This window comes from Mus musculus, chromosome 8 (genome assembly GCF_000001635.26).
Source record: "Mus musculus strain C57BL/6J chromosome 8, GRCm38.p6 C57BL/6J".
NCBI lineage: Eukaryota > Metazoa > Chordata > Mammalia > Rodentia > Muridae > Mus > Mus musculus.
In genome coordinates, this window is record NC_000074.6 from 117,496,937 (window position 1) to 117,784,356 (window position 287,420).

At 47.4% G+C, this 287,420-nt stretch overlaps 3 protein-coding genes, 3 long non-coding RNA genes and 1 pseudogene across 12 annotated transcripts; 3 read left to right on the plus strand and 4 right to left on the minus strand.

The window, feature by feature from the left end:
• Window positions 1-1,338: 1,338 nt before the first annotated feature.
• Plcg2 (phospholipase C, gamma 2) lies at window positions 1,339-138,206 on the plus strand. Its single transcript, NM_172285.2, has 33 exons — window positions 1,339-1,493; window positions 7,199-7,437; window positions 59,039-59,182; window positions 60,367-60,460; window positions 61,133-61,180; window positions 69,866-69,950; window positions 71,228-71,311; window positions 76,405-76,448; window positions 76,981-77,053; window positions 80,887-80,988; window positions 82,840-82,958; window positions 84,721-84,806; window positions 86,547-86,667; window positions 88,228-88,396; window positions 89,525-89,629; window positions 92,328-92,417; window positions 92,907-93,082; window positions 93,183-93,383; window positions 95,690-95,809; window positions 99,326-99,506; window positions 101,486-101,557; window positions 104,192-104,301; window positions 106,886-106,982; window positions 108,255-108,321; window positions 110,135-110,292; window positions 112,202-112,304; window positions 113,797-114,006; window positions 115,968-116,113; window positions 117,232-117,346; window positions 118,279-118,446; window positions 124,239-124,327; window positions 137,338-137,522; window positions 137,849-138,206. Exons 2-33 carry the CDS (start codon window positions 7,245-7,247, stop codon window positions 137,889-137,891), a joined length of 3,798 nt encoding a protein of 1,265 aa, NP_758489.1. The 5' UTR covers window positions 1,339-1,493; window positions 7,199-7,244; the 3' UTR covers window positions 137,892-138,206.
• A 26,256-nt stretch (window positions 138,207-164,462) lies between these two features.
• On the minus strand, window positions 164,463-176,753 carry Sdr42e1 (short chain dehydrogenase/reductase family 42E, member 1). 4 transcript variants are annotated; one of them, NM_001357272.1, is made up of 4 exons: window positions 176,664-176,753; window positions 174,273-174,407; window positions 168,051-168,144; window positions 164,463-166,896 (listed from the first exon to the last, which is right to left on the minus strand). In NM_001357272.1, the coding sequence occupies exons 3-4, from the start codon at window positions 168,116-168,118 to the stop codon at window positions 165,780-165,782; spliced, it is 1,185 nt and encodes a 394-aa protein (NP_001344201.1). In that variant the 5' UTR covers window positions 168,119-168,144; window positions 174,273-174,407; window positions 176,664-176,753; the 3' UTR covers window positions 164,463-165,779. The 4 variants fall into 4 exon arrangements, with proteins under 4 accessions (NP_001344201.1, NP_001344202.1, NP_083001.1 ...); NM_001357273.1 differs by lacking the exon at window positions 174,273-174,407; NM_028725.4 differs by lacking the exon at window positions 176,664-176,753 and having other exon boundaries at window positions 174,273-174,611.
• A 2,132-nt stretch (window positions 176,754-178,885) lies between these two features.
• On the minus strand, window positions 178,886-183,634 carry Gm31717 (annotated as a pseudogene).
• A 1,051-nt stretch (window positions 183,635-184,685) lies between these two features.
• On the plus strand, window positions 184,686-196,262 carry Gm38416 (predicted gene, 38416). The gene is made up of 8 exons (NR_131057.1): window positions 184,686-184,804; window positions 185,129-185,303; window positions 185,598-185,761; window positions 186,873-187,104; window positions 190,636-190,719; window positions 192,235-192,321; window positions 192,999-193,213; window positions 193,774-196,262. It is a non-coding gene; the product is annotated as a predicted gene, 38416 (long non-coding RNA).
• A 7,783-nt stretch (window positions 196,263-204,045) lies between these two features.
• Window positions 204,046-262,094, plus strand: Hsd17b2 (hydroxysteroid (17-beta) dehydrogenase 2). 2 transcript variants are annotated; one of them, XM_006530703.1, is made up of 5 exons: window positions 204,046-204,261; window positions 237,558-237,770; window positions 245,396-245,581; window positions 256,250-256,387; window positions 261,669-262,094. In XM_006530703.1, exons 2-5 carry the CDS (start codon window positions 237,701-237,703, stop codon window positions 262,007-262,009), a joined length of 735 nt encoding a protein of 244 aa, XP_006530766.1. In that variant the 5' UTR covers window positions 204,046-204,261; window positions 237,558-237,700; the 3' UTR covers window positions 262,010-262,094. The 2 variants fall into 2 exon arrangements, with proteins under 2 accessions (XP_006530766.1, NP_032316.2); NM_008290.2 differs by lacking the exon at window positions 204,046-204,261 and adding an exon at window positions 205,010-205,327 and having other exon boundaries at window positions 261,669-262,093.
• On the minus strand, window positions 245,539-251,543 carry Gm31774. Of its 3 annotated transcripts, none has more exons than XR_003947600.1 (4): window positions 251,112-251,543; window positions 248,685-250,547; window positions 245,784-245,907; window positions 245,539-245,619 (listed from the first exon to the last, which is right to left on the minus strand). It is a non-coding gene; the product is annotated as a predicted gene, 31774 (long non-coding RNA). The 3 variants fall into 3 exon arrangements; XR_388081.4 differs by having other exon boundaries at window positions 245,578-245,907; window positions 248,685-248,986; window positions 250,313-250,547; XR_003947599.1 differs by having other exon boundaries at window positions 245,578-245,907.
• Window positions 262,095-264,681: 2,587 nt separating the features above from the next.
• On the minus strand, window positions 264,682-279,523 carry Gm39261. Its single transcript, XR_879241.2, has 4 exons — window positions 279,200-279,523; window positions 278,566-278,715; window positions 277,450-277,566; window positions 264,682-264,772 (listed from the first exon to the last, which is right to left on the minus strand). It is a non-coding gene; the product is annotated as a predicted gene, 39261 (long non-coding RNA).
• Window positions 279,524-287,420: the final 7,897 nt, after the last annotated feature.

A 287,420-nucleotide genomic window follows, 5' to 3' on the forward strand; every position in this document is an offset into this window, starting at 1 on the left:
AAACTGAGCCCCGGGGAGTTAGAGGCAGGAGGATCAGAAGGTTGGTCCCTGCTAGAAGATTGAGGTAGCCTGGGCTACATAAAACCAAGTCTTTTTGTTTGTTTGTTTGTTTGCTTGCTTGTTTATTTATTTATTTATCCTTCAAAACAGAATTTCTCTGTGTGGCTCTGGCTGTCTTGGAAGTCCTTCTGTAGACCAGGTTGGCCTCAAACTCAAGAGATTCACCTGCCTCTGCCTCTTGAGTGCTAGGATTAAAGGCACCCAGAAGAAACCAAGTCTCTCTCTCTCTCTCTCTCTCTCTCTCTCTCTCTCTCTCTCTCTCTCTCTCTCTTTCTTTGGACAGGGTTTCTCTGTGTGGCTTTGGCTGCCCTGGAATTCTCCTTGTAGACCAGGCTGGCCTCAAATTCACAGAGATCTGCCTACCTGGGCCTCCTAAGTGCTGGGATTACCAGCCTGAAATCAAATCAAATCATCAAATCTTAAATCTCTCTCTCTCTCTCTCTCTCTCTCTCTCTCTCTCTCTCTCTCTCTCTCTCTGTCAGAATGGAGAGGTGGTTTAGCAGTTGAGAGCACATATTGCGCCTACAGAGACTGGAGTTCAGCTCCCAGCAACCCACATAGCCACAACAGCCTGTGACTCCAGCTTCAGAGAATCCTATGAGCTCTAGCCTCCCTGATCCCCTGTATTCACAGAAATGGATTCACATAAACACACACATATACACATAATTTAAAAATAATATTAAAAAAATTTTTTTGGACACAGATCTCACTGTATAGCCCTAGCTGGCCTTGAACTAATTCAGAGATGTAATTTTGTCATTCTGCCTTCCTAGTTATGGGATTAAAGGTATGGACCGTTAAGCGGAAAAATACATTTTTTTTTCCCCAGAAAAAAAAGCAACGAGTTTTAAAGAACACAGTCTTCCAATTTAAAAGCCAAGATTTCAGTTCTCTAGTGCCCAGTTACTCTTTGAAACAAACTTTTGAGCCTGGCACTGTTTTGCAGAGATGGAAACTGAGGCTGCGGCATTTAAGATAGGAAACAATGTACTACTAAATTCAGCTCTGTCAACCCCGAGTGGGTGAAGATAATCAATGCATGCATGGTATCTGTATGCAGTAGGCGCCCCATAAACTCTGATATTCTTGGGAAATTTCTGTTCTCTTGGCTAAGCGATCGCGGCCAGGCAGGTGGTACTGGGGCTGCCTCAGTTTCCCCCTGGTCGGGCAAGGCATGACTCTTTTAGGATGCTCTGGCGGGTCGGGACCCGCCTTGAGACAGGGCGGCGCGTTAAGGGGGGCGGCCCCGAGGAGTCACGTGGCGCGGCCGCCTCCAAAGCAGAAGTAAGGAGCGCCGCTGAGCAAGACCTGCGCTGCCGGACTGCCCGGGCCCCAGGCGGCTGCTGCACGAGGGACCCCCGAGTCCCCCCAACCCGTGGCTGGCAGGCCCAGGGATTGTGCGGGTGGCTGCGCTCCGGGGGTACCGCCAGGTGAGTAGCCAGGATGGATGGAGCTCCCCGGGGACTTGCGCGTGTGCGGGGACCCTAGAGCTGGCACCGCGTTGGGTGGGGACTGCGCCGGAGCCCAAGAGGGCGCGGGCAGGGCTGGGGTGCGCGATCCGGGCAGGTGGCCGGGTGTGCCCTGGGGAACCCTTGCTTAGGGACAGCCGGGCCCGGCCCAGCCGCCGGCCACTTCCTCTCCTGGGGCTGGCGCCACCTCTCCAGGGTGAGCAGTGGCCAACTAGGGTTTGAATGAGAGACGCGGCTCCGGGTGCTGGGGTGGCCGAAGCGTCTACCTCGCCACCGAGAGTCCTACGCGGGAGCCGCGTCCCTGCTTGCGGGGACTTGATTTTGAACAGTACTTCCCAGTAGTACACAGGTGGCTCCGGGGTGGGGCGGAGCAGCTCTTTCTCCACACGCGATTCTGGGACCCGCCCCTCCCGCAATTCAGTTCAGTTTGGGGATCTCAAAGAGGTCATTTGCCTCGCGGGGAGCCAGAATTCGAAGGGAAGGTGGGTTGTATCCGGACCTAGGAGGTTGATACCTGGAAAGTCAGGAGCAGGCCCTGTCCGTACCCTGATCTCGAACTGTTGAGAGAGAGGCTGGCAGGGCGAGGGGCCGACACGCCCTGGAAACAGGTGGCTTTCTCTCTGAGACCTAAATTTGAATTTCAGTTCCATTTATGTGACACAGCACACAGAGAGGAGCCCCCCCACCCCCACCCCCCGAGTCCAGGTTTCTCTCTTGGGTCCCGTACTAGACCAGAGCCTGTTTTCCGGGGCATCAAAGAGACTCCCTGCAGTTCCTGACCCTGGTGGCAAAGGCCCTTCCTGGTGGGCACAGGTCATGGCCCCTGCTCTTTGCTTCTGCGGGACACTTACAGGATGTTGGGGTCGGGACTAGCCCTAGGCTGTTACCCATTTTGCACGGTTGTGGGCAGCAGTGTAGCAGTCCCAGGGGATTTTGGCTGTGGATTTTTATTGATGCTTAAAATTACTCGGTGCTTGGCCTCCCAGGCAAGGCGGCGTGTGTGGGGTACTCTGAAGGAGCCCCAGCGGGGACCCTTTTGCACCTCCTGGGCGAAGTTGGTGGGAAGTTACTGGTGGGAAAACTTCTGCAAATAATTAATTTCGAAAATAGGCAACCCTCTCCCTGCCCTGTCTCCGCAAAAGGGCTTTTCTGTTTCAACTAACAGAGTGGACCCATTCATATGTCTTGTCCCATCCTCTCTCATTGGCCCCCTCTAGATTTACAAGCAATGCTTTCGAGATATATATATATATATATATCACTAATAACATTTATATTATAACTCATTAATTTGTAAGTTTCTTTTTTTTTAAATCAAAATAGCTCACAAATCTCCCAAGATCAAAATTGGCGTGTGATAATTTATAAATCCACTCTTTTCCGTAGCTTCTGTACATTTTAAATTTTTTAAAATTATTTTTGAGACAATCTCATTATATAGTTCAGGTTAGCCTTGAACTTCTGATCTTCCTGTGTCCACCTCCCAAGTGCTGGGATGATCAGTGTGTGCCAATACTCTTGGCCTGTAGGGGATGCCCTCCCCCCACCCCTCCCCACCCCACCCCCCACCCCCCACCCCCCAACCCCCCTTCCCCCCGTACCCCCCCCCCGTATCCCCCACCGCCCACTTCCCAGAGATGAGGAGCCCAAGTGTTTCTGGTTTTATGGTCCTGTAAGGATCTTTCCGGATGTCTCATTTTGCACAAGAGTGCTTGCTGGATCAACTTTATACTTTAGAGGTGCTTACCAGTGCCCTTAAAAAAAAAAAAAAGTCAACCCTGTTTTCACTTCCACGTGTACAGGTGGACATTGTTGGTTCTTGGATTGGACCTTCCCATGCTTTTAGGATGACCGTCAAATGAACCCCGATATCCCTGGTGCAGTGGGAAGGGCAGGCAATATTCAAGGGTTCAGCTGGTCCAAAGTCTAGTAGAATTCTTCCTTGGGTTTTTGGCTGAAATCCAGCACTGACCCACATGTGCAGAGACTGTTCAAGAGATGGATAGTCCCTGTTTCCTGTTTTGGGGTTCTTGTGTGTGAGAAGTTGGTTTCAAAGTGTGAAGGACATAGAAACGTGAAAAAAAAAAAAAAAAAGAAAAGAAAGAAAAGAGGTTTCTTCCCAGCACCACCAGCCATGTTTGTACTGACTATGTGAGTTGATCAGGTTACCCATAGTAGGGGTGGAGGGAAGGGGAGTCCAGGCTAATTCATTCATTTTGGAAAGAACAAAACAGAAGCAAAGAGGGAGTTATCTTGATGGCTAGGGCCCTGCTCTGGGAATACAGTCAGCTGGAGGAGACCTTCTTGCCTTGGGCGTTGGAGCTTGGAATACTCTGCCTGAACTGGCCACTGCCTGGTGCCCTGTCCAGAATCTGTTTCCAGTGTGGTGTTGCTTCAGGGCTTGGGATCTTGCTGGGGGAAACCTTTCCTGGGCATCTAACAGTGAGAAACAGTGGGGATGCCAGGATGGAGCATTCTGTATAGTGCAGAACTGTGCAACGGGGACCTGGATCTTCCACTTTGTAAGCTGGGTGACCTTGGACAAGCCAGTCCCCCTACCCACTCTTCAAAGAGTCGGCCAGTTTTGTTGGCATATGGCCAAGTACTGCCAGCATTCTGAATTCACAAAAAGCAAGCCCTGAAAGGATCAGAATCATATGACTGTCTGTCTGTCTGTCTGTCTGTCTGTGTGACCTTGGTCATATAATTTCCTCCTCTCTGGATGGATTTTGATTTTTAAAGCTGTCAGCTTTTCTCCCTCTTCCCCCGGTGCTAGGAATTGAACTCAGGACTTGGCTCTTGTTGGGCAGATGCTCTACCCCTGAGCTGTATTCCCAGGCATGGCATGTATTGGTCTATAAGGTACCTGAGGGTAAACCGGTGTCATGTCTAGAGAGTTTTATAATAACAGCTACTTTCCAGGGGGCCTTTGCTTCTGTCCCGTCCCCCCCCAACGATGAACTAGCCTGGAAACTCCCCTCTCTCATCTCCAGTGGCTAGCCTGCTTAACTGATAGTGTCAATATAAATAGCGCGTTTGGCATGGGTAGCTCCCAAGTGGACAGGAGAGCTAAGAGTGTATATATATCTTGTGAGGTCACATCCTGGCTTGTGTTGAAGCCTGTTCCCCAGGCTAGATGACTGTTCCTCTACCAGCTTTTCACTCTGTAGCGCAGGCTGGCCTTGGATTCTTAGCAACCCTCCTGCCTCAGCCTCCCCAAGTGCTAGGATTATAGCTGGGTGCCCTGTTGTGTGTTTTTATCTCATTTTCACAGGGTCTAGTATAAGTCAAGTTGGCCTTAACTGTGGATGACCTTGGACTTCTGATTTTCTTCTCCCCACCTCTCTTGTGTTGGGCTTATGGTCTATGGCCACCAAACTCTCTCATGTGGCACTGAGAACCAAACATGCTAGGCAAGCATTCTATCCACCGAGCCTCACCCCCAGTGCCTCATCTTTTTACCAAGATGGAACTCAGAAGCCTTCCTTCCTCAGCTGATTTCTCTTGAGTCCTTTAGGCCTCAGGTGGGGGGAGGGAGGCAGAGGAGGGGGAGGGGGAGGGGGAGGGAGAGGGTGGTATTACACCTGGCTCTGCACTGCTGTTTCTTCCCAAGCCATAGGCAGGGAACAGGTGGAGACAATGCCTCCCCATGGCCAGCTCTCCCACCTAGGAGCCTTTCTGCCTTCCTTCGAGCAAAGGGCAAGGTCTGAGCCTCTCCCTGTTCGCTGACATTTGCATCCTAGTTCCCAGCCCAAGCAGAGTTGATACTCAGAGCTCCGATCACCTGGCTGATGGATAGATAAGCATCCATCAGTCAGTGTTTAGTTCCCCAAATCACACCATCCATACCTCAGGGTATTTTGTCCTCATTTTGCAAGTGACAGGGTTGAGGTTCAGAGCAAATTGCCTAGAGACTGAGCAGATTGGAGGCCCCCACAGTCCTAGTCCAAGGCCTGCCTCTCACTTCCTGTTCTTTGGCCTGGGTGGAATAGCTTTCTAGTGCTGCTTGGTAATCCTGGTGGATACAATGACAACTGTGGGACCTGGCAGGAGGAGCTGAGGTTGTCACACAGTTCCACTGAGCACCCTCTTAGTTGATTTTAAAAAAACCATATTTATTTACTTATTAGTATTTACTATATATTGTTATATGTGATACTATGCAATATAATTAATTATATTATTTATTTATGTACATTGGTAGGTTTGCTTTTGCCTATGTCTGTATGAGTTTGTCAGATCCCCTGGATCTGGAGTTAAGCAATACAGTTGTGAGCTGCCATGTGGGTGCTGGGAATTGAGCCCGGGGCCTCTAGAAGAGCAGCCAGTGCTCTTAACTGCTAAGCCATCCTCTCCAGCCCCTAAGTTGACTTTTTTTTAATTAAAAAAAATATATATGAATATTTTCCTGCATATATGTATTGTATCATGCGTGTGTGCCTGGTACCTGAGGAGGTCAACAGAGGGTATCAGACCCCCTGGAGCTGGAGTTTGGTGGTCTTAAGCTGCCTGACATGGGGGTGGGGACAAAATCCTGATCCCTTGCAAGAGCAACAAGTGCTCTTAACTGCTGAGCCATCTCTCCACTCAACTCTTTCTCTCCTATTTTTTTGAGATACTGTCTTGTGTAGCCCAGGGTAGCCCCTAACTTACTACGTAGCTGAGGTTCTACACTCCGCTTCCATGCATTACCACAGCTGACTTGTGCCCTTGTTTTAGGGGCCTGGGATGCATAGATTATTTTATTTAGGTCTTACAAAGTCTTCAGGAGGCTGGTAACATTGCCGTCCTTTGCATGGCTGGAAATGAGGTCGAAAGGGTGTGGTGTCTAGGTACAGGTGCACCTATCTCCGCATCCAGCAGGCTCAAGGGGCTTTGAGCTGAGAAGTGATGAGATTGAGTTTGCGTTCTGAAATGCTGCCAGCCACTGGGCTGAGAACCTCAGGGGCTCGGGGCAAGAAGCTGGGTACAGCAGAGAGCTCCTCGGAGGAGCCAGGGAGAGGGAAGAATGCTTGGATTCTGAATTTGCCCGTTGTTTTGGGGGTATGAGAACGTCCAGACAATGGCTGGGATACTCGCTTAAGCACTAACTGCCCGTAGGAGGGCGCTGCTCCAAAGACACTTGGGTACTCTGCTTTGCTGTACACGGGAGGCTGAGGGTTGCCCTCTGGGCTTAGGAATCCCTTGAGGAGGGATGGAATGGAAGCAGAGGTGTGGAGAAGCCACCATTAGTAGGGGGGCTGCCAGGCCTGGACATTTTCTACCTTTTTGGTCTCATTGTTATGCAGAAGAACCAGCTGTTCTCATTTTTTGTTATAAATGGATGGTTAGGCTCTAGCAGGTTAGATACGGTGCTGGAGAGAGGTTACCGAGCCTGTCAGAACGGCTTTGCTTATTCAAATTTGGACAAGAAGAGAGGGTGGAGATTTGGTTATTCAAAGTCTGTCTAGCGGTGGGGAGGGTCAAGGAGGCCAATAGCCCCCCTCCCCCATCTCCACCCAGACTTTATTTAAACCTGCGCTCTCTAAGTGGCCAAGGGCTCTCAGCACTAGAACCTTCACCTATAACTTCACCTATAACAGGGTCTTGGCTACTGACACTCCAGTCACACACCCACCTCAGTTCATTAAAGCCAGTTCACTCTTTTATCCCCCCCCCCCCCCCAGCCTCCATCTTTCTCCTGCTTCTCCCGTCTCCCTGGAGCGGCTGACAATGACCACCATGGTCAACGTGGACACCCTTCCAGAATATGAGAAGAGTCAGATCAAGAGAGCGCTGGAGTTAGGGACGGTGATGACCGTGTTCAACGCCCGCAAATCCACCCCAGAGCGGAGGACAGTACAGATGATCATGGAGACTCGGCAGGTGGCATGGAGCAAGACCGCAGACAAGATTGAAGGCTTCCGTAAGTACTTGCTGGGCAGAGCAGCGGGGTCCATAAGCCCTGCTGCCTACCAGAGTAGCATCTGCTCATTCACCCTGCTTTATTTAAACCCGTCTGTCAGGATGAGTGTTGATTTGGTCCATTCTTCTTTTAAAGATTTATTTTATGAGTACACTGTCGTTGTCTTTAGACCCTCCAGAAGAGAGCATCAGATCTCGTTACAGATGGGTGTGAGCCACCGTGTGGTTGCTGGGAATTGAACTCAGGACCCCTGGAAGAGCAGTCAGTGCTCTTAACCACTGAGCTGGCTCTCCAGCCTCATTTGGTTCCACTTTGTGTGGGTGGGGGCGGGGTGAGGTTGAGATCAGGTGGGGGAAGTTGATCCAGGGAAGTTCTTGTGAAACGACAGCAACCCCAGTTGGTCAACTTGGCCCTGATAGTGAAACAGAAGTGGGGATCACCTGGTCCCAAAGGTAGCGAGCTGTCTGACTTCTGACAGGCCTGGGGAGGCTGGGGGCTTAGTAGCCAAACGCCTAACGATTTATTTATTTTGTTGCAAACCACAGCAGCAAGGAGCTCTGTGTTTAAAGGTACAGGGAAGGAGAAAAAAAAAAAATCAGTTACTGTTTGCAGCCTTCAGATGAAATTCTGGTCCTGGTGGCTGTGCCTTCTCTAGTCACCTTATACTGGGCTGTTGGCTCAGTTCTGGGACTTTCTGAGGAGATTGTAGCAAACAGAGTTTTCAGTTGCAGATGTGTGCTTTAATTTGATTTCTTACCAATTAGCGTGAGTTTGTTTGAAGTTTATTTGTTCATTTAAGTGTGCATGTGTGGGTGCGTGCACGCTCATAGCATTCGTATGAGGGTCAGGGTGGGGCACTTGTGGGAGTTGCCTCTCCCCTATGTGTGGATTCTGGGGACAGAACTCAGGCTATCTGGTTTGGCCACAAGCACCTTCACCCACTGAGGTGATCTTGCCCGCCCTCTTTGTTTTAGAAGGGTCTCATGTAGCCCAGGCTAGCCTGGAACTTGGAAAGTAGCTGAGGATGACTTTCAACCGGCGATCTCCCTGCTTTTAGCTCTCAGAGCTGGGGAGAGAGGTGTGCACCTCAACACTGCTATGTATGTATTTATTTATTTTTATGCTGGGCCAGGAATGGAACCCAGCGTTTGTGCATAATAGACAAGCACTCTGCCAAATGAGCTATGTCCCCAGGTCCGTACTGAAAAGCTCACATGATTTTTCCTTACAGTAATTTCTTTACTTGTGTGTATGTTATGGCATGCGTGCACAGGTCAGAGGACAACTTATAGGAGTTGATCCTCTCCTCTTACCATGTGGGGCCTGGGGAATCAAACTTAAGTCGTCTGGCTTGGTGGCGAGTGCCTTTTCCCATGGAGCCCTCGTGGCAGGTCCCTGACTAGCTTTTCATAGAAAAATTATAATGTACTTTTGAAATAGCAGTGCTAGGAGTTGAGGCGGGAGGATTGTGGGTTCACTGTGGCCACATAGTGAGACCTTGCCTTAAAAATGAAGTACTGTGAGAAGCTAGAGAATTAACTCACAAGTGCCTTTCACCTCTGACCCTCTCTTCACCTGTATCCTGCATAAGCGCTGACCTAGCTTGTTCTCTGTTGCTGTATATATACCATGACCAATGGCAAATAGGAGGAAAAGATTTATTTCAGTTTACAGGCTACAGCCCATCTTTGAGGAAAGCCAGGGCAGGAACTCAAAGCAGAAGTGAGGAGACACCATGGGGGTAGAACGCGGCTTACCAATTTGCCTTGCTATCTCTGGCTTGCTCGGCTAGTTTTCCTAGGATGACACCGCCCATGGTGGGCTGGGCCCTTTTACTTCTATTAGCCATCAAGAAAATGTCCCACAGACAGGGCCACAGGGCAATCTGATAGAGGCAATTACTTTCCCCAGGTGACTCTGGGATGGAGAGGCTTTACAGCTGAAGCTAAGGGTGGCCAGCTCATTAGTCGTTTAGTCTTCTGGTAATAGTCTGCCTTCATGTGACAGGTGTGTCTTAAATATTTCATATAACCTCTGCTCCTTGGTTTCTTTTCACCTGGGGCTGGTTCCTTATCAGCACACGTTGATCTGCCTCTTGCTTTCACGGGCCTGGCTGCACCGTGGCAGTTTAACCCGGAGTGGGACGTGTGCTGTTCCCTGCCATTTGTCAGGAACTGCAGCAGTGGGTTTTTGCAGTCTTCTTAAAAAGTAAGTCATGTTTTTATTGAAACAAGATCGACTTAACACACAGTTTATGGTTCAAAGAGACCCTGCAAAGCCGGGTGTGGTAACTCAAACCAGTAATCCCAGCCTCTGGAGGTTGAGGCAGGATTAGAGGATTATGGATTGAAGAGAATCTTGAGCCAGGTAGAGTGGCATGCGCCTTTAATCCCAGCGCTTGGGAGGCAAAGGCTGGCAGATCTCTGTGAGGTAGAGGCCAGCTTTTCTACATAGTGAATTCTAGGACAGCAGGGTTATGTAGGGAGACCCTAGAGAGAGACGGAGGGAGGAACAGAGAGAGAGGGAGGAAGGGAGAGGGAGGGAAAGGGAGGGAGAGGAAGGGAGAGAGAGAGATGCTGAGCTACAAAAGCCAGGCATGGTGGCAGACACCTGTGATCTCAGGGCTGGCCAGCCAGGGTAATGACAATCGGTGAGGTGCAGGTTCAGTGAGGGATCCTGACTCAGAATATAAGGCAGGGAGCAGCGAGGAGACACCAGTCACTGCCATCCACTTGCAAGCGCAGAGCACATTTAATCATTTGTTAGCATCAGCATGGTCAGTTCTGGTACACTTTCAGTAAGTGGCACTTACCTCGTCCCACTGACCCCCTTCCTCCATCACTCCCCCCCCCCAACCGCCCCCCCCCCCCAGCCCTGAATCTACTTTCTGTTTCTACAAATGCCATTTATAGAAGGCTGTGTTGTGGCCATTTCATGGACAGGGAATCGTAATTTTGGCTTTTGCATGTGGCTTCTTTCTGCTTCGTGTCTTAGAATTTATCCACATTTTAGTGAGAAACAGAATTTGATTCCTTAAGATATCCAGGCAATACGCTACAGGAAATTAGTCTATTTGCTAATTTTAGGTCATTTATCTGTTTTCCCGTCTCTTATCTAATCCGAAGAGCGTGGTTCTGAGCATTTGTGTGCAGGTTTTTAAAATTTATCCTGGTATATGTGTGCGCACCTTCGTGAGTTCATGTGCATGTGTGTTCAGGTCCCCATGGGCACCTGAGGGTCACTTGATGTGGGCGCTGGGAATTGAACCTAGATCCTCTGCAAGAGCAGTCAGTGCTCTTAACCACAGAGAGAGCCTTCTCTCCATTCCTGGTGTAGAGGTTTTGATGTAGGTCCTTGCGCTGCCCCCCACCTTCACCCCCCTCCCGCCCCTGTGCTTAATGTGAAATTTAGGTGTCATATGCAGTGTGTGTGGGATGCTGTCCTTGCTTTCTTTCTGCATACAAGCTGTAGGCGCCTCATGCCAGGGTACGGTGTGTTTCCGCCTTATAGGGGGAAGTTGGTGTCACTCCACAAAAGCAGCAGCTTTACTTTGCATTGGAGCCTCGAGGTCTGTCCCCACACCTTCTCCTGCACTGCCACTGACTTCTGTGCTTGTCCATTCACTGGTCAAGCTGAGCGATTCTGCATAGTCCTTCCTCCCTTCCTCCCTTCCTCTTTCCCTCCCTCCCTTCCTTGCTTTCGATTTATTTATTTTATGTATATGAATACACTGTAGCTGTCTTCAGACACACCAGGAGAGTGCGGTCCAATCACATTGCAGATGGTTGTGAGCCACCACGTGGTTGCTGGGAATCGAACTCAGGACCTATGGATGAGCAGCCAGTGCTCTTGACCACTGGCCCATCTATCCAGCCCTCTGCATAGTTCTTAATAATTTTTTTTTGTTTTTGTTTTTCGAGACAGGGTTTCTCTGTATATCCCTGGCTGTCCTGGAACTCACTTTGTAGACCAGACTGGCCTCGAACTCAGAAATCCGCCTGCTTCTGCCACCCGAGTGCTGGGATTAAAGGCGTGCGCCACCACGACAGGCAAAAAACCTTTTTTTTTAGGAAACAATTCATTATCACAATCTCTCTCTGTCTCCATCTCTTTCTGACTGTTTCTGTCTATCTGTCTCCCATTCTGTGTGTGTGTGTGTGTGTGTGTGTGTGTGTGTGTGTGTGTGTATGACACAACCTGTTACTGCCTCTTTCCTTCTCAACCTACTTTAGTTTGGAGATAGCTCTGCCAGGTACCTAACAGAGCTCTGGCAGTTGCTAAATACTATGTAAATCTCCTGGAGCCCACAGCGTCCTGCTGGGGACCAGCAGGCGCTTGCCTTCTGTTAGCTTGGCCTTTCCATGTTTGCATAGCTTTATCTGTATTGGTTGCCACTGCACGTGCTATGGCTGGGAGTGAGGATGAGGAGTCTCATCAGGGGAGCTCTCCTGCCCCACAGCATCTGATAACCCCCCCCCCCATGCTCCTCCTCTGATTCCTGCATCCTTTACAGTAGAAGGAAGACTCACTGCTAGTAGAAGAGCTGCCTTGTGTGGAGAGTGAGGGGCAGGATGTGCCAGCCGGCCAGTGAGGATGGCACATTGGAGGAGGCACTGTGGGAGCCACAGATGCAAATGAGCAGATTGTGGGTCAGATCTGGAGAGGGTTCAGTTGGGTCATTGTGGCCTAGCCAGAGGGACTTGATGGGAGTGCTTAGCTATCGTGGTTTGGGGTCGAGTGGTGATGATGATGATGATGGTGGTGGTGATGATGAAGATGGTGGTGGTGGTGGTGGTGATGATGATGATGATGGTGGTGGTGGTGGTGGTGGTGACATTGAGGCTGATTGTGATTATTGTGGTGGTGATGGTGTTGATTGGTGGTGGTGGTGCTGATGATGGTGCTGATCGTGATGGTGGTGGTGGTGCTGCTGATGGTCTGATTGTGATGGTGGTGGTAGTGATTGATGGAGGAGGTGGTGGAAGAGACTGTAGTGATAAGGATGATGGTGCCAGTTGTGATGGTGTTGGTGACGATGATGATGGTGATGATGTTCATGAGAGACAGCTAATGTTCAGTGTGTGAGTAAACATAGCCTGGGTGAGAGATTGCGAAGTCAGTCTTCATGATGATTAAACAGTAGGAATTACACCCGTGATGAGGAGGATTACGTCCTGGGGGACCAGGTGACATGTCACACAGTACAGGAATAGGCTGGAGGGCTTAAATCTTCCTGCTGTGTTGTCACTGTCTTCATCACTAGCTCAAGCATGCTTTCTCAGTCTGTAGGCAGCATAAGTTTCCGGCTGGAACCCAGAATGGTGATCTCGGGTGATTGCCACAGCAGGGGGAAAGACCACAATCCCCGTATGCAGAAGCCACTCCGTTGAGTGCCTGGATGTGTGGGAAGACTGGATGGAGGATGAGTGGGAACCTAATCAAGTGTGCAAATGGGTCCATTCTTGGATGTTGTACTGGTTTGGTTTATGTCAATTTGACAAAAGCTAACGTTGTCTGAGTGAAGGGAATCTCAACTGAGAAAATGCCTCCATAAGATTGGGCCGTAACAAGGCTATTGATTGCTTCTCACAAACTTATGGCTAGCCCCAGTTGCTGAAGTCAACACCTATATAACTCATTGAACTTGGAGAAATTGAACTGGTGCCTACCAGAGTTAGTTGTCACTGGTTCTGCTGACTAGTGTTCATGGTGCTGGCAGGTATCCTTCATGCTATCCGAGAGGAAAGGCAAACATTAACCCAGTCACAAATCCTTTGATCTACCATGGCTATCTGCCTAAAAGATACACAGGTGTAATAGCGGCACAAAAGTTGTAGGCGTAACCAACCAATATCTGGATTTAATGAGATGGAATCCAAGCCTGATACGGTTTGGGTGGCTAAGAATCTGAGACTAGATAGACCACGGACCTAGGGTAAAACAAAATACTACTGTTCTGCTAAAGGAATGTAGCAAAAAATGAGCCCCTCTAACAACATTCTGCTGTACTCACAGATAAATGTCTCTCTTGGCCATTGGCAGAGAATCTTTCTCCTGCCATAGATGGGAACAAATAGAGAGACCCACAAGTGGTCAATATGCAGAGTGAGGACTCTGGGACCTCAGACCTCCGTGGAGGTCTCTATCAAATGCCTCCTCTCAGGGCTTAGGAACTCTCTGGAATAAGAGGAAGAGAGATTGTAAGAGCCACAGGGGATGGAAGACACCAAAGAAACAAGGCCTTCTAGACATGGAGGAAGGAGTGCCACTCATAGGAACGCAGAGAGACTGGCGGCAGGCACAGAGCCTGCACTGATCTGAACCCTGTGTGAGGTCCCAGGGCTGAGAGGGGACGTGGATGCAAATCCCACCCTCAACCCAGAAGACATCTCCAATTCATAACTCCTCACAAAGGAGAAATGATTTTTCTCCAACATAATCTCACTGGGTATACAAACCACACTTAATGATAGGCCCCGTACCCAATAGTTGATGGTCATCATAAAATGTGTGGTATTTTTGGGGTTGGTTTTGTTTCATAATGCTCTGTCTGGGCCCTGTTTTGTTTTTGTTTTGTTTTGTTTGGTGTTTTTTTTTGTTTTTTATTTTTGTTTTTATTTTAAACCTTACAGGTCTTTTACTTATATGTTATGGTTTCTGATTTTTGTTTTTATGGATTTTCTGTGTGTTTGCCAATGTATGTATCTCTGTATCTCTGTGTGTTTCTTATCTATCTATCTATCTATCTATCTATCTATCTATCTACCTACCTATTTATTTGAGACAGGGTTTCTCTGTGTAGCCCTGGCTGTCTTGGAACTCACCCTGTAGACCAGGCTGGCCTTGAACTCAGAGATCTGCCTGCCTCTCCCTCCCGAGTGCTGGGATTAAAGGCGTGTGCTGTCTATTTTATGTTAATTAACTCATTAGTTAATTATTATTGCTTGTTTGTTTTCTAATACAAGAGAAAGCAAGGTGTGGATGTGGGTGGGCGGGTAGGGTCTGGGAGTAGTTGCTGGAGGGGAAACTGTAATGGGAATATATTGTATGGAAAAGTATATTTTCAAAAGCAAAAATTAATGAAGTTGAAAAAAAAAATCAGGCTGTAAGCAAGCATTTTCTTAATTAGTGATTGATGTGGGAGGGCCAGTCTATGCAGGGGCTCTAAGAGAGAAGGCTGAGCATGCCATGAGGAGCAAGCTAGTAGGAGCAAGCAGCACCCCTCCATGGCCTCTGCGTCAGCTCCTGCCTCCCCGCTCCTGCCCTGCTTGAGTTTCTCCCTTGGCTTTCCCTAACAGACTGTGATTCGGGATATATAAGCCAAAGAACTTCTCTCCTACCTGAGCGGCTCTTCTCTTGCTGTTCTTTCAGACAGAGAGGAAACTGCAGAGGACCTGGGAGGTCGTAGCTGGAAGCTTCCTTTCTAGAATAACCTTCCTTTTTGCGCATGCAGTGCCCCTCTCTGGGGTGCCCCTTCTGTATCGGAGCAGCTGAACAACGGATGCTGTTGGCGTTTTGGTTTTGGCGGTGGTGTCCTGGGTTTTGCTGACGGTGGGGGCTTGTTTGGCCTTGATAGTCTGAGGGACTTTCTTCCATCCTAAGTAATGATTGCCGTGGCTGTCAAGCAAATACGCAAAGAGGACCTGAGCTTCGTCACGCTGCCTGGTACTTGTGCCTTGGCTTACAGATGAGACTGGACAGTGATGATCCCTAGAGACCCAAGGAACTCTCACCGGGGCTTGGAGCTTGCCACATAGGCCACGTTGGCTGGTCAGTGAGATCTGGGGCTCTTCACTCACTTGACCTCCCCAGTGCTGGGATTGCAAGTGTCCGCCAGGACATAGGCATTTGTATGCAGGGATTGAGTTTGGGTCCTGGCACTAACGCAGCAAAGCGCTTTGCCACAGAGCCAGCTCCGAAAGGTAGTAGTCTTTGGTGAATCCTTTTGGAAAGAACTTGTCCCCACCACCTGTCTACATTGAGCGTGAGCAGGGGTTACACCCCAGAGACAACCGAGCCCTGTGCCACTGTGAACGAAACTAAGATGCCCTGATGCCAACTGCCCTGCTTGTGGGCAGTGTTGGGCTTCAGTGCCACGCCTTACTCTGCAATGTGGCTTTGGGAGGAAGGAGACAGTCTGTTTAGAGGGGAGAGTCCAACCCCCCCCCAATTTATCTAGACAGTAAACCAAGCAGGAAAAGGACCTACATGTACCCTTGATTCCCAAGGTTTGTCCCTGAATATATCAGTATGTGGGTTTCAGACACAGACAGGCAGTGACTCTGAGCTGTGCGGCTCTTCACCCACGCAATGTGATTCTGTTTCGGCCTCCCCGACACCCCTGACTTCTCTCCCTCCGTTCTTCCTTTCCTTTTCTTCCCTTCCTCTCCTGAGTCTTTCTCTACAGTTCATGGTGGCCCTAAAGCTGTAGAGCAAGCATCTTCTGCTTCTGTCCCACTTTGATGCTGGGATTACAGGCATGTGCCACCACACATACCTTCTGGGACTTCAGTTTTCTTATTGGTATTGACAGCAGAGCATATTTGTCCCCAGGGTATCATGGGGCTGACTTTGTGAATGTTTGTAACAGGGCCGATGGAGGGTTCTTCATAGGGTGTCTCTCAGCCTCTCAGATAGGTGGCTGAAACACTAGGTCACTAGCAGGTACCAGTGTGTGTCATATGTCCGCCTCCTGCTCCTCTGTGGCCAAATCCAGGGTCCTGCCAGAGCTGGCCTAGGATGTGAGGCTGTGCGCTGACGGGCAGCCTGGCTCCTTGCCTCCTCCCTTCCACAGGCCAGGGGAACCCGGGCTGTTCTGGGTTTACAGGAGTGGTGTGCGCAGGCTGTGGCTGGTTCTGCAGACAGCTCCAGGTGGGGTCAATTTAGTGCATATCTCTGCAGCAGCAAGAGGGACTGGGGAGCTGCAGCTTGCACTTCTAAGTGGAGTTGGTGGTCATGGGTGGGCAGACATTTTTGGGGTGTGTGTGTGAAGTGCTGGTGTGAAGGAGTCTGTGCTGAGAAAGAAGAACATGGGAACTTAAGTAATCTGTAGAAAAGAAAGTAGCAACATTGGCTTAGCAGAAGGAGGGGCTAGCCAGCACTCCACCTCCCAGAGGGGAGGAGGAGGAGGGAGGAGAAGGAGGGAGGAGGAGGAGGAGGAGGGGGGGGAGGAGGAGGAGGGAGAGGAGGAGGAGGGAGAGGAGGAGGAGGGAGAGGAGGAGGAGGGAGAGGAGGAGGAGAAGGTGGGGAGACTCGGTCAGGAACTGAGGTCTCTCTGGTTTCTGCAGCATCTGCAGACTGGCTTGCTGCAAGCCTCACCGAGCCAGGAGAGTCATCCAGACTGACTGTGTGGGGAAGGGTCGTGTCTCTGAGATACAAGAAGTACCAGGCCTGGTATCTTGAGGGTTTACTGTGGAAATAGACCTCAGAGTGGTCCCTCTCCTCGGCTTTATCATTCCCAAGTGAAACAAACCAAACCCACCCCAAAGGATCCTGCTGTAGAGACGATTCGAGAATGCACCCATGAATGCATTTAAAACTATAACTGGGCGAGAACACACCCTTGGTTCTCCACCTGGGAGAAATGTAATCAGATGCCCAAACCAAACCCCTCTTGTTCGTTTGTTGGTTTCCTTTCAAAATGTAAGATCTAGATGTGCTTTTACAGATCTAGAAAATGCTACCTTTTATCATATACTCCAGATACGCCCCTTTTCATTTTCTGGCTATTTGGTTGCATAATTATGAATTAGTTTACATATTGAATATGAGATGGAAGGCAATGTAGCATATGCTCTATGCTGGAGAGCAGAGCTTAGCCAGGCCCGAGGACACTGGGTTCTCTCCCCCTGGCCTGCTGTCCCAGCTGTTCAGGAGGATCATAGGTTCAAGGCCTGCCTGGGCTACGGAGCGAGCTCTAAGCTGGGACAAGGATCTTTAATCCTTGCACTTGGGAGATGGAGGCAGGAGGATCTGATCAGCTACACAGGAAGTTCTTGAGGCAGCCTGGGCTACCCAAGACCCTTCTTCCCTTCCTCTCAAAGTAAAACAAAACAAGAAAGACAAAAGACACCGTAAATGCAAGGTCAGCCTGGGCAGCCATAGCAAGGTTGTCTCAAAAAAAAAAAAAAAAAAAAAAAAAGTGTGTGTTTGGGCAGAATCACAGCTTGGGCTGGCAAGATGGCTCAGTGGATAAAGGGACTGTTGTCAAATGTGACAACATGAGGTATGGTGGGATGAGAGAACCAGTTTCCCCAGGCTGCTCTCTGCTCTCTACTTGTATACCATGGCATACCTGTATGCCACAGGCATGCACACAAAATAAATAATATGAATGGGAGGAGTGGCTGAGCACCTGCCTAGCACCCTTGAGATTCTAGAGCTAATCGGTGCGTAGGAAGAAAAGGAAAGTGGTTCGAGACCTGACTGGCTGCCTTTCTTGGCTCCTCGGTTTAAGAGATTCTGTCATTGGGCTTGTTGTTCCCATCTGTAAAATGGGATGTTTTGATGCCCACCCGTGTGATGTCAGGGGGATTAGAGGAGTGAGATATTAGGGAAGTTAGATATGTCCCACCCACTTCATGAGCTAGTGCTTGATAAGAAGATACTATTGAGGTCTCAGCAATAAGTCTGTAAAGTCCGCTCCCAGGAGAAGCTTTAAACCCTGGAACCTTTGAATGTCTTGCCCTACCTGGTGAAAGGCTCTTCGTAGAGGGGATTATGGGATGGATTTTGAGATGTGATCCTGGAGCTAGGACTGATGTAGTCACAAGGGTTCGTAGAGGTGTGAGGGTCAAAGTGTGAGAGGGAGACGTAGATGGTATTTTGTTGGCTTTGAGGAAAGGGGTCACACGCCAAGGAATGCAGGCTGTTTCTAAACACTAGAGGCACCGTGGGAACTAATTTCTGAGCCTTCACAAAGAACCGGTCCTGCTCAGAGCTGTGAGATTAAAAACTTGAGTTGTAGGGCCGGGCGTGGTGGCGCACGCCTTTAGTCCCAACACTTGGGAGGCAGAGGCAGGTGAATTTCTGAGTTCGAGGCCAGCCTGGTCTACAGAGTGAGTTCCAGGACAGCCAGGGCTACACAGAGAAACCCTGTCTCGAAAAACAAACAACAACAAAAAAAAACAAACAAACAAAAAAAACAAAAAAAGGAAAAAACAACTTGAGGTGTCTTCACCTGCTCGTTACAGCAGAATGGAAGCTCCTGTGTTCTCTTGACCAGTGTGGATAAGTTGGACTGCTGGCTTTGAGCCTTTCCTATTCTTATGAAGTCAAATAAAAGTACAGCTAGGTCTTTCTTGCACATATCCTCTAAAAAGCCGTATGGTGATTCAGTAGTGACCATCTGCATAGTAGTGTAATCCGAGCCCTTGGGAAGCAGAGGCAGGAAGATCAAGGCAAGTTTAAGGCCAGCTTAGTCTACATAGTCCCAGGTCAGCCAGTGCTACATAGTAACATCCCGTCTCATCCAAAGGAAACTTTAATAGACAACAAACACGTATTTTGTCTATGAAAAACAAAACAAAACAAAAACAAAAACAAAAAACCCTGTAATATGTAGCCCTCAAACAATTTGCATTTTGTTCTGTGTCTGGGGATATTTTTAATGTACATATTAGAGGCTTTAGTAGTAAATCTTTTTATGTTCGTGTGTGTGTGTGTGTGTGTGTGTGTGTGTGCGCGTGTGCATGGAGTCAGAGGAATGGGTTTATTTATTTATTGGACTTGGGGGGGGGGTGAGTTCCTTACTTTCTTTTTTTTTAAGATTTATTTATTTATTATATGTAAGTACACTGTAGCTGTCTTCAGACACCCCAAAAGAGGTCATCAGATCTCGTTACGGATGGTTGTGAGCTACCATGTGGTTGCTGGGATTTGAACTCAGGACCTTCCGAAGAACAGTCAGTGCACTTAACCACTGAGCCATTTCCTCAGCAACTCCCCCCACCCAGTTACTTTCTACTGTGTTTCTTGAGGCAGAGTCTCTCACTGAACCTGGCTGATTCAGTGAGGCTGGCTGCCTGTGAGCAGCAGGGCTCCTCCAGTCTCCCTGTCCCTGGCAGAGGCCGTTCACCAACCCAACCCCACCCCACCCCACCCCACCCTTATCTGATGATAACTGAATTCAGATCCTTCAGATGATTCCGTGGCAAGAACTCTATTTGCTGAGGCCTCTCCCAGCTCCCTGACACTTTAAACATAATTCTCTCGACTAATGCATTTGCTAGACCTGGCTTTCCAGTTTTTGGTAGTTTGAATCTGCCCTACATCAGTCTTCCTCCCATGTTGTTTGAAATTAGTCCCGTGTTTAAGGTTTGTTTCTTCAACGGGTGTCTGCTTTTTGGGTTTTTATGTTATCCCATGTTTTCCTATATCAAATATTGTTTCTGGGAACTTTTTTTTTTTTTTAATAGCTAAACTTAGGCAAATTCTCTGTGGTTTTCACTGGATAGATTTCTAAACACAGCTGTGTGGTGGGCTTGGATGATGTGGTCAGTTTTCCTAAGGAGACTCTAGCTTCTGTCCCGCTCCCGCCCCATCATCCACTCTCACCAGGATGCAGGCTTCAGCCTTTAGAGGCCTGCAGTGGAGCAGCAGAAACTGTGCTTGCTGCAGTCAGGTGTGGCAAGGCTTTCTTCCCGCCTGCGGGCTGTTTGTTCTGGCCCAGGCCCGCCAAGCCAAACCTCAGGACTGAGCAGGCTGCTTTTGGCTGGAGGGCTGCGGAGGCTGCCTCAGCACCAGCTAGATGGAATGGAGGATGGGGGAACTTTGGAGCCTTTTCCTGTGTGGCTGAGGCGGCCAGCCCAGCCTTTCTTTCACTCCACATGTCAGGTCTGGGAAGTAGTATGCTTTTCCAGTCTCCTCAGGGCGAGAGGTCTGGTTTGAGGGAAATCAGGAAGTCCCGGGTGGGGGTAGGCATGAAGATCCAAGTGCAGCCCTCAGCATCTAAGTGAAACAGTTGGGTGGTTTGGCACGATGTTTGCTATCCATGCGCTGGGGAGGGGAGCAGAGATGGATTCCTGGGACTTGCTGATCAGCATCCTTTCCAAGCATGTAGGCAATCCCACTCCATCCCGCTCCCCGCCAGGCATCTCCCCTTGGGAACTTCATCAGGTAAGCTCCAGGGGAGAGAAACGAGGTGTGTAGTTCCTGAAGAACAGCACCTGAGTTCTGGCTTTGGCATGACTATGTACATGTATGTACATATGTGAACATACGTGATGGTTAGTTTTATGTGATTCTTTTTTATTACATCTTTATTTGTTTTGTGTGTGTGTGTGTGTGTGTGTGTGTGTGTGTGGTGTGTGTGTATATGCAAATCTGCCATGGCAAGTGTGAAAAGGTCAGAGGGTGACTTGGGGGAATTTGTTTTCTCCCCCTCTCTGGGATCGAACTCGGGTCCTCAGGCTTGGTGGCAGGCAGCTTTACCTGCTGAGCCACATCACTGGCCTGTGGGGGGAGTTTTTGTTGTTAACCCAATGAGGGTTGGTCTGGGAAGGAAAGGGCTTCTCTGAAGGTGGGCCACACCCCAGCACTGAAAGGGAAGGTGTGATGGAGCGAGCTGACAGTGCAACTGTCTGTCTGCAGCTCCTGCCACTCAGGTCCTCCTCTCACAGAGCGACTGTGGCCGGGATCTGTGAGCGAATAGAAACTCCCCCTCAACAAAACTGAAACTTAGACAGTATGCAAAGATGCTGTACACATAGAGTAAGGCCTGAACGACTTTCTGACGGGGGTGGGGTAGGTAGGTGGGTGGGGGGGAGGGGATGTGGTTCCAAAGACAGGGCCATGCAGAGTTGCCAAGGAGAGCTGACGGGAGTGGGTGGTTCCGTGTGGCTGTGTCCTCACTGGTGCACAGGGGAAGCTTAATAAATGCAGACGTTAGATCATAACCCCCCCCCCCCCCCATTCCTCCATTCCTCCAGCTCGGACTGAACATCTTCTCTGTCCCTTAAACTACCACTGAATTTTTTTTTTTTTTTACATTTACTTAGCATGTGTGTGTGTGTATGTATGTATGTGTATGTATATGTATGTATATGTGTGTGTATGTGTGTGTGGATGTATATATGTGTGTATGTAGGTGTGTATGTAGGTGTGTGTGTAGGAGTATATATGTGTGTATGTAGGTTGTGTGTAGGTGTATATATGTGTGTATGTAGGTGTGTGTGTGTAGGTGTATATATGTGTGTATGTGGATGTGTGTATATGTAGGGATATGTGTGTATAGGTGTGTGTATGTGTAGGTGTGTGTATGTGTAGGTGTGTGTGTGTAGGTGTGTATGTAGGTGTGTGTGTGTGTTTATGTGTGTATATAGATATGTGTATATGTAGGGGTATGTGTGTGTGTGTGTGTGTGTAGGTGTGTATATGTGGGTGTGTGCATGTGTAGGTGCTAAGGTGTGCATGTGGAAATCTGAGAACAAATTAGGAAAGTTATTTTTCTCTTCTCATTTTCACGTAGGTCCTGGGGATCAAACTTAGGTGTGCAGAGTTAGCAGCCGCTGAATTTATATGATGAATTTATATGATGAATTTATATGATGAATTTATATGATGAATTTATATGATCTTGCTGGCTCTACTTTACTGTTGCTAGAGAAATTTATAGATTGCTATTGATCCCCTTTCTTACATATATACAATGCATTTTGGTCATAACTACCCCATTACCCCTCTTACTCCCTCCAGACCTCCCCCCCCAACTTCCTGTTCTCTCCTTTTCCTCATTTTCATTGCCTCACTGAGATTTGGTTCCCATGCCACGGAATTCACTCAGCCGAGTGTACAGTTCAGGTAGTGAATCACACTTTGTTTGTGGGGTGTTTTTTTTTGTTTTGTTTTTTGTTTTTAAGACAGGGTTTCTCTGTGTAGCCCTGGCTACCCTGGAATCGCTCTGTAGACCAGGCTGAGTCCTGCAAACACAATCATAGCTAATTTTAGAACATTTTGAATCCTTTCTCCTTTGGAGTCCCTTAGCTCTGGTGTCATTTCTCCTTCCCAGTGTTGGTGACAAGTGTCTCTAACGTGTCTGCCCACTGGACATTTCGTATAAGGAAATCATCCAGCATGTGACCTTTTTTGTTTGTTTGTTTTGTTTTGTTTTGTTTTGTTTTGTTTTGTTTTCCGAGACAGGGTTTCTCTGTATAGCCCTGGCTGTCCTGGAACTCACTCTGTAGACCAGGCTGGCCTTGAACTCAGAAATCCGCCTGCCTTTGCCTCCCAAGTGCTGGGGTTAAAGGCATGTGCCTCCACTGTCGGTGCATGTGATCTTTTGCCCCCTCCTACTTCCTTGACAGCACTTGCTACTAAATTACTTTCGACTGTAGCTGTCCTAGGAGGGGTGATGCTGTGTCCCACTGTGGTTCTGATTCGCATTTTGCTGGTTGTTGGTTGTTCTCTTGTAAATAGAATTTGTTCTAGTAGCCAGGCTTGGCCGTGAGGCCGGCCTTTTGTCATCCCTGCTACACAGAAGCCTGAGGTGGGAGGCTCACAAGGGTCAGGCTCATCTGGGCTAGGGAGTTCTAACTAGTAAGTTCAAGGCTAGGCTGGACATCTTAGAAAGATCCTATTTCAAATACTGTAAGCGCTGGGCAGGTTCAGTGAGAGACCTTGCCTCTAAGATAGATAGATAGATAGATAGATAGTAGGAGCTACTGAGGAACACATCCTAGGGTGAGTGTCTGGGTATCAGGTCTCCACAGGCGTCTGAATGGACAAGCACCTTCTACCTCCCAGCCCCACCCCCACTAAACATAGATGACATACCCTTACACAGATACATTTTAAAATGGGCTGGGGATATAGCTCAGTGATAGAGTGGCAGATACTAAGCCATGGGGTCAGGCTTCAGTCCCTACCACCTCAAATAACTTATTATATGATATTTTTGTTTTTGTTGTTATTTTGTTTTTGTTTTGTTTTGTTGTGATAGGGTTTCTCTGTGTAACAGAGCCCTGGTTGTCCTGGGCTCACTTAGTAGACCAGGCTGGCCCCAAACTCACAGAGATCCACCTGCCTCTGCCTCTGTCTCCTGAGTGCTGGGATTAAAGGCGTGTGCTACCATGCCCAGCTATTATACAAGTTTTGTTTTGTTTTGTTTTGTTTTTTTGGTGTTTTTGAGACAGCGTTTCTCTGTGTAGTCCTGGCTGTCCTGGAACTCACTTTGTAGACCAGGCTGGCCTCGAACTCAGAAATCCACCTGCCTCTGCCTCCCGAGTGCTGGGATTAAAGGTGTGCGCCACCACGCCCGGCTTACACAAGTTTTAAAATCAACAGGCTTTCTGGCTAAACCAGTGCTTATGGCAGGGGAATTGTCTTTTTATTTTCATCTTTTTGAGCTCCAGGGCGGCCATCTTTCGCAGATGTGGTGCTCATGACAGATTTGATGAGAATATTCTGGAAGTCTGAGCACAGAGCACATGGACGTGAGCAGGGAACAGTGAAGCATGAGTTCTGGGCTGGGGAGATGCCTCCCTGGGTAAAGTGCTTGCTGCACACAAGTGAGGACCTGAGTTCAGATCGCCAGAACTCACTGGGCACAGTAGCCTGTAATCGATCACAGTGTTTTGGGCATGAGATGGGAGATGAAGACCAGAAGCTCACAGGCTAGCCCTGCTAGCTTTGGAGTACAGCTGAGAACAAGAGACTCTTAGAGATGGAAGGCCAGGATGGATGCCAGAGGTTGTCCTCTGACCTCTGTACGTGGTCGGTGGTGCAGATAGAGAGAAGGAGAGGATGTGAGTCCCTGCTGGAGTCTAGAGAAATTCCCTACGTCTCTTGTTTCTTTTGTTTGTTGCTGGGAAGTAAGCTCAGAACCTTATATATGCTGGGCAAGGGCTCTGCTTCAGAGCTATAAGAAGTCCTTGCCTTATATCTGATCTTTTAGGGGACAAAAGAACCCCCCCCCACGTGTGTGTGTGTGTGTGTGTGTGTGTGTGTGTGTGTGTGTTATAGACTCTCCTCCTGCCACGGTATCTGTGTTTTGTGACCCTATATACTGCATATCTGTATGACCAAAGATGTCTACCTACTACTTCCTAAATGTCCCACACCCCCAAGTTCCTTTGCCTGCCATTTGATCAGTGTCTCAAGAAAATGGCAGAAAGGGTGTGTCCTGGGTGCTGGGACATGGGTGCTCTTAAGAAGTTGATGGAGCAGCTGTCACGGGTCAGCTTCCCTCTGTGCACCTGTAACCATGTGATGTGTATGGATATTCCTGAGTAATGTGCAGGTATCACCCCCAGCCTGTGACTCTCTTACCCATTTTACTGATCCATAAAGTGATCTTGAGGGACCCAACAAACTCACCAGGCTGTCTGGGGAACTACAGCAGACAGTTGTCCCTAGTCACCTTGTGTCCCAAACCTTTAGATTAAGAGATAGAAAAAGACAAACTCCAGGCTGGGAAAGAATGTTGACAAAACACAGTGACAAAGGACCTGTATCCAAAACAAGGAGTTTTAAAACCCAACAGAGGACAGGCAACCCAATTAAAAGTGGGCCAAAGACCTGACCTCCCTTCCTGCTCCCATCCACCTCCCTGCCTTCCATCCTGTTGAAGCCGCACGAAGCTGCTTCTGGGCCAGCGAGGCTCAGATGACCCCAGAGTAGGTCATGTATGTAGTTTAAACACTGCTAGTTAACACATTAAAAAAAAGATTAGAAGTAGTAAATGAAACTAAATATGTTATATTTAATTTAGTATAACGAAGGTGTTATTTTAACATATGTACTATAATTCATGAAACATTAAATTAAAAGTATTATTTTATACATACGAGTGTTTTTCTTATGTGTCTATATGGGCACCATGTGTGTGCCTCCTGCCTGCAGAGGTCAGAAGAGGGCATCAGCTACCCCGTGACTGTAGTTACAGATGGTTATGAACCGTTAACGTAAGTGCTGGGAATCGAACCAGGGACTCTGCGAGAGCAACAGGTGCTACTAACCATTGAACCATCTCTCTAGCCCTGAGACAGTTAACCTTTTTTTTTTTTTTAAGATTTATTTATTTTATACATATGACTGTTTTGTCTGTATGTGTGTCTGTGTACCACATGCATGCCTGGTGCCCACGGAGGTCAGAAGATCCTTGGAACTGGAGTTACGGATGGTTGTGATCTACAATTTGCATTCTGCAAACCAAACCCTGATCCTATGCAAGAGTAGCAAGTGATCTTAACCACGGAGCCATCCCTCCTGTCCCATTAACATTTTACATTATTGTTTTGGGTGTCTAACTCTTCCACTGATTATGTTTGTTCGGTTTTTGTTTTTGTTTTTGAGTCAGGGGTCTAATTTAGTAACTCATGATGGCCTACAACTCGGTATTCTTCTTAGTGCTGGGATTACAGGCATGTGTAATCACACCTATTGTGTGTGTGTACAGGTGTGTATGTATGGGTTTGTGTGAGTGCATGTACAGGTGTGTGTGTGTGTGTGTGTGTGTGTGTACAGGTGTGTATGTACAGGTTTGTGTGAGTGCATGTACAGGTGTGTGTGTGTGTGTGTGCATGTACGTATATGTGTGTGTGTGTGTACAGGTGTGTATGTACAGGTTTGTGTGAGTGCATGTACAGGTGTGTGTGTGTGTGTGTGTTTGTGTGTACAGGCGTGTACAGGTGTGTATGTACAGGTTTGTGTGAGTGTATGTACAGGTGTGTGTGTGTGTGTGTGTGTGTGTGTGTGTATGTGCATGTACGTATATGTGTGTAGGAATCTATGTTGATGCAAGCAAGCCTTAGTGTGTGTTTGGAGGTCAGAGGATAACCTAAAGGGATCAATTCTTTGCTCCCGTCAGTGGGTTCTGGAGATCAACCCAGGATGTCAGGTTTGACTCCAAGTATCTTTTACCCACTGAGCCATGTCACCAGCCCCAGTTTTACTGTTTAACTGGCCCCTCAGCGCACAGTGCCTTCTTCTGTTGTCCCTTCTTTCTTCTTCTTTTATATATATATATATATATATATATATATATATATATATATATATATATATGATATTTTCTTTATTTGCATTTCAAATGTTAATCCCCTTTCCTGGTTTCCCTCCCTCCGGAAACCCCCTATCACATCCTCCCTCCCCCTGCTTCTATGAGGGTGTTCCTCCACCTACCCACCTACTCTCACCTCCCCACCCTCAATTCCCCTACACTGGGGCATCTATAGAGCCTTCATAGGACCAAGCACCACCCCTCCCACTAATGCATGACAAGGCTGTCCTCTGTTACATATGCAGCTGGAGCCATGTGTACTCCTTTGTTGATGTCTTAATCCCTGGGAGTTCTTGGGGGGCGGGTCTGGTTGGTTGATATTGTTGTTCTTCTTATGGGGTTGCAAACCCCTTTAATTCCTTCGGTCCTTTCTCTAATTCCTCTATTGGGGACCCTGTGCTCAGTCCAATGATTGGCTGCGAACATCTGCCTCTGTATTTGTAAGGCTCTGGCAGGGCCTCTCAGGAGACAGCTGTATCAGGCTCCTTTCAGCATGCACTTCTTGGCATCCACAATAATTTCTTTGCTTCTTTACATCACACACTTATCCATTGACTAGCCATCACTTCACCACCAAGGAGCTAGGAACTGTTGAGTTGAACACATGGTATAGGTATAGTGCGCCTTACCCTTCCTTCGTTGGTGACAAGCAAGCAGACACCGTGAGTTCACCATAGTGAAAATGAAGGTGATTGCTGCTGCTTTAGGGGGACCCTGGGAAGTTTCATACCTTTCGCAGGAAAGTGTCAGCAAAATGGTGGCACAGCGATACCTACCTGATGTGCCAGTAGGAACACCAGAGACCTGGGGTATGAACCATTGGGCTCAGCACTCTGTCTGAGTATTTCCATTGTCAGGACCATCCTTAGAGGATAGTTTTGCTTCTTTGGGATCCAGGGCAAGGTGAGTGTTCATGTTGGTCACCCTGGAGAAGAGAGAATATGATCTTGGGTCTAAGAACAAACTGGAGATGGTATCAATTTTCTTGTGCAGCATAGTAAAACCCATCAAATAACAGGCTCAGAACAACCCCTTGGTGGGCGAAGATTTCAGGAGGGATCAATGGGCAGGTGTGCCTGTGTTTCAACTGATGTTGGCTGAAAGCCCTCACCCAGACATAGTCTGCTGAAGGCTGGGGTGGAAGATATGTGACAGTAGAAGCTGTGGGTCATTCTGCCATGTCCTCTCATGAACTAGACAGGGCTGCCATGTCCTCTCAGTCAAACCAATCACAGGGGTGGTTCTCATGGTGGAGACTGTGGTCACTGGGAGCAGCTCACCAGGCCTTGACTTTGGTGTTTTGGGACTGTCTAGAAGACAGTGCTAAGGACCTTCATGATGGGAGAGAGTGTCTGGTGGGGATCTGGGAGCCCGGTGCCAATCAGTAGTGGTAGCTGGCGTGTCTTGTCCTTTATGTGGCCTCTCCCTCTGCAGCAGTCCAGTGGGCTTTCTTGAATGGTAGGCTCAAGGATCGGTGTTCCTAGGAGGTAGACAGAGGGCCTCAAGGTTTCTTGAGGTCTGGGCTCTGAGTTACAGTATCACTTTTGTCCTCTAATGGCGAAAGTGGGTAGCAGAGCTGAGGAGTTCTGGTGGCGTCGGTAAGGCGGTAGCAGCCTAGCCTTGTGTTCCGGTGGCTCCTGGTGGCCTCCTTGTCCACTGCTGACCTGGGAGGTGCTGTCTACCCGCATCTCGTGGGGCTTTGAAGTGGTCTTGGATCCTGGGTCAGGTTTTTGGGGGTTTTTTGTTGTTGTTGTTGCTAATGACAGCCTCAGTAAACAATCAGCTCAGAGAAGTTTCCAGGCCTCACCTGGCCTTCAAGACACTGATATATGTGGACAATCAGAGAAGGTGCCATGAATCTTTTCTCATTACTTTTACTTTATTTTACTTTGTTTTATTTATTTATTTTTTTTGAGACAGGGTTTCTCTGTGTAGCCCTGGCTGTCCTGGAACTCACTCTGTAGACCAGGCTGTCCTCGAACTCAGAAATCTGCCTGCCTCTGCCTCTCAAGTGCTGGGATTAAAGGCATGCACCACCACTACCTGGCTTTATTTTATTTTTTAAAGTTTTCATATAATATAGTTTGAGCATATTCCCCCTCCCCCTATTCCTTCTAGATCCTCCTTACTTCCTACCCACCCCGACTCTTATGTTCTTTCTCTCCCTCTTTGAAACAAATACAGAATGCTTTTTTAAAAAAATTAATTACTTTTTTTTAATATGCGATGTGCACATTTGTATGAATGGCTGTGTGTGCCTGTGTCACAGCAGGCGGGAGGGCACTTGATGCCCTTTCCCGTGATTCACCTTCACTGTTGCTGTCTGCCTTAGTCTCACTGAGCCAAGAGCTTGTGGTTTGTTGACTAAACTGCTGGCCGGTGGGTCGCAGCCATCTTTCTGTTTTTGTCCATTACCCTGTCCGTCTTCTAGTTCTAAGGTTATAAAGTGCGGCCAAGCCTGGCTTCTTATGTCTACTCTGGGGATCTGAACACAAGTCTTCACGCCCTTTGAGCCGTCTCCCCAGCCTTCTTGTTTTGAGACAGGATCCGAGTTATCCCAGGCAGGCTTTGAAAGCGTTAACTCAGCTAAGGAGCCGATTCTCCTGCCTCTTCCTCCCTAGTGCTGGGGTTACAGGCATGCACTACCATGCGGTGCTGAGGATCATCAAATCCAGGGTCTTGTGCATGCTAGGCCAGCCCTCTACCAACTGAACCATATGTGTTTCATATGTTTATTGAGAATACACCCTGTGTCTGACCAGGGCAGGTAAGCCTTGTTGGACCGTTGGTCTTGTGACCCTGTGTTCTTGGCAGACATGGGGGCTTGCATGAGGCCTAGAAGCTGAGAGGAAATGGAAGTCCCATGTTGGGAGGGAGGGAGGGAGGGAGGGAGAAAGAGACCTGGCTGTCATCTCCTTTCTGGTCCTTCCTCTCATGGGACCTAGGCTCCAGCACTTCCTCTCTGTGGCTGGCATGCCTGGCCTGCTCTTTGAGGGTTGCAACATCTGCTTCTCAGGGCTGTTGTGAGGATGGAGGAGTGTCCGTGCTCTCAGCGATTACCACAGCCCTCTGAGCCTCAGGGCTTCTCATCAGGGAGGCCCTTTCTGCCTGAGAGGGCCCAAGGCTCAGTTACTCTGTACTTCAGTCTCCTGCCTGCCCCACTGTTTGTCTCTTTCCTTCTCTTTGGGATTTGGTCATCCCATAATTACACATTTGTATGGGCAGATGTTTCCCTCCTCCAGTCGGCTCTTGGAAGGGTGATTTGTTGCTTCTGCTGTTCTAAAACCTCACATGACCAGCGCATTCCAGGCACATGATATGCACTGAGCAGGTGGAGGCTGTATCCCTCCCTGCCCCTGCTCCCCTGGCCTCGGGGACACCTATCTGCCGACGTGACGTGGTGCTCTATGTGTTCAGCAAGGGTTATGTTTCCAGAAGCCTCTGCGGGCCTGAGGAGAGCCAGGCCAGAGCCAACTAGCCAGGAACACCCTTCCTTAGATGTGGGAGGCTTGGCCGGCGCTGTGGGTAGAGGAAATGTTTAGAATGGGTTGTGTGAGGATGGCCCCTTGCCTTGAGTTTCCAAGGAAACTCTGGGCTGCCCAAACCATCTCTCTGGCTCAGGGGAGCACTGACAAGAAGAGGAGCGTTATGGGAGTGAGTGTTTAAGTGGCTTTTTGCTGGTGAAACACTTAATTCTTTTTTTTTCCTTCCCATTTTCATATATATGTGTGTTGTATGTGAGTATGTGTGAGTCCACACGTGTGTAGGCATGTGCACATGTGTGTGTAAGTTCATGCAGGGGTCCAGAGTTGGTGCTGAGAATTGCTCTCAGCTATAGGCTAGCTAACGGGAGTGAGGCTGCCTTCCCCCTTGCTGGGGAGCACCCCAGGATCTGAAGACACACTCATGAAGGAGTTTGGGAACACCACCATTCCCGCCTATAAAACGGGGCACAATGTGAACCCCACTTTATCAGATTGCTGTGGGGACGGAGTAAGTTAAGATCTGAGGGACCAGATTGTGCACAGCCCTGGTGCACATGCTAACTGTGTGGCAGCTGGCGACAGTGGCATAATGGTTTTTAATCTATGGCCGTGCAGTAAACCACCCCAAACTGTAATGGAGGCTGTAGAGAAACCAGGCCTTTAAGGTAACCAGTAAGGGCTGCGAGCAGGGCAATGACACACTCAGCTCCTTGCTGCCAGGGGATCGAGGCAGCCTGACTACTGTCATATTGCATGGCCCACACATTATCAGAGCCTCGCTCCTCCACCCTGCCACATAGCCCCATTCCTCTACTTTGATCACGCAGCACATATTAACTAAGCCTGCTTCCTGTGATGTAAGGTCTCCCCTTCACTCAGGGGAGACCTTGAAAAGCAGGCACCCAGGCAGAAATTCTCCTCTAGAGGCCTCCTTATGGACTCTTGTAGACACCCGGAAATCTCTTGCCCGAGAGATGGTTTGATTCAGCATCTCTTGCTCTCAAACTCCCTCCCTTCTTCTGCCCTAAAACCAGACAGGAGGATGTGCGAACGAGCATCATGTTGGAGCTGCCAACCTGGAGTTTTGCAGCCTTCGGGGATGGCTCTGTGGCTTCCTCTGGGTCCCGGGTTCTGGGCAGTCACTGCCTGTTCTGGGATGGCTGGAGTTTGTTTTCAGATGGGCCCTGATGTTCTAATGGGCTTGGTGAGGCTTTGCTAGCTGTTATACACCCTGCCTGTGCTGGGCTGGCCCTCCAGACTTTCATTTGAGCCCCAGGAAGTGGCTGTGTAGAGAAAAGCACAGAGGAGGGTGGGGGAGCTATGGGTCACTGGTGCGCAAAACCCCAAAATAGATCATCTTCTAAGTCGCCAAGCCCGGGGGGGCGGGGAGGGGGCAGCCGCAGATGCTTTACATAATCTCCTACCCAGAAGGAAAGGGTTTTTCTTTTCTTTTTTTTTTTTTTGTTTTTTGTTTATTTGTTTGTTTGTTTTGTTTTTTTGAACAAAAGAATCCCCAAGGAACTTGAAAATATCCCGGTGTTTGGTTCAGAGCATCACAAAATGAGAGCCAGAGAGGCTCAGGTTCAAATCCCCAACCTACCATTTGCAAGCCGTGTGACTTGGTCTGAGCCACAATGATGAAGAAGATGAGAGCAGACCTTCCAGTATGTATGAAGCGCAGCTTACGTTGTATTTGATACATGGTGGATAGGCTGTGTGGAGTTTCCCTGTCTCTCTTCCATTTTCTTTTCTCCTCTCCTCTTGGTCCTGGACTTGTACTTGGTTCCTGGTAGCTTCATCATTGCGGCTGGCAGGGAGGAGATGGGACAAATATCTCCTCTCTTGCAGGCCACTGGCCTGGGAGGGAAGGTTGCAGGCATGAATAGTCACTTCTGTAACCTCCTCCCCCAGACCCCCAAAACCTGTGAGCCTGAGATGCTCCTTGGCTCAGGCTGTGCGTACAGGCAAGTGAGGCTCACTGAGCGGGGAGAGGCTCCTGAGCTATGAAGGTAGATCCAGTGTGCTCAAGAGGCCTGGTGACAAGCAGATCAGGTGAGCCATGGCATAGGGACAGGAAGAGAGGGTGGAGTGGGTACAGAATGGGACTGTGTATCAAGGAATCTGGGCTAGGTTTGTAGCTCAGCACAGTGCTTGTCTTACACATATAAAGAAAAGAAGGACCAGACTATGGGTCTCCTGAGCCTCAGGGAGTAGCCAGGCTCCGAGCGCCCCTGATTTCAGCCCAACAAGAAGCCATAGGGTATGTGGGACTTTGTGGTAGTGTGGAGAGGCAGAGACAGGGTGCTGAGGTTGTTCAGTGCTTGCTAGGTAACTCAATTGCTGGTCAAATCTTGGTATTTCTGCACCATACCCCCCCGACTTGAACAGTCTATTCTCTGAGGCCCAAGTGTCTGGTGTTCTGAAGCTAATCCTGTAGGCAGGCTTGTATGGCCACGTAGCAGAGTCCTGTGGTTAAGCTAGCACCTGCTGCAGAACTGTTTCTTTGAGCTGGTGGCAGGCTCTATATTAGCCAGGTTCTACATTGTTCTGTCTGCCACCAGCTGCCTTACCCAGCCGGGGTCAGGGTCAGGGTGAGCTGAGGGTAGGGGTGTGGAGAGGGTGCTCTTGGGGTAATGTCTCGTTTTTTTTTTTTCCCCTCTGTGGTATGAGCTTCAAGTTGTAAAGTTCTTGCCGAGTGTGGTGACAAATGTAATCCCAACACCCAGGGACTTTGAGGCCAGCATGGGCCCCAGGTTAGTCTGGGCTACAGAAGAAGACCTAGTTTTAAAAAGAAGGGTTGGGGCTGGGGAGGAGATGGCTCAGTAGGCAAGGTGCTCACATTGGAAGTGTCAGGACTGGGATTTAGATCGATAGCACTTTCATACATGCTGAGCAGCGGATGAGTGTGGTGGTCTGCCTGTAATTCCTGGGCTCAGAGGTGGAGAGAGGTCCTCAATGCAAGCTGCTGGCTAGACTAGCTGTCCTTGCAAGCTCTGTGTTCAACTGAAAGATCCTGCCTCAGTGAATAAGGTGTGGAGTGACAGAGGAAAATGCCTAACATCTGGCGTCCTTGCACACACACACACACACACACACACACACACACACACACACACTATACATATATGCAAAAGAACAGGAGGGAAGGTCTGGGGATCTCAGTGGGTGAAGTGTTTGTTATCCAAGCATGAGAACCTGAGCTCAGATCCCAACACCCACATAAAAAAGCCCGCCACGGTGTCACAGGTCTATAAGCACAGTACTGAGGGATTAGAGACAGAAGGATTCTCGGGGTGTGCTGGTGAGCCAGGCTATCTGAATGAGTGAGCTCCAGGTTCAATAAGAGAGCTTATCTCAGAAACTGATGTGGGGAGTGGCAGATAAAACCAGTGAAAGTGAGCCTTTGGCTGCTTCACACTTATGTGTAAGCAGGTTCTTGTGCACACACAGGCATATACTACATATACTTAGACATATTAGCATACAAGATACATATACATATATATATATCACACACACACACATATATAAATCAAACTAGAAAAGCTGTTATTTCTGCTTTCTTGGGGGTGGGAGCCTTTGAAAGTCCATCAACTTCTGCAGAAGAGGCAATCCTAGGCTTGGTAGGACACTTCAGGCCTGGCTCTTTGCTGTGACTGCATTTGGCTGGGTCATGACCCTCTTGTATGTGTCTTACATGCCATACATTAGGTACTAGAATTAAAGAGTAAAGCCACAGCTGAGGGGACATCCCACGTCGGGGGCATCCCATTTATTGCCACCTGGTGTCCTTTACTCTCCTTGTCCTTTCTCATGACACCACCTTCATTGGTGAACACCGACTCCCAAGGGTCATGCATTTGGGATTAAGGAGGATGTCCTGAGCTGGGGCGAGATGGACCTGGATGAAGAAAAGAAATTCAAAGATGTTGGCTCTGAACATGGCAAAAGTAGCCATGGGACAAAGAAGGAGAAACACTGTCCTTGCTTCAAAAGACATCAGACAGATTACAGTGTTTGAATCCCTCTCTCAAGTGATCTTAGATAAGGCTTATAGCTTTGTTCTTGCTGCTTTTGAGCCTAGCCTGGTCTTAAACTCACTATGTAGCTGAGGTTGACCTTGAACCTCTGATCCTCCTGTCTGCTGGGATTATAGGTGTAAGTGCCTACACCTGGTGTGTGCAGGGCTGGGGATTGAACCCAAGGCCATTCGTGAGTGCTAGGCAAGCACTCTACCAACTGAGCTATATAGATGCAGGGCTGCCTTGGAGAAGGCTTGCTCATCTTTCAAGCTATGTTCTGGGGCTGTGGTGGAGCTCGGTGGTAGAACCCTTGCCTCCTGAGCTCATGTAGGGCCTCCCCCAGCTCTACAGTGAAAAAGAGAGCAAGTCTGTTTCCGGCTCTGCTCAGCCGTGTTTGAGATCTTTCGTGCCTCGCCTCAGTTTCCTCTTGGGTATGGTGGGAAATCATAACAGCGGCTACGTTTTAGGGGGTTTTAACATATGCACTACCACATACGGAGCAGTTACAGAATGGCCATCTGTCCCCCGAGGTGTCATGGGGCAGGGGCTGGGGGACACGTTGTGTCCTGTCCACTACCAAATGTCATGCATGATAGGTGAAATTACTTGTTAACCAGATCCTTGGTCCTTGAAAAATCCCGATACTTCTTGATGAATCTACCCATTTTACAGATGCAATTGAGTCTCAAAAGGCAGGAGGTGCTTTCTGAAATCACCCAGTGAGCAGGGCCTTGGTTGTGGTTTTCTAGGACAACTTTGTTGTTTGTTTGTTTGCTTGTTTTTTGAGACAGGGTTTCTCTGTATAGCCCTGGCTGTCCTGGAACTCACTTTGTAGACTAGGCTGGCCTCGAACTCCGAAATCTGCCTGCCTCTGCCTCCCCAGTGCTGGGATTAAAGGCGTGCGCCACCACGCCCAGCTTTTAGGACAGCTCTTGAGGCAGCCAGAGTCTACAATTCAGGACCACTGGGTTTTCCAGAGACCACTGTCCACCTCTTATTAGAGTCTCTTTGTCTCATTTCCCTGTTGAGTTGGTGTTGAAATAAGAGACCATCCTAAGTTGGAAGTGCCCTGGTGAGTTCAAGGCCAGTTCAGTCATGACCTGTGCTTTAGGATCTTGGCGTCTTTCTATAGGCACAGAGCTGTTTTCAGACCCTCAAAACAAGCCTTTGCATTGATGAGCCCCAAGGAAAGAAGTAGATTTCGGCTGAGGGGCAGACAAATGACTTCAAATCCAAGCTTCAAGGAGGGACCAGCTGAGCCATGACATGCCTGCTAGAGAGTGGATGGATCGAGCCTCCCAGGGTGGCTCAGGCTCTGCAGGTCTGTGGTGGGGGATTGCAGGCTGTTAATGTGAAATCTCACCTTTAATGTGTTGACTCAGTTAAACACATAAACGGGCCCCCACCATCCGGATTTACTGGACACATCAGTAGCCACAGTGGCTCACAAGCTATAGGCTCTTCCAGGCAGCTGAACACTTTTTTTTTTTTTTTTTCGAGACAGGGTTTCTCTGTATAGCCCTGGCTGTCCTGGAACTCACTTTGTAGATCAGGTTGGCCTCGAACTCAGAAATCCGCCTGCCTCTGCCTCCTGAGTGCTGGGGATTAAAGGAGTGCGCCACCACCGCCCAGAAGCTGAGCACTTTCAAGGCTCTGAGCAGCCATGTGAGCTGCCTCTTCTTCCTCTTCTTGTAGCAGCCACAGTGTTGATCTGTGTGGTCTTGTTTGGTGGTGGCGTCGTCGTCGTCATCCTAGGAAGACATCTAAAGTTAAAAAACTCACTTTCCTTTCACGGACGCTTTTCATACCAGCCTCACAGAGTGCAGCTGTGATGTTTGAACATGATGGCAGCTGCAGAGAGCCTGCTGAGCTTTCTGCTCAGTTAAGTGAGAAACTCCTTCCTCACAGTCTGTGTTCTGCTCTTGCCACGAACTGCTAAAGTTCAGAAAGCTAACGGGGCGGGGCGCAGAAAGAACGGAGAGATGACAGAGCTCTGGTGCACATCACTAGAGTCCTGCTTGTAGGGTGACATTGAGTGCCATGTAGGCATCCTGACACCTATCCCACTGTTGGGGCTCTTATGTATTTGTTTTGCTTGGGCAGATTTGACTTTGGGCAAGAGATGTCCTTTGGCAGGCATAGAGGGAACAGAAGATAATAGCTTGTGCATTCTAGCAAGTGTCAAGGTCCTGTGACCAGAGAGTGGCTCTGCTAAAACCAAACCAAACCAGTAAGGGTAGAGTAGACAGAAGGGACAGTGGCTGGGGAGATGGGAATATATGTCCACAGAAGGGAAAAGCTATGTTGATCTTCCTTGCCATCCCACGCCTTCAAAAATAGTTGACTCAACCGATTTAAGTATTCAATATAATGATTAATTATAGGCAGAGCCATAATAGGGCCATCAGTACAGTCTAGGTTAGGACCTGGCCAGCTTCCAGAAGGCTCCATGGCTGTCTGTCGTTCTTGACTATCCATTCTCTCCTTAGCTGCTTCCCATCTTCTCCTCCCCCCCCCCCCGCCCCTTTTTGAGATAGGGTCCCCTCACATACCCTACAGTGACTTTGAACTTGCTGCACAGCCAAGGATCATCACCGTGAACTTCTGATCCTTCTGTCTCTGCCAGTGCTGGGCTGACAGGTGTGGCCCACCACACCAGTTTTATGATGGCAGGGGATGGAACTGTGCTAGTGCTCCACTGATGGAGTGTCCACTCCAGCTGCTCCTCGCTCTCTGATTATTGGAGCACACAGGGGTTTTGCCTTGGCTTATATGCGCGTGGGGGACATTTTTACCAGTACTGCCGATGTGTCCTTGTTGGTGGCTGGATGATGTCCCGTGGTGGGTAGGACCTGGCAGTCTTTTGGGTCTTCCATCACTGTGACTTTTGCTTATTCAGTCTCTGCCAACAGTGGAACCAAGGGTCTCCGGCTTTGCCCTGTTACTGTAAGATACCCACCTGCTTCTGCCCACACTCAGCATCAGGGGGAGAGATGGTCTTTCTCCAAACCCTACAGGTAGGACGTAGTTACTGTTTAGAGCAGGGTTGAAAAAAAATTTCCCAAAAAGGTTTATACACACATACTTAAACGTAAGGGTTTCTTTTCTTTTCTTTTCTTTTCTTTTCTTTTCTTTTCGTGCGGTGTTATTTATATTTAAAATTATTGTTATTGTTGTTTTGGGTGGTTTTATTTATTTATATTTAAAATGATTATTTTTGTTGGTGGTGTATATGTGTGCATGTGCACGGGGGCATGTGTGCATGTAGGTGTGTGTGTGTGAGAGAGAGAGAGAGAGAGAGAGAGAGAGAGAGAGAGAGAGAGAGAGCACGCGTGCGCGAGAGAGAGATTGGTATGTTTAGTGTTTAGTTCAGGTCCTTCCCTTTACTTGAGTTCCTGGGTACTACAGTTACCCTGGCTGTATTTTCCCTCACCAGGCCTGCTGACTTTGGCAGGGATCATGGGGTGAATCTCTACTGCAAACAGTGTCCTGTAAACACGTGTGAACCGAGGCATAGCAAGGAAGCCTTTAATCATGAGAAGGGTGTCTAGGTCTGGGCTTCAGTCTTGAGAAGGGGTGCCTGGGTCTGCTTACTGCCCTTGCCCCGTCCTCAGCTTCTGCCGCTTCCATTCCATTATAGGGGTGACACGTATTTTATTTTCATCTTATTTTATTTTATTTTATTTTATTTTATTTTATTTTATTTTATTTTTTGAGACGGGGTTTCCTTTGCAGCTCTGGCTGTCAAGGAACTCACTCTATACATCTGCCTGCCTCTGCTTATAGAATGTTGGGATTAAAGGCACGAGTCACCATTGCCTGGCTCTTTAATTAATAACTGTTTATGAAAAAAATTAAATGTAAATACCAACACATAGTAACACTGTAAACAGTACCATGCATCTACCTAGCTTGTTCATTTGTTGTCACATATATATTTAAGATCTGCCTCCCTGTTTATTTTGTTTGCTTGTTTGTTTCTTTGTTTTTTATGTGCCAGGATCAAACCCAAGGTCCTGTACATAGTTGATACAGCAGTAAAGAAATACTCAACAAAGAAGATCTCGGTATGGTGTGGTAGCTCATATATGTCCTAGCTCTTGAGAGGCTGAGGCAGGAGGACCACTCTGAGTTTGGGTTCAGCCTGGGCTACATAGTCAGAACTTGTCTTATAAAGCAAGCAAGCAAACAAACAGAAATTAGAACAGAGACAAACATATTGATCTCAGCTACATTGCAGCCCTCCTCTGGCTTTTATGCCTCTCTCCATTTATGTTCTTTTGCTCCAGGCTCCAGCTGGGTGCTTACAATATCTAGGTGCTCAGAACTCAGGTCTGCTTCTCTCCGATGCACTTGGCAGTGGGGCCAGATCCTGGTTTGTGTTGAGCCCTTCGCTTTCCAGGAGGTGCCGTGGGCAAGCATGTCATTTACCAAGGTTGTAGGCCAGCACAGGGTCCTGGAGGTGAGGCTGTGTATGTCTAGTCCCACCAACACGTGCCCAATCAAGGTGGATGTGGTGGTCTGAATGAGACTGGCCCCCATAGGCTCATATATTTGAATATTTGGTTTCCCATTGGTGGAACTGTTTAGGAAGGATTAGGAGGTGTGGCCTTATTGGAGGGGCCATGTCACTGGCCAGGGCTAGGGGAGGCTTTTGGGTTTCAAAAGATGTCTGCAATTGACAGTCTTCTCCCTCTGCTTTGTGGGGTTGTGGATCAAGATGTGAGCTCTCAGCTATTCCTCTGTCCCACTAGCATAGACTCTGTTTGAAACTGGAACCCAAACTGAACATCTTCTTTTATAAGTTGCCTTGGTCACAGGGTTTAGTCAGGGGCTTGGTCTGCTTTCCCACCGAGTCCTTACATGGCATCTGGCATATTCCTGAATGTCCTGGTTGCAAACTAAAGGATACAGACGAAAGATTGAGGGTTAGGGAGGAAATATCAAATATGCAATTGGCAAGTTGTCACTTGCTGAGGGTCACAGAAGGCACCAGAGGATACTTGGGGGTGGGGTGGGGGGGCGCTAACAGATCATAGTGAAAAGGCCTGAAAGGGGGAAGAATAGATTGTGGGTAAGAGAAGCAACCAGTGTATGTGTGTGTGGTGGGGGCGGGGGGGTGTGGAGCTGGTGTGAGCACGTGTCCAGGCTGTGTGGATTTGGTGTGAGCACATGTCCAGGCTGTGTGGAGCTGGTGTGAGCACATGTCCAGGCTGTGTGGAGCTGGTGTGAGTACTTGTTAAGGCTGTGTGGAGCTGGTGTGAGCACATGTCCGGGCTGTGTGGAACTGGTGGAGCACATGTCCAGGCTGTGTGGAGCTGGTGTGAGCAGATGTATGGGCTGTGTGGAGCTGGTGTGAGCACATGTCCGGGCTGTGTGGAACTGGTGTGAGCACATGTCCAGGCTGTGTGGAGCTGGTGTGAGCACATGTCCAGGCTGTGTGGAGCTGGTGTGAGCACTTGTTAAGGCTGTGTGGAGCTGGTGTGAGCACATGTCCAGGCTGTGTGGAGCTGGTGTGAGCATGTGTCCAGGCTGTGTGGAGCTGGTGTGAGCCTGTGTCCAGGCTGTGTGGAACTGGTGTGAGCACATGTCCAGGCTGTGTGGAGCTCGTGTGAGCAGATATATGGGCTCTGTGGAGCTGCTGTGAGCCCATGTCCAGCCTGGGGAGGACATGCACAGGGAGAGGGTGTCATGAGGCTCCAGGGAACAGCTGCAGCGTGTCCCAGCAGGGATGTCATTGCTTCCCCTAGACCACACCTCACGCTTCTCCATCTTACTGCTGCTCTGCCTGGAATACTTCTCTTTATTTATTTTAGATTTGTGTTGTAAATGTACGTGTATATGTGTGTGCCTACATGAATTTCTGTGCACCGTGGATATGCAGGCTCCTTGAGAGGCCAGAGGAAGGCCTGAGATCACCTGGAGGTGGAGTTTTGGGTGACTGTGGGCCCCCTGATGTAGGAGCTGGGAACTGAACCCAGGCGCCCCCCCCCCCCCCCCGCCACACACACCAGTAACTGCTCTTAACTGCTGAGTCATCTCAAGCCCCTCTGTGTGTGTGTGTGTGTGTGTGTGTGTGCTGCAGTGTACCGCACATGTGTGGTGTGCTCGCTCATGCATGTGTGTGTAGATCTCAGAGGTTGACAGTACCTGTCTCTCTCTCTCTCCTACTTCCTTTCCTTGTTCTCTGAGACAATCTCCTGGAACCTGGAGTTTCCTGTTCTGGCTGGCCCGGCTGGCCATTAAGCCCCAGGAGTTCTCCATTTTCCCTTCCTCCCCCGGGGCTGGTGTCGCTGATGTCTGATCCTATCTCATGCTTTGACATGGGTTCTGAGTGCAGGCCCTCATGCTTGCATGGCCAGTGCCTTACCCACTGAGCTGAGACCTGCGGCTCCTAGGGTAACCTTTCTTAGATGTCAGCTTCCATGTCACTTTCTGAGGGAGACCTCCCTGATCACTCAGAGAGCATCCCTCCCGTCCTGTCATGGCTCACTCTGGTTAAGTCTTATGGTACTTATTGCTGCCAAATGTTGTACTTACTAATTTACCGGAGATCTGTCTCGTCCCCTGCTTGATGCCTGTCTTCCAGAGCAATGCCCGGCAGGCACCTGGGTCTGACACTGTCACTGACCACGAGAACTTTTGATTGACAGCAGCTTGAGTGTAGGCTTTTGCCAGGTACTTGTTAAGCTCTTGAATATGAACTTATTTCTTTAAACCCTCAGGTCCCCTTGTGTATGTTTTTCTTTTTTCACCTTACCAGCAGGAAGTGGAGGTCAGAGGGGTGACAGGTGGTGTTGGTGACACAGCAGGCTAGGGACCCCAAGCTGGGGCCCTGGACACGGCTGCGGGGAGGGGAGGCCAGTTGTAGATCTGGCCACGGAGCAAATTAAATTTCTGTTTCCGTTAATGGGGAGCTCAGGCTGCCCCATCTACCTGGGCTGGAGGAGGTTCAGGACCCAGGCTCTGCTTCTGGCCCCGTGCTGCCTTTCTGAGAGGGAAGCAATTGCTCATCTCCCCACTGGCTGCAGCGGGGGAACTGCCAGGAGATGACCCTGCCCACCCTAAGGCTTGGTTTGCAAAACGCTGAGCCTGGTGGGGAAATGAAGGGCTGGCCTGCTAACCACAGCAGCAAGGAGGACTCATTTGCAAGAGTGAGGCTGGCCCGGGGCCCTGCTCTGTCCCCTAGCAGAGCCATTTCTGTGGGCAGTTGTCCTGTAGGAACCCACTGGGTGCAAGTCCTTAGCTTGAGCTTGGAGCGGGGTGAGGGGAGGGGAGGGGAGTCATGCTAGAGCCTCAGTCTTCTCCTCTGAGGAATGGGCTGGTTGTGATATCATGACAGGCAAAGAGGCTGGTGCTTGAGAGCCCTTTACTAACCATGAGTGCTTGGCCAGGAATTCCCGCTATTACGCTGTGGAGCTAGGCGGTGGACATGACCAGAGACCCTCTCCCAGTCACTATCTCACGTAGCTGCTACACTTCTGGAAACAATTCCCAGTTCCATAGCAGTGTATCGCCTCCATATCTTTTTGAACAGTTTACATTTATCTATTTGTTATGTCAGAGTCAGGGTCTCATACAGCCCAAGCTAGCAGAGACCTTGCTGTCTACTTGAGGATGGTTTCGAACTTCAGATCTCCACCTCCTGAGTGCCGGGATGACAGGCCCGCAGCACCATGCCCCGGTTCGACAGTCCTGGGGATCAAAGCCAGGACCTTGAGCATGCTGTGCAAACACGCTATCATCTGAGGTACATTCCCAGGCCTAATGCCACCTCAATTAAACTTCCGGGAGTCTGATACAGAGCTGGCCCAATGCCTCACTGTCACACGACCACGCTTCCTGCAAAGCCAAGGATGAGGCAGAGAACGGGATAAGCGGGCCAGAAGGAGTTTGATGGTCCCTTGTGTGTGCAGTCTGGTGCTGGGCCCTGATGGTCACCCATGGGTCATCTTGAGTGGTTACAGTAAAAAGGGAGCAAGAAGCAGGAAAGAGGAAGTCTGGGAGAGGAAGAGGAGATGCACAGAGGTGGCTGTCGGAGCAAGGCTTTCGTGTGGGGCACTCGATCCCGCTTGGGCTGTCTTGTGGAGCTGGTGCCTCTAGAGCTTTCTCCTCCCTCATCCTGAAGGAGGTGATACCAAACCAAGGGTTGCATTTAGGGTTCAGGGACTCAGACGGGCTCTAAGGGACTGTGGGAAAATCAAGTCTTTAAAGAACGAGAGGTTCTGAGGAGTTGGGTCAGTACATAAGGTGCCTACTGTCCAAGTACAGCGACTTGAGTGTAGGTCCCCAGTGCCTATGGAAAAAGCTGCCTGTAGAGGTTTGTAACCCCAGTGCTGAAGGGGCAGGGCCTATTGGCCAGCCAGCCAAGCCAAACTGAAGAGCTTCAGGTTTGGTGAGTGACCTCTGATGTCAACCTTGGGCCTTCACATGTGTGCAAATGCACCTGAACACACACATGCACACAGCCACACTAACTGGTTCACTCAAGACCTACATGTGTGCACTTGCACACACCCCGCCCACATGCACGTACATACCCACACTAAGTAGTACATACAGCACATATGTGCAGGTACCCACACTAACTAGTGCATCACACACACACACACACACACACACACACACACACACACACACAGTAAGATCTGTGCTCCCCAAGGCTTTCAATCCCAGGGAGCCACTACATAGGCCGAGGCTTAGGTGTAGGGTAGAGTCAACTAGGGCTCTGGAATAATCTCCCAGAGACCACCGCCCCCACCCCCTGCCCACACCTCATCTGCACCCTCTTCTTTTTGTGTGGTGTTGTCAGCCTAACGTTCCTGAGCTAGTGTGACCTGGCTGCAGTTTCTCTAACCCTGTCACTCACCACCCCAGGGTGTTTGGAGAAGGCCTTGTGGGAGTTTCCTGGAAAACAGGAGGAGTGGGAAACCAGCCTTGCTCACCTTATCTTCTGGCCTTACACTTTGAGACACTAATTATCACCCTGATAGCTTTGGCATCAAACCTCAACCAGGTGGCCCTGGCTGCACCTTCTGAGGGTGGCTCTTCTCAGGAGTTGGTGGGAAGATGAAGCGGCTGGTCAGGCTGGAGCTAGGCCTCTACCTCAAGGAAGCCCTGTCTGTTCTCTGTCCAAGTCAGATGTTTCTAGCTGGAACTTGACATTGGCAGTGCTCTGTGTCTACGGGGCTGCTGATGGAATGGCCACCCATCCGTGGGTGTGAGTGTCTTGGCTTAGGAGCTGAGCCCTGCTCTGGACCAGCAGGGCTTGGGCAGAGCTTCCCTGACCTTTTCAAGCCGGTTTCCTTTTCTGCAAAAAGGAAACAATGAAGAGTTTCACAGCTCAGAGAGGCAGGAGGGACTCTGTAGAAAGGCCTGGGCCTGGGCCTGAGGGATGGGAACCCTGAATAACTACTTCTGGGGTCTCGGGGCTGTGGTTTCTTGCAAGAGTGCTCGGGAGGGGAAGTCTGAGGAAGGCAGGAAATTTTTCCTAGAGGGGAACTCTTGGGGACCAAGGCCCACCTGTCCTTTCTGAGAATCTTTTTTTTCCCTAAAGAATTACTATCTTAAAATTTTATTTATTTATTTATTTATTTATTTATTTATTTATTTTTGGTTTCTCGAGATGGGGTTTCTCTGTGTAGCCCTGGCTGTCCTGGAACTCACTCTGTAGACCAGGCAGGCCTCAAACTCAGAAATCTGCCTGCCTCTGACTCCCAAGTGCTGGGATTAAAGGTGTGCGCCACCACTGCTCAGCACTAAAGAATTTTTTATTGGCATATATCTATCATCGCCAAAAATTAATGCGTAACCCATTATGACATGTTCATACATGAATTTACTGCTTTAAAAAAAAAATTCACTCCCATTGTCTTCTCTTGTGCCCCTCCCACTCCCCCAGTGGTCACCTGCTCCAGCCTACTCTCAAATCTTTTTATTGTGAGCGTGACTAGTGGGTTTAATTAGGGTTAGTTACAGGGCTGACAAGCATAAACACCTTACCAGTGGCTACACCACTAAAGAAAATGTCTCTTAGCTGGGCAGTGATGGCTCACGCCTTTAATTCCAGCTGCCTGGAGTCGGGGGCAGGCTGATCTCTCGGTTTAAGGCCAGCCTGGTCTATACCTTGAGTTCCAGGGCACCAGGTCAGGTTTCTTAACAAAGCCTGTGAGGGGCGGGGGGGTGGGGGTAAGGAAAGAAAAGAATAGAACAGAAAAGGAAAAAAAAAAAGTCTCACCCTTTCTCAGCAACTGCTGCCTGCTTATAGGTCTTCCGTGAGGGGTGTGGCAATGTGAGTCCCGCCCCCTCCATGATGGACTGTTGTCGGGGCCCAATCCTTTGCAGGTAATCACGGATGTCGTACAATAGCCATCTCATGCTCGAAGACAGCAGTTCACAGCACTCCAAACCTTCCTCTGGCTCTCACCTTCTTTCGTCTCCACCTCCTTGAGCCTTGGACAGAGTGATGTAGGCTCTCATGTGAGGCTGAGCTCCTTTTTCTCAGCACCTGACCGGCTAAGGGTCTCTGCAGTAACCGCTGGCCATCGCACAGAGAAACTTCTTTGACCTAAGTAGGCAGTGATGCTAATCTATGGGCATGCACGTAATTGTTTCTAAGGTAATTTCACATGTGTATTTTGGAGGAGGCTGTCCTTTCACACGCCCCCCTGACAGCCCATGGCCTCCCTGATGATGACCTGAGGCGTGTGTTGGTTGCATTGGTTAGTAGCTGACTCTGATTTAAGTTCGATAGCAAGGAGGAAGTCTTTGCTTGGGGCTTGGACGACTCTTGTGCATCTTTGTATCATTCTGCTCTCCAGAGCTGAGATATTTGACCCTGTAGGCACAGAGAGAAAGTTGCCTTGCTCCCGCTGGTCTGCAGGATGCTGCCCTTCTCAGCAGAACAGGGTAGAGGAAGCCCGGCTTCACGGAGCCACCACCTCCTCCTCATTCTGGGTGTTGGCTGTATCTTGGACTGGGTGACCTGGGTGACCTTGGATCAACTTCTCATCTGCTCTGAGGCTGAGTTTTCACATCTGCAAATGAGTGTCATGACTTTGTCATAGGGTTGCTGAGAGCCAGAGCGGCCCCAGGTAACGGAGTAACAGCTATCAATAGTAAAGGTATCCAGCGCGTCCTCTGGAACTGTCATTCTCTTATGCTGGAGGGAAGGCAGCTGACCTGGAGGTGCTGGCAGGCCTGTGGTCCCCTGAAGGCCTGGGGAAGCTCTGCTCTTACCTCCTGCTCACCTCGGGTTGCACTTGGTGTGTTAGATTCCCTCACATCTCTGCTTCTGTCAGTAGATGGTCCTCTTCCCTCTGTGTGGGCCTTTGCCCAAATTTCCCTCTTTTTCTTTCCTTTAATACTGGGGATTGAATCCAGGGCTTGGCATATATTGGGAAAGCATCCTGCTCCCGAACTACACTTCAGTGCTTGCTTCTTAGAGATGCTGTCTCTTGCCATGTCTTACAATGTATCCTAGGCTGGTTTGGAACGCCTATGTAGCCCAGGCTGTCCTGGAAATGTTGCCCTCCTGCTCAGCCCTCTGAGTGCTGAGATTCCAGGTACGTGTCCAGATGTGATGACATCTGTCTTCTCTCTTCTTACAAAGATGCTCTGGGCTCTGGCTCTTCTTCAGTCTACTCCAGCTTGGCCCCATCTTAAATTGGCTCTATCCTCAAGGACCCTATTTCTAAAGAAGATTGCATTTGGTTGGTCCTGGCGATTGGGACTTACACGTATTTTTGGGGGGGTGGGGAGCAGAATGCAATGCAACCGCTAGTATTATCCATTCATACGTCGTCTCCAGCATGTCGTCTCCAGGTGACAAAGGCCAAGGCTGGAGCCATCTTTACTCTGAACCCCTGTTATTCAGGTTTTCACACCCTGGGGTCTGACTTTCAGTTGCTGAGGTGGCTCTCACTGTCCACATGATGTGGGTCTGAGATTCAGAGAGACAGTACAACTGCATTGAAGTTACAGAGTGAGGGAGGTGGGCCTGGATTCTGGGTCCCCAGATCCTAGAGCCAACTCTATTCCAAGGAACCATGTCCCCTGTGTGCATGTGTGCACACAGCCTATGAATGTTCATTGTCCCATGTGGTGTGTGTGTGTGTGTGTGTGTGTGTGTCTGTCTGTCTGTCTGTCTGTCTGTCTGTCTGTCTGTATACCACAGGCCTGTTTCAACTTCTGGAGCCAAGACACTCTGGATGTGAGCAGTAGTGACCAGCTTCAGGGGAGAGGACTTTTGGGTCTTGGCTTCTTCTAACTTCCTCTTTTTCTGGCTAGCAGTTAACAAAGAACCCTGACTTTGGGGCTGGGGATATGGCTCAGGGGTAGAGTACTTACCTAGCCTATGTGAAACCCTGAGTTCAATTCCTAGCATTGAAAAAACAAACAAACAAACAAACAAACAAACAAACAAACCCAGTGACATAATTTGGAGTTAGATCACTCAGGTTCAAATCCTGGCTTGACTGGTATGGCTTAGGGCGAGTCAGTAACTCGCTGCCTTAGTTTCCCCACGTGTGCTGCAATGACGATACTGTAGCCTTATAGATGGACACAAGTGACTGAAACCCTACTGTGTGGTCCTGTGTGTGCCAGAGCTGACTTAATGAGGGCTCCTTCCCCTTTATCCCGTTTGGTATTTTTCTGGTACCAGGAGGTCCTGGGAAGGAGGATAAGGTGTGGTGCTTTCCAGGGGAGGCAAAGCTATAGAAAGCTCTCTGCACAGCGGTAAAAGAGCCAGGAGTCAGTGGTCTAGGAACCTTTCCTTTCCATAAAGAACACAGTGCACAGAAAAGCCATGTCCTGTAAACTGCACACGCATGCATATGCTTGCGTAGGACCACTGGTTGGCTGAGGTGTGTGGAGGGGCTGCCTTTGAGATTGGGACCCCAACTTCCCACTTCCATGATAGCTCTGCATGCCCAGCCTTCCTTGGTGCTGATCACAACTGGATTCCCAGCTGATTTCAGAAGCGGTGGTCTTCACCAAAGAACACCCAGTGCCAGGCCAACTCTGGGCCTCCTGCAGGCACTTCCTCTGGGTTCCAGTACCCTGCTTATCAGGAGGCCGCAAGAGCACCATCTATTTCTGGCCTGTCTGGAAATAGTGTGGTCTTGAAAGGGTGGAGGGCGGAGTCAGCTTTAGGAACAGAGACATCGCCAGTGGAGGGAGGAGGACTCATTTGACTTCTGTGCGTGCATGCGTGCATGTGTAGGCCAGAGGTCAAAATCAAGTGTCTTTCTGTATCACTCTCCAACTTTTTTTTTTGAGACAGGGTTTCCCTGTATAGCCCTGGCTGTCCTGGAACTCATTTTGTAGACCAGGCTGGCCTTGAACTCAGAAATCCGCCTGCCTCTGCCTCCCAAGTGCTGGGATTAAAGGCGTGTGCCACCACGCCCGGCTTCCAACTTACTTTCTTTTAAAGATTTATCATTATATTAATTATTTTCTTTTAAGTATTTATCATGATGCATGTATGTGGGTATTTTGTCTATATGCATTTAAAGGGCACCGTGTGTATGCAATACCTTTGGAGGCCAGAAGTCAGCATCAGATTCCCCTGGAATAGCCCTAAAGTCACAGATAGTTGTGAAGCACCCCGTGGGTCCTCTGCAAGAGCAACGAGCTTTTAACCTCTTAGCCACATCTCCAGTCCCTGTACCTTAGTTTTTGAGACTGGGTCTCCTACTGGATCTGGTGCTTGCTGACCTGGCTGGGCTGGCTGGCAGGACCTACCTGTCTCTCCTGCCGGGTGCCAGGGTAATGATATATAGCCCTGTGCCTGGCTTTTACATGGTTTCTGGGAATGGAAATCAGGTCCTGGCGACTGTTCAGTTTCGCTGCACATGTAGAAGTTTGTATGCCCAGGGAGGTACTGGATAGTGTGTCGAAATAAGGTACTTTTTGTCCTTAGCCATACATACTGCTGTCACCTTCTGAAATGCTAGTCTTTTGAAAGGCCCTTGCTGATATGAGGGTAGCATAAATGGAGAGTTATCCCCTGCATCCCTGTGACTGCCTCCCCTAACCCAGACCTTGCTCTGACCTCTATTTCCATTCCTTACACAGCGACTTTGGCTTCATCCTCTGGGCAGTTCGTTTCTTCCTACGCTTTAAAACTCAGTAGCAAGCTGACAGACAGTTGCTTCTGGGTAGAATTTAACAATCTGGTCTCATTTCCACCGAAGCCATGACTATTTGATCGTTCTTCTGCTGCTTGCTGAATGGCTCTTGTTTTCTCTCTGTCAGAGTTGCGAAAACATCCTCAGAATTGATTTGCTACAGTTAAAAAAAAAAAAAGGCAACTTGAGGAAAATATTAGCTACATAGTATCAACAGCGTGCAGCCATTGCTTATCACAAAGCTCTATTGCAGTTGGAGAAAGAGTGTTCAAGCCGAGGTGCTGAAGCCAAACACAACAAAGAAAACAATGCCCAGACCAAGACAAAGAAACTGGCCGGTCCTTCAGGGGCTGGAATCGAGAAATAGATTTTGTGTACTGAGGGCTTAATGTGATGGTTATGATAAACGGTAGCAAAGCACATTAAATATTAAGTGCTCTTTATATAAGGTAGCAAATCCTTTCTGCATTGTACTAACACTTATTTGTATCAGTGGGTGTGAGTGCCAGAGAAAGGGGATCGGGTCGGGGGAGGAAGAGAGAGAGGGATTGAGAGAGAGAGAGAGAGAGGAGAAAAGCTCAGGTTATTATCCCATTATTCCTTAGGTCCCAGGTCCCTTGTTTTCTTCTTGAGACAAGGGCTCCCACTGGTCCAGGACTGACCAAATGAGGCTGTCTGGCCAGTGAGCCCCGGGGATCTGCCTGTCTCTGCCTCCCCTGTGCTGCGTACAAGCATATGCCACTGTAGCAGACATTGTTACGTGGAGTCTAGGGATTGTACTCAGGTCCACCTGATTGCACAGCAACCACTTCGCCAATGGTGCCACCTCCCAGTCCCTGACTGTGTGATTTCTAGACATACACTATACGTTCAGTGTGACACCTAGTGCTCATTTTAAATGGCCACCCTCTCTAGAATCTTACATAGGAAGGATGACTGATTTCACAACTTAGAGGTATAAGATATGTATTTGTGTGTGTGTGTGTGTATTAAGATACATTACAGGGAGACACAGCAAAAGGGGATTATTCTAACTTAGTTTCCAGCAGGAGGAGAAAGGGCCAAATATAAGGGCCACTGTAGCATTGAACTTGAAAGGATTACATGCTGGGGTTTTTTTTTGTGGCCAGAGACTAAAGCTCATCTTCCTCCCTAAACTTGCAAACAATTGAGCTGAAAAAAAAATGGGGGGAGGGCAAGGAGGGACAGAGTATCACGTAGCCCAGGCTGGCCTCAAACTTACCATGGATGTAGCCAAGGATGACCTGGAACTTCTGATTTTCCCGCCTAGACCTCCCAATGCCGAGATTCCAGATGGACATCATTATGCCCAGTTTATGGTGAGCTGGTACTGAGCACAGGGCCTGGTGCATGCTAGGCAGGCATCCTGACAGCCAAACTACATCCTCAGCTCAGAAGATACCTACCACAGTGTGTCCAGATCCTGGGCGCGTGGGCTTGGTGAGCTGCCTGGAGAGAGGGTTTGGAACTATGGCCTTGTACTTTGGTGGCTTGCTCACCCTGTCTCCAGCACTCTTGGGTGCTCACAGGTGGCCTGTAGCCAGTTCCTCCCTCAGTGGCAGGGAGCCAAGCAGGGCAGGTGGCTGCTTCGGGGTTAATAGAACCAGAAAAGGACTAGGAGGCTGAGCTGAAGCTGACCTGACCGTTCCAGGTTCATTATCAGAAAGTATCCCTGCCTCTCCCTTGACAGGGAGTGTCTGGGGCAGAAGGTGGGATGGTTGGGGCTTTGGCGACCTCAAACCCACCCAGGGACTAACATCTCTGCAGGAACACAAAACATTTCAGCAAACAGCTACCACTGTGTGCTCATGGTTGCCAGCATACTCTCTTTCCGTGGAAGCAGGAGGCATGAACGCTCTCTTCTGTTGGCTCTTAGTACAGTCTCTAGAACTGCGGGGTCACTTTCTCACCAAGACAGTAAGAGCAGTCTTTCCCCCCCATCCTTAGTGCTAAGGTGTGTGTGTGTGCATGAGTGTGTACACTCATGCATTCACACATATGTACTCTTGCCCGTGGCGGTCAGAGAACAACCTTGAGTGCCCATTGAGCCTCATGGATTCTTCTGTCTCCACCTCCTCAGTGCTGGGATTACATGCATCACCATACTAAGATTTTTTTTTTAAATGTGCACTCTGTGGGATTGAACTTGGGCCCTCATGCCTGCATGACAAACATTTTACCCACTGATCTATATGCCCAGCTCCCAAGCAAATTTTAATATCTTAGGCTTTGTTCAGAAGGCCAGACCTGGCTCTGCATTTTATATCCATGGAACAATGGCAGCTAAACCAGAAGAGAGTGACCCACCCTGGGTCCCCCAGCCAGGAAAGAGTGGGGCTTCAAGCCTAGGTCTTCTGGATGCTTCCAAGTCTCTAGGCTACTCAGGCTGCTGTGGGCTAGGTTGGTCTCTGGTCACATGCAGTTGCATGTCAAACAGCCTGGCATCTTTAGTTTCTTTCACCACGGTCTCTGGCTGAGCTCTTGGCCCTTGTTCTTGTCATATAAACTACAAGCAGCAGAAGGGACTGTTAAGAGGTGGCCGGAATATCATCCCCGGTAGCTGACGTAACTTTGACAGAGACTTCTTGGGGCTGCAGTTTGTTTCCTTCGGTTCACAGAGCAGTGGAATAGGGTCTCTATCCATGAGAACTGCGGTGGGGTGACGACTAGGCCATAACGGTAGAAAGCAGAGCTGGGGTTTGAACCTGGGTCTTTGGACTCCAGGATGTGCTCATGGGCTTTGCTCTCTCTTCCCTACCTGAGCCCATCTTCAAGACCTGGGCCAGACAAACACATGTCCACTCAGAACAGGCTTCTCCCCTGTAGGTACCGGATCCTACTGGCCTCTCATTTTCCTGTACATATGTGTACATATCTGTACATATGTGTAGATTTATATGTGTTGGTGACACTGGGCATGCTCTATATTTCTAGGCTCCTAGAACTCCTGGGACAGAGCCTTGTTTGTCACGTCATCTTGAAATCCCCGGTGCTGGCTCCTTTTGGTGCTGAGACTACATGGGTGTATGAATGATGACTTGGCAAGGAGGTGGGAGCACGTGTGTGCACGTGTGTGCAGCTGTCTAGCCTTCCGTCTGTCTTTCCCCTTGACTATGTCTTGAGGCTATATGAAGATGCAGTTTGCTGGCAAACAGTGCCACCTAAGGTCAGGTACAGGGAGAGAGAGCCATGCTCTAGGTGTGAAGGATAGGAGGACATCACCAGGGGACACTGCTGGAGGTTGAAGATCAGGAGAGGGAGAAGCAAGGAGACAGGAAGATTTTTCTGGAAGGTTTTTCTTTCTTTTGTTCTGTTTTTTTGAGGAAGGGTCTCAGGCAGCCCAGGCTGGCTTTGAACTCCTGATCCTCTTGTTTCAGCCTCCTGGGATTAACAGATGTGAGCCACCAAGCCTGGTAAAAAGCTGAATATGAAGACTCATGTCCCATCCCAGGCAGGGCAACCAAGGGTAGACGATATAAGGCAAGGGACCGAGACGGAGTGTTGATGGGGATGCACCACAAGGGTGGGGAGGACAGGAAGTGGAAGGGTGGCTAACTCCAGGAACCAGGGTGCAGAGGGTATCTAGATCTGGGGAAGACCCAAGATGATGCCAGGAAGGGGTGGGACATGCAAAGGCCAGGCCTTGTTTGTGGCTGTTATCTTGCTTCTACAAGCAGGAAGCCCAGCCACGAGCCCCACCACATAAGACAAGGTCTGAGCTCAGCTACTCTTAGCTTGCTCTGCAAAGACAGGTGATTGTTTTACTGTGTGCCTGAAGCAGAAATCCCCACCAGCACAGACAATGACCCCTGACCATTCTGCCCCATATCCTTCCCATTAGTGGTATTTGTTGTCAGGAAACTGGGGTGGGTGGGTGGGTGGGTGGAGAGTCTGTTGTCTTCTTGTGCTGTTTCAGATACATGTACAAATATGGCTCTTTCTCTTTGGCTGAACTGAATATATTTGTGTGTGTGTGTATGTGTGTGTATATGTATGTATGTGTGGTGTGTGTATGTGTGTGTGCATGTGTATGTGTGATGTGTGTATGTATGTGTGATTTGTGTGTGCATGTGTGTGTGTGTGTGGGTGTATGTGTGCTGTGTGTGTGTATATGTGTGTGTATGTGTGTGTATGTGTGATATGTGATGTGTGTGTATGTGTGTGTGCATATGTATGTGTGATGTGTATGTGTGATGTGTGTATGTGTGATGTGTGTGTATATGTGTGTATATGTGTGTGTATGTGCATGTGTGTGTATGTGTATGTATGTGTGGTGTGTGTATGTGTGTGTGCATGTGTATGTGTGCTGTGTGTAAGTATGTGTGTATATGTGTGTGTATGTGTGTGTGTATGTGTGATATGTGATGTGTGTGTATGTGTGTGTGCATATGTATGTGTGTAGTGTATGTGTGATGTGTGTGTATATGTATGTGTGCATGTGTATGTGTGTGTATATGTGTATGTGTGATGTGTGTGTATATGTGTGTGTGTGCATGTGTATGTGTGTGTATATGTGTGTGTGTATGGGTGATGTGTGTGTATGTGTCTCGTTTGGCCCATGAACTCCAAGGACTTGTCTTTATCCCCCAGGGCCAGCCTTACAGCCACACCCAGCTTTTATGTAGGTGCTGGGCATCTAAGCTCTGCTCCTCATGCTTGCATAGCAAGCACATTACCCATTGAGCCATCTCCCTGGCCCTGGAATCTAAAACATTTCTGAGAACACGAAGGAAGGCCCGTTTGTGGGGCTAGCAATATATTCTGTCATATTCATGACACAAAGGCTATAGGATTGTCACTTAATCTGGGCATCCCAACCAGTTTCCTAAGCACTGCGTAGCACTCAGAGCAGACTCTTTTAGTCTCCTTCCCCATCCTACCCTGCCCCCCAGTTACAGAGCATTTACTCAAAGAATACCACTTTTTTTTTTTTTTATGCTGTAGTGATGTAATGGCTGAGGATGTGTTATGATTTGAATGGGAAGAGCCCTTCTCCACAGACTCATGTATTGAAGGCCTGGTTCCTAGCTGGTGGTATTCTTTTGGAAGGTTCTAGAAACTTTAGGAGGTAGGAACTAGCTAGAATGTTCCTGGAGTATACCCTTTGGAGTTATATCTTGCCTGGGCCTCTTGTTCATCTGTCTGTCCACCCATCCGTCCATCCGTCCGTCCATCCGTCCGTCCATCCGTCCGTCCATCCGTCCGTCTGTCCGTCCATCTGTCTGTCTGTCTGTGTCCCTTTCCCCTAAATCCTTCTCCTGGCTGAACTCTGCTCTGACACCCCATATCCATCACGAGGGAGTAAAACTTGCAACTGGGAGCCAAAATAAACTATTCTTCCCTAGGGTGTTTATGTGAGGTGTTGTACAGCTGCACCTATCCAGTGTGGTGTGTGCGACATGGTGTAGAGGTGGTGGGGAGATGGCTCATTCGAGAAGTGCTTGCTGGGTAAGCAGGTGGACCGGAGTGTGGATCCCCAGTGTTCACATAGAATCTGAACACAGAATAAGTAGCTGTAACCACAGAGCCGGAGGGGCAGAGGCAGACTGATGCGTGGGGCTCACTGGCTGCCGGTCTAGCTGAATTGGTGAGCTTTCGGGAGAGATTGTTGAGTGGTTAAGAGTACTGGCTTCTTTTAAAGAGGATCTGGGTTGGGTTCCTGGCATGCACATGGTCACTCCCAACTTCCTGAACTCCAGTTTCAGGGCATCCTCTTCTGGCCTTCACGGGCACTGCATGCATGTGGTACACAGGCATACAGGTAAAATAAAAGTAAGTTTAAAAAGTAAAGTGGAGGGCTAGAGAGATGGACTGAGAGGGTAAAGGTTTTTGCTCCCAGTTCTGACAACCTGAATTTTATCTCTGGGACTCACAGGGGGAGAGTTGACATGCACAAGTTGTTCTTAGGTTTGACATGTATGCTGAGACACTCGTGTGAACATACACACACACACACACACACACACACACACACACACACACACACAAAACAAACAGACAGACAGACAGACAAACAAATGTTTAAAAAGCAAGATGGAAAGCAATAGAGGAAGAGACCCAGTGTTGACCTCTGGCCTTTGTGCTCACTAGTTTGTCCAAGGGAACCCTCCATGTACACACACAATCATGTACATAGTCATATAACACACATACACACACTCATGGTAGAATTGGTAGAATGCTGAGTTACCATGTTCTTCTGTGTGTAGTCTGCTTTGCATTGTCATGGAAACAGTAATGAAGTAATCTGTTGAAGCAGTAACTGAAGCTCAGCTCTGTTAGTGTGGTACCAGGCTTTTGAGCTGTCAGCATTAGGTGTCAGAAGGGACCCCATTGAGGGGGGGTTCCAGGTTTTACACATGATGCTCTTCACCATGCAGAGCGGTGGGCGTGCTCTTCTCTTGCTGCTGACCAATGCAAGCCTTTGCTGTTTGTGTGCCGTTTGTGTCGTGTTGGTGCCTGTACTTGAACACCTTACAGGAGGTCTGAGGTCTGGATGGCGCATTTTGGGCAGACGGTAGTGTTGATATCCGGAAAGCAAGAACCTAACGTGTTGGTTTGGAGGTCAGAGGACAAGCTTGTAGGGGTCAGCTCTCTCCTACCATTGTGTAGGTTCTGGGGGTTGGACCCAGGTCATTGGCCTTTACCCACTGAGCCATCTTGCTGGCCCTATACTGTGTTATTATTTATTCATTATTATTATTTATTAGGTATTTTCTTCATTTACATTTCCAATGCTATCCAAAATATTCATTATTTTTTAATGATTCCTGAGTATTGTTCAATTGTATTAAGAATTTAAGAATGGCATATGTTGCAGAGGATGGCCTTGTCATGCAACAATGGGAGGAGAGGTCCTTGGTCCTATGAAGGCTCTATAGAAGCCCCAGTGTAGGGGAACTGAGGGCAAGGAGGTGGGAGTGATGGGTAGGTGGGTGGAGGAACACCCTCATAGAAGCAGGAGGAGGGAGGATGGAATAGGGGGTTTTAGGGGATGGGAAAGGGGATAACATTTGAAATGTAAATAAAGAAAATATCCAATAAAAAAAAAGGGAGAGAAAGAAAAGAAAAGAAAATGACTCCGCAAGATTGGATTGTAAGCCTGGTGGTGGTGCCTCCAGGTTCCTGCCCTGTTTAAGTTCCTGTCCTGACCTCCTCCCATGATGAGCAATAATATGGAAGTGTAAGCCAAATAAACCCTTTTCTCCCCCACCCAAAAGAATTTAAGAATGGATAGGAAACATACATATAAGTTTCTACACTTAGTCTAAACTCCATTAGGAGCTGTTAGGTACAGATATACACCTGCGATCTCAGCGTGTGGGAGGCTGAGGCAGGAGGTTTATGAGCTCGAGGCCAGTCGGTTACACATCAAGATCCTATCTCAATCCCGCTAGCCACCTCCCTGAAGATGATTAGATGCTGTCTTAGTTGGGAACACTACACACACACACACACACACACACACACACACACTCACACACACACAAACACACACACAAGTTCTGAGTGATGTTATCACTTTCATATCTGGGGAAACAGAGGCAAGCAGAGTGAAATTGCTACCTGAAGCTACCCCGCTGATGGGGAGGTTGCAAGACAAACCCAGGCTGGCTGGCTCAGAGTCCCTCAGCCTGAACACCAGCCATATCATGTCTTGTGAGTTGGATGAACCCAGGACTGTGGAGTCTGTCTACCCAACTCTAGGTTCTTTTCCTAGCCTTAGGTCATATGGTACCTATGTTGCTCTGTGCCTGAGGTGGTAGGATTATCACCCTGTGGGATGAGCCTGCTTATTACAGGGTTCCTGCTGGGCATGTCACTAGAGATGCCACACCAACATCTCAGCTTTGCAGATGATCATGTCTTAACGGCACACTCTCATAGATGGAGAGGGCCTTTTCTCTTCCTGGGAGCTCTTGGTCACTGAATGGCGATGAGCAGAGAGGAGAACACCTCAGCTACCCATGGACTTCACCTGCTGCTCATCCATAGACTCCGGAAGTGTCAGTCACGGATGTGAAGGGCTTGGTGATGCAGCCTCCAGGCCTGGGAAGTGTGACCTTCAACCTGTGGGGCCTGGGCTTGAAGTCTTCTGCTATCCCAGCATCCCCAAGGGTCTGATGGATGGAGAACTAGTTCCTAGCCCTCAATCTCCCCAAGAGAATCCAACATAGCACTTGCCCGAGATGCTTCACAGCAGCCTTGTCACCAGAACCAAGTGTTCATCTGTGGGTGATGAACGGGAAGGGAAAACGAGGAATTCAAGTACTCGGGGAGGCGGGGGTGGCATCACCCATAGTCATGACTGGAGTGCTGACTCACGCTCCAGCAACAGGGAGACTTTGAGATGGTCCTACTCAGCACAGGTGTACCTTGAAAAGGTCATGCCATGGGAAAGAAGCCAGACCAGAGACCATGTTCCTTGATTCCATGTATATGAAATATCCAGAATTGTTGAGTGCAGAGAAGTCACGTGCAGTTTAGTTGTTGCTCCTGGCAATGCGGGGCTGAAAAAGGATGGGGTGGGGTGGCGTGACAGTGAAGGTCCAGGTTTTTCGCTGTGTCACAGAATATTCTAAGATTGGCTGTGCCCATGGCCGTGCATATTTGTGAGGCTTTACAACTCAATGCACAGGTCACTCGAAGTGGACGGCCTTCTCTGGTATGTGTGCTATGAATATTATCTTTTTCCTCGTTTTGTTTTGTTTTGTTTTGTTTTGTTTTTCATGGCAGGATTTTTCTGTGTTTCCCTGACTATCCTAGAACTCACTCTGTAGACCAGGCTGACCTTGAATGCATAGACATCCTCCTGCCTCTGCCTCCCAAGTGCTGGGATTAAAGGTGTAAGCCACTACCGCCTGGCTTGTCCTATTCATTTTCTTTCTCCTTCTCCTCTTCTCCCTCTTCCTTCTTCTCTGCCTCTATCACCACCTTCTCTTATAAAAGCAAGCCACCAGCGCTCCAGTGGACACCAGCTAGGTGCCCTCTGATTCTGTTCAGTTTTGATAGTTCTTGGCAGATGGTGTGTCTGATCTCATAGATTGGGGTGCCATCCATCCCATTGGGGCCCCCTCACTTTACTGGTTTAGATCCTTTGCTTCTTACTGATCAACTACAGACTTATGATGACAACTATCTCCTAGGGTTTGAGGACTTTGCTAAAATGGCTCATGGACCTCAGAGAACCCGTCATCTTCCCTGGTTTACTGTAAAACCTATTACAGAGAAGGCAGGTAGATGTCTAGATAGCAGAGATGCATGCCCAGGGCAGGACATGTGTGGAGAGTCCTGTCTCAGCCCCATCCCATGTAGCTTGGCTTGCTTACATCCTCCAGTAACCTTCGTATGTTCAACAGCTGGGAAGTGCCCCGAGTTTTGTATTGCGCTCATGTAAAAACTTCATTGTGGAAGTTGCACAGTGCATTAAACCATTGCCCATCGGTCATACCTCTACCTCAGCCCTGATGAAAGGTTGGGGCTGAAAGTTTAGATCCTGAAATCACCTGCTATTCTGTCAACCAGCTCCCATCCTGAGACTCTATCAGGAGAGCTCCTGGTCACAGGAAAGACAGATCAGTTTGGAGATACTATGAGTTTTAGAAATTGTGTCCCAAGATTTGGTGGGGAGGGTGTCAGAGATCAAATATGTACCTCTTATATCAATTTATCAATATCTATTTATCTAGAATCTACTAAGTCTGCTTAGTGTTGATTACATGTAACCACTTGAGACCCGATGACCCATAGGGGGCTCTTCTCTGGAGAAAACTGTTTGTCTCTCAGCAGTCATTGATTGCCTGTAACTCATCTAGGGGTTGGGGTCTTGTGACATTTCCCGCCTCCATGTTGGTTATCTCAGCTAGTGGCGTCATTATACAGGTCTTGCTTAGGTGAAGATATTACGCATATTTGGCTGAGAAGATGCTGTGTTGCAACGGGCATCCTGGTCGTCTGGTTCTTGCAGCTTTTGCACCTGAATGCAGCCATTCAGTGCCCCCCCCCCTTTTCTTGCTTCAGTTGAAGCGAGTGGCATTTGGGGCTGTTGGAACTCAAGGGAAAAGAAGATGACAAGCAGAATTAGTCACTGGCATGGGTGGTACTCTTAGCAACACCCAGAGAGGTCTCCAGTGAGCATCAGTCCCTCTCCTGCTATGATAGAGTAATCTGGGTCTTATCCCTAAAGACCAGTTCCATTGGCAAAGCACAAAGCTTTAGTTTTCTGTGTCTGTCTTGGGAAGGGGATGCTGTGAAGTAGGGAATCACCAAAGCCTTTGTGTCAACCAGCTTTTCATTGTGACAACACAGCAGAGACAACCCACTAAGATATGTTTGGTTTTGATCCTTGGTTTTGAAGGTTTCAGCCCATGGCCACTTGGCTCAGTTGTCCCTGGGCTGTGGTGACACACGGAGGAGGGGAACGTGTGGTGAAGCACAGGTGCCCATCTCATGGTGGCCAGGAAGGGGAGTGTAGGTGGAACGAGGGAAGGAGGATGAAGGAATGATTTCCTTCCGGCCAGACCCTACCTCTTGTCTAGCACTCCTAATGACCCATCAGGTTCTAAACCTGTCACTTGACCAGTTCATCGACAAGGCCTGGACTCTGATCCAGTCACCTCCTCATGGCCCCACTTCTGATGGCTGTTTTCAGTGTCGGGTTCAAGCTTCTGACAGACACCTGAGTGTTGGGGCACATTTAACGATCACACCATAGCACCCTTCCTCCTGGGCCGCCTGGGAGGAGGCAGATGGCCTGGTGGCTTTTGGTTTCCTGTCCACACTCAGGAGAATTGGACCCTGAGCTCAGATGGGACTCTGGTCAGAGATGGACTCACAGCTGTCTTCTAGGACCGAGGTGCTGGGGTCCCAGGGCTGCAGGGCGGGGCTCTATCCTCTCCTGCAGGGAACTGGGGAATCTGACAAGCTTTATTTGTTTTCTCTCAGTGGACATCATGGAGATAAAGGAAATCCGTCCGGGGAAGAACTCCAAGGACTTTGAGCGAGCCAAGGCTGTCCGCCACAAGGCAGAATGTTGCTTCACCATCCTCTACGGCACCCAGTTTGTCCTCAGCACGCTCAGTTTGGCAAGTGGGTGCACATTTGTCTGGACATCCCTCCGCCCACCCCCCTGCCACCTCCTCCTCCTTCTGAGAGAGATCATACTTCATGTCTGCTAATGCATGCTCTGGGAACCCTGGTCTTGGGTCCCCATCCTACTGCTTTGTAGCTTGTGTCTTTGGGCATGGGTATTTAACCTTTCCAAGTTGCAGTTTGCTTGGCTGTGACCTGGGGACAGCGATGTGGCTTTCTCCTTGGGACGTTGTGAGAAGTATGTTACCTGTCTGCCTGGCTCAAGTTGAGAGTTAAATGAAGGTAGTTAACATGGTCACTGAGAGATAGGCTCTGCTGGACAAACATGTCACTTGTTTCCTACAGTGGTTGCTGCACAATAAACACTCATCTGAATGACCTTGGGTACATATGCAGGCACAGAGCACACACATATATGCATGGGCATACATGAACATAGCACATATGGATGCATGCACACACATGCATGTATATAGTATGCAAGCATGCATGCGTGCACACAGCATACACATACACACAGCAATACATATATGCATGTGCACACACAGCATACATTCATATGTATCCATACAGCACAAACATGTATGCCCACAGTATATACATGCATGGCTGCATACAGCAATACATGTGTGCACATATGGGCATAACACATGCATGCATGAACATGACACACACGCAACACACATTCTTGAACACAGTAAACATGTAACATATACGCATAGCACATACAATGCACACACAGCACAAAATGCATGCACATACCACACATGCAAAAGCACACAGATGAATCCACATATCAATAAACACATGTACATGCATATAACTATCACATATGCCTCTGCACAGCACACATATGGATGCATGCACATAGCACACATGGATGTACATATAAAACACTTATGCAGAACTCACATATGCACACAGCACATACATGTACACACTACACACATGCCTATACACATGACACAGCATACACATCTCACATATGTACATGTATAAATACACATGTGAGAACGTATAAACTTACATATCCGGAGATGGGATTTCTGGCCATCTCAATGGTATATCCATCTAGAGCTCAGAGGTAGAGCTACCATTCACAAGGTCCCAGATTCCAGCCCCCAGCAGAAACAACAAGAGTCACCCAGAGTTCACTGCCCCCTCTCCAATTCTGTCTACAGCGGACTCAAAGGAGGATGCGGTGAAGTGGCTCTCTGGTTTGAAGATCCTACACCAGGAAGCGATGAGTGCATCCACCCCCACAATGATTGAGAGGTACACAACCCACTGGCATCATCCTCCTTTGTTCTAGGGTCTTCGGGAATAGACCAAAGGGAGAAAATGGGACATCGAGTCCCCAAGTTCATCAGTGCCCTGTGTGCAGCAGCCCCTGATAGTGGCTAAGAACTCTCCAGTGCTCCACATAAGATCCTTTCTCCCTAGTGTTGAGCCTTGACCTTTGGCGTGAAGAGGGCACTTCAGCTGAGATGGAAACACTCATTGGTGTATGTGTGCATGCACACATGTAAATGAATCTTTCTGTGAATATCTGCAAGCATATAAATATTTGTTCATATACATTCTTCTATATGCCCTTCACGTGGATTGTTTTCAGTGTGATATGTGTGCATAGGACCCAGGGCTGGGCCACTACCCCTCCCGCAATGAACCAACACCTTCCCACATATACCACTCTTTCTTCTCAGCTGGTTGGGAATTAGTGATGGGGAGTTGTCCTTTATGGAGGCCTCACTTGATCTCATGGATGCTCCCTCGGGGCTCAGACAGGGGTCTTCAGCCACAGGTGGAGTCTTGTTACCAAGCAGCCTTGTGAGGATGTTGGGGACCCCTTCTCCTTTTGGGGACTTTGTCCTCATTCCCTAGAGCTCTTTGAACTTGCAGTATTTTTGACTCTCCCCTCTTTTTGGCTTCACATTCTCTTTGCAGTTGGCTGAGAAAACAGATTTATTCAGTAGATCAAACCCGAAGAAACAGGTAAGGCCCATCAGCGGTTTTCTGTGAACTGTGATACTTGCTTGTTTCAGTGTTTGGGGGGCAGGATGGGTCAGTACATGCCCTGTGGTTGAAAGGGTCTCAGGTTCTGGGGTTGACGGTAACCCAGAATGATTGAATGATTGAAGCTTCTGATGGAGTGAAGCTCCTGTCGTGCTGCTGAGGTGACATTTGACATGGGTCTGGGACCTTGTCACAAAGGCTGGAACACCTACCACGTCCTGGGAACCCAGCAGGAAACATTGTGACGCCGTGCCTGCAATGTATGATGGGAGAGACTGGTCCTGAGGGAGCAAGCTTTGTTTGGTGACAGTGGTGTGACTCTGGGCAGGGATGAGGGTAAGATGCGATGATGTGCCTCTCTGTGTATTTCACAGTCCCTGGAGGATGGGACTTGGCCAGCCAGCACACAGGGTCTCTGTCAGATTCTGTGTTTAATTCCCTCCCTCTCTCCTCCCTCCTTCCCTCCTCCCTCCCTCTTCCCCCTCCCTCTACCCCTCCCTCTTTCCTCTTCCTCTCTTCCTCTCTCTCCCTTCACCCCATCTTTCTGTTCTTAGAATTGAACCTTAGGTCTTCTGCAAGCTAGGCATTCACTCTATCCCTTAGCCATGACCGCAGCCCTCCACTGGTGGATCCTAGACAAGAGTTCTACTGTCTCTAGCTTCTTCTTTTTGTTTTCAGACAGAATCTCCCTAGACCATTCAGGCTGGCCTCTAACTCTCTCTGTAGCCCTCAACTGGCTTTGAACTTTAATCTTCCTGCCTCAGGCCCTTGCATAGCTGAGCTGAGAGACCTGTACCTCCAGGCCTGTTTTGTTTTTTTTTTGTTTTGTTTTGTTTTTTAAAAATAGATACTCTGCTTGGGTTTTTCCTTAGGCAAAGGCAGTGCTCACCCAGCAACTGTTTCCCCATTGGTAAATACATAATGGCTTCTGACTTCATGTTAATTTTGTGAGAGCCAACCTTGGAGTGTGAACTTGGGTGCTGTACGTGTGAGTCGGGGACTTCCTTAGTTGCCCGATGCCAGCTCCCGGTGTATGGTGGCAGAATATGGTGACAGGGGTGACTTCCAGCTGTGGCGCTGAGGGCACTGACCTGCCCACTGTCTCTGCTGCACTGGTCTTTGTCCTTTGCTGGCCTGGAGGATGAATGGCCATAGCATCCTTTGTTTAAATTTGCCTTTCTTTCTGAGTTGGTGACTGGTTAGCCTCTTATTTCCTTCCTCTAATTAATAACCAAGCAATATAGGCCACCCTGGGACTGGAGAGAAGGCGCCGCAGGCGAGAGCAATCTTTGCTCTTGCAGGGGATTCGAGTTTGATTCTCAGCACCCATATGGTGGGCTCATGACCATCTGTAACTCCAGTTCTAAGGGACCCAATGCCCTCTTCTGAAATCCACAGGTACCTGGCATACACGTAGTGCACATACATATATGTAGGCAAAACACTCATGCACATAAAATTAAATAATATGTTTAAAAAAAAGATCCCTACAGACAAACAAACAAGCAAACACTACCCTGCATGGAGAACTTGGCAGTGGATGGTGTTAACTCTTTATAATCCTTGTCTCGAGTTTGTCTCACATTGGACCTTTTGTTTAAAAAGGTTTATTTTGAGACCGGACTATAGCTTATCTGGTCGAGTGCTTGCCTAGCCTGCATGCAGGCTTGACTTCCATCCTGGCAAGGGTGGAGATGCAGACCACTTTTGCCCTAGCCCTTGGGCGGTTGAAGCAGGAGGGTCAGAAGTTCAAGGTCATTGTCTGCTGTAGAAAGAGTTGGGAGCCAGCTAGGGTCATGTGAAGCCTTATCTCAATTAACTAACTAACTACTTAGCTAGCTAAGTAACTAGCTAACTAACTACTTTGTCTTTCCTTGATTTTGGTTTTCATATTCGAGACAAAACTAACCAACACCAACTTCCCCATTTTGTCCCTGCATCATAGAGGTGACTCTGTCCGTCTGTCTCTTGCTCATTTCTGTCTCTTGTTTAGTGTATCCAGCTGGGGCATTTGTGACCCCTAGCCACATGCATTCTCCCTTCTGCCTCTCCCTCTCATCTGTCATCTCCTGGCTGCCCTCTGGTGTACCACCAGGGTTGAGCTAGTGGGGTGTCGTGGGTTTTACACACTGAGGTCTTAGGGTGTTGTCATCTCTGAGACTGTGCTCACTGAAAAGACTGGCTCAGGGTGACAGAAGGGGTCACTCTGGTCACACTGTCTCCATGGTGGTGGAGTTGTCTGTCCACTTCTGTGTCTTTGTTTTGTTTTTTGAGACAAGGTTTCTCTGTATAGCCCTGGCTGTCCTGGAACTCACTGTGTAGACCAGGCTGGCCTCAAACTCAGAAATCTGCCTGCCTCTGCCTCCCAAGTGCTGGGATTAAAGGCGTGCACCACCACGCCCGGCACCACTATCGTGTCTTATATGGAGCAGAGATGGATGCCTGCTTCTTCCTGGGGATGGATTCTTCAAATCCTGCCTAGAAACCCATCTTCCCATCTGCCAAGAGGGAACCTGTTTCTGGAGGTGCTCCCTCCCTGTTTCTGGAGGTGCTCCCTCCCTGTTTCTGGGGGTGCCCCCTCCCTGTTTCTGGAGGTGCTCCCTCCCTGTTTCTGGAGGTGCTCCCTCCCTGTTTCTGGAGGTGCTCCCTCCCTGTTTCTGGAGGTGCTCCCTCCCTGTTTCTGGAGGTGCCCCCTCCCTGTTTCTGGGGGTGCCCCCTCCCTGTTTCTGGAGATGCTCCCTCCCTGTTTCTGGAGGTGCTCCCTCCCTGTTTCTGGAGGTGCTCCCTCCCTGTTTCTGGAGGTGCTCCCTCCCTGTTTCTGGAGGTGCTCCCTGGCTGTCCCTCCACCCAGCTCCTCTTCCAGCTCCCTCCCAGCAGGCAGGCCCTGCTGCTTGTCAGCACTGAGAAATAGAAAGTCTCACCTTCTCTAGGAGGCTGCAGGGATACTTCAGAAGGAACTTTGATCCCAGAGTGCTCCAGAAAGAGCAGCCTGGCCAGTTTCCCTCCCTTTCCTGTCTCCCACAGCCTCTGACTAAGCCCGTTTCTCAGAGGAAAACAGAAGCTGCCAGAGGCAAGAATGGACTGGCCTAGCTCAGGCGGAGCCCGAACCCCAGATGTTTTCCTTGGCCCAAGTTCTGTCCAGCTTCTAACTTCTCCTAGGGCAAAATGGTAGCAGCTGGCTTTTGTGATGGACTTGCTTGGCAACAGCCACTGGATTAGGCACATCCCATGCCAACCAAATGCTCCCAGCCAACCACTGGGCGAGGCACCCATTTTACATGTAAAGACACTGAGGCCCAGAGAAATCAGGTCTTGTGCCTAAAGCCAGCCAGCATGTTGAGGATAACACACCACTCTTTGTAGGCTTGCTCTGCTTATCATGCAGACATTGTTTCTTACCCTAGCCAAATAACGTTGCAAGAAAAAAGAAAAATAAAAAAGAATTTAAAATGACAGTAAGGCTTCTACAGCGTCACGCTTACCTTGTAAGAATTTTAAGTGCACAGTTCTGTGGGGTTAATTGCGTTCATAGCATTGTGCAGCTGTTGCTGTGTTCCATCTCGTGAGTGGGCGGCAAGTTCCAGCTCACGGACAGGGTCATCATTAAACCATGACACCACAGGCCCCCCTCTCCCCTCCCCCCTTGTGAAATACAGTGCGGCGGTTGGTTGGGGTTCCTGGTGGGTCCATGCCAAGCTACTCCATGTGACAAACCTGGTATAAGGGAGGTTTATTTGGGGAAGGGAGGGGAGTGAGTGTTAGCATTTTGTTTAAGCTCCCCACAGTTACCTGGCAACGGCCAGGTATGCCTGACTCACTGTAAAAGGGGCTGTTCGCTCCCTCTGTCCTCTCTTCTTGCTTTCTTGCTCCCACTCCGTCCTCTCGCCCCTTCCACCCTCTCTCGCCACGTGCTCATGGCCGGCCTCTACATTTTTCTCTCTGTCTTTCTCTGTCTCTACCTGGAGAAAAGGGGTGGAGGCAGGCAGACTGGAGCAGAGCCACGAAGGCAGAAGGGGGGTGGGAGTGGGGGGAGGAAGCCCGGCTGGGAACACGTGGGGAGAGAGGGGGGAGGGCTCCGATGATGACATAAGCTGTAGCTAGGTCCCTGGGAGGAGTCTAGCAGAATCACCTGTAAGCTAATACCTCCCTCCTGGAGTTCTGGGAGCCGTGTCCTGTTCGATTTGGCTGCCTTCAGTGCCGTAACACTCTTGCCGATTTCACTTGGAGTAAGGCTCTCAAGGGGCTTATCCCCACCGCGGGCAAGCGCTATCCCGTGGAGCTACATCCTTCTTAAAGCCTTCTTTTTACTTTTTCTCTTGAGAGACAGGGTCTCACATGGTTGTCTAGGCAGCATGCCTTGGACTTGTGATTCCCCCTGCCTCCGACGGCGGAGTAGCAGAACCACTTTATTTTTTGAGGCCGAATAATATTCCAAAGTTTGCTCTCTCTCGTGCTTCTGCCATTGTGACTCAGTGTGCACGCATGCGTAGAAACACCGGCAGGGAGCCCTGCCCTTCCTGTTGGATCAGTGGGAACTGGTTACGGTTCTGAGGAACACCTGCGCTATTTTCCATACTGGTCATGTCCTCACATAGGCCCCTCAGCAGCGCACAGATAGTTTATTTCTTCCTCATCCTTATCAACACGATTTCCCTCCATCCTTGCCCCTTGGGTTATACCACTGAATTTGCATAAGCAGAACAGACTTTCTTGTTCAGATCTGCAGGGACCGAGGGAAGGCTGTTGGGTCTGCAAGGGATATGGAAGGGGAGGCGCTGCAGGTGGGAGAGCTCCTGGATGCAAATAGGTTTCATGTGGTTGATAACCCAAGCCACACTTGTGCGGATTCCGTTGCATTGGCCATCATTGTAGGTATGGGATTTTTTTTTTAAAAGGTTTATTTTATAAGTATGTGTTTGCATGTATGTGTGCACACTGTGTGTATATATGATGCTCAAGGGAGGCCAGGTAGGCTTCCCTGGAACGGAGTTACAGACGGCTGTGAGCTGCCAGGTGGGTGTGCAGAATGGACCCCCCCCCCCAAGGTCTTTTGAAAAGAGGAGCCAGTGTAACTTCTCCAGTCCCAGCAATGTCGTTTGAGACAATGTTTCACTATGTAGCCCAGGGTTGAGAAATAGTTCTCAAGGGAAATGAATTCTCACTTCCTGAGGGCATGGTGAAGCAGCCCTCTTCCTCCTCCTCTGCCAGTTTAAATGTGGGGGTCCAGACCCCGAAGAATGTGCAGTTTGGCTAATCCTTGGGAAGTAGTGGTCCCTAAACAGCTGCAAATAGCAGGGCCCTTGATCTACACAGTGAATGTAGGGGTTGCTGAGTGCATGGGCCAGTGGCAGATACAGTGCGTGGCCCAGTTCACCCATCAGAGTAGCTGTGTGGGGTTGGCTGCTGGTGTGCCAACCAGCACCAATAGAGAACATAGGCACTGCTCTAGAAAGTTTTGTGAGGTTAGCCGCGTTTGGAGGCACACACCTGTCATCTTTGCCCTCAGATGCTGAGGACTACATGGTGAGAGCCTGTCCCAACACACACACACACACACACACACACACACACACATGCACGCGCGCACAGGAATAGGGAGAGAGAGGGAGGGGAAGACAGACAGACAGGCAGGCAGACAGACAGACAGTAAGAGAAGCTGCAACACTGCTTGTGTGATATTTGGGATAATTGATTATTTCTGTCTACAAAGAGCCCTGATGTTGCTCTCTATCTTGCATCCTGGCTGGATGCCGGCTTGTGGGATTCAGTGAGTTCACACTGTAAAGTGCCTAGATAGGACCTGGCTTACAGAAAAGATTCTACATTAAATATTTATTGTTGCTTTTATTATAAATAGCTATGGGTGAGAGTGGGCTTTTTTTTTTTTTTTTTCCTAAGCAGGCAGGTTTCAGGGGCTCCTCTGGTGATGGGTGTAGCCTTGAAGGCACCCAGGACCCAGCCAGGCTTTATAGTGATTGGTTGATGATGTCTGTATAAAAGACAGGTGTCAGCTGCCCCTTGGGAGAAGTTGGTTTTTGGTTGTCATTCACAAAAGAGATCAGCCTGGTTTCTGGTTGAGCTCTAGGATGGGATATGAGTTTCTGATTTGTGTCCAGGAAGCTGATGCTGGGGACTATGAAGAAGCACAGGATGTGCAGGCAACAGGACTGGCTCTTGCTTCCGGGGTGGGATCAGGCGTGGGGGTGGGGGTGGAGGTGGGTGTGGGTGTGGGTGTGGGGTTCTGACGCTCGCTGCCCATCAGCTCTCTGGAATGAAGATCCAGGGAGTCAAATCTGCTTTCTAGCTTGGACCTGTCACCTGGTCCTGGGGCCCCCTGCCACAGGATGGGCTTGTGAGTAAGGTACTCGCCATCTTATGAGGCAGGTGTGGCTAAGAGCTACTGACTTCCTTCCCTCCAGTTGCTGGGGAGTACTCCTGTTAGGTATGTGTTTCTAGAGATGGGAGTGAGGAGAGAGTTCTGGGAGGGGATTCAGTTGTTCCTATCATGAAGAACCTGAAATAGCCCTTTGGTCCCTGCTTCTGCAGTGTCTTTGGTTGGGTGTCTGGTTGGAGTGCATGGGTTTAGCATCTCAGATGCTCTTGACTCCTGTGCCTGCTCCATTACTCAATTGCTAAATAGCTGCATTGGCTCTTGGGTCCCCTCTTTCTTACTCTCAGTTTCCAGATGGGGGCATTTCCTTTACTGGTGCAGCCTGGGCTCCTAGGGCCTCTGATTTTGTCTTTTCTTTTCTTTTATAAAATTTATTTATATTATTACAGCTAAGTTCACTGTAATTGTCTTCAGACGCACCAGAAGAGGGCGTCAGATCTCATTACGGATGGCCGTGAGCCACCATGTGGTTGCTGGGAATTGAAGAGCAGTCAGTGCTCTTAACCGCTGAGACATCTCTCCAGCCCCGACCCCTATGTTTTCAATCTCTCTCTCCCGTGTCTTGCCATGTGGCACAAGAGGAATGTCACCTTCTGAGGCACCTTCTATAGTCTGCTGGCATCTCAGCATAGCCAGACCTCTTGGCCCAGTGGTGGGAGCCTGTGGGTGCCCCTGTAAACACCAGAGCCAGCAGAATGTTGCTCTGAGGGAGGCAAGTAGGGAGAAGGTCAGTTCAGCACAATTCACTAAGAGAGTGTTGGTTTAAGTTTTGAGTGTCTGACACCGGGCAGTTTCTTTCACACACGTTTAAGTACAGCACAGTTTGGGAAAAAAAAGATTCTTGGGTGCTGATCAACTCAATCCCTTCTGTACAGTAAAGCTTAAGGCATGACTGCATTGACACTTCTTTGTTAAAGTCTGTGTGAACCCTTCCATAGAGATGGACTTTGTAGCTTGGGAGACAATGCTTAACATAAGGGCCTCGGTAGGATGGCTGAGATAAACCTAAGTGTCTGGGGAGCCAGGTCTGAGCTCACGGGGCTATCACCATTCTCAGCCTTCTGGGCAGAGAACAGGTTATTCATCTCTTCCCTTGAAGGGACTACCCCGTGATTCTAACATCCCTGGATTCCCTAGTGCTTATGTGTAAGCACAAGGGCCTCGCGCCCTCCACAGGACCCTTGAACGCTCTTTGTGCTGCCGTGGGAGAGCAAGGGGGCAAGAAGGCTGGATGTGACTGCTGTAGTGTGTGGAGTCACACACGCGGCTCTTCTCTGACGATGACAAAGGCCAGGTTGATAAGTGTGGAGACCCACACTTGAGGCCGGGTTCTTTCTGAGCCCTTTTCTAACTCTGCCGGATGCTTGGCTCTTTGGCTAGAAGGACCCGAGTCTCTTACCTGTGACCCATCCGGCCCCCTCATTTCTGGTGTCTTCCGAAGGTCTTTGGAATGTGGTTGTTCTGGGTGAGACTGCAGTGAGTCTAGTCTAACCTTGCTCACACAGCAGGCTTCTCTGAGCTTCGGTTTCCTCCGTGGAGGTGGCAGTGGCCCTAAGGGCTGCCTTGGGAGGCTTTTGAATCCTGGGAGTCTGTAGCTGGACCTTGGGGAGCAGACCCCTAAACGTGATGGGTTCTATTAGCATCTGCGTCATTGTTCCCTTTGTCCCCTTTTTGACCCTTACTCTCCTCTTCTCTAGAAGCTCAGGAGTAGCTCCTGGAAAATTCTGATACCACCTGTTCTGGCTTGATGACTGTTGTGGGATTTGGTTAGGATCTAGGCTGCCCTGGGTCCAGCCGCAGCCTCCACCCATTCTGAACGGTGAGGCTAGAGCTTGGTGCTGTGTGTGTATAGATACAAGGGAGTAGGGTGGAGAAGTGCCATGGCTTAGCTGACACTAAGCTACCTGGCACATAGCAGGTACCACATGCCTTCCCATCTGCCCCCCTCTGGTTCACTCTGCTTTAAAACCACGTGAGCATGTTTCCGAGACTCTTCGGGTGCCTGAGGCTTGTGGTGTTCTACAAACCCCATTGGGTCTCCCACAGCACTGGCTTCCAGAGCCATCTCCCACGTGACCCATGTCTACTACCATCGCTGAGGGGGTAGGGACCAGCCTCCACTATCAGGTTGTTCCTTTCCTCTGGCTTAAAGGGCCTTGCTTCTAGTTGGTTTTCTCATGGAGGGGTGCCAAGGTGGGGGTCGGTAGAGTTGTACAATGCTTCCCACTCTGGCCACCCTGAGGCTATTGGGATTGAGATTTCTGTCTTTGCAGCATCAGCCTCCGGGAGCTGAAGACCATCTTGCCCCTGGTCAACTTCAAAGTGAGCGGCATCAAGTTTCTCAAGGACAAGCTGGTGGTAAGTATGGCAGCTCAGCTGGGGGACAAGAATTTAGGCTTGCTTAGTGCCTCTCTCAGGAACCCATGCTGGCCTGGGGCTCTGTGGAATGGCATCCAACAGAGCCCTCTGCCTCCGAGCACATTAGTCCTGGTTTATCCAATGGAACCCTGTGACTATTGGAAGACTTCTTGAGGATGGAGCAAGTGAAGGCTATGTTGCTGGATGGTGTGACTTGGGACATCTGTGCAGATCTGTCTGAACCAGTCTGCCTTTCAGCACTTTCTGGACCTTCTTGCAGTTGGTCACCTTAGTTACAGGAGCACATGGGTCCTTTGTAAACTGCTGCGGCAGATGCCTTTGAGAGGGTACTGAGGACATCTGCCATTGCGTTTTGTCCTCTTACTCTAACTGCCCATTTTCCTAATTGTTGTCCTTTCTTCCCCCGTTACTGAAGTAGGCTATGTTCTTGAGCTGTGGGTGGGACAGCCAGCAAAGTCTCTCTGCCCCAGGAATGATGGGATGCAGGGGGCAAGGATAGATGGATGGAGGAGATGAAGGTGAAACTTTCCCACAGAGAGATGCTGTCGGGAAATGAACACGTGGTCCGGGGAGCCCCCATAGGAGGCTCACCCAGTCATGTCAGTGTCATTCGTGGGATTCCCCTTGCTGAACAACTTCATTCCTTTGAGTACTACTGAGTTCCTGGGACAGCAGACCCAAGCTGATCCTGACCCTGCCATTCTTGGACCTGCCCATCTCCTCCTCCTCAAGACAGAAAGCAGGCGTGAGAGACAGAGAGGGAGAAGAGAAAAATGTTATTATTAATCCCTGTGTGGTTTTCTCTCTTTCTTTATACATACACGTATGTATGTATGTATGTATGTATATATGTACAACACTTACACACACACACACACACACACACACACACACACACACACACATACACGGGTCCACTCCCTGGCCAAAATAGACATGTAGTCACATCATCATGCAAAATGTGTTTACTCCAACTTCAAAGTCCCCATGGCCTTTTAGTCCCAAGACTGTTGTAAAGTCCAAAGTCTCTTAGGAGACTCTTGGAATTGTTGTATATATGCATATGTATATATATATATTCTTATGTATATGTGTTTACATAAGAATGCACATATATATACATATAGGCTAGGGAATCACTGACTTCAGAGGACGTTGGGTTGATTCCTCCAGCTGTTCAGTTCTTGTGTAGAGGGCGGAGGTGTGAGGGTGGACACCCGACTATGTGCGCTCACCTTTGCCTTCTGTGCTTGCAGGAAATCGGCGCACAGAAAGATGAGCTCAGCTTTGAACAGTTCCATCTCTTCTATAAGAAACTCATGTTTGACCAGCAAAAATCGGTAAGAGGACCCTCGGCTCTTCTCGTGTTTGCTTCAGGCGCAGAGCCGAGAAGCCCACAGGGAAAGGCTTAGCTTCCCACTGAGTCAAGGACGCATGGGCAAGAGTGACCGTGGATGACTTCAGGAGACCAGCAAACGGCCGCAACCATGGTGGAGCTGTAGGAGACACGTCAGGGCATGGGGGTTGCTGATCTTCCTGGTGGGAATTCCATAGCCATAAATTTGATCATAACTCTGAGTATATGAAAAACAAAATACAGTATAATGCACAGCACACTATTAGATCACCTAGGAAGGAAATCCTGCAAATTATTCATAGCCTTCTCTGAGTTTTATGATTTTATGACTTTATTTTTGAGACAGGATTTTCTGTAGTCCAGGCTGACCTCAACTTCATGTAAAGCTGGCCTTGAACTTCCAATCCTCTTTCCTCCAGCCAATGAGCGCTGGGATTATAGAGTGAGTTACCCTGAGGTAGCAGGTTATAGGGTCAGGAGGGGACCAGGGCTTTGTATGTGCTAGGCCATACCCCCTAATCCTTACAGATATTCAACTGGGGACTAAACATGCAAGTGTATGAGCCTATGGGGCCCATTTTTATTCAAGCCAGCATTTCCCACTCCCTGGCCAAAATAGGCGTGTGGAACATCATCGTACAAAAGGCATTCAGTCCAACTTCAAAAGTCCCCATGGTCTTTTAGCCCCGAGACCACCGTAAAGTTCAGGGTCTCTTCTGAGACTCTTGGAATTGTCATAAACTGTTAACCCCTGTGAAATCAAAATTAAAAAGCAGATCACATGCAATGTACAGTGACACAGAATATATGTTATCATATATATATCATATATATATATATATATATATATGACCACACATACATGACACATACACTTTGCCACTGTCTTCTGGGTTCCTACTAGGATGCCTCCTTAAGCCTCACTTAAATTCCTTTCTTAGTCACTTTCTGTTGTTGTTAAGACAGCATGCCTCATCCCCAATCCAAGATGTATTTCAACTTACACTCTTTCACGTTGAAGTGACCTCGATAGTAGCCTAGGCTGTCTTAGAACTTGCTATGTAGCCCAGGTTGGCCCCAAATTGACTCTCCTACTTCAGCTTCCCCAATGCTCAGCCACAACCTAAACTTTTTATTACAGCTTAAAAAAACAAAAAGTGTGTTTCTGTGTAGGCTTGTGTGCATGTGAGAGAGAGGAGAGAGGGAGAGGAAGGGGAGGGAGGATGGTAGAAAGGAGAGAGGGGGTGAGGAGGAGGGAGGGGTGGGGAGGGCGGAGAAACATACTGATTGAATTGAGGTTTAAGGACTCCCTATTCTCCCTGGAATGTGCTAGGTGGAACCCTGGGAAAACATTCAGCCATGCCAAGGTCGCCCTCTGGTGGTCAGAATGCCACATGGCACCTGAGTTGGTATCTCATTTTTGGTTTGGCCTGTGGGTTGGCATTTTAAAATTAATGACCTACATTTAAAACCCAGAGGTCTAGGTGAGGCTGCTGCTGCTGCTGCTGCTGCTTCGTCTTCTTCGTCTTCTTCGTCTTCTTCTTCTTCTTCTTCTTCTTCTTCTTCTTCTTCTTCTTCTTCTTCTTCTTCTTCTCCTTCTCCTCCTTCTTCTTGCTGCTGCTTCTCCTCCTTTTTTCTTCTTCCTTCTTCCTCTTCTTCCTCTTCCTCCTCCTTTTTTCTTCTTTTTCCTTCTTCCTCTTCCTCTTCCTTCTTCCTTTTCCTCCTCCTCCTCCTCCTCCTCCTCCTCCTCCTCCTCCTCCTCCTCCTCCTCCTCCTCCTCTTCTTCTTCTTCTTCTTCTTCTTCTTCTTCTTCTTCTTCTTCTTCTTCTTCATTCTCTTTCTCCTTTTCTTCCTTCCCCTTCTCCTTCCCCTCTTAGGTCACAGAGCCCAAGAGACCACCTGGGGTCAGGCCAGGGATTGTGTGTCCAGTAAGTCTAGAGGTTGCCCACCCAGCTTGTTCATGGCCAAGTGTCGGAAGGGAAGGGCCCACATTCCCTGAGATATCCTGATGGCTTGATGGATCATTTTGGATGCAGGTGATTCTAGCCTGAGGTAGCTGGGATGGGGGATAGGAATCCTCAGATTTAGCAGTGACACTCTGGTTGGTTTCTACCCTGGTGACTGTCCCTGGGCTCCTGAAAACTCATTGCTCCCACCTTCAGAAGACGAGACTGTCAGCGTGCTGTGCTATCCTCCGGCCCTTGGAAACTCAGTTCCCCATCTTCAGCCCTGTGGGTCTTACCGTCTTCCTCTCCCTTTGTCGGTCCCTTCCCCTGTCCAGCTGGGGCCTTCCTTGAGCATGAGGAGAATAATTCCTCCATTATTTTAGTCAGTCATCTGACTTGTACAACAGCTGTTTGCATGACCCAAGTGGGTACCGTGCTTGGCACAGACATGTCCTCTGACCCTGCTGACAGCTCACTGGGGTGGACAGGCTCACTGATATCTGGAGTTACTCAGACCCCAGTGTCCACCCAGGCTCCCTGTTGGGTTAGGTTTGACCACAGAGCCTCACCAAGAAATGCTTTCTACATCCTCATTTGGCTTGTGAGCCAAGTGCCAAATGAGGCCAATAATCTCCTTGCCATGCCTGACACCCCACCTTCTCAAAAGAAACGTGTGTGTGTGTGTGTGTGTGTGTGTGTGAGTGCTTCTGAATTTGAACGGGTAGTCCAACCTTCAGGCTGGTGATGAGAGATGTTTCCAGACATCTTTCCAGAGTATGGGACACCCAGGTACCTGGGGCACCCCCTATCTCCAGCCTGTGGGTGGCCAGAGGACTTGACTGTTGGACGCAGAGCTGTTTACAAGATCTGTCACAGGCCAGTGACTAGAGGGTCATTTCCACCTAGAATACATCTCACCTTTACACAATCACTGTGTTATTGATCAGGCAGGCAAGGTGGACAGAGTGTTTGCCAGGCTGTTAGCTAGAAACAGTCCAGGAGCATATGTGTATGTACATGCGTGCACACAAAAGTGTGTAGGTACACCTGTGTGCATATGCGTATCTCAATGTGTGCATGTGAGCATGTATGTTTGTGTTTACATGCACACACACATGAGTCTTGTGTATGAGTGCATATCTGTATCTATACATATATGTGCATGTGTGTGCACAGGGCTCAGCCAGTGAGCTGGTGCAGATGGAGATCAGAAGGGAGGCGCATCTCAGCTCCTCGAATGTGCGGTTGACATTTCAGAGGGCACAAGGGAAGAGCTGATATGGCCCTATGTTCCTTTTCTGCCCTGAAAGCAGAATGGTAAAAGGGTCATCTGTGAAATATTAAAGGTCTGAAATACAGCAGTAAACACAGAACAGTGTAAGTTACCGCTTGTTGCCGGGACCACAGTACCCAGATAGAAGACCTCCAATGGGGAAAGGCTGAGTTGTGGCCCACGGTCTCAGTCCACTGTGGTGGGGACAGCCTGGTGGCACTCATGGAGTCAGAGACATGTGACAGAGACACCAGAGGTGGTCTCTGGTGGTGGTGGGGGTAGTGTGTGTATGTGTGATGAATGTATGTGTGGTGTGTGCGTGTGTGTCAATGTGCATGTATGTCAGTGTGTATGTATGTAGTGTATATGTGTGTGGTGTGTATGCATGTGTGTGTATGCTGTGTATATATGTGTAATGTGTGCTGTTTTTGTGATGTGTGCTTGTGGTATGTGTGGTGTGTATGTATGTGTGTATATGGGGTATGTATACTATGTGTGTGTAGTATGTTGTGTGTTATGTGTGCAGTGTGTATGGTGTTTGTGATATATGTGTGTTTGTGTGTGCATGTTGTATGTGTAGTGCTAGGAGTCAAATCCAGGTAAATACCTGTCTACCCTGAGTTGTATCTCCAGCCTTTGTAAAAACAACAATAAACAACAATTTAAATCTCTCTCCCTTTCTCTCTCTCTCTTCTCTCTCTCTGTTTGATGGGGGCATGGGATGAGAGGGCTGTGTGTACCATGGCATGATTGTAGAGACCAGAGGACAACCTGTGAGAGTCCATTCTCTCCTTCCACTGTGAGGACCCTAGGTTGTAAGGTTTGGCAGCACTTGCCATTAACCTCTGAGCAGTCTCTCTGGTCCAGCCTCTATTTATTTATGAATCAAGGTCTCCCTGTATAGTCTGGGTTAGTCTTGAACTCACGATCTTCTTCTTCTGCCTTAGCCTCTCAAGTGCTGGGATGACAGGTGGGTGCCACCACATTCAAAATACCACATTGATATGTACATTTTATTTTTCTTTTTTCTATGCCTGTTGAGATGCTGTGATTTCTGTTGCTAGATCAGTCTAGGCATTGTCCTACATCAGTGGGTTTTGCCCAGGCTGAGCCATCTTGGCTGTCTCAGTAATGTTTCCATTGCATGAGAGGTGCTGTGGTCGAAAGCAACTTGGGGAAGAAAGGGCTTATTTCATCTTACAGTTCTCAGGCCGCACTCTGTCACTCTGAGGGAAGTCGGGTAGGAACCCTAGAAGGACAGGAACCTGGAGGCGGGAACTGAGGCAGAAGCCACGGAGGGGTGCAGCTTACTGGCTTGCTCAGCATTCCCAGGACCATCCGCTCAGGGGCGTCACCACTCCCAGTAGGCTGGGCCTGCTTAAATCAATTATTAGTCAAGCAAATGTACTACAAACTTGCCTATAGGCATTTTTTTCAATTGAGGTCTGTCTTCCCAAACGACACTAGCTTGTGTCAAGTCCGCAAAAAACTAACGAGGACCCTTGCTTTGATAATTTTTTAAAGTAATTTTTCCTTTATTATTCTTTAGATTTATTTGTATTTTATGTATATGAGTATCTTGCCTGCAGGCACATAATGTCACCATATGTGTGCCTCGTGCCCACAGAGGCCAGAAGAGGGTGTTGGATCTCTGGAACTGGAGTTGTAGATAGCTGTGAGCTGCCGTGTGGGCTCTGAGAATCGAACCCACATCTCCTGCAAGAGCAGCAACTGCTCCTGACTGCTGAGCCATTTCTTCAGCCCACTGATGACTTAGCAAACAACAACAACAAAAAATCTCACCGGCATAAGCTGATTTGTCCAATGCTCTTATGATCTGCTTGTTTCTCGTTTCAGATACTTGACGAATTCAAAAAAGACTCCTCCGTGTTCATCCTAGGGTGAGACACCTCGGGCACGTTGCTGCTGTTCAGGGCCTCTGTGTCCTTGTAGCTCTGGTGGCGGGTGGGGGTACTGTGTGCAGTTACTGACCCCAGCTTTGTAGGACAGCAGGAGCGAGTGAACAGAATCCGTAAGGTGTGGAGTATTGTGAGGAGGGTCTAGAAGATTCTGTAGGGAGGACCGTGACCTCAGGCTTTCTTCCCGTAGGTTCAGGGGATGTGACAAACCAATAGGTTTCTCTTTCCCCCTGCTTTCCCCTCCTCCCCACCCCCACCCCTTCTCTTCCGGATGCGCCTCTTCCCTCTCTGGTTCCATTCTGTTTGTGGACTCCACATTCTGCTGTGCTCCCCAGACCTCCTGGAGCTCCTGAGTGCTGTCCGGGGCCTCTAAGACTCTTTGGTTGGGATCCCTCTTTGAGTCTCTTAAATCTCGACTTCGAGGGTCAGTGGTGTGCTCAGCATGGCTGGGCTGGGGTTCAGGGTAGAGGTGAACCCTCTCTCTAACCACCCTGTGTCATTTCTCTGAGGACAGAAACACAGACCGGCCGGATGCCTCGGCTGTCTACCTGCAGGACTTCCAAAGGTTTCTTTTACATGAACAGCAGGTGAGAGGATTGTGAGGTGGGGTGTCAGGGACAAAGTGCTTCCCTGGATGCCTGCTGTCATAGAATAGCTGTGGTGTCCCTGAGGTGGGGTAGGGCCTTAGACTGCTGTCCAATATCACCAGGTTTCCTCAAATTCCCAGTCTCTCTCTCTCTTTCTTTGTTTCTTTCTTTTATTAAGATTTATTTCTTTTATGTATATGAGTACACTGTCACTGTCTTCAGACATACTAGAAGAGGGCATCGAAGCCTATTACAGATGGTTGTGAGCCACCATGGGGTTGCTGGGAATTGAACTCAGGACCTCTGGGAGAGCAGTCAGTGCTCCTAACTGCTGAGTCATCTCTCTAGCCCCTTCCTTCCTTCCTTCCTTCCTTCCTTCCTTCCTTCCTTCCTTCCTTCCTTCCTTCCTTCCTTCTTCCCTCCCTCCCTCCCTCCCTCCCTCCCTCCCTCCTTCCCTTCCTTCTTCTTTCCTTCCTTCCTTCCTTCCTTCCTTCCTTGAAAATAGATTCTTCTCTCATACAATACATCCTGACTACAGTTCCTCCCCCACTTCTCTCAGTCCCCCCCCCCCCCGCCACCTCCCCTCTCCTCCAGATCTACTTCCCACCCCTTTCCTCTTCAGAAAAGAGCGGGCCTCCAAGAGACAGCAGCTAAACAGGACCAAACCGCATACAACAAGGCAGGGCAAAAAGCTCTCATATGGAGGCTCGACAAAGCAACCCACAAGGAGGAAGAGTCCCAGGAGCAGGCAAAAGAGTCAGAGACACACCTGCGCCCATTGCTAGGAGTTCCACAAGAACACCAAACGAGCATTCCTAACATCTACATGAGGACTGGGTGCAGACCCATGCAGCTCCCATGTCTGCCGCTCCAGTCTCTGTGAGCCCATGAAGTTTTAGTTAGAGCAGGAAGACAGCTGAAGGAGATCAAGGGCGTTCACATTGGAAAAGGATAACATGGCGTGCTGAATCTTGTCGCGACTTCCAATGAGCAAGCAATGGCAGGGGACTTGAGGGCTTGAATAAGATGTCCCTCACCCTGGCTGGTGCCAGATCATCCCCAGGGGCCACACCAGGAGTGTTTTCCTGGGTGGCCATTCCTTCTGGATGGGAGGAGGTGACTAGGCTGACCAAACCTGCTGGTCCCCTGGGGGATGAGAACTAAGACTCCCCAGATGGCATCTATGTGGTGGCTCCTAGTGTGGTGGAAGAGTCACAGGAGTTTCCTGTTGGGATGTCATTATCTGATGGTACAAAGTCACCCTAGTATGTGTGTGTGTGTATTCTTGGGTACCATGCTGGTGTCTGGCGAGAAGATGCCGTTAAACGTTCCCCTGTGATACACGTTTTTGAGACATGTTTTACTAAGTTGCTCAAACTGCCATTGAACTCCCTCTTTAGCCCAGGCTGGCCTTGAATTCCTTCTATAGCCCAGGCTGGCCTTGAACTTGCTGTCCTCCTGGCTCAGCTTCCTGAATAGCTGATACAACCATTCTGTACCTTCACACTCTATGTTTGGGCTCTATCATAGTATAGTGATAGAAAGGGACTAGTGATCAGAGAGGGACATTTACCACAAGGTTAACAGCCTGAGGTTGGGCAGTGGCAGCTGCTGGCTCGGGGTGCTGGGCATGCATACCACGCCTGACAGCATGGAACACTGAATGCAGGTGATGGAGGAGAGAGGTTCTGTTTGCTTAGCCTGAGTGAGCTCTTAAGACCCAAGGATGTTAAACACAGTGGGCAGTGAATTCTGTTGGGCAGTCTGAGGACGGCTTGCTGGGACTGCTAAAAGCTTTCCTCCTACCACTAGTGTCCTAGCGATCAGATTTTAGGTTGTTGGGCTTGGTGGCAGGTACCTTTACCCTCAGGCCACCTTACCATCCCACATTTGAACCCCTAGCATCTTGGGATTCTAAACTTCTTTAGGAAGATCCTGGTCTCTGCCCAGCCAGAAAGCAGCCTCCAGTTCTATTAGCAAGTGCTCATGTCTTTTGATAAACGCGTGTGCTTTGCAGGGGAAGGAGAGAAGGGCCATTCAGGCCCTTTGAGGTACCCAGGGAGCCAAGGTGTTTGCACTAAGCATCCTGCACTTGTGGTGTTGCTTCTTGGTTCTCCCCCCACCTCCACCCCCACAGCCGAGGACGGAACCCCGGGCTAGTGCTCTACCACTGAGCTAAATCCTGAACCCCATGCTCTATGCTGTTAACAACCTTCCATTCAGGGAACTCACAGCCTGCTGGCTATTTTGGTGTCTGTGGTCTGGGGAGACTTGTTAGCTAGCCACAGTCCTGTGTTGCTGAAGTAGGGCCTCACCATCCTGTTTCAGTCTGTCTTTGGGCTTTTGTTCTTTCTGACACACCCCCGTCCCCGTCCCCCCACCCCCACCCCACCCCGTGTCCCTTCCTACCCAATCACACATTCATCTCAGACACAAGGAGAGACACTGGGGAATGTCTGAAACCCAGAAGGCATTGGCCAGCATCGGGTCTGTGGTATCGTTCATCTTGTTGCCTGTGGATATTTGAGGTTTCGGAGAATGTAGCAGAAGAAAGGTCACTGCATGCTGTGGTTTTTTATTAAGGAAATGTTTCTGGAATGTCCAGCATTGTACTGAATCTGCTAGTGGGGCTGGATTTGTCTATCGGGGTGGCTCTGCCTGGCTGACCCCTGGGGGAGGGGATGCGAGGTGTCCATCTCAGTTCTTTTGCCCAGGTTGAGTGATTTGGAAATTGACCCTGGTTCTCATGAGCTCTGGAGACCTGGGATCGTCTTGAAGTCATCCTGAGCCTGTGTGTCCTCTTCTCTATGTGACAGTGACATCATATGGCTTGCAGGGTGGGGCAGGTTAGAGGACCATACGGGGACGAGGCTGTTAGAATAAACTACCAGAAACTGGAGGCTTCCTGCAGCGAAGAACACTGCACTAAGCACACAACTGACTTCATGTGGTCCTGTTTCCAAACCTGCGCGGTGTATAACTTTTGGGACCCTCCTTTCATGGATGAGGCTGTATAAAGAAGACACGTGACTTGTCACCTTGGCTGAGCCAGGGGAGACACCCCAGTAGGCTGGCTATACTGTATAGTTACTTTTCTCGTTGCTGTGACCAGAAGAAACTATTTCAACTGGGCAGGCTTTATTCTGGCTTAGACTTAGAGGGGCTATAGCCCATCATATTTGGGAAGAGATGGCAGCCTGTGGGAACAGCACAGTGACAGGAATCGGAGCTGGTCACATGGCCTCTCTCGTCAGGAACAGGAAGTGGGGCTGGACTATAAAACCTCAAAGCCCACCCCTAGCGACCTACTTCCCCTAGCAAGCCTCTTATCTCTGGAAGGTTCCACAGCCTTTCCAGACAATGCCATGACCTGGTAACCCAGGTGTTCAAACACATGAACCCGTGTGTGTGTGTGTGTGTGTTGGGGGGGGCGGCATTTCATAATTAAACTGTTAACACTGGCATAGTCCACCACAGTCCCTGGCTGTTTCATACTGACACCCGTGGCCTAGTGCTCTGAGTTCTTAGCAGATCATAGTCTGTCGTTACTTTTATTGATAAAGTTTCATTGCAATACAGCTATGCTCATTTTCCTGTATTTGGTCTGTGGCTGCGTTCACACGGTGGTGACTGCTGAGTGAGGATAGCGGGTGACCCATGCAGAAGGCATCTGCTCGCCCCTGGCAAAGACCATGCCAGGATGGAGCCTTATTTATGTGGCTCTGAATGACATAGGTTTGACATTGGGTCCAGTCTTTGATCACCTTGACTAGGTCCTGAGGAGGACCTTGCCTGTCCTTTGGTGACTTTGTGTTATCTTCGACATCTTTAAGGAGCTATGGGCTCAGGATCTGAACAAAGTCCGGGAGCGGATGACCAAGTTTATCGACGACACAATGAGAGAGACCGCAGAGCCCTTCTTATTTGTGGATGAGGTGAGTGGGCTGGGGCATGTCACGTGAGCAGGACTTCCTTTATCCCTTCCCCTCGGAAGGTGTCACTGTCAGGTGTCCGGGGGACTGACTCCGTGTAAGGAGTGGTTTTCCCAGGGTGGGGATTAATCCTGCTTTTCATTTTCCTGATTCTTACCTGGGTGGGATTACCTGTTTCGCCACTAGAGGGCGTTCGCCATCAGGGAGAAGCCAACTGAACTTGACAAATGTTTGATGGTTGTGTGAGCCATTTATAGAGGACACTTCTTTTTACAGGTGGCCGGGGAGGATCAGAAGGGACATGGCTTGTCACTTGCTCGCTGGGGCTGTTTATGGCAGTAAAATGTACCTCTGAGCCAGTCGGTGTTTCTGATTTATTATTATTATTATTTAAATGCTAGGAGTGGGTAGATGGGAAAGTCCCTGGGCCCCTTCTCGGCCTCCTTGTTTTTGCCATGGTAGGAACTGAACCCAGGACCTTCTGCATGCTAGGCAGGGGTTCTACCACAGACCTATAACAGTGGGACTCTTTGTAATGTTTATTTTGTCCCTCCACCCGGCCCCCAGGAGGTCAGAGGACAGACAGCCTTAAGTGTAGGTCCTAGTATGCATCCTTATTTGAAGCAGGGTCTCTTTATGCTGGGCTCCCAGACCTTGGAGCTTCTGGGGTTTTCCCCATCTCCATTTTACATCACAGTAGAGGAACCATGAAGCCATCTCTCCAGCCCTCTTCTCTTTTCTTATTATTTATTTATTTATTTATTTATTTATTTATTTTAAAGCTTCCAGGAGTTGGGACAGGAAACTCTGTCCCTTTCTCTCTGTTTCCCTTTTATCTTCAGTTTTTTTTTTTTTTTTTAAAACCTGAGGCTTTGTACCCATTAGCCAATCACTCTACCACTGAGCTAATCCCCAGCCCTCCTTTTCTTTTTGCTTTGAGGCAGGTTCTCAGTAATTTGTCCAGGCTAGACCTGAACTCCCTGTAGCCCAGACAAGCCTTGACTCTGATCCTCCTGAGTATCTGGGATGACATAGCTGAGCCCCTAGGCCTGGTGTCTTTCCACCCTTTGATGTTCTCATATCCAGAGTGCTCTGTCTCCAAAGCTGTGCTGGACTCGCAGAGGCTTAGTCGCTGATACAATGTAACGCTTCGGTGTGGGCAGCTGGAGCTCTGACAGCAGCAGACATTTGGGATACACGTTAAAAAGGGAAATGGTGGGTAGGTCCAGGAGGTGCTTATGTTGATACGGGGTGTCTAAGTTAGGGTTTTACTGCTGTGAGTAGACACCACCACCAAGGCAGCTCTTGTAAGGACAACATTTAAAATTGGGGCTGGCTTACAGCTTCAGAGATTCAGTCCATTATCACCAAGGCAGGAACATGGCAGTGTCCAGGCAGGAATGATGCAGGCAGAGCTGAGAGTTCTATATCTTCATCTGAAGGGTGCTGGTGGAAGACTGACTTCAGGGCAGCTAGACTGTCTTAAGGCTACACCAACAGACACACACCCACTCTAACAAGGCCACACGCACTCCAACAGGGCCACTCTCACTCCAACAAGGCCACACCCACTCCAACAGGGCCACTCCCAATCCAACAAGGCCACACCCACTCCAACAGGGCTATGCCTCCTAATAGTGCCACTTCCTGTGCCAGCCATATATAAACCATCACAAGAAGGATGGCTGCAATCAGAGCCATTTGTACTGAAACCTCGAGAAACCGATGTCTGGGGACCATCTATAAGTTTCACAGGTCAGAGCCGCCTTGCCTGGCTGCTCAGGTGCCAGCTAAGAATAAGTAGACTCTGTGCCTCTTGTGCCACGGTGACTCCGTGTTGGTCGTCTCTTTCAGTTCCTCACGTATCTGTTCTCCCGGGAGAACAGCATCTGGGACGAGAAGTACGATGCAGTGGACATGCAGGACATGAACAACCCCTTGTCCCACTACTGGATCTCCTCTTCCCACAACACGTGAGTTTCCGGATGAGCCCAGGCTGGCTCCGGCAGAGCTGGCTGTGAATGGGTGGGGAGGGTCAAAGGGGTCCGGGAACACAGCTCTCTTTCCAGCCAGTATCTATGGCCTTTTAAACTTTTTTTTTTTAGATTTTTTATTTATTATTTATTTTATATGTAAATACACTGTCGCTGTCTTCAGACACACCAGGAGAGGGAGTCAGATGTCATTAAGGATGGTTGTAAGCCACCATGTGGTTGCTGGGACTTGAACTCAGAACCTTCGGAAGAGCAGTCAGTGTTCTTAACTGCTGAGCCATCTCTCCAGCCTTCTATGGCCTTTTAAGCAACTTTACAGAGCAGATGTTTTATGACTTGGTCATCACACCATCAAAACGTTCACTCAGCCAGTGAGCTGGTATTTGTGGAAACATCTGACATGGGCCAGGCTCTTCGCCTATGAGGTGTGTGGACTCCTCAGTGAACGAGGGAGTCTCATTCCCTGGTGCTTAGAGAAGAAGGCTTCCAGTGACTGTCAACCCTAGGCATCAGCTGGTGGCTGAACAGAGGCAGGGTGAGAAGGAGAGTTTCCTGCATGTGCTAAGGCCCTGGGGCAGGAACAGCTGGGAGGCATTTTTAAGGCTGGAGTGAGAATGAAGAGTCTGGGAGGGTAGCAGCAGGCTAGAGGGCCAGCTTATAAGTCACAGAGAGTCACAGGGAGCCTCCGACCTCTTCACCCAGAGAGTGACAGAGCTCATCTACTTCTTTGGGTAATTATGCTGATTGCAAATGAGTAGGGTGATGAAGGGAGTGAGCAGGGATGCTGCCTCCTGGCCTCAGTGTTCAGTCAGACTTTCAGGGTGAGGGTTTGTTTGACTTCTAGGCTGCAAAGTGCTCTTTCAAACAGGGGATGAGAAAATCCCCTCTGCCCCCGTGTGTCATCCTCTAGGTATTTGGGAAGGTGACCCCTTTTCCAGGGGAATGGGTAGGCGGTGCATCTCGAGTTCTTATCTTAGGATGGTGGATTCTCCAAGCCTAGAGACAGCTGAGGAATTGTCCTGAGAAGGCAGGTGGTCTGGAGAGAAGGCAAGGCGATAGTCATTTGTCTTTCAAAACATCAAAAGCTCTCTTAAATAACCTAATCAATGAATGCTCTAACAGAGGAATGGATACAGAAAGTGTAATTCCTATGTAATGCATATATATGTTACACATATATCACGATAGAACTTTGCGAGGCTGTGGAGGAAATGAGAAGTCATGACATTTGCAAGAAAATGGATTGAGCCATAAATCATTATGTTGAGTGAAATAAGCCAGATCTAGAAACATGACTACTGCATGCTTTTTAAAAAAAACATATTTTATGGTAGTTTTGCTGACTAGGTTCATGGTACCGTAAATTCTACCAGGATTTGCTGAGCCTGCCCACGCTGGCCGCAGATCTCAGTGATGAAGCATGGGCCTATTTCTGCTGATACCCAGAGCCCAGTGGGCAGCTCCAGGGGTCATTAGCGCGGGTTCTGCTTCGTCTTCACTCCTGACACCCTCAGCTCAGGTCTCCAAAAGGTCCATACTGTCTTCATTGCATTCAGATTGCTTAGGTAGCTATCGTGCACATCTTATTGGTGGTTCTGGACCCAAGACCTCAGGATGGCGTGCGTGTGGCCCAGACCTTAGCCTGGGTGTTTCTCCATCAGAAGATCTTGGGCTCAGACGGTCTCCAAGCATGAACTGTGTACAGGATTGCCTCTCTGACTCGGGTCATTCTGTCCCTCAGGTACCTCACTGGGGACCAGCTGCGTAGTGAGTCCTCCACGGAAGCGTATATCCGCTGTCTGCGCGCTGGTTGCCGCTGCATTGAGCGTGAGTTTTCCGTCTTAGCCAAGATGATGCAATAAGCAAAGCTACGATTGCTCAGTGCTTGCTTGTTGCTTTTATTTTATTTTACGTGTGTGTGTGTGTGTGTGTGTGTGTGTGTATGAGACAGAGAGGGAGAGGGAGAGGGAGAGGGAAAGAGAGAGAGACTTCAGTTTTGGTGGGAGATGGGGAGGGAGACAGGCTGAGAAGTCCCCATGCAGAGCAACTCTAGGCAGGGAACTGAGGTGACTAAGGATTTTTTCCTAAAAGATAACTGTCCCCAAGCAAAAGTGACATCTGGTTGGGCAATAGATTGGCTGGTGCACCTAGAAAGAGTCTTTATAAAGTGGGAAGCAGGGGACCAGCAGCAAGGTCCACTTTCTGCTAAGAGGAACACAGACACATACTAGTTAGCATGACACACCACACCCAGGAGCCACATGTCTGTAGGTGAGGGTCTGAGAGCAAGCATGACAGGGACAGTCAGGGGCAGTCTGTGGCTGAGCAGATGGCAAAGCCTTGCTTTTGTCTGCCTTTTTTCCTCACCTCTTTGGCTCTTTGTGTGTATGTGTGTGTGTGTGTGTGTGTGTGTGTGTGTGTGTGTGTGTGTACATGCACACATAAGTGTGTTCACATGTGTGTATATAACCATGTGTATAACCCAGAGGTTGACAGCAGTTGTTTTCCTCAATCACTCTTTATTTTTAAGAAAGCGTTTCTCAGTGAACCTGTAGCTCTAGCCTAGCTACAGCTTGTCTCATACATCCCTTGTCTCCACTTGCCCAGTGTCTACATGGGCTCTGAGATTTGAACTCTGGTCCTCATGCTTACAGAGTAAATACTTTATCCCTTGAACTATCTCCCCAGCTCATCTTTGGTTCTATCCTTCCCAGACTCATTCTATCACCAAAGCTCTTATGTGTCTGGATTAGTTAGCATCCTATCACTGTAAAACAACTGAGGTGTTGAGCTTTTAATGGCATATTGTTCTGTATCTTGGGTTGGGAGCATTGCTTTGGGCCTTTGATGATAGGTCATGGCAAGAAAACGTGGCAGAACAAACACTTTGACCATAAGGTAGAAACTGGGAGAGGACAAGGAAGAGGCTGGGGTCCCACAGTCCCTTTCAAGGACACAGCCTCAATGACGCTACTCCAGGAACCACGCTGGGTGACACTTTTCTAAGCCATAGCCATGTATGTGGCTAAGAAAATGGCCCAGACCATCGATGGCACCTTAAGTGTTTCAAACCTGCTCGTTCTGTGCCAGAGATTAGTAGCAGTTGCCCTCAGGCTTCCTGGGTTTATGCTTTTTCCTTTGGAAAAAGAGCTGTGAGAAAATGAAGTCAGAAGTCACCAGCTTTGATATCCACCAGTTTGTTACCATGCTCCCACAGTCTTATTCCATTTGCATAATGACTGAACCTTTAAAAAAATCTGTCTGTTTCTAACTGGCAAAAGAGGGGAGCCTTGAACAGCGGACACAAGCAAATCAAACCCATTTTGAATATTTTATAATGAATGGCTCACTAGAAGGAGTTTCTCAGGAAGTGTGTCATGTTCTGCAAGTCTGTAGATAGGACCATGGATGTGTGGGTGAACCTGGGTCAGCCTTGGGAACAGAGCTGTTATGGGTACCAGAGCCTAGCCTGATGGCCTCAGCCCAACACGTGTCTTGTATACTGGTTCACTCTTGGTGGCCGTGGTTGATGGTGGCTGATGCTGAGGGCCTGTGTTTTCCCCTCAGTGGACTGCTGGGACGGGCCTGATGGGAAGCCCATTATCTACCACGGCTGGACACGGACCACCAAGATCAAGTTTGATGATGTTGTTCAGGCCATCCGAGACCACGCCTTTGTTACCTCCAGGTCAGTGGCTGATTTCCTGGAGGTGTGGGCCTGTAAGGGAAAAGCTGCTAGGACTGGACGCATGGATGGATGGACAGGCAGACACAGATACACACATACACACATTGCCCACTTCTCCCAAAGCCTGGGGGAGCTTGGACTCCATTTGGCTAGTTACTATCAAGTGGCCTTTGTGTCCTTAAGACATGATAATGGCCCTTAAATATTACGTTTATTATTGTAATTATGTTTATGTGTTTGTGTGTTTGAGTGGGTGTGTGCCCATGAGTGCAGGTGCTAGCGGAGGCCAGAGGCATTGGCTCTCCAGCTGAGTTACGGGTGGCTGCGAGCTGCCTGAGCTTAGTGCTGGTAACTAAACTGAGGTCCTCGGAGAGAGCAGTATGATAAGCTCTTAACCGCTTAGCCGTCTCTTGGGACTAGAACCCAAGAGTTCTAGATGCTTTTGTTCCGGTTTGTCCAGTGTAACCGCTACTTTATTGGGTTCTTCTTTCTACCACCCTTCTCCACCCCAAACCCTTTCAACCCCCCAACACCAGGTAGGAGAGAAAGGAGGTGAGAGAGGAAAAGGGATATCAATCCTGTTAGACTATTTCCTGCTGATTAGCGGTGTTGAGTTCCTTGGGGGCAAGTCCAGTCTTTGTCTGCAGGATAGCCACTTTCTTTTTCCTATCTCTTTGCTCACGACCATTGACAAACTGCAGCCACTGCAACCAGCTCCAGCTTCAGCCTCTGCTTCTGTCGGGGCTCTGGCCTTTTTTAATGTCCTTTCAAGAGTCCCCAGAATTCCAAGCGTGAAGTATCATCAGCTGGCAGAATCATGCCCCTGGCATAGCACGAGACAAATCACAGTCAGCTGCTATGGATAACCTGAAGCATCCCCTGTATCCCGCACCTGGGATTGAAGCAAAAACATAGTCTTAAGTAACATTTCTATGTCTTTAAAGACGCCAAAGTTCTCATAGTCCTGCTCTGTGAATGGCCAGCCTTTGTGGTTCTTTGCCAGGATCCTCACATCTTAGCAGCCATGGTGATCACTGTATGGACCTGGAAGGGTCGTGTGTTGAACGCTAGGTGCCAGGCACGGTCAGCGTTCAGTAAATAGGACCGGAGGTTTCTGAGGTGATTCCTGCCTGAGTTCCTTGGATCAAGTGTGGGGTGGGGCTGAGACAGGGATGCTGCTGCAAGCATCTTCTCTCCTCAGGGAGCCTTTTAGCCAGACTACAGGGCTCATATACATCCTTCCCCATGTAGCCTCAGCCCTTCCTTGGGCATTCCTCTCTCTATCTGCCACTGAAGCCCCGAGGGACCCTGTGTTCCCAGAGATGGTCAATGCCCACTCAGACTTTGTTAGCTTCCTATCATGATGAAAAGATGCTGCTATATCGGATTTACAGAGAGAAGGGGGCTCAACTGGGATCATGCTTCAGAGATCCCAATTACTGACCTACCGTCCACCCTGCCCCAGTGCCTGAGAAATGGGTGTTTTCTGACCAGTAGAGGCAATGATGAAAGGTTCCTGGATCTTGTCCCCCTGCTGACTCTGTCCTGTGCCACCTGCAGCTTCCCCGTCATCTTGTCTATCGAGGAGCACTGCAGTGTGGAGCAGCAACGTCACATGGCCAAGGTGTTCAAGGAAGTGTTAGGAGACATGCTGTTGACGAAGCCCACAGAGGCCAGTGCTGACCAGCTGCCCTCGCCCAGTCAGCTTCGTGAGAAGATCATTATCAAGGTAGGCGTGTGGGGCTGCTGTCTACCTGGGACTGCCATCATTGAGGGTCTGTATCAGAGGTCTGGTGCCAGACTCCAGGTCCCATCTTCCTTACCATCTCTCTGATCTTGGTAAGATCTTGATCATTTAACCTCTGGGTGCCTCTGTGCCCCTCTGGTAATGGGGATGATATAGAATCTAGTTACATAGTGACCTTGGTAGGAGCAGTTCTGGGTGTGTGTGTGTGTGCAGAATGGTTGGCTCATACTACCAATTCTAACTTAGGAAGACGATGAGTTCCAGCCAGCTTGGGCTGGAGACTCAGTCCTAGTGAGACTCTGTCTTAAAAATGAAGCAAATGGAAGCTGTGTGAGCGTTGGGGTTCCAGTGGCTCAGGCCCCATTCCTGCCCTTGGGGTCTCTCACACTATGTGAGATGTGGATAGCTGCTTAACAGGGTTTGAGTGACAGTGGGATGCTGGGGCTGGTGTTCTTGTTCTATGGAGGCGACACGTGATATCGGACTTTGGGGACATCAACATTTGTATACTTGTGTTGTTAGGATAAAAAGACCAGATGAGTAGTGAAATAAAGTATGCACATGTTTATATTTCTCATACAAGGTAGGATGTTTTAGGAGCATTAGGCTTTGGTCCCCAAAGTGATTTGGGGACTAAGGATCCTGACGTCCTACTGTAGCTGCATGGTGGGGATTTTCAGTGGGGTTTCCACAGGTCCCCAAAAAGTCAGAGTTAGAATTTAGCATGGAGGAAGGGACCTGGGAGATTGGATGGGGAATAGCGCAGCTTATTAACCTATAAGCGACAGTAACACTTCTTCTCTTTTGCTCAGTCCCCACCTCCCACAAAAGCACAACTTCCTGGAGAATAAGGAAACAGAAGCAGGTTTCCAGCTGGACAGAAGGCAGGGATGGGATAAAGATGGAGAGGCAAGGAGGGATACCTCCGAGGGAGGAGAGTTCGCCAAGCACAGAGCTGAGATTATAGGGCATGACAGACGAGTTGGCAAAGGTGGAGGTGGAGAGAGCAGTGCATGCCGGGTGGCGGATGGTGGCTGAATTCTTGTTGCTTCAAAGACTCTGAACTTGGGTCTCCAGTGAGGAGGGCTATGTGAACTTTCTCCCCTTCAGCATAAGAAGCTGGGTCCCAAGGGTGATGTCGACGTCAACGTGGAGGACAAGAAAGATGAGCACAAGCCCCAGGGCGAGCTGTATATGTGGGACTCCATCGACCAGGTGAGTCTGGGTCCCTCCTCCCCTCACAGAGCCTTGGGTGCTGACTCTCAGCTGTCCTAGGCTTCCACCCTAAAGTCTGGCACTGTCCCTGCCTTTGCCCACTTGGAGCCATGTGACTTGTCTTTTTTTATGGCATTAGAATGTTTTCAAATAATTTCATATTCCATATCATAAGTACTTATACACAGACCAATGTCATAGACCCTAGATTCATAACACTCCCATGATGCACCACAGCTGAGGGCTCCTTACCCCCTGCCCTGCCTTGACCTTGCAGAAACCTCTCCCAAATAGGAGTATCTACTATGACTGCAACTACCGGAGCACCCACAGGGCTGTGACACCATCAGCTCCTTGTGGATCTTCTTTCCGTATCGTGCCCTTTCCTCTTTGTTAGATGAACCCTTTTGGAGGGCTCAGTCTGTGGCTGCATGGCTCTGTTGCTTCTGCGTCGTTAGTTCACTGTGAGGCAGAGCATCCTGACAGGGAACTGTGTATGTGTGAACAAGCCAAGTGCCTCACTCACCTCATGGTGAATGGGGAGGCAGAGAAGATAAGAGATAAGAGGTTAGCCCTTCAGCTGGGCGTGGTGGCGCACTCCTTTAGTCCCAGCACTTGGGAGGCAGAGGCAGGCGGATTTCTGAGTTCGAGGACAGCCTGGTCTACAAAGTGAGTTCCAGGACAACCAGGGCTACAGAGAAACCCTGTCTCGAAAAACCAAAAAAAAAGAGAGGTTAGCCCTTCAGAGGCAAAGCCTCATCTCCTTCAGCCAGGCCAGCTCCCAGCTGTCTGTTCACTTATGAACTTATCAATAAATGGACTAACCCCCCTCATGGCGTGGGTCATTCCCAAAACCCTACTGGTTGACAAGCAACCCTTTAATACATAGTCCATATAGGAACAGGCTTTGGATTAAGCTATAGCATTCACTAACATCCTTTTCCCATCACATATATTAGCAGTCAACTTGCTGCTATGTATTAGCAACATTTATTAGCAGGCAACTTGCTGTGGCCTTCCAACCTGGGATTGGGTCCACCCTAGGTAATCCTCATTATTATCTCCTTCTCCTTCTTCCCACCACCACCACCACCATCATCATCATCTTTTTCTTCCTCCTACTCCCCCTCCTTCTCCTCTTCCTTTTCTTAATATTATTTATTATTTGTGGTGGAATAAAGTCTTTCAAGCTTTAATGCTTCTCCCATACCTCCTGATACTCCTATTCATTTGAGTTATCCAAAGGCCTGTCTGTTCTAGTACCCTATAAATATGAAATAAGGAGAATTTAAGTAAATCTCAACAAAATGTCACGCATCCACAGTGGAGTCCGATTCAGCCTCTAAGAATGAAATTATATCATTTACATGTGGAGCCTGGGATGTGAAAAAGATAAACAAGAATATTGGTGCTTTATCTCATATGTGGACTCTCTATTTTTAAGAAAATTTAAATATCTGGGGGATGGAGAGATGTCTGAGAGGCTAATTGCGTTTGCTGCTCTTCCAGGGTATTTTGAGTTTGGTGCCCAGGATCCACATGGGAGGCTCACAACCATATCTAGTTCCAGCCTCAGGGGATCTGATGACCTCTTGTGGCCTCCATGGACACTGCACTCATGTGCACTCACACACACACACACACACACACACACACACACACACACCCCTTTTCATTCATACACACACACACACACACACACACACACACACACCCCTTTTCAGTCATACACACACACACACACACATACACACACACACACACACACACACGATTTGTTACATATAAATGCATGCAGTTATAAGCATTTAAATTTGTATGTGTGTCATGGATATGAGTGGTATAAAAGTTTATATCACTATTTGTTGGGAATGGGAGAAGCACAGGGAGGGAGGATCATGAAAGAGGCAATAGGGGGACGGATCTAGTCACACAATGATATGTATGTATGAAAAATATCATAATCAACTCTATTAAAAATTTTTTTTTTTTTGAGACAGGGTCTCACTATGTAGTACTGGCTGGCACTGAACTCACAGAAATCCACCTGCCTCTGCCTTTGGAGTACTGGGATTAAAGGTGTGCAGCACCACACCTGGCACACCTACAATATATATAATATATAATATATAATATATAATATATAATATATAATATATAATATATAATATATAATATATAGTTATAACACTATTTAATAACTATAGTTAGAATATTTAACACTATATAGTAACTTTTAAAAATTAGTGAAATAAGAACATGCTGCTAGGTCAATTGGCTGAAAGGACCCAGAAAGGCTTACAAAGCAGGTGACAGGCTGGGGACGTAGCTCAGTGGCAAAGCTCTTACCTAACATGCATATGGCCCTGGGGTCAGTTTCCAGTACTGAGGAAAATGTCAGTGAATGAGGAAAAGTTACTAGTGAGGTTGCATGATCTGATCTGCTGCTGACTGTCAATGCAGCAGGAAATCTGTATCCGCTCTTATCCGCTCCCAGACCACCCACTTAAAGAGTCCTGAACAATACCAAGAATCCAGAAGTAGCTGTTTTAAGAGCAGATCTTATAAAAAAAAATCATTATAAATGTGAAAACTGGCGCCGGGCTGCCCCAGTGAATGCTGGGGTGATGTCCCATAGGTCCTCAGAGTCAATAGGGCTGAGACCTTGGGGGAGACTAATGCCAGCCTGGCTCTCTAGAAATGGACGCGCCACTACTGTGCCATTGCTGACGCCAAGCTGTCCTTCGGTGATGACATTGAACAGGCTGTGGAGGAGGAGCCGGTCCAGGTGGGTGGAGACCTGCTTGCCTTCAGCCTTCTGGTCTTGTCCTTGGAGAATCCCCACCTGGAGACTTACTGTGTGGCTTCTCATACCTGGGCTGGCTTGAGCATCCTTAGCTCTAGGGCGATATTGCTTTGGGTAGCAAAGCTTAACTAGCTCTTCCTGATTGGCTAGCTAGCCTAGGGCTTAACCAGTAAGATTTGAGGCTCTTTCCTGCTTCCAATAGGGTCTGACTGGCCTTTGTCCAATGCCAGCAATCCCCGGAGGGTGTAGGTGGGAGGTGTGATGGAGGCGCCCCATGCCCTGCGCTGCATGTTCCCTCTAGCTGCTGCCCATCTTTGGCCTTTTTCTTGAGTAGAGTCCAGGCCTAGTTCAGGCTTCTGGTACTGGGACTCCTGAACCCCTGCCTTAGGACTCCTGGAAACAGCCATCAATGAGTTGTCAGGAGAGGGCAGAGCGAGCTGTAATAAGCCCTTTCGGATGCTTGTGGCTCAGGACACTCCCCCCACGGAGCTGCATTTTGGGGAGAAATGGTTCCACAAGAAGGTGGAGAGTAGGACCAGTGCGGAGAAGCTGCTGCAAGAGTACTGTGCTGAGACCGGGGCCAAGGACGGCACCTTCCTGGTGCGGGAGAGCGAGACCTTCCCCAATGACTACACACTCTCCTTCTGGTAACGCCCCCTTCCTCGGAGGCTGGTGGGTGGGAGGTGGTGTGGTCAGGCTGTGTCCTGCCTGGCTCTGATGGGACATCCCTGTCTCTATTCCCAACAGGCGGTCTGGCCGGGTGCAGCACTGCCGGATCCGGTCTACTATGGAGAATGGGGTCATGAAGTACTACCTGACCGACAACCTCACGTTCAACAGCATCTACGCCCTCATCCAGCACTACCGTGAGGCACACCTGCGCTGCGCGGAGTTCGAGCTGCGGCTCACAGACCCGGTGCCCAACCCCAACCCACACGAGTCCAAGCCGTAGGTTCCTAGGATTGGGTGGGTGACCCATGGAGGTGTGACCACTATGGGGTTCTCATTTCCAGGACCCCGTTCTCTTTGACAATGTGGGTTCTTAGAAGTCTATGATAACTATTCCCACTTGTCAGACTTTGTCCCATCCTCTCTCTCTCTTCTCTCTTGCTTGTTCTTTAATAATTTTATTTGTGCGCTCATGCGTGAGCAAGCATGTGTGGTATGTACACGCGCGTACAGGGCCAACTGAAGCCAGAAGAGGGAGTTGCATCCCCTAGGGCTAGAGTTAAAGACAGATGTGGGCTGTCTGCCATGGATCCTGGGAACTGGTTAAGAGCACTCACTCTTTTTTTTTTTCATTTCAGAGATATTTATCTATTTATCTATCTATCTATCTATCTATCTATCTATCTATCTATCTATCTATCTATCTATCTATCTATCTATTGTGGCTGGCCTTGTGTAGGTACTAGGCCACATGTCCTGGAAAATTAGGTCACATGGCTGCTTCCATCTTGGTGAGGTCAGCAGCTAAGATGGCTGCCATCACCATGGCAGCTTCTATCTTGGTGAGATGTTTTCTCGAAAATCCTGGGCTCATCCTCCCAGTCCTGTATGAACTTGGGTGTCCTGGCTGTAATCCCAGGACTCAGTAGATAGAAACAGAAGGATCATACCATCTGGACCATTGCCACTCCTGTTCAAAACGAGACACTTGTTATGGTGGCTCCTGGAGCTCCCATGACCAGCTTCATTCTTTTCCTTCCTCCGAGTTTCTGAATCTCCACTGGTCTGCCATGTGCCTCCGGAATCCTCTGCTTCGTCCTCCTCACAGCCTCACAGCATCGCTTTCCTGTTTGCCACCATTCACTGTGATTTGGGGGTGGGGGTGACTCTTTTTTTTTTTTTAAGCTAAAAAAAATTATGAGTATGAGCGGTTTTGCCTGCATGCATATATGTGCACGGTGTGTATATGATGCCCACAGAGGCCAGAAGAGGGTGTCAGATCCTCTGGAACCGGAATTGCAGGCACTTTGGAGCCACCATGTGGGCCCTTGGATCATAAGCGCCATTAGTGCTCTAACCACTAAGCTATCTCTCCAGTTCTCAATGTTTTGTTTTCAACCCAGGGTTTCTCTGTGTAGCCCTGGCTATCTGGAACTCACTCTGTAGACCAGGCTGGCTTTAGATTCTGAGATCCACCTGCCTCTGCCTCCTGAGGGGAGTGCTGGGATTAAAGGTGTGTGCAGCCCAGCTTTTTTTGCGTCCTTCCTTCCTTTCCTTCCAGCTTCCACTTCTCTCTCCCCTCCATGATTTCTTCCCCCTTTCTTCTCTTTCAGTGCCCTGAGGTCTGGGGCTTTGATCTCAGAGACCGGTTTGGGTCCGCAGTGTCTGTGCTTGTCAAGGCTCCCTCTGTGGTCAAAGGAATCACAGTATAGGGCTCACGATAGCAATCACGGCAGTACGTAGTACTCACGCTAGTCCGTAGTACTCAGCCAGTACTCACACTAGCACTCACGATCTTTACTTACGATTAGCAATCACAAGGACGAGTTCCTTTCTCCTTTCCCTCTTTTATCCGCGAAAGAGAGAGTTCCAGGCCATCCCTGGCAAAGAGGTCAACACATTCCAGAAATACCAAGATAATCGTTAAGCAGGTGGATTTAACATTTTTGCTTTTGGAGGAAGCTGAATAATTTACAGTGACATTATTATTAGTGTTGTTATTATAATAATGATTATTATTAACATTTCCTGTTTTCATACCAGTTGCCTTTCCAAACTTGTCATTTTGTATCTTTAGTAACCAAAATCTTTCTGAGCCTCACCCGTGTTCCCTGCCCCAGATGTTTCCCTGCGACACTGCTGTAGCTCTCCAGCCTTTGGGGCTGGGCAGGTGGGCAGAGAAGAGACTCCCCTGAGTTTCACCTTGACCTCCTCATACTCCTGGGGTCTTGATAAAAACATTGCTGCCTTTCTTCCAGACAGGGGGGCTTATTCCTATACCCCCAGCTACTTGGGAGGCTGAGCTGCAGGTGGATCGGAAGTTCAAGGCCAGCCAGGGCTATATGGGAGGGCACGTGCCTGGAGTGCATGTGACCTTAGATTAACCCTTAGTGCTGCAGTAAAATAAAGCAAAAGTTCAATAGGAATCACTGTCTTTGGAGGTGTGCAAGGTCAGGGAAGTCACAGCATGGTTTCTGTGGCAGTTTCATCGTCAGCCCCAGGTGTCCCTGTCTGTTGGTATTGCCTCCTGCCGGCTCTCCATCTGGGAGGACCCTCACCAGCTTGTTTTCCTCTTCTGGATGCAGGTGGTACTATGACAGTCTGAGCAGGGGGGAAGCGGAGGACATGCTGATGCGGATCCCCCGAGATGGAGCCTTCCTCATCCGGAAGAGGGAGGGGACCAACTCCTACGCCATCACCTTCAGGTAGGCGTGCGGGCACTGTTTGTACCTGAGGGTGAGTGCTCCCCAGAGGAGACATAGAAAGGACACGAATGCAGCCTGAGGAAGGGGGAACTCTGGTGGAAGCAGAGATGCCTCTCCACGACCTTGACCCCATTGTCAATGGCAAGGACAGCAATATACAGAACTGTGTGAGTCCACAGTAATAGGTGCAAGTGCTCTCTCTCTCTAATAGTCTCTATGGTCCTTCTGTTTTAACTTCAAGTAACCCCAGGATTTAGGAGCTATGACCACCATTTTGTTTTCTTTCTTTCAAACAAAAATTGTATTATTGTTGTATGTGGGCATACACGTTCTATAGGGTCACTTGAGGGTCAGAGGACAGTTTTGTGGAGTTGGTTCTCAATCCCACTTCCCACGTGTTCCAGGCATTGAACTCGTGGCCCGTTGGGCTTGCACGCCAGTTGCTTTGCCTGCTCAGCCATCTCACTGATAAGCCTACCATCTTTCTTTTCTAAGGCATGAAATGAGGCACAGTGAGGCTCAGTGGCTTCTTATAGCATGTGGGGGTGGGGGCTGGGCATAGAACCCAGGTCTGGGCTTGCTCCCCTGGCCCCCACTCCCTTTGCTGTCTCTTAGGTGTGCCAGATTTCAACCCCAGCACCACACTCCTTCCTCTCCCACAAGTATTTCCCCAGCCTCACGTCAGGTGTTGTGCCGATGGCAGTAGCCTGTATTACTGTCTCCCACACTGGCTTGTCTGTGGTGGGCTGACCCAGTTATTCGAAGTGAGGAGATAGTAGTTCGGAGCGATTAAGTGATGGGTCAAGTACCACACAGCCTTGGAGTTGGCTGAGCTGGATATCCAGGACACGTACGCAGCCTGTGCCAGTCTTTCCTGGATCTGCTCCAAGAAGAGGCTGGGGCCCAGTTGAGACCTGTGGTGGCCCTTGCCTCAGCCTGCCTGATTCGAAAGACCGAGTCACTTCACTCTGAAGTTCATATTTGGCAGAGGGGCCGTCACAGTTCTGGGTCCATGTTTCTGTAGCTTCCAGATGTGCGCAGCTGCCGTGGGGTATCTAGTGTGCTGCTGCTGCCCCTTTGTTTTGCAATTGGTTACCTTGTCACCCTGCGCCCCTGTCATCGGGCCTTTTCTTCCCTTCCTACCTGCACTGAGGCTTCTACTCAGATACCTCCTGGAGGTCATTGTTATTGGCTTGCTGAAGACCTACCAGCTACTGTGCCAGCTCCAGTCAGAGAGTCCTGTGTCCATGTGGCACCACTGGGAACAGGGGAACAGCTGGCAGGCCCTGGGCCTCTTTGGCACCTGTGTTGTTTATTCTCTCTTCTTTAGAACACTCTAAGTGGTGGTGCCCGCTTAGCCTTGAAGGAAGTTGGTATGTTTATTCATGGGCGTGCTGTGGACGCCAGGCCCTGCGCAGGGGCAGGGATCTCACTGTTGTAGTCCTGTCAGTCAGGATGCTTTTGTCTGTCAGTGACTGGTTGCATCTGGCTGAAGCACTGAGGGTTGAAGGTGTGGCCACAAGATGAGGAGTTCAGGACCGAGTCTGGCTCTGTGTTATCTATTCAGCCATCTACCCAAGGGATGCCAGAGGCACGCTCAGCCCTCTCAGCTAGCCTCGCCCTGGGCTCCCAGGACAGGGGCTTTTATCTCACATCTATCTGTCTGTCTGTCTGTTTATCTACTATCTATATCTATCTATCATCTATCTGCCTATCATCTGTGTATCTATCTATCTATCTATCTATCTATCTATCTATCTATCTATCATCTATCAATCATGTATTTGCCTATAATCTATTTATCCATCATCTATCTATCTATGTATCCATTTATCCATCCATCCATCCATTATTTTTTGAGATAGTCTCTCCTTATGTATCCCTGGCTGGCCTGGAACTCACAGAGATCTGCCTGCTCTGTCTGCCTCCGGATGTGGGGGTCAAAGGCCTGCGCCCCCACACCTTTTTGATACCAGCTCTTCTGACCTATGAGAGGGCTGGCTTGTGGTGGCTTTGGTTTTCATTTTTAGTGAGGTTTAACAGTTTCCACTCGCTGGTTGGCCATTGATGTCTATTTAGAGACGTTGCCCATTTTCTGTCAGATTTTTGTTGTTGCTGTCACTATTCCGTCACTTGCGTTCCATAAATCTTTGAACCTGAACAGATCGTGATCAGATGATCCGTTTGCAAATGTTCCCTTCAGTTCTGTTCTCTTCTTGAAGTCCGTGACATCTTTGGCTATATAGAAGCTCTTTGGTTTAATGTAATCATACTTGTCTATGTTTACTTTTGCACTCATGGGGCTCTCTGGCTGCTTTTAAAGGTTTGCACCCCAAAAACTCAGCTATTAGCTATTGCACAATAATTCCAAGTTGGGGAGTGCCACGTGTTTGACTTTGCTTTTTTTTTTTTTTTTTTTTTGCTTAAATTTGCTTTGGCTGTTCAGGGCTAACGTCACAGAAATAAAATCAATCAGCACATGATATTTGTCCAAATTTGTAGTGTGAGGTTTTGGCTCATGTATGTATGCATAGGTAGTGACTACAGACTTTTGTCATTTCTTTCTGGTGAATACACAGGGAAGACACTTGCTTTCTAAATTAATTACTTAGTTAATTAATTAATTTGTGTATTTTGCTTGCATGTATGTCTGTATATCACGAGTGCCTGGTGCCTGTAAAGGCCAGAGGAGGGCGTCAGAGCCCCTGGAACGGGAGTTACAGACAGTTATGAGCTGCCATGTAGGTGCTGGAATTGAACCCAGGTCCTCTGTAAGAGCAGAAAGTGCTCTTAACAACAGAGTCACCTCCCCAGCCCAGATACTCTTGTCTCTAAAGTTAGGATCAGACCCGATTTTTCTTATTTTTCTAAATCAATAAGGCTGAAGGATCAGTTGTCTGTTCTGTTTGGAATCTTTTCTGCCTCTTGTTTCAAACAGATGAAAAAGGAAAAAAGACCAAAACAACTTATCATCCTTTTTGAAACAAAACAAAACAAAACAAAACAAACACCAACCATTGTAACTCTGGGCCACTGGAGGCAAGATTCAAGAACCTGAGGACTGATTGGAGTTTTATGCAAGGACTGGAAAGCCCTTTGTGGAAGGGCCCACGGAGCAAACACTTTCGGCTTCACAGGCTGAATAGTCCCTGTTGCAGCTATGTAACCCCACCATCCATGAGAGAAAATGACCACAGCATAGACACAAATGAACAGTGGTCATATTTCAATAAAACTTTATTTAAAAAAACCAAACAAACAAACCAGGGAGCAGGTTTAGCTTGTGGGTCATACATAGTATGGCACCTCAGTCAGGTTGAAAGAAGAGCTGGGTGTTGAGCATCACATATGGGTTCTTTCAGATCTGAACTGAAAAGACCCCAGTGTCTCGTGTTCCATAGGAGGACTGAATTCTCTTCATTTCGGTCCCCTAAGGACGGGTAACAAGGCTGTGGCTGATTGCTGTAGCTGCTAGCATCCTTGGTTTGTTAATCCCCTGTGGTCCTCTCCCTTAAGGGCCAGGGGCAAGGTGAAACATTGTCGCATCAACCGGGACGGACGCCACTTCGTGCTGGGCACCTCTGCCTACTTTGAGAGCCTGGTGGAGCTTGTCAGCTACTACGAGAAGCACGCGCTCTATCGCAAGATGAGGCTTCGATACCCCGTGACCCCGGAGCTCCTGGAGCGATATAATATGGTAGGTTGACGCCCTTGGGCTTGTTAGTCATATCACGGTCTACATTTTAGAGATACAATGTGCATACATTTACATATATTACTGTATGTCTGCGATAGGAGGTCCTGAGGATGCAGACTTGGCCACCGTTTACAAAGACTCTGTCCCCATGCGACTGATAGTGGAGGTTGGGAGAGGCAGGCGATGCATTAGAAATAAACACAGACAGAGTCAGATGGTAATATATGTAAAGAGAGAGGGCTGGGACGGCGTAGCAGGGTATGAAGAGATGGGGCAGTGGCTTGCAGTTTTCAAAGGTTCTGGGGCGATCTTCCTGAGGAGTGAGCCATGCAGATATCTGGAGGAGAAAGAACAGCAGAAGCAAAAGCCTTGGGGTGGTCAACAGGCATGAAATGAGCCCAGCGAGAGCAACGCTGAATGATGAATGAGGCTGGGGCTGAGATTCCAGAAGGTTCATGTAGGGCCTGGTGGGCCATGGGAAGGCACTGGCTCTTTATCTCGTACACTGCAGGGTCCTGAGTGCACAGAAGGCCGGATATGGTCATGATATCTCACTTCCTGTCAGAAGGATCCTTGATTTCCTGAGAGGAGACAGATTCTGAGGGCTGGTTAGTGTTGCTTGTCAACTTGACACAGCCTAGAATCAGCAGGAAGAAGTCTTAGCGAGAAACTTCCTAGCTCAGGTTGGCCCATGGGCATGTCTATGGGAAGCTCTCTGGATTGTTCATTGATGTAGGAAGGCCCAGCCCACCGTGGGCAGCTCCATTCCCTAAGCAGTGAGCCCAGAACAGTATCAGAAAGGAGAAAGCTGGCTGAGATCAAGTCAGTGAGGCTACAGGTGTTTATTTTCTCTGTGCTCTTGACTGTCCCTGCCTTGACTTCCTCATGACGATGGACTACCATCCTTTTTTCTCTTAAGTTGTCTTTGGTCAGGATATTTTATCACAGCCACAGAAATGAGACTAGGACCTAGGACCCAGGACCCAATATTCCAACCATGTGCCAGGGAGTGTGTCTAAATTCTTCCTTGAGAAAATTTGGGTCCTAGAGGAGAAAGCACAGTGTGCCAGAGTGAGGTGTTTGGGTCAGCACTGGCTCCTTTGGAGCACACTGACCTTCATAGCAAGAGGAGAAGACACTACAGTGGACAGGGGAGTGGCCAAGAGAGGCGCTTTAACAGGACAAAAGTGTGAGCCAAAACCTAGGAGACAGAAGTGAACGAATAATGTCTGAGGAGATGAGGAAAGACTGACAGCAGTGACTCGGGGTAGAGGGACAGGAAGGCTGGGGAGGGTCAGGGTAGGCCAGGGGCCTTGGCAGTTGCTGCATATGCCTGCCAGTTTCCCTGGTATGATTCTCTTGAGCTGCAGATATGCTATCTTTGAACAGGGTATCAAGAAGAGATCCTGGCATCCTCTGGGTAGGGATAGGGTATCTATGATTTCCAGGTTGCTTCCAAATTTGGGGGAACTTTTTGAATCTTCTTGCTAGCTCTCCCTCCGAGCCACACAAGAATCCCGTGAGGTTCCAACTCTTCTTTTTTTTTTTTTAAAGATTTATTTATTTATTTATTTATTTATTTATTATTTGTTATTATATGTATGTGAGTACCCTGTAGCTGTCTTCAGACAAACCAGAAGAGGGCATCGGATCCCATTCCAGATGGTTGTGAGCTACCATATGGTTGCTGGGAATTGAACTCAGGACCTCTGGTAGAGCAGTCAGCGCTCTTAACCACTAAGCCATCTCTCCAGCCGCCTCCAACTCTTCTTTCCAAAGAACAAGATACCCCGAGAAAGCCTGCAGCCTGGCTGTTGCCACAGGCCATTCTAGGAGCCTGGGGTGCCGTACTTACTTCCTGTTTGGTTGGTGCTGGGAATCGAACCGGGGGCCTTGCCCATGGCAGGCAAACACTTCTTTCCCTGAGCCACACTCCTCAAGCCCTTTCCGTTTACTCTTTGTCCTTCCTCTTTTTTCAGGAAAGAGACATCAACTCTCTTTATGACGTCAGCAGGATGTATGTGGACCCAAGTGAGATCAACCCTTCCATGGTACGGCACCAGTCCTACCCAGTAGAGTGAGAGGGAGACCCTGCCCCGCCACTGGTCTCCACCACAGTTATAGTGGGGAGTATTCTGGGACACCTGACCACAGCTAACATTTCATGGTGAAGGGTAGGACATACCATGTGGTTTCACGGAGGTTAATCGAATTCCATCCAGATGGAACTGAGTCTCGCTAGAGTCCCGAGTTTCGGTGAACCACCTTTGGGCCACACAGATTCTAATTAAAAAAATCTTCCAAAAACTCCTTTCCTGCTTGCCGACGGAGCCCGAGGCGTTTATGAATTATGTCTGGTTCGATGCCCTCCTCGCGAGGCCAGCGCTATCTCGGATTCCCACCCTGCCGCTGCCTCGTAACTTTGTGTAGGAAAAGGTGGATTTTGCTTTTTGCCTCCAGCTGCTCCATCTCCATCTCAGACTTAGTGGGGGAAGAGCTACAGCGGATTTTCTGCCTGGTACACGTGACTAGGGTGCGGCCACTCTCTGGTGGGCTCTGCTGAGATCCCGGCCTCAATTCCTTTCCTTTTTTTTTTTTTTTAAAAACACATTTCCAATCTTTGGTGGATGCAACTTCAAAGCAGGCCATGAAGGCTTCAGAGTGAGGAGGTGAGGAGAGAGTGGCTAACTTGTATGGGCAGCGTTTCAGAGGGAAGGCTGTGCTGTGACGAGGCCCAGCCCGGATGGTTAGGTTTGGGACATTTTCCCAGCAGCCCCCGGAAGAATATTGAGCTGACCTCCATCCTCCTCCCAGAGTTACGGACTCAGTTTGCTCTGAAGGGCCTGCGTCTCTTCTCCTTTTAAACACAGTTCCATGAGTTAGGTCTACTGGCTCACAAGAGCGTCAGGCAGATGACACGGGAGGGTGGAGCTGTAAGTATGACATCACAGCCCCACCTCCCAGTACCGGAGATGGAACCCAGGACCTCTCATATGCCAGGGTGAGGTGTATGCATAGCTGAGGTGCATTTCCAGTGCCCCCCCCCAATCCCCATCTTGACTTTTTCAGGGTGACCTAGGTAAGTTCACAGGACTGGAAGGATAGCATTTGGGGTAACATGTCAAGTGTGTTGAAGACAAGAGTCCAGTATGACTCTAAGCACTTAGCCTTGGTTAGATCCTAATTCCTCATGCCAGCTACACAAAGCAGGTACCATCGTGTGGTACCCATTTTACTGGTGAGGAAACTGAGGTTATTCAGGTGACTCCAAGCAGCTGGGTTGGAAGCCTGTCCTCTTGGCCGTGTGGATACGCCCAGTTCCTACAAGGCCACACAGAGATTGGCTCGTTTCTCACTAGTCCCCTTGGGCCTTTTTTGCTGTCCCAGAAAAGCAGTCTCTTCCAAATACTATTCAGTAGAACCTCTTTATGCCATGCCTGTGCCTCTCTCTCACCACGAGCCCGGCTCTGGCTCTCACATTTAGAATGCCGGGGAATAATCCTGCCAGTCTCTGGTTGGGGTTCTACATGGCAGAAGCTTCTAGAAGCTGCATTAGTCTTTATAGATTCTGGTGGAGGATGGCAGTATCTCGCAGTCACTGACCCAGTTCTGGGCTCAGCTACTTCTCATGTGGTTGGCTCTGGACCAGGTTCTTCATGTCTCTGTGCTCAGCTTTCCCATCTGTAAAATGGGCATGATGGCACCACCTCCCCGTTAGAGTGGTTGTGACAGTTAAGGGAGTCACTGTAGGTTAGAACAGTAAGTTCAGGGCAGCTCTCCATGTTGGCAGATGTCTAAGAAATGCAGGGCACAGGCATTTTTTACTGTCACACGAATTATTTCACTGATTTTTCTCAGGAGATGCATAAAACTTTAATTACCATTTCAGCTGGGGAAATGGAGGCTTAGCGGGCTCCTGCTTACACAGATAGGAGTGGGCAGAGCCGCGGTTACAACTTCTGGGACGGACTTAGTATCTAGTCTCCCAGAAGTGATCTTTCCCGAGTCCTTTCTCCTTTGTCAGGGAAGAGAGGAAAGCCAAAGACCTAAGCAGGCTTGATCATTTTAGAGATTTCTCTATTAGTATTTCTTTGCTGTGTGTGGGTTTATTTTTTTCTTTCTTTGTGTGTTTACTATTATTGAGTAGCAGGCTTCAAGAAAATTCTTTGAAAATTTCGCCTCCATAAATTCCATCTTTTCTTGCTCATACAGAGCCCAGCTTTTGTTGTTATTGTTGTTTGATTTAGGGAGGGGTGTGAGACATTGAGACAGTCTCACTGTGTAGCTCAGGCAGGCTTTGAACTTTTGTTCCTCCGGCCTTAGCAGCACCCCAACCAAGCTCTGGAGTTATGGGTAGGCACCACTACATCCAGGTCCCTAGCATGACTAGACGATAGTGTCTGAACTTCTGGGAGAACCATTAAGAACTGCAGCTCTGAGGTGGCGAGTATGGATTAATCTAAGAGATTGTGTCGAGAGTTTAGTCTTTCTCCTGGTTGAGCTAGTCTTTAACCCACTTCCTGGTGGACTGCATGTGTTTGGTTCCCATGCAATACCAACTCTCACCAGCAGATGGCGTAGTAACTCCGGCCTCTGCCGTCTCTGGCTTCCTAAAGGGTCCTGCTTCCCTCTGCTGCCTCTGTCATCCAACTGCCCCTCTTTTCTTCCTGTTCCCCCCCCCCAAGCCTCAGAGGACCGTGAAAGCGCTCTATGACTACAAAGCCAAGCGCAGCGACGAGCTGACCTTCTGCCGCGGTGCCCTCATCCACAATGTCTCCAAGGAGCCCGGGGGATGGTAAGCCTGACCGGGGATGGGCCTCTTGGGGGTGAACTTGACTGGTCTCCTATTGTGGTGACTCTAAGGGGCTGGGTGGCGCTCTGAGCCCTCTTGTCTCACATTCCAGACTGGATGGGTGCTGATTCACCACGGAGGTCTTCCCAAGGTTGCATCGTTACTGTGCGGGCTCTAGCAATGACACAAGCTTGTTTGTGGTTAAAAATTAAAAACAAACAAACTAAAAAAAAATATACACGTGTGCCTATTTGTCTGAATATGCACACACATATATGCAGGTACCTAAAGAGTCCCGACAAGGGCATCAGAACCCTGGGAACGCAGTTACAGATGGTTGTGAGCCACCATGTGGATGCTGGGAACTGAACCTGGGTCCTCTGAAACAGAAGCAAAGAGCTTTAAACCACTGAGCCGTCTCTCCAGCCTCTCAAGTTCATTTAAAAAAATCAGGAGACCCCCTTGATTCCAAACTGGTTTTCACCTAACCCCTCGGCATCAAAGCCATACGACAGCAGGTGAGGAACGGCCCCCCTCAGTCTTTCTGACGACGCCTCTGTCCTCACAGAGGCCGCCTGCCCTCACTGATTGGTGCCCTTTGACCTTCTCTCCCAGGGCAGGCGCTTGACATTACCGAGGCCTCTCCCACTCTGGGCGTCTCAGCTGCAGGCGCTCCCTCACTGTCATTTTGCCCCTTGATCTAGGGAATTCCCAGGCACAGTTGGTGCCCAGGGGAAGAGAGTATGTGTAGAAACCCCCGTGAGAACTCCCAAGTCACACTGTTTGTTTGTTTGTTTTTTGCCCGGGGAAGACTCTGACATGTCTCATGCCTCCCCGTGGTTCTAATGTGAACTTTCCTAAAATTCTAACTCTTGTTTGAGATGAACTGAGAGACAAGGGTACAGTCATCTGGCAAGGGGCTGTGGGTAAACGGCAGCTGCCACCCATCTCTCTCTCTCTCTGATGGCAAGCCCGTCAGTCACCTGCTTGTATCAGATCCTGCTCCCAAACTACTCAGGGACAACCAATGGTTTTTGTCCCGGTAGAAACACTTTTGAGAGTGAAAGCAAGGTGGACATTAGTGATTACATGTCAGTAACAATTATCAAGTTCTTGGTCCTGAAATACAGGTGGCGCCCATGCTTATGATGATTCATAGAAAGGAAGGTGGTGAGGAGGGTGCAGAAAGGGCTGGCACTTGGCAGCCGCTATGTGCACAGTATCACATATCCTTACTCTGCTTGTTCAGGCCAAAGAAGCAAATTAGGTGCTTCCTGCTACTGCCGGGTACGGATTTGGTTATGTTGAGAAAGATCTCAGGCCGTGTGGAAGGCAGGCGTGTGGTTCTAAGTTAGGGGTAAGGTGTCTGTTTAAACAGTGGTGGGCACAGGGGCCAGAGAGGCACAGAGGAGCAGCTGCCAGGGCTCTCTGGAGGAGAAGGTACCGAGTCAGGTCTTAGGTAGTTAGGAGGCTTAGTTAGCAGGTTAGTAGCCTGCTTGTCGGGCCCAGCAGCTAGGCAGTGCAGCAGGGGCAGTTCTGGGTCGTGGAGCTTCCCTGGGCTGAGACCCAGTTGGGCTATGACAGGCTCCTGAGGCTGGATCTTGTGGGATCTGGAATGCTGCGACATGGTGTGGCTGGAGGTACTTTTGAAATAAGCCTTCTGGTCACAGAAAGTGGACCAGTGAGTGGCCTTGAAAGTATGAGACCCTGCAATCAGGAATAGACTGGAGGTGTGTAAGTGTCCAGCGTGGCCACAGCACATCCACAATGGGTTATGTCGAATGTGGCTGGTGCTGTAATGAGGGGCTAGGCCAGTGCTCTATGGCTGAGCATTCCCTCACCCCCACTCAGCCTCTCATTGGCAGAGTCTGGGCAAGTGCCTACACTGAGCTGCATACTGAGCCAAGGATGGACATTGTCATACCTGGGATGGATGCCGGATGCCACTTGAAGCACTTGGTAAACCCAGACTGTTCTAATAAAACCCAAGGCAGCTCCAGCATTGCCCCAATTTACAGATGGGGAGCCTATGGTACAGAGCACCAGTGTAGTCACTGAAGGAGATGGAATTTCTTTTAGAAAAGTATTTGGTTTTATTACTTTAAAATTACGAGTCAACATAGGCCTGTGTGTGTGTGTGTGTGTGTGTGTGTGTGTGTGCCTGCCTTAGAGTGTAGTGCCCACAGAGGCCAGAAGAGGGCAGAAGATCCCCTGGAGCTGGAGTTAGAGCTACTTGGTATGGATGCTGAACCATCTCTTCAGCTCTAAGGAGCTAAGATTTCACTGCAGGCCATTTGGCCCCACACACTCTTGTGTCTGGATTCACAGCCTTCCCACAAATGGCGTGGGCGCTCTCTGAGAGGCCGTTGGTCCCTCTTAAAGCCCTGGAAGCTTTGACATCTCTTAGTGTTGCCAACACCAGAATTTAGTCATGAGGAACGAGTTCTTAGTCATCTGACAATAAGTATTTTTAAAAGGCGTATGCTCCCCTTGAAATGCTGTCATCATAGATCATGACAGCCCCTCGGGTCACCTGAGCACTCAGAGCTGAGCAGGCTAAGCCCTCCATGGCTGTGGTTCTCCACAGGTGGAAAGGGGACTACGGGACCCGGATCCAGCAGTACTTCCCGTCCAACTATGTCGAGGATATCTCGGCAGGCGATGCTGAGGAGATGGAAAAGCAGGTGGGTCTCCGTAGTCTGTGGTGAAGGCTTTGGGGGAGTCCCTTGAGCTATCTTGGGGTGGGGGTGGGGGTGGGGGATGACTTTAACATATACTTGGTGGGGGGGGGAAGGTCTCTGCAGAGCTGGGCAGTGGAGCGGGCAGGGTGATGCAGAAATTGGGACCAGCCCTGAGCTGCTGCGGGTAAAAGCCTCCGTGACGAGCCGGTTGTGTTTTAATCAGGCAGCGCGGGGCTAAGATTTTGAAAGCTCAGGAGAATTCCCACTGGAGTGAGAGTGGCCAGACGGGGAATTTGTCCTCTGCTCAAAGCAATGTGCAAATGAAACACATTCGGTTTAGAGAGGCAGACATGCAGAACGTGCTTAGCATGAGGAAGGGGCAGTGCTTTGCTGGAAGGTGAGACAGGGCCTTCTGGTGACTTTGCCTGTGAGCCAGGCTTTGGTCCCCAGCCACCTTGTATTAGAGTGCTCTTGGTGGAAGAAAGGGGCCACTTGGGCTCATCAGCTTGCCCCAGGGAAGAATCTGTAGTGTGGGCGCGCATCCCTTTAGGGTCCGCAGCGTTTATTCCCTAAGGGTGGCAACACAATTGGGGAAGGGCTTTCTGGAGGAAGCAGTGTTTGAGTCTTAAAAGTGAAGCTGGGTTAATTACCAAGAGATGGGCACAGGAAGGCACAGCCTAAGTCAGGGTGCGGTGAGTGGAAGACAGTTGTCCCCAGGTGGCTGGGACAGGGACAGGACTCCTCACTGCATCTGTGTGTCACCGGAAGCCTGGCAGAGAAGGCTGGGGCAGTATAGCAATAATATCAGCTTTGCCTTCTCAGTTGGTTCTCAGGACGGACGGTTCGAGTGTGCAGCACAGAGGGGATAAAGGCCGGCGAGGTTGGCCAGGGCTTGGAAAGCCACAGAAGCCAGATGGCAGATCCCAGCTGTAGCTTTCCGTGGGACGTGGGGGGAGCCGCAGAAGTTCTCCTGAGCTGCAGGAGTCGAAGGCCAAGTGGCCTCGTTTCATATGCACAGCAGATGGGGCTTGAGATTGGTTTTAGGACTCACAAGGTGTGTCTCTGTGGACTGGAAAAACGCAACACAGATACTGTAGGTATCTGTGCACTGCTGGGTCTCCGTCATCGCCCTCCCCATGGACTCTGTAATGAAAACGCATTTTAAGCCACGCCACAGGTAGTGGCGGCGTGGCGCTAAACGGCATGTCTAGAAACTGGTTGTCGTTTTATTATTTTGCTTATGACTACTGAGAATCGGGTCTCATTTCTTCACAGATTATTGAAGACAATCCCCTCGGGTCTCTCTGCAAAGGCATATTGGATCTTAATACCTACAACGTTGGTATGTGCACTTGTTTTCTTAGCTTGATTCCAGGCCAGATCCACCCCGCCCTACCAAGGCTGGCTTAAGGACTAGCCTCAGCAGGGAGGCGGGCTGGCGCATGTCTTGTGCCTACCAGACCTGGATGAGGTGGGGCTGAAGCATGCATGGGGACTGATAGGTCCCTGATGGTGGGGCCTGCTGCCACCATCTGCTAACACAGGACTGCCCTCTAAGAAGTACTGGTGACTTGGCTGTTGTCATGGTGTCAACATCTGCCCATGTGTCTGCTTTACAGAGAGCTGAGCTGCTGATTGGTCAGGGTTGGGTACGTCAGCCGCTAAAGCTCCCGAGGCTCTTGCCTGGCTCTTCTCACTAGATCTTAGCTCCCGCAAGAAACCTGTCCTGCCCTGGTTAGCATGTGTGGTAACAGGGACGTGGCGGGGCATTCTGTGTATAGATGAGCCGTGATTTGCACGCAGCTCTGTGTTCAGGGCCTGCCCACACTGATGTGGGTGCACGGTAGCTTCCAGGGATGTAGCTTCCTATTTGTAGCTGCAGGTCCAAGCACAGAGCCCAAGCTCCCTCCACGGTGGCCCACTGATTCTTGAGCTGAGTCCCCTCTTTCCCGGGGAGGTCCGAGCATGGTCCCCTTGGGTTCCTATGACAACAATCCCAGGACCGATACTCCTGCCCTTTTATACAACCATTACTTTCTTTCCATCCTTATTCTCTTCTCCCTTTTCCCTTCCTGTGACTCTGGTAGGGAAGGTGGAGGGGTTTTGCTCCAGATGAGAAAATGGGTAAGTCTCTGGCAACTCCCCGATGTGCCAGGACTGTCAGACTCAATTCTCACCTTTGTAGCTGATGCCCTGGCTTGCCCCCTCCCTGTATTGTCCTGTTAGAGGACATGGGGATGTCGCTCACTCAGCAGTAGGGACTTGTCATCAGGGTGGAGCTGTCCTTCAGCTCTGCCCGTGTGACTTCGCACATGTTGCTGTCACCTTGAGCCTCTCGGTCTTGTCTCCTATAGGATGAGTGTCACAGTGTCCCCGTGAGGTTTGCTAAAAGCTAAAACCACACGTGTAGTCGTCTGCTGGGGACGTCACCTCAGAGCTCAGAAAGTGCAGACACCAGTACGGGGCAGATCAGGGTAACCTTCATGTTCCTATCTATAGTTATCTTTTTTCCTTGTCATCTGTCAGTCAGCCTTAGTGTGCCACAGCGTTCCTGACTTTCCTTCATCCTCATAGGGTTGCTTTCTGGGTCTGGGTTCCCACACCCCATTGTCTTTCTCTTCTAGGGATGTTGTTCCTTGGATTTAAGGTTGATCTTATGTCTGGCACATCTTTTTTTTTTTTTTTTTTAAGATTTATTTATTTATTATATGTACACTGTAGCTGTCTTCAGACACACCAGAAGAGGTCATCGAATCCCATTACAGGTGGTTGTGAGCCACCATGTGGTTGCTGGGATTTGAACTCAGGACCTTTAGAAGAGCAGTCAGTGCTCTTAACCACTGAGCCATCTCTCCAGCCCAGGTCTGGCACAACTTGAGATAGTTGGTACATCTACAAAAATTCCATTTCTAAATAATGTTACACTCGCAGGGACAGGAGCTTGATAATTCTTTTTGGAGGATAATACTCAGCCCGGTACACACCTTTACCAGTAACTTGTACAAAAGGTTCAAGACACTGCCTGCAAGAAGGTGGGAGTCCCCATCAGCATGTGACTATAGCTGTGGCAGTTGAGGTGGGGGCACTAGTATGAGGTGCGGTCTTGGTGGTCACCTCCTGGGCCCATCAGGACTTTCCTTACCCTCTGTCTACAGTGAAGGCCCCCCAGGGGAAAAACCAGAAAGCCTTCGTCTTTATCCTGGAGCCTAAGAAACAGGGAGATCCTCCCGTGGAGTTCGCGACCGACCGTGTGGAGGAGCTGTTTGAGTGGTTTCAGAGCATACGGGAGATCACTTGGAAGATGGACACCAAGGTGGGTCTAAGCACACTGGGGAGCGAGGTACCTACCCATCCCAGCCCATTCTGCCCTGGTGAGGCCAGGGATGGGTTCAGAGGCCATTGCTGTGTTTCAAAGGGACCCTGAATTCTAAACTCCGGGGCTGGGTACAGGCATCAGCTGTAATCTGGTGGCCAGTGGTGCCAGAGTTCTAACGTGGGGCAGGAAGGGTAAGAGAGGGGACTTCAGTGTGGGGAGCGGGTGTGGCGGCAGTCCCAAAGGCGCCAGGGACTGCAGCTAAGTCATATGACTTGCACCTGACTTCCTCATATAAACCACAAACATCTTGAGTGCTGCGCAGGTGTACCAGGATACAGGTGAATCCAATTTGGTGGAGATTTGCCCCTGCTGCCCTGATTAGCTGAAGCTGCATGCCTGGTGAGGTGGCGTGGCCTGCTGTGCGTGGATGGGAACTGAGAGTATAAAAGAGTGAGAGGCCCAGGGTTCGAGGGAGATATAAACAAGGGAGATATAGAGAAAAAAAGAAACAGGACTGAATAAAGGTGTGCAGAAGGATCCTGTAGCAGCGTCGTTCTTCCTGGCCAGTTGAGCGCGCGCAACACTTCAGGCCAGGCCACCAGCTAACAAATCTGGTCTTGACATTGTCTGGCTACATGGCTCAGAGCTGGAGGCAATTCTGTCTCTTGGGATGTATGGACCAATCTAGACAACATCTCTAAAGAGCTCAGCGTAGGATGCTGGAAGCCAGTGAGCTCCTAGATGCTGACGCTCTTGTAAAAGCATTCTGTCAGCCATTGCCCCGGCCAACGAAAGGCTGAAGAGTCTGGAGCAGTGCGAGAGGGTAGCTCTGTGTGCGAGAATGAGAAGTTAACCCTTACCCGATAGCACTGTACAGTGCGTGTGTGGAGCGGAGTCCTCCCTCCCCAGGTCCATGTGTGTGGCCTGAGCCATGCTAAGGAGACAGCTGTCTGTACTGGGCTGTGCTGGGGGAGCTAGGAGAAGGGGGAGGCTGCATAGGTTTCAAAGGTAGAGAGAAAAGAGATGATGTTTCTTGGGGTCCACAGAGGTTTAGAGTACTGAGTCCTGTGGACCACCCCAACCAGTGTGGCTTTAGGGAGGGGGTCAGACAGGAGGCAGGGGCATAATGGGATGACAGAAGCTCCCTCTTCTGCTATCAGGGTCTCCACCTACTTCAGATTGACCTTGAACCTTCAAATTCTCCTGCCTCAGCCAGCCAAGCACTGGGATTAAAGTCATGTTCTTCTGCTTGTGGCTCTCCATTTACCATTTATTATCTCTGTGTGTGTGTGTGTGTGTGTGTGTGTGTGTGTGTGCACATGCGTGTGTGCATGCATGGAGGCCAGAGGAGGGTGTTAGATACCATCTTTTATCTCTCTTCCCCTTATTCCTTTGAGGCAGGGTGTCTCCCTCAACCTAGACCTTAGTTTGTGGGGTCACGCTGGCAACAGAAAGCCGCAGCCACCCCCCTGCCTCTTCCCCACTGCTGTGTTGGAGTGGCAGGTATGAAAGACCACACCTGGCTTTATCATGTGGGTGCTGGGAGCTGAACTCAGGTTCTCTTGGTGAGCCGTGCTAACCACTGGGACGTCCCCCCAGTTCACGCCCGTGTGACTTTAGAGAGCAGCAGCGGCAGAGCCATCCTAGACTCCGAGCCCCGGGTGGGAACAGCATGGTGGAGAATCTAAAGAGGGTAGAAGAGAGGGGAGATTGTCTTCAGGACAGAAAAACACCCAACCCTGGGTGCTGGGGGATCTGGGTGGAAAGCTGGCCAGGTGAGTGGAGTGTGCCATGGTGTAGATGCTGGCTCGGTACTGTAGTGTGTTCAGGGAGAGCTGGCCAGGTGAGCCAGAGTGTGCCAAGGTGCAGACGCTGGCTCAGTGCTGTATCGGGTTCATCTCTACAGGAGAACAACATGAAGTACTGGGAGAGGAACCAGTCCATCGCCATTGAGCTCTCGGACTTGGTTGTATACTGCAAGCCAACTAGCAAAACCAAGGACCATTTGGGTGAGTCTCCTGGGGAAGACCCTTCCCAGCGAACTCTGCTGTTTGCCGGTGAGGCGGGTACTCTCAGGATACTACATAGAACATGCACTTTGCTTCCTAACGGATCCAGGCAGCAGCCCTGTCCATGTTCCCATAGCCAAGATGTGTTGGTGGTTCTAAATAAGACGTGAAATTCTGTTATGCCTAGAAAGAAAGGCTGTGGGGAGAATCGGGTCCCTTTGGACTGCACAAGACCCTCTTTGTAATGCTGGACACTGCCAAGGGCAAGAGGTACCAATTAAGGTGTGTAAGGTGTGACTGTCATGCCCCTTAGGTATCTTTGTGTATGTGTGTGGTAGTTACTCCCCGCACAGTCAGGCCAATAGGCCAACCTGATCCAGACAGTTCCTCACTGAGACTCTCTGGCTGCGTGACTTTAGGTCATGTCAAGTTGGCGAGAAACACCCATCATGGTGAGTGTTGGTGCATCTTGGCTGTGGTTCCTCAGCTGTCCATCGTGTTTGAGAGAGGCTCTGTCACTGGGCTTGGATTCAGCAAGCAGGCTAGGCTGGCTGACCAGCGAGCTCTGGGGATCCTCCTGCAAGCCTGCATACTGAGATTACACAGTACCATACCTGGCTCTCTTCTCTTCTCTTCTCTTCTCTTCTCTTCTCTTCTCTTCTCTTCTCTTCTCTTCTCTTCTCTTCTCCTTTCCTATCCTTTCTTTTCTTTTTTTCTTTCTTTCGTCTTTCTTTCTTTCTTTCTTTCTTTTTTATAACTTGTGGACTCGAACTCAGGTTTACATAGTTGGCACTTTACAGAGTTGGCCACCACCCTATCCCTTCAGTGTCTTTTCTTTTTAAAGATTTATTCATTATTATACATAAGTACATTGTAGCTGACTTCTGACACACCAGAAGAGGGCATCAGATCTCATTACAGATGGTTATGAGCCACCATGTGGTTGCTGGGATTTGAACTCAGGACCTTTGGAAGAGCAGTCAGTGTTCTTACCTGCTGAGCCATCTTGCCAACCCTCATGGCCTTTTCAAGAGAGTTCTGGTCTCTTTTTGTCACCTGGGCCTTCTGCCATCACATCCAGAAGTATGGTTGACTGTCTCCTCTGTCTTAGTCAGTGCTCTATTGCTTTGAAGAGACATAACCATGCAACTCTTACAGAGTAAAACATCTAATTGGAGACTTGCTTACAGGTTCAGCGGTTTAGTCCATTGTAATCAGGGTGGGAAGCATGCAGGCAGACTTGGTGTTAAAGAGGTGCCTGAGAGGTCTACATCTGCATCCTCAGGTAGCAGGAGGACAGAGAGAGCTATGGGGTCACGCTTGGGCCCTTGAAACCTCAAAGCTCATCCCTGTGACATACTTCCTCCAACAAGGTCACACCTACTCCAATGAGGCCACATCTCTGAATAGTGCCCCTCCCTGGTGACCAAGTATTTAAATCTTTGAGCCTATAGGAGCTGTTCTTATTCAAAGGATCATATCCTCTCTGCAGAAAATCCCGACTTCCGAGAAATCCGCTCTTTTGTGGAGACGAAGGCAGACAGCATTGTCAGGCAAAAACCTGTCGATCTATTGCGATACAATCAGAAGGGCCTGACCCGAGTCTACCCCAAGGGACAGAGAGTTGACTCTTCGAACTATGACCCCTTCCGTCTGTGGCTGTGCGGCTCCCAGATGGTGGCACTCAATTTCCAGACTCCAGGTAAGGGATGAAGGCAGCCAGTCTGTCCAGGCTAGGTGGTGGCCCTGTCATGGCCAGCAATGTCACTTGGGCAGCTAGTGGGATGTGATTGTTTCTGAACAAGTGACTGGGCTGGCCCGTCAAGGTTGAACTTGGATGCTGGTTAGTACAAGGCCCTAGGGACTGACAAAGGGGACAGTGGACATATGGCTGAAGCAGGCTCGGTGACCACGAGTGACAGAGAGGTATTATGACCATTCTGGTTTAGGAAGGGAATGTAATAACTTATTGAACTAGTAAGTGTTGTTTTTAAAACAACATCCCAAACATCTGATTTACCAAATGAAGACTCAGGAGCAAGATGCTGGGGTGAAAGCATCTTGCTAGCTCAGAGAGGCAGAGAGAGCACCCAGCTGACTGATGCCCCAGAAGGAAAAGGCTCCTTCTCCATGTTGTCTTAAACACCCTTCAACTCACAGACCCTCTTCTCCTTCTCCTGGCTTCTCTTATGTTCACTCCCTGTCAACTGGTTGCTTGCTTTGCCTCTTGACCTATGGTTGATTTAATTTAATCCTCTTTACACAAAGCTCTTGGGTCAAAGGTGTGCGCTAGGGCTGAGCCACACCACAACAAGAAAAGGTTTTTCCAGTTGACAATCTCGGGGCTTACAGTGTGATCAAATATCCTGCAACAGGTAGGTAAGTCTCAGAGGGACTGATGGATCCAGGTGTGACTGGATCCAAGCTCTCAGTGGCTGCCTTACCTCTTTGTGCGCTTTCTCTCCAAGGGCTTCATGCCTACCCTCTCTAGACTCTTATATAGTTGGGAAAACCCACGCACACAAATTTTAGACGTTGCATCCTGTGAATTCGTTTGTTCGTTTCTCTTATTTATTTAACAACTACACCCACCTCAGCTCTAGGAATCTGTAGGTCAGGTCCCATCCCTGTCTACCGCAGATGCCACTGCCTCCTGGACCCGTGGCTCTTGTTCCCAAGAGTGGGTGCACAGTGTGGGGCAGACATTTCTTACTGCTGAGGAATCCTCCCCCTAGCCAACCCCCGGACCACTGGGCACCTGTGTCCTGAGGCACTTGCCCAGTTCCTCCTCTAGAGCATGGGCACACTCCTTCAGCATAGGTCACTACTGTAGTTTCACGAAGCTCACCTGCTCTTGGCTCCTCAGGGAGAAAACTGACTTGTCCTTACAATTTCTGCTCAAGGCTCTGCTCTTTGAGTAACATTAACTCTTTCCCCTCTCACCAAGTCAAGGGATGTTTGCCATTTGTTTCCCTGCAAAGCGGTGGGTCCTCTTGGTATCCCACCAAGCTGGCTTTTTATTGATAGTGCTAACTATCTACCTGTTGTGTGAACTGAGATTATGTGTGGGTGTGCTTGCCATGGTCCACACGTGATGGTCAGAGGACAGGGCATGCGTGCCATGAAACATGCGTGGAGGTCAGAGGAATAGGGCATACATAGATTGCACACGTGTGTGGAGGTTGGAGGACAGGGTGCTTATGCCATGGTCCACACTTGAAGGCCAGAGGAACAGGGTGTCTATGTCATGGAACACACGTGGAGGTCTGAGGACAGCTGGTAGAGTCTTTCCTTCTATCTTTATGTGATTCTGGAGGCCACACTCAGGTCGGTGGCTTTATCTACTTGCCGAGTCACCTGTCCCTTGAACCCTGTGATTTACCCTGTGGTGTAAGCAAGCGTTCTACCCCTGGCCTGCACCCAGTTTCAGTAGATTCTAATTCCTTAAGGCTTACACCTCTCCAGACTCCCTGTAAGATGGTTTCCTGGTGCGGGATTCTTTCCTAACGCTCCCCATGTTTCCCTGGAGTCAGATGTCTTTTCTGAACCGCTTCCCCCCCCCCCCCCCAGTCAGTGCAGGAAGGTCACGTGGCCTGTGCCCATGTGCGCCCGGAGCTGGTGTTCCCTGGCTGCCCCCACAGCGCCCTTCGGCTCTCTTTTCAGACAAATACATGCAGATGAACCACGCGCTGTTTTCGCTCAATGGGCGAACAGGCTACGTCCTGCAGCCTGAGAGCATGCGCTCTGAGAAGTATGATCCGATGCCCCTGGAGTCCCAGAGGAAGATCCTGATGACACTCACTGTCAAGGTAGAGGGGGCTCCCTGGGGGGCGCTCTTGTCCTGTTAATCCAGCACCATCTCAACTGCAACCTCATGTGGTTCACCTGGGGTCATTCTGGGCTGAAAACCCTTCCTGTCACTTGCCCTAGTCTGGGTGTGACGTATGCTCTTGGGGTTCATGTGAGGTCAACCTCTAGCCGAGAGGAGAGTTCATTTCTCCTTTGTCTTAGAGAGGTCACAGCTTACTCTTTCTCTCTGTCTGTCTCTCCCTTTGTTTCTCCCTCTCTGTCTCTTGTTTCTCTCTCTCTCTCTCTCTCTCTCTCTCTCTCTCTCTCTCTCTCCCTTCCTTCCTTTTTTCCTTCTTGTTTTTTTTTTTTTTTTTTTTTGAGACAGGGTTTCTCTGTATAGCCCTGGCCATTGTGGAACTTGCTATGTAGATGAGGCTGGCCTCAAACTCAGAGATCTGCCTACCTCTGCCTCCTGAGTGCTGGGACTAAGGGTGTGCGCCACTACTGTCTAGCATGAGTTTTCTTAAATTCATCCCGTCCTTGGCATTTTAGGCAGATATGAGAGAAAGTGTTCCTAAGATCCAGGAAGTTAAAATGAAATGAGCTGGGAGGTAGCTTAGCTTTTGGAGTGTTTATCCAGTGTGCATGAAGCCACCGGGAGCACCATGGAGACAAGAGGCAGGAGGATTGTCATCAGGGTAAGGCCAGCTTTGTTTACATAGCAAGTTTGAAGTCAGCTTAGGATAAATGAGACCTCATTTTAGAAAAGTAAGACAAAGTATTTGAAGGTGTTTAGTAAATAAGGGTCAGTTATAAACAGACCACCCTACCGTCTTCTGTCTGGGAAATCCAGTATGAAGGTCCCATGAACCTGTACTCAGGTGAGACTCTACTGGTGAGTCACATGGCCCGGGAACCCACTATGTCTTTTTATCATCAAAGAGTGATGGTGGGCTGGGTCAGCATCCATGCCTCTGAGAGCAGTGGTGACTTCTCCACTGAATAAGGGTAGCTTTGAACTTGTACAGTCAGACTTTAGGGTCCCGAAAAAAATCCACAAAGCACTACTCTGTGGTCCAAATTCCACCCTCCCAGCGCAGACCCGGGAGACTTCCAACCCTTGCCTTCTGTGTCCCAGGTTCTTGGTGCACGCCACCTCCCTAAACTAGGGCGGAGTATTGCCTGTCCTTTTGTGGAGGTGGAAATCTGCGGGGCTGAGTATGACAGCAACAAATTCAAGACGACGGTTGTGAGTAAGTAGCGGGTGATCCCTGTTTGTGTGGGTGTGTCCAGGCAGTGCAGAGGCTGGAGGTGTCTTCCTCAGTCGTTCCCACTTTAGGTTTTGAGACTAGTGTCTTCTCTCTGTGAACCTGAACCTTCTCCGTTCAGGTACTCGGGCTGGCCAGGGGGGCTGCAGTGATCTGCCAGTGTTTCCCACTGCCTTACATATATGTGCTTGGTTTTACATGGATGCTGGGGTCTACCCTTGGGTTGTCCTGTTTCCTACAGCGGGCACTTGACTTAAGCACCTCTGCAGCCCTGTTAGTCTTTCTTTTTTTAAAGGTGAAGGGAGCAGACCGATACGTGGGTTATGGCTCCTTGGTGATTTTTATAATGTACTTTTGCTGTGGTGTGTTTTCCTTTCCGAGCTCCAGCCTGTGGTTGGGGAAACAGAGCCACCTGCCCAGGGAACAACTTAGGTGCAGACCAAGTCAGCTGGCCTTCTCTATAGGGTGGCAGGTTTGCTGTGTGTCTTGCCTTACAAGGGTGGTTCTCCACGAGAACTCCCAACAGGCTTCAGAGACACCCCCCCCCCCATCCCACTTTCCTTCTCAGGCCAAGGGGTCCATCAGCTCACACGTGTTCTGCTCACCTCTTTTCTTGGTCCTCTCCCCCTTGAGTTCCACTCTACAGTTCTCTGCTTCCCTTCACCTATCCCAGGAGGAGAGATGGGTGAGGTCTCCTGTTGGCTCTGGTCCTGGAAGGCTGGCCTGCAGCAGGATTGCCTGCTGCAAAAGAAATAACCAAAGCTTATTATTATTATTATTCAGGGATTCTTAGACCTGGGCATAGATGCAGATGCGTATGCAAGTTTGTGGAGAGGTTCAAGCTGAGGCTGAAGAGACTGGCTTATGAGGAGGCAGGGCACAAGTTGCAGTAAGCACAAGCTTTGGTCTCTTTCTAGATGACAATGGCCTCAGCCCTGTCTGGGCTCCAACTCAGGAGAAGGTGACATTTGAGATCTATGATCCAAACCTTGCCTTCCTACGCTTTGTGGTCTACGAAGAAGACATGTTCAGTGATCCCAACTTCCTGGCTCATGCCACGTACCCCATTAAAGGCATCAAATCCGGTAAGGAGCGTTGGCAAGGATGTTCAGTTTGGGGGAGCCCAGTTCTTTGGTCTGTGCTGCTGGCTGTAAAAGGAACACACCAACATCTTTCCTGGTTTAGAGTAAGTCACAACAAAGCCATTCAGAAGGGTACTAAGCACAGGGGCGGGAGGGGGGGGTGGAGAAAGGCCGAATCCTTTCAACTTTGGCCTCTTTGAGGAAACCATCAATGTTAGACTATCTTCAACCTGGCGCTGTTTGCTTTCATTTTGAGATGCCTCGGGCATTTTATCTTCATTAGTAGATGGAGAAATATGTTCTAATATGAGCAAGCCATGCATGCCCTTGGCCTGTGTCATCAGGACGAGGCCCTAAGCATCCATGGGGTCCAAGTTTCCTAAGCATCCCAAACTTACTGTCTCGCACTAGACTTGGAGGCTGACTTGCTTGCTAGGTTTATTTTTATGCTGAACACAATACAACCCCCTCTGCCATTAAGCCAAAGTGGGTCACGTATGAACCCGTTAATTTGGGCATCTCTCAGCACCCCCCCCCCCATCACAGAAGCTTCTTGTCACAGGAGATGATAATAAATACAGAGAGAAGAAGACCATGGAGATCTTAGATCTAGATATATCACCTCCCTCCCCAAAAGTTCAGGGAGCATTGAGGAAGACAGAACAGAAAGGTCACCAGAGCTACAGAGGTACACACAGCATAAGACCAGTACAAGAACAAGCCAGTCCAAACCACAGCCCAGATAAGGGGAGGGCTCATGAAGCCTCACTCCACGATGAGGAGCTGTTAGCAACCGATGGCTATTGGGAGAAGGAGCACCCCATCTTCTTCAGGAATTTAGCCCCTGGGAGGATACCCAGCTCCAGGAGATGGCCCCACATTTACACCTGTCCTTGGGAGGGGAAAACAGTGATGAAGAACTAGGGGATAGATTTGACCAAAGCACACTATATGCAGATATGAAATTCCCAAACAAACAAACAAACCCATGAAACAACAAAACCCACTCTATTGAATTTTTCCAGGGCAGCTAAGACAGTGTCTTGTGAGACCTGGGGTTTCTCTGAAGGTGGCTGTCTTAGTGAGGGTTTTACTGCTGTGAGCAGACACCATGACCGAGGCAACTCTTATAAGGACAACATTTAATTGTGGCTGGCTTATGGGTTCAGAGGTTCAGCCCATTATCATCAAGGTGGGAGCATGGCAGCATCCAGGCAGGCATGGTGCAGGAGGAGCTGAGAGTTCTACATCTTCATCTGAAGGCTGCTAGCAGAAGACTAACTTCCAGGCAGCTAGGATAAGGGTCTTAAAGCCTACACCCACAGTGACACACCCACCCCAACAGGGCCACAGGTTCTAATAGGGCTACTCCCTGGGCCGAGCATAGACAGTGACTATTCTTATGTGGGATGGTTTCTCTCAGGACCTTCCTCCCCGGATTTCACATGTAACCCAACACGCAGACCAGCTATGTGGTGGATTTCTTCCTCATCCACGGCATTGCCAGTTCATGAGGCAGACACCGTAGATCCTTCTGAATTCCCCAGGAGGTCACTGTTCCCTTGTTTCCCAGAGCAGTCATTTTTCAAGAGAAAGAAATTACTATCATTTTTTGTCATTTATGTCAAATTACCATCTTTTGATGTTTGGAAGCCTAGGCTCTATTCAGTGCTGAGCTGGGTCTTTTGAAAACTTGGACCACGCCACCCCTTCTTTCATGAAGTCTCTCAGCTTCTGTAGCCATTTTTCCCACTCCCTGCTAGATGCATTTCCAACCAGCAGATGCCTTAGGGGCTCCTGTTTGAAAATGCTGATTTCTGGGTCCACCTTGGGATGCTCCGATTCAGCCCAGGGTGGCGCTCGGGAATCAGCCTGTATTATGGCCAGCTCCCTGGGAGGACCTGGGCAGTACTGAGCTAAAGAGGCTAGTCCCCAGCTGCCAGTCTTACTGCTGAGGGCCCAGACACTAGAGGAAGAGTCTGGGAAAATGTATAAAGCCTCAGATTTCTATTTAGCAATTTAGAAATCACATTTGAGCATGTCAGACAACAACAACAAGCACTCCTTGATGGTTAACATATATGACAGGTGACTTTAAAGTCAGCACCTGAGCGGCTGGACGCTGATTTGCTATGTGCTTCTTCAGATTAGCCCAGCAATCAGGGTTCAGAGGCGATGCTGCCTCTTCACATCAAGAAAAGTGAATCTTTGCCGTTCTGGTCTTAATGACCTCATGGCATTAAGGAACCAGGGCCAGCTCGTTTCTGGACCACCTTGTCCCGCCCCTGGCCCTATCATCCTTTGGGAGATGGGGAGGTGACCCTCAGGATGCAGTCAGAGCTCATGGTACACTGACTTTCCTTACTGGGAGGGAAACAATTCCCCTAAGATGAATTCGCTTGGAGACTGAGAAGAAAAACCCAGCAAGGAAACATGGAGGTGGATTAATAATGGGAGCCTCCTCCCCGTTCTAACCAGGAGATAATCACAGCACGGCTCTTCTCCCTCGCCTTGCAGGCTCCCGGCATATCTATATTCATGAGAGGCAGGAAATAAAATGAATAGTCCTTTTGTGCAGATGGCTCCCAGGGCCGTCTAAACTCGAAAATAAACTTTGCCCATTGTTAGGGTGGCTGCACTTAAGCCTTCAAACCGGCTGGGCCCGACTCAGGAGGGAGACAAACTTACAGTACTCAGCTACCTTAATTTCCTTTTCTTTAATCCTTACAATAATCCTGTGAGCTAGCACTCTCTCTCTCTCTCCCTCCCTCCCTCCCTCCCTCCCTCCCTCCCTGCAGATGTGAATTCACTCATTCAAGGTCACAGGCTGGCACTTGCCCCCTTGTTTTTCCTTCTCTGTAGACTGTCCTTGAGGGACCTCTTCTTTCAAGTGGGCACTTAAAGCCCCAGGGCAGGCCTTCCTTCACTTCCTTTCTCCACGTGAAATAAACAAAACTAAAAATAATACAATTTTCATGGTTGGTGAAACTGAGAAATAGCTTGGCTTTAGTCCACTAGTGGCTTCCCAGAGTTGGGCAGTAAGTGGAAATATGAGGGACTCCGGCCAGAGCCCATTCTTCCTAGCTCAAGAGGCACACACCCTCAGTCATTCTTGCCCTAAAGCTGGAGTTTATAGCTGCCTAGCATTGTCCTGGGCCACCCCTGAATACCCCAAGGTCTAGTTTATTCTCCCAATCCATCAACACTAAACTCTCCTCAGGTCGGCCATTAAGATGCACAGAATCTGTGTCTTAACAGGGTTCACAAGGGGTTAGAGCACAGAATCTGCATTTGCATCTTAATGGAAGTCACAAACTACATTAATCTAGACCAGTATTATGCGGATATCTACAGACAGTCTGTGATTATCAACCCACACAGAAGCTAGAGCAGCCAACATACCAAACACTGCCTAAAGTCTCATCAGTCATCAGGTGGGAATAGGTTAGACAATTTCAGCACAGCAGTATTTAATGAACTCAGAATGCCCCCCAAATGCTATGGGGTGTGTGTGGGGGATGTGGCCTGAGAGTTTTATACCTATCTCAACTATCACACATCTATAAACTCAAATCCACTTAAAATGCACAATTGGGGATTCTGTGTCACATGAGCACAAGAGAACAAAGCCAGGTAGCTAAGACATGCACAAGGAAGTTAAGTAAAAAAAAGACTGGGAGAATTGAGCAATTTAACAGTATGTTTGTTTGAGTTGGGCAGTGGTGGTGCATGCCTTTAATCCCAGCACTTGGGAAACTGAGTTTGAGGCCAGCCTGCTCTACATACTGAGTTCCAGGACAGCCAGAGCCAATATACAGAGAAACCCTGACTTGATACAACAACAACAAAAAGCCAAATCAACAATGAAAAATATACCCAAGCCTTTCTTTGTGGAGAATAATGGTTGTAATAATGGCTTATTTCCAAGACGCCCTGAAACAGGGAGTTGTTACTTTATCGCTCAATAAAACTTTTCTTGCTCATGCTCTAAAAAAAGTCAACAGGATGCAAATGTTCTATACATTGGTATAGAAACAATTACACCTTAAAAATATCCAAAATTGGGAGGGGAAAAAAAGAAGGAAGGCTCAGGGTTGGGTGGCTATGTCCTTTTCCTTATCCTAAGCAGTAGCAGCAGCAGAGGAGAGATTCAATAGGTATTGTGTAAAGGTGGGAAGCTGGGGCTGGTGAGATGGCTCAGCAGGGAAAGGTGCTTGTGGCCAAGCCTGACAGCCTAGGTTCAATCCTCACATGGTGGAAGGAGAGAACACGCTACATACACTACACATAAACAAATGTTAATTATAAAGGTGATAGGATAATAGATAGTGTAGATATTCCCTAAGAGTATGGGCCAACACAGGGATGAAGGATGGTGTAAGGAAATGGGGTGTGTCTAATCTGTGCAGCTCAGCAGATACCATATAAATAAAAAGCTCTGGGAACAAATCAGCCATTAGAAGGGATGGCTAAGATGGAAGGTTGTATGAAAGCTACGAGGGACCATGCACTGATCTGTGCTTTTTATTTTTTTAAAAAAATAAACCTATTGTAAAAATTCAAATAAACATTACACACTGAAACAGACCTCTTAAGTCTCTATATCAATAAGCTTTTATACAGTTAGAGCAGCCATTCTGTAGCTGCAGCTTCTCACTGGATCTTACACTTGCACTATTCAGTGTTTTTATGCACTTCTCCGCTGCCCAAACCAAAAAATTCAAAGGACGTAATTAGAACTAGAAAACCCATTAGCTTTATATTGTCTTTCGTAAGTTGTGTCTGTTACCTGCAGCCAGTCCTTGTTAATTGCCTATTATTTAGCCTTTCTTGCTGTCTTTCCTCAGTGATATATCGTATCCACACATGTCCATTTGTTTACATGTATATGTCTATTATTGGCTAGGGATCTATGCAAAAAGAAACACTAACATCTGCTTAGAGAGGAAAGGCCCTTCACAGTGCTGTGCTGTAGGCTAGGGAGCAGGTAGCCTGTTTTCTATGGATTCCTTTAGACAAGCCAACCCATCAGCTGTTGAGATGGAGCCCTGCAACTGCTGTTTAACAGGGCTGGGGGTGCGGATCTGCTCAAGCTCATCCTGCGCCAATCCTCAATAAAAAGACACATTTCAAGGTCCGCTGCACGTGGACCCTGATTGTAAGTAGGAAGTGGGCTCCAGAGAGATTGATCAATGCAGCCATAGACAGCCATAGACTGCCAAGGGGTAGTCAAATAGGAAATCATTGAAGATAAAGGCGACTCCCTAGCCCTGTGCTTTGGGAAGGCCCAAGAGAAGGCAGTGGGTTGAAGACTCATTACCGTTCTGACTCTTTTGACTTTATGAGTACTTAAGGAATTAAACCACAATAGTATCAATCACTCTAATTTCAATGGGGAGGGGTAAGTCTGTAGATTCTCACTTCTTTCTAAAATTGCATTTATCAGTTGTGCCTTTGTAAGTACGTGTGTGGAGAGTTGTATCTCTCCTTTCCTATGGGACCCGGGGTGTCAGGCATTGCAGCGGGCACCTTTACCTGACGAGCCGTCTTGTCAGCCCAGTTTTGATTTCTTTTGAGCCAACCATTTCTAGTTGGCAGATGTTTTAACTTTACTATGTGGATGTGTTCATCAAGAACACTAGTCTCTCTCTGTAACTTTAGGACAGAAACTTGGGCATGGCACACTGGCCTCTCTACCCTTAGAATGGGGATGCCATCTCCAGGATATCACAAGAAAGCCCAGAGCTGATGCTGATGGCCTGCCATTGGCTCTTCTCCTTCTGTTTCTGCTCCAGGGTTTAGATCAGTCCCTCTGAAGAATGGGTACAGTGAAGACATCGAGCTGGCATCCCTCCTGGTTTTCTGTGAGATGAGGCCAGTCCTGGTGAGTCATGGGCCCTGACCAGTTGGCCAGGGGTGGGAATATAATGGAAATAAATACTCTGGATTAATGAGCTGAAACCCTTCCCAGGACCAGTCAAGGGTCTGGGTTTTTCCCCTCAGCATCCTTTCTTGAGGATTGCTGAAGGATTCTGGAGTGGGCTGTACAGTCTGCGGGGAGAGGTCTTGGGAAGGAGTTCTTCCTGGTTACTTGGCGCCAACAGCCTGGGCAGATGATGCTTTTCCAGGCAAGCTCCTCCTTTCTGGATGTGTTTCTCACCTGTTGGCCTTGGGTCATTGCTTCAAAGGGTCTGTGTGGGGGAAGGCTGGACTCTGATTCCCATGGGCTGGTGACTCTCTGCACTGGAGGGACCTTTGTTCTAGTCCTGTTTGTCTGTGTCTTGAAGAGTTCTCGTTTCTCCTTTGACTAACCAGCTTGGTTGTGCGTTGAAGTCACTTTGTCACCGTGACCCACACAAGAAGCACCATCAGGGAGGAGAGATTGTTTGGCTCACAGTTTGATGTGAGACAGTCCACTTTGGTGAGGGAAGTATGGTGACGGTGGCACTGTGGTGGGGGAGTTTGGACAGCTTCTTGCAGAGGAATCAGGAAGCAAAGACTGCATAGGAAGTGGGACTGGGCTAAAAACTTCAATGCTCACCATTGCCATCAGTGAGTGACTCTCTTCTTCCACAGCTTCAACACCACAAGGTGGGGACCATATTTAAACAAACACATGTCTGTGTGAGGTCATTTTGCATTCAAATGGTAACATGTAAATGTGGTGGGAAGATCTTGGCTTCACTGAAAGACACCAAAGAGTGCCATGGACTTAGACTAGGCTCTCATAGCTGGTAACCTGTGTAGCAAGTTTTTTTTTTTTTTGTCTCATTTTTCTTTCTTTTATTGAAATTAGATTTTTTTATACAATATATTCTGATCATGGTTCCCCTTCCTCAACTCCTCTGACATTCCCCTATCATCCCCCCCATCAGAATCCACACCCGTTCCATTCATTAGGATACAAGTAGACATCTAAAGGATGATAACAAAACAAAAGCAAACCAGAACAGGATAAAACAAAGAAACTGAAGAAAAATAGCCAAAGGAAAAAGAAAAAAGCACATGATATACATGTAGGCACAGAGATACACATATTTGTATGCACAGGAATTCCCTAAAACCACAGAACTGGAAGATATCTATCTATCTATGCATATATACATATATGTGTGTGTGTATATATATATATATATATATATATATATATATATGTATGTATACACATATATACATATACACACACATATTATATATATGCAAAGGATCCACGTAAGGTTAAAAAATTTTCCCTGTCAAAAGCGTATGAGACAAAGGACCTTCAAGGATGTCACTGATTTCTTCTGTGTTGGCTAACTACTGCTGGACCTGGGGCTAACCCTTAAGAGTGGTTTGTATCCTCAGTGAGACAACTGGAGATAGCTGCTGGGTCCACTTCTATCTGAGCTGGGACTTGATCTGGTGCAGACCCGTGCGGGCCCTGTGCACACTGCCATGGTCTCCATGAGTTCATATGTGGTCCTGTTGTGTTTAGAAGGCCTTGTTTCCTCAGAGCCCACCATCCTAACTGGGTCTTACAAGCTTTCCACTTCTTCTCCCACGGTCTTCCCTGAACCCCGAAGGGAAGGATGGTGAAGACATCCCGTTTAGGACTGGGTGTCCCAAGGTCTCTCACCCTCTGAACATTGTCTAGCTGCAGCTCCTTCTCTGTTGTTGTTATCATTTGCTGAAGGAGGAAGTGGAGTAACAAATACTAAGAGTCCCAATTCGGGCGTTTCTTCCCTACTTTAGACCACTTATGTTCCCAGATGAAAGACACACACAACCTCTATATTTTTAAATAGCCTTAGGCAGCACAATAACTGGGCAGCTGCTTACCCTCCATGTCATTAGAATCTACTTTCTTATTGATAACTCCAAGTTATCACTATTTACTATATATTTCATCTAGGTTGCTCTTAACCCAAGAGAACCCACTTCTCTTGGCCCTTAGCCTATGGCAGCTCTCCTCCTCCCTCCTGTATGTTCTTTTTCTTCCATGGTGACTTATTCCTGCCTTTCCTCCTCTTTGTGGTTCCCCTGTCCCCAAGCCCTTGAAACCTCAACCCCACCAATGGCTCTTCTGCCCAACTATTGGCTGTCGGCATCTTTATTCACCAATCAGAATTAACTTGGGGCTTCGTGCAGACTCCAGGTCTTGGGGGCCTACACTTAGCATCACAATAGACAGTAATAGAGAAAACCTCACCAGGAAGCTTCTTTGAGGATGGCTGAGCAAAACCTGATCTGTAAATATAGCAGAATGTCATTAGGAGCTATTTATGACTACATTCCTCCTGTAGTATCTGGTTTCCCCCGAGATCCCTGGCCTATCTGCTCTCCAGTTTTTGGCTACCCAAGCAGTGTTGGGATCATGGAGTGAACCTTAACTCAAATCAGATATTGGTTGGTTGCACTCATAAGCGTTGTGCCACTATTACACAAGAGCATCTTGCAGGTTGGTCATCATTATAGACAGAAGACTTTGTAGCTGGGCTGGTGTTTACTCTTCTCCTTTGGCAGCACGCAGAGGGCTTCAAGTATCATGAACACTAGTCCATAGGAGTTAAGGCTCTAGGTAGGCACCGGCTCCACTTGTCTGTGTTCAATGGGCTGTATAGGTGTAATTTTCAGCGATAGAGCCGTCACATCAGTTTGTGGAGAACAATTAGTAGCCTTGGCACTAGCCCTCATTGTTCCTATGGGGTATTTTTGGCCAACTTTTCAATTAGATGTGACCCGTTCTTGGCACTCACTGGAAGCATCATTTGGTGATGAGAGATGTCCAGATGGGCCTCCATCTTCCACATCATTTGGCAACTTCATTCAGATTGACTTCATATATATATATGTATATATATATTTCACATATATATTCACATATATTCATGTATATTCATATATATTCATATATTCACATATATATATATTAGGAAACTTCTATTGTAGTTAACTATATAACTATATAACACCCCTTCCATGGCCCTTAGTTTCAGCCCTCCTCATATTCCCTCTGTCACCTCCTTCCCTCCCATCTCCATTTGTCCGTCCTGCTCCTGCCCTCCCTCTGTAACTATATATTCTATTCCCCCTTCTAGGGCGATCCATATCTCCCCACTCCCACCCCCTTTCCCTCTATGTAACCTCTGTGGTTATACATATTATAACTTATCGAAGACTTAATAGCTAACACCACATATAATACATATCCTATTTGTCCGAGTGTAAACCTCACTCAAGATGATTTTTTTCTAGCTCCATCCATTTACCTGCCAATTTCACCATTCATTTTTTTAAATGGCTGAGTAATATTGCATTGTGCAAATGTAATACATTATCCATTCACCCGTTGATGGACATTTAGGCTGTTTTCAATTTCTGTCTATTATGAAGCAGCAATGAACACGATTGTGCAAGTGCTCTTATTGCAATGCCTGGCATGCAGATAATTCATTTTTCCATGACCCTTCATTCTTCTACCAAAACCTCAGAAAGCTTGCCACGAGTCAGGGAATTTTATTACCCCCCCCCCACTCATTTCCCATTGGGAAACCTAAGCCAATTGTGGCCCCCAGTGTGCTGCCATATGATGATCTTGCTATTGGACCTCATTGTGTTTTCTGGTAGGGGAACTGTTGGCCTGTGGTCTTCTTTGGGCTGTAAGAATTAACATGTTGGCAGTTTCTTGATTGTCAGTTCCTGGAACATAGCTGAGAGCTTTCCAATGGGGCAGGAGTGGCAGGACTGGGAGACGCCTTTTACAGCCATTGTGGTAATCCAGGGAGTGAAAATTGCTGCATTTATAGCCAGGCATGGTGGCACATACCTTCAACTCTAGCACTCAGGAGGCAGGGGCTAGCACATGTCTGTGAATTCCAGGCCAGTCTGGTCTATATAGCCAGTTTCAGACCAGCCAGGGCTCTAATGAATGAATGAATGAATGAATCTATCCTGAACTTGACTGAGAGTAACTTGGCTTCCTAGTATGATGGTTTCTCAAGCACTCACAAAACATCAGGGTTAAAGAGGACATAAAAATATAGGAAGCAAGGCAGGAGGCAGAGAGTAACAGACGGTAGGTGGTCAACGACCCAGTCAGCCAAGGGTACCACCACCCTCTAATGTAAGATAGCCTCAGGATGAGGAAATTCTATCTGAAGGGGATAGATAATAGAATAGTTTCCATCTTGAAAATAATTTTAAATGTTAAGCTAAAAAATACAGTTTTCACTTGACCCTTCAGTGGAGACCCCCTCCAGCCAATTCCATGTTCCTTCTGTGGTAGAAAGACCCGGACAGGAACCTTTTTTGTAAAGTTCCCTCCTATACTGTGGCTGAGTGAGCAAAATGCTTAAGTCCTCATGGGTCTTAAAGCACTCCTCTTCAGAATGAATTATGTACAAGCCAACATATCACAAATAAGACCAAGATGCTTAGAGAGTATATTCCTTATGGTATGATGGCTTACCAATCCCACCCCCCACCCCCGTTAGTCTGGGGCAATGGATCCCCTGGTAACATGCCCATGGGCAGGAGGACCTGAGCTTTGACCCTTGACACGCTCATAAAAGCCAGGCAGCAGCAGTGCTTATCTGTAATGGCATCGCAGAGGTGCAGAGCAGAGGACTCCTGGGGCCTGCGGGCCAGGCTAGCCAGTCAGTAAAATCCAGGTGTGTGAGAGACCCTGTCTTAAACACAAAGTACAATGTGATGGAGGGAGACATCCAGTATTGGCCCCTGGCTTCCACACATACATGTACATACACAGAAATATACAAATGTGCATGCATGTACACACACACACACACACACACACACACACACACACACACACACTCCTCAGTACAGATCACACATATAGAGAGAAAAGAAATCAGTATTGAGTTCGTTCACTTCCCTTTCTCCTAGGGTGCCTCTGCCTCTGCCTCTGCATTAATTTCACACCCACCCCCCCGACCCCCAGACTTTGGTATTGTTCAGCTTTGGCACCAAGATATTCTTTGTAAGATGTTCAGTAGCATCTGTGCCTTTTGTCCACTAGATGGCGGCAGCTCCCACCTCACACAATGGTTACTAACTCTCCTGGCACTGTCACACCTCCCTCCGGTGGCCATATCCTTCTTTGAGAACCACTGCTCTCAAATGAGATTCTAAGCACCTTCCTATTCCATTCTGCCATTAAGTAGATTGGCCATGAGCTCAGTATTCCTCCAATACTTAGATGGGACCCATTTACCCCTCCGGCTCTCAGGCCCGTCTCCCTTATGTCTGAATTATTCGCTTGGGCTCCATTCCCAGATGCGGAATGAGTGGGGCTGGATAACTGAGCAGGGTTGGTAGAACCGCAAACCTAAACCTTGAAGACAAGGAAGCTAGAAGAGGCTTTGCCAAGTCAGACTCCCTGCCTCTCAGCTCCCCCCGCCCCCGCCCCCCCCGCCCCGTCAGCGCTTGGGCTTCTTTCTCTGTGGCCTGGGGGGGGGGCGGGGGGAGGAGAAGCTTGCAGCCCCCCCTCTGTGCCCATAAAGTCCATCTGCAGGCAGTTCACAGGAAAACCAGTCAGCACTTGCGGCTGCGGAAGGCAGTCCGAGAACACTTAGGGAAGCTGTCGCAAATGCCCCCCAAAACCGTGATCAATACATTATTAGGAATCACTGATAGCAGAAGAAGTGAATGTATTTCAAAGAGAACTGCGCTCAGCTATGCTTGGCTGCCTTGTTGAGGGATGCCCTGGTATGTTGGGGGACCCATGTTGGGGGACCCCACTGTTGAACGAGGGAGGCTGGGAGTGGGAGGAGGTTTTGAATGGATAACGTCCCCTCCTGCGGATCTGCTCTTTAAGAGGAAGCCTCTGAATGTGTGCAAGTGTCATTTTGGCGGCTGGCTCCTGAGCCTGTATTTACTCGTACATCTGTCACCTGGTTCTGTACCATCTCCAGCTGCCAGTTGGCATTTCCATCCATGCCGGGATGAAGCCTCTCTCAGAGGCTGTGCAGGCCACACGTGCAATATGTTAGGCTTCCCCCTTGATGTCTAGGGGGTCCAGCCCTGCTGGATGTCACTGTGACCTCCGGATGCGAGAGCCATCAAGACTTTCCCAAACAAGGGATTGATCCCCAGAGAGCCCTGATGGAGTTTTTTCATGAAGTGTTTGTTGAAATAAAGCTTAAAGCTGTGGAAGTCTATCAATAAAGAATTCAAATCTCTTCCGAGGTGGCCATTTACACTACACAGATACTCTAAGAACCCTTGGTTCTTTACTGTGTTTGCTGAATGTATGTTTTTAAGGAGTGTTTTAGCATTATGATATTACGTGTTATATTTAATTTGGGGAGCAGGATAAGAAAGGAGTGAGGTTTAAAAAAAAAATCCCCACAACAGCCTGCTTATAGCTTGTTGTCTCCTCTGCCCTGTCTCTCTTTTTTTTTCCTGCACGTGATATTTGTGAAGTTGGATTCACATGTGTGTGCCCTTTCCCCCTCTGCAGACAGCTTGAAAAAGTCCTTCTCTGGCGTGTGATTTTTCAAAGTCCTGAATGCTTTGTCTTGTCAGCTTCAGGTTCCTGAGTCACTCGGCCCCTCTTCCACCCCTGGGCGCTGCAGTTAGTGGCAGGCTTTTTTTTTTGTTTTTTTTTTTTGTTTTTGTTTTTTTTGTTTTTATTTGTTGACTTTGTAAATATTAGAGGCCTTTTTTTTTTGATTAAAAATATTCCCTATGGACTAGATATCTGACAGTGGAATAACTAGAACAAGAACAAAAAGATGCTACAATTAAAAAAAGGGACAGTGGTTCTCAACCTGTGGGTTGCAACCCCTTTTGGGAGGGTCAAAGGACCCTTTCACAGGGGTCAAATATCAGATATCCTACATATTGGTTATTTACATCATGATTCATAACAGTAGCAAAATTATAGTTATGGAGTAGCAAGGAAATAACTTTACAGTTGGGGGGGTGGGGCTCTCCACAACATGAGGAACTGTATCAAAGCGTGGAGGCATTAGGAAGGCTGAGGACATCTGCTTTAAGGGGAAATGATTTCTGAAAGTCAGGGCTGGGGTTCAGTTCAGCCTTGACATTTAGGGGAAGGGGTCTGTGCCCAGATGACCTGCTTTTGGGGGAACAGAACAGAGTGTGACCATCATCAGGGAACAAGCTGGTGGTCCCTGGCAGGGACATTTAGAAAACTGGCTTCCCTAATTAGCCTGGGTTGGGTTGGAATATGCTTTGCTCTGGGCTGGTAGGAGAAAGGAGCAAGAGGTAGTGAGATCTATGGGAAACCCAGCTTGGTGGCTTTCCAGCCAAAGGCACACATAGCCCAGCAGAAGTGTTCCTTCATTGGAGAAAAGCCATGACACATTGGTGGCTTTGAGATTCATAAAACAATAGAGAAATAAACACACTGAGAGCCACCCGTGAGGTAGGGAAAGGGCGCACATGTCCGTTCACCCAGAGGCCCAGAGGCCCAAGCATTGAGCTGGAAGCTTTTGCAATTGAGAATGAATCTTCTTCTACTGGGGAGGGACCTAAAGACAGATTAAGACCCTCCTGGTGCCTAACCAGGTAGAGTTTGGCCATGTCAGGTCCAAAGAGAGAGGGGCGGCTATGCTTGCCTCCCCAGATCCATCGATAGGACACAGATACCAACCAAACAAAGCCCCAAGCTGTAATGGAAAAAAAAAACCAAAAACCAAAAACCAAAAAACCTAGCCCACACAGAGGAAGAAAGGTCTACCATGCAGCTATAGAGAGGATGGCGGGCAGTGGAGCTGGAAGATGGAAGTCAGAGGCACCTTGGGAGCTAGCTCGTGGAGCCCTGGAAAAGGATCTGGAACTGGAAACAAAAAAAAAAAAACAAACAAACAAACAAAAAAAAACCAGACTCTGACCTCTTATGTAATGAAAATCTCTGAGTTCAAGGCCAGCCTGGTCTACAGAGCTAGCTTCAGGACAGTCGGGGATACACAGAGAAATACTGACTTGAAATACAAAATGAAACAAAAGAAAATGTCAATTTAAAGAAAGGTGCCGCCGGGCAGTGGTGGCACACACCTTTAATCCCAGCACTTGGGAGGCAGAGGCAGGTGGATTTCTGAGTTCGAGGCTAACCTGGTTACAGAGTGAGTTCCAGGACAGCCAGGGCTACACAGAGAAATCCTGTCTCAAAAAACAAATGAGAGAGAGAGAGAGAGAGAGAGAGAGAGAGAGAGAGAGAGAGAGAGAGAGAGAGAGAAGAAGGAGAAGGAGGAGGAGGAGGAGGAGGAGGAGGAGGAGGAGGAGGAGAAGGAGAAGGAGAAGGAGAAGGAGAAGGAGAAGAGAAGAGAAGAGAAGAGAAAAAGGTGCCTATGTTTAAGGCAGAGTGCTGAAGTACTTCAGAATCTAGAATACAATACCATTAGAGAGGGAGATTGTTGAAGTGACAGGCTGGGCCACTCTTCAGGCAGAGGGACAGTCTCTATAGGCTCGTTCATTTGATTCAGTGCAATGAATAGAAAATGGCTGATACACCCAAACACGCTTGAGTGTGTATAAGGTAAAGTCTAGTATTGGACTTGTCCTCATTAGCCCTGGAGACTGGAGGACAGGGACATGCCAGCAGCAGTCACAGGGAAATGCTGTTTTCACGGGGATTGTTGAAATCACAGGACTCGAGCATGTCACAGCGGGGAGGAAGTCACCACCAGAAACTTAACCATGAGGGTAAACAGAGGAACAGATCAGGACAGGAGTTTGAGTGTGTAGCAAGCACTTCCACCTAACTGGGCAACTGGGCTGGACTCTGATGGGGGAAAGAATCCGACAGTCTAGGGTTTTCAAAAAAGCCTAAGAACAAATTACAAAAGGCTGGAAGTGGATGGGAGAGTATTGGGGAAAGCAGTAATGCAGACGTAAAACTAAAGATGGCTAGGTGGGGTGGGGCACACCCGGAGTCCCTGCTATTCAGTAGGTCGAAGCAGGATTGCCCAAGCCTGTAAGTTTGAGCTCAGCCTGGACCACACGTTGAGATTCTAAGAAATACAAAATACTATAAGGTGTCAACAATATAGAAACGATATAACGATATAGAAGGCTTAGTTTCCAAAGGACGTGGCAGTGAAAAGCTTGGGAAGTAAAAGCTAATTCAGATTCGGATTCAGGTCACAGACACGACTTTGAGCCTGCTGAGGTGCTCAGTGGTAAAGATGTTGTGTTTGAAGCATGAAGAACCTGAGTTTAATCCCCAGGACCCGCAGGGTGGACGTAGGGAGCGGACTCTGCTAAACTCTTCTCTGACCTCCACGCCTGCACCGCGGCTCAGCTCCTGACCCTAAGTCAATAAAGGTAAAACGGCAAGGATATGTTTTCATAGTCCGGGTGAGCCAGTCCACACACAAAAAAGCCCACAGTACCCTGACTTCAGAAGTGAGCCTTTGCATTCTGCAAATGGATACCAATGGATACAAATGGATACAAATCTCTTTACTTCTTTGTCTTGGGAACTTTATGAACTTGATTGTGGGTCAGAAGGCAACCCTTCCTGCACCTTTAAACATGGCGACCTCCCTGAGTCATTATTTGCCTTTGATACCATAAGTTGGACAGATGTTGAGAATGCGTGGTATTCGAGACTAAGAGCCCCAGGGGCTGGAGAGCTGGCTCAACAGTTAAGAGCACTGGCTACTCTTGCAGAGGACCTGGGTTTGCTCTCCAGCACTCATGGGACAGCCCATAACTGCCTGACACTCCAGTTCCAGGGGAATCCATGACTCTTATGACTTCCACGGGCCTCAGACATGCACATACAAAATACTTACATACATACAATAAAAATAAACCCCGAAAGAAAAAATATTCTAAATAAGTAGCCAAAATTACTTGAAAAGACTAGTAAAATGCATGTCACACTTATACAGGCAAACCTTACTTTCCACATACTTTGCACATGTTGAGAATTTTGAAAACGGAGGCTTGGGACAACCCTGTATGGAGCCCTTCATGCAGGCTTTCCTTAGCAGCACCTGATAGCTTCGAGTGGTCCTGCGCCATCGGAATCTATTTTGAATTTTCAGCATATGGTAGATTATTATAGCCACTGTGGAGATCTGTGACCTCTGATCTTGCTGTGTGACTGGTTGGGGTTACTGTAGGCCACACTCTTGTGAGACACTGAGTTGGTAAATGTGTATGTTCTGAGCGCTCGCTCTGTGGATTGGCCAGTATCCTTCACGATTCCTCCTCTAGCTTCCTTATCCCGAGACACAGTTAAGAGCACCAGTTAATAAAATACCCCAGGGACAGGAAGAGTCACCTGTCTGTCACTTTAGATCAAAGCTAGAATAGGTTCAGCCCAGGAAGGGATATCAAGAACAGAGACAGGGCAGAAGCCAGGCCTTGTAATCAGTCAAGCCATGAACGCCAGAGAAGGGCTCTTGGGGGCCAGGGGGATGGTGTGGGTGGGCAGGAAAGCTACTCTTATAAGCACAGACAGAGATACCTTATTTCAGTATGGAGAAAGCGCCAGTGGTCTGGTTAGAGGATCAAGGCAGCCACAGCACTCACAAAGTCCCGACTCACCGCAGTTCGAGAAAGCTACGATGGGAAAAATGACAGTCAGCAGGGAGGCTCCCAGTCTTTAAGGAAAGAATCCGGTCCAGAGCATCACAGCAGGAGATGAAGCAGAGGGTGCTGATGCAGGAGAGTTAGCCGAGTCACTGGCTGTGTGACCAAGGATGAAGGATGCTGGGCAGTACAGTCTCAGAGCGGATGAAATAATCTCCACGCGATAGTGGATTCTGCCACTATAGAGAGACGTCAATGCTAAGCTTCGAAAGCCTTGGGTTGGGGCTAATGTAGCTGGTGGCTATATGTGAAGAGCTAGTTTACCGTTCTCCTGCCCCCCCCCTCCCAGGATTATCTTAAATCCACTTTGCACTCCGAAGCCTGGGTGACAGTACATCCATTTATTACGACATGATTTACTGAAACATTTGAGCCCCGCCATTGAGACCTCAAAAGAAAAGTTCTCATCCCGGGTATCGCTGTGCATTGATGGTGCGCTGGTCACCCAGGGGCCTGGTGGAGATGGATGGTAAGATCCATGTTTTCGTGCCTGCAGATGTCCCATGCTTTCTGCTGCCCACATATCAAGGGGGCAGTTTTGACTTCTGAGGCCTGTTATTTAGGAAATGCATTTCCTAGAGCTGCGGTTGCCATAGTTATTCTTTTGGTGGAGGTCTTTCTGGAGAGGATTTGCTCTTCTAGAAGCCATTTAGGACATCAGTGATTCTTGAGAGGAAAGAAAAAAAGCAGCCTGTAATAAATTGATGCTCATTCGTGTGGAAGTAGCTATATAGATGGGCTATGGTGGGAAGCCAAGCCAGAAGACCTGACTCAGCAAAACACTACAGCAGTGGTTCTCAACCTTCCTGATGCTATGACCCTCGTGGTGTGGTGATCTCCCCCCCCCCCCCACCATAGAATTATTTTCGTTGCTGCTTCATACAGTAATTTTGCTACTGTCATGAATTGTAATGTAAACATCCCTGTCTTTCGATGGTCTTAGGCAACCTCTGTGAAAGGGTTGTTTGACATCCCCCCCAAAAAAAAGGGGTCACAACTCACAGGTTAAGAAACACTGTGCTACAGTCAAATAGTAACACTGCTATGGAGGAGTTGTGTATGGATGAACCAAGAGAGAGCATCTCTGGAGAAGATGCTGCCGAGGTGAGACTGCAGCAAGCATAGGATTGTAGTTCCTGAAGCAGCGGCTGGGGTCCATGAGAGAGACTTCAGCTTTATGGAAGTTGTACAATGTATCAGAAGAACCTGCTCCTCCCCCACCCCGCCCTTGTAGCTACCCACAGAATGTTAACATGAGACAACGGAAAGTATGCAGGGGTCTATGTGCATGTGAGACCAGGTGCTAGAAACAGTGTTGGATCCCCTGGAGTGGAGTTACGGGTGGCTCTGAGTTGCCGGATGTGGGTGTTTGGAACCTAACTCTGGTCCCTGTGGGATCAGCAAGAACTCTGTTTTTTTTTTTTTTTTTTTTTTTTTTGGTTTTTCAAGACAGGGTTTCTCTGTGTAGCCCTGGCTGTCCTGGAACTCACTCTGTAGACCAGGCTGGCCTCGACCTCAGAAATCCACCTGCCTCTGCCTCCCAAGTGCTGGGATTAAAGGTGTGCGCCACCACTCCCAGCCAGCAAGAACTCTTAATGCCTGGGCCATTTCTCCAGCTCCTGCCTTGGTTTTTGGGACAGCTTCTCTCACTGGCATAGAGCTTATTAATTAGGGTAAGCTGGCTGGCCAGTGAGCCCTGGGGATCCACCTGTCTTTGACTCCCTTGACGATATTAAGTTTGTATCACTTGGGTCAAGGTTTCAGGGGATCATCTTCATGCGTACAGCCCAAGCTCTTATGGACCGAGCATTTCCCCAGCCTTACTCTGCCTTTTAAGTCCCTTAATGAATGATACTAAGTTGTCTGCTCTCAGCACCTCTGTCCTCACCTGGTGCCACCCTCTTCCTCGTGAACACGTGCCTGCATAGACACCCATGAGCCAGTTGATCTGACCTAGTGATGCGCAGATTCAACTCAGAAAGACACACAGTGCTCTTGTGTTTCAGGGTTTTATATCAAAGCCACATTTGGAAGACCAAGGACTGTGGCAGCTGCTAGCTTTTGTGTAGGCGATGATGGATGATGGTAAAGCAGAGGCCAGAGGTCAACAGGAGAGACTCCAACCTTGGAAGGAAGTTCTACTATGTTGCAAAAGTCACCTTTGCTTAAATTAGGCCCTGCCCTCCAGGAGCTGACCCAGTTGCAAAACCTCTGCCCTCGGTTCTTCCAGGCACTCATGGGAGACTCTAGGTGTGTCTCCCATACGGGCTTGGAAGAGGTCACTCACAAGGTTGTTCTCTCCCCCCCCCCCCCCCCCCCCAGGAGAGTGAAGAGGAACTCTATTCCTCCTGTCGCCAACTGCGGAGGCGGCAAGAAGAGCTCAACAACCAGCTCTTCCTTTACGACACGCACCAGAACCTGCGCGGAGCCAACCGTGATGCCCTGGTGAAGGAGTTCAATGTTAACGAGAATCAGCTGCAGCTGTACCAGGAGAAGTGCAACCGGAGGTAGGTGTACCCATAACCCCTCCAACCCCTCCACGTCCCCTCCAATCCCCTAAAGTCTTGGAGCTTCTAGGAGCGACCTAGAGGCTTCCTAACACCTTAAGCAAATGAACTAACCTTCAAAGAACACTGCCTAAGCTCCGCCCACCAGGTGTGTTCTCATTGGATCCTTAAAGAGCCGCCATTGCCAAGGACCAAGGGGGAAGTGGACATTCCCCAAGGCTCAGGGGGTATGCTAGGAGCCCAGAGCCTCCTCCACTCAGCCACAGGTGACCTGCGAGGTAGGGTGGGAGTTACCCACTGATGGGACTCAATCTCCTGTATTTCAGGCTGAGAGAGAAGAGAGTAAGCAACAGCAGGTTCTACTCCTAGAAGCCGTGTGTGCGTGCGCGCATGCGCACGGTGTTCACGAGCGCATCTGGGTACGGGAGAGCCTTATAAACAGCCCCCAGGAAGAGATTCATCTGTGACATTCATCGTCCTCTCTCCGAGCCACTCACCATAGAGATGACAGTTCTGAAGACGCCCCCGTGGGCAGGAGGCGTTGAGACCTTCCTGCTATTTTTCCACCTTGGACAACTTTCTTAACTTATACTACCCCTGATAGAGGATCCCCCCAACTGTGTGCCTTTTGAACTTCCCTGTTCTCAGCCTCATTGAATAAAGACAACAGTTTCATGCCGTTAAGCGTTCTGTACCTGATCTGTACAGTAAACAGGAGTTCCTCTGTGGTGAGCAAGCTTCTACCTGTGTGACCCAGGTAACTGACTTCCCCGGAAGGTGAGCTGAGACACGGGGAACTAATTCATTAGATTCCAAAAAAAAAGATTTCAGCTAAGAGGCAAATGATTCTATAGTTCAGGCCACCACTGTATTCTACACAACCCCAAAGGCTGGTCAGGAGCTGACCTCAATGTGTGTTAGCTACCACTGGCAAAGCAGTTGTCTAGACAAAGCTACATGGAATCTGCAGAAATGGGAGATAGAGTCTGCCCTTAAGACATTTTTTCTTTGACTCATGGCTAGTGATATTGGAGTGCTGGGGTGCTAGCTTATTGCATGTCCTTGTTGTATCTGCCCCGACTCATCACATCCAGGGTCCTCTTGAGTCTGGTAGGAGGCTGCTGCCAAGATCCTCTGGGGCCACAGCCAATAGCATCATTGCTGGTCAAAGAGGCAGCTGAAAGGTAGGTTTACAGGCAAATTTCCCTGGGTTATCGAACATTCGGGTGCATCAAGTTAAGCTCTGATGGAATTGATGTTAGAGTGTTTCAGAAATCCTGTGGCTACTCCAGACCCTTGTGCTACCACTGAGCTAAGTCTCCAGCTTTATAAAACTCTTAAAGGAGAAGACAGACAAATAGTAAACTCAGGGCTTCTTAGTGAATGGAGAATTGCCTTGGGAAAGCAGGTGTAGCTATGAACAGCTGAGATCTGACTGTGGGTGGGGGAGGAGCCAACAGTGAGCTGCTTTGTAACAGAGTGGAACCTGGGGTCAGGAACCCTCTGGGGTCTCTCCCCTCTGGGTGAGATCCAAAATGGTGGCCTTAATGTATGTGTTGCTGGAGAAAAGATTAAAAACTAGCTCTCTCTCTCCTGTCCCGCCATTTTCCAAGTCCCCTGAGCACAGCTCCATCATAGACCAACCTCCAAGATAGCGTCTTCTGTCCTTGGAAGAAAGCATTTGTTACTGGGTCCAGGGGCTACATCCACCATGAACCCAGAGGAGGATTGCTAGCTTGTAACTCCTCTGATTCCCAACTTGGTATTTCCTCTGGTAATTGACAAGGAAGGAAAGGAATCCTGCCAAGTGGGTGACTTGGGTAAAAGGCTGTGTGAAGCCTGCATGGAAGGACATGTCAGGCTCTGTAGCAGCTTCCCACTGGCTGGGACCAGGTAATGTATTGTGTCGTCACCTGTGCACGGCAGAACTTGGACTGCTGCCATCCTCCCACCCATCATCCCTCCACCTTGCTCTGTTTTAAAGTCCAATTGCTAAGGCTGGCGTCTTCATTGCTTAAAATGGGTATCTTCGCTACTGTATCAAAGAAAGTGAGAGATGGCGGGTAGGAGGCAGCAGGAAGCATCTCTTTTACAGTGAGGTGTACCCTGCAGGACAGCTGTACCAGTGAGCTGGGAAGAACGGTCTCTTCCTGCTCCATCACTAGGGGGCACTGGTGAGGTTCTTTTGTCCTGAGCTTGATAGGGTCATGCACTGATTTGTTTCTTGGTGGTTGACGTCAAGGTCCGAGTCAGTTCCTTTACAGAAGGATCCCTTGAGCCTGTCCTGATGCCATGTGTCCTTGTCTAGACACCGTGAATGATAGTAGCAGCACTGGTGACAACAACCATGGATGGTGTCCTGGTGAGAGGACAGAATTAGCCAGAGCCAGGTTGACCCCATGGCAGGCTCCAAACTGGCAGTTGGGGGAGATTAGGCTTTCTTTTCTGTTTCCCGTAATTGAAAAAGTCCAAAACAAGTCAATTCCAGGGAAAACTACCCCTCATGGGCAGCCAATCGGGAGCTGTAGATGCTGCCCCACCACTTAGCTTGAGCCAAGTATAGTTAACCAGCAAAAGTCCCGAAAATCCCCCAGAGCCTTAACCAATCACAAGGGCATCCATACCCCTGGAGACAGAGCCAACCAACCAAGGGAAAGAAAGGTAAAAGCCACCCACTCCTACCCTAACAGGCTTTAAATTGACCCTGCAAAAGCCACACCTCTATCTTCCATTCTGATGCATGGTGGACCCTTGCATGCAGGTTCTCTGAAGAATAAACGCTTTTAGCGGTTGCATACTATTTTGCATCTGGGGTATCATTCTTCATGAATCACAGAGACCCTTACAATGTCACACTGGTTTGCCCACCATCCTTTGTGTATTATTTGGGACATTGGTTACATGAGAAAGTACAAAGCCAGGTGGCAAAGGTCACCGGGCACGAGAAACTTCAGTAAACAAAGTTGCACAGTTTGTGTGCTGCAACGTGTAGGTATGTGGTAATTAAACAGGGTGTAGAGGCCTGCATTTCCTAAGGTGACCCTGGGATCCTCTAGCCTAGCATGATGTGTGCATCCAGTCTACTGTAGAAAATGTTTGAGGGCAATTAAAAAAATCCTTTTAAAAGATTTTATTTTTAGGTGTGTGCATATGTGTGTCTGTGGGTTAGTGTGTGCACATGGGTGCAGTACCCACAAAGGACAGCAGAGGGCGTTGGATTCCCTGGAGCTGGAGTTAGAGGTGGTTGTAAACCATACAACGTGGATACAAGAGTCCAAACCCAGGTCCTCTGTAAGACCAGCTAGTCTTGACTTCCCCGGTCTCTCCAGCTCCACCCCAACACATTCTGCTCTTTTTTTTTTTTTTTTTTTTTTTAAACAAAGCTGCATAACAAAACCTAGTCATTTATATGTTTCCAGACCAACTTACAACCTAAATAAAAGTCACCATGGCCAGGGATCTTAAAGCCACTGACCAGGTATTGCCTACAGACTCTTATCTTCCTGTTGTGCCCTTCCTTTTCTGAGACTCACCTAAGCAGCCGATGCATTGTCACCTTCGAAAAGCTCGGATAACAGAACAAAAGCCCTTCCACACCCAGACCCCAAAATGGTGGCTCCTGGCCTTTGCTTTTGTGAATGGGCTGAACATCTGGTGGATTTTTTACTTTTTATTTTTATTTATTTTATTATGGTTTTCCGAGACAGGGTCCCCCTGTGTAGCTTTGGCTGTCCTGGAACTCATTTTGTAGACCAGGCTGGCCTCAAACTCAGAAATCCGCCTGCCTCTGCCTCCCAAATGCTGGGATTAAAGGTGTGCGCCACCATACCTGGTGGATTTTTTTACTTTTAACACTGAGAATTTTAAAACAAAGTTACACAGATGTTCTAACATGTGCCCATGAAGAAGAGCCCTGCTATGCTGCTATCCTGAAGTGTCTCAGCTGTCTCCTGACCTGTGTGAGCAGGGCTCACTGGCACCCCTCCCCACAAGAAATGTAAAAGGGAGACCATGGCGACTGTGCCTTGGCTCCTTCCTAGGACGGCAGTGCTGACCCGAAGCCAGGGGCTATGAGTCACTCAGAGGAGGCACCATTGTCTCATGCTTCCGAAGTATCTTTTTACTGTGTTTAATGATTCATGTGTTACCACTTGTATCTTGTGTTTTTTTATTGATCAAGCGCAATTAAAAGAATTTAAAGCCTTAGAGCCTCCCGATCAGTAGATAGATAATATGTAAATTTTGTTTAATAGATACAGTTAAGTGGCGTGGAAAGCCCAGAGTAATTAGACCTCAGATGTGGTAGGGGGTGGGGGAGGCATGAGATGAAAATAAAAATTCCAGGAGCACCAGGGACGACAGGAAAACTTCCCACTTGAAGTTGCCTCCTTTGTGTTGGTTTTGAAGGGAGGGTGTTGTCTGTCAATCAGAGCCTCCTGAGGACGTCTGAAAAGGAATGTTGCTCTAATGTGAAGAAGTGTCTACACTGTACCAATTTTGCAGCTGTGTAAGAGGAAAAATTTAGATGTTGATTTAGGAATGTTCACAGGGCACACACAGATAGTAAGGACCATGTCAGAGGTAGTTGAGAGAGGGCATTTTAAGACTGCTGACCGACTTGTGTGTCTGTGGGTTATATTGTATTACATACTAAGTTGCCATTAAGTTAGAATGGCTACAAGGAGCCCCGATCTTTTCCATTGTAACAGAGGTGCATATTACCCTGTACATGGCTAATACCGAATTTGGAGGTTACCAAAGCTATGTTCTAACCATACAAGTGAGTATTCCAGAACCAGAAAGCTGTAGTTGGAGTTTAGAAGTCACCCAGTGATGTAACTTGGGTCTTATTTAAATATTTAAAAGGGATTTTAATTTGTTTTGTTTGTGTGTGTGTGTGTGTTTGGTTTTTTTTTTTTTTTTTTTTTTTTTTTGGTTTTGTTTTTGAGATAGGGCTTCTCTGTATAGTTTTGGCTGACCTGAAACTCACTCTGTAGACCAGGCTGGCCTCGAACTCAGAAATCCACCTGCCTCTGCCTACCGAGTGCTGGGATTAAAGGCGTGTGCCACCACTGCCCGACTTAATTTAGTTTTTGTTTTTGTTTTTTGGGTTTTTTTGTTTTTTCGAGACAGGGTTTCTCTGTGTAGCTTTGGCTGTCCTGGAACTTACTTTGTAGACCAGGCTGACCTCGAACTCAGAAATTCGCCTGCCTCTGCCTCCCAAGTGCTGGGATTAAAGGCGTGCGCCACCATGTCCGGCTTAATTTAGTTTTTAAACTAGGTAGATTTGTGCCCTGAGTGTGGGTTTGTACATGTGAATGTAGTGTCTGAGGTGGCCAGAAGAGGGCATCAGAACTCCTGGAGCCAGAGGACAGGCAATAGCAAGCCTCCGGATGTGGGTGCTGGGAAACAGACCGAGGTCCTCTTTTGTAGTACGTCATTTTGTAGAACAGGAAGTAGTCATAACCACTGACAGCTATCCAGCCCTTGTCTTGGGTTTTTGTCCTTCAAGAGCCACAGCCCACAGCAATGCAACGGCCTTCCTCAGAAATACCCACATTGCTGATTTCAGCAGGCTTGACAAAGCTGCCTGTGCAAACTAGTGTCTCATTATTAAAACTTAATTCTATATGAAAAATATGTGCTTGTGCATAAACAGAGAACTACCAGAGTGAGACATGGAGATATAGGCTATTGTTAATGCGATGTAAAATGGTTGCATTGCATTACGAAAAAATAGAAACAATCTGATAAATACAGTGTCTGCCTGGAACCTTTTTGTTTTTTTAAGCCTGTCATTTTTCATCATTTATGCTCCCAAATGAAATGAAGAATGGGTTCAGCCATGAGAAGGGCAAAGTCACACTCCTCTCCCCACCCCCACTTTTAAAAAATTCTCCATTTTATCTTTTACGTTTTCCTCTAGCTGGCAAGTCCGTTTCTCTCAGCAAGCCTCATTCTTTAGAAACCCACAGTTATAAATTCAAACACAACTCACCCTTTGAAGAAACCCACAGTTATAAATCAACACATGGCCCGCTCTTCCATTTGCTGGCCTTTGGAAGAACGGCTAGAGCCAGAAAGAGCGAATATGGTTGTTGTAAGCATTCACGGTTCTCAGAAAAGTGGGGGTTAGTGCTAGGAGTGTTGATGTGGTAGTTTGAAGATGCTTGGCGCATGGGAAGTGGCCCTATTAGGAGGTGTGGCCTTGTTGGAGTAGGTGTGGCCTTGTTGAATGAAGTACGTCATTTTGTAGGTGGGCTTTGAGTGCGCCTAGTACTCCTGGCCTACCCAATGCAGGAGAAAGAGCATTCTGGCTGCCTGTGGAAGCAAGTCTCCTCCTGGCTGCCTTTGGATCAAGATGGAGAACTCTTAGCTCCTTCTCCAGCTCTACATTTGCCTGCAGGCTGCCATGCTTCCTGCCATGATAATGGACCAAACCTCTGAATGAAATGTTGTCCTTTATAAGAGTTGCCTTGGTTATGGTGTCTCTCCACAGCAATGAAACCCTAACTAGTCATGCCATTTTCTTGCCAGCTAGCATCCTTGGCACACAGGAAGTCATGTTGTTTAGCCATCAATAATCAGCAATCAATAATCAAAGTTAGTCACTCCAGCCTGAAGACTTCAGAACAGCCTATGGCAAACCTCTCGATAGCACATGAACAAGGCGTAGGAAGAAGCAAAGCAGAAATTACAACTATGCCATAATCATCTTATGCCACAAAATTCCATCAGCCCGATAACAAAGGGACTGAGAAAAAGTTGCTATTGGGTCAAAGGAAAATTCTGAGAATGACAATATAGATATGCCACAAATAGTCTAGGGTGTTTGAGTCTATAGGATCCCCACGTTTCTTGTTGTTTCCATAGTGTAAGTGATTATTGTCCATTGATACATTCTTAGGTCCTATGGATGTTCAGCTGAGCATTGCTTTCTGAATACTGATCACTGGTATGATAGTTTTAATGGTGAACTTTCCAAAGCCTAGAATCACCTGGGAAATCCTCAGTTGATGAACTGACCAGATCAGGTTACCCATGGCCATGTATGTGGGGGATTGTCTAAAGTTATTGATGCCCACCGTGGGAGGTACCATTCCCTAATTAGTGAGATCCTTTCTGCCCTAGGTTGCCTTTTCTCAAGGCATTCTCTCTCAGCAACAGGCATGATATTAGGACAACTGGTCTGTCCTGTTTTGTGTCTACTGCACTGTTATTTTTGTATGGTTTCCGGTCTTGAAAAAAAATCTGACCTCTGCCTTACACTACACATAAGTGGGTAGGTGGGGCGATGGGGCCAAAGAAAGGTGTCAGTTTGATTCTTCACAAAGGACTAAAGCCACAGATGCCCAGCTATAAACAGAAGGGGAGCAGCTTGTGGAAAACTCAGAAATAAACAGGAGGAAATGAAAGCCTTGTGAGATCCAGAGCCCTGGGGCAGCAGCATAGCAAGGCAGTGGTCCTCGCCTGTTGCGCATCTCCACAGCTGGGGGTATTTCCCTTCTGTCTGAGGCAGGATGCTAGAAAGGGTTCCAGCACATCCATGCATACGCTCATCACTCCTGGTCCTGTAAGGCTTACAGCCACTGCAGAGTTATAGTCTAAACGGGTTTGAGATCTGCATAGTAGCTTGGCTTTAAAAAATGACTCTGCTTGGCTTGCTAGGAACATGCAGGGTCTTAAAGCCAGGAGCTATCTTAGGGATGCCGAAAAAAGGACCCCACAGACATCTTGCTGCGCTGGCTCAGTGGGTGGTTCTAAGGAGCCAAAGGTAGCTCACTGACACAGACACGCTAAATGTTACAGCATGGGGGAACACAGAGAATGCCACCCCCAAGACCTGGGAGGCATAGGACTGCCATCTACGACTGGGACATGACTAGTCACATATGTTTTTTGTCTGAGTGTTAAAGTTACAGGGTGGGGTTGCAAGAAAGCAGGTTGGTGCATGAAGATATCTTTCAACCCACTACATCCAGACAGTAATAAAGGAAGAAAAAAAAAGAGGGAGAGAATTCCTAAGGTATTAAGAGCACCATTAAAAGATCAGATGTTTGCGTGATTGGCAAACCCTGAGAGTAAATGTATTGACTAGAAGATACACATGTATGAAGTCATCACTTAATTAAAAACCCCACTCATGGGCTGGCAAGATGGCTCAGTGGTTAAGAGCACTGACTGCTCTTCCGAAGGTCCTAAGTTCAAATCCCAGCAACGACATGGTGGCTCACAACCATCTGTAATCAAATCTTACACCCTCTTCTGGTGTGTCTAAAGACAGCTACAGTGTACTTATATATAATAATAAATAAAATCTTTTTTTAAAAAAACCCAGTCATTCAAATAATAATAGAAAACCTGTTCGCTCTCGGGAAAGACACGAGCACCACATTGGCTGGTTTTATGTGTCAACTTGATACAAGTTAGAGTCATCAAAGAGGAAGGGATTTCAGCTGAGGAAATGTCTCCATGAGATCCAGCTGTAAGGCATTTTCTTAACTAGTGATCACTGGGGGAGGGCTGGCCCATGGTAGGTGGCGCCATCCCTGGGTTTTATAAGGAAGGGGGCTGAGCAGGCCATGTGAAGCAAGCCAGCAAGCAGAGCCCCTCCATGGCTTCTGCATCAGCTCCTGCCTCCAGGTTCCTGATCTGAGTCCATCCCCTGAATTCCTTTAGTGATGAACAGCAACGTGGAAGTGTAAGCTGAATAAACCCTTTCCTTCCCCAAACTTGCTTCTTGGTCATGGTATTTTGTTGCAGCAATAAAAACCCTAAGACGAAAGCACCTACAGGTGGACACCCGACAGAGCTGACTGAAAACATGGCTCAGTGGCCAGATTGTAGCCGAAAGTTCAGGGCAGAATGTTAGATCCCACCGGAGTAACGTGGCAAGTCACTTTAAGGGCACTCCTGTTTGACTGCCAGCAGGCTTCTCAGCAGGGACACTATAGGCTAGGAAATAGAGGATGCTGTTTTTTATTGTGAAAATAAAGTTAAATGAAAACTAATTGCCAATCAAGGTTGACATAGCCAGAAAGTCTATCTTAAGAACAGAAGAAAGTCTATTCTAAAGTCGGTTCAAGGTAGAGGGACACTAAGAGAATTGAAGACCTTGGAGCAACATTCAGAAAGATGTTTTTCAGAACCAAGGGACAAAAGCAGAGCTTCCAAGAAGTTCCAAGGTGAGCACCAACTGAGCGGGTTCAAGACCTTAGAAACCATGCGTAAGGGACTCTGTCATGTAGACATGGATGAAAGAGAAAGAGCATGAAGATACAGTAAAGACACTAGTCTAACTGGAGTAGAGAACACAGGTGAGAGCAGAGAATAATCAAACACGAACAATACACTAGACCATCAAGCCATAAAGAGTAAACCAACCCACTATTGCATATGCCAGAAAGATTTTTGCTGAAGGGACCCTGATATAGCTGTCTCATATGGCAAATACAGAAGTGGATGCTCACAGTCACCTATTGGATGGAACACAGGGCCCCCAATGGAGATGCTAGGGAAAGTACCCAAGGAGCTAAAGGGGTCTGCAACCCTATAGGTGGAACAACAATGAACTAACCAGTACCCCCAGAGCTCATATCTCTAGCTGCATATGTAGCAGAAGATGGCCTAGTTGGCCATCATTGGGAAGAGAGGCCCCTTGGTATTGCAAACTTTATATGCCTCAGTACAGGGAAATGCCAGGGCCAAGCAGGGGGAGTGGGTGGGTAGGGGAGCAGGGTGGAGGGAGGATATAGGGAACTTTCGAGATAGCATTTGAAATGTATATAAAGAAAATATCTAATGAAAAATAAATAACAAAAAAGAGCAAACCAACCAACCAACCAAACAAACAACCAATCAAAATAAAAGAGTATCTCAAATGAGGTAATTTTTTAAAAATCACAGGAATAAGTCCCTATTTTCCACCAATAACTTGAGTGTAAATGGTCCCAGTTGCTCATTTACAATATGTATGCACAGACTGGCTGAAAGGGTTATGACCCAACACTGTGCTGAGAGGACAAAAAAAAAAAAGAATTCAAAATCAAAATCAATTGTAGTTGAGTAGTTGTGCTCACAACTGACAGAGCAGACTTTCAGACAGACAGTGAGACAGGAAAAGATGGTCACTGAGTTGTGGTCAAGAGAGCAAACCAACAGGATAGCATTACAAGACTATGGATAACTCAATGTTAAAATGATTTGATTTTAAAGTGTGTGTGTGTGTCTGTCTGTCTGTCGGTCTCTGTGTCTCTGTATGAGTGTGTCTGTATGTGTGTATGTGTGTGCAGTGTCCCCAGAGGCCAGAAGAGGGCGTTGGGTCCCCTAAGCTGGAGTTACAGGTGCTTGTGAGTGGCCCAATGTGGATGCTGTACACTGAATTTCAGTCCTCTGCAAGAAGGATAATGTGTTCTCAATGGCTGAGCCAACACTCCAGCCTAAGATCTAAGATTATATGTATGTAGTATGTATGTATGTATGTATGTATGTATGTATGTATGTATAAACACAGGTAGACCTACAGACAAGCTCCCGTAAATGATACTTGGGCATTTACATCCTATCCTTACTAATGGATTCACTATTCAAACCCTTTCAAAAGAGCAACAAAGAAGCATAAATTATTCTATAGGTCAAAGCACTCAACCGAAATGCATAGAACACTCTATCCAGCAGCCGCAGAGTGGGGATTCTTTTAAGTAGCACATGGAACCTGCTCCAAAGTGGAGCATGTATTAAATCACAAAGCAAAACACTCACACCGTGGAGCCCTCAGAGACCTGCCGGGAACAGGACTTCTGCGAGGCGTGATCTCCATCCTTACCAGGGCTGGCCCTCAACAAAACTGCACTTCCTAAATTAGCAGAATAACGAGAGCCATCAGCACAATGGGAAAGACAGTGTGTTGCTTAGAGCTGTCACGTTGATTTTTCCAGGGACAGCCATTGGAAGGAAGAGCTACCTAGAGACCGACATTCAAATTACATGCTCAGCTCCGAGGAAACGGAAAAACAAAATATTTACCATTAAGAAACGAAAACAAATAGTGCTTTGGGAGTTAGGAGTGCCTACTTTACTAAAACACAAACGTCCACTCGAATGCATTGAAAATGTCTTAAAAAAAAAAAACATGGAAATGCTCTCTGGGTTGCTGGCTGAACTATATATAGCACCTATGAGCAATCTTGCTATGACCTCAGTGTTGATACTGGGAGTTTTATCAATGTAGCATTGTGTGACACAATCTGTATCAATATTTATTCTTCTGCAAAATGGCTGCTTATGGGAGGAATTTGCCCAAATGGTCACAGTCTGATAGATGGCTGTTATTCTTTGTTTGTTATAGATACAGTCAGAAACTGGGCGCCTGGGTTTCACCCTGTGTCTTTCCTCGTATTTATCTGTGTTTCATGAAGTACATCCTTTTAGACTGCCCCACATCAGAAGACCCACTCTCCAACCAGCCAGTCGGTCTAGTTGCTGGCAACCTCAGAGAATCACTGACAAAGGTAACACTTTCTTTAGCAAGGGAAATTCTACACACAGTGATGGCTGAATACTATTGCAATCCAGAATTTAGGGTTTCTTAGTGCATTCTACTATAAATATACAAAATAGGTCTTCTCCCCTCAAAGCTGGTTTATAGTTATACCAATTTTAATTTTTATATGTGTATGAGTGTTTTGTGTGCATGTATGTAGGAATGCCACATGCATGCAGTGCCTATAGAGGCCAGAAGAGGGCAATAGATCCCCAGAACTGCTGTGAGTTGCCTTGGTGTTGGGGACCAAACTTGGCTTCTCTGTAAGAGCTGACAGTGCTCCTATCCACTGAGCCATCTCTCTAGGCCCTGAATTTATACTGTTAAAAAACATTCTCTCATTTGGGCACGCAATATATGTCACAGCAGGTTGAAAGGCCGGTACCTCTGCCTTCATTTTATATCCCACCATTGCTGTTTTTAACTCTGAGTGCAAGACAGGTTACTTACTGGCTGGGTGGTGGTGTTTACAAGACAACTGGTAGGAGCTATCTCATCTTATCTCTCTTCAAGGCCAAAGGTACCTAGACACACAGAGGTGGGGCCCGGGGAGGGGCAGGGAAGGGTTTCAGAGGCATCTAAGGTCTCCAGTCCTGAGCCAGAAGTCACCCCGGATTACAGGAACAACAGCCACATGTCAGGCTACCCTCTAAAAGAGGGCAGATATCGCTGGTGGGGAGGTGTGCCCTGGAGCAGGGCCTAGAAGCTTGTGTTTTTTAGCTTGCTCCATCCAAAGAGGACAGTGATAACCCGTTCAACAACCTTGCAGAGGCAGAACTGAGGTACAGAGCAAGCCAGCTCACACCTCAATCTGCAGTGCTTTGTCACGCACAGCTCTTGCACCCCGCCCTAGTTTGTCTACTATTTAAACGGAAAGTTCAGGTCAGTTCCCCGAAGATAGGCTTGGGGGGCCGGGAGGGGGGTGTCACTGGACCCCATTCTCAGTTGTTCTACTCAACGTGGCCACATTGGTTAAACTTCCCTGTTCTGTTCCTTCATTAGTTGGGACATATTGGGATGGACAGATGGCTGAGCCCAGTCCACAGGACCCCACCCCCACCCCCGAGCTTGTACCTTTGCGCTAAAATTCCAGTAGTGGGGTTGGGGGGGGGGCGGACACAGAGTTCCAGAAAGTTGCTCAGGTGAAGCCAGAGCCTTACAGACAGACACACATCCTAAACAGGTGAACGACCTGGAATGTCTGTCTCTCTGCATCTTCCACAAACCCTTAAGGTGCCATAGCCAGGGGCTATCTGGAGGTGGGTCCTATGGGCTGAATTTGTGCTGCTCCTGAGCCACGATGTTCCATACCTTCTCAGTTTTAGACTCATGGATATTTCGCAGTACTGCCTTGGCAGGTGGGGTGACCGGGACATAAACACCTGAGAGGTGCAGACTGCTTCATGGGAAGGAATTGGAGGGTGCTGCTACCGAGAATCAGCCTTCTGAGACCAGGTATATGAAACGCCCTGTGTGGCTCTGGAGGCATGCCAGGGCTGAGGACAGCAGGAAACAGATTGTTTGATACCCATGTCTTTTCCTAGAACAAAATTTTGGGTTCCTTTGTCTCCTTATCCCTTCCCTGGGGGAGATCTGGGGATCCACTGGAACTCTGGCTATACCCAGCTCTTCACCCCCGCTCCCCCAAATCCCCAACCAGCTATACACACTACAGAAAACCACAACCAAATGAAATGCAGAACTGTGGAGTCCAGTCACAACGGACACATCTTTGAAAACACTCCCACACCTAAGGTTCACGGAACATCAGGATGGGAAGCCCAGAAAGACTCAGAGTCAGAGGATCAGGGGATATGCTGTGATATTGTGTCCCCTGGTGATATTAGAAGCTACACCCAAAGTCTCACCAACATGACCGTCTAAATGCATGCCGAACAAGGTCTATGCCAACGGACAAGCCCAAGGGGACAGGAGAGAGCCCAAGAGGCCTCAGTCGTACATGAAGAGCTACAGGCACCTGAAGGAAATTAGGAGTGAGAGACATGACTTTCCCCGCGGAAGAGCACGCCGATTGGTTGCCCAGTGCCAAATACTCAATCCTGAAAACAGACAAATAACAGTGCACAGTCTAAGCAGGTCATAGTTCAGAATAAATATGTATATGGATGTAATAACAATAAAAGAGAGGCCATAGATTTAAAGGAGAGTGGGGAGGGGTTGCATGGGAGGGTTTGAAGGAAGGGAAGGGAGAAATGTACTTGTATTATAATCTCAAAAATAAAAAGATTAAAAAAATGAAGGAGAAAAAAGAGAAAGGTTAGGGGTCAGGGTATAGTGGTGCTCTCCTGTGATCCAGCACTTGGGAGGTAGAGGCAGTAGGATTGGGAGTTCAAGGACACCCTCAGCTGCCTAAGCCAGCTTGAGGCCAGCCTGGGCTATGTGAGACCTTGTCTTAAAGCCAACCAACCAATCAACCAAAGAATAAGGGACAAAAACTCCCTGTTGGGCAGGTCTCCAGACAGGCACATTGACGAAAGCTTTGAGGTCTCACTCCTGTCTGGTTACTCTCACAGGAGCAGCAGAGAGGAGAAATACAGGTCTCCTGATACTGCCCGTCAGTCACCTGCACAGGCACACACTGCCTGTCAAGGTGTTCATTGCCGACAAGCCTGGTCATGAGTCCTGCAGGAGGGAGCTGTGTTTACTTGCCCAATAGAACTTTTGGATGTGGACTGAAGTCTAATTAGAGGACAAAGGCTTTAGTCTACCACCATGGCCAGCCTCAAAATCACAGCTAATTGCCAGGATGTCGGAGGAAGCTTCTGTCAGCTGATAGAGGCTACACTCCCACTATTTGACAACTACATAGAACACAAACCTTATGCTCTGTTGTCTATGCCACACCACTTTGAATGATTGTTAAGACCTGCAGACAGTGGGTCTTTGTCGTGGATTTGATGTACATGGTCCTCAAATCCAGCTAAAGGGGCTACAGAGAAGGATCCCCTACAGGGCTCAGCTGGGAACATACTTATCATTATGACACAGGAATCGACACCACACTTCACACCACAAGGAAAAAGCTGCTTATTGAGAAAGTCTTTACACACAGGGGAAGATGGAGTCATTCCAACAGACACATAAACCCTAATGTGGAAATGTAAAACATACAGAAAATAAGACAACACGATGCCCACCAAACCTGGACAAGGGCAACAACCAAAAGAAAACCTCTAATGATCAAGGGGCAAAAGTCTTCAAGAAAATATTTGCAGATTAAATTCATCTGCACAATAGAAAGATCACACACCGTAATCGTATTGGCTTAATTCCAGGAATACAAAGAGGTTCAAGACACTCAAATCAATAAATGTAATACATAAGAATAAACAGTCAAGGGAAAAAAAAAACCCACATGATCTTCGCCAGAGATGTCAAAAGAACATTTCATTAAATCCAACTTCCCTTCATTGTAAAAGTCTTGAACAAATTTGGTGTAAAAAGATCACACGTCAATATAGTAAAGGCTTCTGTGACAAGGTCATAGTTTATGTCTTACAAACGAGGAAAAGGAAGTATTTTTTATAAGATCATGAACAAGCTAAGGGTGTCCACTCCTGTCACTCTCACCAATACATGGCGAGAATCTTATTGGAGCAAGTAGGCAAGAGAAAGGATACCGCGGGGATGAGTAGGAAGGGAGAAGGGGGATTATTCTTGTTTCCAAATGATGAAAGTCCACTAAAGACTCTACCAAGAGACTATTAGAACTGATAGATGGGTCACAGAACTCAGAACTGACATATAAAACGCAGCAGCTAGCCTACGCGTTCATGGAGTTAAGTAAATCAGAGAAGTAATCTGTGGTGGTGGTTTGAATACGCTTGGCCCACTATTTGGAGGTGTGGCCTTGTTAGAGGAAGTGGGTCACTGTGGGCGTGGCCTTTAAGCTCTTTATCCTAGCCACATGGGAGCCAGTCTTCTCCTACCACCCTCCAGATAAAGATGTAGAACTCTTAGTTCCTCCTGCACCATGCCTGCCTGGATGTTGCCACACATCCGTCTTGATGATAATGGACTGAACCTATGAAAACGTAAGCCAGCCCCAATTAAATGTTGTCTTTATAAGAGTTGTCTTGGTCATGGAGCCTGTTCACAGCAGTAAACACCTAACCAAGACAGAATTCTATTTCAAGCAGACACAAAGTCATAAAACTAAACCTCAGTACATGACAGATTTGTACAGCCCTCAGTCCTCAGCTAGGCACAAAGACCAAGTTTCAGTATCCCATGATTGTGCCTTGAACTCACGGAGATCCACCTGCCTCTGCTTCTTGAGTGCTGGGATTAAAGGTTTGCACCACCATGTTTAGTAGTAGAATTTCACCTTTTATATCTAAATAATATATTTAGAGGTATTTTTATTTGGTATGTTTGTTTTATAATTCTCTTTTGAGATACACTAATTATAATTCTTTAATAACAAACTAGTTCAAGGCAGAGATGATTCTTGAATTTAAGAGGTCATTAGGGGTGGGGCTTCAGGAAGGGAGAAAGGAAGGGTTTGAAACAGGGTAGATGGATGGATCTGGTCAATGCATGGTTTATGTATGGGTATACAGTAATATAGTTTGTATTATTAATGTATGTTAATAAGCATAATAAAAACATAACAAATGCAAATATATAAAGGAAATAACTGGGAAATAAAATAAAAACTAAGTTTAATTTTTAAAAACTTCAAGAAATAAAAAATACTTCCTAGATGTTCATTAATGGGTCAATAGGTGAACAAGATGTGGTCTAGAAACAGAGATGAAAAATATTACCTAGATATAAAAAGTAAAACTCCACTAGACATGGTGGTGCACACCATTAAGTACAGCACTCAAGAAGCAGAGGCAGGTGGGTGTCTGCAAGTTCAAGGCCAACCTGATCTACATAGCAAATTTGATACAGCCAGGGCTATATAGTGAGACCTTGTTTCAAAAAAAAAAAGCAGCTTTATTTATGGACTGAGAGTGGAACTTAAGGACACTGTACTCAGAGGAAGAGTCAGACTTTCCTCTAAGGATGCTAAGGATGGAGATGAGAGAACGGAATCTTTGGTGAGTGGTTACCAGAAGATGGGACGTGCACAGGGGTGGGTGGGAGGTAGTGATGGTAATGCAGGGACAGTGGTTAAAGTATTTGGGAGCACAGTTGAGAGGAACCGGATTGATGCTCTACAGCTGGACAGGAACGCTCAGCAGACTCCACTGCACACCTCAAGATAGCCATCTAAGATTTTGTTCCCAATACAGAGACGTCATCCCTGTGCCAACGGCTGTCATCTGCTCATTCAACACAGCAAGCGTGCAACAAAATGACACACCACACCCCAGAATAGCAGTAATTAGTGTGCCAAGAAACACGTCTTCAGGAAAAGCATTCTGAATACGTAGAAATGAGTGAGGGCTGGGCCAACGCTTTATCTGTGGTTGACTCTGAGTCCTGTGTGGTTTCAAACCAGGGAAGAAACAATAGGAGTGTCTCTAGATTTCAGATCTCGGAGCAGAAAAATCTCAATTGCTGTTTGTTCTCTAGCGTGGACTCTTCGACTTCAAAAAGTTCTCGCTTTCAGTTTAGAGCCTGAAGCAACATTGGATGGAGACAGTCAAAGCCAGAACAAACGCACAAGCAACGTCTTAATGCAGAGTCAATGAGACAATTCCGTCATACCTGTGCGCTCAGCTCTCCTCATCCAGTCTCCAGCCTGGCATCCCTATAATTGTGTGTTGAGCATCTGTCTCGACTGCCTCAGAACCTACTCATGTGCCTTGAAGCCTTCCCACATTCCACCAGCTCTCTCATTCGAACCCCTCTACTGTTCCCAGAGGAGCCATTCTTAATTAAGGACCCATGTGCAGGATACAGAAGGGCTGTTTGTTGTTAAATCTGTACAAGTCTCCCTGGGGAGATAGCGGGCATGCATTATCTCCACTTTACAGATGAGGGGTGTAATCGTGGAAAGTCACACTGAAAGGAAGAGGTAGATGGATCCTGGGAGCTGTAGAGATGGCTCAGTCGGTGAAGTGTTTGCTGTGCAGGGACGAGGATGTGAGCTCATTGCTCAACATCTACCCAGACCAAACCCAACCCAATAGGAGCAGTGGCATATGCTTGGAACCCAGTACTGGGGAATGGAAAACAAGAGGAACTCTGGGGCTTGCTGACTGACCAGCTGTCTTTGTTAGGGTATTGCTGGTATGAACAGACACCATGACCAACACAGCTCTTATAAGGACAGCATTGAATTGGGGCTGGTTTACAGGTTCAGAGGTTCAGTCCATTATCATCAAGGCAGGAACATGGCGGCATCCAGGCAGGCATGGGACAGGAGATGCTGAGAGTTCTACATCTTCATCTGAAGAATCCTGACTTCCAGACAGTGAGGATGAGGGCATTAAAGCCTATGCACACAGTGACACACCTACTCCAACAAGGCCACACCCACCCCAACAAGGCCACACCTACCCCCAACAAGGTCACACCTCCCAATGGTACCACTCCCTGGGCTGAGTATATACAGACCATCACAGGCAGCCTAACCTACCACTCCATCTCTAGGCTAGTGTTAGACCCTGTTTTGAAAAAAACAGGTGGATGGTGCCTGAGGAACAACCCTTGAGGTTGTCCTCTGGCTTCCATAGGTATACACATGAACACACACAGAAGAGGCAGGTCCTAGAAAGGCCCTCATTAGAATGCCGGCATCTAGGGGGAGTTATGCCAGCTGGATGCTGCATTTCTATGTCTTGCAAGGTCTTCTCCTGTTTGTGTCCCACCTTCAGAGTGGTTCAAGACTGCAGGGAAGGCAATGTCTACCAGCAGTGGGTGGTACCTGGACTCTGTGTGGTAGAAATTATTAAAAATCCCAGTCCGGGGCTTTGACCCCACCTTGTTCATTGAGTTCCAGGATGAAAGACACACACACAGTCTTTATATTCTTAATATGCCTGAAGGCCCACAATAGCTGGGCCACTGCCTACTACTTTCCTAACGATAACCCCGAGTTATCAGTTACTATTTATTATGTTTTATCTGGGCTGCTCTTAACTCCAATTGATCGGCCCACATGGCCACGATTTTATGGCTCAGCTAACCCATGGCGGCTCTCCTTTCTGCTCTCCTGCATGTTCTTCCTTCCTTCTTCATCTATGGTGGCTTCTTCCTCCTCCTTCCTTCTTGTGGTCCTTTCTCTTCCCCAAACCTGAGAAACCTCAACCCCGCCTATTCCTCTTCTGCCCAGTTATTGGCTGTTGATATCTTTATTTATTAATCACAATTAACTGGTGGGGCAGGCAGGGTCACTGTCTCAGTCAGGGTTTCTATTCCTGCACAAAACATCATGACCAAGAAGCAAGTTGGGGAGGAAAGGGTTTATTCAGCTTACACTTCCACATTGCTGCTCATCACCAAAGTAAGTCAGGACTGGAACTCAAGCAGGTCAGGAAGCAGGAGCTGATGCAGAGGCCATGGAGGGATGTTACTCACTGGCTTGCTTCCCCTGGCTTGCTCAGCTTGCTTTCTTATGGAACCCAAGACTACCAGCCCAGGGATGGCACCACCCACAAGGGGCTGGGCCATTGATCACTAGTTGAGAAAATGCCTTACAGGTGGATCTCATGGAGGCACTTCCTCAACTGAAGCTCCTTTCACTGTGATAACTCCAGCCTGTGTCAAGTTGACACACAAAACCAACCAGTACAGTCACTCAATGACTTATGTGTGGACTCTCTCATCTTTAGGGGCCCCCAAATTAGCATTAAAATACAAGCAACATGAAGCTAACCCACTACAGCTCCGCTTCCCCAAACAGCGACTCAGAGGGGAGATCAAGGCATAGGCAGCACATGGTTAGGTGCCAAAGCCAGTCTTAGAGAATGCCCAAAGAGGGTCAGACCCGACTGGAGCATCCCACACTCCCCTCAGAGTAGGCTTCAGCCTTTCACACAGCTTCCCTGTCTCTGCCATAGACTCATACCTTGGTTGATTATTGATGCAACTTATAAGTTTCTTACAGATGCTCACCTCTTGCAACAGAACAGTTTACCTTTGCTTCCAGTGCAGCTGGTGTGATGTGGCTTTGGGTTGTGCCATACCGAGACAATAGAGCCACTTTAAAAATGACAGCTAAGAGTTTGGGGGTCTGAGGGTATAGTTCAGTTACGAGACTACTCACTGAGCACTCATGAAGACCTGAGTTCTATCTTCAGTGCTGTGGTGGTCCAGGTGTGGTGGTCCAGGTGTGGTGGTCCAGCTGTGGTGGTCCATGCCATCCCTGCACCTAAGAGATGGAAGCAAGAAGATCAGGAGATCAAGGTCATCCTTGGCTACATAGTGAGTTAGAGGCCAGCTTGGGCTACATGAGACCCCATTAAGAAAGAATGGGAGAGGAGAGGAGAGGAGAGGAGAGGAGAGGAGAGGAGAGGAGAGGAGAGGAGAGGAGAGGAGAGGAGAGGAGAGGAGAGGAGAGGAGAGGAGAGGAGAGAGAGAGAGAGAGAGAGAGAGAGAAAATATTTGGATTTCTGAAACTCAAGTAGGCCTGGTCCAAGTTTTGGCCACTTAACTGGGAGACACTGGGCAAAGCACATCACCTCCTCAAGCTTGAGTCTCCTCCCATGCAAACAGGTGGTAATAATGTACCGAGTTGTTATGGCACCTAGAAAGCCCGATGTGCCCAGAAATATAGAGAGCGCCGTACAGCATGAGCTTCTAACAAGCAGGAGCCATTGCCCATCGAGCACATGAAGCTGAGTGCTTTAGTGAGCAGGGGTGATGGGCTAACATCTGTCATTATCCTCATGCTGAACACGGCGAGCAAAATAAAGTGTGTGTGTATGTGTGTGTATGGGGTGGGGGTTGGCTGTAATTTCCTGTAAAGCTATCTTTTATTCCCCTGTAGTAATTGTCATCTCCGAGGCTCACTGCCTCAGTCTGCTAACCTGGGCCTAGTCCTGGAAGCTTCTAGCCTCTGTACAATTGAACCTAGGCCTAGAATGTTGGCAGCCCCTGAGACTTGCTGCTGAATTAGCTCACCATTGTTCTTTCTGATCTCTGGCTGGCTGGTTCGACTCACCTGTCCTGCTCAAATTCCTCTTCCAAGCGGATTGATTCAACCTGGCTTCTCTCAGCTTCTCAATGAATTCTCTGCTTGGCCTCATACTAACTTTGTTCTAATCTTCTGGCTCCTTCTCATTCTCTGGCTTGTTCTGTCCTTTCCTGTGTCTAGTCTGTTCTCTCTGCAACCTGTCTGTAAAACTGCCCTTTCTCTCTCCCCATTTCTGTCCTCCCCACTCCCCTCCCTCTCTGCACTGCCCCTCAAGTAGTTTCCCTTTCCTCTTTCTTCTCATGAGGCTGGGCGTATCCTATTCTGTCAGATCTTTCTCTGATTCATCACTTTTACTGCCACTCAAGTAGACATCACTTTTAAATACAGGTGCTTCCCTCTACAAACCAACTTTACCTTTATTATTGGGGATTCAAGGTGTGTACTAAGGTCGTGTCTGTATTCCATCCAGAGGGATGAAAGGTGTGTGCTAAGGCTGAGCCATACAACTAGGAAAAGGGCTTTTCCGTAAACGATAACACAATCTTGGGGGTCACAATGTGATCAAATATCCTTTGACAATTACTGTAGTAACACACTGAGTAACTCCTTGTAAAAGCTAATACTTCAAAAAGACCAGTTGTCTATCTCAGACATGAACCTAGGAGCCGTCAGGAGCACCAAAGACTCACACAACAACAACACACATCACACACATGTATATACAGTAAAGGCTTTTTCTCATAAGGTTCCGTTAGAAAACTGGAGAGAAAAATATTGAAATCATTTGCCGGGATTAAAGTTCTAGATGCTAGGAATGAATTTTTTAATAACTGGCTTTTCCAACCAGCTCTCTGAGTAATAAACATTATATACTTCCACAGATAAATCTCTTGTTAGATCTCTTTGCTCTGAGTAATTTTGTAATGAGTTATGCTTGGCTTTGGTCACAATTATGTATTTTAGTGACATAGTGTTCTATATTTCCTGGTGCCCTAAAACTCTAAAAACACTAAAAACACAGGAGGGGACAGTGACAGATCCACAAAGCTTGGAGATGCTGTGAACCGGTTGAAACCATTTCTTTAATTTTTGGGTCTGTTTTGTTTTGTTTTGTTTTTCAAGACAGGGTTTCTCTGTGTAGCCTTGGCTGTCCTGGAACTCACTTTGTAATCCAGGCTGGCCTCGAACTCAGAAATCTGCCTGCCTCTGCCTCCCAAGTGCTGGGATTAAAGGCGTGCGCCCCCACCACCCGGCTCATTTCTTTAATTTTTCAAAAGTTCTTTTATTTAAGACATTTTATAAGATATATATTTTTATTGTATTGTCTTCTCGCTGCATCTTCCCTGATCTTCCACACCTCCCTAAACACCCACTTCTTGTTCTCTTTCTCTCAAAAAACAAAACAACAACAAAAATCAAAACAAACAAACAAAAGGCAAAAAAGTAAAAATGAAACAAAAGCCTGAAAAACAAACAAACAAACAAACAAACAAACAAAAAACAAACAAACAATCATGGATTGGATTACTCCTGGGCATCTATTGGCTACAGTCCAGGAAAATCAGACAAATCAGATTCAAGCAGATAGGCCTGCAGAAGAATCCTGTTGGCTGAAGGGAGGTTCTCCAGGATGGCCAGAGAGAGAACAGGCCACAAAATGATCTGGTCCTGATCAAAGGAAGTGGTAAGAGGTCACTAGGACTCCAGGTTCTTTTATGAATCAATTCTGGTCCTTCATATACTCAGTCATGGGGTACTGAGCACCAGATGAGCCTATCGCTGGAAAGAGCGGGCCCACAAGAACTCAGGGGCACTTCACTCAGCAGCTTGCAAGCGCCCCTGTATCTGCTGTAGAACCATTTATCCCTCCTTGGTGGAAGATACAAAGCCGCCTGGAGGGACTGTGTGTGTGTGTGGCTCAGTTGCCTTGAAAGTGTGAGGCTCTGAGTTTGATTTCTGGAATGTCTGGAAGATGACAGGCATGGTGGTGTGCATGTCTAAGCTCTGATATAGGTACCAAATGGGCAGCCAATGTAGCCCGTGAGAGTTCCAGTCATGAGAGACCTTGTCCCTCAATGAAAAGCAGATGGCACCAGATGAAGGAGACTCAAAGTTGCCTTCTGTCTTATATACACAGGTACACATACAACACCACACACACACACACACACACATATCACACATAGACACACACCACACAAAAACACATGCCACACACACATACATCACCACACACTGTCTTAGTTTGGGTTTTATTGCCATGGAAACACCCTAAGCACAACAACTCTTCTAAAGGACAACATTTAATCGGGGCTGGCTTACAGGTCCATTGTCATGGTGGGAAGCATGGCAGCATCCAGGCGGGCATGGTGCTGGAAGAGCAGAGGGCTCTGTATCGTGATCTGAAGGTGACCAGGAGAAACTGGTTTCTACAGGCAGCCAGGAGGAGGCTCTCTTCTGCATTGGGAAGAGCCTGATCATAGGAACGTCAAAGCCCACCCCCACAGTGACACACTTCCTGTAACAAGACCACTCCTCCTCCGATAATGCCACGCCTCCAAATATCCACGTCCCATTGCCTAAGCATATTTAGACCACCACGCACACACGCACACGCCTGGGGTAGCTTCCCAACTGTAAAGCACACACACAAAGCTTTCTTACATCACTCTTCCTATTCATTTTTTTTCAGGTTCTCAGGAGGAAAGGAACAATTTCAGAGCTCGTTCACCGGCCGTTTTGTAGAGATCCCCAAGCCTGCATTTTTTAACTGGACTTCGAGTGTCTTTACTAGGTAGGATCATTAGTGGTGATCTCAGAGGGGACACTAGCTGGCTGACAGTATATCCACCTGCTCAGCAGAGTTTATTGCACATGTGATACAGGGGCTGAGTTCCAATACACAGAACAGGCCTATTTCCTGCCCTGATGCTGTGTCTGTGTTAGGGGCAAGAGGAGATTTTGCTCGTTTTCTTATAGAAGGAGAGAGCTAGACTGTTTAATTGGCCAAATCCACGTGATTTGCTTAACACAACTCAAACGTGGTTGAAATCTAAGAAATAGCCACTTCAGGAAGAAAACCTCAAGAGAGTGTTCAGTTCCGCAGTTGTCATCAAAAGAGGCCCCCTCTGTCAGGAAGAGGGCACAGAGGCAAACTAGAGGAACGTAGAGCACAGGTGAGCTCACATGGGCCCAGGTGCTTAGAAACCATGGAGACCCTAAGACAAGGGGGAAACCTAACTTAAAAAGTCCCACGCAGAAACGCTGCCACTCGTGGCTTAGGTGATTGCGGATGGAATTTGTTGAAGTCAAGCAGGTGACAAGGCCACAGTGATGTGAGCAAGGCTCTTCTCCTCTCCAACTTTGAGTGACCCCGGAGCCCAGACACCATCAATTGAGCTCAGGCCTCTTTCTCCTGGGAGGCAGAAGTACGATAGCACTAACCACTTGCCCTTCCGGCTCAGCAACCTGTGCAGGGAGGACCAATCTCTGGAGTCCCTGGAGCCTTGGGGGATCAGGTGCTGGGAGGAAAGTTGAGAGGAGGATGCTGAATGGTTCTTCTTGGTCAGGTGACTACAAGCAGCCTTCTGATTGGTTAGGCCTGCAAGTGGCGCTCATCCCCGTGGAAGTGGCAGGTTGTGGATTTGTCTTTAAAGTTCTTGTCACAGCCTGCCTTGGTGAATTGTAAGCATGTAAGAAAGAGACCCTGTCTCAAGAAACAAGGTGGATAGTTGCTGATGAACGACACACAAGGTTAACATCCGATTCTTCATGGCGCGTGTCTGATACGTAGGTATACTGGAACACATACACACTCAAAAACTCTGACAGCCTCTGCCTATCTGTGGGGAGAGTGCCGATCACTCTATTCCATCCGTATCCCCTCCCACTTTCCTGAGCATTCCACAGGATCTTCAATTGTCACCATATCCCGTGTGAAATGTCTCCAGTTACCTTCTAGGTCTTTCCTAGTCTTGACTTAGCTAACACATGATTGTACCATGATGGGCTGTTTGTGAAGGCTGGGGACAGTAAATTACGTGTCAGAACGTGTATTTACCCCTACAAGGAAGGAGAAAACAGCCCACCAGATGTATGGTAGGCTAACCCTGGCTTCCCATAACCTCCGCCATCTGGTGGCCGTGACCTTGTATGACCATCATGGTCATATCCACGGAATAGAGCTAAGCGATTTGATCAGTTAATGTCTCACATGGACATTAACATTAACACTTTGTTGTGGAATTGTGGTGTGTGACTGAGTCTATGGTTGTGAGATCTTTTAAGACCTCAGACCTCATGTGGGGGCCTTCCAGACGACAGAGTTTACAGGAACTTTGGTCCCTTAGTGGTCTGGGCAGCTGTTCCAGTAGAACATTCATCTCAAAGAGATCTGTGGGTGACACTTTTGTCTGACTGGACGACGGGCAACAAGACTAACGGGAAACACAGGGTTCAGAATAATTCCATTTGTAATGAGCACTGTCAGGTCTACTGAAGGAACATGAAACGTGAAGGGGTGTCTGGAGCAAGCCGGATGCAGGCCATCCTCAGTAACCTGCAGATACAGGCTACTGGCCCTGGAGCATCAGTGATGTGGTGGGGGAGGGGGGGGGGTCAGAGCCCAGACTCCATGCCCGTTCTCAACACTCCCAAGACACTCCTCTCCCACATGGGATAAGACTGATCTCTGCTGCTACTGGTGTGTGTGTGTGTGTGTGTGTGTGTGTGACAGTTTGTGACACTTAAGACCCACCTCACCCTCCTGGATTACCTGTTTTAGAGGACACAAAAAGCTACATCATGACAATGTTCAGCAGTCATATAGAAATGTTCCTATGACATGTGAGACCTTTTCCTCTGTCATGTGACGGGGCATCCTGAAAATTCTAAATGAGATGCTATTTAGAACACATTCTGAGGGGGGCCCCTGAGGTGGTGCTCAGCGACAGTGGTACCGGCCTCGTGTGTCAGTAACCCTCTCACACGGACATCTTGTGGTGCTCCTTGCCTGAAAGCCTAAGATAGTTGAGCCACCTTCCTCAGAGAGCCTAGAGACAGGCTACAAACATACTGCTCTAAGAGCAGTGTGGCCCTCGTATTTATGGGGAAGATTCTCGGGTAAGAGCACCCCAACACTTCATCCTTTATGTTCTCAACAAGCCACTGTGAGACCGACTACTTCACAAAAAGGGCCAGTGTGGTTGGTTCCATTTCTCAGACATAGACAACCAAGCTCTCTAAAGGTACTTGGTAAAGACAGATGATGTGTGCCTTGTAGCATTAAGTTTAGGACATCCCTCAAAGTATCCATCCTCCATTCAGCAGGGACCATGCAGCTATTAGATGCTCAAATTCTCCCAGAATAACTGTGTACCGTCCACTGCAACACCCCACCATGCTTCACTACTGCCTTCCTGCAGATGAGACTTTGGCACAGCAAAGACTTTCTTCTCCCTCCTCTGGTTCCTAGGCAACCGTGCAATATAAACATCTTCCGCGGCAGTTCACTGGGTGGCCAGACAATGTGGCTGCTGTTCCTCACTGGAAGCTGCTTTGAGAGGCCACACTTTCCCCAACAAGCAGCACTACACTGTGATTTCACACAGCGCACACTGCGGAGGGCTCCTGGGGGAATACTCACAGACATTCCAGAAACTTCAACAACAACTGGCCCTCTGAAGAGAATGCTCTCAGGAAGAGACCCATCGGAAGAAACATACCGTGACAATACTGGTAACAATGGTGACGTGCATGCATGTGTGTATGTGTGTGTGTATATATGTGTATGTATGTTATGTGCCTGTGTGTGCATGTGTATATGCATGTATGTGTGTGTATGTGCCTGTGTGTGCATGTGTGTATGTGCATGTGTGTGTGTGTGTGCTGTAAACATCTAATTTAATCTTTAGAAGGGTCCTAGGCAGTAGGCTATCTATCTCTCTGCTTCAACACAAACGCCCTTGTCCCGCCAAGGGCAGAGGCTTTTAGAGGCTCCTAAGACCTCTGCTATGCACAGCTAGCTAACCCTGTAACACCACTTTCCCCTGAGATTGCTCTGTGAGGGATAAGACCCAAGCCTGAGTGCGGCTTATTCCATACCAGTCTGAATCTCACTGCTTTATGCACACGCAGTGTAGGAGATGCTCACAGGTTCTTCTTTGGCCTCCAAGGTAGAGTTCCTAACCCAGCTTATACCCTTTCCTGGCTTCAGGGTGTCTTTCTGCTGCACTTGGCTAGGGTTCAAGGACATAGAAACCAAACTCCCAACTTACCTTTGTGTCTTCTTGTGTTCCAACAGGGTCAGTTGAGACAGAGGAAAGTAGTGAATATTTAACCCAATAAGTCATTTTTCCTTTTTATTTATTAGCATGGGTTAAGTATATAACAGTTTCATTATAACATTTCGAACATGTATATAACGTAGTTCGATCCGATTCACCCCCACACCCTCTTTTGTCCCATTCCCAGTCTCTTCCCAACTAGATTCCTGTCTAAACTGTGTGTATGTGTGTGTGTGTCCCAGAGAGTTTCACTAAGCTTGCTTACAGGGGCATGGGGCAATTCAGAAGTTACGAAACCACTAGAGAAAGTGTCTCCCGCTCCCCAGAAACCACCAGTCACCTCAGCTTTTCAGGGAGGAGTAGGTATCGAGCTTCTCCCCTTCCCATGGCAGGATGGTGATAGGCCTCAGCGTATGAGTCTAGTAGTGCATCACAGTTACCGTTAGGTCACGGGGACAGTAGTCATTTCATTCTCAGCAGACAGACTCCCCAACACCCGCCCCCTACCTTCCTCCAGCTTTTGCGTCCTTCCTACCCCTTTTGCTACAGAGTCCTGTGAGGCTATGAGGGAGGCTAATAGGGTGTCTTGTCTATGGATGAACACTCAACACTCAGCACTTGGACCGGATATGAATCTCAGAAGTATAACTGGTGCCCCTACGGCAGAGAGAAGCACCTCTGATCACAGCTGAGAGTAGCACTAATCTACAGATATAAATGTAAGAACTTAGGAAGTAGCGTCACGGGCACAGCTTCTCTATCCGACAAAACTAACAGCGGTAGGCCATACTTGGCCTATGACCTCTCTATCCATGAGCCTCTGGACAGGTTTATAGTACCAGGAACAAACTCTCCCTCCCATGGAGCCAGCCTCCAGTTCAATTCTGAAGTAGTTGGTTATTCCCCTAACAGACATATCGCTGTTGCACTAGAGGGTACACCTTTTCCCAGTATTGATAGTGCTGTATGCAGGGTCCACGGCTGAATAAGACTCCAGTAGCCTGCATAGACCCTTCTGGAACTATGAAATCTAGCAAGCAGGCAGGAAGCCCCCAGTTCGGTTCCAGCTGGATCTCTTTATGTGCTTCAGTTAAGGTGTATGGCACCTTAGGCAATAGAGTCTTACTAGCTAGTTGCTGGTGGGCAACCAAGAGCATTGGCCACAGCCAATACTGCTTTGGAGGTCTCAGGAGTCTCCCCCATCAACCACTCATCAGGAGGTAACCCATCCCTGGCCATGAAGTTTAAAGACTCACTTTTAAGAAGTAATGTGAGGATCCAGGAATGGTACCAGATAATGAGACACATCTTTCAAAACCTGCATCTTTGAACCCATCCCAGGAAGGAGGCTCAGCTCCTGTGGATAGCTTTCCTCTTCATATGGACAGGGTGGTGGAGGGAAGGATCCAGGTAAGAACAGAAAGTGCCAGGAGTAGGATCAGAATTCCATCCCACAGCATAAACTCCGAGTCTTGACCCGCAGCCCCTCGGCCGTGACCATGGGCTTTAAACCACTCTACTACCTCCTGCAGGTCAAATGGCTGAGGCTCGAAGCCTAGCTCTTTCTTGGCTTTCTCTAAGCTGAAGTAATGTGTGACGCCAGTTTTATAAACTTCGGTGCGGGTGAGGAAGGGCTGGAAGTTGTAGAGCCTGCCCACAATGAAGTGGGTCATCTCTACCAAGAAAGCAAGGCAGTAGATGAGGGTTAGGGGCAGGCGGGTGGATGGGAATGTGTAGCCCAGGCCCTCGACCAGTGGCCTAAAGAACTCAAAGTTATTGACCGGTCTACCATCTGAGATGAAGTAGGGCTGACCGGAGGCAACGTGGCCTTTATCGGCTTTCAGAGCCTCAGAGGCCAGAATGTGAGCCTTCGCCAGGTTATCCACGTGGACAAACTCAACCAGGCTCTGGGGATCCCCGTACACAAATCTGAACAGGCCCCTCTCAATGTAACTCACTATCCTGGGAAGATGCCTCTGCTCCCCAGCCCCGTAGATGCCGGCTGGCCTGATGGCGCAGGTCCGGAGTATACCATCGCCCTGCTTGAAGGCCAAGCCATTGGCTTCCAGGACCTTCTTCTCTGCGATGGACTTGGTCCTGGAGTAGTGATCCGGGTGTAGGTGAAGAGGCAGGTAAGGCAGAGACTCGTCCCCATTTCTGATGACTTGACCTCCAAAGATGACATTGAATGTGCTTGTGTAGACTAATCTGGGCACTCCTCTCTCCAGGCAGGCCCGGAGGATGTTCTCTGTGCCACCCACGTTGACCTCTTCGATCTGGGTCTTGTTCAGTTGCTCCCTCCCAGACATGCCGTAAGAGGCGACGTGGAACACGCACGCAACTTTCTCAGCATCCTGGAAAGCCGTCTCCACGTCAGCGAGGCAGCGGATATCTCCGCAGACGAATTTGATTCCCTCTGGAAGGTTCTGGGCTGGTTGGGTGATGTCAAACAGAATCACACGGGCTCCTTTCTGGTTCAGGGCGCAGCCGAGGCTGAGATGAGAAAGATCAGGGTTAGGTCAGGTCAACCTTTGGCTGTGTCTAAAAAAAGTGTAGGAAATGACTTACCAAAAAGGTAGGGTTCACCTGAGTTGTGTTAACTCATCCTGAGTCACTTAGCATATTCATCGCTACAGGTCTTAGATTCTGAATAAACAGGGATCTCCCTCAACAACGCGAATCACAACAATGTCTCTGATAGAGTGCCTTCTGTGATTTAAGGGTGAGCCATCTCTCCCACAGGCTCAGGTCATTAAGCACTTGGTACCCAGATGCTGGCGCTGTTTTGCGAGAGAAAGTAGGCTGTCGGAGGCGGGGCCTTGGGATTTGATAGACAGACCCAGCCTCCTGTTGCTTTTCTGCTTTCTCATTTCAGGGGCTCTGTGAACAGTAGCCTCACATTCCTGCCCTTGCGACCTGTATTCCTTTAAACCATGAGTCCAGCTATATGGTTGCCCCTTAAATTGCTTGTTATATGTATATTTGATCACAGTGATGAGAAAAAGAAATGAATACAGTTGTCTTTAAGAATATGATCGAATGCCGGGCAGTGGCGCATGCCTTTAATCCCAGCACTTGGTAGGCAGAGGCAGGTGAATTTCTGAGTTCGAGGACAGCCTGGTCTACAGAGTGAGTTCCAGGACAGCTAGGGCTATACAGAGAAACCCTGTCTCCAAAAACCAAAACCAACTAAACAACAAACAAACAAACAAATAAACAAACAAGAATATGATCGAGCTGGAGAGATGACTCAGAGGTTAAGAGCACTGACTGCTTTTCCAAAGGTCTCTAGTTCAATTCCCAGCAACCACATGGTGGCTCACAACCATCTGTAATAGAATCTGATGCTCTCTTCTGGTGTGTTCGAAAACAACTACAGTGTACTCAAATAAATATAATAAATAAATATTTAAAAAAAGAACATTATCTTTGGTGACATGAATAGTCACCATGCCCCAATTTACAGGTTTTAAAAATAATGTTTCTTGAAGTGGAATAAATCTGTTTTTCATTTTCAAGCCTGAGCAGTGAGTACAATAATTCACTTTTGTTTTAGAACGATCTAAACATGTACATGCATATAAACAGGAGAATCGAAATCTATCCAACAGAAGAACTCCATGAGGGTATTTTGTAGTTGAACTGACCGAAAGCCAAAATATCCTCCTCCTCCAGTGATGAGGACGGTTTCCTCTGGGAACCTTGGGGAGTCCATGTGAGACAGCGAAGGGACAACTGGACCTGCAGGAAGATGCCACAACATTATGGCCCTGTATAAACATGCTTCTCCTTTGTGAACAAGAACAAGGTGGTTAGCCTGCTGCTCGGTGGTAGCTCATGTACCCAGCATGTGTGACTCTCTGGTTATATGGCCACTGAGAAACCCAGACCAAACAACGGAATACATTAGTGCAGGAGCTACTCCGAGACTCGTGGCTCCAGTCACAGGTCTGCCACACCCCCTTATTCCTTGGCTTCCAATTCCTTCCTGTGTAATATAAACATAGATGTGTCTTCCTTGCCTACCGGACACAGTTAATGTGAAGGTTAAATAAATACACAAAGTGTGTGTGTGTGTGTGGGGGGGGGTGGGTACTCTTGAGACCATGGACACGAAGCATCACTGCTGATTTTTGGCACAGATCGGGGCCTTTGGGAAGAATCAATTTGAAATAGGTTGAGAGAAGGGGTTTCTCCTGTGCATTAGAAAACCTAAGACAGAACTCGGGTAGAAGCTTCCAGCATCTGCAGTGCGCTTTGTTTTTGGTTGTTTGGTTAATACTCCATACTTAAAAACAGGGAGAAAAATTCCTTGCTGTAGCAAACCATGCCCTCCACTCTAGATACCTTGCGAATGCGTCAAGGGAGAGCACTCAGTGCATTTGATGGGGATTGGGGTGGGTGTCTTGCTTCTATCTCCCTCTTCATTTGCTGACTCTCCAGCAGGTTCATCTCAAGGCCCCAGCACTACTTCCTCTCAAGAATGTAACAGACAGAAACCGGTTAGAGAACTCATCCCACACAGCAGAGAAATGGTCCCAGAAGTACACACTTACAAAGAACTCAACCACCGCCCCTTCCCAACCACCTGCCATGTTCTGTTTTGAACAAGGACGCCACAAGGATTTCGTGGAGCCGCATGGGCTGGGGCAGCACAGGAAGAAGGGCGCAGGTGTGAAGAGCCACTTGACGTCAGTCTGAATGCACGGGCCAAGATGAGAACAGTGGTTACTCAAGGGTGGAGGGAGGGAGCAGCTAGGGGTATGGGGCAGGAGCATCAGCCTTGGGATGGTCTTGGGAGCTCGTCTGGGACACTTTACTTTTTTGAAACCTTACTTTCCTGTAAGCTGTGTTCTGTTCTATTTCAGGACGTCTTTGAGCTGCTAGAAACGCAGCAGTGTACAGGAGAGAGAAAGGGCGGGGGGGGGGGGGGGGAGAGGGAACACAGATGGGCTTTGGCACTCACCAAAGCAGCTCACGGGGAACTTTATGTGCACATGAGCTACCAACAAAGCGCCGCCATCACTGTGTTTTCCAGCCAAGAGTAAATAACTCTCCCACGCATTTCCAATGGATAGTGGACACCATGAACCCATACTCTTAACAGCCGAAACAGGGACTTTGAGGAAAAAGAACAAGCAACTGGGCTCTTTTTAGTTGTGAGCACTGAGTGCTCTCCCTTGATGCATTCGCAAGGTATCTAGGGTGGAGGGTATGATTTGCTACTTTGGATCAATAAATTGCTCTGAGCCTGTGAGGCCATCCAAAAAGTTAAGCTCACAAATTTATAAAGATAAGATGGAATAATGTACACAAAATATCCCAGACACACACAACATGGTATGGTTGCCCCACAGATGCCATTTCTCGGGTCCTTTCTTTCAAGCTCTGATGGGTATCCATTCAATATTTCCTATGCAGCCATAGTTAGAGCTCTCAAGACCCAGGATAACAGAGACCAACATGTTCTAGAAATCTGTGCAGTATATCTCTAGCCAGTGAGGCTAACTGGATCACTCACAGAGAGTCACAACTGGAGAGAAAGCTCACCCATAGTCTCAGAGGTGTGGGGCTACATGGAACAGGGCCAAGAACCATTCAGAAAACTGGGCAAAAATGGTGTGGAGGATGGCGTCTGAGTCCCATGAAGCAAGAGCCATCATTATGCTACAAGAAAATCTGTGAAGACCAGGACATGAGAACATCTTTAATATATCTAATGGTGACCTTAGAATAGTATATGTGTCTGTGCACATATCTATATGCACGTATTGATTTCTATGTGCATGCGAGTTTTGTTCTTATGTATTCTATACATGGGCATGAAGTACCGGAGAGGGTCAGAAGATGTCAAATGCCCATGAATAGGAGTTACAAACAGTTGTGAGCAGCCATGAAGGGGCTGGAAATAGAATCTGGGTCCTCTGGAAGAGCAGCTGGTGCTCTTAACCTCTGAGCCATCTTATCTTTTGCACTGCTTGGGTTTGGACACAGCGCTCACACAGGTGGGGCACGTGCTCTGCCACCAAGTCACACCCCAGTCCTGTTTTCTAAACACACAATGCTTCCTACTTCGAACTGGAGTGGCCATGGAAGCAGATGTCCCTCATGCTGGGGACTATGGACTGATATGTCCAGACTTCTGACCCTCACGCCATGACCTGTTTCAACCACCCACGCTTCTGCCATCCATGCTCCCTGCTTGAGCAATGCGGATCTTCTCTTCTTCATTGCCACACACTAGGCTCACTGGTATATCCTGTTCTTAGCACTGTGACCCATGGCTCCTACAGGTCTGGGCCGGGTGTAGCATGCACAGGAGTGAGGTTTTCCCCAGAGAGGCCTCAGCTCACACCACCTCGGCTCTCCTCACCCTACAGCTGCTCTGCTTTCTTCAAGGCAGGCTCCATGTCTAACTGTGTGCCTTTAAACCGTTGTGCCTCTTTCCCTAGAATGAAAATTCCACGGAAAAGGGATCCTTCCCTATCCCACAGGGCATTCCTTCCCCGAACCCAGAAACTGACAGAGTTACCAGGAAATGTTTGCTAAACTCTGGGTGATTCTTATCAACACAAAACGTATCCAGTTTGTAAGAATGTAAATCTGAGGCCAGCTGGCTCTGTTGTTCTGGAACCTGTGATGATTCAAACCATCTTGCCAGGGAGTGCAGAGGATCAGCATGGTGGATGAAAACCAAAGCAAGAGAGGAAGAGGCTGTGAAGGATATACCCCCAATGACCTAACTGCCTCCCCAAGGCTCGTCCACATCCCTACCGTGGTGCCTTTGGTGGGATGGAGCCTAGAGCATTTTGGACAATGAAAACACAAGTCATAACACAAGATCAACGGCGAAACAAAATTACCTTTCCAAGAGATACAAGCAGGAAGACAGAAGGTGGGGGCTGATTCGGACGGAGTCACTTCCTGGAAGAGGAAGCTCAGAGCTGAGTTTGGACCACAGGAGGACTCAGGAAGACTCACATGAAGTAGAGGGTTGGTACAGTCTTGGGCAGATCACAAATAGATTGAAGTGTCCTGGGGGAGGCTATGCTTAGACAGTGATGTGGGACCCCATGTAGCTGGGATAGCTCGGATGTCCCCGGAGGCTATCATGTCCGGGTATACATGGGGAAGGAGGCTTAGTTGGAATTGGCACAGAAGCAACTTTGCGTCCCCTTCTGAGGAGTCTCAACTCCATAGCCGGAAACTTATTGGTTTATAGCAGGTTATCTGTGCTTTCTGATAAAGAGTGGGCTTCCACTGAGGAAAGAAAGAGGCTTGGGACAGGGTCCGGACAAGGGGTGACAAGGGGCTACATTGGAGTGGTGTTGGTAAGGGCTGAGGGCCAGCACGCTCAGCTGGGACCAAGGAGATGAGATGGAAAAGCCTAGCACATAGGAGAAGCTGGAGGAAGCTGGTGATGGTGGGATGCTGGAAATTACCCACCTTGTAAGAAGAGCTTCCACTATGGGGGCTGGGGAGATGCTCAGTTGGTACAATGTTAGCCTAGCAAGCTCGAGAATCTCAGTTTATACCTAGATCTCATGTAAAAAAAAAATAGCTGGGAGTCATGGCATGTACCTGTGATGCCGGGGAGGTAGAGAGAAGATCTATGGGGCTCTCTTGTCAGTCAGCCTAGCCTTATTGATGAGCATCAGACCTGACAAGAGATTCTGCCTTAAAAAAAACAATGTGAATGGGACTTGAAGAATGGCACCCAAGGGCAGGGAGGCAGGAAGATGTGCATGTGTAGGACACACACACACACACACACACACACACACACACACACACACCATGGCTAGTGAGATGCCAGATAACAGGATTCAAAAAACGATTTTAAATATCCCCATAGAATACGACAGAAAGGGACCCTAGCATAGGTAAGGCTAATTAAAACCTTGTAACAGAGAAATCGTTGGGATTGCTCCTTGCTTTTAAAACCACACATTCCAGTTCTGTCAGAAGGTGGGTGGGGGTGGGGGCAGGAACGTCCAGTCACAAGCAAACTCAGAAATTTGCCAGGTCTATTGATGTTACCCCTTGTTACCTTCCAGGTAGTTCCAGAGAGATCTGAGGCAAGAACCTGCTGAACTGATCTATGGGAGGGCCGAAAGAGAAAGGTTAAAAGCATTCGTACTTTAGCAAGACAAATATCATTGGAGACAAAGCTTGCCCTCCAGGTCTAGAAAGTCTTCTGAGGTCAGGAGCCACAAAGCAGGGGTCTGGGGAGCGACCTCACCCATCACAACAACAAGAACATTAAAAAAAAAAAAAAAACAGAGAGGGGAGGGGCTAGAAGTAAGAGGCTTGCTATGCAAGTATGAAGATCCGAGTTCCAAGTTTAGATCCCCAGTACCCACCCAAAAGCCAGGCATCTTAAATGTGTCTGTAAGGCCAGTATCGGGAGGCAAGAGGCAGACTAATCCTGGAACTTAACAGCCAGCCAGTCTAGCTGAAAAAGGGGACTTCACACCCAGGAAAAGGCTCTGTCTCAAAATAAGAGGATGGAGAGTAGTGGATACCGGACTCCTTCTGGTTTCCATACGCACACGCATGGGCACACACCCATACCCACACATGCACACAAAACCAAAATCATGTGTGCATATGCCACACATTACATAAATCTCACATTAAGTGCGTGCCCTTTCACACGCATGCAAACACACACACACACACACACACACACACACACACACACACACACTGTGTGTGTGTGTGTGTGTGTGTGTGTGTGTGTGAGAGAGAGAGAGAGAGAGAGAGAGAGAGAGAGAGAGAGAGAGAGAGAGAGATCTTAGCAAAAACAGTCCATAGAAAATCCAGGAAATCCCCTTGAGAGATAAGCCAGGAGGAGAAAGAGTGTTCAGCATCTCTCTCCATCCTCCTGATGCTTAGGACTTCTGTTTTATAACTTAGCTTCCATCCGACTCCTCCTGGGGAAACACTGTATCGTTGCAACTGCTGGGAGACTCTTCCAAAATGTTGCTTTGCTCAGTAATCGCTTTTCTGTTGGGATGGGGGAGGCAGCATCTGACCGGGAGCTATCGGTTTTTTTTTTTTTGTTTTTGTTTTTTTCCCCTCAGGAACAGGTTAACGTTAAGCACATGATTAAGGAAAAGGAATCTTAATTACGGACGAACGGGAGGCAGAAAGAGAGAAGTTTCAGATTTGCCTGACCTCCTGATAACGCTAAGGTAAAGCAGGGGTAACAGTTGCCATCTCGCAGGGAGTTAGAGGTAGAGAGTGATGAAATATGACCCCGAGTGGTTTCCATTTACAAAGACCTAATTAAATCTAAGGATCGGCAATAAAAACTGGAGATTACGCACACTGTTCTCCAGCCCAGGGTTCAAAGCCATGATGCCGCCTGCCCTCTGGCACCTCACCTCAGCGCAGACGGGGAGGCACAATTAGCATTTGGCTAACAGCAACTAAAGCAGAAAGAGTTTAAGATGTCCTCCTAATGGCTAGATATTTTGTTTTTGTAGTGCTGCAGGGGAAACCCAAGTCTTTGTATGCTAGGCAAATACTCTATCACTGAGCTACGCTGCCTTGTATGCTAAAAAACAAACAAAACAAAACAAAACAAACAAACAAACCCTGGCTACCAACAGAAACTGGGCTGGAGATGAAGCTCAATAGGTAAAGGCTTGTCTAGTAGGAAGCTCCAAATTCCCTTCTCCTGCAATGCATAAACTGGGCATAGCATGCAAACCTGAAATCTCTGTTCTCAGGAGGCAGAGACAGGAGATTCCAGCTAGAGAGTTCAAAGTCAATACGTTAAACAACAACAACAAAGACACCTGTCCCCCCCCCCCCAAAAAAAAAAAAAACAATCCATGCATCCATACAGATAAAACATCTACCTGTTATCCTAGTGCCAGGGAGTCAGAATCAGGAGATTCACCACTTCAAGTTCATCCCGAGCTTCCGTGGAACTGTCATCACCTTATATGGGTCAGGGCTTTCTGGCCAGCCACATGCTCCCTTCACCTAGACAGCTGTTCCACAAAAAGCACTTGCAATTCTTTTACAGCTGACAATAGTGGAATGAGATGGAGTGCTCTGTCTTCTTCTTGTACTTCTATTTCAAATTGTCCTCGTCCTCTCTGCTACTTGAGTGTCTCCTTCCATCTTGAAGTAAGCATGCAAGCCACTCCATCCTACCTTAGTGGTGTCCTCTGTCACTTCTTAAGCCCTTAATGTGTCAGGCACTAAGCTACAATTTGTTTATAAATTATGTCACCGAGTGCTCATCACTGATCTAATTTCAGAGCTCACCCTTAGCTATCGTCATCCTCCTCCTCCTTCTTCCTCCTCTTCCTCCCCTTCCTTCTTTTCCTCTCCCTCCTTCTCCCCTTCTTTCCCCTCCTTCTCTTCCTCCTCCTCCTTCTCCTCTTCCTCCTTCCCCTCCTTTTTCTCCCCTTCTTCAATTTTTTATTTTATTATTTCAAAAAAAATGTATGTGCTTGTGTATGTCTATGTGAGTGTCTGCCATGCATGTGTTCACCAGAGCCAGAACAGGGCATTGGATCCCCTGCATCTGGGGTTACAGGGGCTGTGAAACACTGAAATAGGGTTTGGGAGCTGAACCCAGATCCTCTGGAAGCTGAGCCATCTCTTTTCAGGCACAGACATTTGTTGTTATTGTTTGTTTGTTGTTTGTTTTGAGGCAGGGTCTCTCACTGCCTGGATTTATTGATTTGGCTCAGTTAGTTAGGCAGTAATAAGTCTCAGAGATCCATCTGACTCCACCTTCCCAGGGCTAGGATTTCACATACATGCCACTACGGCCAGCATCCATCTCACACTTGCACGACAAACACTTTATGGCAAGTGCGAAGCCATCTTCTCATCCCATGAACATTTTAATAGTCACCATAACCAATCTGTGTTTCAAATCACCATGGAAACTCTATGTGAATGTAGACTCCTGGTCTAGAACAGTCTTCAGGGACAAAGAGCACCTGGTAAACTGGAGCCTAGTGCTCTGGATAGATGAGCATTCCACAGCCTTCTAACTGCCCTCGTCCTCTCTGCTACACTCATGCCTCCTTCTGTCTGGAAGTCAGTATGCCTGACACTCCATCCTACCACCGTGGCATTTCCTGCCATTTCCTAAGTGCCTGGCGCTGCGCTACAATGTGTTTATAAATTATGTCACTTGAGTGCTCATCACTGCCCTAAAAGAGACAATGCTAACCAGTGGGTCCCGTTTTGCATGTGAATAAACTCGGGCCCAGAGACAGAATGATCAACAGCTCCAAGTCCCATAGGGAGTGAGTGGATTACAGGGTTCTATGTATCCACTAGGCCAAGGGACACCTGACTTCATCACTCATGTCCCAACCCCAGCAGTCCCAGAGGGCTGGCCAGAGTCTCTGACCTGAAGCAATAGGTATGGAGCATACACTGATCTGGACTGTGTATCGTTTCACAACCGGCACATTCTGTAATGGCTCAGAAAGGCAAAGGAAGAGCTACCTCATCTATTCCCATGAGGCATTGGGGCATGTGACACAGCATTAAAACTCTTATATAGGGAATCATGAAATTGGGTCCTGGATTTAGATCTACCATCAGCTACTTGTGTGACCCTGGACAGCTTTTTTTTTTCTTCCAGTTTTTTATTAGGTATTTTCTTCATTTACATTTCAAATGCTATCCTGACACCCACTCCTACTTCTTGGCCCTGGTGTTCCCCTGTACTGGGGCATATAAAGTTTGCAAGACCAAATGGCCTCTCTTCCCAATGATGGCCCAACACTATGAACTAACCAGTACCCCAGAGCTCGTGTCTCTAGCTGCATATGTAGCTGAAGATGGCCTGGACAACTTTTTAACCTTGCCTCCTCCTCCCTTAAAATGCAAATCACAGCAACCGTGGTACGCTCGTTTATTACAGGAGTTTTAAAGTTATACCACTGATACTTAAACACAGTTCTGAGGCGGCGGCAATTAGACTCATCCAATTTGGTGATACTTACAACCGTTGTCACCCTCAAGAACCATCCGTCACCTTCAGCAACTATTAGTTATCCTCAGCTGTCATTTGTGACCCTTAACTACCAGCTATCATCATCACCCACTACTTGTCGTTCTCAAATGCCACCTGTTACCCTCAATGGACACTTCAGGCTCCTTTCACCCTCAGCCGGCTCGTCATAAGCCCGGCAAAGTGCGTTTAGGACCGCCCTGCCATCCCAGAATAGGGACCCCGTGGGTGACGACAGCCCTTGCGACCCCAGACCACTCACAGAGGCAGACGACAGCGTGGCTTGTAGAAGCAAGACGAAAGAGCCTCTGGTGCCTTGCTGCCCCCGCTCTAGAGCAAAAGCTGTCAAACTGGCTCCTAAAACCGCTTCCGGGTCTCTCTAGGAAGCCCGGAGGTTCCCTCATCTCTATGATGAGCAAGTGGTTTCTCAGTTTTAAACTGTGCTGAGGCAGTTCCGAGTTTCAGAATCTTTTGAGAGGGTCATCTAGACTCCTCTTCCTACCTTCAGCTTCTGCTTCCAGGCTTCCATCTCTCTGTGTACCTCTATTAATGAGTGCAGAACTGATCGAAGAAGGGGTTTAGCTCAGCCGGTTTCCTTGGATGGGTGGGTGGGCGGATGAATGGACAGACGGGTGGGCAGGTGAGTAGATGGATAGGTGGATGGGTGGGTGGATGGGTATGTGGGCAGATAGAAAAATATATGGGTGGATGGGTATGTGGGTGGGTAGAAAGATGGGTAGGTGGGTGGATGTGTAGGTAAATAGGTATGCGGGTTAAGTATATGGGATGATGGAGAGGTGGTATATGGATAAATAGATGGTGGATAGATGGCTGAGAACATGGATAGATGGGTGTGTGGGTGGATGGATTGATGGACTTCTGGCTGGAGAAAGGATAGACGACAGATGAAGGTCTGTAAGTAAGGGAACAGTCGCTCTCCACGTTTCTTTAAAAATATTTTATTTTAGCTGGGCAGTGGTGATGCACACTTTTAATCCCAGCACTTGGGTGGCAGAGACAGGCAGATTTCTGAGTTCCAGGCCAGCCAGGGCTACACAGAGAAACCCTGTCTCAAAAAACAAAACAAACAAATATATATATATATATATATATATATATATATATATATATATATTATTTATATATATATAATTTTATGTATATGAGTGTTTTGCCTGCACATATGCAACCACATGCCACAGATCTCCTAGAACTGGAGTTACAGGCCAGTTGTGAGCCACCATGTTAAGTGCTGGGATGTAAACCTAGGTCCTCTGCAAGAGCAGGAAGTGCGTTTATCTGCTAAGCCATCTCTCCAGCCCCTCCACTTACTTTTTCAAAGCCTGTTTTTTTCCTGACCTTTGGTTTCTATATGTGGATATGTTTTGTTGTGTTCCTGATTTTGTTTTCCCTGCTCCCTGTTACTATGGCCACTGACTATGTAACAAGCGAAGCCCAACCTTCGTTCCCGAAGGACTTAGAAGCTATGAGGAGAGGAAGCTAGCTTTCTCCTTGTTAGGAACACCATATGCCCTCTCATTAGAGCTGTGGGCTTAAAGAAAGCTGCATAGTATGTGTATATAGCCCAAAGAGACATGTGCCTTATACGGGACCCTGGGTCAGAGAGTTTTGTTCTGGAAACTGGAAAAATGAAGGTTTTTGACTCCAAGTGCTTTCCTTGTTAACAGAACTGGTCCCATATTCAGACTCACTCAAATGGGCTCACATGAATGATGTCATCCACAGCTTGGTTTTCCTCATGTATATACATAAAGTCACAAAGGTAGACACAAGCCCCAGGACATAAAAACAAATGGAGGCCAGAAGAAGAAAGCGAAGATGCTGGTGGGACCCTGACTTTCTTGGCTGCCTGGTCTTCAGCTTCCATCTGGCCGTAGGCCTCAGGAGAGGGAAGATAGGGTTGTATTCAGTGGTCTTTAGGGACAGCTTTTCTGTGGCTCCTTGGGATATTAAAAAAAAAACAAACAAACAAACTTAGAAAAGAAGAAGACGGATGCTCAGGAGCTGGGAGCCCAGCTATGTCCTCTTGAGACCAGCAGCCGTGGAAGAAGGGACCCCTGAGAATTCAATACAGGAGATTGTTTTCCTGTGAGCAATCCCAGGATCCTCCAGGGGATGCCCACATTTCCTGTATGGATAAACACGGAGTGTGCTATATTAAATGTTAATATTATTTTGTCCCCTGAGGACTCTTAGAATATAAACATTTACATCTGAAAGGAAAATTACAGACTTTGTAATTACTCCCCGAGTTCTCACTGCCGGTTAGTAGATTTTGTAAAAGCCCAGATAGGAAATCTATGCTAAAAGTGACCAGAGAAAGAAATTCTCTTAAGCATCGGTTTTCAGGGCAATATGCATTTTATAGGTCATTTAGGAGACAAATGGTGTTGAATGCCAAATTCGGGCCGTGACTTAACTCTTCCTTTTTTTAATTTCATAGAAAACGGAATGAGGTGGGGCATAACCATCTATGAACATTTTATTTATTACACAAATGAGTATTTACAAACTCTGGCTTTACATAATGACCCTTAAAGAGGAAAAGGGAGAAAAAGAAGGTAGGGGTTAGACTCTAGATCAAGGAAAAAGATTCTAGTTCGAGTCTGGAGGTGGCTGTTGAGGCGAATCTGGATCACGGTGCGTTTCAGAGCGATCACATTTCTGGCAGGCTTCCTTAGAGCTGTGCCTCATTTTCTGTGTTGAGAGTCACATACACATCCATTAGGACATCGGATTACCACATGCCCTTATGTTAAAGTTCTGGGATAATGAGTGAATACAAGAGGCCAACCCTGGGGAACATTCTAAGTATAAATAGGCCAGAGGGTTGAACAGCAGTATGTGTTCCCAGCAATTATTAGGGGGTATTCCGTACTATCCCCCACATCTTAGTCCTTCGTGCAAAAATAGTGTATTTTTCCCCCCTCTCATCAGCACCAAATTCAACCTGCAGGAAAGGAGAGAGTGCTGTGTGAGCTACATAAGATTCATTCAGGGACCAAGCTTTCTTCCCCTGCTGTGTTACTCTTTTCAACACACAGCCTCCTGAGTCACCAAGGCAGGGGAAACCACAAACACGGCTCTCCCCAATAATCCTATTTAAAAGTCTCAAAATTGTCCAATCTCTCTCCTGCTCTTAGGCCAGTTTTCAATTTTGTGAAGCACATACACACACGTTGTGTTTCTGTCTGTAGCTGTTTAAATCTCCAAGCAGGTCAGGTGTTCCTCTGACCCAGCTTGTATCTGACATACCCTCTACTGGAATCTGCTGCGGCAAGGCGGTGCTGGAAGAGGGGTCAGGTTGAGCAATGGGAGTAGGTTGTGAACGGCTACTGTGAACTGGGGCAGTTTCTAAGAAATCATTGTGCACACTGGAGAGACGCATCTGCAGGGAAAGCAAACACTGTGCAGGCCTGAGTACCTGGATTTGACTCCCGGGAGAGAGAACAGACTCTCGAAAGCTGTCTTCCATGCAGATATCCACACGTGCTCCGGAATACATGTGTATCTGCACCCACATAACAACAACAAAAATACAAAAGAGATCTTGGTAGGCTTGGTCGACACCTCAAAATTAAGTGAGATTCTGGTTCAGTGAGAGAGCCTGTCTCAAGTCAGCAAGCCCATATCCACACACTCACATGCATGCACTCTGGACATGTGCGTATGAGTGCATACGCACATGCACGAATAGAAATAAATAAACTTCCTTAAAAATAGTAACCTTCCCCCAAGCCCCTTGAAAATCAATCAAGTTCAGTGTCTTGTCCAGACACAGAAATCATGAATGATAGGGCTGAGTCTCAAGCTCCAACTTCCTGTGCCCGGAGTCATGTCCTTTCTGCTGCTCTGTCTCTTGGAAAAAATTAAAACCGGGCAGGGGAGAACAAATAGACAAAAGTCAAGAAACATTTAAATAGTGGTTAATGATTTCAAGAACGAATTTGTTTTAGGAAGGGAAATAAGCATGTATTACTTACAGTGCGTTTGATAAAATGATTTTCCCCACCACATATTAAAGAACTCTCCGAGTAACTTAATGAATGTTTATATTTCATTTACTCAGCAATTAAGCATCTTCACATTCTTTTATGAGCATTTGTAGCACTTATTAAGAATTATCAAGCATCCTATCTGGGTCAATGACTGTTCTTTTTCCTTAAAAAAAAAAAAACAGCTTTGCAATATCTTATTATTAGAACCATTGCCTTTCTCAGCACAAATTAAATGACGTGTTTAAATAGTGCTGATTAAAAACTTCATAAGATTAGCTTAGCTCTCAGTACCCCACTGGGAAGTCTCTTTTGCAGTGGATGACAGTTAATAGAGATACTTGTGAATGGTCAAAACACAGAGAGCCAGTAGCTCTGGGGTGCTTGTCCCTATGCAGGGACATCTATGTCATCCTCTCCAAGGCTCAGGGAATATCATGGAAGGGGTGGGCGGGGGCAGAAAGATTGTAAGAACCAGAGGTTGGGGAGGACTGTTGGAAAACAGTGTCTTCTGGACCTGACTCCGGAACTCAATACAGCTGTGGTTCCCTGCAGAAGACACACACTAGACCAGCACCATCAACGTTTCAGCATAGAAAGGGGAGGGGCTCATGAGGACCCACCCATCCTTGAGGGACTACCGCTAGTTAAGGATGGCTGAGGGAAGAGGTGTGACTTTTGTTAGTCATGTAACCACTGACAAGTTGTTTATGCAACCACCGACCCATGCAACCATGACACTAATGTACGGACACACACATGCAAGGGAGCACACACAGGTACACATATGCACGGCACATGCATGAGCACACACGAGAGTAGAAGAGTACTTTTAAGAAGACAGTTTTTACTGGGAGAAGGAGGGGGAAGATAAGAGAAGACTGTGGGCTAAAATTCATTATATTCATGCATAAAAATTTCAACAAGAAAATACAAAATTTTATGTTATCCCAAGTTTCCTAGCCAGAGGTACCTCATTTCATACTTACAGTGATTGGTTGAGATGGTCACATGACACATGTCTGGATAGGATCTTTCAGCATCAGTATCACTTATTTCCTAGGAAATAAGGCCACTCAAGCTTTTGGGGTTCTCTGAGAGCACTGCTGAAGCCCATGCCTGCCTCTTCACTCTTCAGTGCTTTCAGGATTTGAGGAGCACAGACACCAGCTATGTTTCTTAGTCAGTTTTGAATTGACAATCATACAAATTCATCCTATTACTGGAAAATTAAAGAAAAAAACATTTTAGGCTCCTGTAACTGGAAACTCAGAAGGTGGATTTAGCCGTCTCTTAGTTCAGCTTGCTAATGTTTGGCTGGCCTCTTTACTGTGGCAAGAAAAAAAAATAAAAATAACATTTCTTGGTAGCCAAAGCCAGCACCTTCTTCGATTCCTGGACTCCTCAGAAGGGAAGCCTTCTGTTCTAGTGTAAGTCGCAGGGAAGATTCTGGTTGGATAGCCATGGGTCATGTGACCATCTCTTAATCAATCAATACAGCTGGAAGATATCTTCTGCTGAGTCAGAACTGGGTTATTATGCCTCCCTATGTCTGCTGTTACAAAGTAGCATAAATGTGGCAGCTTACAGCCCTAAGTCTAGTCTCTCATAGCTCCAGAGGCAGTAATTGGAAGTCATTTTCACCTGATGAAAGTCGAGGTGTCGAGGTGGCTACCCATGGAGGGAGACAGCAGGAGGATTTGCTGTGTTATGTTTTCCAATTTCCAGAGCTGTGTTCTTTAAAGTTTTTAGAATTACATTTAGCAAGTGTGTGTGTGTGTGTGTGTGTTTAGAAATGAGGACACGGTATGGGGTCCCCCCCCCCCCTTTCCACCAACATATAGGTCCTGCGGCTATAACTCAGATAGTCAGGTTTAGTGGAAGCAACTAAGCTGAGCTCGCGTGTCAACTCGACGCTTAGTCTTTGTATCTCTGGATTCACGGTATTTTCACCTCGAAGAGCACAGAAGCTGAAATTCTTCTATTATCATATGGCACAGACTTTCTCTCCTTTGAGTTTAACCTCCTTTGGGTGCTCTCTTATTTATACTTGTGAGTACATTTAGAGACCATATTAATTACCCTCAATAGTCACTGGTTCAACTTAACCATGTCTTCAAGGCCCTCTTTGCCATGTTAAGTTATATTTCTGGGTTCCAGACACTAGGGATATGGCTACTTTGGAGGGGACATATTTTGGTCTAACACAGGCAGAATTTGCTCCCATTCAATGTCAAGACAGAAAAAAATATTGTAGAGCATGCCAGAGACTATACCCCCAAGAACATCAAAAACACTCTATCAACTGAGGCAAACATTTTGTACTTTATGGAACATCATTGGTTGTTATCCAAAGTGTCTCTCCTTTCTTCCACAGTGATAGCGTTTTACTGCCCTGCATGGTCATTTATATAATAATACTCTGCTTTTCAGGCTTCGCTGTAGGTAAGTGTGCCCATGTGGCTAAGTTCTTACCACATGGTGTGATTGAAATGATGTGTTCAATTCTTGCATCAGATGTTAAAAAGAGTTGATTATCCCCTACCCCCCATATCCCTTTCCTTTTTTTATGGGCTGAAATTTAGCAGTCACTGTGTTGGTTAAGTCTCTGATATCAACGTGGTGCATATCTAGAGTCACCTGGGAAGAGAAAACCTCAACTGAGGAAATGCCCAGATCAGAGTAGCCTGTATCCATGTTTGTGAGAGGTACTCTGTAGTAGTGATTGATGGGTGGGCCCAGTCCACTGTGGGTGGCACCATCCCTAGGCAGGTAGGCCTACATTGTCCAGTGAGTAAGCTAGTAGGCAGCCTTTGTCAGTGGCTCCCTCCTCCAGTTTCTATCTTTATTTCCTGTCCTGTCTTCCTTCACTGATAGATCATGACTTGGAATAGTAAAGTGAATTTCTCTTCAAGTTGTTTTGGTCAGTACTTTACCACAGCTAACAGAAAGGAAAACCAGAATAGTTGTCTACTTGCCTTCAACTGTGTGTGTGAAGATAGCAATAAGACAGAGAAACCTAGACCCCCAAATGGCCTCATGGAGGAGAGCCCCCTCATTAGCTTTGCTAACCCAGGTAGTCTAATCGCTATGTAAGAACATATATGTAATATGTATATTATACATAATTTGGATTTTTATTGGAATAATTATTAAGAAATAGTACAAAGAACTCCCGTATATGTTTCAGTTGGATTCCTTCAGTAACAGCTTCAGTAAAACTATAGAATAGCATTAAAACCAAAATATTAATATTAATATAATCCACAGAGATTAAAATGTATTTTATTTTATAAATTCAAAAATAACATATATTATAATATAATATATTTATTTATATATTTTATAATAAATATACTATTTATATTATATTACATATGACATCATATTACATGTTATATATAAAATTTATCATATATTATTATACTGTATTTGTATTTATTATAATTTTATATTATATTACATTACATTATACATTATAATGTACTATATTATATCATGTTTTACATTTTTATATTATAAATAAGTGTTTGTGTGTAGCTATGTGAACGTGAGCATAGGTGTCTGAGGAGGTCAGAAGAGAATGTCACCTCCCCTGGGGCAGCAGTCATGGTCATTGTGAGCTGCCTGACATGGCTGTTGGGAAATGAACTCAAGTCCTCTGCAAGAGCACTAAGCAGCCTTGACCATGAAGTCACCCCCTCCAGCCCCACAAAGCACCTATCTTATCTGCGTTTCCTCTTCAACTTGTACCCACTGGTACGTGTGCTTCTTCCTACCCATTACCACTTAATGAGCAAATATTTTGGAGATTTTTCTGTTTTACCAGCAGTCTGACCTTTGGGCCAAGACAAGAGGGTAAAACAGCATCTGCCGAGAGGGGAAGAAGCATTGGAGGAAGGACGGTCCTTAAGTGTTCTTTTCATTGCCCTGCAGAGCATCCTTATTAGACAGTAGTCTATGCTGGGTACCCAACATCATCCTGAGAACTGGCACGATGCAGCTGGAAGGGAGACAGTCCCTTCTGAGTGACAGTGGTGGCGTTATGGCACGGGTTCTATCGCCCATTGCAATGGCTACATAGCAATGCAGTACAAAGATGCTAGCACCACAGAGTATCCTCTGGGAGTCATCTGCTCCTCACTGCCTTGCCCCGAACCTCCTTTAGAAAAGGAGTCATGAGCGACTCTTGCCACAGTGGGAAGGTATATGTGTATCCCAACCAACTCAAACACATGCACACTCTTGGGAGGGCATGTCTCTGGATAGTGTCTGCAACGAGATCTGGTGCGATTGGACCTTGACCGCATCCCTTCCAAGCCCCTGACCATGTCTGAGTTCTCCTCTGTCCAGAACCAGACCTTGTGGTTAAGAGTCAGTGCATAAGGTTTGCTTGTGATATGTACCCCCACAGGCTGGTGGTGAATCTGAAGAGCTAGTGTCAGGTGATGGAGAGATTCTGGGAGGCTGTGGGACCATGAGGAGGTGAGATCTAGGTTCAACTAAAGGCTATTGGGGTGGACCTTTGAGAAATGTGTTCTACCTCTGGCTCTGTGTTAGCTTCCTCTGCTTGTTGATTAGTCCCATGTGAGAAGTCAGTTCTAGCAAGTTCTACAACCATAGACCTCTTCTACCCACAATACCTTCTCCATCACGAGGGATTCCCTTGAACCATGAGCTCAAACAAACCTTTCCTTACGTTGCTTCTCAGGTATGCTGTTGAAATGACAACCAAAACTGGCAAAATCCTTGAGATTATCTCAGAGGAGATTCCTGAAGGAAAAGGAGACAGTTAACTACCCCGAGGGCTGATGAGCTTGGTCTCTTGGGAGAAGAGCTCTAAAGCCAGGAACCAACGTCCTTCTCAGAGCTATCCTACCTTACAGGTATGACCATTTCTAGTTTGTTCACCAGGAAACTCTGTTTATCTTTGAAGGTGATCCTAAGGTGTACTCACCCTGCCAACTGTGGCATCCCACAGAAAACAATGCACATACATGAAGGTGCCTGCATTTGAAAGCTGGGCATGCATGCACTGGTTTGGCGAGTAGAGACAGTGCAGTGGGGCACCTGTAGTCTCTGCTACACATGAGGAATCCCACAGTTTGGTGTCCTCAGAGGATACCCCTGCAGATCTGTTCTCCAGTGTCTCCTGAGGCTCCTGGTTTCTTTGGGCACAGATCCCTGGATTGTCACAGCTGAGGAGAGATCCAGTAACTGGAGTAGGCAGAGACCAGAGAAAGCACGGTAGAAGCCAAGGGCCCAAGAGGCAGGTCGGAGTCTGGTTTGTGGAGTGTCGAGGTGTCTTGTCTGCAACAGGAGGAAAGAGGAAGCATTCTTTCAGGTAGTACAAAGCCACACTGAATCTGAAGGGGAGGCCTTGTCCACATGCTGGGATGGTCCAGGAAGATGGAGGGGAGATGGGAACAGAGAAACACAATCCCTATTCCCACGTGAGGGTTTCAGCGTATGATTTCGGAGGCAGCGTGAGTATTCAGAGTACAGCTTCTTCCTCAGGTGAAAGCCCGATTGCTTCTCAATGCTCTTCCAAGCAACACCTGCCAACACTCTCCCGACAGGGTCGGAGAGGCTCCCTCCACCTGCACAAATGTTTTCTCCCATGCGTCATATGTTTGGGGATGGTGGTTTCCAAACAGACAGGTGTGATCAGCTGAGAGATGTCACAACTAGTCTTACTTATAAAGAATAGTTCACTTGCAGTAATGAGTGTGTGTGTGTATGTATGCATGCAAGTATGGTGTGAATATATATATATATATATTCATATGCATATATATATGCAGATGTATGCAACCTGTGTATATGTTCACAGGGGCCATAGGAGGACATCAAGTGCTCTACTCCATAACCCCCCATCTTATTCCTTTGAGATAACATCATAGACTGAAAACTGGGAATTATGCTAGCAACCAGGGATCCTCCTGACCCAATCTCTGCTTGCCCTTGCCCTCCCCCTCCCCCATTCAGATTTGTGTGGCCCACCTGGTCCTTTTCCGTGGCTGTGTGCGGAGGATCTAATCTCAGGTCTTCAAGCTTGCATAGAAAGCACTCTTAACCATTGAAGCATCTGTCTCACCCCGTGACTTCCCATTTAAAAATTTTAAACATAGAAGAAATAAATCAAGATTACAAGCACGGGCTTTGTAGCCAGAGCTGAGGAGACGTGGGTCCTCGTCCTGACAGACACCACGGTCAACCCAAACTTAGATGTATGTGTAGAGCCAGGTATAGTGGCACAAGCCTGCAATCGCAGCACTCGTGAAGAAAAGACAGGAGGATTGTTGTGAGTTCAAAGTGAAACAAAAGATTGTATGTGTAAAGCGTTCACAGGAGTGTTTATAGCAGCGTGAGTCTTTGCAGCTCCAAACTGGAAAGATCTAGAATGGTGAGTGACCAACAAACAAATACGTGAGTGTTTTCTGTTCACTTAGTAGGCTATGTTCCAGATGCAAAAAGCAATGCCCTGCCAGTGCTTGCTACCACACGGATGGACGGGCCATTAAAAACATGGTCCTCACGCCCTCGTTAGCCAGTTCAAGAGGCAAGACACGGAAAAACTACAGGCTGCATGATTTAACTTGTAGAATTTGCCAGAATTCCCCCCAGACAAATCCCCTGAGAAAGAAAGGACAAGTCTGGGGGGCTTGCAGGGAGCGGTGACTTCTGGTAAGTACAGTATTTCTTTCCTGGGTGGTGAAATGTAGTTGTGATTGCATAACTTTGTGAACGGGAGTCACTGAATTGAACACGCAGAGTGAATAGATAGATTGCGTAACGTGCGGAATTATACACCAATACAGCTGTCATAAAAACCTTACTCCACTCTCATTCTAATTTTAAGGGTGATAGAGTGGAAGTGGGCGGGATGGCCTGTCACCTTGACACGCCCAGGGGAGGGTGTCAAGGGTGTCAGACTCAGCATGGGAAAGAGGGTGGGCGCCAGTAAGCCTACCTGTCCTGCTCTACTGTCTTGAGGTCACAGCTCCCCTGAGGCTCACCTCCAGCCTCCTCCTTTCTCAGGCTGAGGAGAAAAATGCTGGACCAGGAAGCAGACGGAGCTTTGAGTAACAAGGGGCTTCTAACTGGCTGCATCAAAAACCTAGAGTTGGCTTGAATGGATTTTCACTATCAAATTATTTCCTTTTCGTCCCTCTGCTGACTGCAAGGATTGTGTTTTTTACACCATGAGTATTTTAGTCATTGCAGTTACGCACACATCACCTCGAATGTGTTTACTTAACCCACCCCATAGCTAAAAGCTTTTTCCCCTTGCAGCTGTGGCCATAAAACACAGTGTTAACAGATGGTGCAGTGCCACGAGGTGGCCAAGCTCCTTGGTTTTCTGCAAGCTGGTGTGTGAAGAGTTCAGGTGGCGTGTCTGGGGGAAGTACGTGGGGACGACTCAGAGTCGATCTGTGCTCGCTCCTCTGTGCTCATGCCCGGCTCATTTGCAGCTTGGGTACAGATGTTTCCTGAGGGATTCAGCTCACTGAAACTTCCTCGTATTAAGATCTCCATCTCTAGGAAGACTCTTGTCTCCTATCGAACCCTTTGTTTCTAAACCGTATACTCTTACTCGTTCTCATTCTCTCTCTCTTCTTCATCCTCCTTATTTGTGTTATCACCTCCCTTCCCTTCCTGCTCCGAAGCCTTTCTTTGGTTCTTTGCCACACTTCCTAGTGGATTAAAAACCCAAGACTCAAACATCAGCCTTTCCTCCTCATCCATCAGCCATCTGTCCCCTTACGATGCCTTTGATTGTCTCGTTTTCTCTTAACCGTGGTCCCTAGGCAGATGTCTCCCAAACGCATTGGAGCTTGAGATGACACTGGAGAGGGTGGAGATGGTCCAGTTCATCCAGAGAAGGATTTCTAACCCCACCCACCTGGGGTGTTGGCCACAGCATCTCCATACCCCATTTTCATTCTTGACTGAGATTATTTAGTTTTGTTTTGTAGTTGTCTTAGTCGGGGTTTCGATTCCTGCACAAACATCATGACCAAGAAGCAAGTTGGGGAGGAAAGGGTTTATTCAGCTTACATTTCCCACACTGCTGTGGATCACCAAAGGAAGTCAGGACTGGAACTCAAGCAGGCCAGGAAGCAGGACCTGATGCAGAGGCCACGGAGGGATGTTACTGGCTTGCTTCCCCTGGCTTGCTTCCCCTGGCTTGCTCAGCTTGCTTTCTTATAGAATCCAAGACTACCAGCCCAGGGATGGTACCAATTACAAGGGGCCCTCCCACCCTTGATCACTAATTGAGAAAATGCCTTACAGCTGGATCTCATGGAGGCATTTCCTCACCTGAAGCTCCTTTCTCTGTGATAACTCCAGCTGTTGTCAAGTTGACACAAAACCAGCCAGTACAGTAGTCTCTTGGGCTCTTTTGAAAAAGATTTATTTATTTTTTTCACTAATACGTATGCATGTGTTTCTGTGTGAATGCATGTCATTGCGTGTGCAGGGGCCCTGAGAGGCCAGAAGACAGGCTAAGATCTGCTGGAGATGGAGTTACAGGCTGTGAGGTACCAGATGTGGGTGCTGGGAACTGAACTCTGCTGGAAGAGCAGCGAGCACTCTCAAGTGCAGAGCCGTTTCTCCATCCCTCACATCGCTTTAGAAAAATGTTTTATTATTTTTTGGGGGTTGGGCCCTCCCACCCTTGATCACTAATTGAGAAAATGCCTTTATTATTTTTTGGGGGGTTGGGCACATATGCTGTGGTGTGTATGTGGTGGTCAGAAGACAACTTGGGGGGAGGGAGGTCCAGTTCTGTCAGGCTTGGCAGCAAGTGTCTTTTCTTACTTAGTTATCCCACAGGCCCCATCTTCTCTACAACTTCTCTAGTTTCACAATGGCTTCCTAAGCAGGGGGACGCTTCAGAGTGTCAGCAAGTAGATAAGAAAGAAGGCAGGGCCAGAGTCTTTTAGACAACCCATCCATAGGCCACACTTCAGCTATGTCTTCTTGTTCCTTCTTCCACTCTCAGGTGCCTCCCCTTGTCTCACTCCCCTCAAACTATGGGATGAAAGTAAAGTGAGGCCGAGAACTGGATGAGAGTGGGCCAAGGAATGGGCTGATTCCCAGGGACCAAGAGAGGGCCACCAGAAGCCACCAGGTTTTGGAAACGTTAAAGGGATAAGAGAAAAGGCTCTCTGTCTTGCTACGAGTGGTCATGTGGAGCGCGCGAGAGAGGCTGGAGGTCCAGAGAATACTGCAGCTGGTGCTGAGGGAGGGGAGGGAAGCCTAGCATCTCTCGTCTGCTGATGCCAAGGCTTTGTATCTAGGGCCAATCTAGATGATTTTGAACTTATTTAGTGTGTGTGTGTGTGTCACACACATTCTATTGATTTTGTGGTCATCTTCCTCATTCACTGGTTATGATTTGAGACAAAGTTTCATATTGAACCTGAACTTGCCATTTCAGCCAGCCCGACAGCCCTACTAGCCAATAGCCCCCTTGTATCTCTCTTATCTCCGCTCTGCAAGTATTGGGGTTCCGGAGCTCCACTGGTGTGCCTGACTTTTATGTGGGTGTTGGGATCTGAACTTAGGTCCTTCTGTTTGCACAGCAAACACTTTATCCCGCCCCATGCTATTTCCCCACCCTGACAGAGACTCAATAGTTTGTTCTGTAGTGTCCCACCCATTTACTGCCTCCTTGCTGCTGGTGAACTGACGAGCGTGGTTACTTAAGTTATGGCACTGAACCAGCGTTTATAACCGTAGCAGGTTATATGGGGCAAGAATTTGAACATGCTATTGCATACCAGGTGATGAAAGTTTGTGTCAACTCGAAGACCTTTCTTATAAAGTTAGAGTGATTTATAGCTTACACTATCAGAGGTTATGATAGTTTCTGGTACATAGGAATAAAACATTATTGCATGGATATAGATCAATTCCAACCAAGAAATGGGACTGGTCACATAAGCCCCAACATAGGAGGTAGTTAAAATGGGAGTACTGGCATATCTCGCTACGCATAGATGAGGACAGTACTCACTCCTCTCTGAGTTCTGAGTCTGGAGCCATAGGTGATAATAATATATCCATGCTCTCTCTCTCTATATATATATACATATATAATAAACATACTTAAACTGGGAATATTGAATAGTTAAGTGATATTGGATAACTTAAGCGATAACTTTGTACATTCAACGTGCATTATACTGAGTGCTTCCTGTGTTCCAGGAAGTGTTCTTGCTGCTGATTTCCTGTGTCCTATGACCAACATATATGCTGTCTTCAAGTTCTAGTGGGCAACCAAGAGCAATGGTAATAGCCTATATTATTTTTTTTGGGGGGGGTTCCCCAGGATACTCCTGACCAATACCTTGAGGGGAAGTATCCCACATCTGGCACTGGGCTTTTAATTTAGTGACAAAACACTTAGGAGAGAAAGGGTTTATCTTGGTTTGTGATTTTGGCAGTCCTGCACATCAGGGGGCAGGGGTAGGGGCTCACAGTGGTGGCGCTTGAAGCCAGAAGTCTGCAGTCACACTGGAGAGCAGAGAGAAAGGTGTGCACTTTAGCACTCAGTGCAAACCAAGGGACAGGAGGCCAAGTCTTCCCACATTAATCAACAAAATCTAAGATGGCAGTCCCCCAAAGACGTGTTCTCAGACCAACCTCATCTCGGTGATCCTCGCTGAGACTCTTCCGGGGTGGCTAAGTTGTGTCCAGTTGACAGGATGATGTAATGTGATGTAATTATACAAGGATGTAACTGTGGAATTCGGGAGTTGTGGAAAGTGGCTGCAACCCAAGCAGGTGGTGGCTCAGGCCAGGAGAGCTGCCATGGAGGTGGGTGGAAACAGTCAGGCAGAGGCTACCAAGACTTGTTGAAGGACCGGATGTGGGCCGAGTCACTGAGACACACTTTGCTGCTACAGGGAGGCAGGCAGCTGCCCTTGCTGAGGTGGGGGAAGCTGTGGGTGATAGCAGCTCAGAACATGGTGGGGAGAGGGAGGGCTGGGAAATAGTAAGTTCAGAATAAAGGGGGAAGAGGAACAAATGGAGCTGAGAGAACTGAGGGATGCTTAGGAATGTACCTGGGTGGTTGGTGATGGAGACTCCACAGAGGTGATGGGAGGGACTAAGGGCCTTGTGAGAAGGTAGGGCTTTTTCTTTTCTGCTATCTGTGCTCAGGTGATTTTGTGAGTTTCCAGGGATGCTATATCCACAAACCAGGAGGCTTAAACATCTAGAATACATCCTCTTACAGGCTGAAATCAACAGGATGGCAGGGCCATGGCCCCTCTGAAGGTTCTAGGAGAAGCTACTGCCCCGTCTCTTCCAAGCTGAAGGTTCCGGGAATCAGATTGAGGCACTGTGTCTAATCTCTGTCTCAACCCCTGTGCGGCCTTTACTCTGTGTCTATCTCTGTCTTCTCTTCACATTCATCATTATTGTTATTATTACATGAGTGTATTGCCTACACATATGTACGTATGTGTGCTATATGCATGCAGTACACACAGAAGTCAGAAAAGGTCACTAGAAATCAGAAACCCTGAAAATGGAGTTAGGGATGCTTATGGGTCACCATGAAGGTGTTGGGAACTGAACTCTGGTCCTCTGTAAGAGCAAGGAGTGCTCTTAACTGCTGAGCCATCTCTTCTGTTCCCCTGCAGACCCTTATAAAGGAACATGTCATTGGGTTGAAGCCACACTAATCAAATGCCATGTAGACCCCTAATTATATCTGCACGATCCTCTATCCAGTAAGGCTCCTGGCATAGTGAACTTTTCCATTCATGTTACGATCACCTGTCAATACCTCTCTCATAGCCTTCATGAGTCTCATTCCAACTCGCAAACACCAAAGCCAGGAGGAACAGCAGCATGCTTGGCTTTGCACCTACAAATTCTAAAAAGGTGAGTGAGGTTAAGTTTCACCTTCAACTCAGGGTGCGAGGGAAGCCACGGCAGGTAGAGATGTGCAAGGACTCCAGGCATCTTGGGACTTGAGCCAGAGAATCCCAGGACTGGGAGTTTGAGCCAATCTTAAATGGCAAATCGGAGGAACCCCAGCAGATCGTCTAGGTTCTAAATATGTAAAATATGATTTCACTACATACGCTACTTTGTAACATGGTTTTCTTGCTTTAAAAATATGGCCAACATTTTCTCAGGTCATTAAATATTCTTCAACAATTGCGCTTTTTTTTTTAATGGCCGCACAGCCGTCCATCAAATGAAAGTACTGCTGTTTATATAACGAATCCCTTATGGCAATCCATTGGGGCTGTTTCTACACTATACATATGATAAATACCACTGAGATGAACAACTTCTGTGATAAATCCCCATGAACATCTTTGATTATTTTCAAATGAGCTCATTTTAAATAACCATGAGCCGTGAGTTGATGATTTGCAATAACAATTTCTGCTCACTGTTTTCTTTATGAATGAAAACTTCTCCTTCAGGCAGAAATAAAAAAAAATGGGCAAAAAGTTCTGGGACCATCTGGCTTATGGTCTGATACAGTTTTGGTATTCAGCTGGGCTCCTAAATTTTGAAAAGTCTTATCTCTAATCATTTCACATCAGGTTTCATCTTCCTTCGGGAGACACAGGCATGATGCTTTCTGTTGGCCTGGGGCCGCAGCTACCAGAGAAAAGCAGGCTCGAGGTTTGGTTTCCCTCAATGCAGCAGTATTTCCTCAGTGTGCAGGAGCAGGAGTTTTTGTTGAGACAGAAAGGACTCCTGAGATAAAAGATGCTTTTGAAATGGTGGCATCCTTTTACCTGGACCATAAGATAAGGTGCTTGTTTGTATTGTGTTGGTTACTATCTTATCTCTGTGAAAAACATCACAGGGAGAAGGGAAAGGAGGGAGGGAGGGAGGAAAAGCCAAGCAACCAAAGGAAAGAAAGAAGGGAGACGGGAGGGAGGGACAAAGGGAGAGAGGGAAGAGGAAGAAATGGAGGGAGGGAGGAAGGAAGAGAGGGGGCAGGAAGGATGGACAAAGGGAGGGATGGAGGGAGGGTGGAAAGGAGGAAGAGAGGGAGGGAGGGAGGAAGAGAGGGAAGGAAGGAGGAAGAGATGATGAGGAAGGAGGGAGGGAGGGAGAAAGAAAGAGACACAGGAAGGGCTCATTCTGGCTCATTGTGTGAGGATAAAGTCTGTCACAATGGTGAAGCCATGGCCGCAATCACATCAGAAGGAGGGGGAGGGAGAGGGGGAGGGGGAGGGGGAGGGGGAGGGGGAGGGGGAGGGGGAGGGGGAGGGGGAGGGGGAGGGGGAGGGGGAGGGGGAGGGAGAGGGAGAGGGAGAGGGAGAGAGAAATGAAATGCTGGTGCTCATCTCTCTCCTTTTTATTCAGTCTAGGCCTCCGTCTCATGGAATGATGTCGCCTCCCTTAGGATGGGTCTTCCCTTCTCAAGTCATCCTTCCCAGAAAACATCTTCATAGATAAACAGGATGTGACTCCAAAGCCAGTGAAATTGAGCCATCCTGATGCTATTGTCTCAATCGTTGCTATGTAGGCTGGGGCTCACAGCATGGAGTGAGGTCATAGTGTTGATCAAGTAGCAGAAATGGAAGCTTACAGAACTTGAACCCACCATGGTATATGCCAGCGAGGGCCGCCGTTATCTCTGCAGTTTTGAGCACTGGTGATATGTCAGATCACAGCTTACAGTGTCATTACGTATGCCAGCATTCAGTTTTGTCAAGTTTGTCAGGTTGTCAAGGCAGCAGTGACACTGGGCAGTGGTCTCCTATTCCTGTGATTTCATATATCCAAAGGTATTTGGGGGCTATAGAGATAGCTCAGTGGGTGAATTCTTACTGTTCGACAATGAGGATCTTAATTCAAGCCCTTAAGTCCCGTGTGAAAACTCAGACGTGGCTAACCTGCACACACAACCCCAGCACTGTAGGAGGTGGGGACAGAAGGATCTGCCTGCCTTGCTGGCTGCCACGTTCACCGAGAGACCCTGTCTCAAAGAATACGGTAGAGAGGGGTAGAACAGAACATCTAATGTCTTAATGTCTTCTGGCTACTGAGTGAGCACACACATGTATTTACACTACACTCAATGCACATGTTACACACACATACACAGAGAGGGGGAGGGGAGAGAGAGAGAGAGAGAGAGAGAGAGAGAGAGAGAGAGAGAGAGAGAGAGAATTTCATGTCAAAATGAGGAGGAAAGCTATAAGCTCTGAAGACCATCATTGTAATAAAGTCAATGCTGTCTTAGAGAAACCCAGGACAATGCCCTGAGCAATATCTTCATCTCTCCAGGGGCCAGTGAAAAATGGAGCCTGTGCCCAGAACTTCCAAGATGGAGAAGTCACTGTCCCTTTTTTTCAGTGGCCACAACCCATTGACATCTCTGCCTGGACAAATGGCTGCTCCAGCATGGTGTGGGACACAGAAGGAGCTTCTAATCTACTTCTCTGTCCCCATCACAGGAAAAGGCTAGCAAGATGTCCAGCCCATCTCCTTCCTCCATCCTGGGTAGAATTCTAATTCTCTCCTCATGTTCTTGGAAGGAGAGACAGTGGATATAAAATTTAAAAACCACAAGGTGGAGACTAAGAAGCATCTGAACATGCAGGCAGAACACGTGTGTGTGTGTGTGTGTGTGTGTGTGTGTGTGTGTGTGTGTGTGTGAGAGTGTGTGAGTATGAGTGTGTGTGAGTATGTGTGAGTATGAGTGTGTGTGAGTGTGAGTGTGTGTGAGTGTGAGTATGTGTGTGAGAGTGTGAGTGTGTGTGAGCATGTGTGTGAGAGTGTGAGTGAGTATGTGTGAGTGTGTGTTGCTGTCCTCTTGTACTTACATGAAGTGGCAGCAGGTCTTGTTGGACTTCACGTGGCTAAGTCAGAATAGAACTGGAGGTCTTCAGTCTGGCCTTCCACCAATAGCTCTGTGCTGACTGGTGACATTGGTGTAGCACTGCCGCCTTGCTCTCTCACATACTTGAGCAAGGAGGGACTATGATTACACAACCTTCTGCCTACAATGGGGCCTCAGTAAACCTGCTGATGGAAAAGGCAGGGGATTAAAAGCTGATGAACTGGTGAACAGAATTGCAGAGCCTTGTCCCACCCCTTCACCGTGGCTTTACTTTTGGGTTAACAGAAGTATTCAGTGCACAGAGGCGAAGTTCACATGTGTGGTCTCCACCCAAAGCAGTTGCCATTCACATGAAGAGGATGCAAGTCGGGGTGATTTTTGCATTGGATCTGACTCGCCAGGAAAGATGATGTTTCTGAAGTTAGAAGTCATCTACTGGGGACCGAGCTAGACCCTTACTAAATGTTTAACCATCTCTGGAACACGAGTTCCATCTCCCCGGCAGAATCAAAGTTGAGTTCAGGTTCCCAGGCCCCAGAACCAACTCCTAGCCCACTCGTTCAGATGCTTCATGTTGGTCTGTTAGCCAGTGAAGGCTGTAAAGAGGGGAGAGGCTGTGATCCAGTCATCTACGTTAAGGCACACGGCTCGTATGTGTGCTGCTCATCTTGACTTAATTGACTGTGTGTGGCTTGCCCTCTCCTTGTTCCCTTACCATTCTAAATTCCAGGGCAGCATCCAGGAGGGGACCTGAATGCAAAAGCTGATTCAGGAACCTGAAACCAGGTGACCTGGAAAAGACCCAGTCACCAATGTTAACTTCTTTGTTTAAACCCCTTGTGTCAAAATGTGATCGGTCAATGCAACAGCCCACCCTGATCCCCCTTGCTTTGTGTTTCCATTCTACTAAAATGTAGCACAATTTCCCTTAGGGGGCGCTGTTTTGATCCCGAACTGAGTGCCTCCCTGAGCGCTCAGAAAATAAAGCTTTCATTTTAAAGCTTCCACATCTGAAGTGAGTTTTCTTGGCTTCCACCCTGAACCCAACAGTCTCAAGTGACAAGCGTAAACATACATCTAATCTCGCCCCACACACATACACACCTCTAGCACCCAGGTTATGTACCGAGAGTCATTGTCTCTATGAGTGTAATCACAGTTTGTCACTTCTGGGTTCTTCGGTCACCTCACTCCAGGGTTGAGTTCAGATTCAAGCAGGTGGCATCTGATTGTATATCCTGGAGTCCTTGGGTCCTGTTGTGGAGCCTTGGGACCACCTCAGTAGGGAGGGAAGACCCGGTTTTTGGTGCTTATGCTTCTCCCCCCAGCTTCAATACAAACACCCACGTTCTCCTCCCCATCCCTGCTGTCCCCAGTTGAACGAGAGTATCCACATCCATGGTTTTAAAAGTCAGGGAGAAGCCCCAAGTGATAGGGTGGAAAGGCAGAGATGGACTGAGAAGTGCGGTGCAGTGAGTAGTGCAGAAAGTGACTGGTCCCCAGAGATACTTTCCTGTTCAGATGTCCCCTCTCACATCCACCTATAGCAAGCTCGGGCCCACACAGCATCTTCACCTCACTAGGATCATAGGGGATTTCTTTATTCAGCTACTTAGTTAAAATCCAGGGAAATTATCACCTCAAGTCACAGCAAAGATTCCTAGGAGGAATAGACAGATAGATGTCGGAAAACTAGAAAGTGACCGTGTAAATGGTCACCAACCTTAAAGAAAGGACACCTCCTGTCTCAGTCAGGGTTTCTCTTCTTGCACAAACATCATGATCAAGAAGCAGTTGGGGAGGAAAGGGTTTATTCAGCTTACACTTCCACATTACTGTTGATCACCAAAGGAAGTCAGGACTGGAACTCAAGCAGGTTAAAAAACAGGAGCTGATGCAGAGGCCATGGAGGGATGTTCTTTACTGGCTTGCTTCCCCTGGCTTGCTCAGCTTGCTGCTTATAGAACCCAAGACTACCAGCCCAGGGATGGTACCAACTACAAGGGGGCTTCCCCCCCTTGATCACTAATTGAGAAAATGCCTTACAGCTGGATCTCATGGAGGCATTTCCTCACCTGAAGCTCCTTTCTCTGTGATAACTCCAGCTTGTATCAAGTTGACACACAAAACCAGCCAGTACCCCTCCCCTTATCATAAGTGAATCCCAATTTGGATTTCATCTGCAAACATCCTTGGTACCATGCACGCCTCCATAGGTTAGCTTCTGAACACCAGGAGCCCCAGTCTCTCAACTCCTGTCTTTTTTCAGAGAGGAAGAGAAAGAAAGAAAAAAAAACCCACATATGGACACCATAGGCTACAGGTGAATCTAGTCCCCACAGATGGGCCCACAGGCACACATTATAGAGGCAATTCCTCATTGAGACTCTCTCTTCCCAGGCATTAATTAGGTTTGGGTTGAGTGAGGACCTGAGTTTGGATTCCTGCGATCCACACAAAGCCAGATGAGGTGGTGCATATGTGTAACTCTGGTTCTTCTACTGAGAAATGGGAAGTAGAGAATTTCTGGAAGTTCTTGGGCTAGCCAGCCTAGAATACATGTCAGATGAACAACAAGTAGACTGTGTCTCCAACAAGGTGGAAGGTGAGAATTGACATTGGAGGTTGCCCTCTGCCCTTTACTTTTATGCTGTAGCTCATATCCACCAGCACTTACATACATGAACACATGTGTGCATACAAACACATGCATGTGCACAATACACACACACATATATGTGTGTGTATATATATATATATATATATATATATATATATATATACACACACACACACATGCATACCTGCACACACATGCCTGCACACACATACACAGATACCTGCACACACATATACATGCACACGTGCCTGCATGCACACACATACACACATATACATACACACATATATACACACATGCCCACACACAGATTTTCAAATGAGCTTGTGAAACAAAGCAAATTCAAGTATTTTAAAGTTTCCCTCAAAAAGCATAAAAATGCTGCAAGAGATCAATTGCCAACTGGGAATTCTATACCCAGTGAAAATATCCTTCAGCAGAGAAGATGAATTGTCATTTTCAGCAAAACAAAAACTGAGCAGTTTAATCTCCAAGGCCTAACCTTAAGGAAACACAAAGGGGGAAAGTGGTTTTTGACAATGAGCTTGGAAACAAACAAGGAAATGAAAGGCAATAAGAAGCAATCATTTGATAGGAAATTAACAATTGTTGGCTGTATACAAAGAAAGACAATAAAACCAAACAGATTTGATGTATCTGGATAATTAGAACTAGTGACACAGTGGCATGTGAGAATGGCTTGGTGATGGAATGCCTGTTCTGAATCCCCCAATGAGGGTCTAGGGGTGTGGCTCAGCAGAAGGGTATTTCCAGAGCCTGAGTAAGGCTCTGGACTCCATTCCTAGTACAGTACAGAACAACAACAAAGAATGAACCTGTTTTCTCTGACTGGTGTGTGTGTGTGTGTGTGTGTATGTGTTCTATCAGATCTTCTTCATTATGAATACACAAAAAGAAAGAAGAATTTTTCTGTGTTGTGCTGGCGGGTGTGGAGAGGGAAGTTAGTGCTCAGTACCTGCTGGGCCAGTGCTGTTTTGCTGGTCAGCACTCCCATGGCTTCTAAGTGTCCAAAGGTCCTGTCTTATCTAGGAATGGAAGAAGCAAACCAGGTCATGATGAACTTTGACAAGCTTCTCCACAATCATTAAAAGAAGTGCAAATAACTCAGAAATGTCAACATAATGAGAGAAGTGAGTGGAACATAGAAAGAAAGAAAAAAAAAAACTCATGCAAGGGAAGGCCAGAAAGAAGAAAAGTCATAGCAAATGTTCAAACAGACAGTGGATTTAAATTAAATACACTGCTATTTACATTAAGTGTAAAGGAATCAATTTAGTGCAAAGAACATTATCGTTTTTTAAAAAAATATTTATTTTATTTTCATTTGTGTATGATTGTGTAGGAGAGAGAGATTCTGTGTGTGTGTGTGTGTGTGTGTGTGTGTGTACATGTGTGAGGGTGCCTGCAGAAGAAGATTTTGGATCCCCTGGAGCTGGAGTTACAGGTGGTCGTGAGCTGCCTAATGTGGGTGTTGAGGATTGAACTTGGATCCATAAGAGCAGCAAATGTTCTTAACCACTGGATCATTTATTTAGACCCTCAAATTGGATTTCACAAAAATATTTTTGGAGGGGGGGAGCAAGCACATGGATGCATAATCATTTATCCACTTATATTTTGGACAAATTTTTATATGCACCACAGTTTAGAGTAAAAAGTTTAAAATGATATGAAAATACCTATAACATCTGGAGTTTCACTTAGATTTTTTTGTGAGTAGTAGTGGGTGTAACATACGTGTGTCTATGTGTCTTTTGTGTGTGTCTTTTGTGTGTGTCTGCATGCGCACGTAAGGGTGCACAAGCATCTATGTGTACATGGAGGTCAGAGACCAGTGTCTAGGTCTTCTTCAATCATTCTCTACATTATTTTGTATGGAAATGTCTCTCACTGAACCTAGAGCTCATTAACTTGGCTGGATTGACTGACCAGTGAGATACAGGGATGCACCTATCTCTGCCTACCCAGTGCGGGAATTACAATCACATGCCATCATGCTGAAGGTTTTAGGTCAGTTCTGGAGATCTGGACTCAGGTCCTCATGCTTGTGTGGCCGGCTCTTTGCTGTTGGAGCACCCCTCTCCTGTTATTCCTCACTGTGTAGAATAAAGAATTATACAAAATATGATATTTGTAAAATTATCGTTGAACATGCAAACTATTCATCATCCCTTGGGTGTTCAGAAGGCACGTGTTCTCAGCAACATTGCCCTCAGATTTCTGAGATTATGTTATGTCCTGTACCAACCTGTCCTTGTGTTAACCATTGGGTCAGGATCACAGTGATATATACGCATGCTATGCTCAGTGAATTACCATGTGCCACTCACTGTATCAAAATGCTACCCAGCGCCTGTAGCATCATTATCTCAGTGGTGTTGGGACTTTGGGGCATGTGGCTCACTGAGGAACTCAACTCCAGAGCAAATCTATTCTACCTTGTCTAAGGGACATCTGCTTGGACCAGCTGCTGTGTTCCAGCCTCTGGAAGATGTCTGTATGTGGCTCCCAAAGGGGAAAGGAAAACAAGTGCCCAGATCAAGTGCACCAGAGGGAACTCTGTTTTGTCCAGAGTCACCGGACAGTAACGACGATGGCCACTTGGTGGGGCTGTTTCGGAGGGAATCCCCACTCTAGAAGGGAAGTCACTTCTGCACACTGCCATCCACACTCGAGAGTCATGGATACTAACCAACTGTACATTTGCAGATTCTTAGTGTTTTTGTTTGTTTGTTTGTTTGTTTGTTTGTTGTTGCTCAGTTTGGGAAATCCTCTCCTTTGGTAACTGTGATGGTTAAGTTTCATTGTCAACTCTGACAACTGTGGAAACACACTTCTGGATGTGTCTCTGAAGGTGTGTCCAGAGAGGTTTAGCTGAGGTGGTGAGGCCCATCCTGAACGTGGGCTGTATTATCTCTGAGCTGGGGTCCCAGGCTGAAGAAAAAGGAGAAGGTGATCTAAACACCAGTGTTCATCTCTCTCTGTGTCCTGGCTGTGGGTACCATGTAACCAGCTGCCTCACACTTCTGCTGCCATGCCTTCCCCCAGCCCCCTCGCCATGACACACCGTATCCCCTCAAACTGTGAGCCAACATAGACAGTTTCTTAAGTTGCCTCTTGTCAGTTATTATGTCACAAAAATGAAAAAAAGAAACTAATTATAGTTAAGTTATCGTCTTCAGGAAGTGTCTCTTAAAAAGGCTTCTCCACCCGCAGAAAGGTCACAGGGCACTGACCCCGGGACATCATTAACAAGAATGACGTGACTCATCCATTCCTTTTCCTTGGGAAGATGGATAAAGCTTGCCAGATATAGGTCACTGGCCATGTCTTGAGGGCAGTTCCACGTCAAAAAAAAAAAAAAAATGGGGACAAACTAGAAATCCTGATGTCACAGGTGAGAAGAGGAAGTCCTGGCTGAGGAGTTGTGTGATCTCAGATAGACTAAGACCCTGACAGCCCCCAGGGAAAGAAAGAATTCTAAGATCAGAGGGACATAAGTTAGGTTTTTGTCTGGTAACTCCACAATTACACAGTGCTCACAGCACTGGGGGCTTGTCCTTGACCTCAGGAATCACTTTCTAGAGCAGCAAACCTCAGCCTTCCAAATGCTGAGTGAGACCCTTTAACATAGTTCCTCTTATTGTGGTGACCTCCAACCATAAAATTATTTTTGTTGCTAGTTCATAATGTAAATATCTGGTGTTTTCTGGTGGTCCCTGTGAAAGGGCCATTTCATTCCCAAAGGGTTCGAGACCCAGAGGTTGAGAACCCCTGCTCTAATAGAAGAGACAGAAGAACATTTCTCAAAATAAACAAACCAGTCCAGAATTGTTAACTGACAGAAAGGATGGGATTCGGGTGGGGTCTGAGCAGGTGTTCCTCGAGATGACATCATGGGAAGGATTCGGGTGGGGTTTGAGCAGGTGGCCCTCGAGATGACATCATGGGAAGGGTGCCAAGGGAAGAGTTGGGTGACAAAGTGAATGGAGAAACAAGGAAACAAGAAGAGGCTGGGAAAGGCATCTCCGCTGCCCAGCAGTAAGGGCTGAGAGGAGGTGAGCCTCTGAATCGGCGAGGGAAAGTGGCCTCTGCTCATAGCTGTAGACCAGAGCCAGGCTTGGTGGAAGAATCAGGTCAGTCCTTCGCTTTTCAGAAGATCCCTATGGGAGAGGACCATTCTATTGAGTAGGAAAGAGTCTAGAATGGCAGGCAACCTGCTCAAACCTTTAAATGGTGGGGCCATTGTACAGCTCCCCCCCCCCCCTTCATCTTAGGTTGAGAAATATCTCTGCTTCAATTTCTGTGTTGTACCGAGTCAGCTTTCCCCTGTTGTGTGAGCCACCCGAAGAAAAAGAGTTGCCCGGTCTCAGGTGAGTATAAGCCTGTCGGGAAACCCACACAGGCGTGTTTGGCCCCCCTCCGATACAGAAGCCACAGTGCTAACGTCCTGACAAAAGAACCGAAGCTAGCCGCGTATGCCCACATGGGACTGTCCCCCAACCCATCAAATATCTGTCTGTGCAGTCAGCATTGGGATGGGATGGGATCTGTGGGTGAGAGAGAACATGCTTAGGGCTGCTCAAGAATTCCACAGTTCCACTGCCCTAAGCTTGTGGGGATGGAGCCAAGTGTCCATGAGGCTGGCTGGGATTGGAGGTAACTTGCTACCACCCCACACAGGTCTCCTATACATGCTCTGTCGACTCTCACGATGCTCCCACCCCACAGTGTAGCTCACAGATTCCGGCTTCTTAGCCTGTTTCCCTTGGTTCTTGAACTAGCCTGGGCCTGGGGCTGTCCTACCTCATCCTCCCTTGATAGCTGCACTGCCCTAGACTTATATCTGAGCTGGAGGCTGATTTCCCTGACTCCCCACCCAAGGCCCCACTGGTCTTCCGACAGACTGTGCCACCACTGGGTTAGGTCCTGAGCAAACCCTGCTTCCCTCTATGTCTTGAGTGCCAGACTCCTCCCACCACCTCTGTCCCTCTGTGCACCTTTGCTCTCTAGAATAAGACTGTAGTCTGAGGGGCCCTGTGTTCTACCAGACCTCCTGCTCAGCGTCCTCGTTCATTTAAACATGCAACCCTGTAGCCTTTCTGAGGTGTGGGACGCCTGACTCGCCAGCAAGTAAGACGCCACAACTGGATCCTCCTGCAACACGTTTATTGGGAGGGCATTGACTGTGTAGGCAAAAGACCTCGAGCCCCAGAACTGGCACTGCTTATATAGGCCTAGGAGAGGCGTGTCTACACCTGATTGGTTATGCTTTCAGTACCTCATTTACATGCCTCGTGCCAGGCAGTGACTCAGCAAAAACTCTATGGCACATGCGCACATTGGTTGTTTACCCATATTCATGGGTGTCGGCTTATTGAAACCAGCATCATTTTGTAATGGCGTTTGCGGCTTCCCACACTGAGGCCCCATCTAGGGTTCCAGGTGGGGCAGAGTGTATTGACAGGTAAAGAGACAGCATCCCCCAGCCAAGATTACCTCATCCTTAACAACTGTGGGAACTGAACTGGGTTTAAAATGAGCCATCTGAACACAAAGTGAGAGCTCCTCTCTCTCCAGTTTTCTCAGTTTCTAGCCTTTATTAGAATCCTGCTTTGTCCTAGGCAGACACCAGTAAGCACCACACCCATCAAATCCCGTGGGAGCTCCCCTTGGGTGTCAGTATAGGAACTGGTGGTCCGAGTGTGTGTGTGTGTGTGTGTGTGTGTGTGTGTGTACGTGTGTGTGTGTGTGTGTGTGTGTTTGTGTGTACGTGTGCTCATGTGTAAGTGTGTGTTCGCGCTCATGGTATATAATACCCAGATACCTATATATAGAGACTGAACTATCTCTCCAGTTTTTACAGAAGGGCTCTTGAGCTGGTGAGTCACAGGTGTGTGGATTCAGATTCCTTGCTCTTGGATAAAGTACAGCCTCTCCCAGCCTGAATTTTCTAGTTTACAAGCTGACTCTAACAAAGGATTGTGTAAGATGCAAGCTGGGCAAAAGGAGGAACTAGCACAGGAGGGGTTGCTTTTCTGTGTTTGACCGAAAGCAGACAGTGGGTGGTTCAAAGGGCAATGCCGGGGATTGACACCCTGCTGCGTTCCGGCTCCTAATCTCTCTAGTCTCCTATTGATTGCCTCTCTCGTTATTGCCACACGAATAGAAATGTTGTAAGGACATCCTATTCGGAGACCGAGTCCTACTACCAAGAACAGAGCCTCCAACAGGGTAGACTGAGTCAGAATTGAGCAGAGCACTGGTTCTGACAGCTTCTCTCAGTCTGATTGTCATTGCTATGGTCTCTCTCTGGCACAACTGCCCTCTGGGAAGACACAGGCACCTTCCATCTGCCTCTAAGGTGAGCCTTTTTTTGGCTCATTGAGCCCTTAACCTGTCTCAGTTGGCAGTAGTCCTCCAGATACAGGCCAGATCGGGGATGCTCTCTTCTTAGAATCCACTTTCCAAGCTTCACTGATTACCTGGATAACACACACACACACACACACACACACACACACACACTCACAGCCACACATACAGATACACTCGGAGTTAGCAAAAGAACTCAACCAACACAGAGAGGGCACATCCAAAGGAGATTGTCTTCTTGTGATTCCAAGTCTGTCAATCATTATCTGAGTAAACATCTGTCAGGTGGGAGGGTGCGTGTGCGCGTGCGTGTATGTGTGTATGTGTAAGTGTGTGTATGTCTGTATGTGTGTGTATGTCCGTGTGTGTATTATGTCTGTGTGTTACGATGTGTGTGTGTCTATTTGTGTGTATGTGCCTATTTGTGTGTATGTGCATGTGTGTATGTCTATATGTCTGTGTAGGTGTGTGTATATTTGTGTGTGTGTGTATGTGTGTGTGTACGTGTGTGTGTGTGTGTGTGTGTTTGTGTGTGTACGTGTGCTCATGTGTAAGTGTTGAGTGCCTTAGGGGAATGAGCAGGTATTTATATCACAGTGCACAGTTTAAATTACATCCTGGGAGTAGTCTCCCCTATCACTACCTTTAACATGCTTGTTCAAAGGGTGCGGGGGCTGTCGTTCCCCCCTCCCGCTTGCCTCTCCCTTCATATAAGCCTGGGCTGCCTCCAGCCAGCTTCTGCACTCACAGTATTCACTGGCCCAGAGCAAGTGAAGGCCAGTGGAGAATGAGCCCGTTTGCCTCTGAGTCAGCATGGCTCTGCTTGGCTGCCGCTGCAGTGCTGGGGGGCACGCTTCTCTGCGGATGCCGGAGTGGCAGGCAGCTGCGGAGCCAGGCGGTGTGTCTCGCTGGCCTCTGGGGAGGTGCCTGCCTGCTCAGTCTGTCCCTCCTCTGCACCTTGTTCCTCTTATCCGTGGCCTGCTTCCTTCTTCTGTATATGAGTTCATCTGACCAAGACTTGTTACCTGTGGATCAAAAGGCCGTGCTGGTGACAGGTAAGTGGCCAGCATTCCTGTGATTGTCCTGCGGAGAAGAGTCTGATACTCTCTGTCCTCAGTGGGGGGACACTGTCAGTTTTGGCTTGAGTGGGAAGTGCTTAGAGTGAATGACAGGCAGCACATACCCGAGTGGTTCTCACTGCCTTTTTGCGTGTCCTTTGGTTTGGATGGGCTTTGGAAGGAGCCAGTGGTAAGACAAAACGTGACAATTGCTCAGGGCCACAGATCTATACAATGAGTGTGTTAATTTCCTAGGAATAAATATAAATAAGTAAAACAGCATCATTTCACGTGTGTTCTTGTACCAGGAAATACCTGACAGACTTCTTCAGGCTTGGTTGCTATTCTGTTCTGAGGTGACTATTTATCTAGGTCCTAGGCCTGGTCACCCCTCTATGTATGGAAGGAAGGTGGCCAGTCAGCTTTGGCACAATACTGTGTGTCTAGGGACGCCACTGTACTTTGAGCCTTTGCAATTTGCCAGGCTGCTGTCCCGAACCACGAACCACCCTGTTGTCCTGTTTGAACCTTTTCTCTATATGTCATTAGTGTATTAGTGCTTCTTAATTAGATCAAACTGGCAGTGCGTGCACACGGAGCTAGCTGCTCATTAGCTGAGCTGCCAGCCTCTCACTTCTTCTGCAGGCTCTTCTGCAGTAAGCGCGAGGCGGCCAAATTAGATTCCTTGGAGTTGTAAAACGGGTTTGTTTGGTGAAAGCTGCAACTAGAATTCCCTCAAGTGATCCTAACCCAGAAAGGCCTGGAAAGAAGAGGAAAGGCCATCGGCAGAGTCACCTTGTGAGGAGGGTGTCACCCCTGCATAAGGAAGTCATCACCTGTGGCTGGGGCCCCTGGCTGTGGTCAGCAGGGGACTCGTGGACTGATGAATCAATTTTTTTTTTTTTTTTTTTACTTTAAATCCAGTAACAAAGATTCTTCTTGTGAGCACGGTTTGGTTCTGGCTGGGGTGTGGAAGGGCAGGACATCAGCTTCTCTGAGTTTAAGATACAACAGTGAAGTCGAGTAGTTATTGTATTTCCCAGTTGTACGAAAGAAGACAGAACCATTAAGTACACGTCTGTCTCTGTCTGTCTCTGTTTGTCTCTGTCTGTCTGTGTCTGTCTTTATCTTTCTCTCTCTGAGGATCAGAGGTCAATCCTGGGTGTGTGCCTCAGCCACTCCCCATTTTATCCTTTTGGTGGTATTTCTCCCCCACTCTGGAGCTCCTTGAGTGGCTAGCCTGGCTTACAAGCAAGCCCCAGCGATCCTCTTGGTTTTGGCTCTTCAGTGAGGAGCTGCCAGCATTTCCCACAGTGCCCAGCTTTTTCCGTGGGTGCCAGGGATCTGAACGTGGGCTCTCATGCTTACACAAGTCCCTCCCTCCCTGAAGCTATCCCCAGCCTCAGAAACTCTGGAAATAAATGAGGTATGGCATCCTGCCCATCACAGAATCGACAGGAAATGTAGACAATCCAGAGATCAATTCAAGGTTTAACACTTTTTCAGTTGACCTCTGAGAAGGAGCGATTCCAGCAGATCCCAAGATAGAGGAGAAAGCAGGACTCTGCTCCCCATTTATTTGGTGTCGTCACCACCTAAGTGAGGTGAGCAACACAAGCTCAGGGACTAAGCCCTAGGGGAAACTTCCAAATGTCAGAGCCGGGCTGGAGATATTTGAGAGACACTGAAATTGCCATTTCCCATCATTTGCACAATGAAAGCACAAGGTTGATATTATTCCTGGGAAGGCTTAAGATCTTTGCTAAAAGTTAGGGTGGAGCCCAGGGATAGAGGAACTTGTCTTGCTTGTGCTAAGGTCCAGAGTTCAGTCCCCAACACCACAAGAAAACAAACCAACCACCGCCAATACCAAAGAAAGAGAGAGAGAGAGAGAGAGAGAGAGAGAGAGAGAGAGAGAGAGAGGAAGGAAGGAAGGAAGGAAGAAAGGAAAAGGGAAACAAAGCCCAACCCTGCCCCCAAGCCCCAATGTACAAACAAACAAACAAAAAGCCAAACCAAACACAAAACCAAACTAAGCTCAAAATGAAATTAAAAAAGTTGAAAATAAATTTGTGATACCTGAACTCATTAAATTTTTAAAAAAGATTTATTTTTAACTATCCCCCCCTCTGTGTGTGTGTATGTGTGTGTGTGTGTGCACATGCTGAGATCAATAAGCACCTTTGGCAGTCAGTTCTCTCCTTCCACTACATAGGTCCAGGGCCTTGAACTGGTGTCTTCAAGTGGGTTGGCATCTTTACTTGCAGAACTATCTCCCTAGCCCAGGACAATCTACCAACCAACCAAACAAACAAACCAAGAAACCTCCCTGGGTTTAAAAATCACTGTTTGAGGCAGCCTTGAGTTTTAATGGCTGTGGACGAGAGGAAGAAAGTGATAGTATGTGAAGTCACAGGCATGGCCGCTTTACTAGAAAACACTCTTCAAGAAATGATGGGGTGGGTGGTGGCTGCAAAGATGGCTGGGTGGTTTAGAACCAGAATTCCTGCAAGGGACCTGCGTTTGATACCAGCATTTGTATGGAGCAGTTCACAGCTGCCTGTAACTCCATCTTCAGGGGGCGTGATACCCTCTCCTGGGTCCCACAGTCACCTAAACTCACACACACATCCCAGCACACCTACGCATTACTACTACTACTACTACTACTAATAAAACAACAACCAAATATTAGAAAGAAATAAGATGGCAGGCGGGGATCCAGCTGCGTAGTACAGTGTCTGCCTAGCATCCAGAGGCCCTTAGTTCAATCTCCAACAGTGCAAAGCAACCAAACTAAACCAACTGAACGGTGTAAAAGAGTAGACAAAAATCTAGAGTGTTTTCAGTCCAATCTTCCTTAAGATAACTGCATTTACAAAGCAGCCCAAATCCATGATAGCTCCTTTGAGTGGAACAATATACAGCCGTGAAGGGTGACGGCAGCAAGAGGGGTGTTTGTGATACGGAAAACTGAGAACAGTACAGGAAAACACAAGTGAGGTGAGGTGAGTGTCTGGGCCATGTCACATCCTCTTCAGATCTAGCTGGTGACTGGTGGGGACACTGTGGTAAAAGATTTCAGAGGGGGTGGGGTGGGGAGGGAAGCATTTTGTAAAAAGTATTCATATAAATGAAAGAAATGGATGAATTGTAAGGGAGTTTGCAAATGGTTGGAGTAGAGTACACAGCTGCTTTGTGTGTGTGTGTGTGTGTGATGCCTCCATATTTTTCACGCCATAAAAATTTTCAAAAGAGAGTCAAGGTGCGGAGGCGGATGGCTGTAATCTCAGCCTGGGTGTTCAAGGGCATCCTTGGATACAGAACAAAAACGAGGTTAGCTACCCAAGGCTCTGTCTCAGATAGACAAACAGAAAAGTTAAAAGAAGTTGGGTCTGGTGTTACAGGCTTGTAAGCTCAACTGTTTGGAGGCAGGAGGATTAAAAGGTTAGTAAAACCTTACCTGGAAATAAAAAGTAAAAAGGAGCTGGGAATGTCGCAGAGGCCCCAGCTTCAATACCTAGTGACAAACAAAGGAAAGGGAAAGACAAACACGGACTCTTTAAAGAGAGAGAGACCATGAAATGGATCCGGTCACTCTAGCTTCCATTTGATTACGGTCCTTCGGGAAGGACGATTACAAACTGAAATTTGAAAGAATACCTTCTTCCTCTTTGAGTCATGCCTTGCCTTTCCTTGTGATGTTCAAAGCTGCGTTGCCTCTGAAGCAATCTAATCATGTTAAACATGCAGAGAATGTTTGAACCTGTTTGTCTCCAAGGTATCCTGAAATGGTAATGGTCATTCGAGTTTGTAAATGACTGTAAAAATAGTGATCTGTATGATTGACAAAATAAAATAAAAACATTTCAAGCACCAGAAGATAGGAAGACATTTGAAAGCCAAATCTACCTCAATTGACTCTGGGATGCTGACAGGAAGGCCCTGAGGCAAGGTTTAGAAAGGTTTCCAAGGAGCAAGGTAGGACAGGGAAAGGGTGAGACCAAAGGAAGAAGTCCTCTGAGGGTCACTTCCGCTTGGTCACCCTGCACAGATGTGAGTCACATCTTGGAGCCGCCCAGACTGGCTAGAAGGAAGCTGTAGTCTTTGACATCACCACACTTGTGATAAGGGTAGTGTGTCCTCTGCCACTTAGCTTCTGAGCACTTCTGGCTCCAGTGATCACTAGTGGCAACTCTAACATCCTGGGGACAGCCCTCAGACTTGGGGTGCTTGGTGTTGGCTGTGGGGAGAAGACGTGTACCGTGAACCCATGCGCGTGCAAACACACACACACACACACACACACACACACACACACACACACACACACACACATTCTCCAGGAACTTCTCACACCAACATGATTTGAATCATGTGTCTTTGGGCTTCCGTTAGCAGCTTTTGATCTGCTTTGCCACTGGAAATATTACATAGATATACACACAGCAAAATCCCACAGGTTGTTAGGGGTCAGGGGGAGTGTAGAACAGTATCCTGGGCTGGTGAGAGGCAGGCATGAGGGGTGGCTGGGAAGAGCAAAAGGAAGGAAAAAAAAAACCCAAACAAAGCAAAAGGAAAAGCAGATAAGTAGACAGAGGGACCAATCTTTTATCTATTAAAAGTGTGTGTGTGTGTGGTGTTCACATGTATGTGGGGCACATGTGATTGAGGTCAAAGGTCAGCCTAGGATGTCATTCTTCAGGAGTTCTTTACCTTTTAGAAAGATTTGCATTTACCTGGTGTGTGTGTGTGTGTGTGTGTGTGTGTGTGTGTGTGTGTCTGTGTCTGTGTGTGTGTATATGGTGTTCACATGTATGTGGGGCACATGTGATTGAGGTCAAAGATCAGCCTAGGATGTCATTCCTCAGGAGTTCTTTACCTTTTAGAAAGATTTGCATTTACCTGGTGTGTGTGTGTGTGTGTGTGTGTCAAGGTTTCTGAGAGAGGGCCGAAGAGGGCATCAGATTTCCTGGAGCTAGACTTATAAACTGTTGTGATCCCGCTGACCTAGGTGCTGGGAACCAAACTGGGGTCCTCTGGAAAAGCAGCTAGCTCTTAAGTCTGGAGCCATCTCCCCAGCCCTTCAATAAATATTTACTGAGAATGAAGTGTGGCCCATCTATTTGTTAGGAGCCATGGGGCAGAAGATCTTGAAGAACGTGCAGTCCTTGACCTTGGATCTACTTGGGGCTGGGGCTTCCCTCCCTTGTCATGTGAGGCTGTGGTTTTCGGACCCTCCCGGGCTTGGTGGCAGAATCAGGGCAACTTTGATTTTCACCTTCATGCTCTCTCGGGTCAGACACATCTGCCTTTCTCAGCCACCTTGACTGCTCCCTGCTGAGTCTGTGGAACAGAGATGCTTTCAGGTCCTGTGAAGAGACATAGCTGTCCCCAACTGCAGCCATGAGATGAGCATAGGCGGTAGGTACCACAGGGGAGTACCCAAGGTGCTTTGCAGCCCTCCGTGGGGCAAGTTGCAGGTTGTGTGTGTGTGTGTGCGTGCGCTCACATGCAGGAGAGGGAAGCTGGGGAAGGCTTGACAAAGACAAAGAGTCCTTAAGAATCCAAAGTAGCTTATAGAGTATTCTAAACTGCTTCAGTAAGTCGCTTCATGTATCCAGCTAGCTTTCCATAAAGCTTTTTATTTTATTTTATATTTTATTTTACATATTTTTAAATTGAAAATTTTAAAATTTGATGGACGGCAAGGTGGATCCAGGAGAAGTAGATTTATCTTAAGCAAAGATCTTTGTTTTAAGCTCCAAATGAAGGGTCCATGGACAGTGACATCTTCTAGGAGTTACTGAATAGTCCAGTGGAGGTTCTAAAAGTTGAATACTTTGGGGTTTGGGCTCTTTTGAACTTAAAAATAGATTACTAAGAGGTGAGACACTGACTGAAGCAAGAATAACAGTCTATGATCAGAGCTTTCTATGTTCTTTTGTGTGCAGTGATGGGAATTGAACCCAGGGCTTCATGCTGGAGAAGAACTCGGCTGCCTAAGCCAAAAGGCTCTTGTGGGGTGTGCAACAATCCCAATTTAAGAACAAATGATGTTCTTGTGTAGCAACTATCCCAGTCTTTACTCAAGGAAATCCTTGTTTACCTAGAAATGTCTTTTGGATACCAATTAAAAATGTTTGTCATGACTGTTCTTAAAAAAAAAAAAAAGAATTTTACTATGCATTATTGTTGTTTCTTTGCCTGTGTGCATGTATGTGTGCATGTGTGCGCGCGTGTGTGTGTGTGTGTGTGCGTGTATGTGTGTGTGTGTATGGGATCGAGGAGTAGTCTTATAGAACCAAATCTACCTAACTGCACTGTATGCTGCCTGAAGGCAGGACCCAGGTCCCTTCTATGTCTGTGCCACCCTTTTCAGAGAGGAGCCCATTAGACCCAATACAATGACAACAAGCCAATGACTGTGAATGAATGGCCCCACCCCAGTGACATGTCCTCCACCCTTTGGTCACATCGTTGCCCCGTTTGACCACTTGCTTAGGTACTTAGGTACTTATCCACTGGCTCTTCTAGCTGGGGTCACCTGCACAGAAAGGGCAATGTGACACGGTCTAAATATGGAGGCCCCATTGTTCTGAGGTGATTTAATTGTTGGCTTGTTCCAGACAAGATTTGGTGTGGGCTTGGTCTTACCCAGGTTGTGACATCAATTGAAGCTCTGTTGTCCCTCACTAGGCTCTAAAGATGTCCCGTCCAGTTGCTGGGGATATTCTACCTTGTCATGTGTGACATCTGCTCTAGCTCTGCCAACCATATTCTCCTTCCAGACATGGTTGCCTCTGCCTACCAGGACTCTGCACTTCTCCGTCTTTCCACTTCTCTGCCTCTTGACTCTGAGGTTCTTTCCACTTCCTCTGAGGTAATCTCTGTGGCCCTGTCCTTTGTCCTCTGATTTTCCTGAATTCTCTACCAGTCTATGTCCTCAGTAGCCTGGTCAAGCTGCAGCTCTGTGCACTTAATGCTGTGTCTTTAGAAGTCATATGACCTAATTATACGTCACCCTGTGACGATCCTTAAAAAACACAAGGTCCTGAATCGTATCAGCCACATCTATTTGCACTAAGTTTTTCTATTTCCTTATATATCATGTCTCCACAGTTTCCAGAATCTTCTCCATTCTGTCCCATTTTTCTCCAACCCATTCCTTTGAGATGGCAATTCAGACTTCTCAGTGTGTGGCCTCTTGGTATGAACTATAAGAACACAGGAAGATGAAACTCAACAGGACCAATGCATGAGTCTCCACGGGAAGCAGTTGTCTTTTTGCTGGGATCCATCCACAGCTTATCTTCCTGCTGAGTGAGTCTTAAGCCAGTGGCGAGGGGCTGACCAGGCAGCTGGATCAAGATGTCAGCCTTGTTCCTGATAGGAGCAGTGGAGGACTTCTCTATGACATGTGGTGTTAGTGGCAGAGACAGTGCAAGCAGGGTGGAGAAGTCTCAGGTTTTACTCATCCATCTGAGGTTACTTCTTGTATAGGAAACAGGATCTCCCTTCCTTCTATGGATTAAGCAGCTATGAATATATATTACCATCTAAAACAGATCAGACAATTAATAACGTATTAGTATCCCTGTCCCCTTTCTAAGTTTCTGCAGTCCAGTCGAGCCTTAGACCAAGAAGGGTGAAGGACAGTAGGAGACTGGCTGGGTCACTCATTGATGCTTCTTGCATATTGGTTCCATTTATCTTTACCCTGATCCATCATCCTCCCACATCCCGGCTATTACTTAGTTGGCAAGCTCTCTTTGGGTAGCTAACTTGTTTCTTCAGGTCTTGGTCCAATCTGAGCTTTTGTTTACCGATGCTTTTCTTAAATGTCCAGGGTTTAGATCCCTGCCTTTGTGCTGTGTCTATCTTTGGTTGTTTTCTTTTTCTTTCTTTTATTTTCCCCCTTTAAAAAAATTAATTATTTTATTTATTTACACCTCAAATGTTGCCTCCTCCAGGTCCCCCATCCCAGAGTTCTTCACTCCATCTCCCCTCCCTTTTGCCTCTGAGAGGATGCCCCACCCCCACCCCAGGCATCCCCCTTCTCTGGAGCATCAAGTCTCTACAGGATTAGGCACATCCTCTCCCACTGGAGCGAGACAAAGCAGTCCTCTGCTTCATATACGCCTGGGCCATGGACCAGCCCATGTATGCTCTTTGGTTGGTGGCTTAATCTCTGTAAATTCTGAGGGGTCCAGGTTAGTTGATACTGTTGGTCTTCCTATGGGGTTGCCATCCCCTTTGGTTCCTTCAGTCCTTCCCCTAACTCTTCCATAGGGGTCTATGACCTCAGTCCAATGGTTGGTTGTAAATATCTGCATCTATCTCAGTGAGCTGTGGGTAGAGCCTCTCAGAGGACAGCCATGTTAGGCTTCTGTCTGAAAGCACAATATAGCATCAATAATACTGTCAGGGTTTGGTGCCTGCTCATGGGGTGGATCCGAAGTTGGGCCTGTCACTGGTCAGCCATTCCTTCAGTCTCTGCTCCATTTTTGTCCCTGCATTTTTTCTAGACAGGAATAACTCTGGGTCAAACCTTTTAAAGGTGGTCTGGTGTCCCTATCCATCCGCTGAGAACCCTGTCTAACTGCTGGAGGTGGGCCCTTAAGGTTTCATCTCACTGTTGGGCATTTTGGCTAAGGTTACCCACATTGAGTTCTGGGTGCCTCTCACAGCCCAGGTCTCTGGGACCTTTTAGAGGTTCCCCCAACCCTTCCACCCCGGCGGCAGCAGCATATTTCTATTCAATCAAGAAATTAGGGAAACAACACCCTTCACAATAGCTACAAATAATATAAAATACCTTGGTATGACTCTAGCCAAGCAAGTGGAAGACCTGTATGACAAGAACTTCAAGTCTCTGAAGAAAGAAATCGAAGAAGACCTCAGAGGATGGAAAGATCTCCCATGCTTATGGGTTAGTAGGATTACCATAGTGAAAATGGCCATCTTACCAAAAGCAACCTGCAGATTCAATGTAATTCCCATCAAAATTCCAACACCTCTCTTCACAGACATAGAAAGAGCAAATGCCAATGTCATGTGGCTGTTTTCTTTTTAAGCCATGGTTCGTTTGAGAGGTCCTGAATGAGCAGAGTTATAAACAGCACCCAACATGGAGGAGAGAATGAATAGGCTGAGAGAGACCTCTGGATTTCATCCGTGCATCAAGAAGTACTCACCAGGGAGACCTGCTCCCATCAAGTACATAGGAAGAAGCCTCAGAGAAAACCCAATGTAGCCGGTTGGTTCTGGACCATATGGAAGTGTTGAGAACAGCAGGGGAAGAGAGAAGGACCATGGTGGTAAATTCATTCCAGGGAGCAAGCTGAAAAGAAAATGTTTTGGGGAGGGGGGAAATTTTGGAGGTGATTTGGAGAACCCCAGAGAAAGGACCTAAGTATGCCAAAAAGAACCTTGGTGACAGATGTAGCAGGAAATGAAGCAGGAGCTGCAGGTTTCTCTGTCTTCGCTCTACTCAGCTCACAGTGCAAAGCTATGAGTTAGAAGGGCAGATTGTTTACAAAACGTGTCTCTACCTTATTCATGGTTATAAACTATTAGGAGAATAAGTTAAATTGGAGTATCTCAGATGCCTTGTACAGTACAGTAGCTGGCCATACAACACACAATCAGAGAACACTATCACAGGCAATCAAACAAGACAAAGGATGGTAAGTGGGGTTGGAGGGAGAAAGAGAGACAGAGAGACAGAGAGAGAGAGGCAGAGAGAAAAGCAGAGACAGAGAGAGAAGCAGAGTCAGAGGGAAGCAGAGAGAGAGACAGAAAAACAGAGAGAGGGAGAGAGAGAGAGAGAGAGGGAGAGGGGCAGAGACAGAGAGACAGGAAGAGACAGAGACAGAAACAGAGACAGACAAAGACACAGAGGGACAGAGAGACACAGAGACACAGAAACAGAGACAGAGACAGTGAGACAGAGAGAACAAAAACTCTGGCTGTTTCAGGGCTGAGAAGGTAGCCCCCTGTGCTTAGCATGCTCTCCCTGCCAAGGTCAGTTAGAGCATTCCTGCTTCATCCCTTCACTCACTCACCACCTGTATCAACATTCTCAGAGTGCTGGCTTGCCCTTCTCTTTCCTCTTAAGCACTTCTTAGGGACTTGGGGGAAGTTTGGCTCCCAAGGGAATGTTTGGTAACTCGAGGTTAGAATTGAGAAGCATGGACGGAGGCATGCCGCATCTGGTGGCAAGGCTGGACCACTGCCAGAACCTCCCACAGCAGCACGGAGTGGTCCCCCCAACAAAGAACAATGTGATCTCAGCTTTAAGGCTGAGGCTCTTTGATCTACAGTAGGAGTCCCGGTAGACCACAGCCCATGGTATGCACATGGACCGTGGTATCCCCAGGAGCCAGGAATAAAACAATCTCACGATGGGCTCCCTAACACAACAAAGAATGCAGAAACCAATTGGCATTCAACAATAGGCCAGACTCTGGGACAGCTGCTGCCTTGAGTGCTCTGTGGTCCAGGGTGCATGGGAGATTCGGAAAGAAAGTTCACAAGTCGGGTGTGGTGGTGGCTTGTGCCCATAATCCTATCACACCAAAGGCCGATGCAGGAGGATTGCTTATAGTCTGGGGTCAGCCTGATTTAGAGTAATTCAAGATAGTCTGGACTGGAGGTGGGGGAGGGAGAGAGAGAGTGGGAGGGAGAGGGAGGGAGAGAGGGAGAGGGCAAGGGAGAGCAGGATGAAGCCGCGGGGCTTCACTATAGATTGGCATATCTATAAACAAGAAAGTCTAAGAATTGAAGGTCTACATTACAGGCAACACCAGAGCACACAAGACTCCGAGCAGCTCATTGTTTTGACATCCAAGAGCTGAAGCAGGAGGCAACATTTTAAACAGCCACAAACCAGGCATCGCTCCTCTGTAAGCACATACAGATGAGCCTCTCAGCCCATGGTAGTTCAGTGAGGATACTGTACTCATCTTGGGACAGCTTAAAGCATTCTGGGCATCAAACCCTCATCACGTGTCAGATCAGCGGTTCTCAACCTGTGGGTCATGACCTTTTAAGGGGTCATACATCAGATATTCTGCACATCAGATATTTATATTACAATTCACGACAAAAGCAAAAATTAGAGCTATGAAGTAGCAACAGAATAATTCTATGTTTGGGGCACATCACTACATCAGGCACTGTACTAAAAAGGGTCACAGTATTAGGAAGGCTGAGAACCACCGTGTTAGACTCACTGTGTAGGCTCGTCTTTAAGCCCTCTTGTGCTTGGGTACCCAGTTCTAGAAGTCCAGCGTACCTGATCTCAGGCATGAGCCTGGACATGGTTGTTGTTTCTTGCAAATCCCTGGTAGGGAATTAAAGATAACATTAGGCCTCCACAGAGAACACAGCAGTGCTCAAAGTCCTGTCCAAGCCACTTCTTTCCCTAACACCATGCACACCCAATCTCATTGGGTAGGTGCAGCTATTCTTGCCCGAGGCTGAGGTCATGGCTTGCCGCCCTCCCTGTCATGGCTAGCATTAACAATCCACTTGAAATATCTAAAATTACCTGGCAGTTAGGCCTCTGGGGGAATCATCTTGGACTGTATAAGAAGCAGAATTCAAGCTTAGGACACACTCATTACTTCTGGTTTCTTATCTGGGGACCAGTGAATTCAGGTTCCTGCTTCCTTGACAGCATCATGCTGGATGTCCCCTGGAAACTACGAGCTACGGTCAACCCTCCCTCCTTTCTCTGGCTTTTGCTAGAGGTTATTTTGTCATGGTGTACTAGTTGCTGTTGCTAGGATAAAACACAGTGACCAAAATCAAGTTCTAGGAAAAAAAAAAAAGAGTTTATTTGGACTTACAGTTCCTTAAAGGTAGAGTCCGCCCCGATTGGGGAAGCATGGGAGCAAGTGGCTGGAGCAAGGAGCTGAGAGCTCACACTTCAACTGCAAGCATGACACACAGTGTGGACTGGAAGCTGGGTGAGGCTTTAAGCTCTCGAAGCCTGACATACTTCCAGTGACATACTTCCTCCAGCAAAGCCACAAACAGCACAGCCAACTGGGGACCAAATATTCAAATACCAGAGCCTGTGGGGGGACATTTTGCACTCAAATGACCACACACACAATAGGGAAAGGAACGAAGCCACTTCCTCATGAGGATTTTAATTAGGGCTCCCTCCCTATGCAGTGGGTCTTGCTGCCCAGTCACCTTCAGTTCCTCTTGGTTTACTCCTGGGCAGTAACCATTTTTCCCAGAATGCATCTGGGTTCACCTCTGCTTTCCATCTTCATTGCTTTTGGTCTAGTCAAACCTTTCTCAGGTTCTCCCCTTGGATCATTAGAATCCCATAGTTGCCTCTCTAACACATTCATTCTATTTAGAGTACCTATACTGTCCAAAGTCAAAGAAAAAAAGGCTTCCTTATCTTGAATTTCCTCATGCCTTTCATTTGGGTTTGCCATTGCCCAGGGCAACCTGGTTGGCTCGAGGCCCTGGCTTTAAAGCCAGTGTGTTCTGCTCCTTTCAGCCAAGTGTTTCCTCATCCCTTAGAGCCCTGGCTTCCTCACCTTCTTATCATCTTCAGAAATCGGGATTTCTCAACCTTGGCATCGTGACTATGTTGAACTGGAAAGGGCTTCGCTCTTGAGGCTGTTCACAGTCTCCTTCAGTTGGATTCCCTGGAGACTAGTCGCACCCTGCTCCCCAGTGGAGATGGTCAAAAAGCCTTCAGACAATGTACAGTGTCATCCGATTGTGGCTAGTTGAGACCTAACGGCTTACGCATGGCCTTATTGAACAAGCGTCCTTTGATCTCTAAGTGTCTAGCTTCTCGCTTGCCTTTTCTCTTTCTGTACAGTTCCTGTTTGTTATGGTTGCAGGACCTGGCTCACTCTGAAATAACATCATGGGCAAGAATCTTGGAGTGGTCAGTGCCCCATTCCATGTGGCTACCTTGGCTGCTACCTTCTTTTCTGTAAGAAAACCATTGAACACACAACCTGTTCTAGCTTCATTTCCGCTGTGATAGTAAAATCTGACCATAATCAACTTAGGGGAGGAAAGGATTTATTTGGCTTAGATTTCTGGGGTTTCAGCCCATCATTGAGGAAAGTTGGAGCAGGAATTTAAGACAGAAACTTGAAGCAGAAACCATGGAGGAATATTGCTCATTGGCTTGCTCTCTGGCTCACTTGGGCTTCTGCTTTGCTAGCTTCTTTACAGAACCATGGACCACCTGTTTAGGGAATGATGCTGCCCACAGTGGGCTGGACTCTTGTACATGAACTAACAGTCAAGACAATCCCCAACAGACATGTTCACAGTCCCCTCCGGCGCACCCCCCCCCCCAAAGGACAATAACTCCACAGAGACTTTGTAGGAAAATGATTCTAGACTGTGTCAATTTAGAAGTTCATGCTGACTACCACACTTCCTGACACACAGTAGGCACTCAGAACTCGGTCTCCAATTAACACGGGCATACATAAATGAATGACATGACACTCAGAGACACCTGAGTGGTCAGGAACATTTACTAGGTAGTAATGGTGATCTTCTACAGCACAGAGGGCATGCACTTTAAAGTCATGGAATTCCAGTTTCACAGCTTTGCCACCTACACCCAGGGGTGTGGCCTAGCATGACTTAAATAACAATCCAGAGTCTCCATTCATCTGCAAGAGGTGGTAGCTTTGAATGTGCCTAGCTGGTTAGTCTACCCTGCTGGCTCCCAGACCCCAGGTCGTTTGGCTGAGCCCTCCTTATGTTTCTCATCTTGATTTGCCAATGCCAGGAGCAGGCTCACACTGTACCCTCAGTGCCATGGACACACAGTGCCAAGATTCTCAGGAAATGCTCGTGATGGATCACAATCAGGATCAAGTACTGTTTGTTACTTAATGACATCACCGTGGGCAATTCCCATGGGGCTGGTCCCGGGAGAAATGACCAGCATAAGTCCTCCTGTGATAAAGTCTGGGTTTGGAGAGTACAGGTTACTCTAAGTTCTCCGTGTGGACATGTTGGATTCTTGCAGAACATTGGGAAGCCCAGGGTGGGATCTCTCTGCCTCTCTGTTTTCTTTTCTGCATCAGATTTTGAGAATGGTAAATTTAGTAAAGACCGCCATCTGCCCACCTCTTAGATGCAGGGACTTTGCTGCTGAGGAGTAACAGCCATCCTCTGGACAGCACAAAGGGAACTTCAAGAACCCAAAATTCTGGTGAGGAATTATAGTACGAACAGCTACCAGTGGTTCCAGCGGGCTCACAGCTTAAGTGTCTGAAGAGTCTGCCACCCTCTTTGAGTTTTTCTTTCTGTTCAGAAACCTGGCCCAGGAGCCCAGTAACTCAGACATGCTTTTCCCTTAGATGGGCTCACCCAGCTCCCACTGGGCTGGTAAGGGCTGGGGTTTGCACTGAGGCCCTACCGTCTCTCTAACTTTTATGCTTGAAGTTCATAACCCATTGAAAATAAACCCATTCCCTTGGCTTGCATGGAATTTATAGTCCACCCGGCTCCATGTGGTAGGGAAATGAAAGGTCTGAATTCATCCCCTACGATGTACAACCAGTGTCCCTCATCAAAAGACGGTCTCAGAATATTTGTTTATATACACAATGAGATATCTTTGAGGTGGAAACCCAAGTCCAAGTGATAAACTCATTTATTTTTCCTATCTGCCAGATACACAGCCCAAGGGCGGCTTTACACAATAATGCATTGTGCACCTGTGTCTGGGCTGCCATCTGCCCCACAAAGTCAAGTGTGGCTCTTTCCACTCGTGACTTTATGTTGATGTTCAAGAAGTTTTGGATTTTGGAGTAATTTGGAGTTCTGACTTTGAGACTGGACCTGGCCAACCTGTACCCCCAAATAGCTGGCTTGAGACAACAGGAATTCTTTTCAGAGCCCCCCCGGGGGGGTCAGGAAACCTGAAATTAAGTTATTAAGTTATTGGCAGAGCCACATGCCATCTGAAAGCTGCAGACAAGAGTCCTTCCCTGCCAGCGCCAGTTTCTGCCCTCATGGACCCTCATTTAGAACTGCAGCTGTTCAGCTTCTATCTCTGCTCTCCCTTGGCTGTCTTCCCCACAGGTCTGAGGAGAACTTTCCATCTTTTTTTTGTGATAACAAGATCTCCTGTAGACCAGGCTGGCCTTGAATTTGCTGCATAGCCAGGAATGGCCTTGAACTTTTGGTCCTCCTGCTTCTAACCCTCTGAGTGCTAGTGTTTCAGGAGTGTGCCATCACACCATCTATTTGGCATTCTCTGAGGTTTCTCTGGATCCCTTCTATTGCCTCTGTAGGATTTGGAAAGGAGAATCAGACTGTGTGTGCTTCCCCAGCATTTCCTGTTGTCCTCTGACCTCTCCGGCCTTTGCTGTTACCATTGAGACGGGGGTCTCATGTAGCCAAGACTGGCTTCCAGCATGATATCTGGCATACAGAGCTCAACAGCCATTGGTGAACAGATATATAAGCAGAGGTCAAGGATGCTAAGATGTAGCAATGACTTCCCAGAGATGTGAAAGTGTAGCAATGACTACTCAGATACCACCTCTTGATCTTATCCATTGAGAGATTTCTGGGGATGGGCTGTCAAGCACGGGTTTGCTCATCCCTGAGGTTTAGAAAGAAGACCGAGTTCTCATGTCTGAAGTGGGGATTAGCTCTGCCTGCTGGATATTCATGCAACAGAGTACAGCAGAGGTTCTTAATCTGTGGGTCATTTGGGGTCACCCAAGTCCATGGGAAAACACAGACATTTATGTTGCGATTCACAATGGTAGCAAAATGACAGTTATGAAGTAGAAGTGAAAAGAATTTAACCCTTGGGGGGCGGGGGGTGACCACAACATGATTAACTGTAGAGCATTAGAAAGGCTGAGAACCAGTAGAATTCAGGGTTCCTGGTGGACATCAGTCAGGATCCTGGGAAGCTGAATTCCGCAGCAAGGTCCTTGTTCTCACTGGGTTTGTATCAGAGGTTGGAATTACAATGTTACAGCTCTAGTTACATTGGGAGGGGGTGGCGGCTGGCAGATGGAAGGGCAGAACAGCTTCAAAACATCTTTCCCCTCTGTGTCCATATCCTGGCCTCGCAGAACTGGTTCATACTGGGGCTGTTACATTCCTTTGATAATCCCATTATCCAGAAATATCTCAGCCTTTCGATGAGAATGTCCCTCAAAACTGCTTAGACAACACAGGCTGAGATGGTGAAAGCTCACAGCAAGCTTCGAATGAATAATATACCCGACGGCCCTGGTGTTTGTTTCCTGGTATTTTGTGGAACTCCCCCGTGCAACATTGTGCAGGTGAGGGGTCAGGAGAGAACACACGATAAGTTTTTTAATGGGTAACACTCCCGAGTTAAAGTTTTGTACCTTTGTCCCCACTGAGGTCCCTTTCTCAACTGCGCAGTGGAACCCTGACCCATATTGCTTCATTCGAGCAACTGAGATCAAAACAAAGGGGTTGGAATGACAGCTCGCTGGGTAAAGTCCTTGCTGAATAAACATGAAGATGTGAGTTTAAAACCCAGGCACATTCTTGGACAAGGTGCTGCTCAGCGTTAGGAGTAGGGGCAGACACAGGTGGATGCTGGGAGATCACAAGCCATCCAGTTTCACCAAAATGGCAAGCTCCAGGTTCACTGAGAGACCCTGTCTCAAAAAAACAAGGTGGAGAAAAATAAAGACCTCCAATGCCTACCTCCCACACATGCACACACAGGCGAACTCATTTGTGTATGTATGTGCACATACAAGAACACACTACACACATAAAAAGGTGGAATCAGCCATCACAATCCCATTAATGCTATGGTCTGTCTGTGCGGGTCTACATGTATGTAGATGCACATGTATGTAGATGCACATGCATATGCATGCGTGTGGATACCAGAAGACCTTTGTTGCTCCTCAGACACCCTGTTTTTTTGTTTTTGTGAGACACAGCTTCTCAAAAGCCTGGAGATCACCAGTTAAGGTAGACAGGCTGGCTAGGGAGCCCCAGGGATTTGCCTGCTCGCCTCTACCAATGCTGGGCTTAGGGATGTAAAATCCACACCCAACTCTTTGACGTGAGCATTTTGCCACCTGACTCATCTTCCCAGCTCTGCTATAATAATACAACTTGATGAAGAGAATATCTTACTTTTGTGAGGGGTTCTTTTTCTCCCAAACCCAGAGCCCCATAAGGCAAAGAAAAAAAAAATCCAAACATCAAACAGTTCTGAAAAAAGAACATTTACAGAAGCCCTGTATAGCTGTCCTTCAAAATATCCAGAAAAGGAAAACAAAGAAACGTCTGAGAAACAGTCACAGCCAAGAGGTACCTAAGGAGTCACCGTGACTCAGCGTAGCACGTCCTGGGATCCGGGAGCAGAGGAAGGATGTTAGATAGAAAGAAAGGGAACTGGAGGCTGGAGGGACAGAGGGTGTGGTTGTTCGGTGAGCATGAGGACCCACAGTTGGATCCTGTATATCTGTAATCCCAGTGTTGGGGAGGCAGAGACAGGAGGGTCCTGGTGGGGGTGGGGGGTTGTTGGCCTGCTCGGCCAGCCAAAATTGGTGGGTTCCAGATTGAATGAGAGATCCTATCTCAAGAATTAAGATGGAGAGTGATTGAGAAAGAAGACAGCTGACAGTGACCTTCGGTCTCCACATGTGCATGCCTCACTCTGACCCTTGTGTGGTCCTACAGGAATAGGAGACAGGGAGGGGGGAGTGACTAACTGAAGAATTTAGTTAATTATAGCACATTTTTCTTACTTGCCTCTTATTCCTTTTATGGCGAGAAAATTCCCCTAGTGGTGTCAGGAGGTGTCCAGGGACAGGCTGGCCACTGACCTACATCATACACGGGAAAATCCCTTTTAGGATGCACCTCACACACACTGCCAGAGGCTAACAACCTGCCTCTCTCTTTTCACGGGGTGGCCTGAATTTCCCACAATTCCCTTTCCCACCACTTTTTCCTTTCCAATCACATCTGTCTCCTGGGCATCTGTGCAAAGTCTTGGTCTAAAATTCCTACCATGACTGAGATGAACTGTTTTATGCTAGGATTCAGCAAGATGTAATTGATGGGAAATTGTATGTGAAATATATTGGGGGGGGGAGCTCTGTATGGCCTTCCTAATCTTTCTATAAATATAAAATTTCTCTAAGTAATGAAATCTATTTTAGATTTATTTTTGTGTATGAGTACACTGTAGCTATTTTCAGACAGACCAGAAGAGGGCATCAGATCTCATTACAGCTGGTTGTGAGCCACCATGTGGTTGCTGAGAATTGAACTCAGGAACTTTGGAAGAGCAGTCGGTGCTCTTAACCGCTGAGCTTTCTCTCCAACCCCAAAATCTATTTTAAAAGTGTGTGTGTGTGTGTCTGTGTGTGTGCGCGCACATGCTTGCCCTGGCATGTATGTGGTAGTCAGAGGACAACATGGGAGAGTCAGTTCTCGCCTTCTACTATGCGGGTCCCAGGGATAGAATTTAGGTTATCCGATTTGGCTGCAAGCGCCTTTACTTGCTGAGCCATCTTGCCTGCCCTGAAATCTATGGCTTGAAACAAAGGCCTGCCTCACCCTGACATCTCAGGCATGAAACAGCTCATATGACTTTTTGGCTGTGGTCAGACTGAGTGGCCTCTACTCCAGTGACTTCATCATTCCCACACCAGCATTGGGTTGCTTCATACATGTGCCCTGAGGATATTGCGGAGCTTCATGGTGACCAGGTATCAAGATGACTCTGTAAGTTCATTACTTGTACCACAGATTGATTTCAGCCTGAAAATATTGGAAAGGGATTGGGCGTGTTTCACTCAGCCGCCATCTCTTGCTGTTATTCTTCAGATGATACTGGATAACAATAATTTACAAGGTATGTCCATTTCTTGCATGGTACCGAGAGATGCGATAAAACTCACAGGAGGATGGGCCTGGGGTGTATGTGAGCATATGACGTTTTCTATGACAGATGTGGACATCTTGAGACTTCTAAGGTCCATGAAGGATCTAGAGCCCCTTCCCTATAAACAGCTAGCATGAGAAATGGTGACCCCTGTCCCGCAATAGCTGTTCTGAAGACCCCCAGCCTTGAAAGCAAATCGGTTTATCTTATGGCCTTGCAAAGCCTCAAATGAGCTCAGAGAAAAGCCCAGAAGGGCTACAGCATCCACTTGGCAGGAAACAGTGCTTTTAATACTCTGATCATATTTTCCTGCCCCCTGAATTCCTCATTGGCTGAGTTATTCCAGAAGGTTCCATCTTTCTGGTTTGTCGCACATGCCCCTAATCCGCATCCTTCTGATGCTCAGGATCCCCACCTCTTTTGAGATACGTGAACTCAGTCCCATAGAAGACTGTCCCTAACTTGTCACCCCTAAGATAAGCTAAAGAGTCCCAGGCTAAAAGCACTATCTGGTACCTAAGGAAGACAGGGAGGGGCCCAGTGCCTCCTGCTCATCTGTGATTCATCGATGGGCTCTAGGATCACCCATACTGAAAGTGGTCCGTAATAATTTGTCCCTTATGCTAAAATAGCTCTACTCCAAATTTTCCTTCTGAATATAAACTTGGGAAATGGTTAGTAGGAACACGTGAGAAAAATCAACAGGGCTATTGAAAAAGAAAAGGCCTGGGTCTGGGGAGAAAGCTTAGTTGGTAGAGGGTTTGTCTAGTAGCACTGAAGCTGCCAGGCACGATGGTACAAAGTTGTAACCCCAGCACCATGGAGGCAGAGACAGCCAGGTGCCTGGGGCTCAAAGGCCATGTGACCTAGCCTGCTCTGCCTGGAAGAGACTACATCTCATTGTGATAGTCCATCATGATTGCCATCTTGTCAGCCTTTAGAATCGCCATGGAAACACATCTCTGAACAGGTCTGTGAGGGAATCTAGGCAATCTAGATTAGTTATTCGAAGGTGGGTATAACCCACTCCAATCTGTGGTCTGGATTGAGCAAGCTAAGTTGTAACATTCATCCGGCTCTGCTTCCTGTTGGTGGCTGAGGAGACAGGTGAGAGCCGTTTGTTTGCCACATCTGGACATGGGATGTGGGACTAATACCAGTTTCTGCAGGCAATGACAGAAAACAATAGCATAAAGGACATAAAGGCCAAGAGCTACGTGCCTACCAGCAAACAACAAGTCTTGGATTGGTCCGATGACATCCCAGGGGAAAATGGGTTGGAAGTCCTGACTGGCTTCCACCTGCTAACAATGAGGAGTTCTGTAGCCGCCCCCCACCCCCATCTTGGCTGGGCACATCTGGAATTCGGCATGTGTCAGCTGGTCACACACAGAGCCCCCACCTCCATCAATTTTGGAGACATCAGTAACAGGAGCCACGTACATTGTTGCTTAGCTGATGTCACGTGACACTCTTGTGTATACCTGTGCTATATAGAACATGGAAATATGATGGATATACGGCCATGTTGTGATGCTAGTTTCTGCTACATTTAAGAATGTGCGTCTCTGGTGAGTGGCAGTGTGGGGGCCAGTGGAGTGGAGCTGAATGTCTCACACCCCCATGTAATGTATACAAGAGGGAAAACAGAGACAAACAGGGAAATCTTTGGATTGGAATGTGTGTGGTGGGGTACTGAATGACGGTGAAGACTTTGAGAAGGTTTTGGGTGATTGATATGTGGGTGTCATCGCACAAGAAAAACAAGGAACTTTCCACGGTGAAGCAATTGAGGAGATAACCAGCGAACAATTGGCTTTAACTGGAGAAGGGCAGTAAGATTTCAAGCTTCTGGGTATCTATTCGCCTTTACCGACTTTCAGTTACTATAATAAAATACTGGAGACAATCAACTTATAGAGAGGAAAGGTTTTGGAAGAAGTTTTCGATCATAGCTGCTTGGCCCCACTGCTTTGGGGTTGGGGTGTGTACTGGCTAGTTTTGTGTCAACTTGACACAGCTGGAGTTATCACAGAGAAAGGAGCTTCAGTTGAGGAAATGCCTCCATGAGATACAACTGTAAGGCATTTTCTCAATTAGTGATCAAGGGGGAAAGGCCCCTTGTGGGTAGGACCATCTCTGGGCTGGTGGTCTTGAGTTCTATAAGAAAGCAAGCTGAGCAAGCCAGGGGAGGCAAGCCAGTAAGAAACATCCCTCCATGGCCTCTGCATCAGCTCCTGCTCCCTGACCTGCTTGAGTTCCAGTCCTGACTTCTTTCAGTGATGAACAGCAATGTGGAAGTGTAAGATGAATAAACCCTTTCCTCCCCAACTTGCTTCTTGGTCATGATGTTTTGTCCAGGAATTGAAACCCTGACTAAGACAGGATGTCACATTGAGAAGGTAGTCTGTGGTAGAGCAAACTGCCAACCTCATGGCGGGGGTGAAAGGGAGAAAGGACGGGAGAAAGGAAGAGGGACAGTATCACACAAATCCCTTCTAGGGGCGTGACGCCATGACTAAAGATCTCCCTCTAGGCTCATCCACCTCTACATGGCAGATTTTTTACCACCGGATGATTGAGGGCAGAGTGCCAAGCCTTTAATACACCCATTGTGGAACATTCCAGATACAAACTACAGCATCATTCCTTGATCAAATCCAGCCAGGCAAGGCATGTGGCTCAGCTGGCACGCAAAACAAGTCTACTGGTGTCTGCCAGCAATTCCCGCAGGTGGTAGCAGGAGGATCAGAAGTTCAAGGTCATACTCAGCTACATCTCAAGTTTGAGGCTAACCTCCACTATAGGAGACCTTGCCTTAAAAACAGCATCTAGCTGGACCACATCGGCTGCTTGGGATTTTTTTTTTTTTAAATGGAGAAGACCATTTTATTCTTAGGCTGGCACGGAGGTAGGAGGGAGTGAGTGAGGCAGGTGGACCCTTCCTGGGCTGCTGGGATTTGGCACAGTGTCCAAGTCTTACAGGTGAGAGATATATTCAGCCAAGCCTTGAGGGTAGGTCTGGGATTTTTCCAGAGCTGGGTATTGGGTGCAGTGACTTCTGGAAGGGTCCAGGGGTATCTCTCAGGCCCTGGGCTCAGGCATTGACCCTTAGTTACCAGTACACAGTTAGTTTAGTGGCAGCCTCCGGAAAAATAACCAGAATTGCTCGGGGTCTTCGCAAGGAATGTCTAAGAGGATCAAAAACTGGAGCTGGGGACAGTCACATCTTGCTATACCCTCCATGACATGGCAGAGAGGGGCCTGCTGGAGTTTGGTCCTGTGGCCCATAGGGGCCACACAACACACGAAGTTTGGCTACACAATAGGCTGACACTGAACAAAGAGAGGTTCCTGTCATCACCTTCCAGGAACTCAGATCCAAGGGTGGAAGCCACAAGTGATATCATTGCTGGATTCCAGGATGGACTGGACACTGTTCTCAGGAGGGTGGCCACTAGAAACCGGTTAAAAGTAATCTTAAAAATCTCCGGATTGGATGGCTGACCCTTGGGATGCAGAGGCAGGTGGACCTGTGAGTTCGAGGCCAGCCTGCTACACAGAACAAGTTCCAGGACAGCCAGGGACACACAGCAAGAGCCCACCTCAAAACGAAAACAAAGCCAAACAAAACTAAAATATTTCTGAATGAACTGGGTTTGGTGTCTTACATCTTTAGCTAAGCACTTGGGATGCAGAGTCAGGAGGATTTCTGTGAGTTTCAAGCCACTTTCAAAAATCCTGTTTCAAAAACAAAACCAACAATGGAAAGAGAGAGAGAGAAAGAGAGAGAGAGAGGGGAAAGAAAGAAAGAAAGAAAGAAAGAAAGAAAGAAAGAAAGAAAGAAAGAAAGAAAGGGAGCCAGCAGTCCTCACCACAGAGCTGGTCCACGTGTGTGTTTGTGCGGCTGCGCGCCAGGGTGGACCGTGGCTGTCTGATTCTCACCGTTCCCCACCCCCCATGTCTGCCTCTCCCAGGCTCCTCCACGGGTGTGGGGGGTCACACGTGTGTACTCACGCTCATGCGGCAAACACCTCCCCACTGTGCAGACCCTTATCAGTTTTGTTTTGTTCTTCTGAGATAGGGTCTCCCCGTGCAGCCCTGGCTGCCCCCAAACCCAGAGATCATCTTCCCGCCTCTGTCTCCTGAGCACGAGGATTAAAGGCTTGTGCCACCTTGCCTGACTCCTTTACATTTTAATTTTTTTCCTTTTCCTTTTCTTCTTCTTCTTCTTCTTCTTCTTCTTCTTCTTCTTCTTCTTCTTCTTCTTCTTCTTCTTCTTCTTCTTCTTCTTCTCCTTCTCCTTCTCCTTCTCCTTCTCCTTCTCCTTCTCCTTCTCCTTCTCCTTCTCCTTCTCCTTCTCCTTCTCCTTCTCCTTCTCCTTCTCCTCCTCCTCCTCCTCCTCCTCCTCCTCCTCCTCCTCCTCCTCCTCCTCTTTCTCTTTTTCTTTTTCTTTTTCTTTTTCTGACAATCTTGTTATGGGACCCTGGCTGGCCTGACCCTTATTGTGGAGGTCAGAGGGGCCTCAAGTTTGTAGCATTCGCCCTTGCAGCTGTCTGCAGAGTTCTGGGATCATGGGCATGCATTGTGTGTGCTTTTCCTGACCTCCAGAGATCTCTCAGAAAACCCAGTACTGGAAGTCCTGTCCTGGGGATGCTGGAGAGGGGGAGGGGGGAACTGGGGACCGGGGGAGGGGCGGGGGAGGGAAGGAGGAGCATGGCACATTAGTACATCTTTGGAGGTATGCTGGTTTTGGCTGCTTGTTTTATGCTGGGGCTGGAAGTATGCTTATGCGCATACACAAAGTCACTGCATTGGTCCTTCTAAAGAGCAGGCATGGGCATTCAATATTGGCACTGCAGATGTATAACCAGGTGTCAGTCCTTTGTGAAGGGGGCTGGGGTCACTGTTGCTACTTTCTACCCCACCCAAGGTGCTCAAGAAGAGCATGCTTCATAAAGAGACGGTCAGGTTTCAGCACTGACTCTTGCTCATCCCCACTGTGTGCACATTGCTCTCTCGGCATCTTAGCTTCTCGTATTCTCACAGGAATAAGAAGGTCATGGGAGAATTATTCAGAAAGTTCACGCCACAGGAAAAGGACCATTTACTGATTTCATTACAAAGGAGACATGAAACTGTAGCTGTTTTCAAGGTTTTCACTAAGCTACGGTGTGTGTGTGTGTGTGTGTGTGTGTGTGTGTGTGTACGTGAGGTGAGGTGTGACACCTTGCTATGTGGAGCTCAGAGGACAACTTGTAAGGCTTGGTTCCCCAGGGATGGAACTCGGGTTCTCAGGCTCGGTGGCACAAGCCTTTATCCACGGATTAATCTTCTCAGTCCAGCTGTTAGCATCTCCTCAGAGTGTTACAAACAAGGGAAGTGGGTGTCTAGCGTCTGCTCCTCCTAGAGCAAGAGCTGAGTCCAGTCTGGGCCTCAGGGAAGTCTCACTGGTGTTTTAGTTTTTATCTGTCATCTTAGGATCACTTAACCTACATAATGAGGAACAAGCAGTGTCCACCCAAGGGTGGCAATCTTCGCCGATTACCCAAGTCTTAAACTCAAGGGAGGGGAAAGTTCTTTCTCCATCCATTTCCCACAGACTCCCAACCACGTAAACAACTCCCAGGAGATGCCCTCATTAAAGGGGACAATGCCTTTCAGGGGCCTCAAGTCAAAAGTGCTCATGCACAGGGCAGGTCATGATTATCCCTTCTGTGATGAAGTGTGTGTGTGTGTGTGTGTGTGTGTGTGTGTGTGTGTGTGAGAGAGAGAGAGAGAGAGAGAGAGAGCTCGTATGTGTGTATGTGTTCCTGTTTGAGAGAGTGTCTGTATGGGAGTGTGTAAGTGTGTGCTGTATATGTGATTGTGTTTAGAGGCCATAGGAGCCATCTATCTGTTTGGCTTTCGTTTTCTTTCTTTCTTTTTTTTTTTTTTTGGTAAAGGTTTCTTACTGGCCTGGAACTAGGCTAGGCCAACTGGCCAGCAAAGCTCCAGGACTTGCTAGCTCCCCCTCCGTCGTGCTAAGGTAAGAAGTGTGCACAACTCACCTGGCTTTTGGTTGTTGAGACAGGATCTCACTCTGAAGTGTGAGCCGGCCTAGAACTTATTATTTAGCCCAAACTTGCTATGAGCCCCCCAAGTGCTAAGATTAGGACATGAGCTGCCATGCCTGGCTGCAACTCTTGGCTCTTTCTTGTGGGTCCCAGGGATTGAACTCTGGTCCTCAGATTTGCACAGTAACCATTTACCTACCATATCCCGGCTCTCTGTGACAATCTGACAATCGAAATAGAAACCATCCTTGTTCCAGAAGCTAGAGGTAGTCAATGAAGGCTCAGCCTGGGATATATACACAGGCTTTTAAATTCTTGTCTTTGGAAGCAGTTCCCGAGGGACCCTAAAAGCACACATTTCGCCCCACAGCTCCATATCCAAAAGCTGCATGCATTCCATTCAAACATCCTGGCTCCAAGAACTCCCAAGCCAGTGCCAAGTACCCTTTGGTTAAGCTAAACACTTCGTCCTCAGAGTTCAGTTTACTAACATACCTCAGGCTGGGTTGTGTTGTCTACTGACTGGCTCATACAGCGCCCCCATGTGGCAGTGGGAGGAATACGCTTTGAAACTTGATGAATTCTTTTGTCCATCTTTAAAAAAATATGCTACTTGAGAATTTCCTAGGTTCATATTATATTTACATAATTCTTTCTATGCTCAACTCCTTCTGTGTGTCCATGTCACTTCATCTCTTAAGCTCAAACTCAAAGAATTACTATTCAATTACTATTGTCAGATGCATACATAGGAATATATATATGTGTATATATACATATATATATATATATATATATATATATATATATGTGTGTGTGTGTGTGTGTGTGTGTGTGTGTGTGTGTGTGTGTGTATGGGTATGTGTTTAGGTGTATACGTGTATGTGCATATGTGTATATGTATATATGTATATGTGCATGTATATATGTATGTGTATATGTATATATGTGTGTGTATATGTATATATATATATATATTTTCAAAGATTAAATTAAGAAAAGCACAAATAAGAATCTAGGGACACAGTCAGGGATGTAGTGAGTCAGATACAGGAAGGAAAAACACAGACAATGAAGGAGACGGTTGAGCAAGGTGTGCCCTGCCACAGAACAGAGTGCACACCACTCTTATGCAAGGCTTCAGGAACTCCAAACAGCCGAGAGACTGAAGTTAAGGTGAAGAACAATGTGACCTTGGGTAAGCAGCAGGATTGAAATTGTTCTGTTTTGCTGTTTCATCATTTTACAAGCTACAGTTTAACCGATGGGATAAAAGTATATCCCAGAAGGGACACAATCCAGCACGGAGAGGACAGGAGAGGACAAGGCCCACACTCAGAGAAGTTATTGGCAATTACAGATGCCAAGAGAGGAAGAGTCAGTTTTCCTTAAGGGTGTGGCTCAATGGATTGGCTGTGCTTCAGTGGATCGTCCCTACCCAACAGTGCATGGGCAGCACGGATGAAACTTTGCTGGGTTAAAATAAAGAAGGGCGGGAGATAGGTGGGCCAGGAGGGAGAGTGGATCTGGAAGGAATAGGGAAGGGTGAACAGGATCAAAATCATATAAAATTCTCAAAGACATAGTAACAAGTGTTACATGGCCATTTGGTATTGGACAGATAATTAGGGGTTGATCCCTGAGAGGGAGGGGAACATGGAAGGAGTTGGAGGGAAAGGACATGAGAGGCGCGGCCAGAGGGAGAAAGGGGAAGGAGAAGGGGATGGAATTATGTTTTAATTAAAGTCTAATTTAAAAGTTATAAAATAAAGTAAGTCAGGGCTGGGGAAAATGTTGGCAACGTTCTTTAATTTTCAACCTATATAAGGAAACCCTTGGACTGTGTGAACAAGCTAAGTGTGTATGTTACAGAACAAAGACAGGGCCAAGACTCTTCACCATCTTGACAACAAACAACACCATGTCAAGGCATGCTGAGAGCACATAAGACAAATAAGGAACATATGAAAGTTACTTCAAAAAGGAAGGTAGAGATTAACAGATCCATGTGTGTATGTGTGTGGTGCATGTGTGTATGTGAGTGTGTGTCTATGTACGTGTATGAAAGCATGTGTGTGTATGTGTCTCTGTGTATGAGTGTGTATATATGTGAGTGTGTATAGGTGTGTGGTTATATGTGTGTGAGAGAGACCGTGTATGTGTTTGTGTGTGTGAGTGTATGTATGTGTGTGTGGCATGTGTATGTGTGAACGTGTGTGTTTGCGTGTGTGGCTGTGAGAGCATGTGTGTGTCTGTGTGTGAGCATGTGTATCTGTGTGTATAATGTGTGAGTGTGTGTATATATGTGTGGTGTATGTATATGTGATGTGTGTATGTGCCCTGTGTCTGTGTGCGAGGGTGTATGGTATGTGTGCTTGATGTATGTGAGTGTGAATGTGTATATATGTGTGCATTCAAGAGCATGTGTGTGTGGTGTATGTGGGTGAGTGCGTGTATATGTGTGTGATGTGTAGTAAATGTGTGTGTGAGCATGAGTACGTGTGTAAGAATGTGTGTATGTGTCTGTGTGTGAGAGTATATGTATATGTATGTGACTGTGTGTATATGTATGGTGCATGTGTGTGTGTGGTGTGTGTATATGTGTGTGAGAGCATTGTGTGGATGTGTCTCTCTGTGAGTGAGTGTGTGCATGTCTGTGGTATATGCATGTGTGAGCATGTATATGTGCTTGTATGTATGTATGCATGTATGTGTATGTATCTATGTTTGCTTGTGAGTGTGTGTTATGTGTGTGTGTTGTCACGTTTGATTCTTACAAGCTTTTGGAGGAACAGTGAGTTAATGAGGTGTTATTTTCCACCACTATAACTTAGTTCATAATCAATACATTATTTCAGGAGATCATCTGTTGTCATAAGCAAGAGATACACACAACCTTATTTCAATTGCACCAATGAAGCTAGAGTGCTGGGTATTTTCATGACTAACCTATTTTCATCAATTCACTGAAGATCTCATAGGTGCACACAGTCTGTTTTGATCTTGTAGGGAATTTAAGTGAAACAGCAGAGCAGAGGCGCCTAAGGAGGAAACACCCAGGATGGGACGAGTTCATCTTAGGTGATTGACACTTCATGCTTGTAAAGCTTTACACACACACACACACACACACACCCTTCTTTCCCTATTCTGGGCATTGAATCTAGGGCCTTGAGAATGCTAGCCCTCCTTCCCGTTTAGACAGACTCTCAGTGAGTTGCCCATTCTGTGTTGAGCTGGCTCTGCACCCCAGAGGTCTGGTCCTTTCTGTCTTCCTACCCTAGTCTCCACAGTAGCTGCAGTAACAGGTCAGTATCACAGGACAGTTCTTCCACCATACAACTCTTAATTCTTAAAGATTCCTGACAATTTACATGTTTCCCTCTGGCATAGCAGAGTCCCCTCCCCTTCTCTTTCTCTCCCCTCCCCTCCCCTCCCTTCCCCCTCCCCTCCCCCTCCCCCTCCCCCTCCCCTCCCCTCCCCTCCCCCTCCCCTCCCCTCCCCTCCCCTTCTCTTTCTCTCCCCTCCCCTCCCTTCCCCCTCCCCTCCCCCTCCCCCTCCCCTCCCCTCCTCTCCCCTTCCCTTCCCTTCTCTTTCTCTCCCCTCCCTACCCCTCTCATCCCCTCCCCTCCCCTCTCCTTCCCCTTCCCTACCTTCTCTGTCTCTCCCTCTCTCCCTTCTTTCCTTTCTTCCTTCAACATGGGAATCCTTACATGGCTGTCAGTGATGCCCACTGGCACCTGGCAATCATACTGCGATCTCGCTTAGGAAAGACTGTTCTGGGCAGTCTTTGTACACAGTCTGCCCCATTGTACACAACTCTGAGGAAACCCTGGGCCTTCCTGGACTGGCTTGACTCAGAAGCATAGAGAGGTTATCTCATCTCAGCTTCCCAGCTTCCTGCTCTCCCAAGGTCTGCTGACCTCTGTGTGGCTTCTGGGCCACCGCACAGATGAGAATCAGCGCATTCTCGCTGTGAGGTCAGCACAGCAGGGTGTCCACGACTGTGAGGGCCAGAGCATGTCACGTATGACACGCTAGGACTTCTGAGCAGCACTGGGCTCCTGACTGCTCAGGTCAGCCTAGGAGAGCGCTGACTAGAACCTTATTTTCCCCCACGAGGAAGTGGAGGCTCCAGATGGCTTGGTACACTCTCCACGAGGCTCATCATGGATGACAGAGTCACATCACTGTTCATTATTAAAGGAAGTCAGGACAGGAACTCACACAGAGCAGGACCCTGGAGGCAGGAGCTGATGCTGAGGCCGAGGAGGGCTGCTGCTTACTGGCTTGCTCCCCAATGGCTTGCTCAGCCTGCTTTCTCATAGTACCCAGGACCACCAACCCAGGGATGGCACCACCCACAATGGGCCAGACCCTCCCCCACTGATCACTAGTTGAGAAAATGCCTTACAGCTGGATCTCATGGAGGCATTTCCTCAAGGGAGGCTCCTTTCTCTCTGATGATTCTAGCTTGTGTCAAGTTGACACAAAAGCAGCCAGTACATAATAGAACTACATTTTCTACTTCCTTTTCCTCCTCCATCCACACCTTCCCATGAACCTTCCTTGCTGTCTTTCAAGTTTATGACCTGTTTTGCTTTAATTGTTGTATGTATGTATGTATGTATACATGTATGTATGTATGTTCCTAAGTACCTAAGTACAGCCTCCTCACTCTGTGAATGTTACTTGTGTGTATCTGCCTTCAGGGTTAAGCTTGCATAATATTTTCTGTTCTCCTCCCAGGGAAGGTGATTTCTCTTGCTCTCAGCATCCCTTAGTTGGCTGTAGTTCTTTGTAATAGTAGGCATTTAGTTTTAAGACAGGGCCATGCAGAGGCAGGCGGATTTCTGAGTTCGAGGCCAGTCTGGTCTTCAAAGTGAGCTCCAGGACAGCCAGAGCTATAAAGGGAAACCCTGTCTCGAAAAACCAAAAAAAGAAAAAAAAAAAAAAAAAAAAAAAAAAGACAGGGCTTTTCTCTGTAGCTCAAGTCAGCCTGAGACTCATTATGTAGCCTGACCTGGAACTCGTAGCAATCCTCCTGACTCAGCTCAGGTCACAGCCTTGTGCTGCCATGTTCATCATTTTGTTTGGTTTTTAGAGACAGGGTTTCTGTCTGTAAGGAGTCAGATAGCTCTGGCTGTTCTGGAACTCACTCTGTAGACCAGGGTGTCCTTGAACTCATAGAGATTCACCCCACTTCTGCCTTTGGAGTGCAGGGATTAAAGATGTGGGCCACCAACAAACCTGGCTCAGTCCAACTTATTTTTAAAAACAGACTTCCAGAGCTTAAACTCAGCACTGTACAAGCACTTCACAGACATTAGTCTAGCCAAACTCTCTGTTAGGCCCATTCTGTAGATCTGGAAGCTTCCACTGAGAAGCCTACACAGGCGAGGGGAGGGGCAGGTGAGCACCTGGCCTCAATGCTGAAATTCATCACAGCTGAGCATAGTGGTCTCGGGCAAGAGGCTTTTGTAATTCACTGGCCAGGTGGCTCAGTAAGATGATAAAGGTGCTTGTAGTGCCAGCCAGGAAACCCCAGTTCAAACCCAGGAACCCCAGTAAAGGCAGAAGGGGGAGGTGATTTTACAAAATGGTCTCTTGACCTCTACATGCATGCTATGACACAAACGACCACAATTTTTTTCCCACAATTTTTTTAAAAAACGCAGTGGCCAATCCACAAGAGCCTTTATACATGGAAGAGGCCATTCTGTATGGTTATTGCAAGGGTCACCCGGATCAGGCAGGGACAACTGTAGAAGGGAGCACACTTGGTTCAGGTGGCCTGCACCTGTCTCAGGATGGGGTCATAAGGGGTGACCTGGTGGCGCAGATGAAGGGTATCCCAGGACCCATGGAAAGGGCAGAACCTTTACCAAAGTTGGGTATATGTTGCTGCAGTTTATCAGTGGGACAAGCATGTCAGTTAATCAATAACGAGGCACAGAAGGGATTCGGAGGCTCTGGGTCTGACTTTATCCTAGGTGAACAAAGGACATGCCTGAGTCTCATCTCACCCGTATGGGGAAGGGGATTCCTTATTTTTTGGAGGGGGCTACTGGGTTGGCTTTTTCACGCCGACAAAAGAAACTTGGGGAAGAAAGGACTTACTTGGTTTAAACTTCCAGGTCACAGTTCCTTATCAAGGGATGTCAGGGAAGGACTCAACACAGGGACCTGGAGCAGGAACTGAAGTCAAGGCTATGGAGGAGTGTTGTTTATTGGCTGGCTTGCTCCATATATCTTGCCCAGCCTGCTTTTCTATCCAACCCAGGTCCCTCTGTGCAGAGGTGACACTACCCACAGTGGTCTGGGCCCTTCCACATGAATCACCCGCTAACGGAGAAAACGCCCCTCAGACATGCCCATGGTCTAGTCTGATGGAGGAAACATCCCTGTTGAGACTTACTCTTCCTAGCGTCCACAGACCAGGCAGGGACTGTGCCATTAGCCTGTCTCCCCAACCATTTTATATTGACTTCTAGTTTTTCAATATCTTATTTTTGAGACAGTGAGTTACCCAGGCAGGCCTTGAATTTGCAATCCTCCTGTCTCAGCCTTCCAAGAAACTACAGTCACAGCACTGGGGCACCACGCCCAGCTGGAAGAAGGACCACAGTCGTGAGTCACTTCCCAGAGCAGGAGAGGGGGGGCAGGAGGATTTCGTCCCCCTGCCTTCACAGTTTATAACTCACTCCTGCTCAAGGTCGGACTCTCCCTGGGACCTTTCCTGGTCTAGGTAGGTCCCAAGCTTATGAGGACGGCTTCAAGGTCATTCTCTGCCCTGAGAACTGTGGTCAAGGTCAACACCTTGAACTCCTTTACCTGGCATGCATGTATCACACATACATATGTGTATATACATGCATATACACATACACATACATAATGGCTTTCCTTGCCACATTCATTTTTTTGCCTGTTACCCCTGAACCACCATCCTCCAGCCCCTTTCCATGTATGCTCACTAAATTTTCTACCAACATCTTTTCTTTCTTTACATAGTTAGTTGTTTTAACATCCCCAGCTATTTCTTAACAGCATATATCTATATCTACATCTATATCTACATCTACATCTATCTATCTATCTATCTATCTATCTATCTATCTATCTATTTCTCAGGCTCCCTCTCTTCAGGGAGCAGAGACCATCATAAACATCATGTGTCGTTATCCTCATGAAGCAATCTTGCCTATTGCATTGGTTTGAGCTCACCCTGTTGTCTCAACTCTTGCAGGTGCTGATTCCGGTTTCGGTCACGGTTTGGCCAAGCACCTGGACAAGCTGGGTTTCACAGTGTTTGCTGGAGTGCTGGACAAAGAGGGCCCGGGAGCAGAGGAACTGAGAAAACACTGCTCTGAGCGTCTTTCAGTGCTCCAGATGGATGTCACCAAGCCAGAGCAGATAAAAGATGCTCACAGCAAAGTCACAGAGAAGATACAAGACAAAGGTAACAACTTCCTTGATTCCTCCTCGCCTTACTCACCAAACCCAACATGAGATGAAAGTTAAGATGGTGCCATCAAGGGGTTAAACAAGTGCGAGTCCCTTCTGAACTTCCAAGTCCATGACCAGGGGGTGGCCATGTCTGGGTGCCTCCAGCCCAAAGTTTTATTATTGCAGCTTACTTAAGGAGAGTTTCTGAGGCACGGGCATCATGTGTGTGTGTGTGTGTGCATGTACATACAGGTCAGAGGTCAAAGTCAGGTGTCTGCTATCACACTCTGTCTTGTGTTTTTGACACGGAGCATGTTGTTTCGACCAGTCTGGTTGGCTAGCAATCCCCTGGGATCCCTCTCTTTCTCCGCTAACCCCTTAGTGCTGTCATTACAGCACGGTTTTTGTGGGCATTGGAAAGTCAAATGCAGGTCCTTACACTAAGCAGCTTAATCAACACCCTATCTCCCCAGCCCCATCAGCAGCTTTTAGTTTTTAAAGCTCCCTAGGTGACGTTAATGTTTGGTCAGGGTTGAAAAACTAATTCACACTAATTCCTTCCAAAGCTATGCAGCCCACCTGGCAACATTCTTCCTTAGATCAGGACCTAAACACGCAGAATTGTCTTCCAAACATTTCCACTTGTATCCCAGAGGTTCAACCTCATCGAGTTCAGAGCTGACCTTGTTATCTTCCCCGCCAATGCCAGCCTTGTTTTGTAGCTTAGGGATTATTATAGAAAGGAAATAAAAGAGTCTGGGACAATGCAAGAGGTGCTCAGTAAAGGCCACTCTTTCCCCCAGTTCAGCATTTAGAACAGCGAGTTACTCATAAAGGCAGTGGTTCTCAACGGTCCCAATGTGACCGTTTAATACAGTTCTTCCCCTTGTAGTAAAGCCCCACCACCGCCACCAGAAAATTATTTTCGTTGTGACTTCGTAGCTGTAATTTCACCACTGTTATGAGTCTTAATGTAAATATCCGATAAGTGATCGCTGTGAAACCAGTCACGACCCACGTGTGCAGAATCGCTGCATAAAGGAGAAGAGACAGAAGATTGGCAGTTATTTGGGTAGGAATTGTTTCTCAACCAGTATAGCATGGTGTTGCCATCATTTTCTTTTTATAATAGGATTGTGTGTATGTATGTGAGAGAGAGAGAGAGACAGACAGACAGACAGACAGACAGACACAGAGAGAGACAGAGAGAGGAGAGAACCACAGAGGTCAGAAGAAGGCATCAGATCTCTTGGAGCTGGAGTTACAGGCAGTCATGAACCTCCCGGCCTGGGTGCTTGAAGCCAAATTCTAATCCTCTGACAAGAGTATTAGTTATTCTAGAACATTTTCCCAGCCTGATCTCTGACCATACAATAGGCCTCACATGTCACTCATAAGTCTGACTTAATGATGCCTTATAGAAGGAGACATTGGATGCAGAATCCTTTTGTGATACCCAATAGGGCAGCACTGACCATCTGTAGTGATGGAGCGATGAGTTCTAGACACGGAAATGTTGTAGTGGTACCCAGGCACGAACGGACATGGGAACTCAGTTGTCATGTTATGAGTTCCTGTCGTTTTGCAGTTAGCATCCTGAGAGGCAGCTGTCCCCTAGCCCAGGACAAGCAGCCTGCCTGCCTGCACACTCCAGGTTTCTCCAACTTCTGTCTTAAAGAGAAATGGAGCCAGAGGATCACCACAAAACAAAACAAAACAAAACAAAAAAACAAACAAAAAACAAAAAAAACCATCTAGAATCTGTAGATAAACCGGCAGGTCTCCTGGAGGACTGGTAACCATGTTGTATTCCTGCACAGCATATTGTTGATTTCCTGTTAACCTATTGATCATTGCTAACTGATGTTAATTAGTACCAAGCTAAGATCCACTGGTGTGATGCACTTATTGGCCAGTTTAGAATTCTCTGGTAGGTTAAAGGTATCAGGACATGGTTAGATATTAGCAGTAAGTTCTGTTGATGCACAATAGTCCCTAGTCACCTATTACATACTTTATGAAGATCCAGAAGATGGGACCTCCAAACACAAAGAGACAATGGAGGCTGTCATCATGATGTGCCACCTGCTCTGGTTGGCTCATTGACCCATGAATGAAGAATGACCTTTGAACATGAAAATTACCTGTCATTCAAACGTCAGGGTTCACAATTAGAAGTTCACATGAATGTGGCCTCTCCTTTTTGCTTTCACACAGCCTTTACCTCTATACTCACTTGTGCCGTGATGGCAGAGGTGAAGCCCAAGGGCTTACAAGAGGTTTGGCCTTTATACTCTGAACTTTGTCATTGTGGCAAATGCCAGAGAAAGAGGAACAGTTTAAGAGAGACTTATTGGGTTCATGGCCTCATTGCTGCTGGGCCCTGATGAGGCTGGGCATCCTGGCAGGGAACATGAAGTAGGTCAAAGCTGCTCACTTTATGGTGGACAGGAATAGGAGGGAGAAGGACGGAAAGGGGGGGGGGAGGTGATCACTTCTAACAAGGCTACACCTTCCATAGTGCCTATGGTGGACAGGAATAGGAGGGAGAAGGATGGAAGGGGGGGGGAGGTGATCACTTCTAACAAGGCTGCACCTTCCACAGTGCCTACTCTGTCCCCAGTAGTCTGTATAGTTATTAACCCATTAGTTGGTTCGTCAGACCCTCCTCATGATCCAGTTGTTTCTGTGAAGACCCACCTCTAAGCGTTGCACTGGGGAACTAAATGAGTCCTTGGAAAGACAGTTCATATCCAGACCACAAGAACTCTCGACAGAGAAAAGTCGGATGATACCTGTTCCAGAACATTCTCTCAGGCTTCGTGTTGACTGACCCACATCAGGCAGAGTGGTGCTGTACTCATCCCTGTCTTAAGAGCTGCTACTTTTTCTGTGTGATCAGGCCTCCTCCCGGCTAAGGGCTCACAGCCTTCGGTGCCTGCCTGAGATTGCAAACTCTGGCTCTCAAGAAACGTAATTTTATTTTTTGTGACCCAGTTTGGTTTTGGCTTAGAACCATCTTTCAATGACATGGCAAAAGAGATGCCAGGGTTTTGAGCCTTCTGTCATATCTTTGGGGCAGTATTTAGATTCCTTAGGATGGAACATCTGGTCTTGATGGCCAACCCTTCCTCTTGGCCCTCCCTTTGGTCCTCATGTGCAGCCTGGCTGCAACTACCTTGTCTCTGTCATCAGACAGGCACTGTGGGGATGTGATCCACTCCCTTTCAGACTACAGCACTGACTTTGAATAAGCTTAACACAGTAGATGCAGAGGCTAACAAACTTACTAGTGGGAGGTTTCTGCAGGCCTGAGTCAGGCTACAGAAAGTGCATTGAAATGACTCCTAATGACATTCTGCCGTGCTCATAGATCAGTGCCTTGCTCAGCCATCATTCGAGAAGCTTCCTCCTGTAGCAGAAGGGAACAAATACAAGGACCCACAGCCAGACATTATGCAGAGAGTGAGATATCTTTGTATACTCAGCCCTAAACAAGAGTCTCCTGGAGGACTGGTTGTATTCCTGCACAGCATATTGTTGATTTCCTGTTAACCTATTGATCATTGCTAACTGATGTTAATTAGTACCAAGCTAAGATCCACTGGTGTGATGCGCTTATTGGCCAGTTTAGAATTCTCTGGTAGGTTAAAGGTATCAGGACATGGTTAGATATTAGCAGTAAGTTCTGTTAATGGCACAATAGTCCCCAGTCACCTATTACATATTTTATGAAGATCCAGAAGATGGGACCTCCAAACACAAAGAGACAATGGAGGCTGTCATCATGATGTGCCTGCCACCTACTCTGGTTGGCTCATTGACCCATGAATGGAGAATGACCTTTGAACATGAAAATTACCTGCCATTCAAATGTCAGGGTCATCAAATTCCATCCTTAGGGCACAGGGAACCCTGGAAGAGAATGCAGAAAGAGTGTGAGAGTCAGAGGGGATAGAGGACTCCAAGAAAACAAGGCTCTCTAAATCAGCATGAGCAACGGTCATATGAACCCACAGACTGAGGCAGCATGCACAGGGCCTGCACGGGTCTGCACCAGGTCCTTTCTGTATATATGATGGCTTCAGTCTGGTGAGGTGGCTCAGCAGGTAAGAGCACCGACTGCTCTTCTGAAGGTCTTGAGTTCAAATCCTATCTACCACATGTTGGCTCACAACCACCTGTAATGAGATCTGACGCCTTCTTCTTGTGTGTCTGAAGACAGCAACAGTTGTTACTTATATGATGGCTTCCGGTTTAGTATTTTACGAGATTCCTAAGTGTGTGAATGAATGGGTCTCCATTTCTTGTGCCTTCTCTTGGGCTCTTTTCCTTCTGTCTGTTTTTTTTTTTTTTTTTTTTTTTTTTTTTTGCCAATTTGAATGTGTTAGTTTTTATTTTCTCTCATTACTTTATTTTGTTTTGTTTTATTTTATTATTATCCCTTAGAGTGTGTTTTCGAATGAGAGCCAGAAAAGGAAGGGATTTGCATGGATGGAAGGGGAAGAGGGAAGGAAAAAAACCACTTCCAATAAAGAGTGAAAAAGAAATCGGGGAAGACAGGGAAAGTGAACGCTTCAGGCCACAGCCAGGAAGTGCGCATCTGAGTTCTTATAAAAGTCCAAAGAGGTGTTGGGAGACAGGATCTCACTATGCACCCTAGGCTGGCCTCAAATTCACAATCCCGCTGCCTCCAGAGTGCTGGGGTCACAGTCAAGAATCACCAACACCAGCTAAAGTATGATTCCCCTGCTTTGCACATCTTTAAATGTAGAAACTGACCTTGCAGCCCAGCACCAAGAGGTTTGCTATTGAAACTGCAAGATCCCTTAAAAATCAAAGCCTCGGTCTGGAGAGAGAGATGCCCAGTGGTGGAGAGCACTTGCTACTCTTTCTGAAGACCTGGAAATACCAGGTTTCCAGCACTACATCATGGCTCAAAGCCAGTCGTAACTCCAGTTCCAGGGAGTCTGACACCCCTTTCACAGTGCACGAAGCCTCCCTCCCTCCCTCCCTCCCTCCCTCCCTCCCTCCCTCCCTCCCTCCCTCCCTCCCCCACCTCTGTCCACCTCTGCCTCTCAGTCTCTCTTTCTTTCTCAAACACATAAATTCTCTCTCTCTCTCTCTCTCTCTCCCTCTCTCATTCTCTCTGTCTTTCTCTCTTCTTTTTTAGTTTCATTTTGTAATTGTGGGGTCTTAAGTATCCCAGACTGGCCTCAAACTTTCTGTATCGACAAGGATGGGGTTGAATTTCTGATCCTCCTGCCTCCACCTCTCAAGTACTGGGATTAGAGATGTGCACCTCCCTACCTGGTTATGGAGTGCCGAGGATTGAGCGCAGGGCTCTGCGTATGCTCACTGAGCACTCAACCCATCCAGGCACATCCCTAGCCTCCAAGGGTACATTTCTAACAAGTTCTGAGATGCCAACGCTGCTGAGGGTGAGGGGTGAACCACACTTGGAGATCTGCTGCCCATGCTAGGCTGGAATTCCATGAACCTAGAGGGTCTATTTAAATCTCAACACCCCCAGGTCTTGTCACCCCTGCTCCTCCTAGGTTCCACGTGTTCTCCAGAACCCCACTCTTCAAATCCTTATGGGGTTCTTACCCTGGGGTGATGGGTCTGGCCTGGGTGTTTCTGGGCTCTTGTCTTCTTAGCCAAAGAATTGAAAATAAAAGCTCAACCGAATTTTCAGATTGTCAAACTAATTTTATTGGGAATAGAAGAGTGATAGCTCAGGTTTCAGAAGGATACACCGTCAAGACTGACACATGAGTGGAAATATTCACAGGCCCTAGGCTATGGCTTGACATCTCTTTTTAAGAGGCCTCAGCAGAAGGAAGGGTTGGTTACTAAGTAACACGGTGTGGGTGCTTCTCTATTTTGATTGGTTGGCTAAGTTACAGTTACGTAACCACTTCGGTACTGTACATGTTCCTTCCCATAATGCATCTGACATTTAACCAAAGCCACACCCAATTGTGATGAGGCATGAAGCGATAAACAGGGGATTCTTCTTCAAAGGTCACTGCATCCACACCCAATACCAGTTTGGGCTGAGTCAGCCCTTCCATTCTTCATACCTGGATGTGTTGAGAATATACATGAATAGAAACTGTGTGAATATGATTATTGCCAGGGGTGGGGAGTTTATACTGATGTTGGGCAATGAGACTACATGTAGCACTGTGCAGGTGGAGGGTTTCTGATGTTGCTAGGTGTATTGTTTGGAGATGTGTGTGTGTGTGTGTGTCTGTGTGTAATATGTGCAGATAAAGAAACTAGGCTTCCAAGCTCATTGTTACAAGAGGGGAGGTGTAAATAACACAGAGCGAGTAGAATTTTCATGCTAAACTATCTCCTTTCTTGCCTGCCTTAGAACTACTGTACTCGTTCATTCCCGCCCTTTCCTTAAGGGACAGTTCCCAAGTGTACTCTTGACAGGGTTGAAACACTGCTCGTCTTTGGGTCCTTCTCTTCCCCAGCCACAGGTTGATCAAATAGGCTGGAAGAGCTGTCTGAGCCAGAAGATGCTAATGTACCCAGAGGGCTAGACAGTACTGCTGGGGGTAGGGGACGGTACAGAACTCCAGCATTACGTCTCTTGGAACTTGGAAAGGCAGATGCTCAAATCCCACTTCATGACCACTCAGAATTCCCAGTGGTTGGGCCAGGTGTATGTCTGAACCAGCTGTGCTGTGATTCTGTTGTTCATCAGGGCGACACACTGTCCTAGCCAGGAAGCAGGGCTCATGGTGTTAGGACATCACAGTCACCCAGCTGTTGAGACTTTGCTTCTTGTTGCTAGGCTTTTAGAGATGAGGAAAGGATGCAGGCATGTCATCCTGAAGTGTTAATGATGTCTTTCTATACTCCTTGGAGGAGGTACTAGGCAGTGGCCCTCAATCTTCCTAATGCCGAGACATTTTAATACTGTTCCTTGTGTTGTGGTGACTCCCTAACCATAAAATTACTTCAGTGCTACTTCATAACTGTAATTTGGCTACTGTTATGAATAATAAAGCAAAAAAAATCTGATATGCAGGATATCTGATGCACGGCCCCCGTGGGAGTCAAGACCCACAAGTTGAGAACTGCTGGTTTAAAACCTGGCACACTGTGGCACTATGACTCTCATCCTGAAGTCCCACTGGTTTCCATAAATAGTGACTATCCAGCTTCCTTCCTATAGGAAAGGGGCTACCAGGCAAGAGAAGGACTGGACTGCCAGTTCATCTCAGTGAATAATGGTAGCTGCAGGAAAGGCTAATGATCTGAGTGCAGTTAATACCATCCACAAGGTGGAAGGGCAGGATCAACTCCTATAAGATGTCCTCTGACCTGGACATACCTACCGTGACATGCATGCTCTTCTCTCCCACACAGAATAAACATACTTTAAAGGTACAGGATCTCTGAAATCATTGTTTAATACTATACACATTTGTTCTCTTCACGTTGCCCCACCATGGGGGTGGTTTGCGTACATAGGAAGAGACCAAGTTTGGAAAGTTTGTATTGTGCCTGAAATCTACTTTTAAAGAGGTTTGGTGGCTCCAGAACTCGATGTGTGAAGCTAGCCACATGTTCCAGCTTCTCCCATCCTCACAGATACTTTTTTTTTTCTGTCCCCAGGACTGTGGGCCGTGGTTAACAATGCCGGGGTCTTCCACTTACCTATCGACGGGGAACTCATACCCATGAGCATCTACAGAAAATGCATGGCCGTGAACTTCTTCGGAACTGTCGAGGTCACCAAGGCGTTTCTGCCTCTACTTAGAAAGTCCAAGGGGAGGCTGGTGAACGTCAGCAGCATGGGAGGCAAGTCAACGTGTTGGCACGCAGCCACTGGGCACCTGCTACAAGACATGTACTGCATTCTTTTCGGACTACCCAAGAGAGCAAGGGGCACAAAAGCAGGGCTGGGTTGCAGTGAGTCAGCCTATGTATTCAGAGTCAGCTGACCTTCCTCTCCTTTCAAATTCTCTCATGCGAAAGCTCTTCTCCACTTTCTGTTAATTACCGTGTTCATCACTGGAGAGTTTCCAACACGTAGGACAGCTAGGTTCACAGTCCAGGTCACTGGGTGCTGTGGGAAGCCTGTCTTTGGCCCTCTCTGAGCATAGCACACTGCTATTTCCTGTAAGCTGAAAGAATGAAGAATGTCTCTCTGTGTGCGCCCTGGGTACCCTGAGTCCATCCACTAGGGTTGAACCAGATGTTGTCCTTGCCTTTCTTGGTTGGGTCCAAGATGTGTCAACAACCCAGCCGTCTCGTTTTCCATAAGCAACAGCCTCTGACCGGGCCATCACGCCTTGCCCTCTCTCATAGACATTTTTTTACCAGGAGTTCCCCAGGCCTACCTCAGCTTTGGGAGAGTTTCTGGAGTTCTTTCTCGGGTTTCTGCATGGATAAGAAGGAAATCTAAAGGGACTGGGCTCTGGACTCCCAGATCCTTCCTCCTGAGATTGGTGCTAAGTCAAGTTTGTAAAAGGAAAAGGTGCAGCTAGGTTTCTGATACTGGTGTGTGTGTGTGTGTGTGTGTGTGTGTCTGTGTGTGTGCCTGTGTGTGTGTCTGTGTGTGTGTAGGTGTCTGTGTGTGTGTGTCTGTGTGTGTATCTGTGTCTGTGTGTGTCTGTGTGTGTGTGTGTGTGTGTCTGTGTGTGTGTGCGTGCATACACGTGCAAACTCATGTGTGTACAAATAAAATAGGGGCTGGAGGTATTTTCCACCTTTTTGGGGGGTGGGCAACAGGATTTGTCATTGAACCTGGAGCTCACTGACTTAGCTAGACTGGCCAGCTAACAAACTCTGAGGATCTCTTTTGCCTTTACCTTCCTAGCACTGAGGGATGTGCTATCATTCTCCTCCCCCCCCACACCCCCCCCTTTTTTTAAAGTTGAGGGGGCTGGGTTTGAACTTGGATCTTCATGCTTGCACAGTGAGCACTTTCGCGGCTAAGCCATTTGCCCAGCCCGACACAACAGGCAACACTTGACCTTCGTCTTCATTCTGAACAACTTGGCCTTTATAGCTGCAGACCCTTTGGGAACCTCATCCCTCCCAGTCCCAGGGCGCTCTCTGCGTTCCTGATGTGGCTGACCGCAGCCCAGTCCCAGGGCGCTCTCTGCGTTCCTGATGTGGCTGACCGTAGCTCTCTCCTTGGCACACTGACGGGCCTGCGTTTCTCTTTCCTGTCTCCATTCTTGCTTCAGGCAGTCCCTTCATTCATAAGAGTTTAAGTGCTCTCTAACACCTCGCATGTGCTGTACACCCAGTACCAGGCAGGAAGTAGCATCCATACACAAGGTGAACAAATACAGTCATGCCTTGTGGCGCCTGCCCGCATCCTTCCACCAGAGAGGCTGAGGAAGGAGCATAATGAGCTCATCTGGAACTTAATTGCCTCTACAGTCAGCTTGGGTACCATAATGGTTCAAGATCAAAACAAAGGCCTGGGGAGGTGGGCTTAGTCTGTCAAATGCTTGTCATACGGTCATGAAGACATAAGGTCAATCCTCAGAATCTACATGAAAGAGCCAGGTGTGGTGGCATTGCCCTTATTACCCCAGCACTGGGGAGGAGGCAGATGGAACCCCAGGGCTTGTTGGACAGCTAGCACACTCTACTTGATGAGTTCCAGGCCAGGGAGAAATCTTGTCTCTTGCGCGTGTGCGCGCGCACACACACACACACACACACAGACACACACATACACACACACAGAGACACACAGAGACACACAGACACACACACAGACACACACACACAGACACACACACTGACACACACACACACACACACAGACACACACACACAGACACACACACTGACACACACACAGACACACACACAGGCACACACACACACAGACACATACACACACAGACACACACACACACACACAGACACACACACACACACACACACATGTTATTGACCTGAGGAATGACACTTGAGGTTATCCTCTGCTCTCCATACATGTGTGCACCCGGGAGTACCTGCAGACACAGGAAAGTGTGCACACATGTGCACATACACACAAAGCAAAAAAAAAGACATGCCAGCTTGTGAATGAGTGAAAATGGAGCCCGGATGGGGAAGCTTAAAAGCTTGTAACAGGGATGGAGGAGATGGCTCAGTGGTTACAGACCTTCACTGCTCTTGAAGAGGACTAGAGTTTGGTTCCCAGCACCCATGTAGGACAGCTCACACTCAGCTGTAACTCTAGCCCCAGGGGGACCTGACACTCCCTTCTGGTCTTTAGAAGTTCCAGACTCAGGGCCACCTGTCCATACACATGTACATAATTTAAAATCTTTTAGAAAGAAAGAAATCACACCCCTGCAGGCTGCTCTCCTGTGTGCCTTGGGCTTGGCTCTGATACCCTGATGGCCAGAAGTTCTTACTGTCTCCATAGCTTTCCAGAGTGTTAAGATGAACCACAGTATCTCCCTCCTATTCGAAACCTCCAGTGGCGTGGAGTTGCACCTCACTTCACCATTACATTTTCTTAGCATCAGTACCAGGTCATTGTGTTTGGAATCAGATGGACTCGGGGCCTCCCAAGCTTGCCTTCCTAATATCTGTCTGTTCTGTTTCATCTTAATAGTCTCTGTAAATGCTCCAAGACACGCAAAGCTATGAGATCAGCCTATGGGGCTTTCCTGAAAAGGGCACAAAATTTCATCCATTTGATAAGGAACAAAAGAATTCAGCAGAAGCCACAAAGAGGAATGAATGTCTGGAACCATCACGGAGGATTTTGTAATATAATAAAGACTATTTTGAGGGGGAAAAACAAAAGAGCCTAGGGCAATGGAAATGGCCTATTCTATACAGTCTGCATTTGGATCCTCAGTAGCCAGCCGTGGCAGCATGTACCCAGAATCCTAGCACTGGAGAGATAGAAACAGGCTCATACCTGAAGCTCATTGGCTAGTCATCCTAGATGAATGAGCAAGCTCCAGATTCAAGGAGACCATGTCTAAAGAAATAAGGTGGAGAGAAAGTGAGAAAGACACTTAGTGCTGAGCTCTGGCTTCCATAGGTATACACGCTTGTGTGTGTGTGTGTGGTGGGGGGGGGAGGTTGTGCAGTGGTTAGAGCACTTACCGCTCTTATATAAGACCTGAATTTGACTTCCAGGATCCACAGGGCAGGTCGCCGCCCTCTGCAACTCCAGCCCCAGGGGATTTGATACCCTCTTCTTACCTCTGCAGGCTCCTGCATGTATGAGGTGCATAGAAATTCACATGGGCATATACATATACAAATAAATGGAAGCTATTCTTTTTTTTTTTTTTAAGGAAAAGGAAAGGAAAGGAAAGGAAAGGAAAGGAAAGGAAAGGAAAGGAAAGAAAAGAAAAGAAAAGAAAAGAAAAGAAAAGAAAAGAAAAGAAAACTCATGGTTCTACATATCCATGGGAGTCAGTACTCCTTATGACATCAATTTGGTGGAGTTCTTGGCAAAAGTGATAACAAAAGTTATCTTGGAAAAGTCCGCGACTACTGGTTTCTTGTTTTGAAGCAGTGATCATGGAGGGAGGAATAGGGAGCCAGTCACCAGCATCTTCTCTCCAAAAGGGATCCTAGCTATCTGGATCTATCAGACTGGAGTCCACAATCTCTGTTACCATTGTGGATCTCTCTACAAGCCAGCTAGAGCTGAGCTGGAAGGCAGGAAGTCTATTCAAATTGTCTGTGGCTGCACAACTAAGAGCACCAAGGAGACCAGAGCTGCTCTGAGGGGGCTGCTGCTCTGAGGAGCAAAGTAAGACCTCTCCCACAGACATTGTCTAGGTTGGTGCTGGTTTTGTTATAGCAGCAACAGAAGCTCATACACCCTGCTTGATGTGGGCAGCAGATCCAATGCCTCTTAGGCCTGGCACTGCTTCTTTACAGGAAAGATACATCTATACTTTACCAAAATGATGGACACAGTCCCCTGGAGTAGCCTATCTATCACCTCTCCCACACAAGTTTCGCTCGCCGACTCTAATCCCAGCAAGGCAGTTGGATCAATATTTAACCAAGTATTTAAAGAATTGGGAAAGAACTGTAATTGTCCAGGGGGGATCTAAAAGCATTTCCTGGCTAGTTTTCTTTTTAGGAAATCAGAGTAAATATTTGTACACAGATACACAGTCTGTGACTGACAACGGTTGAGCACAGCCTTTTCTGGAATGGACTTGGGCTTCAGGGGTCTCGAACCTTGCTCTTTTGTTATCAGCTGGTGACAAGGGGCAGGCTGCTCACTTATCTCAGCTTTTAGTCTCAGCTGTCACAGGGAGATGATGGAGAACCTGGAAAGTCTCAAAGACACTGGGATGTGTAGGCAAGCTACTCCCTACCTATGATCTCTTGACACTTGGAACAGGAGTCTATGCTAGCTTTGTGGGGAGTTTGGAAACATCCCTGTCCTTGAATCTCTACTAATAGCGGTTCCCATCTCCTCTTGGTGACAAATCCGTGTGCTCTGCCACCTGTCCATATGGTGGCTACCTTGTTCAGGGGACATTTGCAACCCCCCCCCCTCCCCACCTCTCCCACCTTCCACATCCGTAGAATGAGGAGGATTCACAAACACCCAGGCCTAGCAGCTCGGCAGAGTCTCAGATCTTCAAATGACGAGGAGACCATCAAATGCTGTTTGAAGTTTCTGCCGAGGTTCCGCAGAGGGATCAGCAAGCCTGACTCTCCGGAGCTCAGGGGAAGAGGTTGGAATTCCGTGTAGGAAACTGGGCCACAGGAATGGACTCTGTTCCCAGAATCAGTTTCAGCCCATCTTGGAAAAATGAGAAGCTACGTGAGAGATGAGAGAGACCTGGTGGTGCTCTCCTAAGATTAGGTCTGGGTAGCTCTGGCTAGGAGTCATCCAGGGTGTGAATGAGCCATGGTGGTGACCTTGGAGCCTTTCTCCTGTAGTCTCTGGGAAAGGCTGCTGTGTTCTGCCCCCTGCTGTGTTAACAGGAAATGTATTTGAAACGCTCAATTCCCATATAAACACACCTTAGCTTCAAGCTAAAAAGGGAGTGGGGGTGATTCTGGGGCTGGGGAGAGAGCTCAGTAGTTAGGAGCTCCTTTTGCTCTTGCAGAGGATCCAAGTTAGGTTCCCAGTACCCACACTGGGCAGAGGCATCTCACGACTGCCTGTGACCCCCCCCCCCACCCCCCCCCACCCCCACCCCCCCCCCCCCCCCCCCGGTTCAGGGTGACTGTCTGGCCTTTAGGGGCTCATGCACTCATGTGCGCATGCCCATGCCAACACAGAGACACACATGCATAATTAAAGACACCAGAACAAATCAAGACTGGCCAGTAGGACCTTTAGGACACATTACTAACTTACCAAGGGCATCGGGCAAGAGCAACTTCCAGCTTATTCGTAGGGAGGGGCAAATTCACATCCTCTTGATGAGCAGGGGGACCCAAGAGCAGGGAGACAATGTCCTGAGTGGGTCACAGAGGCAGGGGTGGGGTGGGGCTGAGGAACTGGCTCAGTTGTAAGCACGAGTACCTGTGGATCCCATCAAAAACCAAGGTGACAGTGAAGGCAGTGACCCCAGTGCTGGGTTGTTACTGGAATTTATTGGTTGGCTAGCCTGTTGGCTAATCGGTAATCTCGGGTTCAATGAGAAACCCTGTCTCTAAAAACAATGGGAGGAGTGTCAGAGGAAGCCTCCAGACACACGTGCACACATGTGCACAAACACACATATATACACTATATACACCACACACACTGAGAGAATGAGGGAGCTACAGTGAGAGAGGTGAGGGAGAGGGGGAGGGAGAAGGAGAGGGAGAGGGGGAGGGAGAAGGAGAGGGAGAGGCAGAACAGAGACTGAGAGGATTGTTGTCGGGACCTTGCTCCTAGTGTGTACATAAATAAGTTAGCTATCAAGACCTAGGAGAGGTGGGAGGAGTCTATGGTCCTGTATGTGGCTGATTAAAAAAAAGTCATCCTGTTGACAGGATGTGTTAGTCAATCAGAGCTATCATCATGAAATACCATAGGTCAAGTGGCTTAAATAAGAGAAATGTGAGAGTCCTCTTCTCAGCTTGAAGTTGGTTACTATCTCTATATGTCACCAGTGTGTGTGTGTGGGGGGGGGGGAGATGGGGGGGTGCACCTGATATCAGGTTAGGCTCCCTTCTTGTGATCTAATCTGAATTACTTCCCTTTCCCATCTCGAAACACAGCCACCTTGGGGTTTTCCGCTTCAATGTAACATTTGGGGAAATACACATTTAGATCATAACAAGGGATGTTTTGTTTAGCCAGCCAATAACAATTTTAGTGTCCCAGTAATGTATGAAGGGCAAGCTCTATAAATCTGGTGTGCAATGTTAATCATATTACCAACACTCTACCTTTTAAAAGTGGCTCTTAGAGCATTTAGCATTTGCCTGTCAATTTGATACAGCCTGGAGTTATCTGGGAGAGTCATTGCCTAGATCAGATTGGTCTGTGAGCATGTCTGTGTGTCTGTCTGTGTGTGTGTGTCTGTCTGTGTATGTGTGTGTGTGTGTGTGTGAGGGGATGTGTTGATTATTAATTGATGTGGGAGGGCCTACCCCACTCTGGGCAGCAGCATTCCCTAGGCAGAGGATCTTGGGTTGTACAAGAAAAGGAGCAAAGGATGAGCCAGGAAGCAACATCTGCTCCTGTTTCAGGTTCCTGCTTGAATTTCCTCACTGACTTCACGCAATAATGGACTGTCACCTGGAAGTCTAAACCAGACAACCCCTTCCTTCCCCTAAGCTGTTTTTGCTCAGAGTGTTTTATTACAGCCACAGAAACAGGGTTTTTACTACAATAAAATCTAAATTAAAATTTACGAACTAAAGGTCAGGTGAGAGAGGGGCATGTGACTTCAGACTGGGAACCTGCTGTGACTTTGTTTTTTTACTCCTTGCCCATCCCCCTCAGATCCTGAGTTAGTCTGTTTTCTGTCACCATGACAGAATGGCTGACAGTTTATCAGGAAGAATGCTTTTGTTTTCTGAGCTCACGGTTTCAGCTCATGGTCCCTGGCTCTGTTGATTCCAGACCAGTGTTGAGGCAGAACACCCTGGCAGGAGAAGTCTGTGGAGGAAGAGGCTGTTCATTTCATGGTGTCCAGGAAGAAGAGAAGGTTATCAACGGGAAGGGTCAAAGGCATGACACAGCCCCCAGATTACCCTCTGAGCGACTGGCTTCCTCCTATCCGTCCCCTACATTCCACAGTTCCACTGTCTTCTGAAACCCATTCAAGCTTTGAGTCCCATGGATGAAATTATTAATTAGGTCAGAGTCACCTAATTAATTAGGTCACAGTGAACCATCTCTGACCCCAACAGGGGTCCTCATTACTAACATGGAATATCCATGCAGGGTTGGATCTGTGATGCTGACCACACAACCCTGCCATTTTTGTGGCCTACTAACCACTTTGCGGGGCTTAATGTAATATAACAGGCACATATGGCTTTCGTTGCTGTTGCTAAAATGTTCACAGGCTGTTGAAGCTTTCTCCTCTCTAAGTTTTAAGAGTTGCGATGTCATGGATGTACACTAGACAGCTAATATTTAAAGTACTCACTCAGGTAACTTTAGACATGCGCACATCCCCCATGGCACTGGCGTTACAGCCAACATGCTTAGAGGATCTTTTCTATGCCTTTCCAATCCCCTTCTCTTGCTCCATGTCCTCTCCTGAATTAGCCTGCATGGGCAGCCATAACATAGTGCCACAGACTGGGGGGTGGGGGGTGGGGAGGGGGCTGAAGCAGCAGTAATGTATTTCTCTCAGTTCTGGAGGCTGAATTCTGAAGTCAAGATGCTGAGAGGAATTGGTCCTGGTGAGGGCTGTCTTCCAGGTTGTAGGCACTACCCTCTCACTGTGTTCTTTTATTGTGGACACAGACAGACAGACGGACGGACAGATGGAGAGACAGAGATAGAAACAGAGACAGAGAATATGAACAAGGAAACTATTAGTGTCTCGTTTTAAAGGGGCACAAACCACACCATGAGGGATCCATCCTTCTGCTGTAATCATGTTACAAAGTCCCTATCTCCAAATACAATCCTACTGGGGTCTAGTGGTCCAGTCGAAGGTTTTGCTTTTATTTTTAATTATGAATGTGCCTGTGTCAATGTGTATGTACATGAACATGTGGGTATCATGCCCACAGGGGTGAAAAGAGGGCATCAGATTCCCTGGGGCTGTAGTTACCAGCAGTTGTGAACAATGGCCTAACCTAGGCGCTGGGGACTGAACTCAGATTCTCTTCGACAGCACTGTATGTTCTTAACAGCTGAGCCATCCCTCCAGGCTTGAGGTTCAGTATCAACATTTTAGGGAACACAGCCAAGTCTGTCGCTCTTCCGTCTTGCACGTGACCAGGGATATGTTTCTCCCACTATAGATTAGTTTGCATCTTTTAGAATTTACATGAATACAGTTATAACCAAGAGTGCACACTCAGTTTTGCTTGGCTCCCTCCCTTGCTATAATTACTCTGAGACCTCCCTGTGGCTACACATACTAAGTTCATGTCTTTTAGTGGCTGAGTTGTAGCCTACCATATAAATACATCAGTTTTAGGCATTCACCAAGTGGAACTCCTTTGGCCACGAGGATCCTCCACAATGTGTTGTGTTCTGGTTCCCGTTTTCCTGGGTATGTTGTCATGCTTCCTTAGTGTCATGCTGCGAGACTTGGATGTTTGCATTCCCCCCACGGTGCCATTTCCCCACCTGGAACCTACCTGGATCAGGTTCCTACAACAAACCAAGTGACTTAAAGGTAGACGTGTATTCTTTCATGGTTCTAGAGGGCCACACGTCAAGATGAAAGACTTAGTAGGGCTGCCTCTCCTGAAGTCTCTGGAGGAGAGTTTAACTTTACTGCTTCCATTTTCTGCTGGGCTTCTCCCAGCAGACCACAAACCTGTGCCTCTGCCCTCACAGAGCCTTCCCTTCTGCACCTCTGGTGTCCCATCCTTTGCTTTCTTATAAAAAAAACCCCTGTGTAGACTTAGGGCCCATTTCATTTTGTTTATTTATTATTTGTTCATTGTTATTATTTATTTGTGTGTACATGTGTGGGAGGTGTGTGTGCATGCTCATATGAGTGTGTGTATCTGTGTGCAGGTGCATGAGGAGGCTAGAGTTTGTTTTTTGCTTTTTGCTTTTTTTTTTTTCTTCGAGACAGGGTTTCTCTGTGCAGCCCTGGCTGTCCTGGAACTCACTCTGTAGACCAGGCTGGCCTCGAACCCAGAAATCTGTCTGCCTCTGCCTCCCAAGTGCTGGGATTAAAGGTGTGCAGAGACTAGAGTTTGATGTCAGGGCTCCTCTTGGCTCATTCTCTACCTTATTTTTTTGGAGACAGCGTCTTTCACAGAACCTGGAGTGCATCGGCTCCATTGGGCTGACTAAGCCAATGAACCTTAGGGACCCGCCTGTCTCTGCTTCTCTGGTGCTGCAATTCCAGACATGCACCATCACACATGGATTTTACACGTATGCTAGGGGTCTGAATTCAGGTTTCCATGCTTGCATGGTAAGCGATTTACCAACTAGGCCATCTCTCCAGCTTCTCAAAGCACAGTTCTAGTCTGACAACTTTGGCTAGTGATCGTAGCATCTTAATCAGATCTTCAGGGCCCTTTATCCCAAAGAGATAACTCATTCTTTCCTCTTTCTGCTGAGACTCCCTTGTAAAGCTCCCTCCTTGCCCTGCAACCTGACCCACCTTAAGGCTCAACATACTAAGCTAAATGTTATATAGGCAGGGCAATGACTATTTGTTCCATCACAGACTAAGATATTTCTCATGTTCTTTTCAGAAATGCCCCATAGTCCACCATAGTATACATTGCTCCTTTTTGCGACTAGTATTGTGTCTAACTTGGTGGATATTGCCATGGTGGGCTGAAGGGTGGCCCCCATCCTACCCCGCAAAACGATACACTAGGTAGAACTTCGGAATGAACATAGCTAAAACTGAAGGCTGTGAGCTAGTGGGCAGATGCTGTCATTCCCACACCAATCACACTTCATTTAGATATAAATACGTCCATGCCATAGAACCCTGAAAGGTCCCGTGATGTTGTAACCAACCAAGAACATGTCTTCACCTGGATTCAGCAGGGCCGTGGATGCCTTTCCCTGACCTGGTCACTGTTGACATACGTTCCTGGTAGACCATCTTTAAATATTTATTGGGTGAATGAATGAAAATATCAAACCCTTTTTTATTTTTATTTATCTATTTATTTGTTTGTTTATTTATTTATTTATTTATTGTTTTATTTTTCAAGACAGGGTTTCTTTGTGTAGCCCTGGCTATCCTGGAACTCACTCTGTAGACCAGGTTGACCTTGAATTCAGAAATCTGCCTGCCTCTGCCTCCCAAGTGCTGGGATTAAAGGCATGTGTCACCACCGCCCGGCCAAACCCTGTTTTTTTTTTTTTTTAATCTCCCATTCTTTCCATAGGCACGGTTCCACTTCAAATGACATCAGCTTATGCAGCCACAAAGGCAGCTCTAACCATGTTCTCAACAATCATCAGACAGGAGCTTGACAAATGGGGAGTTAAAGTTGTGACCATCAAACCCGGAGGCTTCAAAACAAGTAGGTATCCGAGCCCAAGAGCTCTGTAACTGTCACTTTGAGAGGCACCCCGCGAGATGTTCGTCTCCATCGGTTATGACTCCACTGAACCTTCCAGGGTTGTCAGAGGTGAAGACACACAGGCATTGGGAGTGAAGACTCATTTGATTGAGTAGGAGCTAAGTTTTGAAGCTGATCATGTTGGGTGTTTTAAATAGTTTATTTTTAATTTATTTTTATTTATGTGTGTAAACATGTGTCTGTTTGTGTGTGCATGCACATAGGTGCAGGTGTGTGGGAGGCCAGAAGAAGATGCTGGATCCTCTGGAGCTGAAATTATAGGCAGTTGTAAGCCACCCTATGTCAGTGCTAGGGACTGAACTCTGGCCGTCTGCAATAGCAGCAAGAACTCTTAACTGCAGAGCGATCCCACTCTCTGGCCCCAACTTGGATGTTTGAATGGGGCGGGAGGGCGGGGGGAATGGGGAGAGCAAGGCTCAGCCAAGTCAGACAAACACAAAAGTACTAAGGATTGATCAGTGTGGAGGGGGAAACTTTAGGACTCGGCCCCTCGACAGAAGAACTATATCATAAACATAGGAAAAGGTATGACACTAACCATTTAACAACTTAACACAAGCACTTAAGTACTTAGATCAACACCTTGACACAAGCACTCAAGTACTTAGATCAACAAAGAAACTAGCACCTAGAAGACCTTTTACAACTCTTTCCCTTCTCCAAAAGTTACCTAGCTCCTCTCATCTTATAACAGCTATGTGTTGGCTTTTCTTTGAAGGTTTAAGACAAGTTATTCACCCTCAGACAGAAGTTTGCCTTCACTGGCTTGGAGGGTCAATATGTACATTCCTATTGTTGCCTAGATTCTTCTGTCCAACATTGTAATTTTACAAGTCATCTATGTTGGGTGTAGCTGAAGTTCACTGTGCACATGCAACTCTGTGTGTGTGTGTTGTACTGTACAATGAGCAAATTGGTGAACTCAGCACTTTCATCTTCTTAAAATGTAATTGTACTGTTGGGAATCTCATCTAGTTCTTTATTAATTCTATACAGGACAGGATTAATTGGCACGCTCCAGGTGAGAACAGTGAGGCAAGGAGGGTAATATGTCCAAGTGCAGGCTCTGGGCATGATGTTGTGGGGAGGAGTCGGAGGACAGATCTCCAGTGCCTCCATCTGTGCTCTGTCTTCCATACCAGGCTATCTCCATTTGTAGTTCCTAACTGATGAGCTCACTGAAGGCAGGGAGCCAGAGAACAGAGGTTAGTCTACATGGTGATGCCCTGAGTTCTTATTTAACTGAAGGTGAGAGCACGAAAGGAACTTAGAAAGAAACTGGCGTGGAGCTTCTGAAAACAATCAAGGACACTGATTGTATTTTTTTTAATGATGCCCTACAATAAAAATAGCCAAGGCATTGCATGCCAGCATGTATTAAACATGCTAATTTCCTGTACCATTTCACTCAGTTCTCATCTATGAAGAAGGCAATGGAATCTCTCCTTATTTTTCTTGTAGTGAGAAAAATTCCAGCCACAGAGCTGATATAAAGCAAAGAGGGGATTTTGATGCAGGTTGGGTTGACAGCATGTGGCTCCACAGTGCCAGGGGGTGGATGGGTGATGTGTGCCTAAAGTAATAGGCAATGGTTGACAAAAGGCTGGTGGCTTTGTCACCGAGAGGGAGTGGGTTTGGGGGCTCTATACAGTGTTTTCTCAAATATGGTTAGTCCAGGAAGAGGTGGGAGAGATGAATCTGTGGGTAAGACCATTTGATACCAAGCTTGATGACTTAAGTTCTAACTCCAGGACCTGCATAGTGGTAAAAGAGAACTAGTTCTGCAAGTCGTCTTCTGGTGTCCACATAAGCATTTTGGCAAAAGGGCCATCCCCACCACATATACAACACTCAGATAGATAGATAGACACAAAGACACATAGATACATAGATAGATACATAGATAAATAATCCCTAACCTATATGCAACTTTCAGATAGATAGATAGGTAGATAGACGCATATATAGATAGATACATATATAGATACATAGAAACATAGATACATAGATAGACAAATGATCCTTACCAATATACAACATTCAGATAGATAGATACATAGATAGATACATAGATAGATACAAAGATACATATATAGATACACAGAAACATAGATACATAGATAGACAAATGATCTTACCCATATATAACATTCAGATAGATAGATAGATAGATAGATAGATAGATAGATAGATATACATAGATACATAGATACATACATAGGTCATCCTCACCCCCTATATAACATATAACATTCATATATATTCATATATATTGGGATATATATATGGATTGATAACTGTAATTTTTAAAAGTCAATGAAGTGAGAAGAGACAAAAATTCTCTGTCCTTTGATCAGGGCTTGGAGAGCTGTGTTAGAGTAGACATGACACACAAGTAAGAGGGTTGTGCAGGGTTCAACCCACAGATCAGTTGTTGGGTAATTATTTCTCTGCCTACAGTGCTGTGCCTTCATGAAGAGAAATAGGCCACTAGATGCTCACTAACATTCTCCAAGAATCACTGGGCTTCGGGGGTTCAACACTTAATACAGGCGCTTCACACACTAGCAAGTGAAGGTGCATCCCACTGCCAGCCAGCTAGCAAGACAGAGTGTGAGGGTCCATGGTGATTGAGGGGTAACCTGGTAGTAGCTATTCTAATAATAATAATAATAATAATAATAATAATAATAATAATAATAAACACCCCGAGCTTTTAAACTGCTGTCTGCACTTTGGAGTGTTCTTTGGAGACATTGCAAAAATAATGCTTACGTCTATGTTGTGGGTTTGTGAACTTCAGCGTTGTAGCAGCAAAACCTAGCAAGAGCTGGCTGGCAGTGCTGTAGAGGGAAATGGCTGCCTGAAAGCTGTTCAAAGAGAAGTCTATTGCTCTGCTTCAAACTACAACTCAGATCTACAGCCCTTGACCAGGAAAATGTAGAATACAACCTTTTTGTTGTTGTTGTTGTTCCTTCCTGATAAAAGAAAATGTAGGCTTCTGTATGCATAAGTATATGAATAAGGAGGAATTGCAGAGGGGCATGCAAAACTGTTAGTCCCATCAAAGAAGACTGATTTTAAACATGCACACATCTCCTCATTACTCACTTATGAAATAAGCAAGCATCACTGCTATGTTTTAAAGCAAATTTATTTAATTTCATGTAACGAACAAGCATGTTAAGATATATTTCTATCTAATTATGTCATTTACATAATAAAATTCAAACATGTATTGAACTTATATTAAAAACATATTTAATGTTTAAAATTGCACACAGAAGATATTTTAAGCTGCGTACTAAATTCTCAGTACAGAAGTAGGTACTATTTGTATACTTAATAAGTTATATGTGCATGCTGTGTGTGTATTTACATATTTATGCACACAGAATAGATCATATATTAGCTACTACATTGTAGACATTATGTTTTACACATATAATTACCAACAAAAGACATGTACTATAATGCGCCAATCAGCCATATTGGTAAGAGCTGCAAACAGAAAAGCAAGACAAAGTTTCATTGTAATATATTATATCTAGAAGTTTTGGCAATATTTTTACAATGTAAAGCTATACAATAAAAAGAATAGGCAGCCAGGCGTGGTGGCGCACGCCTTTAATCCCAGCACTCAGGAGGCAGAGGCAAGCAGATTTCTAAGTTCGAGGCCAGCCTGGTCTACAGAGTGAGTTCCAGGACAGCCAGGACTATACAGAGAAACCCTGTCTCGAAAAACCAAAAAAAAAAAAAAGAATAGGCATTTCACATGTGAATGCATCACACACACACCCATACATATACACATTACACACACAGAGATACACACATATACCACACATACACACACATTATACACAGAGAAACATACACATATACCACTCACACACATATACACATTAAACACAGAGAGACATACACATACATACCACACACACACACATATACCACATACACAGACAGAAACATACACATATACCACACACAGAGATACAAACACAGATACACCACACACACATATGTGTGTGTGTTTGTGTGTGTGTGTATATATATATATATATATATATATCACACAGAGAAAGATACACATATACCACACATACAGATACACACACCCACACACCCACACACACCCACACCACACCCACACATATACACTTGTGTGTGTGTGTGTATGTATATATATATATATATATATATATATATATATATATATACTTATACACAGAGACATACACATACAACTCACACACATATATACACATTACACACACAAACACTACACACACACACACACACACACACACATTCCTGTACACAATGTTGAGCAAAAAAGTTGACACCAGACAGTTAAGTGCTCAAAACAGGCAGAACGAACCTGCCCTTAGTGAGGACAGCGTCACTTGAGAGGTTCTAAGAGGGGACCTTGAAGGGAGCACTGCTCTCACTTTGGACTGATTGCTCACTCGCTGGGCTCTTCAGTTTGTGAAACTTCCAACCGTCCATCTTCATTCATATGTAGGTTTAGAAGATTTATTTTATGTGTGCATGTGTGTGCGTGAGTGTTTGCACGTGCACCCCCATGCGTCTATGCCTGGGGAGATCAGGCAAGGGTGTCCGATGTCCTGAAGATGGAGCTACAGGCAGTGGTGAGTCACCTCGTGTGTGTGCTGGGAACCTAAGGTCACCTGCAGAAGCAGGAAGTGCTCTTAACCACTGGACCATATCTCCGGTGTCACATGCAGGTTTCGAACCACTCATCAGTGGTATTTCAAAGCACTCACTGTATACGGAATGCACAGAGATGACCATTAGATGACTCGTTGGTGTGTGCTTCCCTGGCAAACGCTCTGTCCCTCACTCTCAGCATCCCTTAGTTGCCTGTAATTCCAGAGGTCTGGGGCCTCGTGGGCTTCACCCCTCTGCTCTGGCATGTCTAAGTGGTCACCCTTGGAAACATACATAGATGGAGTAGCATTATACGGACTCTGTAAAAAGAGGCTATAAATCTGGAAAAGTTCAAGGCGAGGCATAAGGGGGGGACTTAGAGGGAAGAAAGGGGGAAAAGGAAGTGGTGGAAACTATATTATAATCTCAAAAAAATAAAAGAAAATTGGCCTTTCACAAGCACCCATCTTTCCTAGCAGGAGGATTTCCTGGTTCAGGATCTCCTGTCTCCCCAGCATCTGAGCCTTGCTTTCTTCTTGTGTTCCAGACATCACAGGCTCACAGGACATTTGGGATAAAATGGAGAAGGAAATCCTGGACCACTTTTCCAAAGATATTCAGGAGAACTATGGCCAGGACTACGTCCATACACAGAAGCTCATCATCCCGACCTTGAAAGAGAGGTCCAACCCGGACATCACCCCTGTGCTTCGGGACATCCAGCATGCCATTTCTGCAAGGAACCCCTCTTCCTTTTATTACCCAGGGCGAATGGCTTACCTGTGGGTCTGCTTAGCAGCCTACTGCCCCACCAGCTTACTTGACTATGTTATAAAAAAAGGTTTTTATCCACAACCCACGCCGAGAGCTTTAAGGACAGTGCACTAGAAGCACAAGGCCCCAGTGGGGTGGGGAATGTCACATTCTTAAGATGAAAGCAAAACCTCTTATTAAACTAATTTTCTACCTCAGATTCTTATTTTGAAATGTGTTGGTTCCCTGTGACTTCGTGGGAAGAGGACTGGAGGGTAGCAGGGAGCACCATGGCAAGCGCCACTAAGACTTTTTATCACCAGAGGCACCAGAGGCACCTATCAGACACAGGCTTTCCTCTCAGATGCTGCACATGAAGTTCTAGACCACTTCAGGACAGTTACTATAATGACAAACCAAGCCCCAAGAAGTTTTCCCTTTCCCAGCATAAGTATACATTTGTCTATAAGTATATATTTACATACATATATACAGATACACACATATGCACACTTATATGTGTGTATATACGTATATGTGTGTGTTTACATCATACCGAATTCTATTAAGTATGTACTAGCATTATGTCTCAACAAATCAAAGCAATCTACCCAAATAGATCATTTCTTCTTGCTCAAAGACACTGACAGCTACTCCAGCCCTTAGCAAATGTAACCTTTCTGATACTGGCTAGTTTTGCCATGCGCTGCTGGCTGCTCGTCAGGGTGAGTGGTGACTTAAAGTTGGGGTTGAAGTGGCAGTTCATTTTTATTTATTTTTACTTTGACATAGGTCTCGTGTAGTCCTTGCTGGCCTCAGAAATCACTACGTAGCCAAGAAGCCAAGAATGGCTTCAAACCCATTAACTTTCTTCTGCTGGTACCTCTCACATGCTGCCACTATGCCCTGCTTGAAATTTTTGTGTGTATGTGTGTGTGAGAGAGACAGAGAGACAGAGACACAGAGTCAGAGAGCCAGAGAGCCAGAGCATGTGTGTACACAAGTCCATAGTGGCCAGAAGAACATACCCAGTGTCCTGCTATAACACCCTCTGCCTTATTCCCTTGAGAAAGGTCTTTCCGAGAACCTGGAGCTTGAGGTCACTGCGGTATATTTATGTCGACTCTAGGTCCTGAACCCGTGTCCCCATACTTGTGCAGAGAGCACTGCCACCCATGGAGGTATCTCTTCAGCTCCTGCCATCTAGCAGAATCAAACAATGGGGGAGTTTGTGCCAAGGCTTACCTCTGCTTCCCGTGGCAGAGCTCTCTGCAACATGTGTCGCTGCTCGACATTTTACTCGTTGGAGAGCTGCTTTCCAAACTGGAGTCTCTCCTGCCTGTCTCTGTTGCTGTGTTCCTCTATTCTTCACCATCTCACTGTGGTCACAGCATCCTCATCAAGAGGAAGTGCCGTTGAGAGAATCCACTTCTGTTTATCCACAGAAAGCAAATTCCTACTGGGTGTAAACGTTTACCATCTGAGGGCAGCGACTTGGTGGCGTCTTCAGAATCCTCTCCTAACCAAGTCTTCTTGCTATGCTGCCATGTCTTTAGTGACTTCCCTCAGTGAGTCTCAGAGGGCTCTTTCATCATCGGGACTTGGAGTCAGCCTCTGGTAGCTCCTCTCCGACCTCTTTGCTTGAATCACAAATGTTCTCCAGGAGATCTAGAATGGTGACTCCTTCCCAGAACGATCCAGGAAACCCCCACTCATAGCAGTTGTACCCTCGAGGGGTGTATTCTTATTTTGAGATAGAGTCTTGTTATGTTATCCAGGCTGGTTTCCAACCCCCAAGCTCATGTGATCTAGCCTTTTGCCTCAGACTGCCGAGTAGCTGGGACTATGGCTAGCAACCACTGTGCCTTCTCCTAAAATGTATTCATTAGCTGACAACTCCCCCATCAAAATTACTCAGAATTACTCCTCAACCTAGGAACTGAGGGATGCATGGTGTGTTGGCATCAAAACAACTTAATCTCTTTGCAGAACTGTATGGGCCTCTAAGGTGACCAGGCACAAGTCAGTGAACAGTAACATCTTGAAAAGAAATCTTTTATTTACCCAAAATAGATTTTTTTCCCCTAATTCCCACAGTAGATTTTCATCCAGTGGCTTATTTATCATGTTTCAAAGTGTAGAGACAACTGAAGGGAGAATGTGAGGTACCGCCTCGGGAAGACCAGCAAGCTGCTCATGGCTATGTGACCTGTTCTTCCTAGGATCCATCTGAGTGAAGTGCTCCAGCTATGGGGAATTTCCTTGGGAGGTTGGCAGATTTGTCTTTAGTTACAGTCGTTGTTCCTTGTTATGTTATCCAGGCTGGTTCCCAACTCCAAAGCTCATGTGATTGATCCTCTTGCCTCAGACCACTGAGTAGTTCCTCAGTCTTCTTTTAATAACAGGCTGTGTCATTGCTGGGCATAACTAACCTCTCTGGCACTATCTTGTGCTCTCCTCCCTGGTAGCCTGAGGCAAACGGCTTTCCATACAGAGAAGGCTCTAAGTCAAGACATTCTAGGTTTTGGCCTGGGTATGTTTTTGTTTGTTTGTTTTGCTAATATTTAAATGCTTGGCCAAAAAAATTTCATCAATGAACTTAGGATGTAATAATCTTTTTTAAAAAACATATCTGTATCTCATGCCATGGTGATCACTCTTTTTTTTTAAGGTTCATTTATTTATTTTATGTATATGAGCACACTGTAGCTGTCTTCAGACACACAAGAAGAGGGCATTGGATCCCGTTACAGATGGTTGTGAGCCACCATGTGGTTGCTGGGAATTGAACTCAGGACCTTAGGAAGCGCAGTCCGTGCTCTTAATCACTGAGTCATCTCTCCAGCCCAATGTAATAATCTTAAATCTTGAATACCTGTAGTGAAGAGACAAATGGGCCTGCCAAGAAAAAGGGAAAAAAACGAGGTCAATAAAGGCCACTGCACTGTTATGCTGGATGAACATGCATACACACACACACACACACACACACACACACACGAAAGGCTGCCAATCATCATCCTTAACCTCCCTGTTTGAAGGTCATGACCTAAGTGTGAGATGGATGGATCCTCTCTTCACATCTATTGTTAGTTTGTGTCTTTTTAGTGGGAATTGAGACAAGTGATGCTGACATATATCAATGACCAATGATTGTTGATTCCTGTTATTTTGTTGTTGTTGTTGTTGTTGTTGGGGTGCTGTTGTGGTGGTGGTAGTGACGGAAGTGGTGGTGTGTGGGTGTGTTTCCTAATTTTTCATGGATGTAGTTAAACTCCTTGGGCTGGACTTTTCCTTGTAAGTCCTTTTGCAGGGCTGGATTTGTGGATGGATATTATTTAAATTTGACTTTATCACAGAATATCTTATTTTCTCCGTGTATGGTGATTGAAAGTTTTGCTGGGTATAATAGTCTGGGCTGGCATCTGTGGTCTCTTAAGAGTCTGCAACACATATGTCCATGACTCTCAGGCGTAATTCTAATAGGTCTGCCTTTATACGCTGTGACTCTCAATAGACTTTCTTTGATCTGTATTTTAGTGTTTTGATTATTATGTGGTGAGGGGCCTTTCATTTTTGGTTTATTTGGTGTTCTGCGTGCATTGTGTACCTTTATAGGCATCTCCTTCTTTAGGTTAAGACATTTTTCTACTATGCTTTTTTTTTTTTTTTAATATTTTCTGGACCTCCGAGCTGGGAATCTTCTTATTCTATTCCTATATTCTTAGGTTTGGTCTTTTCATAGAGTCCCAGATTTCCTGGATTTTTTCATGTCAGGAATTTTTTAGATTTAGCATTTTCTTTGATGCACTCTTATTGTCAACAACCTAGATTCTCTCTTCCACTTCTTGTATCCTGTTGATGAAGCCTGCTTCTGTAGTTTCTGTTTAAATTCCTAATTTTTTTTTTTATTTCTAGAATTTCTTCAGTTTGTGATCTCCGTATTACTTCAATTTCATTTGCAGGTCTTGAACAGTTTTATTAATTTCTTCCAACTGTGTTTTCCTGGCTTTCTTTAAGGGAAGCTACTCATTTCCTCTCTGAAGACCTCTGTCCTCTTCACATAGTTGGTTCTAAGGTCTTTGTCTAGTGCTTCAGCTGTGTTGGGATATTCGGGTCTGTTGTGGTAGAATAGCTTAGCTCTAGAGGAGACGTTGTCCTGGATGTTGTTGATACTGTTCTTTATCTGGTTCCCAGGCATCTGGGTTTGGGGTGATTTCAGATCCTGGCGCCTATGTCTGGGTTTGTCTTAGTTGAGTGTGTGTTTTGTTTTGTCCCTCGGTTTCTGAGTGTGACAGCTCTGTGTTGCCTTTTTTATTGTCCTGCTCCGCGGGTGTGTTCATAGGGAATGCTTGCTGGTGATGGAGGCTGGGATGCAGAGGCCAGTGAGGAGGGAGGCCAGGAAAGGATTGCTCTGAGGGATCCACAGGAGACTTGGGCAGGGTTGGGGGATGGTGTGCCGGGGAGCCGGGGGTGGGTTGGGGGGGGGGGAGAAGGCCACAACTGCTGTTCTGTGGCAGTGCTAGAGAGGAGCCTGAGGGACTGGGTCTGGGGGGAACAGAAAAAGCACCCAGCGATTTTGAAAGTCCATTTCTAACACCCAGACTTTCATCTTCATAAGCTCTCAGGGTAAAGAGATCCAAGAAAGAGGCATATAGTGGATGCTCACAGTCAGCTATTGGATGGATCACAGGGCCCCCAATGGAGGAGCTAGAGAAAGTACCCAAGGAGCTAAAGGAATCTGCAATCCTATAGGTGGAACAACAATATGAACTAACCAGTACCCCCCGGAGCTCGTGTCTCTAGCTGCATATGAATCAGAAGATGGCCTAGTCGGCCATCAGTGGAAAGAGAGGCCCATTGGTTGCGCAAACTTTATATGCCTCAGTACAGGGGAATGCCAGGGCCAAGAAGTGGGAGTGGGTGGGGGAGCGTGTGGGGGACTTTTGGGATAGCATTGGAAATGTAAATGAAATAAATATCCAATTAAAAAAAAAAAAAGAAAGAGGCATATCCTGAATGATATAGTCCTGTGCATGACAGTGAGGGTAGGTGAATTTCCCTGTGTATGTCATCCTAGTCGTCTCTCCCCTCCTCTCTACTTCCTTTCTCTCCCCTCCCTTCCTCTTTCTTTTCCTCCTCTCTCTTCTCACCTCCTCTTTTTACTCTTCCCCTGCCCCCCCCCGCCCCCCACCTATGACCTCCCATGTTGGGATACAGTGTGATGAGGCCATAGGCAGACGCTAGATTCTTTTCTCCATCTACTTGTTTTATTGGGAGAATCTCTCCACAATCAGCTCTCAGGTTGCCTCCCCTGCAAGAGAAGACTGAGGCATGTATTACAAGATGTGCAGGCTGGAGAACTGGAAGGGAGTGGAGCCTTTGAGGGGAGGCTCTTAGGGGGATGTAGACACAGAACTGAGAGGCACCCCTGCAGGCTTTCCTCACTGAGGGCAGAGCACCTCACTCTGACACTCCCTGAGCTTTGTTGTTGTTGGTAAGGGTTTTGAATCCCAGTTGGCATTGCTCCAAGCAGGACTGGTGGCAAATAAGCAGGGCAGCATGGCGTAGATACTGTGGCGTTAACACAGCGTTGTGAACCAGTGTGCCACCTGCAAATGTCTATGCTGAAATCAAACCTTCAAGGAGAAGGGGAAGAGTGAAGGCCTTCTGCAGGTGAGGAAGTATACGTGGGCGCATGCACCCACCATTCTCTGCCCGCAAAGGTGAAGAAACAGACAGACGCCCACACAACACGAAGCAGGGTCTGGCAACTGGACTTTGGACTTCCCCACCTCCAGAACGGGAAGAAATAAAGTATTGTTTAAGCCAGCCCACCTGTGATTTGTCATAGCAGTTGAAAATGACTAAGCCTTATAGATTTGGGTTCTAACCGGGGACCTGTGGATCAAAAAGGGGTGAGGTGTGTGGCCTTAAGCAAGTTCTTCAGGTACTTAAAAAACAAACCAACCTACAAACACAGGAACGGCAAGTGATAATCTCCCAAGGATTAAGAGTGAAGGTGTTAACCAGCACTCCCAGGCAATACTCAGTGAACGTGGGAGGGAAGCCAGCTCTTTCCTCCTGTCCTGTATCTGACTAAGAACGAGTCACCCAGGGCAGTTCTTTCTAGGCTGAGGTAGCACATGTCCCTGGATCTCCAGGACTTCTGGATCCCCTTGACCCCAAATAGCAGCTGTGGTTGTGATTGGCCTAGACTCCTCTGTTGCTACCAATTAGCCACGACTGGCTATTACTTCTCATCTGCTGCTCATTGGCTAATACTTCCCCCCACAGTGCACTGAGGACTTTGTCATAAATACACGGTGAAACCCATACCCATGATCCCTGACAAAAGTCCCCATCACCTTGTTTTGTTTTTGTTTTTTTCCTATATGGACAATCAAGAAAGTTGACAAGTCTCCTCCTGTCTAAACCTCTTCTGTCTTTTGTTTGGAGACTGAACTCACAGGGGTCCTCCCTCCTTAGCCTCCTGAGGTTTTTGCTTTAAAGGCAACAACGACTTCTGACTTAGGTACTGAAATTACAGTGCCAACGAAGTGCAGTGATTCCCCCAAAAAAACAGACAGGAGCTGATCTGATGCAACTTATAGCAGGGTCTTTATTCTGTTCCTGCTAGCTCGCTCCCTTCCCAATGCAACCCCATCATGCAGGATGGTTTTGGTGGTGGGGGAAGCCCCGAATATAGTAAGCAGCCAGCAGGGGTAAGTGTGCAAGCGTCTAATTGGAAAGCTCCTGTGGCCTTTAACATGATTGGCTGGTGCTGGGAATCCTAGCATAAACCTAACTTTTGTTTCCCTCTGCATTGGTGTTCGTTAGGTAGGGGGTGGGCTTATAACCTGGGGTGCAGGTTTGTTGGGGGAATAACCTGGAGACGCTGGTCTTGTTGAGGGTGTAACCTGGAAACGCTAAACTAATGTCTTAGAGACTGGAGCTAGGCTCAGGTTTTATTGGGGGCAACTTGGAAACTAATGCTCCATACCAGCCCGCTCGTTTACCTGAGTTCAAACTTAGGTCAGGTTCTCTAAAATGGAGTCTAAACTTAAAAGATTTAGCCTCTCAGAGATCTCCCACTTGGTCTCTCCTTCCTGCCCCCCTCTGTTTATTTTGTAGTTCTAAGGATTAAGCTAGCATGTGCTAGACAAGCATCCTGCCACTGAGCAGCACCCTCATCCCTGGCTAGACAAGCATCCTGCCGCTGAGCAGCACCCTCATCCCCATGCTAGGAATTCTGCCAAGCTATTCCATTGCATTTAGCAAATCTATCCTTACAGTGGCCACACGGAGTGGTTGTCCTTATCAGCTCCCCATTTAGATAAGGCTTAGAGTATATAATCACAAAAGAACATGCACGACATGCACTCACTGATAAGTGGATATTAGCCCAGAAGCTCAGAATACCCAAGATACGATTTGCAAAGCACATGAAACTCAAGAAGAGGGAAGACCAAAGTGTGGACACGTTGATCCTTCTTAGAAGGGGGAACAAGATACCCATGGAAGGAGTTACAGAGACAAAGTTCAGAGCAGAGGCTGAAGGCATGACCATCCAGAGACTGCCCCACCTGGGGATCCATCCCATAAACAACCACGAAAACCTAGACACTATGGCAGATGCCAACAAGAGCTTGCTGACATGAGACTGATATAGCTGTCTCCTAAGAGGTGCTGCCAGTGCCTGACTAATATAGAAGTGGATGCTCACAGCCATCCATTAGACGGAGCACAGGGTTCCCAATGAAGGAGCTAGAAAAAGTACCCAAGGAGCTGAAGGGGTTTGCAGCCCCCTAGGAGGAACAACAATATGAACTAACCAGTACCCGCAGAACTCCCTGGGACTAATCCACCAATCAAAGAAAACACATGGAGGGACCCATGGCTCTAGCTGCATGTGTAGCAGAGGAAGGCCTAGTCGGTCATCAATGGGAGGAGAGACCCTTGGTCCTGTGAAGGTTCTATGCCCCAGTATAGGGGAATGCCAGGGCCAGGAAGCAGGAGTGGGTGGGTTGGGAAGCAGGGGGAGGGGGGAGAGGATAGGGGATTTTCAGAGGGGAAACTAAGAAAGGGGATAACATTTGAAATGTAAATAAAGAAAATATCTAATAAAAATTTTAACAAAGAGAAAATAAAAAGACTTAGGGTATAGAAGGATAATTTACCCAAAATCATATGTGCACTGTGTAGTACAGTTGAGCTGCTGAGATAGTTAGTCTGTGTCAGGATGTACTTACAGTGTGCTGCTTCCCTTCTCTGTGGAGCCAGCCTCCCGGGGTTGGCATAGTTCTGATATGGATCAGTTATGAGGTCCAGAAGATGTTACCTATTCTCTCTCTCTCTCTCTCTCTCTCTCTCTCTCTGTGTGTGTGTGTGTGCGTGTGTGTGTGTGTGTGTACTCGGCACTTATCTGTGAAGTGTGTGTGTCTGTGCATGCACACATGTTATTAGACGCGTTCTCACGACCGGCCAGGAAGAACACCACAGACCAGAATCTTCTGCGGCAAAGCTTTATTTCTTACATCTTCAGGAGCCAGGGTGCAAGAAGCAAGAGAGCAAGAAGCAAGAGAGCGAGAAGCAAGAGAGCAAGAAGCAAGAGAGAGAGAAGCAAGAGAGCGAGAAAACGAAACCCCGTCCCTTTTTAAGGAGAATTCTCCTTCGCCTCGGACGTGTCACTCCTTGATTGGCTGCAGCCCATCGGCCGAGTTGACGTCACGGGGAAGGCAGAGCACAAGTAGTCATAAGATACCCTTGGCACATGCGCAGATTATTTGTTTACCACTTAGAACACAGCTGTCAGCGCCATCTTGTAACGGCGAATGTGGGCGCGGCTCCCAACACACACACATGTGAGATCATTAATGGCGCTTCTCTCCTGGCACAATTATAAAGTCAAATAGCTTAAGGCTGTCTAAGTGCTTAGAACTTACCTGGATGGTAGAATCTATCATCAAGTAGTAGCATACATCGAGCCCCTGACACATAGACGCAAAGTAACCTCTGGTGATTATCATTCCATATAGCTAATTACGGGAGGGATATGAAAAGTTGCTGAGGTGTGGAGAAGGTTCCAGACTTCTTTGGGCTGTTTTAGGGGGTGGTACCTTACTTCCTTATAAGATGTTGGTGGGGTTCCACAACGTCACCAAGCTTTCTCTGACTCTGAAAGGCAACATGCTCGCTTGTTCTTTCTCACTAGTGGGCAAGCAGGTGATTCCAGTAGACCACTGATAACACACAGGCATCCATCCCTACCTATCAGGATGGCTACCTAGCAGATGGGGAGACTGGGATGAGCTGCAGCTTGCAAGCCTGCGTAGGCCCCACTCTCAGACCTTTTTTTCCTCCGGACTGAAGGCCTGAGAGGGTAGAGCTATAGCTTCTACGCCCCTCGCTTCAACAGTGTCAGGGACTGACTGACTTTCCGAAAATGCTAAAATCTTGTACAAACGCACAGTACACGCACATCGATGCATTATTGAACTCAGAGATGAAAGAGCCAGAATGATGAGGTGGGCTCAGAGAGGACAGGAGCAATCGGCATGCAAGACATAATGCTCTCCGATAAAAAAAAAAAAAAAAAAAAAAAAAACTGCTTAGAGGGGCTGGAGAGATGGCTCAGCGGTTAAGAGCACTGCCTGCTCTTCCAGAGGTTCTGAGTTCAAATCCCAGCCACCACACGGTGGCTCACAACCATCTCTAATGGGATCCAATGCCCTCTTCTGGTGTGTCTGAAGACAGACTACAGTGTACTTGTCATATATACAAAATAAATAAATTTTTTAAAAATAAGAATGCTAAAATTGGGTGCTAAGCTAAAGGCTACAGAATTAGTCATGGTCACAGGGAACATCACTGGTGGTCTTTGATGCTGTCTTCTCTGTTTCTACTAGAAATCCCTTGTACCCACTGGGTTAAAAAACAACTGTGCTCTCTGTTTTCTCCAAATCAATGGCTCCCTTGACAGAAACTAGGCCATTCGTAAGTTGTAATGGGCAAAAAACCATGGTTCTTTCATGGGTTTTTTTAGACATTGTCAGAGCATACTGAAATATCTTTCTCATATATATATATATATGTATACACACACACACAAACATATATGTGTGTCTGTGTGTGTGTGTGTGTGTGTATCTCCAAGTTCTGGATGATTGTTTTTGTAATGACAATTAAGGTTGGGGCTACTGAGCAAATTCTTCCACCAAGCGGAGCTAGGACCTAAGTCCTCTCTCGCCCTCTAACTCTAAGCTTCTTCTGATTGACAGGAACCTGGGAAGGAGACGGCACTAATCTGCCCTCTGGCCCTTGGCAACAGCAGGGAGATAGGTCGGAGCACCAGGTAGCTTCTCCCATGACTGACTCATGACACAGTTTCTCTGACTCACTCAAGGAGCCCTCCAGCTGAGCCATGGGGAAACTGAAGAATCTCACGAGAGAGAGAGAGAGAGAGAGAGAGAGAGAGAGAGAGAGAGAGAGAGAGAGAGAGAGAGAAAGGAAGCCAAAAGAAGTGACCACAGACCCATCATGGGTGGGCGCGCTTGCCTTCCAAGTCCAGGTTTCAGAGGACCCGGCTCAGAGCTCTCTACCTCACATGATGGGCTGTTAGGCACAGCAGGTATAGACAGTTCCCTGTTAAGTGTGCAAGGTGGTGGGAAGAGGATGAAGATGGCTTCTTAGCCAAGCCAGCTGTCAATGAACTACAGAGACTAAACAGTCTGTCACACTGTCAAGAGATAAGGTATAGCCTAGAGAAATGGGAAAATTTAGAAGCCAGGAGAAGAACTAGCTCTTCCCTCATCCTAAGCCATGCACAGACACACTGTGCGCTAGGTTTCATTACAGTGTGCTGGCAGCTGTCAGGAAATCTCCTTCCCAGAAGGCCTCTGGGCACTACACATATAACACATTTCCAATAGAGGCGAGGCCATCTGCAGGAAGGGAGGAACGGCTGTGGGGCGCCAATGCCCTTCGTGGAAATGCTCTTCTTCACAGTTACCCAGTGTTCAAATTGTCAAGATTTCTTGTTTGGAAATTACACTCGACATTCATATTTCCTTAGGAAATTGGGAGGAAGATGGCTCATTAGCGTTCTGAATAATCTAAGAGAACAGTAATTCTGTCCCATCACAGGCCTTTCTTTCTTGTCCTTGGTGAGATGATGAAAAGGGACATGCCGTTCCCCTTTCGGGACAGCTGTGAATGGAGAGCTGAAGAAGACTGTGAGGAGACAGAGAGAGGGTCAGGGCGAGGCTGTGAATGCACAGCATTGTACTGTGCGTGCAGGGAAAGGGCGGTGGTGTCTCGACCCTTCTCTTCATGGCCAGCGCTTGCTTTCCGTCGCTGGGGATCTAATATCTGAGATGAGACACTCTCACATAGTCAGACCACGGATTGACAGCACCGAGTGAGAAGCCGCAGGAGTGGGGAGGGGAACCAAAACAAAAGAGACAGGCTGACACTCCCAGAACCCAGGACACAGAAAGATACAGTTGGCCCTCTGCACCTGTGGATCCAGCCATCTGTGGCTGAAAATACCCAGGAAAAAGTTTCATCTGTATTAACTATGTAGGCCATTTCCTTTCTGCCATTGCCTAATGGGACAGCATAACTTCTCTAGCCCTAGCAACCCTATGGCAGGAGGTATTCTAGCTCACTTAGACACAATGAGGACTGCGTTGGAGAGTGTGCACACATAGAGTGCAAAATAAATAAATAAATGAATGAATAAGGTGCTTGTTATCTATGGGAGATCGGCACCGACACTCCACAGGGGAAGGGAGACAACTGTAGGTTCTTAAGAATTAATAACCACATGCTGGAGAGATGGCTCAGTGGTTAAGAGCACCGCCTGCTCTTCCAGAAGTCCTGAGTTCAATTCCCAGCAACTACATGGTGGCTCACAACCATCTGTCATGGGATCTGATGCCCTCTTCTGGTGTGTCTGAAGACAGCAATGGTATACTGATATACATTAAAATAAATAAATCTTAAAAAGAGAGAATTAATAATCACATAGCCAGTGAAAATTGGAGGATGTCAAGAGGAGAAACAGAGATTTTTTTAAAAAAAAGATACACCCTATAAACATCAATTATAGAAAGCTGCTACATGGTTTGGGTCTTGTTATCCCCCCCCCCCCCCTTAGGCTCATATGTGCCAGCTTGGTGCTATTGAAGGGTAGGGAAACTCTGTGACGTGTGCTCTAATAAATGAAGCATACATATCATCCCTCCAGGGTTCAGGGAAGACCTGGGAAAAGGATAGGGAGAGAGTGTAAGAGTCAGAAGTCAGGAAGGAGCTGAGAGAGACAATGTCTCCGGGATAGGACCTCTACATTTGTGGACTCTCAGGAGCCAAGGTTGACTGCTCAAGACCGGCACAAAATCAAGCCAGGCAACATTGTAGCACAGCAGTGGGAGGGGTTCATGAACTCTCACCCCTCGCTGAAGAGTTCTTGACAGTTCATGGCTACAGAGCTAGGCAGGGCCTGTTTTCTTTAAGGGTGTGGCCATGCTTCTGTGGGCCGGTCGCCTACCACTTCTGCAGATGCGGGCAGCACAAACTGCACTGGGTAGCTTAGAAAAATAACAGGACATAAAGTCAGAAGGGAGACAGTTCTGGGAGGAGTTAGTAGGGGGAGTGGTGTGTGAATAGGACTGAAATATATTGCATGTATTGTATGACCTTCTCAGTGAGCTGAAAAATATTATATTATAAAAATAAGTTTGCCCTAGTGGTATGGTAAGTCTCAGGCCAACAAGATATGCCTTTAAGGTGTGTGTGTGTGTGTCCTGTAGGAGGCACATTCCCACCCCTCTCTCTTTCTTCCCAGTCACTGCTGGTTTTTCCCTGATAGACACCCCACCATGTGTTGCTTATCTCGGGCCCAAAGTAATAAGGCCAACTGCTTATTGATAAGAAGCGCACTAACTGTGAACCCAAGTTTGTCTCAGGTATTTGTTATAGTCCTGGAGAAGATGACTAACGTAGTTGGAGCTGGTATTCCAGAGCCAGGCAGTCAGCCCTGAGGCTGGAGACATTGTTTCATAATTTCTTTATTGGGCTCGTGTATTTTATATCTCACACAACCTGATAAGAATGTAAATGTGTTTTGTTCCGAAGCTCCTGGCTGCTCCTTCATTTCTGTCTGACCAAGGAACACACACCAAAGTCAGGATCTAGCCCGTTTGTCCCCGAAACAGGAAGGAACCAAGTTTTGATTCCCCACAGCACCGTCAGCTCCTTCAACCACACAGTGATCGTCTTGAGACAGAGTCTTGCTATGTAGCCCAGGCTGGCCTCGAACCTTGCTATCTTCCTACCTCAGCATCTGGACTGCTGGAATTTCAGTGTGAACCATCACACTCAGAGCAACAAGTTTCTGTCTGTCTCTTCCTCTCTTTTGCTCTGCCTAAGAGTAGCTTTATTTTAAATTGTGTAGGTATGCAGAAGTATGTGAGTGTAGATACCCACAGTGGCCACAAGAGGGCATGAGATTCCCTTGGATCTTGAGCGCAAGCTGTGGTGAGCAGCCAGGCACCAAATGGGTGGGTCTTCTGCAAAACCAATACCTGCTCTTAACTGCTGAGCTATTGCTGCATTTCCCAACAAGTTTTTCTTGATAATTTACCTTGGGTGAACTGAGAACAGGAACTTTATGAGCCCAGTAACCAGTGGTTCCTCATGTTAGCTGTTTCAAACCAGCAAGAAGATGGCAAAGAGGACCAGACCTCTAGTATATAGTCCACCCACCAACCCGGCCACCACTGGTGCTTCAGAAATGAACAGGAAACCCTTGCACCGGCCAGGACCTGTAAGAGAGCTAACAGGTCTCCACAAATGACTGTGACCTTTCAGGATGCCAGGGAGGCTCTGACTCAGACATCCTCTATGCCTAGACATACTATAGAAGTGGCTACAGCCAGAATCTGAGGAAGTGAGGCTCCATTCAGCCCCACTAGGATGTGTGAGTCTGCAGGTGCTAGACCACAAGGAGGAGCCAGTGTTCTTGGCTGGGGCGAGGCACAGCAAGGTCAGGATCACAAGCATTGGCTTTGAAATACCAGAGTGTAGACTTCTTGCAGACCTGCCATGAGAAAGTGAGGGTGGGTGTGGCCAAAGCTGAGGGAGGGCTGGGACTTATGGGATGGAGGCTGGGTTCACAGTAGTTCACCGAGCATCATGTGATGGGCATCCTAGAATGCCAGGTCATTCCTTTCTTTGCTACGAAGAGACACTTGTAGAGATCTAGGTCTCTGAGATTCTGTCTGTCTCAGGGATTCCAAATCCAGTCAAATCCGGAGTTCTTCCCTGTCCTCCCCACGTTCCAATGCAGCCTCAGGCCTCTGCAGTTCCTATTAGAAATTAGTAAAAGGGGGCCCACTTAGGGTACAGTTCTGAGGATGCCTGCCTTGGTGAGGAGTTTAGACTGGATTTCAGGCTCTTCTCTGACTTAGCAAAGAGAGACTGAGTGTGGGGGAGGAGCTGGGTTATAAAGCAGGAAAATGGGGACTTGGTTGCCTAACATTGAACCTGTGGGTGTATGCGTGTGTGTGTGTGTGTGTGTGTGTGTGTGTGTGTACATGTGCGTGCGTGTGTGCGTGCATGTACACCAGAAGAGTGCACCAGAAGAGTGTGTTGGATCCCCTGGAGCTAGGGTTTCAGGCAGTTGTGAGTCACCCGATGATGGTATTGGGAATTGAACTCTGGTCTTCAGCAATAACAGCAAGCACTCAACTGAAGAGCCCTCTCTTAGGCCCTTTAGTATTGTGTCCTTTAAAGATGAAGGCTGAATAGTGCAGCATGCTAAAGGGCTCAGGTGAGCTGACTGTAACATGCTGGTCACAATAATAGACCCATGAAGAATAGCCCTACCCGTCAGGGCAGTGCAGATCTCCAGGAATTTTCATTTCCTGAAACCACTATGCCTAAAGTAAACGAGGCCGCTGATCCAAACATCATTGGAGGGCACAGGGCAACCTGGATGATCAGACCTTGATGGTGGTGTGCTAGGATTTCCACGTGTCTGCGGAGCACCACAGGCTGGATGGATGCAAGAGCAGAAATATATCTGCTTCAGTTTGGAGGCTGGAAGACCAAGGCGAAGGAATCAAGGGGGGGTGAGGTGTTTTCCTCCATGATCTTACTTGTTCAGTTAAAAAATATTAAATATGCTCTGTGTGTGTGTGTGTGTGTATGTGTGCGCGCGCGTGCGTGTGCGTGCAAGGGCATGTGTGGGCCGTGGAACATGTATAGAGGTCAGAGGATAGCTTTCAGGTTCTCTCTTTCCATGGGACCACACTCGGGTGGTCAGGTACCTTTATCCACTGAGCCATCCCGCTGGCCCTCCTGTTTGCTTTTTCCAGTTCTGGCGGCTGGATCCCCGGCCTTACATGGCTAGGCAAATGTGCCACCTCCTTAGCCCATCTTACCAATGAAGGGTACAAACTTTTAGGTGGCTATTTTCTACCTCTGTCTCATCTGGCCCTCCCTCTGTGTTCAGATGTCCTCATTTCAAGTAACGACACCATTCATGCGGGGGTTGTACACACACTATTAACCTTAGTGATCTCTCCAGAGACATTGCCGTAAGAAGAAGTCACATTCCGAGGAGCTGCTGACTGGGTTTCCGGTATACGGGGGCACCAATGAGAAACTATCCGAAGTGTCTCCCAGAGCTAAAAAGGACCACGTTTTAAGCATTAATTCTACTTTTAGGTGTATGCTCAAGAAAAATGCACACATATGGGTGCCTAAGATATTCTACGATAGTCACAGTGACAGGAGCGTGATTCCACTCTAACAATTCAAATGCCCCATGTACAGAGCAAGGAATACTCTACAACAAGGCAAAGGAATCAACGGCAGGATTGCAACGCAGAACACACAGGAATTACACAGAGGCAACCTTGAATGAAAGGAGTCAGGTCCCCAAAGATGAAATGTTATACAGGGTGATGTGGGGTTTGGGCAGGTAGCAGCTAGATGAAGACTAAAACAAGGAAAAGTGGGGAAAGAGAGGAGAGCCACTTACATGAAGCCTCAGACAACTTAGCTTGGTGCATCATGGGGCTGAAACTGCAGAGTGGACCATGGAATGTGAGGAGGAAGAGAGGAGAGGCTTGCATGAAACAGGTGAAAGGCTTGAAAATCATGTCAGGAGGTCAGAGTTCTTCTTGAGGTTCGAACCCCAGGCTTTGCATGTGACATGCATGTCCTCTCTACTGAGCACCCATGCGCTCTCTACTGAGCTGTGTCCTCAAGGCCAGTCAGGAGAGGACAGATTCAAGAGACCTCAGAAGAAGGAAACAGGACATCCAACCTCAGCCTCAGCTGTTAGGGTAGAATCATCTCTCAACTATTCACGAGGGTCCCAGGACCTCCATAGATAACAAACTCTGTTAGCTAACATCTGCAAAATGCCGTGTAACAAACAGGCCCACAGTTCAACAGCTTAAACTGTTGTGGGAAGTGTTTTGGCTGGGAGGGGATACTGAGTCACCAAACCATTTCAGATGGAGAGGAGAAAGCTGCTGGACACATCCAGGGTCACCCCCTAATGGCAATCAGCCTGGGTCTCAGGCTCAGTAGGTGGGAAGGTGGAAGCGAGCAGGAAGAACAAGTGCAGGGGTGTGTATGCGGCAGTAGGTGGCTGGGCAAAGTTAGAATTTCGTTACCTCCACCTCCCCAGAGCCTCCAGCTCTGGAGATCCTGCAAATGGAGCAGAGAACAGGCTGACGACCAGGGGATTTCCGTTTCCTAACACATGGAAGTTTGGAGGATTTCCACCACGTTCTCTCCTCTTTGTCTTGATCCTGTAGCAGGAACTGGGGTGGGGGCACGGGGTTGGGGGAGGCACATCTATGTAGACGCTGGGGGCTGCTTGGCCTCAAAAGCGACTCCTACAGGTGGACCTAATTGAGGATTGCCTGAGAGACCAAGGATTGCTGGTGCAAACAATGCCAGCCAATCAGGAACTGCTCTTTCGAAGAGCTGCTTTCTTGGGGCCAATGGGGGCGTGGGTGGAGGGTATTGCAGGAGCTTGCAGCCGTGCTCAGAAGAGCTTGCTGGGGCATTTTTCACCTGCTCCCAGAGTCTGTGTCTTTGACTCTGCGCCACCTCACCTTTAATCCCGAAGGACAGGTAGGATCGGGAGGCGAATAGTCCAAAGGCACAGGCAACATGATCCCTTATGACTCTGCTGAAGGGATCCCCCACCCCTTGGCCCCATACTGGCGGAGGACCTGGATTCTAATTGCTCCTACCCTGCTTTGTGCTTAAGAGATCTATACAACAAAAAATGTCTCTTACCTGTAAGCCTCACTTGCCCAAGGACAGATAACTTCCTGGGATGCTGGAGGTGTTGTTCAAGTAAGGTAACAAGCCCCGGGTGTTTCCATTTCTGTAAACAAGTTTGGTTGCCCCGACAGCACAAGATGCGCTTGCTCACAAGTAGCCAGAGTTACATAGGGAGGAAGTACGTCAAGATATACGCTTGCCCCTGGTCGAACAAAGGGTGGAAGTACGTAGCTTTGTGGGTTTGCGGTTCAGAGCTTCCGACTAACATAATGTGTACCATACTCTGTGAATCTGAGGGGTGGACTCGGCTAGGGTCCATTGTCCTGGTCAGTATTTAATAAAGCTTGTTTCGGATTTGTCTCAAAAGATGTGATAGTGGTCTTTTTCGCACTCTGTGGCATTAACAGTAAGCGAGAAAGTTTATATAGCAAACAGCAGAGTCAGGAGAATCATACCCAAAGGTCCCATTAGGGGCCCAATACAGGGGCTCCAAGAGGTCCACTTATCACCCCAGTAAGAGCCTTTGGTCTTGTCTTTGGCCTTAATCCATTCTAACAATTGTCTAGCATTTTCTCTACTGTCCCTATTTGATTTACCTAGAAACAATATGCTCCTAGGAAGACACCTATAACACCCCCTTCCCGGCTGTCTTAGGTCTAGGCGTCTATGGTTTTATAAGACCATGGCTGCCAGGGCTTCTGGTTCTGTGAGGTGACTATACTCTGCTGAACGAGGCCGAGATACCCCTTATGACAGCCGGAGCATGGTTTTTGAGGGCAGGTACAGCTTAGTACTTCTGCTTCCACCTATAGAATCGGTCAGTCCTGGCTCCTTTCTTTCTTTTTCTTTTCTTCCTTCCTTCCTTCCTTCCTTCCTTCCTTCCTTCCTTCCTTCCTTTCTTTTTCCTTCCTTCCTTTCTTTCTTCCTTCCTTCCTTTCTTTCTTCCTTCCTTCCTTTCTTTCTTTCTTTCTTTCTTTCTTTCTTTCTTTCTTTCTTTCTTTCTTTCTTTCTTTCTTTCTTTCTTTCTTTCTTTTTTGTGAAGGAACAGGGGCTACTCAGAGGAAGCCCTGCCTGTAGCAAGAGAACACAATGAAGAGGAAATGAAAACAAGCCCTGTTAAAGACTTCAAGGCAGCATGAACCAGCGTGTTACATCACAGAACCTACGTGTTACACGGCGGTCAGTGTTGCCCAGAGCTTGAGATGAGAGACCACACTCTCCCCAGAATAAGGGTGCAGAGAGGCTAAAGGACAGCACCGAGGATGTCACCTACCCCGAGTGGTTCCACAGGCCTCTGAAGAAATATTTGTGCTGAGAGAAATGTTCAGAAGGAATTGAATGTACCCATTTCTCATAGAGTCTTAAATTTGAAATAATATTTATACACATTAGATAGATACACCTTAAGCATACAATTCAAAGAGCTTTTTGTAAATTTTTTTTTGGGGGGGGACAGTATCTCACTTACCCTGGGCTAGTCTCAAACTCACTATTTAGCTAAGAATGGCCTTGGACTTATCTGACCCTTCGGTCTCTACCTCCAAATGCTAGGATATAGGAATGCATTACCGCCCCCAGTCATGATTTCTTTAAATACACCCGTAAGTGTTTTTATTCAGTTTTTTAATAGGAGCACTTGGGAACTGAAGGAAGGAAGACCAGTGGTTCAGGATCAATCTGAGCTACAGAGTGAGTTTGAGGCTAGCCTCGGCTACTTGAGGCGGTGTCTCAAATGATAATGCCCACAAACAACCCAAGACAGCAAAATAAGAAAAAAAAATTAACTGCAGATTTCTCTGTAGCCAGGAATGGCGGTGCACATGTCTAATCTCTGCCTTTAAAGGCAGAAGCATGAAAAATACAAGTTTGAGACCAGCCTGGGCCACACAGAGGGATCTTGTCTCAAAAGAACAGTAGCTATAATAAAAGCTAGTCTCTGGAATAAGACAGATTCTTCAGAAATAATTCGCCTTCTCCACGATGCTCCCTTCCACGGTATTTTTCTTTTCCACTCAAATTAATTTTTAATTGTTTAAAGATTTGTTTAATGTGTATGAGTACACTGTAGCTGTCTTCAGACACACCAGAAAAGGGCATCAGATCACATTGTGGATGGCTGTGAGTTCTCAGCCACCATGTAGTTGCTGGGAATTGAACTCAGGACCTTTGGAAGAGCAGTCCGTGCTCTTAACTACTGAGCCATCTATCCAGCCCCTATTTTTTTTTTTAATTAAGATCATTACCCCATTTAACAAAAAATTAGATCATTATCCTGTTTATACTGAATGCATATTTAGACTTTTCCAGTTTTGTAATCAATGTGCATTTAGCTTTTCCAGTTAGTACTGGCTACTCACTGTTGTTTCCTGTGCTGCACAGCGCTGTCTTTGGTTTTTTTTTTGTTTTGTTTTGTTTTTTTTTTTGTTTTTTTTTTCTGATTCTGAGCTTCAGCGTTTCTCACAGAGAGGGCACACACAGTTCTCAGGCTCTGTGATTTGGAAAAACAAAGTTCACCCTAGAGTTCTACATCCAACTGACATGTCCTCACAAGTGACCCCACTTCTAAGATGGGCTTGCTGGCAAGTGCTTGTGCTCCCAGAAGGCTGGGGCAGGGGGAATCATGAGCTCAAGGCCAGGCTGATCTACATAGTGAGAATCTGTCTAAACACTACCACTAACTCCCTCCCCCCACCCAGAAACAAACGCAACAGCAAGAGACCAAGCAATCAACATAGCAACCGGCCAACAGAAACACCAACTTTATTTCTAAATTAGACTCCGAGGTCCCGTTGCTAAGGGACCTCTCTCTTCTGGGAGTCCTCAGAAGCATGTTTGATGTTTGCTCTCAACTCTAGCCAAGTCCTCCTGCTGGTCATCGGTACATTTTGTCTGCTGCTTTCAAATTGGCCCACATCTAACCTTGGGGATAACTATTCACAGGCTCAGTTCGCCACTTGTGAGCAGGCAAGGTCACACACACACACACACACACACACACACACACACACACACACTCAGAGAGAACACTCAGCAGGTGTGAGGCCTTAAGGGATGAGAGCTTTGGAGAGAAGCTCTCGGGACTGCAGTGTGTGGAGTGAAGGAGCTCCTGGATGTGGCTCCAAGGGCACGGCCAGACCATCTGGAGTCCACTGTCAACGTCACGGAAATCCAGAGAAACATTTTCAGGGAAGAAAGGGCACAGAGGATTTCCAGACTTATAAAGTGACTTGGTGTTTGCTGCTGGCTGTCCCATTCTCTTTACTTCTCCTGCATCTTTGAATTCCTAATCTTGCTTCATATGTATCCGCCTGTTTCCACGGCCTCCGGGCATTTACATTTGGAAGATGCTTCCCACAATACAAATCAAAGCTTCCATCGTTAGCCTGCAGACACTGAGAGAGCACACAGAGCACTGGTTTTCACCCTGAGTTATAAATTGTATGAGTCATACATAGCAAGCAAAGAATTTGCATTAGGTTTGCGCCAACTTCCGTTAAGTTAAAACACACCAACTAATTATTCAAGGAGTATACTTGCAAGGAACAGAGAAAAGAATAGAGACTCACAGTTGAGCAGAGCCTTAAGAGAGACAGATACCAGCCAGTCACAACAACAAGGAGCCCTGACCTTAAGGCCTTAAGTGTCCTTTAATCTGTGAAGTAATGGCATTTAGGAGATGATCCAACACTGCTTGGATATTGTAAGATTTAGGTATGGTTACTGTAAATAATATCTTAACAGCTCTCATCGGTTAGACACAGGCTTAAAATATATGTATGATGTAAGCTGTTGGATTACAAATGACACAAGTGGGTAGTGGGTAGGTGACTGAGGTAAAGAGATGGCTGTGAGTGGGTAAGTTCTGAACTAGAAAATTGGGTGTGTGAAAATTTATATTAGGGCATCTGTTCTTTATAGAGTTGAGACGAACCACCATAAAAAATATCCTTGGAAGAAATTTAAAGCACTTTTAAAAAGAGATATGAATTTAATCAATATGAATGCTCAGATGAAATATAAAGAATGTTGCTTCTTTCCAGTGAGTCTTTTTATCTGACTTTTAAAATTAATTTTTAACATTAGCATGCAAAGTACTGAGTTTTGTCTTGACATTTTCATATATATCATTACCAGTGACGCTTTTCTTGATTTCCTGTGTTCACTATCTACTGATACCCCCTTCATTCACCCAACCTTTCATCCAACTGGTCACCATCCATCTACCATTTGTCTGTTGACCCACTATCTGTCCACCAGCCCATCTGTCCACCATTCATGTGTTTGATGTCCATCTGTCCATCTGTCTGTCCATCTATCCATCCATCCATCTACCCATGTACTCAGCATATACTACCCATCTGTCTATATATCCATCACCAGCAACCCATCTGTTCTTCATCCACCTACCACCTATCCATCTATTCAACCATCCATCCATTATCCATCTGACAATCCACCTACCTGATCATTGATCCACTCACCTATCCTATCACCATTCCATTTGATTAGCCATCCACTTTCCAGTCAACCTACCCACTCCTGCACACTTTCATCTAATTATTCATCTATACTGCCTTGTCTTTCCATAAATTAGCAATAAAGATGGTTACAATACTTGGCCCAGATTTGCTGTGTTAACTTGCGTCACTCCTACTAAAGAGGGCGTGCAGACGAGGATTCCAATCCTGGCAGCTTACTCTGAGGCTGATGGGAAGACCTAGAAGGGAGCAAGGAGGAAAAACTGTCAAGAAGTTGCCTCAGTGAGACAGCACCAATTGCTGCAGCAGCTTTAACGAAATGAAACCTGTTAAACACACGCATCTCAAAACTGTCCCAACTGGGTGGCCATGGCTGTTTTGATGCACCTTGCAGTCAGTGGCTGGTTGAGCACTGTTCTGAGACGCTGTTTCTGGCGCTTCTAGTTTTTCTTTCAAAGAATGAGATTCCTTCCTGTAGTTACAGAACTTGAAAGACAGAGGCAGGAGAGAAGGAGTGTAAGGCCATCTTGGGTATACAATGATTATAATCTAATCTGGGCTGCAAAAAAAAAAAGTATTTACTTTAATGAAGAGGGCATTAACTTATATTCAAATTTTTATATATAAGAGTTGACTTAATATGAATTAGAATTCTTGGAGTAAGCTAGTTCCGATTCTAACACTTTTAAGTTATTAAAACCAATAATCTTCCAGCATGCATAATTCACACTTAAGAGCAAGCTTTCCCGAGTTTCACAATTACTATTTCCAATCACTTGAATCTATTTAGTAGCTTTCCGAGTTTGCGCTTGCACTATCTTTATTGATGAGGGCTGGTCAGCTCACAGAGACCAGTCATTTCTTGGGTTCTCCCCCACCTCTCTTAGGCACAGATGTGGCAATGGCCCGTTTCTGGTTTCAAAATGATCTGCAGGTGTTGTGGGGGTGTTTCCAAGTCCCATTCTCTCAGCCTTAATTAACCCTCATGCATCTGGCTCAGAATGAAACTAGAAGGTCAGCCTCCTTTTCTTTTGCATTGTGTGTCTTCTCCACTTCCTCCTCTTTTTCCCCCTCCTCCTCTGATTGATATGTGAGACAGTCTCTATTTGTTGTTTGAGATAGGGTCTGTCTGTCTATGTGTCTGTCTGTCTCTCTTCCTCCAGACAAAGCAGAAGAAACACACACACACACACACACACACACAAACACACACACACACAGTGATACAAGAGGCAGAGAGAAAGAGACAGAGAGACACAGAGGATGAGGTGGGTGCCTTCCTTAATCACTTTTCTCTCGTACTTTTTGAGAATCTCTGAATCTGGAGCTTGCTGATGGGTGGGTAGCCTGGCTGCCATCGAGCCTCAGAAATCATGCAGATTCTGCCTCCCGTTGCTGGGGTTACACCTGATTTGCATAAACTCTTGATCAAGTTGTTCCTTTGCCTTTTGCTGGATAGCCTCAGTCACTGCTGTTCCCTTTGCTAGAGATAGCAGGGACAACTTTATGGTGTACATCTGGCTCTTTGGGGATCTGAATATTCAGTTTTCCCAGAGTCCGGGGATGGAGGCTATCATTTGTTGACCAATTCTAAACTCAGCTGCCGCATCCCCACTCTCTGCCTACTGATGGGCTAGCCTGGGACAAACTTTACACTAGCTCCATTGGTACAGTTTGTCCCATCATGACCTTCTCTCTCCTCCACCTCTCAGGGCTCTTGTGTCACAGTGACACCCGAGGAGCTCCAGGAGTCGGAGAAACACAAGCGAAAGCAGTAAGGTGTTTGATGAGATGGTGGGGTCTGCTGAGAGCCTCTCAGGCCTTAGTGTGTAACCCAGGCTGGCCTCTAACTCCTATGACCTCTTAAGGGCTGGGCTACAGGCATGAGCTCCTACGCCTGGCTGTAAACCTTTTAAAGTTAGTGTGTTGTCATTTCTGGCTGTTAAAATTCTTCTCTAATGCCTTAAAGATGCCTGGAATCCGTCTTGTATGGTGTGGTGGGTCTCAGGGCACGCTCCTCCATTTTTTTCTGACAACTTAAGGAGTGGTCTTCCAGCTTCATGCTGGGCCGTGAGGACGTATGTCAACATTCACCCAAGACCCGACATTACAGATGATGCTCCAAGTCTTCATTTTCTCTACTCAGGGGCCTTAGGTGTTATTTAATTTCTTCTTTTAAAAAACAAAACGCACCTTTAATCCCAGCACTCGGGAGGCCAAGGCAGGCGGATTTCTGAGTTCGAGGCCAGCCTGGTCTACAGAGTGAGTTCCAGGACAGCCAGGGCTATATAGAGAAACCCTGTCTTGAACCCCCCCCCAAAAAAAAACCCCAAAATGGAAACAGCTCTTTCTGAAGTTAAACACAACTGGAAGAAGCTATTTGCCATTCTATCTTTTGCTGAAGCTCCTCTGGTCCAGTCTTACCAGAGAGACAGAGCCCTGGGTTCATTTTTGGGAACCTGGCTTGGATGCCTTGCACCCCGGCTTTGCCTAAGAGTTTAATCCAGAGTGCAATGGGGACTCAGCTAGACAGGAACATAAAGCTGAATGGTAATGACTCAGTCACTCAAGAGACTGACTCACAAGATTGAGGACCTGAGCGCCATCCCAGAAGTCAGGTAAGAAGCTGGCTTGATATCGTACACCTGTGATCACCGCAGGCAGGGGTGAGATGGGAGGCAGACGTGGGCGGTTTCATGGCCAGCCAGTCTAGCCTACTTGGTGATGTTCCAGGCTAGCGCCTCTGTCTCAAGTGAAAGATGTACATTGTGTGAGGAGTAAGGTCTATGCCTCCCATGTACATGTGCAGTGTCCCCCAATGTGAACATGTGTGCACACATGCACATACACACACACACATGCACACACATGCACACGCACATGCATGCACACTTAAAAAAAAAAAAGTTAAAAAGAAGGGAATTGTATGTCCCCAAATAGTGATGTCCTGACTTCCTGGGGTAATGCTAACAATGACCCATTATAATGGGACCTTGAGTGGGTGAAGATTTTGAGTTTGTGAATAGACATCCTTGGACACAGAATTACCATAGAAACAGTGAAGGCTGCAGAACCTTTGTGGAACTCAGTACTTACTAAATGAGTTCATAAAGAGAGTCAGGAAAACGGCTTGAAATAGGTTGAGTGATGGAAGGTATTTCTCATTCCATTTGCTATTATCTGTGAAAGCCCCACTTTTTTTTTTTTGCAGGGGATTGCTTGAAGAACTCGGGGTTGGAACTGAATGAAGAGTGAGTCAGGACTCCTGCTTTTGAACCGGGTCATTTTTTTTTCACATACTATGGCCCCAGAACTTGTGATGATAAACGGCGATGAATGTCGAGCGAGTGCTCATTAAGCGACTGTTTTCCCAACTCCCTTTGGTTGCTATAGATGCACGTGCAGCATTTATACTATGGAATCGCTGGTATCAAGAACATCTTTGTCAAAATAGTCACTGGCTGTTCATATGAACGGAACCCACGTCATGGGTAGAAAGTCAGGTTATAAAAAGGTAATAATGAAGGCTCTGGAGGGATGGCTTGATAGCTAAGAGCATTTGCAGGGTGCTTGTGGGGGGACTTGCTTGATTCTCAGCACCCACTTAGATAACCTGTAACCTCGGTTCCAGGGGACCTGATGCATTCTTTTGACCCTCATGAGTACATGCATGCATGTGGTGTGCAGGTATCACACAGGCAATACATGCACACACATGCGTTATTAAAAAAATGAAATAAATAATAAAATGAAAA

Bases quoted from the DNA above. Each gene is read 5' to 3' on its own strand.
- Sdr42e1 (NM_001357273.1), bottom strand. From the start codon at position 168,118: ATGGACTCCCCAAGGTTCCCAGAGGAAACCGTCCTCATCACTGGAGGA. The intron at 166,897-168,050 runs GTCAGTTCAACT...TTCTCATCTCAG, and splicing joins GGAGGATATTTTGGCTTTCG to CCTCGGCTGCGCCCTGAACC.
- Plcg2 (NM_172285.2), top strand. From the start codon at position 7,245: ATGACCACCATGGTCAACGTGGACACCCTTCCAGAATATGAGAAGAGT. The intron at 61,181-69,865 runs GTAAGGCCCATC...CTGTCTTTGCAG, and splicing joins GATCAAACCCGAAGAAACAG to CATCAGCCTCCGGGAGCTGA. The intron at 118,447-124,238 runs GTAAGGAGCGTT...TTTCTGCTCCAG, and splicing joins CATTAAAGGCATCAAATCCG to GGTTTAGATCAGTCCCTCTG.
- Hsd17b2 (NM_008290.2), top strand. From the start codon at position 205,060: ATGAGCCCGTTTGCCTCTGAGTCAGCATGGCTCTGCTTGGCTGCCGCT. The intron at 237,771-245,395 runs GTAACAACTTCC...TTCTGTCCCCAG, and splicing joins AGAGAAGATACAAGACAAAG to GACTGTGGGCCGTGGTTAAC. The intron at 245,582-256,249 runs GCAAGTCAACGT...TTCTTTCCATAG, and splicing joins GAACGTCAGCAGCATGGGAG to GCACGGTTCCACTTCAAATG.